The 288,358-nt window shown below is 41.3% G+C and overlaps 1 protein-coding gene and 1 long non-coding RNA gene across 3 annotated transcripts; one reads left to right on the plus strand and one right to left on the minus strand.

The window, feature by feature from the left end:
- Positions 1 to 2,964: 2,964 nt before the first annotated feature.
- Positions 2,965 to 120,511, minus strand: LOC140739032 (ras GTPase-activating protein 1-like). 2 transcript variants are annotated; one of them, XM_073067007.1, is made up of 25 exons: positions 119,988 to 120,511; positions 74,024 to 74,176; positions 65,882 to 66,017; positions 64,349 to 64,419; positions 59,105 to 59,222; positions 55,363 to 55,394; positions 53,875 to 53,927; positions 52,635 to 52,785; positions 49,483 to 49,561; positions 46,193 to 46,313; positions 44,337 to 44,493; positions 39,720 to 39,807; positions 37,570 to 37,650; positions 33,897 to 34,054; positions 32,770 to 32,846; positions 30,942 to 31,114; positions 29,728 to 29,887; positions 29,436 to 29,578; positions 23,985 to 24,100; positions 16,192 to 16,278; positions 15,010 to 15,077; positions 13,851 to 13,939; positions 12,776 to 12,853; positions 4,332 to 4,466; positions 2,965 to 3,894 (listed from the first exon to the last, which is right to left on the minus strand). In XM_073067007.1, the coding sequence occupies exons 1-25, from the start codon at positions 120,320 to 120,322 to the stop codon at positions 3,817 to 3,819; spliced, it is 2,937 nt and encodes a 978-aa protein (XP_072923108.1). In that variant the 5' UTR covers positions 120,323 to 120,511; the 3' UTR covers positions 2,965 to 3,816. The 2 variants fall into 2 exon arrangements, with proteins under 2 accessions (XP_072923108.1, XP_072923114.1); XM_073067013.1 differs by lacking the exon at positions 16,192 to 16,278.
- A 175-nt stretch (positions 120,512 to 120,686) lies between these two features.
- Positions 120,687 to 156,092, plus strand: LOC140739050 (uncharacterized). The gene is made up of 5 exons (XR_012101562.1): positions 120,687 to 120,931; positions 121,895 to 121,983; positions 123,075 to 123,169; positions 135,224 to 135,308; positions 154,869 to 156,092. It is a non-coding gene; the product is annotated as an uncharacterized lncRNA (long non-coding RNA).
- Positions 156,093 to 288,358: the final 132,266 nt, after the last annotated feature.

Genomic DNA, 288,358 nt, shown 5'->3' on the forward strand with positions numbered 1-288,358 from the left:
AACATAGCATGCCCACAACTTACTAACCTGTGTGTCATTGGAATGTGGAAGGAAACCAGATAAACTTGAGGAAACAAACACACTTATGGGGAGAGTGTATAAAGTCATTACAGACAGTGGTGGGAATCAAACCCCTGATCTTACAGCTGTCTCTATAGTGCTATAGAGCTATGGTATGGTACCATGCCACAATTCAAGTTTTTGTTTGAAAAATTCATTATCTTGTGAAACATCTTAATGAATCAAGTTTAAAGTGTGAGGACTAGCACTTTGGTATGTGGAATGACTTGGAAGTGCCAAACCATCTGTGTTTCTGAATAACCAGATGGCAGAGTATATAGCTTCACACTCCCTTCCCCAACCCCATCACCCACCTTATTCTATTGCAGCCATTTTGCTTCATTCAGAAGAAAAGAAAGAGGCTTTGTCTAAAATAATCTCTGTTCACTGAAAGCTGATATTTCATATTAAGGGAAAACTAGTGATTTGAAATAGCAAAAACTTGTTCTGGCTACAGTGCGTTCAATAGAATTTATTCAATATGTCTTGTTGCTAATTACCTGCATTATAACATGCAGTTTACCACAGTGGCCTTTGCCTGAATTCTTTAAATCTAACTGAAGCAAATATACAGTGAAAGCGTGGGGCAGGCAGAAAATGTGCTGTTTACACAGGTTAAGGGTTTCTGCTATAATCCACAGTTCCTATTTCCTTTGGCCACTCTGCAGAAATGAAATCTGTCACAAGACAAATTTTCCAGACTAAGTATACAAATCAAATCTTGCCACAAATAAATTGACTAATTACTCATTTCTCATTTATTTTTGTGTTCCTGTATAAATGCACACAGTGCTATGCAGTGGCTACCTATTGCCCTGGATTTGTCACTGCCTGTAAAGAGCTTTTATGTTCTCCCCATGGGTTTCCTCTGGCCAATCATGTACTAATTGGTAGGTTAATTGGTCATTGTAAATTGACCCATGACTAAACTAGGATTAAATTGGGGATTGCTGGACAGTATGGCTGGAAGGGCGTATTCCATGCTGTATCTCAATAAAAACAAAGCCCAAAAATATACAGCCACCTCTACCACTAGCAGAAAATCTCCCCTCTCATTTTAACGCTGCTCCTGATCTTATAAACCTCTAAGGTCACCTCTCAACCTTCTACACAAGAGAAAATGTCCTTGGTTATTTAGTTCCTCTTAGTAACTCAAGTCACATCTTCAAATTGTTTTTTTTTGTTTTCAGTTTAACATCTTTTCTACACCAGGGTAACCAGAACCAGTACTTCAAATATGGCCTTACATTGTACATTGAAGGCAAATGTCCTTCACTGTTGTTTACCTGTGTTGTCATTTTCAAGAAACCATGTAGCACCCCCACTTCAGGGCCCCATCATTTATTGTTTGAGTCCTACTATTGTCTTGTGAAATTGTAACACCACACTTTCGTCAAAATAAAGTCACTGGCCCAGTTGATCAAGATGTCATTGTAATCTTGGAGAATTTTCATAAAAATCCTTGCACGGTGATAAAAAAGAGACTGATAGTCAGAAACCTCTAGTACATAGTTACCGTAGATGTCAGATTATAAGCCGCTACTTTTTTCCCACATTTTGAACAGCTTTGAACACTGCGGCCTTTACTACGGTGCGGCTAATGCATGATTTTTTTTCATGCCGCCAAAAACATTTTGCCTCGTAACAGTAGACCAATAAAATTGATGAGTAGTTCACAGAGGTCCAATGAAATTGTACGATAAATCAAGTGCACTTTCACAATTAAATTATTGTAAATCAGTCATTTGTACTCACCCTCATCAACATGGAAAACACTCAAAGAAAAGCATTGTGCTGCCTTTATGACAGTTATTTAGTTTATAATATTTTCGCTTAGTAATTCATTTTCTAGTTAAAGTTAGAAGAGTTTTAACTATATTTGTTTTCTGTACTACATCGCGGGATGCTATGACGTCACACCCGGTTTCGCCGCGTCTTGTGGGAAATACCGGTTTGCGATAAACGGGAAGGTGGGGGGCGAGCGGCATTAGATCTGAGCGAACGCTGCTTTTAAGTTAAAGGCGATCAATAACTTTTCCTGGTAGGCTGCAGTATATATATTTTTTACCAGTCGTTAGGAGATATTGGAATGTTGTTCAGTAAAAAAGTATACGCAACGTATATTTAAAAGTAGCCGCGTTACAGGCACGGTTCGAAAAAAAGCATTTGCAATATGTATTTGTTTATGTTACCATATGGATTTAACTAAAAGTTAAAAAATCCTCACATGTAATATCTTTCTGTGTAAATATCTCATATTACAACGTGGGACACCTGCGGCCGAAAATCCGGTGCGGCTTGTACAAGTACAAAATTGATTTTCTTTCTAAAATTAGAGCCAGCGGCTTTTAATCAGGTGCGCTCTGTAGTGCGAAATCTACGGTAACTCCCCTTTAGGGGTAAGTGGCAGTAGAACAAGGGAATGAGGAATGCAAACTGACAAGTTGAAATTATAATGGAAGAAAGTACCTGTGAACAGTTGGTGAGGAGGTGAAGAATAAATGTTAGTAAAGTGTGGGTAAGCTTCTGATGGAAGAGACGAGGAAGAACACATTTTCTCCTTTGGACTACAGTCATTGGTGGATATAAAATAATACATGGGAAAACATGTAGAGAGAAATTCGGGAAACCACAAAAAGGAGAGTAAAAGATAAAAGAAAGATAAATCATTTCCCACCATATACTTTGAGCCAAGGGAAATCTACCTGCCTACTTATTCAGTTTTGTTGGAAACAGAAGTCTCATTTACACAATTAAAATATGAAAGCTTTAAAAAAACCTAATTACACAGTTGAAACTACATTCTCATCTGTTGATTAATTTCCTTCATGAAATTTAGTTACTGCATCTGGTCCAACGTTAATGAAAAGTATTTCATGACGTTTGAACAAATTTCAATTCAACACTTGCTTATCATTTATTGAAACAAGTCAGTGTAACAATTTTCTTTACAAAATGGTTTAATAAGTGCATGCTTTTCCAATAAATGATCAATAAATTTATTCAACTATTGAATGTGTTTACAGTTGTAAACCTGATACATACAAAGCTTTTGATTACACGACTTTGACGTTTTTTCCAATTGTTTTAGTCAAATCATACAGTGTAATTAAACCAATCAAAATTAGTACCACAACAAATGTTGTGATCTCTCCACATTCATTGTCAATGTGTAATGAATGCTTGTTGCAGATTTTTTTTTCTATAAAAAATAACCAGTCTTTAGTGAGGAATCTTGATATTTAAAGACATTTCCAATAAACTGCAAAGATAACCAAAGAATAAAGACGTAAGCAATCTTAACCATAAAAGTAGTCAGTCAGAAATTACATTATATTACACTGTACAGCTCATAATCCAGTTACACAACAGGTAATTGAACTAGTTTCTTCACCTTGTCAGTTGACTGGCATTCTGTACTGCAGCTCTTGATAGATGCTGGGAACTTTGGCAAATTGAAATATTAAACACCTTAAAGGTCTATTAGGTTTATGAAAGGTGACTTGTACATCAAGGCTCAACAGCGATTGATTGGTTCAGAGAAGGAAGTGCAAGAGGTGACCTGCACAAGTAGCTTACTAAGTTACTGATGAAAACGCCCACCAGTTTTTTTCTGTTGCATAGTTTGCATGGTAAAAGGAATGTTCTACACTGTGTTTTCTCAGAAGTACATCAGAAAGTGAGATTGCAGTGAGCTGTCCAGTGATAGCACTGGTATGCACTGATCCATGCAGAGTTCTCCGAGAATGAAAGCTGCTACCTGTTTGCTGCAGAGTAGTGGTTTTGCTTTTGTTGTAACATTTCTGTGATGGCCAGAAGTTTTTTCAGGACATGCTGTAAAAGACACCAGAGATGGAATTAGGTATAGTTACAGAATACCTGCAGCATTTGAAGAAAGCAGTTAGTCCATCTACCCTATAAGCAGTTAGTGAGGGGCAATAAATACAGACTACCTGTATGTGAAACTGTGCAACAATTTCTTTAATGCTCTGTACCTTGGGATGTTGAGGAAAAGACTAGTTGCAAGGTACTTTTTTCAGCCGAAGAAAAAGGTCATGTTCATTAATGTATTAAGCAGAATCCCTGTACACCAAACACTCAACCTACTCACAGAACTGGTTTAAAAACAATGAGGTAGAAAAAGCTATGCAAGACAATGATGACTCGGCAGGGTCTATCACATAGAAATTACACTTTCTGACATTGTGAGCCAATAGCATATTTGCAACATTTAATTTTTTAAAGAAGCATCTGGACGATAAAGCAGTTACCTGCTGGACTCCCCGTTCATTACTTAGGGTGCGAAGTTCATCTGAATGTGCTGCACAAACTTCATGTAAAGCTGCCAGGTTACGAGACAAATCAATTCTAAAGTGCTCTGTAGTGTCAGGAACCTCTGGGACATTCTATAGACAAAAGTTAACATCCTCATTTAAACAGCAATAGACATATTCCTTAAACACTGGAAATTTCATCTGAACAATACAACATATCCGAATAAACTAGACAATTTTTTGAAGAGGTACTCAAAATAGTAGACAACTGAATGTCTATGGGTGTTATAAATATGGTCCTGTGGCGACCCACTTTCTACGCAGGCGAACCGGCTCACAAATAGCCAGCGCACGGGGAGAGACTTTGGTAATGCACCTCTGACGTCATTTCCGCCCGGAGAGGGCGGGTGCTAGGGATTAAATGCCAGTGCCGCGAAGTTTGAATAAACTAGTCTCGAAACGACTTGCCGACTGCGTGTCGTCTCTAGCTCGGTATGTAGTACATCGCTACATTGGTGACCCTGACGGTCCAAACGGGATTTGGACCAAAGATGACCGACTCTTCATCTGTTCACGCAGTTTCGATAAAACTGCCGACTTTCTGGACGCTGCGATCACGCGTGTGGTTTAGCCAAGCAGAAGCTCAGTTCCAGATTCGGCAGATATCCTCTGATTACACGCGTTACTACCATGTGGTGAGCACCCTTGACCAGGAGACGGCCGCCCAGGTTGAGGATTTCATACAGTCGCCCCCGGAAGAAGGCAAATATGAAGCATTCAATGCGCTGCTCACTGGGACCTTTGGCTTCTCACGGTGTGAGTGGGGTGCCCGCCTGCTTCACCTGGACGGTTTCGGAGACAGACTGCCGTCAGCATTGATCTATCCCAGAGTGCTTAAGGAAGTAGCCCAAGAAATAGTGGATGCATTAGTGATAATTTTTCAAAGCTCCTTAGATTCTGGATTAGTTCCTGAGGATTGGAGGGTGGCTAATGTAACCCCACTTTTTAAAAAAGGGAGAGAGAAACTGGGGAATTATAGACCGGTGAGTCTGACATCGGTGGTGGGGAAAATGCTAGAGTCGGTTATCAAAGATGTGATAACAGCACATTTGGAAAGAGGTGAAATCATCGGACAAAGTCAGCATGGATTTGTGAAAGGAAAATCATGTCTGACGAATGTTATAGAATTTTTTGAAGATGTAACTAGTAGAGTGGATAGGGGAGAGCCAGTGGATGTGGTATATTTAGATTTTCAAAAGGCTTTTGACAAGGTCCCACACAGGAGATTAGTGTGCAAACTTAAAGCACATGGTATTGGGGGTATGGTATTGATGTGGATAGAGAATTGGTTGGCAGACAGGAAGCAAAGAGTGGGAGTAAACGGGACCTTTTCAGAATGGCAGGCAGTGACTAGTGGGGTACCGCAAGGCTCAGTGCTGGGACCCCAGTTGTTTACAAAATATATTAATGATTTAGACGAGGGAATTAAATGCAGCATCTCCAAGTTTGCGGATGACACAAAGCTGGGCAGCAGTGTTAGCTGTGAGGAGGATGCAGGGTGACTTGGATAGGTTAGGTGAGTGGGCAAATTCATGGCAGGTGCAATTTAATGTGGATAAATGTGAGGTTATCCACTTTGGTTGCAAGAACAGGAAAGCAGATTATTATCTGAATGGTGGCTGATTAGGAAAAGGGGCGATGCAACGAGACCTGGGTGTCATTGTACACCAGTCATTGAAGGTGGGCATGCAAGGTACAGCAGGCGGTGAAAAAGGCAAATGGTATGTTGGCATTCATAGCAAAAGGATTTGAGTACAGGAGCAGGGAGGTTCTATTGCAGTTGCACAAGGCCTTGGTGAGACTGCACCTAGAACATTGTGTGCAGTTTTGGTCCCCTAATCTGAGGAAAGACATTCTTGCCATAGAGGGAGTACAAAGAAGGTTCACCAGATTGATTCCTGGGATGGCAGGACTTTCATATGAAGAAAGACTGGATCGACTAGGCTTATACTCACTGGAATTTAGAAGATTGAGGGGGGATCTTATTGAAACGTATAAAATTCTAAAGGTATTGGACAGGCTAGATGCAGGAAGATTGTTTCCGATGTTGGGGAAGTCCAGAACGAGGGGGTCACAGTTTAAGGATAAAGGGGAAGCCTTTTAGGACCGAAATGAGGAAAAACTTCTTCACACAGGGAGTGGTGAATCTGTGGAATTCTCTGCCACAGGAATCAGTTGAGGCCAGTTCATTGGCTATATTTAGGAGGAAGTTAGATATGGCCCTTGCGGCTAAAGGGATCGGGGGTATGGAGAGAAAGCAGGTACAGGGTTCTGAGTTGGATGATCAGCCATGATCATACTGAATGGCGGTGCAGGCTCGAAGGACCGAATGGCCTACTCCTGCACCTATTTTCTATGTTTCTAACAAGATGCTGGCCCTGGCTGACAGACACAAGCCCTGCCTCATGTTCGAGCAAGCGTTCCTAGAGCAAATGCCCAAGGACACATCTGCTGCTGGCCGACACAGATTTCAGCGACCCCCGGAAGGTGGCGGCCCGGGCAGACATGCTGTGGAAAGTCAAGAGGGAGAGCGGTCGGTCAGATTACGAGGCCACGTGCCCAACAGCAGACCAGACCAGGCCCGGCAGGGGGGCGCACACAACACAGAGGCAGGAGTGAGGAGGACAGTGAACAGTGGTGTTTCTACCACCAGTGGTGGGGAACAGAAGCCCGCCGTTGTCACCCGCCCTGCAAGGGCCAGGGGCAGCTGCCACTAATGACTATGGTGGCTGGCCGCTAGGACAGCCTCTTGTACGTCTGGGAGAAACAGTTGGGACGCCGCTTCTTGGTCGACACCGGAGCGGAAATCAGCGTCTTGCCCCCGATGGGGTACGACACCCGCAACAGGAAGTGAGGACCCACCCTGAGGGCCGCAAACAGCAGCACGATACGGACCTATGGCACCCGCACAGTGCAGCTGCAGTTTGGTGCCAGCCGGCTCACGTGGGACTTCACACTGGCCGCCGTGGCCCAACCACTCCTGGGGGTGGACTTCTTGCGAGCTCACAGCCTGCTGGTCGACTTGCAAGGGAAAAAAGACTGGTACATGCCAAGACTTTCCAGATGTTCTCCCTGGGTGAAGCCAAGTTGCCGGCCCCACACCTGGACTCCACCATGCTGTCGGACAACGAATTCACCAGAATCCTGGTGGACTTTCCATTGATTCTGGCACCGCAGTTCACGGCAGCCATGCCCAGACACGGGGTACAGCACCACATCCTGACCCAGGGACCACCCCTCCACGCCCACGCACGAAGGCTCACCCCGGAAAAGCTCCGCCTGGCGAAGGAGTTCAAGAGGATGGAGGAATTAGGGATCGTACAGAGGTCCGACAGCCCATGGGCCTCCCCCCTGCACATGGTGCCCAAAGCGGCCAGGGGTTGGAGACCATGCGGCGACTACCGCAGACTGAATGAGGCTACAACTCCAGACCGCTACCCCGTGCCGCACATACAGGACTTTGCAGCAAACCTGCACGGGGCAAGAATCTTTTCTAAAGTAGACCTTGTCTGGGGATATCATCAAATCCTGGTGCACCCTGAAGACATCCCCAAAATGGCACTCACCACCCCGTTTGGCCTGTTCGAGTTCCTCCGAATGCCGTTCGGCCTGAAGAATGCCACACAGACGTTCCAGTGGCTAATGGATGTGGTGGGACGCGACCTGGACTTTGCGTTCATCTATTTGGACGACATCCTTATAGCCAGCAGTAGTCGCCAGGAGCATCTGTCCCACCTCCGGCAGCTCTACTCCCGTCTGAGTGATTTTGGCCTCATGATCAACCCGACCAAATGCCAGTTCAGTCTCGATACCATCGACTTCCTGGGCCACAGGATTACCAAAGACAGGGCAACACCTCTGCCCGCCAAGGTAGACGCGATCCGCCACTTTGCCCGGCCCAACACGGTCAAAGGCCTGCAGGAGTTTGTTGGTATGGTGAACTTCTACCACCGTTTCCTCCCCTCAGCAGCCTGTATCATGCACCCTTTGTACACCCTGATGTCGGGTAAAGGCAAGGACATTACTTGGGACGAGGAGGCTGCGGCCGCTTTCGTTAAAGCCAAGGAAGCCTTGGCAGATGCCGCGATGCAGATGCACCCCAGAATGGACGTTTCGACCGCCCTCACAGTGGACGCATCTGACACAGCAGTCGGTGGGGTGCTGGAGCAGCTCATCGAGGGGCGCTGGCAACCTCTGGCGTTCTTCAGCAAGCACCTCCGACCACCCGAACTCAAGTACAGTGCTTTCGACCGGGAGCTGTTGGCACTGTATCTGGCAATCCGGAATTTCAGGTACTTCTTAGAAGGCAGGCTGTTCACCGCGTTCACAGACCACAAACCGTTGACCTTCGCGTTTATGAAGGTGTCCGATCCCTGGTCGGCTTGCCAGTAGCGACATCTGTCCTACATCTCCGAGTACACGATGGACATCCAGCATGTCTCGGGAAAGGACAATGTTGTGGCGGAGGCGCAGCAGGCAGACGACGAGATGCCCAGCTACAGGACCGCAGTCTCGGGTTTGCAGCTGCAGGACTTCTTCGTAGGCCCAAGTGAGAGGACCCTCCTGTGCGACGTGGCTACCGGCCAACTTCACCCCATCGTCCTGGCAGCCTGGAGGCGGCGAGTTTTTGACTCCATACACAGTTTGGTGCACCCATCTATCAGGACAACCATCCGGCTGGTCTCCAGCAAGTTCGTGTGGCACGGACTTCGCAAGCAGGTCAGTGAATGGGCCAGAACGTGCACGCAGTGCCAAACAGCCAAGGTGCAGCGGCATACTAAAGCCCCGCCGCAGCAGTTTGAACCCACCCACCGGAGGTTCGACCACATTCATGTGGATATCGTGGGCCCCCTACCAGTGTCCCGAGGAGCGCGGTACCTCTTAACTATGGTAGACCGGTTCACGAGGTGGCCAGAGGCGGTCCCGCTCACCGGCACATTCCTGCGCCCGAGCACTGATTGCAACCTGGGTAGCACGTTTCGGGGTACCGGCCCACATTACCTCCGACAGAGGCGCCCAGTTCACCTCCAGCCTGTGGTCGGCTGTGGCCAGCTTGTTGGGAACGCAGCTACACCACACTACTGCCTGCCACCCACAGTCGAACGGACTAGTAAAACGCTTCCACCGTCACTTGAAGTCGGCTCTCATGGCCCGCCTGAGAGGACCTAACTGGGTGGATGAGCTTCCCTGGGTCCTGCTTGGAATTCGCACAGCGCCCGAAGAGGATCTGCACGCCTCGTCGGCCGAGTTGGTGTACGGCGCACCCCTGGCCATCCCAGGAGAGTTCATACCAGCCCCAAGGGGGCAAGAGGAAGAACCCGCAGCAGTCCTGGACAGACTACACGAAAGGCTCGGCAACCTAGCCCCCGTACCGACTTCACAGCATGGACGGACCCCGACCCATGTACCCAAAGACCTGCAGAACTGTAAGTTTGTGTTTGTATGAAGTGGCGGACACCAGGCACTGCTACAGCGGCCGTACGAGGGGCCATTCAAGGTGATCAACAACAACGGGTCCACGTACGTTCTGGACATTGGGGGGAAAGAGGAGGTTTTCACGGTGGACCGACTCAAACCAGCCCATGTGGACTTGGTGCAGCCGGTCGAGGTTCAGGCACCGTGGTGCAGAGGCAGACCTCCCAAACAGAGGCTGATCCAGTCTGTGGACATTGGGGGGTGTATTTGGGGGGGGGGGGGGGTTATGTGGCGACCCACTTTCTGTGCAGGCGAACCGGTTCACAAATAGCCACTGCGTGGGGAGAGACTTTGGTAATGCACCTCTGACGTCATTTCCTTCCGGAGAGGGCAGGTGCTAGGGATTAAATGCCAGCACCGCGAAGTCTGAATAAACTAGTCTCGAAACGGCTTACCGACTGCGTGTCGTCTCTAGCTCTGTATGTAGTACATCGCTACAGTCTTCCATATTTATTACAAATAAAACTAACTTTAGCTGATCTAGCTAAAACAGTGATTGGAAAACTTCATTAGTTCTACACAGGGCTTTGTCACCACATTATAAGAAGAGAGGGGCACAGGACATTTGTAAGGACATTACCAAAGCAAGGGAATTATGAGAAGAAATGACTAGGCTCTGATGGTTTTCTTTGGGGAAACTGTATCTAAGGCGTGATGTAGCTGATTAACCAAGTTACGACCCAAATGTGAAGTGGATATCTAACTGCCACCACCTTTTCAGCTAATTTGACAATTTCAACAACATGTGGGTGAAAACAAAAATCAACGCCTCTAACCCTTCCATCACTAAAATATATACCCTTTACAACATCAGTTAAGGAAATGGGATTTATTTTTAAATGCAATTTTGTTTGCTTTCAATACCAGCCTGTTGACCAGATTCTCCTATAAATCTGAAAAAAAATTAAGAAAAATAGAAGGCTATGTGGGAGGGAAGCATTAGATGATCTTGGAATAGATGTGACACAACATCGATAGCCAAAAAGGGCCTTTACTGTTCAAACACTTGCAAATTTTCTTCCTTCACTTTCACTATGATTGTATCAGATTGAACTTGACTACTTACAACTTTCAGAATTTAAGCATCTAATGCAGTGCCTCAATTACAATAACCACAGAGATCCAACTCCACATCACCACCAGCTTTCATCCTAACTTTAACGATGAGGACTTGGAGAGGCTGTTTCCTATAGTGGGGGAGTCTATGACCTGAGGGCACTAATTCAGTAAACAAGATCACCCCTTTAGAACAGAGATGAGGACAAATTTCTTTAGCTAGTGGGTGGTTAATCTGTTGAATTATTTGCCAAAAATGGCTGTGGAGACCAAGTTATTGGGTATATTTTAAAGTGCAAGTTAATAGGTTCTTGCTTAATCTAGGCAACAAAGGTTATGGTGAGAAAGTGTAAGAATGGGGTTGAGAGAGATAATAAATCAGTCATGACTGAAGAGTGAAGCAGACTCAATAGGCCAAATTGCCTAATTCTTTTCCTATGTCCTGTGATTTTTACAATAGATGTTTCTGAAATTCTCAACCATGTCTTCATATTTCAAAATTGAATACTCATACAATACACCAATGTCCAATTTTACATTCTGTACCTTTATTGTATCTTATCCCACACAAATTCACCCACCCATTGTGCTTTACTGGGTCGTACTTTCCAAATGTTTCCAATTTACAAGTTTCAATCCAATCATACCTACAATGCTCTCGATTTACATGCTTAATGTCACCAAAACCAAGGAGATGATCGTCGATTTCAGACGGTCTCAGCCTGAGCACACACCCCTCAGCATCAGCATCACAGTGGAGAGAGTGGAAAACATTAAGTTCCTTGGGGTGCAGATCTTGGACAATCTCAACTGGTCCAGGAACACCACTGGGATTGTGAAACGAGCCCAGCAGAGATTGCACTTTTTGAGGAAGCTTAAACAAGCATCACTCCCCACTAACAAGTTAACTACATTCTACAGAGGAGTGGTTGAGAGTGTGCTGACCTTTTGCATCACAACCTGTTACTCCAGCTGCAGTGCTGCCGACAAAAAAGCCTTGCAGAGGGTGGTTAGGGGAGCAGAGAAGGTTACTGGGGTCTCCCTACCTCCTGTCCAAGACCTCTTTCAGAGTTGATGCCTCCAGAAGACACGTTACATCATTAAAGACCCCTCACACCCTCTCCATGAACTATTTGTTCTTCTGCCAACAGGTAAATGTTACAGGAGCATCAAAACTAAAACCACAAGGCTACTAAACAGCTTCCTCCCACAGGCAGTCAGACTGCTAAATAGCTGCTCTACCTGACTCTGCTTTGGACATTTATAGCTTTTTTTAAACTGACATGTGGCTGTTGTGTTTTACTATTTATTGTTATGTTTATTATTTAGCGTTGTTTGTTATGTTATGATTGTGCTGCTCCTGGGAAACGCTGTCTCATTCTGCCCTGTAGAGCTGATGTACGGTTCGAATGACAAAGTTTTTGAATCTTGAATCTTGCCTTGATGCTAGTAGCTTTTCAAGATGATCCTTCGTGTTCTGTGAGTGGCTTTTCAGGGTGATCCTTCCTGTTCTGTGAGTAGCTTTTCAGGATGATCCTTCGTGTTCTGTGCATTCATAATGCTTTCACCTCATTGTTAGTGGCCATGCTTTCTGCCATCTTTGACCTTTGAGCCCAATATTAAATCTTTATCCTTCAAGTATACCTTTGACTAAACTTTGATCATACTTAATAGCCTCTGCTTTTCTCAGTATATTTTCTTTTGCCATGTTGAAGCAAATAGCAATTCTGAACTTTATTAAATTTTATTCTGAATTATAAGGAGTTACTAATGAGCTTAATTGCAGAAATTACAACTGACATTCACGGAGACTACTTTTCCTCCAAATTAAGTAATCCAGATGCACTTACCCCCAACTCATCTAGGAACATAATCATTCGGTGCTTGTTGTTTTTGATGAATGGATTTACACCTTCCATGTAGGGTTCCTGTAATAAAGCAAACTTGTCAAAATGTCATAAAAAAGTCATTAAAAAAATCACGATGTATGCAGGATATCTGCTCTAAATATGTAAGCAAACACTGCTCACATTTAGTCTAGACCTCTGGAATATTTTTTCTCATAAAGATGCCTTGAGGCAACTTGATAATTAGCAAATGAACTATGGACATTATCAAGGCAGAGTCTTCAGAAGGATGGCATGGTAGGGTATTGGTTAGCACAATGCTTTACAGTAAGAGGACCAAGGTTCAATTCTTACCACTCCCTCTACGTTCTCCCTGTGACTGTATGGGTTTCCTCTGGCTTCCTCCCACAGTCCAAAGACATACCAGTTGGTTATTCTAAACTGTTCTGTAATTATGCCTGGATTAAATTGGGGGCAATGTGGCTCGAAGTGCCAGAAGGCCCTAGTCCATATTCTACCTCAATAAATAAATAAACCTTTGCCACTGAACAAGTTAACAAAAAATGCTGCTCTGGTTCTGATTTCTTTGCTATTGTTGCAGCTATCTGCCTAAATTATTTTTTAAAAATTCCCCTAATTCTATTTTATTTAGTGATACAGCACACAATAGGTGCTCGCTCTGGCATTTCGAGCCAGGTTGCCCAGCAATCCCCTATTTAACCCTAGCCTAATCTTGGGAGAACTTAAAATGACCAATTAACCTATTAACTGGTTAACTGATGATTAGTTTCTCATCAACACGTTGATGAGAAATTAAAAACTTATGGCTTTCTCCACATCCTATTGACAATTCATGCATCAAATGTAAAGCACTTTACCACACCAACTATAATGCCTATCCTGTGACATCTTAAAAATGGACACAAGTAGGAAATTTTGACTTTGATTATAAGGAAAATAATAATTTGATGTGATGACATTTATTGAAACATTACCTACAACACTGTGGAAGAATTAAAGATGCAGCCAGCACAATAATTGCTAAATGGAAACTTGGTACAATTCAGAATTAGAATACCTTAGCTCCAAATTCCACCAGGTTTGCTAAGTTTTGAAGAGACTTTGCAACAAGTGTGAGAGTCCTTGCAGCAGTGGAGGACGGAGGATCTAAATGAGTAAGGGAAAAGTTATTTTGTAAGTAATTTTGATTTTATCACTGTTAACTTTACTAAAATCTTGCATAATTTCTATCAAAACAATCTTGCAATCAGAAGTTATGTTTGGATTTCCAAACATTTACAGTTGCCTGTTAGGAGACTGTCCAGATCATTGCAAAAGTCAAGTCGAGAAGAAACAAAGTTATGGGTGCGGACAGACTTCAACATCATTCAACATAGCCAACAAGGCTAAAGAACAGCAATGCTATGCTGCTGAAAGTAGAACACACAGAAAGACATAGGGGTCAGGAGTCAGGTCTATTAGCAAATAAAAAGCCAAAGCAGTGAACAAGTTGCATCAACTTCCAACAGCAGTCAGAGTGCAGAATGGTTCAGTATAAAGATTAGAAATGCACATTCTTGAAACTAATCTCCTCTTTCTAGGTAAAATTTGTGAATGGTCTATCATTCTACAAATGTTATTTCTTGCCATAAAACTACAACATAGACCACCACAGCACAGTACAGGCCCTTTAGCCCAGATGTTTGCTGACCTATTAACCTTCTCCAACATCAGTCTAACTCTTGCTTCTCTCATAGCCCTCCATTTTCTATCATCCAAGTGCCTATCTAAGAGTCTCTTATATTTCCCTAATGTATCTGGCTCCACCATAATCCTTGGCAGTGTGCTCCACATACCCACCACTCTCGGAGCAAAAACAACAATAAAAAAAATACCAGGGTGGGTGAGGCTGAAGGTAGATGGCATACAATTAAGATGGGAAGAGAATGGGGAATTATTTGAAAGGGATGAAAGGGAAAACTTCTTTAAGAAACATGGAGGATGGTGGGTATATTGAACAAGCTGTCAGAGGTGGTGATAGAGGCAGATACAACTTTTACAGTTGTTTGCTCCCCGAAACACAACAGTTTTAATTACCTTTTGTGTAGTGAAATAATTGAAGACACTGAAGTTAGTATTGAACAGGTACACATTATGGAGCAAATTGTCAGATTTGAGATGAAGAGTTTATGGGCTGACTTTTAGATATTTTATAGAATATAGCACTACAAACTCACCCAAAATGATGTTGAACATCCGTGGATTGAGAATAGCCGGACAAATCAACCGCAAGAAAACAAATCCACTATCATAAATGGGAAAACAAACATTAAATATAACTTGTCAAAGACACAGTTTACCAAGAAAAAATATGCAAAAAGTAACAAATGAACACTTTTGAGTACATCAAATAACAAGAACAAATAATGAACAAACTGTTGTGCTACTGATCTTCAAATCTCATCAACTAGGGATACTCTAATGAATACAGCACAATACAGGCCCTTCGGCCACAATGCTGTGCTGAACATGAACTTACTTTAGAAATTACTTTGGGTTACCCATAGCCCTCTATTTTTCTAAGCTCCATGTACCTGTCCAGGAGCCTCTTTTCTGCAGTTGAATTTGACTGTTTAATTCTTAGATTATACTTTGTTATTTTCTTTTCAGTTTAACAATTAATTATCTGCTTCTATTTTAAATAGTTATTTTATATGCAAGTTACTGGTTACTATGATTCCTAGTGGCTATTGTATGGATGTCACAGTTTAAGATACCTCTAATGGTTATACCAAGTATAATTCTGAAAGCTTCTTTGTTTTGCATTAAATGAATGTTTTCTCATTGGTTAATTTGGTACTGCAGTGTTGAATAACTGCTTTCAAACTGGTTTATTCACATCTGTTTTATGTTAGGCACCATCTTCAATTTTTCTGTTCTCAATCTAGTAGACCCCCTATCACTATCTGTTTCAAATTCTCTTTGTTCTATCAACTCTTAATAAAACAAATATGAACCAACAAGTTTTATGCCTTATTCCTGAATTCTAAAAGAACGTCTCCAGCAGCCTTTGTGATAATCCATTTCTACTCCTGATTATCCAAGGAATCTCATCTTATTTAGCAATTCATCATAATTTTTCTCTCTAATTATGTTGCCTGAAGAGCTTACAGGTATCAGTTCAATCCAACTGTAGAACATTGTTCCAAGCTAGAATACATTGTGTCAGCCTTTCATCACAACACAAGTAGCTACCAAGATCAATCAAAGGTGCCTGGTGCAGAACTTGTAACTTAGTCTAAATTCTTGCCCTAACCAAGATATACATTAGTTGTAACATTTCCAAATATTTTAAAAAATCTGCAGTGCAAAATAGCTAAAAGAGCTAATGTATCAGAAAGCTGAAAATACTTTTATACCTGACAACTCTGGTTCTCATGGTATGATTTTGTGGCCATTTCTGTTGGACAGATTTTTGTAAACATCCATAAATAAACCTTAAAGACCTGTCAAAGTAAAATGATTTGAAATAATTTATCAGGAATTCACTAAGGAACTTCTTGCAGTTAAAATCCAACAAACCATTTGTAGATTATTTTACATTATCTTATGATTAGGGGATTTATTACACCTTTGCATAGAGATTCAGAAATTATTTTGGATGTTAAGTCAAACATCATAGTAACAGAACTTTAACACACATAGACTACACTGTATCAAATCACAGACCATGAAATGTAATCAGTGATGTGATAGACATATCAAATATTGACTCAATTATTCAAAAAATGTTACAAGAGTCACCTTAAGAAAAATAACAAAGATCGCGCCAGAGAACAATGTTTCAACACCCAACATCTTCTGGATGGTCCACAAAACAGTGTATTTCACTTTTTATGTTTTCTTCTTTTAAATGTGGTTAAAAGAACACTTATTCTTTGTGTTGGAGGCTGTAATCCACAGTTTGATGGTGTGTTTTCAGGTGGATTGAATCTTGCTGTCACTGAGAAGATTCCAGGAGGTGAATGGCTTTGAGGCTCAGAGATGCAGCGCCAGCCCATGATAGACTTATTTCATGCTGGACTTGCTGGGTAAATTGAATTGAAGTGAATTGACTTTATTTCTTACATCCTTCACATACATGAGGAATAAAAATCTTTACGTTACATCTCTGTCTAAATGTGCAAGTTATAGTAATTTGTAGTAAATACTATGTACAACAGGACAGCCAATATAGCAAATAACTAAATTGTATCAGTGTGAATTAATCAGTCTGATGGTCTGGTGGACAAAGCTGTCCCGGACCTGTTGGTCCTGGCTTTTATGCTGAGGTACCATTTCCCGGATGGTAGCAACTGTAACAGTTTATGGTTGGGATAACTCGGATCCCCAATCATCGCTTGGGCCCTTTTTACGTACCCGTCTTTGTAAATGTCCTGAATAGTGGGAAGTTCACATCTACAGATGCGCTGGGCTGTCCGCACTATTCTCTGCAGAGTCTTGCAGTTGAGGGAAGTACAGTTCCCATAACAGGTAGTGATGCAGACAGTCAAGATGCTCTCAACTGTGCCCCTGTTGAAAGTCCTTAGGATATGGGGACTCATGCCAAACTTCTTCATCTGCCGGAGGTGAAAGAAGCGCTGTTGTGCTTTTTTCACCACACAGCCAATCTGTACAGACCACGTGAGATCCTCAGTGATGTGTATACCAAGGAACTTAAAGCTGTTTACCTCTCAATCCCAGATCCATTTATGTCAATAGGGGTTAGCCTATCTCCATTCCCCCTGTTGTCCACAACCAGCTAGCTCCCTTGTTTTTGTGACTTTGAGGAGAGGTTGTTTTTTTAGACACCACTGTGTCAAGGTGATGAATTCTTCTCTGTAGGCTGCCTCATTATTATTTGTGATAAGGCCAATCTATGTAGTATCATCAGCAAATTTAATTAGCAGACTGGAGCTGTGGGTAGGCGACACAGTCATGGATATATAGGGAGCAAAGGAGGGGGGTTAGGACACACAGAAGGGCAGAGGTGTCAGTGATCTGACAGGAAGTCCAGGATCCAGCTGCACAAGGCAGGGTGAAGGCCGAGGTCTCTGAGTTTCTTGTCAAGCCTGGAGGGAATTATGGTGTTGAATGTTGAACTGTAGTCCAAGAACAGCATTCTCACATAAGCATCCTTCTCCAAATGCAAGGAAGATTGAAACCTTGAGCCGAGTGCAGAAGGCAAAGGAGTGTTCAGTACTGTCTACCAGCCTCTCTTACTTGTTGCTATAGGAAGAAGATGGTCTCTTTCTCCCTCTTGCTGCGCCTGAGAGAACACCCTTTTTTGAATGATCTCTCTCTGTCCCCAATGTGCTGTTAGAGGATATCAAGTTCTGGGTCTGCAGTTTGTGGATTGGACTGTAATTCGATTGGACTCTTACGATTTTGTATTTTTATATCGTGTTTTCGCTCATTCTTTCTTGTCATTTGCATGATTTGTTTTGTGTGTGTGGAGGGACGGGTGTCAATGTTCTTGTTTCTGTTTGCACAATTCGTTTTTTTTTGCTCGTAGTGAGTGGGTTTATATTTTTCTTTAAACGAGTTCCATGGTTTTTTTTGTTTTGTGGCTGTCTCAGGGTTGTATGCTGCATTCATACTTTAATAAATGAACTTCAAAGTTTTAAAGTGAACAGAAAAAACATTTCAATGGCCAGGCATTAGAAGAAACTGACTTGGAGTAGCCAAATTAGATGAACAAAATGATCAGCATGGATGTGTGGGTATATCATTAGAAAGCTGCCTCTCAGGGGCCAGAGTCTGGGATATCTTGGATCAAGTCCTCAGCATTCTTATGTGGGAAGAGTGAACAGACAGAGGTCATGGTCCATGTAGGTACCAGTGACATAGGTAGAACGAGTGACAAGGTTCTGCATAGGGAGATCAGGGAGTTAGGTGCTAAGTTAAAGGGCAGGACCTCCAGGGTTGTGATCACAGGTTTGCTACCCGTGCCACATGCTAGTGAGGCCAGAACTGGGAAGATTATATGGCTTAATATGTGGCTAATGAATTGGTGTAGGAGGGCGGGTATAAGGTTTTTAGATTACTGGGCTCTCTTTCAGGGAAAGTGGGACCTGTAGAGAAGGGATGGTGTGCACCTGAAATAGAGGGGGACAAAAATCCCAGCGGGAAGGTTTCTTAATGCTAGACAGTGGGGTTCACACTAAAGATGTGGGGGATGGTAATCAAAATGCCAGAACTGTTAGTGGTGAGGTTGTGGGCGCAGGAATCAAAAGGTTGAGCATGGTGCTACAAGTTCGAAAAAGATGAATATAGGACTGAAGGTGTTATATCTGAATGCACACAGAATATGGAATAAGGCATATGAACTTGCAGCACAGTTGCAGATTGGCAGATATGCTGTTGTAGGCATCATGGTTGAAAGAATTGGTAGGAAGGCAGAGGGGGCAGTCTTGCTGCTGGTAAAAAGTGAAATCAAATCATTAGAGATGACATACGGTCAGGTGTTGAATCTTTGTTAATAGTGCTAAGGAACTGCAAGGGTAAAAAGACCCCGATGTGAGTCATATATACCTTGAGGCTGCTTAAAAGCTACAAGCCCATGGTATTAAAGGAAAGATTCTACCATGGATAAAGCAGTGGCTGATTACCAGGAGGCAAAGAGTAGGAAAAATGGAGATATTTCTGACTGGCTGCTGGTGACTAGTGGTGTTCCACAGGGGTCTGGGTTGAGACTGATTCATTTTACATTAGATAGATAGATAGATACTTTATGCATCCCCATGGGGAAATTCAACTTTTTTCCAATGTCCCATACAATTGTTGTAGCAAAACTAATTACATACAATACTTAACTCAGTAAAAAATATGATATGCATCTAAATCACTATCTCAAAAAGCATTAATAATAGCTTTTAAAAAGTTCTTAAGTCCTGGTAGAATTGTAAAGCCTAATGGCATTGGGGAGTATTGACCTCTTCATCCTGTCTGAGGAGCATTGCATCGATAGTAACCTGTCGCTGAAACTGCTTCTCTGTCTCTGGATGGTGCTATGTAGAGGATGTTCAGAGTTATCCATAATTGACCGTAGCCTACTCAGCGCCCTTCGCTCAGCTACCGATGTTAAACTCTCCAGTACTTTGCCCACGACAGAGCCCGCCTTCCTTACCAGCTTATTAAGACGTGAGGCGTCCCTCTTCTTAATGCTTCCTCCCCAACACGCCACCACAAAGAAGAGGGCGCTCTCCACAACTGACCTATAGAACATGTTCAGCATCTCACTACAGACATTGAATGACGCCAACCTTCTTAGGAAGTACAGTCGACTCTGTGCCTTCCTGCACAAGGCATCTGTGTTGGCAGTCCAGTCTAGCTTCTCGTCTAACTGTACTCCCAGATACTTGTAGGTCTTAACCTGCTCCACACATTCTCCATTAATGATCACTGGCTCCATATGAGGCCTAGATCTCCTAAAGTCCACCACCATCTCCTTGGTCTTGGTGATATTGAGACGCAGGTAGTTTGAGTTGCACCATATCACAAAGTCCTGTATCAGTTTCCTATACTCCTCCTCCTGTCCATTCCTGACACACCCCACTATGGCCGTGTCATCAGCGAACTTCTGCACATGGCAGGACTCCGAGTTATATTGGAAGTCTGATGTGTACAGGGTGAACAGGACCAGAGAGAGTACGGTTCCCTGCGACGCCCCTGTGCTGCTGACCACCGTGTCAGACCTACAGTCTCCCAACCGCACATACTGAGTTCTATCTGTCAAGTAGTCCACTATCCAATCCACCATGTGAGAGTCTACTCCCATCTCCGTTAGTTTGTGCCTTAAGATCTTGGGCTGGATGGTGTTAAAGGCACTAGAGAAGTCAAGGAATGTAATCCTCACAGCACAACTGACCCCCTCTAGGTGAGAGAGATCATTGTACGTCAATGATCTGGATGATGGAATGGATGGCTTTGTTGCAAAGTTTGCAGATGATATAAGGATAGGTAGAGGGGCAGGTAGTTCTGAATTAACTTTTTTTTGCATCCATCTCACAGCATGAGGGAGTAAAAATTTATGTTGCATCTCTGTCACTATGTACAAATACTAAGGAAGAGATATGTGGGAGGATGTTGCCCAAACATTTGAGGAAGTAGAGGACCTACAGAGGGGCTAAGGTTAGGAGAACAGGCAAAGAAATGGCATATGGAATACATTGTCAGGAAGTGTAAGGTCATGCACTTTGGTAGAAGAAATGAAAGGATTGATTTTCTAAATGGAGAGAAAATACAAAAAACTGAGACGCAAAAGTAATTTGGGAGTCCTTGTGCAGAATTCCTAAAAGGTTAATTTTCAGGTTGAGTCAGTAGTGAGGAAGGCAAATGCAATGTTAGCATTCATTTTAAGAGGACTAGATTATAGCAAGGTGATAATGTTGAGATTTTAAAAAACACTGGTGATTTTGGGGAATTGTGAAGAGTTTTGGACCCCTTTTCTTAGGAAGGTTGTGCTGAAACTGGAGAGGGCTCAAAGGAGGTTCACAAAAATGATTCCAGGATTGAATAGCTTGTCATATGAAGAGCATCTGATAGCTTTGGGCCTGTATCCACTAGAATTCAGAAGAATAAAGGGCAACTTCATTAAAACCATTCAATGGTGAAAGGCCTTGTTGTTAAAAGTGGGTGTGGAGAGAATGTTTCCTATGGTGGGAGAGTCTAAGAATAGAGAGCTTCAGAATAGAGCGGCATCCTTTTAGAACAGAGATGAGAAGGAATTTCTTTTGCTAGAGTGGTGAATCTGGAATTCATTGCCACAGGCAGATGTGGAGGCCAAATCTTTATGTTTATGTAGGGTAGTTGATAGATTCTTGGTTGGTCAGGGCATGAAGGGATATGGGGAAAGGCAGGAGATTGGGGATGAGGGGAAAAATGGATCAACCATGATGAAATGGTGGAGCAGACTCAATGGGCCAAATGGCCCGATTCTGCTGCTATTTCTTATGGTATAAAATGATGCCCAGAGAGAAAGGTGACCAGAATTTGTGGAAAAGGAAACGGTTAATGGTACAGGATGACAATCTGATGCTCATTTCTGGCAATTTTAAAGTTCCACAGCCAGCAGATTAGTTTTGCTTTACAGTTTGATAACTAGAGATTGTTTCCAAACATTCAGTGAAGGAAAAGTTCAGATATTGGGTATTCTTAGGCAAGACAGGCAGTGACAAAAGTGCTGAATTGATGTTTAATACTATCACGTGGAAGTTGATGCAATGTTTCATCACTGACATCAGTGTTAAGCTTTACAGAATAATTTTTAGGTAACTGTGCAGGTACAACATAGAAGCCATTCTATCATCTCACATCATTGAACAGGTAACTAGAGATTGGACAACACTATTAGAGGAAACTACAGCTATCTCTTAAAGGAGCAAGTGCTTCTTAATCCCCAGAATGAGAGTTGGGATATTAATACAAGTATCTATAAGTAAATAATTAATTCCAAGGTTTAATTTTGGAGAGAAACACAGTGTTGGACTGTGATCGATATGCTTACAATGTCCAAGAAGGAGCTGATGGAGAATGGTAACAGGATAAAAAGGCAGGTTAGTCTGCTGTAGACACACCTCATGGAAAGACCAACCTTTAAAGAAATTAAACTGATGTCTTTTCTGTTACGAGGAAGTAGAAATGGAGACAATGCATATTGCAAGACTGAAAAATTACATTCATGTACATAAAGAATGTTCCTAATGATAAATAGACAGAAAAAAATACTACCATCACAGGATTTTTTTTGCTAGGTACCGCAATTGTGCACGTTACATACTTACCTATTTCTCTCACCTTTCTGGTTGGAAAGCTCATGATCATTGCAACAGATTAAAACAAATTTAAAACACAATGGATTCCTTTTAATTGGGCCATCAGTTAAATCGGGGCAGCCATTTATTTGAGACAACTCTTAAAGAACAAAAAATAATCGAGAAAATAGCCAGGGTTCCCTTCATTTATTTGGGACACAATGCAGCATAGACTGGATGAATTCCTCTGGTGGTAACTATTAAGAACTTGTAAATAGTTTTTTGTACTGTAGTGGTATTAGTAGTGTTCTAATTTGGTCTGTAGTTCATTTCAGTAAGTACTTTTCCTCAAGTTCCATCCACACTAGACCGGATAACTTTGAAAACGCTGGTTTCACGTAAAAATGATAGGCATTTTTAAAAATATCTCTGTCCACATTGAAACGGAGATTTCGTCGAATCTCCTCCTACTGTGCATGCACAGGACACATCTACTAAAAACAAGCAACATGTTTGCTGTCGAATCTCGCTGTGAAAGACGGTGCATGTTTGTTCAGTTACAGATTAGAAAAACTTAAACGACGGGCAGCTGTTGGCTCTCGCGCAGGAAGATTTAAAAGTAAAAAAAACTATTTACTGAAGCGTATGGAGGCAACCCACAGGGAGTTCATGGACTGTATGACCCAGCTGACGACGAACATTGAAAAACTGACTAACTCTGTTGCATTAATAAAGCACCTTGTTAAATGTGTAAAACATGTCTGCATCAGTATTATCTTGTATTTCCATACAATGTTACATTAAGCTGTTACACATCTATTGTCAGAGAAGTACTTGCATAAATAGGTAAACCACCTTCATATGAGCAAGGACAGAAAACGGCAAAGTGAGTATAGTATACTTATTTATTCAGTAAGTTATGGGTCAAAGTATTTGGTGAGTACATTTCTAACTCTTCTGGCTTCAGTCTCGTTGCCATCTGTTCTGAAATCGTTAGGTTGCATTCAAGAAAACAATGAAATGGCACGCTGCCGTCTGACAGCGTTTTCAGATTTCTCTGGTTACCTTGTCCACACTGATCTGCCTGAGCGGTGTTTTCAAAAATACCCACCCTGGAAAGTGTTTCTGAAAAGCTCCGGTTTAGGGGGACGAAAACGCTGTTTTAGTGTGGACGGAGGGTAAAAACAAAGAGAAAAAGCTTTGGTTATGGATTTATCCGGCGTAGTGTGGACATAGCCTCAGTTAAATGGTATTTGTTTATGTGTTCTTTTTAAAAACAATTTCAATGAAGTTTCGGCTAATTGGGCAGGGGCTTGACTGGGCCAAAATGTACTGGTCCCGATGTGTCCCAAGTAACTGGAATCCACTGTAACTTGTACTCCAATATTTTTTTGAATGGATATAATTTCATTACTTACTGAGGCAGTTCTTCTGCAGCCATGAAAATTTTTTCCACCAATTCAGACAGGAGACTTAATAGGTGTGTCAAATTAGTGTTCACATCTTCATTTTTTTCAAGTTTAGAAGGATTTAGCTGAAAAACAAATAGGTTTCCATATCATGTGACAACAGACACAGAAGCAGCAGCAGACGCTGGAATCTGGAGTAACAACCAAACTGCTGACAGAACTCAATGGGTCAAGCAACATCTGATGGAGGAAAGGAATTGTTGAAACCATGCATCAGGACAGTGCAGAGAGGCAGGATGGCCAATATAAAGAGAGGAACAGGACTGGTGAGACAGGAGCCCAAGACAACCGGTGGACTGATGAGAGTGAGAGAATACATGTTGAGAGGTACTTGGGGAAAGGGAAGTGTGGAGATGGGAGACAGATGCTGGAGATATTCAGGACCACAAAGAGCTACCAAAGCTGGGCTCTGAGACATGGTGTAGCCATGGACACCAGTAAGTGCCTAGCTGTACCTGTTTTTATTTTGGCCACATTTTACAGACCCTGTTCTGAACATTCTTTGGTACGTCTCCCCAACACTTTCTCCATAACATTGGTGTTGCTTCCTGTCTCCATGAAGAACTCATTTTAATCACCTTTGCCACTTTAATGCTGTAGTCAGCACAGATACTTACTATTAACCCACCGCCTCCCCACAGCAACAAAACCTCTTCCCACTCAGTCTCTCATCATTTTTTTCTCCCAGTTTTTCATCTCCGCCATATCTACTCTCAATATGTGGCTTTCCATTCTGGAATTTTCTTTTTCTTCGGGAAGCATGGCCTCCCCTTCAGCAGTGGTTCATGAAGCCTGCTCTCCTCTGGTTCTCACAATTCTACTCTCACCACTCTTCCCTCCAGACAGAACAGTTCCCTTAGTCCTCACCTTGCAACATTTTCACCTCCACTTTCTGCATAGCATCCTTTGTCATTTCTGCTAGTTGCAATGAAATCCTATTACCAAACACATCTCCTTACCCCTTCTTGTCTTCTGCAGGGAATACACTAACTATTATCTGCTCATCCCTCCTGACTCCACCTCTCCCTGGCCCCTGCAGTCAAAGGAGATGTAACATCTGTCATCATTACCTTCCATGTAGAACTTGGGTTCTGGTAAAGCCCTCTCTACCATCAGAGCAATGTCACAGGAAAGCAGCATCCATCATCAACCACCATCCAGGCCATGCTCGCTTCTTCTTGCCGTCATCAGGAGGTGCTACGGGAGCCTCAGGATTCACACCAAGTTCAGGAACAGTTATTACGCTCAACCATCAGGCTTTTGAACCAGAGAGGTTGCCCATCACTGAACTGTTCCCAAAATCTATGGACTCTCTTTTCAAGTACTGTTTATCTCACATTCTTGATATTTATTGCTTATTTATTACTATTATTTTCTCTCTTTTTTTGTATTGCACAGTTTGTTTTCTTGTCTATCCTGTAGAGTGCAGTCTTTCATTGATTCTATTGTGTTTGTTGCATTTACTGTGATTGCCCACAAGAAAATGCATCTCAGAGTTGTATATGATGACTTACACTTTGATAATAAATTTACTTTGAACTTTGGTTCCAACTGCCATTTCCCTTTTTCCGTTTTCACCTCCTTTACTTTCAACAGTCCAACTTTGGTAGCCCTTTGTGTTCCTGCTCATCTCCTATCAGAAGCTGTCTCCCATCTTCACAATTCCCTTTCTCCCACCGCATTTTACCCGTCAGTCTATTTATTGTTTGCTCATATCCCTCTTTCCATCTCAAGTCAAGTCACTTTTATTGTAATTTTGACCATAACTGCTGGTACAGTGCATAGTAAAAATGAGACAATGTTTTTCAGGACCATGGTGTTACATGACACAGTACAAAAAACTAGACTGAACTACGTAATAAAAAAAACAACAGAGAAAGCTACACTAGACTACAGACCTACCCAGGACTGCATAAAGTGCACAAAAAAAGTGCAGGCATTTACAATAAATAATAAACAGGATAGTAGGGCAAGGCGTCAGTCCAGGCTTCAGGTATTGAGGAGTCTGATAGCTTGGGGGAAGAAACTGTTATATAGTCTGGTCGTGAGAGCCCAAATACTTCGGAGCCTTTTCCCAGAGGCAGGAGGGAGAAGCGATTGTATGAGGGGTGCATGGGGTCCTTCATAATGCTGTTTCCTTTGCAGATGCAGCGCCTAGTGTAAATGTCCGTGATGGCTGGAAGAGAGACCCCGATGATCTTCTCAGCTGACCTCACTATCCGCTGCAGGGTCTTGCGATCCGAGATGGTGCAATTTCCGAACCAGGCAGTGATGCAGCTGCTCAGGATGCTCTCAATACAACCCCTGTGGAATGTGATGAGAATGGAGGGGGTGGGAGATGGACTTTCCTCAGCCTTTGCAAAAAGTAGGGACGCTGCTGGGCTTTCTTTGCTATGGAGCTGGTGTTGAGGGACCAGGTGAGATTCTCCGTCAGGTGAACACCAAGAAATTTGGTGCTCTTTACGATCTCTACCGAGGAGCTGTCAATGTTCAGCGGGGAGTGGTTGCTCCGTGCCCTCCTGAAGTCAACAACCATCTCTTTGGTTTTGTTCACATTAAGAGACAGGTTGTCATTGGCCTGCCACAGTCTCCCAGCTCCATACCTGCTCTCCTTCCCGTTCTAGCACAACCTGTCTTGTCATATGACACCTTTCCCTAATCCATCAATCACTTTGGGCTCCTGTCTCATCACTCCCCTTCTCCTCTCTATTCCAGCCAATTTGCCTCTCCACTCTCAGCCCTAATGCAGGGTATCAACCTGAAACACTAACCTTACTTCCCAGATGCTGCTCAGCTTGACCAGATTGCTTGTTACATGATGACAGATAAGCCACTGGGAAACAATATTATTCTATGCAAATGCCTTGCTTAGATGACAAAATTATCATTGAATGAATGTCAAAATGATTATAAACAGTTAAAGCTAATCATTTATAATCCTGTTAATACATTTTTATGTTCACAGAAATTTGGCATTAAATTCAAACACTGTTTGCTCTATTTCACAATTATGCCAATATTAGAGGTTCAACTCCAATGCAGTATTTGACATTTTAAAGAAGTTGATTTTACACCAACTGCTCCTATAGGGTTGTCACAATCTTTGTGGGTAAGGTATCTATAATTGTTCAATTTCTAATCATTATTGATAAAACCTGAAGAGCCAGTCATGCGAGTAGATTTAAAAGGTGGGGGGAGGGGAGAGTGAACCACTAGGTGATATGTGAAACCTGGAGGGGGAGGAATGAAGTAAAGAGCTAGGAAGTTGATTGCTAAAAGAGAAAAAGTGGGGAGGAGCACCAGAAGGAAGCAATGGGCAGGGAAGGAGAAAGAGGTAAAAGGGGTGGGAAATTTGGCTAGATGCACAGATGGATATGCTTCTCATTAATATCAAAATTATACTTTAAATAGGGTACCAAAATAAGTAAATTGTTGTAGCTCTTACCACTAATCTTTACTATGTCAATGAACATACCTCACATGCAACACGAGTGAATCTGCAGATGCTGGAAATAAATAAAAAACACAAAATGCTGGCAGAACTCAGCAGGCCAGACAGCATCTATGGGAGGAGGTAATAATGACGTTTCGGGCCGAAACACTTCATCAGGAGTGAAGTAACATGAGATGGTCGAGGGGGTATAAGAAGTGGGGGGAGGGATAAAGTAGAGACCTGGGAAGTGATAGGCTGAAGGAAAATGGGCTAGGGAGAAGGTGGAGAATTATGGGAAATAAAAGAGAAAGAAAGGTAGGGCTGGGAGGAGAGCTTATAGTGAGGGGGTAAAAAAGAGAAAGAGAACCAGACTAAAATAATAGATAGGGATGGGGGTAAGGGTGGGGGGCAGGGGTATCAACAGAGGTCAGTGAGTTGGATGTTCATGCCGGCAGGAAGGAGGCTACCTAGGCGGGAGATAAGGTATTGCTCCATTGACCTGCGTGTGGTCTCATCTTGACGGTAGAGGCGGCCATGGACAGACATGTCGGAGTGCGAGTGGTCTGTGGAATTGAAGTGTGTGGCCACAGGGAGATCCCGCCACTGCTGGAGGACCAAGCGCTGGTGTTCGGCGAAACGGTCTCCCAATCTGCGGCAGGTCTCCCCAATGTATAAATGGCCACATCGGGAGCACCGGATACAGTATATCACCCCAGTTGACTCGCAGGTGAAGTGGTGCCTCACCTGAAAGGACTGTCTGGGGCCTGGGATGGTGGTGAGGGAAGAAGTGTGGGGGCAGGTGTAGCACTTCTTCCATTTGCAGGGATGAGTGCCCAGAGGGAGGTCCGTGGGGAGGGATGGGGGGGATGAATGGACAAGGGAGTCGCGTAGGGAGCGATCCCTGTGGAAAGCCGAGAGTGGGGGGGGGTAGGGGAAGATGTGGTTGGTGGTGCGATCACATAGGAGATGGCGGAAGTTACGGAGGATTATGTGTTGGATCTGTAGGCTGGTAGGGTGATAGGTGAGGACCAGGGGAACTCTATCCCTGGTGGGTTGGCGGGGGGATGGGGTGAGGGCAGAGGTGCATGAAATACAGGAGACGCGATGGAGGGCAGAGTTGATAGTGGACGAAGAGAAGCCCCTTTCTTTAAAAAAGGAAGACATCTCCTTTGTCCTAGAATGAAAGGCCTCATCCTGAGAGCAGATGCGGTGGAGGCAGAGGAATTGAAAGGGATAGCATTTTTGCAGGAGACAGGTGGGAGGTGGAATAGTCTACGTAGCTGTGGGAGTTAGTAGGTTTGTAGTAGACATCGGTGGATAGGCTGTCTCCAGAAACAGAAACATCTAGAAAGGGGAGGGAGGTGTCGGAAATAGACCAGGTGAATTTGAGGGCGGGGTGAAAATTGGAGGCAAAGTTAATGAAGTTGACGAGCTCAGCATGCGTGCAGGAAGCAGCACCGATTCAGTCGTCCATATAACGCAAGAAAAGAGGAGGACAGATACCGGTGTAGGCTTGGAACATAGATTACTCCACATGGCCAACAAAAAGGCAGGTACAGCTAGGACCCATGCGGGTGCCCATGGCTACACCTTTAGCCTCCTTCCTGCCGGCATGAACATCCAACTCACTGACCGTTGATACCCCTGCCCCCCACCCTTACCCCCATCCCTATCTATTATTTTAGTCTGGTTCTCTTTCTCTCTCTTTTTCCCCCCTCACTATAATCTCTACCCCAGCCCTACCTTCCTTTCTTTCTCTTTTATTTCCCATAATTCTCCACCTTCCCCCTAGCCCATTTCCCTCCAGCCTATCACTTCCCAGCTCTCTACTCTATCCCTCCCCCCACTTCTTATCCCCCCTCGACCATCCCATGTTACTTCACTCCTGATGAAGGGTTTCGGCCCGAAACGTCGTCACTACGTCTGGCCTGCTGAGTTGTGCAAGCATTTTGTGTGTTTTAACCTACCTCACATGACTGTTTACTCTCCATTATCTTCAGAATGGTTTCTTTCAGAGCATGATGGATAAACGGTGTTGCTGTTGATTTCATGTATTGTTCCATAAGTGTGCTTGACAAAGTTGTGGCACGGAAAAGCGTAGTAGATTCATCTTCGGGAAAATACAATCAATGTTAAAATTGTTAAAGAACCACAAAATTGGAAAGAATGGTTTACAGACATGAAACTTAATTCTATGGTTCAAATTAAATAAATATATAAGCAAGTTGACTATAATGATATGGGTACAAACAGACTCACCTTCCATGCTGATTTCCCTGTCATTTAATATCCGTAATAACATTGATTCAAGCTTCTCATGCCGAAAAATCCGTAGCAGAATGGTGGCCAGTAATGTGCGATCCTGGCCACAGACGTGAGACAATGCATATATCACATGAAATTCTTTCTGGAGAATAAGCTAAAACAAATGAAATATTTTATGAGAAATTAAATAAAATACACCTTTAAATGTATTTTTAGAAATGTATTCTGTTAGATTAGGTTTACTTTAAAATATAGAGGGGAAAAAAGTCCAAAATGAAAATCTGGATTATGGATCCAGTCAAAGCTGATGACAGAACCTGGCACTGACCAAATACTGCAGGACTGAAAGTCCATTAGGCTCCAGTTTACAAAAGTATAGGTACAGAAATACCTATCTTTGTTTCTTGACTACACAATCTTAATTTTAAAGTGGTAGTTGAGAAAATGAAGATTTCTTTTTTGAGTGATGGTCCCATGAAATGGAACTGATACAGAAATATAAAGGTTAGATTTATTTGTCATGTGTACATCAAAACAGAGCAAAATATGTCGTTTGCATCTAATCAAGATTGGTGAGGATTGTGCTACGCAGCTGCAAATGTTGCCACATTTCTGGCTCAAAATACATTAACTGGAAGAACACAAATCTAATAATTTGGAAATGTAATGTGATGATTTACTAGGTAAATCATCAGATGCTGGAATTCAAACAACTTCCCAATTTAGTAATTGAGCCCGATGATTTGTTCCAATACAAACTCTAATTAAAATTATAAAAGACTCAAAATACTCATGAAGTCAGAGTGGATCAGTGGAGGAAGAAACTTCCTCGACACAGTGGAACGTCTCTCTAAACGCTATCGTCCTGCTCTCAATTTTTAAAACATTCATATTATTTAGGGGTTTTTTCCCCCAATTTAAAGTCCTTATATAAATGCTGTTTTTTAAAAAATTGTGCAACCTTAACAACTTGAGGCTAAACATCTTAAAAATAAACTTAATGCAGAAAATTATAAGGCTTCTTTAGATAGTGAAGGAATTGGTGTTCTTTGGAATATTGTTTTCGACTATGCCCAATGTTTATCACCTTTGCTGCCTGTACAGGCACATAGAAATGAGTTTCTTAAGCATTTTGCCAATGCAATTGATCTTTAATGTTGATTAAAATTACAAAAATGCAAAGTGCTGTAAACAAAAATAAAAAATACCTCTTTAAACTCACTGTATTCCTCTTCTGGCATTATCTTTTCCAATGAATATCGTGCTCTTACACGTAAAGATCCTGGCTCAATTCCTTTTAGTGGAAAATATGAACTGAGAGGGAACCATTCATCAATCATCTGTCCTTTCTGTAGCCTACTCAACTGGCAGCGCATAAATACTGAAAAATTAGAAATTGTTAGTTCACTTAAAATACTACATTTTAATGAATTTAAATTAAATATTGTAATTGTGCTCTGGTTTTCTACAACTTATCACAGAGACAGCCATTTAGCCAAGCACTCAAAAATTATTTTCTCTGTTTCTGGGACCATTAATAAATGAAGTTTTAAACCCCATATCCTTTTACTGAAAATTACTTGACTGCAATATTATCCCTGACAATGCTACCATTACTTATTTAGTGAGATGGGTGAAAGTCTCTACTCCAGTGTACACTGGCAATGAGGGAGACTTCAAAGAGAGCAACACAACTTTGTGAAGGATCTCAGCAGGTCAAGCAGACTCAGTTGGAGTACAGAAACTGTTGCCAGTTCAGGTTGATACCCTGGATCAGAACCTGCTGAGTTCCTCCAGCATATTGTGTGTTGCTCCAGATTCCAGCATTTGCAGAGAGAATTGGTTAAAAAAAAAAGATACGAAACAAGACAGAAACATCGACATTAAGTGATAGAAAAGGCACAAGAGAGGAATTTATACAAAGAAAAAAAAATCTGTGGATACTAAAAATCAAAAACAAAACAGAACATTCGATAAATACATGTCAGTTAACATCAGACTGGATAGAGTAACCGATAATAGATTGAAATATAAGTTATCTCTTGCTAACTATTGCATAATCAAAGAAATGAGATTAAGGAACAACTGTTTTCACTGTAGGCACACTCTCCCAGCTCAAAAGGGCCTGGACCCTGTTTCAGTGAATTGAGGCAAGGTTTCTGGGTCATAGTAGTCCAAAATACCCAGGAAGAGATCAGACTCAAAGTCTAAAGAGTCAATGCTGCCAGTATTTATGTGGAAGGAGATCAGATGCTCATACATCACACCTCCAACCCTGCTGCAAATAGCACAATACAATCCCTTTCATTTCAAAGGCCACAGATAAAACACGTTTTTTAAAAAAACTTATTTTCTCTCAATGTACTGTATTGCAATTATTATAGGACATTTAAAGAGCTTAATTGGAATGGAATGCTTCAATCACATGGTGAGAAGCCAAACTTATTTCCTTGCAGCAGAAGAGGCTGAGGGGGGACTTGCTATGAGATCTACAAAATTATGAGAGGCATGGACACGGTACAGAATAAGAAACTTAACTCAAATTGGAGCAATGTCTAAGATTAGAGGGCATAACTTTGAGTTGAGTACCAAGGGGTTTTAGAGGGGATCTGAGGAAGAAATTTTTCATTAGAGGGTAGATGCAACCAGAAATGATGGTAGAGGCAACATCTGGATAAACACTTGATTTGCAAAAGTTTTAGATGCAATAACTAAGTGCCAGTCAATGGGATGAATATGGATAGGTACTTGATGATTGGCATGGACATGATATGACAGAGTCATGCTTCTGTTCTATATTACTCTATGAATCTCAGTGATTCTAACTTGGCACTCACACATAAATACTCTGCAATGATGAAAACACATTGCCATTCCTAACTCTTTCATCGTCACTGAATCAAAATCCTGAAATTGCCCAATTCACAATACTGACTGCAGATGGTTCAAGAAGGCAGCTCAGCATGAGTTTACAACTCTAAAATAGGACTGGCGCAGCATTAGTGTAAGTTGGATAACTTAATCAAATACACTTACAGATATCTGGATCTTTGCTCTTCTTTGTTCTGTTACTGAGACTAATCTCAAATACTTTTATATCTGATGAAAGGTCACTAGGGAAAAATGACAAAGAAATTAAGAACTAAGCAAGCTTGATTTCATAGTCTTATTAATACTAAGCAGACATGCTCTTAAGTTGCTGAATCTTCAGCATGTTGCTAATTTAGCTAAAAGAACAGAATCCATTTAATACAGCAGTGAAGTCCAAAGACACATTACCAAATCAACCTGATGATAAATTATGTCAGTCTCTGTATTGGTGACAATTACAGAGAAAGGAAGGGCCCAGCAAAGAGTATGGCCTGGACCACTGTGCAAGAACAGAAAGTGGATGAAATGCAATACTATGCATGTTTGTGAAGTGAATTCAGAGTACAGATAGCTCAACAGGTAAAAATATCAAGTATTTTTTTTAAATAAAAATAGATTTCCCAAGTATAGACAGATACAAAGCTAGTGAGGAGATACCAAAAAATTGGCAAGCTCTATTTAAAAATGGACACATCGTCCAGATTGGGTAGAATGATCTAAAGTTGCTCAAGAGTCTAAGGGGTTCAAATTGGTGATACTGTTGACAGCAGGAAGATGGCTTTGCATCAATCAGTTGGTAAACTGGGGAGATTAAATGGCAGTAGGAGTTTAATCCTGATAGGTAAGAGTTATAGCACTTTGTAAGGTCTAACTAATAAGGGTAAACACATGACAGAGCCCAAGCAAATATCAGGGAATAGAGGAAATTTGTCCCTTGTTTCACTTTAAGATTTGTCTCATAATCCAGACCTTGCAGTATAATGCAGGGTTACGTTATCTTAGTGCTGTTTTTCTTACAAAACAATGTGCCAAATCTCATACATTTCTGATGAAAATAAATGACTCTAGAACTTGATTTCATGGGAAAAGGAGAGGGGCTAGGAAGTGATGTGTATAAACTAAATCATCTGCAAAACTGAGTGTCACAGTTTTCGACTGTCATTGCACTTCAAACTATCTCCAAACCCCTTCAAATATTAGAGACCCAAGATTTGCTAATCAATACAAAAACTCTGTACATATTCCTACAACACATTTACTATAGGCATTTAACTTTGAAGGAAGAGACTCACTCAAAGATGAATTCTTCAGTCCATACAGGATTCTGGCCTTCCCTGGCATTAGTTTTTGCCACCTGAATACTGTTTAAGTAAATGTTACAGTAAGGGTGTGTGAAATATTTGGCTGGTAGTTTATGGGCTTCTTCCACATACAAAACCAGACTGCTGACCTAAAGAAGGAAAACAATATTTCCATTAAACTTAACAATAACTTTATATCAGAGACAAATTGCTTAAATATATAAAAATGGTTCAATTTATTGTATAAATATAATTGTATTATTCTATATTATTATACAATAAGGAATTAGGAGTGATATGACAATGCAGTAGGTATTGCTGTTCTCCTGCAGCTCTGGCAACACAGGTTCAATCCCATCTATCTTCAGTTTGCACAGATTTTCCCCAATAATGTAGCTTTCCTCCACATTACAGAGGTGCATGTTAAATAGTCATTATGAACAGTCCCTAGTGTTTACTGCAATTAGGAGAGCTGGAGGGAATATGATGTACAAATCAGAGGAAATTGACAGGGAAATAAACACAGGAAAGATGATTCATGGAATTGCTCTAAGAATCAGCACAGACTAAATGTGCTGAACATCATAAAGAAATACAAAATGAAAATATTAAATAAAACACATAACACAACCAAAAATTTTGTAAAATTCCATTTTGATGGTATTCACAACATATTAATCCATAGGGCAAATTCATCAATGACTGTGACTAGGCATTACCCTGCTGAGAAGGCTGCATTTTGTAAAGTGGGAAGTATATGATGGTATATTCTAATGATGGTTTCATTGAGATTTGAATACAGTGAATGTCAGTAAATTTATACTAGGAGCAGAATTATGTGAAATAATGAAATGATTTACTGCATTCAGTTATAAATAATTGAAGGTTTAAAATAAATTGATTATTAATTACAAATATGTACCAAAAAGATTTTTTGTTCATTTAGCAGGATATGAATGTCCATGGCAATGGTAGACATTATGACGACCTTTCTCCAGTTGTCCTTGGAGGAGTTATCTTTAGGAACTTTGCAGTCTTTTTGGTGAAGGTACTCCCACAGTGCTATTGGGTTGGAAGTTTCAGGATTGAGACTGTGGAATACTCCCAAGTAGTATGGCATGTATTGGAGGGAAACCGGGGGTGGTGGGCACTTGGCTGGGCTCCCGGCTGGGCTCCCAAGACAATTCTAATGTGTAATGAGGTATAGAGGGGTGTACATCTATGGTGAAATGGAACAGCTGACACCAAAAAAAGATAAACTGTTCAAAGTACAAACAAAAACCGAAAAGGTAGACTGAATCAGGGGAGAAATAATGGAGTCAAGGTTGGAAGTACCGTAGAAGTCGGATTATAAGCCGCTACTTTTTTCCCACATTTTGAACAGCTTTGAACACTGTGGCCTTTACTACGGTGCGGCTAATGCATGGTTTTTTTTCATGCCGCCAAAAACATTTTGCCTCGTAACAGTAGACCAATAAAATTGATGAGTAGTTCACAGAGGTCCAATGAAATTGTACGATAAATCAAGCGCACTTTCACAATTAAATTATTGTAAATCAGTCATTTGTACTCACCCTCATCAACATGGAAAACACTCAAAGAAAAGCATTGTGCTGCCTTTATGGCAGTTATTTAGTTTATAATATTTTCGCTTAGTAATTCATTTGTTAGTAATTTCTAGTTAAAGTTAGAAGAGTTTTAACTATATTTGTTTTCTGTACTACATCGCGGGGTGCTATGACGTCACACCCGGTTTCGCCGCGTCTTGTGGGAAAAATGCCGGTTTGTGATAAACGGGAAGGAGGGGGCGAGCGCATTACGCGAGCGGCATTAGATCTGAGCGAACGCTGCTTTTAAGTTAAAGGCGATCAATAACTTTTCCTGGTAGGCTGCAGTATATATATTTTTTACCAGTCGTTAGGAGATATTGGAATGTTGTTCAGTAAAAAAGTATACGCAACGTATATTTAAAAGTAGCCGCGTTACAGGCACGGTTTGAAAAAAAGCATTTGCAATATGTATTTGTTTATGTTACCATATGGATTTAATTAAAAGTTAAAAAATCCTCACGTGTAATATCTTTCTGTGTAAATATCTCATATTACAACGTGGGACACCTGCGGCTTAAAATCCGGTGCGGCCTGTACAAGTACAAAATTGATTTTCTTTCTAAAATTAGAGCCAGCGGCTTTTAATCAGGTGCGCTCTGTAGTGCGAAATCTACGGTAATAAGTCTAAAATTTAAACTATAGTCAAATGTTTTCAGAACTGCCTTTCTGGAAGGTTCATCAAGACTTCTCTGCTCTTGTACTTAATCTTTATTTAGAAAACTAAGTATTTTCTTTAAATATCTTTCTTAACTCCCTTAACACATTCAATAAAGAATCCATATTCACCAGTGGATTTGCCACTTTACAGAACTCTTTTAGAACAAGGCCCACTGGGTTAGATTGCCTGGTTACTGAGTGAAATTCTTTCATGAATGGCTTTGGGTTCTGAAAGATCAATGAGGGGGCCACGGGAGTGTAGATTTCTGGGAAAGTCAGCACCCTGACAAATTTGATCTAATTCAAAGGACTAGAACAAAAGCAAGGATGTACTGCTGAGGCATTATAAGATGGTACTCAGACCACATTTAGAATAGTGTAATCAAATTTGGGCTCCAAAATCTGAGGAAGGATATGCTGGCCCTGGAGACAATTCAGAGGAAGAGCTGTGGAATGAAAAGTTTAACATATGAAGAATGTTTGATAACTCTGGGCCTGTATTTGATGAAGTTCTATACTCAATAGAGAAAGTTAACATATTCAATCACTGTAAATCAGAAAACAGAATATATCACATACAGGCTATCTCAATTGTTATACGAACAATGCATCCTTAACTCAGTATTTCACTATAAATATCCAGACATCCAATATAATTTTATAATATCTCTTTTCTACTACACCATTTTTCTCAATGGCACTTCTATAGGTGGCAGGATGGAGATATGTCTCTACCAAAAGAGGTGTAAGGTGTTCTAACCCTCCACTAGTCTGCGAGTCACCCTTGGGCAAGGTGTAGCACCTGCTTAGTACCCCCCGCCCCCGACCCGTGAAGTCATGGGAGCAGGTGGTAAATGGTCATATGAGCAGCTGTTTCATATCACACATCCTGGTTATGTGACCACTGATGCCAGGCAGACAATCCCTGGAGTATTGATAATGACTGGGGTCACCCATCTTGTAAGACATTGCCCAGAAGAAAGCAATGGCTAAGCACTTCTGCAGGAAAAAAAAATTGCCAAGAACAATCATGGTCATGGAGATCATGGAAAGACGACGATTGCCCACGCCATATGACACAGCACCTAACAAATGAATGAATAATTTTATTCATTGAGTTGTTTTCAATGAGATAAATTTCATCAGTTTCTACAGAAGTAATTATGTTAAGTTGGTGGAAAAATTTGTTTTATTTGTACATGATTCTACAACCTGCACTTCTTACAGTTAAGACAAATTAATTACGAATCTAAAATTGTTAGGTACTCGTTACTTCACAACTATTACTCTAATACAATGATAATACAAACTAGGGTTATTTGCAGAGTTCCATGTGTTACCAATTGATCTTTTGTGTTACATAATTTACAGTAAAGCAAATAATTTCTTCCTTTTACCTGTCGAAGACGTTTATTAGAAGCTGGTGCCAGAGGTTTTTTTAAGTTATTGCACAATGCCTGCAGACATTTCATCCAGTCCTACAATAAAAATATTTTATTGTACACAACAGAACATTAACTCATTCCTGGCTACATCAGATTTTAGTCAAATATCAAGAACTAATCAACTAAATATCTCGATTTCCAATGTTATTCTTTATTCAATGTTAATTGGTACAGGAAGCTGATGTTTTTTGTACAAAATAACAAACTTGGACCAGGAAGAAAAGTGAAAGAAAATCATTCAGAACAGTGTCATAATGCATGATGGAGTCATGATAGATTTATAGCTTTGATTATTAACTCTCTTATGATGCAAAACTGAATCTTAGCAAGTGAGCACAAGAAATTGCAAGTGCTGAAATCACGAGCAAAAACCAAACTGCTGGAAAAACTCAATGGGTCAAGCAGCACCCATTGGGAGAGAGGAACTGTTGATGTTTCAGGTTGAGACCCTACATGCCCTAGATTTACTCTTTAGTTGCACAACTAACCTCAATGCAAGTTTAAGTTGTTCAAAGATGGAACATAAAAATGGCAGGTTTTGTAATCTGGGCCCTAATCTAGGGTTTTTCCAAGGATGATGTCCTGGATAAAAAGACTGAATGCTTATAAGTTGTGATACTACTAACTGAGGTCCAAATTTTCTTCCTAATTTCTGCTTTTTCCATCCAAATAAGCTGAGCTTCATTTATAGATCTTATTTTTGTTTACATACACAGACATGGATGTTTATTGTATTCTTTTTCACTGCATGGACATTGTTGCCTCAAGGGCCTGTTCCTGTGCTGTACTGTTCTACATTCAGGAGACAGAAGATCATTTCTACCAGTGTTCAAGTGCTCAAACAGCACCGTTTCACCTTTTACTACAGCCATGTCAGAGAAAGCCAGGCACAGCAAAACCTCAACTGTTGAAAACATTGAATATGCTTTGAAAGGACAAGTAGGGCACTCACTCAATAAATGGCAACCTAGAAAGACACAGTAATCACAATAGTGAACTCATGGGATTCAACTGCTTTTAGTGATAAGCAAAGCCCTTTAAGAGAAGTTAAATGCATATCAGTTTGATAATACGGTCCTGAAATGAAGGCTAGATGGCCACATTGCCCGAGGTTTTAGTACAAGTAGGATTTATAATCATAGTTTGTGTTATGAATCACAGATTAAAAAACTAGAAAGCTGGTAGAGTGTTGACAGGAGGAGGTTTCAAAGGATATCCTTGTATGACCAATCCTGTAGCTGTACCTCTGCTTTGGAGAGAGGGAGTTGAGTTGAAGTAGCAGTTGTTCAATGCAAATAAAAGTTCCCTTAATCAAAAAAAGGTATAACTGGTGGAAGGGAACAATCTTTTCCAACATAATTTTCTTGCACAGAGCTGTTATTCTTGAACAAGCTGTTACTAGGATTTCCCTCTTGAATTTCAGTAGTGACCCAACTCATTCTAATTGATTCTTGAATGACAGAACACAGAAGGACCTTTTAAATGAAAAGTTGATCTAAATTATGTCTTCAATTTCAACATTTTGCTAATATGAATAAAACAGAAACATACCGATTTGTTTGTCGACATCATCAGGAACCCCTACCAACCAGGCCATGCTTTCTTCTCACTACTGCCACCAGTAAGGTTGAACAGGAGCCTCAGGACTTGCACCACCAAGTTCAGGAACAATTATTACCCCTCAACTATCAGGCTCTTTAAGCAGATAATTTACCTCGCCCTATCACTGAACAGGACTCACTTTCAAGGACCCTTCAGCTCATGTTCTAGATATTTATTGCTTATTTATTATTAATTTTTTTCTTCTTTTTGTATTTACACAAGTTGTTGTCTTTTTTGTACTCTGGTTGCTGGCCATCCTGTTGGGTGTGGCCTTTCATTGATTCTATTGTGTTTCTTGTATTTTCTGTGAATGCCAGCAAGAAAATGAATCTCAGGGTTCTATACGGTGACAACTTTAACTTTAAAAAGTAAGTATTCCACAAGATTGAAATATTGTCACCCATGGCTTTGGTATGAAAGGTGTGGTTAACTATGTGTTGACAGAATACATTTAATACATGGTCTGAAAGTTAAAATAATTTAACATTCATGAAATCTACCTGTGCTTGTTCTGGAGTTTCGGCTGCAAAATAGAAGATGTATTGGTCTTCACTAAAGTGCTGCACTACTATTTGAAAACAGTTTGGCCTACAAAAAAAAACCACAATAAACAAATTAATCTATGGATGTGGAGCAAAGTCTGTCACTGCACAAAGGCAAATATCTCCAAATTTATCTTCAGATAAACTGCAACAATCATAACCCAATACATTTAATAATTTCCCCAAAGATGTATATTACCTCAGATGCTATATTAAAAATAAAACAATGCTATGGCAGTATGCAAGTTCAAATAGTGAACTTATTTTATTCATTACTATCGTAAGTTTCTCTACAATGAAAATGATGAGAGCTAACAAAGGGGAAAGAAAGAAAGTACTTGCATCAGAAATAGAGAGAATGACAAATATATTCAAATTTGAAAGAGACAAGAAGATGGATTAGAATACATCTATTTAAATGTTTTAAAATATGTACCATCAAGTACACACGCATATATACACATTTCCCTCCCTTCACTCCTTATGGGTAATGTGTGTATATTTTTCCATCAATCTTGGGTTCTCTATCAGAGGCCTGGGAGCTTGAGGGTTCGGTGCAGTAACCTTGCTGTTGGCTAGTAGTGCACTCTCCTGGACTGAGATCTCATGTTCCCGGGATTTCTTGGAACCAATCTCCTAGTCCAGGTGCCATGGCTCCAAGTGCTCCTATCGTCACGAGATTACTCTGGCGTTAACCTTCCACATCCTTTCTGTCTGCTCTTTCAAGCCCTGGTATTTCTTCAGCTTCTCATTCTTCTTCCTGATGTTACTGTCATTTGGGATTGCCAAATCTGTTACTATTGCATTCTTCTGTTCCTTGTCTAGAATTACAATGTCTGGCTGGTTGGCCAGTACCTGCTTATCAGTCTGTATTTGGATATATATTTATAAAGTTCACAAATAAGGCTAAACTTCAGTTACTACACAAAGTATTTTAGGTAGGGTAGCAGTCAGTACCATGCTAATGCTGGTTTTCAGAGTTCAGAGCTCAATTCCAGCATTCTCTCTAAAGAGTCTGCACACTCTCCCTGTGACCGTGTGGGTTTACTCTGGGTGCTCTAGTTACCTCCCACAGTCCTAAGATGTATGGCTTAGTAGATTAATTGATCATTATTAATTGTCCTGTGATTTGGCTATGGTTAAATTGGGGGTTGCTGGGCAGTGCAGTTCAAATGGCTGGAAGGGCCTTTAGCTGGATGCATAGATGGTTACATGAATGGATATTTTCAAAGGAACACAACCGGTACAATGGGCTTCATTGAATTTGCAAGGCTAGGTAATGCACTACATGAATTAGTGATTAAAGAAGCTTCAGGTACCACAGGTCTACCCCATTAATGAATCGCCTGATAACGGTGGAGCTGAACTTGATGTAGACCATGTTACTGCCCGTTACAGAAAGGCACCAGAGTCAGTGTGCGAAGGTGGTGAGAAGTCTAACAGCGAGAGATTGTTTTGGACGTTTTTCTTGTGATTGCAAGACCTTGTTGGACATTTGTAATGTAAACATAGAAACATAGTAAAATACTTCAAGTCTGGTTCACTGGCTTATTGGCGAGACTAACAGCAGGGGAGCTACATGGCCTTGCAAGGACTAGGACTTAGCTGCAGGCTTGCCAGTCCAGGAGGAGAGACGCAGAGGCAGTGTGTTATGGCGTCCTTGCTGGATTATGGGCTGGCCCTTCCCGTTGATCTGCCCTCCAGTATTCACTCTAGGAAAACAAGCTGGATTACGTGCATACACTCGTCAACAGACTGCTGAGAACTGCCAGTTCTTGCTGACAATACCCATGCACCATCAATTTTAAAGGACATGTCAATCAGGGACTTGGGCTATATTTTTGTGTGACTATGTTTACTGCCATCTTATATGTGCTATATGTGCCTTGTGTTGTTTGTGACTGTCGGTAATGTGTTTCATACCTTGGCCCTGGAAGAACGGTTCCATTTGGCTGTATTCAGGAGCAGATGAACGATAATTGAATATGAATTTATGCTCTTATATACTCATCCCATGTCCCTGCATTAATTCTATTATTCAAGATTATTAAATTCTTCTGAAATGCTCCTATTTCCTCTGACAGTCCATTCTAGATATCAGTCATTCTGTGTGCAAAGGTTTATCCTCAGGTTTAAATAGAGAGAGAGAGAGAGAATCTATGACCTATAGTTCGTGACACCTCTACCACAGGAAAAAGACACTGCCTATCTGCCCCATCAAAGCCTCTCATAATTTTATATACCCTTATCATGCTACCTCTCAGACTTCTTTACCTCTGGAAAATCACACTCTGCCTGTCCGAGCTCATTAGAAGCAATGCAATCCAGGCAATGCCCTTGCAAATATTTTCTGTATTCTTTTTAGCTTAATCAATCTTTCCTGCGGTATGGCAACTGAACTGCACACATTAAATGCAGCTTAACCAATACGTCATACATGACATCCCAACTTTTCACAATAACACCTCAGATTTGTGACATAATTGTCCAAACACAAAGTGACTATTTTTAACCAATCTCACTAAAATTGCAAATCCAAACCAACACAAACTTAAAAGGATCTCTGTATCTTAATATGTAGAGGTAAACAGGTCAAGAACCCAATTCATTACCACAATGTTTTCCAATATTTTGTATTTAAAGTTTCTCTAAATCATAACTATTTTATTCTTGACCTATTCAAGGTTTCAGCCACTTCTTCAGTAATCTTTTGTTTCTTAAACCTAGATATTAACTCTTTGTACTTTTTGAACAGCAAAGCTTTGTTCTGCCTATGGATCAGAAACTCTACTGCACTCAAAAGCTATACCAGATAGTCAATGCAATAAGAAAATCAACACCAGCACAGAAAGCCATTCCCCATTTCCAACTTCCAATGCAATGAAATATGCTGTATTTTTTGGTAATGAAAATGTGTTGCCCAGTAGACAAGAAGATGGGTTTTTGAGGGTAGGATAAGGGGGAAAAAAATAATCACAGCTGGAAGCTGGACTGGGTCTAAGCTATAGTTTGGGCAGATGGACTGGACATTTATTACGTGTTCTTGGTGTGTGAGTGTCGAGAGTGCTTTGCTGTGACCTGGGATTGAATGGTAAAAGAAGGATAAAGCCATTGAGCTGAGGATCAGGAAAATTAGATGAGGCAAGTGAAAAATGTTTTTTGGGTCAGATGCTTCAAGAGTAAGGGAAGGATTGGCTGCAAGTTCAACACAGCATTGGGTGAACTTTGTTACCTCAGAAGTGCTGAACTTTCCTAATATAATGCTATCTGAGTTTCCTGCAATGATCCTATGAAGGTGATACATATTAAGTGGCCACTTTATGACCACAAAAACAATTACAAGATATCACATAGTGGCAAAAACATTTTCATAATACTGAGAAAGTAAATTGAACAACTGACTTTTTGGACAAGTTTCTGAAATATATTAACTAACATTGTTGATACCAATACTTATCAGCAAACTTACTTTGATGCTATCTCCAGTGCACTAAATTGTATGTGATTTTTGTACTGCAAGCTCATAATTGAATGAAACTTTAATTTCATTGTTTTTGACTCTACTTAATACTAGTTCCTGATGTACTAAAAATTAATAAAATTAACTCCTGTGCTAATCACAGATTTACACAAGTAGCAGCAGCATTCCCTCACTTTGCTTCAGCATTCGACAAAGTCAAAATCATCTTATCTTTCTCCACCTGTCTGATCCCCATAATGCTCTATTTCCCTAAAATCAAAAAATCTGTCTTAGCTGAGTATACTTAATGATGCAATCTTCAGAGATTTTGGGGAATAGAATTCTTTGAAGATCCTCAATACTCAGGATCTGAAAATTCTTCTATTAGAGTTAGGTGATCAACTCCTCATCATGAGGCTCCACAGCCAGATTACATTCCTTCAGTAGGGAAGCCTACTGACAGCATATATCCCTGACAAGCCTAACATTTACAGTATTTCAGTTAACTCAAGCACAAACTTTGAAAATTTTCAATAAACTTACTTAATGACTGGTTACATATAATTCATGGGTATGAGAATGACACTAGTAACTACTTGGACAAAAAGAGGATATAAAACAAGGGCAAGTGTAATCTTGAGCTGGATTAATCAGATTTCTTTAGAAATGAAAAATGGAGTGAAAAGAAATCTGCAAGATCCCTATGAATACATTTCTCATATATACATTAATATGCATCATAAACTCCTTACTGAACATTAAGTATTTGCATTGTATTGAACTGTGGCTAAATAATCAAATCACTAAATATTTCTGGTTTGGTATTAATGTGCACTTCAATATAAACCAAATCAGATAAGTTACTGGGAGGAAACATTAGTTTGTGTAGGTTAATCAAGTTAACATGTACTAAGTTCCATTAACATCTTTAGATCAGAATCTTAATCAGGAAACATGTTTAGAAGAATGTCAAAAGTCAGATAAAGGAATACTTTCCAAAGCAAATACCACAGAATGCTAACCATGGGTATGGGAAAAGCAATGATTAATGTTAAATATATCTTGCATTGAGATTGTTTTTTTTAAAAAAAGATAAAGTTCATAAATATCTTTACCTGCCAAACAGACTGTCATGAACTCCATACACAGTACAAACACTGAGGTCAATTAATCCTTTTGGCTTTGTAGCTCTCTTTTCACTTTCAAAGTAGATTAGTTGGGAGTCATTCCCTTCCAAAATGAAGTACAAGTTTTTCCATCGTTTACTTTTGCCTACAATAAATAACATTGAAAAGTTTGTATAGTTTTTCAGAAAAATATAAAGGTTGTTTCAAAATACACAGCAACATTAGTTCTGGCATCACAATATAGCTGATCTTATTTACATGGTGGTATCAAGCTGAAATGTAGTCTGATACAAGTCATGAAAAGGACAGAAAAATAAAGCAATGTAGAAACATTACGTTACAATTCAGTATCAGGCAGCTGAAATAGAGAAAGCTTCCAAATAGAAGTTGGAATGAACCAAGCTCCATAGCACCTACTCGTTGGTCGCAAGAAAAGCATGAAAGCACACTGCACTGCAGTCTATTCACCTTCACAGGAACAGAAACTTTACCCAAATTCCCCCATTGAAAATAATACATATTTTGTACAAGATAAACAGTTACAAGGAATATTGTTCTTGAGTGCTGTTGACTCATGGGGGTCGATGTGCATAAGGTTTTCATATCAAGATACGGAAGTAGATTGAAAGGCCTTTCATCTGTACATATACTGCTGCCCAGGATGGGACCAGGCCAGATTCGAACTCAAGACTATCTGCCCTGAAGTGCGGTGCTGATGCCACTACACCATCAGTTGGCCCACAAGGAATATACAATAATGAAGCAGAGGCCGATTTAGTGCAGAATTTTGGAAGTACAGACTTTGACAAGATGATTTTGGATAGATAAGTCAATTTGCATTTATTTCCATCAAATAACAAGAGTACAGCTCAATACAGAGCCTTTGGTCCATGATGTTGTGCTCACCATTTTACCTATCTAAGAGCAATCCTATCCTTCTCTCTCACATAACCCTCTAATTTTCTATCATCCATGTGCCTACCTAAGCATCTTGCAAATATCCCTAATGCAAATTATTGTAATGCACGGAGACCACCGAGTCTCTACGCCTTGTGGAACTTGGGCTCAGTGCTGAAGAGATGGAGCCTGAGATTTGGACATGGGTGCCTCAAGGAGAGAAAAAGATATCTAAACACTTCAGTAATACACAAAATGTATACACTGCATGTTTCAATGTACTCATGACAAATAAAGATAATCTTTAATTTACTTTTTAACCCCTACTTTTTTGTCTTTCAGCCTGCCACATTTTCAGAGGCTGCATGATCTACTGGTTCATTACAAAAGATCACATCAAATATACTTTATACCAAATTTAGACATTTTAACATGGGAACAATGTTAAAAACTATTTGCCAAAATTCTGAATGACTGCAAAGAGAAAATTAAATGAAGTAAAACCAGCAATCAAAGCAAGTGAGCTCTCCATCCAGAGTCTGTATTGACCATCAATCACCCAATAATGACACTAATCAACCTAATTACATTCTCATGAACTTTGTGTGCAGGGGCAATTGACAGTAGCCAACTAACCTGCACATCTTTTCAATAAGGGAGGAAACTAGAGCACCAAGAGTCAACTTAAGCTGTCAGAGGGAGATGAATTTTGCAGTGTCTAGATTAACAGCCTTTCTTGTCTGTTTTATATTTATCATGTGTTCAGTAGATATTTCAAGTTAACATTTTTTTTAATGTAAAATAAGGGGCTATGCCACTACTCACATTTATGAACTCAACAGGGGGAAAAAACTTTTCAGTACTATCTGGTCAAAGGACCTCTGTAAGCAGAATGTTTAAAGCCATATGAAGTTAATATCAACAACCTCTTGAAATGGTTTCCTTACTCTTTTTCCAGAGGTAGCCATCCTTTACTATATTCTTATAAAGTGCATCCTTTGGCTTGCGCCGGATTGTATTGTATATTTCTCTACCATCAACAGAATCTTCAACAACTTGTTCTTGATTCTAAAATAAAATTGAAAATCTTTTATTAGTTGTATCATTCCATCTCTTCACAACTTAAAAATAGGATCTACAAAAGATGAAAATGAAATTATGAATTAACAGACTGAACATCTGAATACTAAATACACTGGTCTAAATAACATAGTTGTAAGACGATCTCCAATTCATTATCTATTCCAAAGATACTATTAATATTAGATCACAATTATATATACGCATTCAATATATTCACTAAACAGAAACAGCTCGTGAATGTCACAGTAAAGTAACTCAAATTCTGTCAGCTCACTTTATTCTTCAGTATAAATATCAAATCAGGACCCCTATCTGCCATCTCAATGTAATTTTAACCAAATTTACACTAGTAAAATCAAAATTAAACTGGTGATTAACAATAACTGTTCTTGTTTAATGATTATTGATAAAGAAAATAAGTTTGCTATTTTATTTGGCCTGAATATAATCTGAATTTTATTTTTGCCAAAACAAAATTTCAGAGATCAAGCATTGTAGGTAATAAGTTTTTTTCCAGTTTATAAATGGTTAATAGAGATTTATTGTTTGTTTTGCTTAACTTTATGTTTATTTGGGAGTACAGGAACCTAAATCTGGAACAGAATACATTGATAGCATTGTAACAGTACAAAAAATGAAATTATATATTGGACAGCAAAGGAATGGCTGGGCATTTATGGGTCTGTCATCAGAAAAGTAGGCACAAATAACATTCTAGGAATGCTATATCTAATGAAATATAGAAATTAAAAGGAGCTTTGTGTTAGTAAGGAAAATATGCCGCAGAAATTAATGGAAATGGAAGATGATGATGTGAATCCTAGATTACTAAAACAAGCTTGTCTGGAAATAACAGATGCACTAGATATTACCTTCCAAAGTTGTCTTAATTATGGAACAATTTGTGCAGATTAGAGGATACAATCCTAATGCTTAAAAGAGGAAGAGGGAGTGGGAGGAAAAAGGACCAATTAGCCTAATATCAGGAGGAGGAAAAAAGCAAGAGTCTTTATATTGGATATAACTTTGTATTTAGAATTTGTCAAAAGGACTAAACAAAGTCAATATGGATTTAGCCATACAGCATGCAAATGGGGCTCTGTTCTACAATTGCAGCTTATCATCAGGAACCAAATTACATTAATCCCATTTTTTACTCTCCCCATCAATTCTCTAAGTTTTAGCACTCAACTACACGAGAAGCAACTGATAAGAGATAAAACAGTGTACCAATCTACATCATTGAGATGTGTGAGGAAACTGCAACCCCTGGATGAAACCCACGATGGCAGAAGAATAATGTGCAAACTTCTTGCATTCAGCACCAGAGGGCAGGATTGAGCCTTGGAAACAGCGAGAACTATGAGGCAGCAGCCCTACTAGCTGTCCCACAGTGCCATCAACAATGAAAAAATTTGACAAATTGAATATGATTTGTTTTGAGAATGTAACTAGTAGCTTAGGAGAAGAGTTATTGGATGTGGTGTATTGGGATTTTCAGACAGCCTTTGATCAAATCCACATAAGAGTTTACTGTGAAAATTAAAGCACATGAGATTGGATATAATCCCTTGGCATGGATAAAAACTAGTTGACAGAGAAGAAATATAACAAGAATAAATGGGTCTTTGTTTAAGCGATAAATATACTCCACTAGTTGCTAATAGTAATCAGTACGTGGACTCTAGCGATTCAAAATATACCTAAACATTTTGATGAGCATTTAATACCCAACTGGGGCAGATCAACATTATTGAGAAGGGCTTAAGGATGCTTTAAGATGATTTCGACAAGTTACACGAGTAGGCAAATACATGGAAATACAGAATTTGATTGATAAATGTAAAAATATCTACTGCAGAAGGAAGAACAGAAAGTAATTATTTAAAATGGGAGATGGCTCAGGAAATGTTGACATTCAAAAGGGTATTTCCTGAACATAAACCACCAAAAGTAAATGTGGTATTGCAGCAAGCAGTTATGTCATAGAGACATTAGAATTTCCTCTGGCTGGTAGTCTGGAACCAGGAGTAAGTTATCAAGATGAAAAGTAATTTCTTTAATTGGAAGGGTGAAGAACCTGTTAAAAAAATCTCTACCAGAAAAATTAGTGGAAGACAAGGTACTGAACATACTTAAGCATGAGAGAGAGATTTTTAGATACAAAGACAAAAGATCAGAGCATATGGGAAGAGAGAAGGGACATGATATTGAGATAGGGATCAGATATGATTGTAATCAACTGCAGAGCAAGCTCAAAGATCTTAATGACCTTTTCTGTTTCTACAATAGATAAACAAATTGTAACAAGTTTCTTCTTCTAAACTGTAACATATAAGCAAATGTTCTCATCTTTAATAATGCTCATCACACCATTCAACCTATTATATAATTTCTCTTGTAGAATATATGTTTGGATTTTGTTTATATTTATTAGCATCTAAAATCCATGGACTCAATCTAATGTTGAATGCATTTTAATTTATTCAAGAAAATATTAAAATACTTAACAACGTACACTTAAAATTGTAGAAATAACAAAAATTAGAATCAATATATACATTGTTCCACTTACATTCTATAAATACCTAGACAATAAATGAAAGGCCTAGATAGAATAGAAGTGGAGGTGATGTTTCCAGTAGTGGGAAAGTCTAGGACCAGAGGCCACGGCCTTGGAACATTAGGACATCCCTTTAGAACAGAGATGAGGAGGAATTCCTTTAGACAGAGGGTGGTGAGTCTGTGGCAGTTGTGGAGGCCTAGACATTGGGGATATTTAAAGTTGAGGTTGATAGGCTCTTGATTACTAAGAGCAAAAGATTGCAGGAGAATATGGCTGAGAGGGAAAACAAAGCAGCCATGATCAAATGGCAGGGCAGACACAATGCGTGAATAGCCTAATTCTGCTAAGTCTTATAGACTTGTACACATTTAAACAAGTCTTATGACAAAGCAGAGAAACACTTAAAAAAAGGTTCATAGGTTCATTTTATTATAAAAGTGTGTACGCAGAACACAACTGAGGTTTACTTTCTCCAGATAGCCATAAAATATCATAAGAGAGCTGTAAGATAAGAAAGATTAAAATGTACTATTAAAATCAACTCATTTTATCAGAATATTTTCTGGCTTTATATAAATTTTAACTCACCAGCAGGGGGACAGGATCTTCAAGATAATAACCTTCCACAATCTGTTCTTTCCTATAGTGCTCAATGATTTCCTCTATGCTATAATAAAGTAATCATAGCTTTAAATTAACAGTTTAAAAATACTAACAGTACTAAATGTTTTAAATTATTGCAAGAAAAATTCAAAATAATGGCTCTCAAATGAATTTCAGTTAGTAATTTCTCATCAGAATCCTGAAGTAAAGGTACTTCAAACACAAGAAAACACCAGAAATAGAACAAACAAGAAAAAAATCTGCAGATGTTGGAAATCTGAGCAACACACACAAAATGTTGGAGGAACTCAGCAGGCCAGGCAGCATCTATGGAAAAAAGTACAGTTGCCATTTCAGGCTGAAATCCTTCAGCAGGACTGGAGAAAAAAGCTGAGGAGTAGATTTATAAGGTGGGGAGAGGGCAGAGAGAAACAACAGGTGACAGGTGAAACCTCGATTGGGGGGTGGGAATGAAGTAAAGAGCTGGGAAGTTGACTGGTGAAAGAGACAGAAGGTCATGGAAGAAAGAAAAAAGGGGAAGGTGCACCTGAGGGAGGCGATGGGTGGGCAAGGAGATTAAGGTGAAAGAGGGAATAGGTGATGGGAAATGGAGAAGTGAGGTGGGGGGCATTACTGGAAGTTTGAGGAATTGATGTTCATGCCATCAGGTTGAAGGCTACACAAAAAGAATACAAGGTGCTATTCTCCAACCCAAGTGTCGCCTTATCCTGACAGTGGAGAAGGCCATGGATGGGCATATTGGAATGGGAAGTGGAATTAAAATGGGAAGCCACACTGAGAGCTCTGAACACTGCAAATGACCCCAACAGACTTGCGAGTGAAGTGTCACCTCACCTGGAAGGACTGTTTAGGGCCTTGAATGGTAGTGATGGAGGAGGTCCATCACTTGCTCCACTTGCAAGGAAGAGAACAACTTTGGCTTGAATCAGCTCAATGACAATACAGAGAGTTTAAGTAGCAAAGTAGTGGCAATGCATAGACTGAGAAGCAGTACAAATCCTGAATGAGCAGGAAGCAGAATAGGAATAAAATTATGAAAACAAGAAAATCTGGGAGATGCTGGAAATCCAAAGCAACACACACAAAATACTGGAGGAACTCAGCAGGTCAGGAAGTATCTATGGAAATCAATAAACATTTGATGTTCTGGGTCAAAACCCTTCTTCAGGACTGAAAAGGAAAGTGGAAGACACCAAAATATAAAGGTGGGGGAAGGGTAGGAAGATAGCTTGAAGGTTGTTGGTGAACCCAAGTGGGTAGGAAGGCCAAGGGCTGGAGAAGAAGAAATCTGATAGGAGAGTGGCGTATAGGAGAAAGGGAAGTAAGAGGGGAACTGGGGGGAAGTGATAGGCAGGTGAGAAGAGGTGAAAGGTCAGAGTGGGGAATATAAGAGGGAAGGAGGAGGGGAAAAATAGTTAGCGGAAGGAGAAATCAATATTCAAAAACCTTATCATCAAGTTGAAAGAAACCCAATAAGATAAAGGCATTGCTCCTCCACTCTGAGAGTGGCCTCTTCTTGGCACAAGAGGCAGCCAAGGACAACATGTCAGAATGGAAATGGAAATCTGAATTAAAACGTTTGGCCACTAGGGAAGTTCTGCTTCCAGCAGATAGAATGGAGGTGCTTGATGAAGCAGTCCCCCAATTTATGCTGGGTCTCACCAATGGGCCACATCAGGAGCACTGGACACTATAGACGACTCCAGCAGATGAGGTTAGTGGGAAGGGATGAATGGACAAGGTAGTCACTGATCCCTGCAGAAAGGAGGGGGAGTGGAGATATGTTTGTTTAGTAGTAGGATCCCTTTGGAGATGGTGGGAGTTACAAAGGATAATGTGTTGGACGCAGAGGATCATGGGGTGGTAGGTAAGGACAAGAGGAACTCTATTAAGACAGCGGAAAGGTGGGGTGAGAGCAACTGCTCAGGAAATGGGGATGTGGGTGATGGCAGCATCAATAGTGGAGAAAGGGAAATACCATTTTTTTTTTTAAGGACACCTAATGTCATCACTGATATCCTGGAAAGGAAAGTTGCATCCTAGGAACAAATGTGGTGCAGGCAAAGGAACTGAGAAAACGGAATAGCATTTTTACAGAAGATAGAGGGTGGGAAGAGGTAAAGTCAAGATAACCCATTGACAGTTGGTCTCTGGAGATAGAGACAGATTGAGAAAGGGGAGGGAGTTGTCAGAAATAGACTAAATGAACATACAGACAGGGTAGAAGTTATTGGCAAAGTTAATGAAATTGACGAGCTCAGCATTAAAAAGCACCAATGCTGTTGTCAATAGCAGAGGAAGAGTTGGGGGATCATTACCAGGTCTGGAGGAACATTGTCTCATTTGGTTGTATATACGTACAGTCAGATGACAATAAACTTGAACTTATTTTCAGAAATTGTTCGAATTATTTCAGTAAGTCTAATATCAGGCTTTATAGTCATGTTCCAGTAATTTTAGCCAAGCCAACACAAATTATCAAGATTATTTTCAAAGTAGACTACATCCATAACATAGAAAAGGGTTTCCTCACAATCCTTTATGCTAGCTGGAGTTCAATATGTCAAGCCAAGGCAGCCAAAAATAAAACAGCTCCAGACAATTTAAGGGAAAGCTTTTCAACTTGCCTTTAAGATCCTCTGGTGTACAGGTATTCATTTTAATGCTTTTTTTAAAACTTAGTTTAATATGCACTAATATCATGCAAGTAGTAACTACTTGCCAATTAAGTTAATTAGGTAATCAGGTAGAAAAGGTCATCTGAATAGGTGGCAAATATTGTCAGGGAGAGTTGAATTATTCTTAGGCAGATTCCAAGGTGTTTATGATCATAGAACTTTTGAAGATTTCAAAGTGTAGCCTGAAGAATGTACAAAAGGGCGCAAGTATTTCAAAAGCTTGGCTGGCCAGGTAATGAATTTTAGTTGCTACGCTTGTGGGTAGCTGGAAATCAGTACGACTAACTGTAATCACATCTGTCTTAAACACAAACTGCAGAATGGTAATGAGCTGCATAACAATGGCATTCACATCCAACTTTGAAGACAGGTGGCTCTCATATGAATTATAATTTTCAGCTTTATCTGAACTCACTTTGTAAAACATAATTTGGTTACCTGTTGTAATACCGGCCACCCATCATAAACTGATTGTTTGGTGTTGGAGATATTTTAAATCGTTGAATGTTTTCATTTGTCCGAAAATATAGAGAGTAATCGCCTGGTGTGTTATCTGATGGTCTTACAAGAAAGCTACTTATTTTGCCCACTGTAACAAAAGAAATAAAATTATTCTAATTACATTTTTAAAACAAAATAACAAATCCTGAATTGGACTTTTAGTGAGCTAAACCAATTTATGTTTAAGGTTTAAATAATCTATAACAGAGTACAATTAAAGTAACAGCCAGAATACATACCACAATCTAGGTAACATTTTAAAATCTTATTATTTAACTTTTCTTTTCTTTGATCTTGATAAAACTGAAAGACTCAGCAAATTTACCTAGAAGAATAACAATTCTTAATGTAGGAAATTTGTTTGCAATTTGGATGAAAGTTGAGTTGTGTGCAACATGAAAACTTTTACAAAATCATAGAAAAGTACAGCACTGAAACTGGTACTTCGGCCCATCTAGACCGTGCCAAACAATTTAAACTGCCTACTCCCACTGACCTGCTCTGGGAATATAGCCCTCCATACCCCTACCATGTACCAATCCAAACTTCTCTTAAATATTGAAATCAAGCTTGTATGCACCACTTGTGCTGGCAGCTCATTCCACATTCTCATGATACTCTAAGTGAAGTTTCCCTCGTGTCCCCATTAAACTGCTCAGCCATAACCCATGACCTTTGGTTGTAGTCCCACCCAATCTCAGCACAAATGGGGAGAAATCATGGGAAGAACTTGAAAACTCCAAAGTTCAAAATAAAAAAAGTGTCAACTTTAATACAACAGATAAATTTTATCATGGCAGTTACTACTTTTGGCTTAAAAATGACTTCAATTGCAAGAAATTGAAGTTACAGAAATGATTCTTTTTATGGAGAAGAATAACACACCAATTGGCGACATGATATGAGTGTATTTTGGAGTATCTGTCAAAAGCCAAGTGTGAATCTTTTGCACAACAGTTTTTAATTACATTTAAGTAAAGATGAAGACATTGAAGGACTTATTTTTACAAATTACTGTATTGCCCATTAACTGCACGTTACTCTTCTTTAAGCAAAATCAGTTTCAGTCAGTTGTAATGAAGCACTTTGATAGAGCAAAGGGAACAAATGATCAAGATGCCTCGAAAATAACATCATTTCTATGTCACTAAACGACATTATCTGTAATAATTAGTACCTGTCATTAGTAGATTATATGCCTCTTGTTTTGATATCTTCCCACGAAACCAACTGAAAAACAATTACAAAATTTAAAAAATTGTTTCTATAGAATTGCCAACACAAGTAGCATTCTAATGAGTTATCTTGCAAAGTTAATGGTGTGAAAAATTTGTTGCACAACAAATGAGTTTCACGTGATGTTCACCTCATAATTTTTACATGTTGTAAAGATGTAGATACATCAGAACTTTGCTCAGAGATACCCATGAGAAATGTTAAAGACATCACCTACATCTCTAAACAGGATATAGCTTACTGCTATCTGAATTAGAAGTAACCCAATTAGTCCCTTGTGCCTGTTCCACAATCCCCTTTTAGTACACATAGACACAAACACAAGAATGTTTTAACAGCCCTGTACATTAATGCATTAAAAATTTCCAAAGACTTGCTGCCCTCAATAAAGTTCCTTATCTGTCTTAAGTGGCTGATCCCTTACGCTGAAACTATGGTTCCTAATTCTAGTTATGTCTGTAAGCCCACACAAAGCCAATACACTCAAGTATTCACAGTCAACCTTCTTCATAATCTGGTATTTCAATAAAGGTCACCTTTCATTCTCCCATATTTACAATGAGTACAGGTGCAACCTGGTCAGTCCTCATAGCAACCTCCTCATCCCATGAATCAATCTCGTGAGCTTTCTCTTTACTGTCTCCTCTCTGAATATATCTTACCCTAAATATGAAAAGCAAAACAATGCAGTGCTGTAGGTGGAGTTTCACCAGTGCCTTATAAAGTTTCAATCAAAACTTCCCTACTTTTATGATCCATAACCCTTGCAATAAAAACCTGTTCTTTTTGTCCTCCTAATTACTTGCTGCAACTGCATGCCAATCCATGTTGCTTCATGAACTCAGACTTCCAGATCCCTCTGCACCAAAACATCTTGCAGCCTAACTCCCTAACAGGTTCCAAATGGAAGCTAAGAACGTTTACACTTTGATTTCTTCTCAGAGGAAGGTATGTTTTTGCTTTGTTTTATTCAAAGCTTATGTTTAGTTCCAAAGGTGCCATGTGAATGTTGGCTGCACATTAATGCTATTGCTCCAATGCTTCAAATTACATTTCCGATGTATAATTTATGAAATCATTCTGGAGGAAAATTCTTTGATAATTCTCAATATAGAAAATTTGATTTTACAAGTATAAAAGTTTGAGCACTGCTTTTCATTCTACAGCAAAAAGATCTAGTTTTATATTTACTGAAGTTTATCAATTTTGGTCAATATAGGAATACATCTCAGCAAGTACGAACATTGGAACCCAGAATTTAAAATGCAATATATAAAGCTGATGATTCTTTATAGTTGAAAATAGGATTCAGAACTTTTATCATACTCATTGTCCTATTTATGAATATTTTATCTCCCCCAATGTTTTCAATACAGGCATGACACGTGTTATACTTAAAACTATATTAAAGAAAAAATAACTTTCTTACATTTTTCCTTCATGTGGATCTTCTTCACGGTCCTGCAAAATAGACCAGATTGGAGGCTCAGTTCCTTGGCATTTTCAAGACAGAGTTTTAGATATTTGAGGTATCAAGAAATACAGAGTTAGTGCTGGAGAGTGAAACTGAGGTAAAATTCTGAATCTCAATGAATGGCAGAGCAGGCTTGCAGGCCCTATTGGCCTATTTCTGCTTCTACTTTCTATGCTCCTTTAAATCTTTGCCTAAGCGAATCTCAGAGATTGGGAAATCCTTACTAGGGAACTGGTGTGCAGCAACAGAACTTTTCATCAGTTATGTACTGATACAGGTATACTATAGCAGCTTGAGCAACAGGTGGAAATGAATTGAAAGAGAATGTTTGGACATGGATCTTATCACTGACTACCTCCACAAATTCTGCTTCTTTCTGGGCACCAAAAAAGCAATTTTGGCTCTCTTATACCAGTATAATTGGCAAGTCAAAAGTATTTGAGTATAAGTATAACTTTTGAGTATAAGTAGAGAAGCACATCCTGTCATCAACACCAAATCTTTCTCACACACACACACAATTTAGAATATCAGTAATAAAATCTCCACATACACGGTTGACAAAGATGTCTAACCAGCATAATGTAATGTGCGATGCAAATTTCAAACTGATCAAATTAACTACATTTGCCAAGATACAAGCAGTAACAGAAATGCACGTTCCAACCAGGTCCATATGTTGGCACACTAAAAACACTTTGATGCTGCACTTGCTTGGATCCAATGTACATAACATGCTACCCAGGTTGCACACAGAATTACTTACTTCTACATTCTCAGGCATCAAGCCAGGCAACACAAAACAGCCTACACCACTACTGGCAATAATGGCAAGAAAAAAAGAAATCACACTTCATCAACTGATAACAGTTTTTTAAGTGATTAGAAGGTTGCCTGAAGTTCAAACTTCTGGAAGGGACAAGAGGACATGGAGTTAATTCCCTGCACAGCAAAAAAATAGGCCAAACATTAGAACATTCCAGTTATGCTTCTACACTACTACATTATAACACCAAACTCTAAATACAACCCTGACAAACATGGTTTAGTCTGAACAGATTAAGATCTGATTATGGTCATTTCAAAGTGATACTACTAATAAAGCTAAAAGAGTTTGCAACTGTGCAGACATGGAAAATGAACACTACACAATGACCACAACGATCAAGTGCTGGATCTAAATATTGATATCTATGGCACATGAAAGTTATTTTCTCAAAGTAAATGATGCAAAATCGGGTGGAGACATGACAGACTACAGATGCTAGAATCTGAAGCAACAAATGAGGTGCTGGAGGAACTGAGTGGGTTGAGCAGCATCTGTGGGATATGCTCTCACCTCAGAGTTCCTCCAGAACATTGTTTGGTGTTACAGAAAAAAAAGGAATAAAAAGAGCCTTGCACATCTCTAAAACATTTAAAACCTGTTAAAATTAGCTTACTTTTGTTTTTTTTTAAATTGTTAAAAATTGATTTGGCATGCTTCTCATCCATATAACTCTTATCTTTCGCTTCTCCTCGTCTGCCCGCCCACAACACTATAGTCACACTGAGCAAAGACACATTTCCTCATGTTGTCACCTTCACATCAGCATCCACGTTCACTGCACTAGCCACCACAATTTCTAACATCTTCAAGACAACAACACTAGCAGACAGTTCTCACATCTTCAAGCATTCCGAAGGACTTAATCCTAGCATAACTCTTTCATTTATAGTTTCACCTTTGCATATGCTCATTCCCTCTCAGCTACCTTCCCACACAACCAGAGGATACAACAGAAGAATGACATCGATGAGTTCCCCAAGCTAAAAGACAATCAAGCCCATCTTTATTGCTCCCGTAAAAGATATTTATGGTAACTGAAACAAATACAAAAAATAAACACAAGAATATCTGCAGATGTTGGAAATCCAAAGCAACACACACAAAAAGCTGGAGGAACTCAGCAGGTCAGGCAGCATCTATGGAAATTAATAAACAGTTGGTGTTTTAGGGTGAGACCCTTCTTCAGGACTGAGAAGGAAGGGGGAAGACATCAGAATAAAAAGGAGGGATAAAGGGAAGGAGAATAGCAGGAAGGTGGTGGGAACGGTCAAGGGCTGAAGAAGGTGGTATCTGATAGGAGCGGGGAGTGGACCACAGGAGAAAGGGAAGGAGGTGGTTAAGATACGCAGAGTGGAAGGATTCCTTTGGAGATTGCGGAAGCTGCGGAGGATAACGTGTTGGATGCGAAGGCTGGTGGGGTGGTAGTACAATACACAATGACATTTCATAAATCATTAAAGTTTTTGTTAAAACTGTCTTTTTTTTAATATAGATACATTTGAGCCACACTGCCCAGCAACCCGCCAACCCCAATTTAACCCTAACCTAATCACGGGACAATTCACAATGCCCTATTAACCTACCCAGTATGTCTTTGGACAGAGGGAGGACCCATAGGAAACCCACGCATCCTACATGGAAGTTGTACAAAGTCCTTTCAGATGACGCGGGGTTGAACTCTGATCTCTGACAACCCAAGATGTAATAGCGTTACACTGTTATGCTATCATGGCACCTCAATATGTCATATATAAAGTAATGTACAAGTTTAATAATACTGAAAAGAGGGAGCTGAATTAAAGGTAAATTATGTGATCATAAGAGGGAGGCATCATTCCATATTTCATTCCATTTGCTCCTTTATAAAACTGAAGCATGCAAAAATAACTCACTATGGGTCAAAACAATTATATTTATACCAAACAAGTAATGATTACATCCAACAAGGAACCAATCAATTAACGAATCTTCACATTCAATTACATTAACAATAGCCAGAATCAGAGTTGGACTGATCCAACACAGAAACAGGCCCTTCGGCCTGAGTGCACGCTGACCATCAAGTACGCTAACACACTATTTTTCCCAGATACCTAACAATCTCTCTAGATTTTACCACTCATTAAGGACAATTTTCAGTGACTAATTAACCTATCAACCCATACAGCTTTGGAGTGCAGGAGGAAATTGAGCTCCTGGAGAAAATCCACTGAGACACAGTGACAGCATGCAAACTGCATATGGACAGCACCTCTAAGACTAGCTGTGTTATTGTGCTTTATTAAGCTTGAGGGAAAAAACCTGAAAAGAGAATGAATTATAGAAATAATTGAATCAAAAGGTTCTAATTTATAAGAACACAAAGGAGTGCAATACAGTAAAATATTTTGTACGCTAATTGGACAACATGTGCATCTGATTTAAACAATAAAAGACAAAACACTTGTCTATAATTCTCCATACATGAATATTTTGCATATATTGAAGTAAGACATTGTAAAATAAGCCATTCAGTGTATTGCTTGCCATTTGTCCTGGATGTAATCATTTTCCATCTTGTTTTTAATGAGACTAATACACTATTATCAATACATTTCTGAAATGAGATGTTTTTGAATAATTCCAAATAGACACAAAAGTTTCTGCAGATTTTAGAAATCTTGAGCAATACATACACAAAAATCCAGCATTATGTAATCCAAGCAACACACACAATGAACTACCTTTAAGTAATTGTTCCAAAATATACAATATTTGACATAATAAACAGGTAAAGGGAATATCTTCTATTTAGAATAAAAACTGTTGAATTCATTTTGTGAGAACAAATAAAACAGTGTAAACTTCTGTAAGATTTTAGCTACTCACCACTTCCTCTACCAAATCTTCCACAATGAGGCCTTGCTCGTCAGTTCGCAAATTAGTCACCCACATCCATCCATCATCTAGTTCATTATGAACAATAAACATATCCCCCTTCAGAAAGCTGTACAAATAAAACAAGACCCATTAATGTAAACACAGAAGAATTCTGTTTAAAATGACAATCTAAAATCTGGAAACAACATCTTTGTCAAATTTTGAGACATTTATTGACAGGAAGGAGATATGTGGCAGTATGCAATACTTTCCATGTATCGTCTTAAATTTCATCTGAACATTCACATGCACAAACAGAAAAGTGATTTCAATACTGTCTTAAGGAATAATCATTACTTTGTTAAATGTAATTGCAGAAGCAGTGAAGGCAGGTTCAAATACTGCATTCAAAAGTAAACTGTGTAACTATCTGACAGAAAAAGAACTTACAGGGGAATGTGATTAGTATGTTGACTCCTGCATAGAGCTGGTTTAGTCTTGCATGGCCTTCTGTCACCTAACCTGTGATTAACATTGACATTCCTGACTTTTCCTAATTCCATCATGTGCTAACCTACTGCCTTTCCGTTCACTGAACCCCACCCTGATGATGTCAGCAAACCTGTTGACAAAGGTGGCAGCATTGTGGTCTGGCAAACCGACCGACCCCTATTGTGCAGACATTTGCTCCCAGACACACCTCATACCCCTCATGATTCTACAAACGAACATCAGGCCATGGGAACTTGCCTCCTACAAGGACTCTAATTCCATTCTCCCAGCCACCCTGCAGCTTATTTTTGACTCCTTTCCAGTTCCCGACCTGAAATGTTAACTCTGTTTCTCTTCCCACACTTGCAGCCTGACCTGCTGAGTATTTCGAGCATTATATGATTTTGTTTTACAGTTTCAACACCAGTTTTTGTTTTGCTGAATTTCAATATCTGTTGGTTCAACTGGGAAACCAAAACAAGCAGTAATAGATCAAATATTACATTAAAAGCTGCAGCTGTGTAAGAGAATAATAAATACAAGAGATTCTGCAGATGCTGAAAACCTAGAGCGACACACAAAATGCTGAAGGAACTCAGCCAGGCAGCAATCTGAAGAGGAATAAACAGTCGCCGTTTCAGGCCAATACCCTTCATAAAGGCCTGGATAACAGAATTAATTGGCAGACTTCCTCTGACAGCAGTTAGATTATCACAGCCATAAAAGAAATGTAAAACAAATGTACATACTAACTAGCTGTAAGAACCTCATATTAAACCAAGATTACTATTACACAGCATCACGAACAATCCAGAACATTTTAATGTTAGCCTCTTCTGCATATTACAACAAAATATGCCAAGTTTACCGCTTAATGGCTTCCCAGTGAAGTGTGAGAAAATGATTTTCACAATTCAGCAGCTTTTACTTTAATTTTAGGCTAGAATAAAAGAGACAGAGTCCAAGAGCAAAACTCCAAATAAAGAGGTTTGTGAATTTAAACTAAAGCAATAAAAATTAACAAGTTAGCAGGGTCAATTAACTCTTTCAAGCAGTTCTCAAGAGAGCGTTATTTCACTGGCCACAGATAGCAATATTGATAGATAAAACCAGTGAAGGATTCATAACAGTACACCAAATTAAACTTCTGGTATCCCAGAAACAATCAGTTAGTTGCAGCATTAAAGTACAAAAGTGTACCCATTTCTGTGTACGGTTACTTTACTTTTATTGTCACCAAACAATTGATACTAGAGCGTACAATCATCACAGCGATATTTGATTCTGTGCTTCGCGCTTCCTGAAGTACAAATCGAAGTAAATATAATAAAAATTTAAACTATAAATCATAATTAGAAAATAGAAAAGGGAAAGTAAGGTAGTGCAAGTCAGGTCCGGATATTTGGAAGGTACGGCCCAGATCCAGGTCAGGATCCGTTCAGCAGTCTTATCACAGTTGGAAAGGAGCTGTTCCCAAATCTGGCCGTAAGAATCTTCAAGCTCCTGAACCTTCTGCCGGAGGGTTAGCCCAACTGCATTTGGTACAAAATAAAAGTAATAGACCGCTAATATAGGAAGTGTATAAAAATCAATGAATTTGTATCCTTGGAGTCAATAAAATTTCAAATTGCAGAAATTCCAATTATATTTTCTTCGGATTGGGAGGTAATATGATTATCTAATAAAAGTGTACTTAATAATGAAGGGAATAGATAGCTAACAGGAAGAAATCAGAGGGTAGTAGTGGAAGGAAAGTATTCTGCCTGGAGGTCTGTGACTAGTGGAGTGCCGCAAGGATTTGTCCTGGAACCCCTGTTCTTTGTGATTTTTATAAATGACCTGGATGAAGAGGCGGAAGGATGGGTTAGTAAGTTTTCGGATGACATGAAGATTGGAGGAGTTATGGATGGAGCTGTAGGTTGCTGAAGGTTATAAGAGGATATAGACAGGATGCAGAGTTGGGCAGAGGTGGCACATGGAGTTCAATCCGGATAGGTGTGAGTTGATGCATTTGGAAGGACAAACCAGAAGGCTGAGTACAGGGTTAATGGCTGGATACTTAAGAGTGTGGATGAACAGAGGGACCTTGGGGTTCAAATCCATACACCCCTCAAGGTCGCCACACAGGTTGATAGGGTAGTTAAGAAGGCCTATGGGATGCTAGGCTTCATTAATAGGGGGATTGAGTTCAAGAGTAGAGAGGTCATGTTACAACTCTACAAATCTCTGGTGAGATCACACTTGTTCGGTGTTGAGTTCTGGCCACCTCATTATAGGAAGAATGTGGAAGCTATGAAGAGGGTGCAGAGGAGGTTTACCAGAATGTTGCCTGGACTGGAAAACAAATCTTATGAGGCAAGGTGAGCAGAGCTGGGACTTTTCTCTTTGGAGCTTAGAAGGACGAGAGGGGACTTGATAGAGGTCTACAAGATTATGAGAGGCATAGATAGGGTGGATAGCCAGAACCTGTTTCCAAGGGCGCAAACTCAGAGGGCATATGTACAAAGTTTGTTTGTTTTTTTTTTATACAGAGGGTTGTGGGTGCCTGGAATGACTTGCCAGAGATGGTGGTGGAGGCTAAAACATTAGGGGTATTTAAGAGCCTCTTGGACAGGCACATGGATGAAAGAAAAACAGAGGGTTACGGGGTAGTGTAGGTTTAGAACATTTTTTTAAGGAATATATGGGTCGGCACAACATCGAGGGCTGAAGGGACTGTACTGTGCTGTAGTATTCTAGTGTCTTGTGTCTAATGGCCTTTAGATGGGGTGGCATGGTAGCGTCGAGGTTAGGACAATGTTATTACAGTGTCATGATGCGGGTTCAGTTCCTGCTGCTGTCTGTAAGGAGTTTGTATCCTCTCCCTGTGACTGTGTGGGTTTCCTCCGGGTGCTCCGGTTTCTTCCCACTTTTCAAAGTTGTATGGATTGGTAAGTTAATTTGTCCAATGGGTGTAATTGGGCTAGAAGGGCTGTTACCATGTTGAATCTCTAAACCAATAACAAAAATAAAAAAGGGTTTAGACAGATTATGGAACCTGAGAATTCAACTTGCCTATTGATAACCACTAGATTTGTCAAACATGGTACAAGCATTCACTGCTTGTAATTCAAAATAGCCTGGTTTCATCCAAGTTTTTACCTTCAAAACTGCAAAAGCATATTGGTAGGAAACATGAAGTGTCAGCCCTGAACACAAGAGGGTACTGTTGTTACATTGCTGGGTTATGCTTTCAATCAAACTACAGAATAAGAAGCAGTACGTTTGAAATCATGTGCAAGAATAATTTATCTACTGATAACAAAAACCAACTACACAGAATTTGAATATATAAAATGTAACAAAAATAATTTACATATAGTGCTGTGCAAAAGTCTTAGATATATCTACAATTGGCAGGAGCAAAGGCTGTTGGGAATGGAGAGAATGAAGTGCCATGGGAGGGGTGTGGGACAGGTGGCAGAAGAGTGCCAAAGCCGGGGACTGGCGCGAGTGCAGACACACCCAGACCTGAGACTCCAAGCAAGGTCATTTGATTCCAAACAATTGGTTTATTGATCATTACAGAATATCTTTCTGGTGCCTCCCACTCCCTCCTCTCTCCCTTCCCCTTTTCCCAACTATGATTCCCTTCTCCCTGCCCTATTCCCACTCTCCGACTCTCCATCCACAATAGAGACCCATATCAGAATCAGATTTATTATCACTCACTTCTGTCATGAAATGAGCTTTTTGTGCAGCAGTACAATGTAATACCTAAAATTACAACAGTACTATACAGAAATCTTAGGAACCCTAACTACATACATGTGCCTAAGACTTTTGCATAGTACTGTATTTGGTAAGTGCAATGTATATTGCGTTACATGGATCCAAAATGGATGAAATTGCACTGAAAGTTTTTGAAATTTCACCATTATTTAAAACACCAACCCATCAAACCGACTGTCAAAAACCAAACTAGTTGGAGTGATATGGGGAAGAGTTTCTTCTAGAGTGCAATATAAAAGAAATTAAGGCTAAGGCAATATGAACGTCAGTTTGGGCAGAGCTCAAGTGACAGTTATGATGCATTTTGGTCAAAGGAATAAATTTTTCAAAGTACATATATTACACCATATATTACCCTGAAATTCATTTTCTTAGACATTTACAGTAAAGGAAATGAAATAGAATTTATGAAAACTATGCATAAACAAAGTTGAATGAACAACCAACTTTCAAAAAATAAATTGAGCAAATAAAATAAAATCAAGAACATGAGTTGTGGAGTTTTTGAAAGGGAGTCTATAAGGTTGTGGGATCAATTCAGTGTTAAGGTAACTGAAGTTATACAAGCTGGTTCAGGAGCCTGACCAGTGTGGGGTAATAACTGTTTCTGAACCTGTGGTGTGGGACACAAGGCTCCTATACCTCCTGCCCAATGATAGTTGTAAATCACGAGCATGACCTACATGGTGGGGACCCTTGATGATGCATGCTGCTTTCTTGTGACAGTACTCCATGTAAATGTGCTCAATGGTGGGGAGCATAGCCCTGTGATGGACTGGGCTGTACTTCTTGCCTTCTGTAAGGACCAACAAATTTCACGACATATGCCAGATATATTAAACCTGATTCTGATTCTACCTGGACGGGAAGCATTTAATACTAATACTCCACACTTTCCAGTTTCACGAATTTTCATGTTGGCATTTCTAAGAATTCAAAAATAAAAGTACATTTCTCTACTCATCTGAAAATAAAATAAAAACAACTTACCTAATTTCATCTGTATCTGGCACTTTAGTGTACGGCAGGACAGCACGAACTCTTCTCCTATCCTCAACAGGCTACAATTTTGAAGAAACAATACAAATTATTTTTTTTTTTTTTTACAAACAGAATAAAATCTAATTACTTTCTTTACATTATTCAGTTCCTTTACGACAGATGAACAATTTAAAATATTTCACTCCTACCATGCCTCTGCAACCCACAGTGAAAGAGGGACAAGTTAAGTTGTCAAATTATATCCAAGTGGACATAAACATAGATAATTTAAGCAATTTGTCTAAATTAACAACCAGTCAGGGTGAGGCAGTCACAGACACAACACTGACAGAGTTCCCCAAGTGTTCTCCTAATTTGTCCAACAAATTAATATTTACAACATCCGCCATCTACAATGGGATGCCACCACCAGGCACATCTTCCTCTCTGCTCTCCACAGAAATCATTCACTCCACTCATCCCTTCCCTTGCTTGGAACTTGCTTCTGTTATTGTAACCACCATCCTCACCACTATCCATGGCCCTAAACAACTTTTCTAGGTGAGGTAGTCTATTATGCGAGTTCTGCAGTGTTATTTATTGTACTCAGTGCTCTCAAAGTATCTTCCTCTACATTAGAGACTATACAAATGGGGGGGGGGGGGGGGGGAGAGAGGAGGAGAAATAATCGCTTCATCAAATGCCTTCGCACTATCTTCCAGTGGACAGTTATTTTAATTCCAAATCCCACTCCTGTTCCCAGACTGACGTGCCTGCCCACAGCCTCCTCCAGTGCCATATTTCAGCCAAACATATTAGAGAAAAGACACCTTACAGTTAGCAAGAGTTCAGGGACAGGATGGGATCCAAACAATTCTACATCAAGCATATTTCAGCAACAAATTAAATTTAAGCAAAATACTACCTGTGCTTAAACTACCTGAGTGTTGGAAATAGCCAGTAAATGTGAATACAACCACAATAAAAAGGAAACATTTTTCTGTTCATACTCAAACCCTCATATGATCCTGTCACACTACTAAACACCAACTTGTCTCAGATTCCTTCTCTTTCCTGGGCTCCCACAAGAAGCAGGCAAGAATTGAGTACCTGTCATGCAAAAACAGCAGCATAGGATTGTACCAGATCTCCCAATGCAGTTTTTCTATCAGCTAGAGGTATATTAGATCGCATAGCTGTAGGCAAGTTGCTTCCCAATTTCCACGCATATCTGCATATGTATGTGGAAAAGGCAAGAAATTGGGGTTGAGCGGGATAATAAATCATCCATGACTGATTGGTGGAGCACTCAATGGGCCGAATGTCTCTTATAGCCAAAATTACTGATCTACAACTTTTAATGAGGCCAACTATCTTCACCAATATACAACTTCTACCACAATTCTGGGCATTTTTTTTTAATATAAAGTGATTAAGAAACTCAATGTTCAGTATCAAGAAAGAGAAAGATGGATATGAAACATTATGTCATCATAGTTTGCATATACCACATATTATTGCTGTTATAATTTCAAAATTTACCTCTGGAGGTGCTACTGGAAACAAAAGCTTCTCCCCTTTCAATAGGCAGGACACATGACTATAGTAACCAATCAGGTCTGAAAGCGAAGAAAACCGTCGTCCTCCAATGTAATAATCTCCACACATTGCAAAGATCCTGGAATGGGTAAACAATGCAATTGTAAGTTCTAAAGGTTACCAAACAATTCAATGATCTATTCCATCTAATCTACATGTAATTCAACTAATCTGTTCAAATAATTTTAACTCAAAAATGTGAGACAGTATATGCGGCATGGGCTAGCAGTTGTTCAGTGGGCACAGTAAAGATTCACAGAAGCAGTTAAGTGATTTCAGTGACATTAAATTTTTGGTTATTACAACTAAATAAGCACATTGGACTTCCAATCCCCAGTCTCCAAGCCTTGGCATCAAAATTTCTAAATCGCTCCTCGATGAAAAAAAGCAAAAAGTGCTTACTGCCTCACCAACTTGTAACAATGCTACAGATATTCTGGAACTACGAAAACTTCTGAGCCCACCTGAAATGCATCTAATGGCTCACATACAGTTACAAATTAGTTATTGGACATACAACACATTGCAATCCAAGAGAGAGCAGCACAACCAATGATTCAGTGTCTTCTATTATGCTGAATGGAAAAACTAGCTCATATCTTTAACTGTATACAATTTCTGTAGATAAAGCTTTTATTTGATGTAACATTGAAAGTCACTTTCAACAAAGATTACAGGCATCCCTATATTCTGTTCGGATAACAGAATTTGACATACAGAATTCATAAATTATCAAAAAATTGAGATAGACAATAAAATAATAGTACAGAATTTATTGAAAAATGTATTTTTTAATAAAAATTTGCAATTCTTGACACATTTCTGATAGCAAAACTTTGCATTACAGAAAATTTAATTAGAGAACACAAAGTGCTCTACTTGCCCTGTCGTATCATCACATATATCATCAGCCCATCACCAGAGGACAGGAAAATTGCAAATGTTACTCCACTTTATTAAAAAAATGAGGAAAGCAGCAGAAAGGAAATCATAGACCAGTTAGCCTGACCTCAGTGGTTGGGAAGATGTTGGAGTCAATTGTTAACAATGAGGTGATGGAGTACATGGTGACACAGAACAAGATAGTGCAAAGTCAGCATTGGCTTCCTTCACAGAAAGTCCTGCCAGATGAATCTGTTGGAATTCTTTGAGGAGATTACAAGTAAGATAGATGAAGGGGAAACATAGAAACATAGAAAATAGGTGCAGGAGTAGGCCATTCAGCCCTTCGAGCCTGCACCGCCATTCAGCATGATCATGGCTGATCATCCAACTCAGAACCCTGTACCTGCTTTCTCTCCATACCCCCGATCCCTTTAGCCACAAGGGCCATATCTAACTTCCTCTTAAATATAGCCAATGAATCGGCCTCAACTGATTCCTGTGGCAGAGAATTCCACAGATTCACCACTCTCTGTGTGAAGAAATTTTTCCTCATCTCAGTCCTAAAAGGCTTCCCCTTTATCCTTAAACTGTTCTGGACTTCCCCAACATCGGAAACAATCTTCCTGCATCTAGCCTGTCTAATCCCTTTAGAATTTTATACGTTTCAATAAGATCCCCCCTCAATCTTCTAAATTCCAGTGAGTATAAGCCTAGTCGATCCAGTCTTTCTTCATATGAAAGTCCTGCCATCCCAGGAATCAATCTGGTGAACCTTCTCTGTACTCCCTCTATGGCAAGAATGTCTTTCCTCAGATTAGGGGACCAAAACTGCACACAATATTCTAGGTGTGGTCTCACCAAGGCCTTGTACAACTGCAGTAGAACCTCCCTGCTCCTGTACTCAAATCCTTTTGCTATGAATGCCAACATACCATTTGCCTTTTTCACCGCCTGCTGTACCTTGCATGTCCACCTTCAATGACTGGTGTACAATGACACCCAGGTCTCGTTGCATCTCCCCTTTTCCTAATCGGCCACCGTTCAGATAATAATCTGCTTTTCGGTTCTTGCAACCAAAGTGGATAACCTCACATTTATCCACATTAAATTGCACCTGCCATGAATTTGCCCACTCACCTAATCTATCCAAGTCACCCTGCATCCTCCTCACAGCTAACACTGCTGCCCAGCTTTGTGTCATCTGCAAACTTGGAGATGCTGCATTTAATTCCCTTGTCTAAATCATTAATATATTTTGTAAACAACTGGGGTCCCAGCACTGAGCCTTGCGGTACCCCACTAGTCACTGCCTGCCATTCTGAAAAGGTCCCGTTTACTCCCACTCTTTGCTTCCTGTCTGTCAACCAATTCTCTATCCACATCAATACCATACCCCCAATACCGTATGCTTTAAGTTTGCACACTAATCTCCTGTGTGGGACCTTGTCAAAAGTCTTTTGTAAATCTAAATATACCACATCCACCGGCTCTCCCCTATCCACTCTACTAGTTACATCTTCAAAAAATTCTATAACATTCGTCAGACATGATTTCCCTTTCACAAATCCATGCTGACTTTCTCCGATGATTTCACCTCTTTCCAAATGTGCTGTTATCACATCTTTGATAACTGACTCTAGCATTTTCCCCACCACCGATGTGAGACTCACCGGCCTATAATTCCCCGGTTTCTCTCTCCCTTTTTTAAAAAGTGGGGTTACATTAGCTGCCCTCCAATCCTCAGGAACTAATCCAGAATCTAAGGAGTTTTGAAAAATTATCACTATTGTATCCACTATTTCTTGGGCTACTTCCTTAAGCACTCTGGGATGCAGACCATCTGGCCCTGGGGATTTATCTGCCTTTAATCCCTTCAATTTACCTAACACCACTTCCCTACTAATATGTATTTCCTTCAGTTCCTCCATCTCACCAGACCCTCGATCCCTTACTATTTCCAGAAGATTATTTCTGTCCTCCTTAGTGAAGACAGAACCAAATTAGTTATTCAATTGGTCTGCCATGTCTTTGTTCCCTATGATCAATTCACCTTTTTCTGACTGTAAAGGACCTACATTTGTCTTGACCAATCTTTTTCTTTTCACGTATCTATAAAAGCTTTTACAGTCAGTTTTTATGTTCCCTGCCAGCTTTCTCTCATAATCTTTTTTCCCTTTCCTAATTAAGCCCTTTGTCCTTCTCTGCTGGTCTCTGAATTTCTCCCAGTCCTCAGGTGTGCCGCTTTTTTTTGCTAATTTATATGTTTCTTCTTTGGACTTGATACTATCCCTAATTTCTCTTGTCAGCCACAGGTGCACTACCTTCCCTGGTTTATTCTTTTGCCAAACTGGGATGAACAATTGTTGTAGTTCATCCATGCGATCTTTAAATGCTTGCCATTGCATATCCACCGTCAACCCTTTAAGTATCATTTGCCAGTCTATCTTAGCTAATTCATGTCTCATACCTTCAAAGTTACCCTTCTTTAAGTTCAGAACCTTTGTTTCTGAATTAACTATGTCACTCTCCATCTTAATGAAGAATTCCACCATATTATGGTCACTCTTACCCAAGGGGCGTCGCACGACAAGATTGCTAACTAACCCTTCCTCATTGCTCAATACCCAATCTAGAATGGCCTGCTCTCTCGTTGGTTCCTCGACGTGTTGGTTCAGAAAACCATCCCGCATACATTCCAAGAAATCCTCTTCCTCAGCACCCTTACCAATTTGGTTCACCCAATCTATATGTGGATTGAAGTCACCCATTATAACTACTGTTCCTTTATTGCACGCATTTCTAATTCCTGTTTAATGCCATCCCCAACCTCACTACTACTGTTAGGTGGCCTGTATACAAATCCCACCAGCATTTTCTGCCCCTTAGTGTTATGCAGCTCTATCCATATCGATTCCACATCCTCCAGGCTGATGTCCTTCCTTTCTATTGTGTTAATCTCCTCTCTAACCAGCAATGCTATCCCACCTCCTTTTCTTTCCTGTCTATCCCTCCTGAATATTGAATATGCCTGGATGTTGAGCTCCCATCCTTGTTCACCCTGGAGCCATGTCTCTCGATGCAGTGGATGTTGTATATTTGGACTTTGAGAAGGCCTTTGACAAGATGCCACACGTGAGGCTGCTTACCAAGTTAAGAGCCCATGGTATTGCAGGAAAGTTACTAACATCAGAGCATTAGCTGATCGGTAGAAGGCAGTGAATGGGAATGAAAGGACCCTTTGCTGGTTGGCTGCCAGTGACTAGTGGTGTTCCATAAGGGTCGGTATTGGGACCACTTCTTTTTATGCTGTAAATAAATGATTTAGATGATGGAATAGATGGTTTTATTGACAAGTTTGCAGATGATACAAAGATTGGTGGAGGGGCAGGTAGTGTTGAGGAAACAGGTAGGATGCAAAAGGACTTAGACAGATTAGGAGAATGGGCAAAGAAAGTGCCAAATGAAATACAATGTTGGAAAATACATGGTCATGCATTTCTGGTAGTAGGAAAAAAATGTGTGGACTATCTTCTAAACAGGGAGAAAATCCAAAAATCTGAGATGCGAAGGGACTTGGGAGTCCTTGTGCAGAACACTCCAAAGGTTAGCTTGCAGGTGGTGAAGAAGGAAAATGCCATGTCAGCATTCATTTCAAAAGGTCTGGAATATCAGAGCAAGGATATGATGCTGAGGCTTTGTAGGGCACTGGTGAGATCTCACCTTCAGTACTGTGAACAGTTTTGGGCACCTCAGATTAGAAAAGATGTGCTGGCATTGGAGAGGGTCCAGAGGTGGCTCACAAGGATGATTCCAGGAATGGAAGGTTTATCATATGAGGAACATTTGATGGCTCTGGGTCTGTACTCACTGGAATTCAGAAGGATGAAGGGGGATCTCATTGCAACCATTCGAATGTTGAAAGGCCTTGACAGTGTAGATGTGGAAAGGACGTTTCCCATGGTGGGAGAGTCTAGGACAAATGGGCACAGCTTCAGGATAGAGGGGCACCCTTTCAAAACAGAGATGCAGAGAAATTTCTTTAGCCAAAGGGTGGTGAATTTGTGGAGTTTGTTGCCACATGCAGCTGTGGAAGCCAGGTTGCTGGGTTTTATTAAGGCAGAGATTCATAGGTTCTTGATTGGACATGGCATCAAAGGCTACGGGGAGAAGGCCGGAAAACCGGAGTTGAGGAGGAGGTTTAAAAAAAAAAGGATCAGCCATGATTGAATGGCGGAGCAGACTCAATGGGCCTGATGGCCTAATCCTGCTCCTATGTCTTATGGTCTATAATCATTAATTTATTATCACTGGCATGTGTCATGAAATTTGTGAACTTAGCAGCAGCATTTCAATGCAATACATAATATAAAAGAGAAAACAAAATAAAATAATAACAAATCAATTATAGTATACTTATATTAAATGGATTAAAAATTGTGCAAAAAACAAATATATATTAAAAAAGTGAGGTAGTGTCCAAGGGTTCAATGTCCATTCAGGAATCAGATGGCAGAGGGGAAGAAGCTGTTCCTGAATCGCTGAGTGTGTGCCTTCAGGCTTCTGTACCTCCTACTTGATGGTAACAGTGAGAAAAGGGCATGACCTGGGTGCTGGAGGTCCTTAATAATGGACGCTGCCTTTCTGAGACACCGCTCCCTGAAGATGTCCTGGGTACTTTGTAGGCCAGTACCCAAGATGGAGCTGACTAAATTTACCGTCCTCTGCAGCTTCTTTCGGTCCTGTGCAGTAGCACCCCCCCCCCTCCCCCCCAATACCAGACAGTGATGCAGCCTGTCAGAATGCTCTCCACGGTACATCTATAGACGTTTTTGAGTATATCTGTTGACATACCAAATGTCTTCAGACTCCTAATGCTCTTCAGACTGCTATCTTGCCTTCTTTATGACTGCATTGATATGTTGGGACCAGCTTAAATCCTCGGAGATCTTGACACCCAGGAACTTGAAACTGTTCACTCTCTCCACTTCTGATCCCTCTATGAGGAATGTTATGTCTTCCTTTGTCTTACCCTTCCTGACATCCACAATCAGCTCTTTTGTCTTACTGACGTTGTGTTGCTGCAACACCACTCTACTTGTTGGCATATCTCATTCCTACACATGCTCTCGTCACCATCTGAGATTCTACCAACAATGGTTGTGTCATCAGCAAATTTATAGATGGTATTTGAGCTATGCCTAGCCACAGAGTAATGGGTATATAGAGAGTAGAGCAGTGGGTAAACCACACACCCGAGGTCCACCAGTGTTCTTCGTCAGTGAGGAGAAGATGCTATCACCAATCCGCACAGATTGTGGTCTTCCGGTTAGGAAGTCAAGGAATAATTCCAGAGGGAGGTACAGAGGCCCACCAGGTTCTGCAGTTTCTCAATCAGGATCGTGGGAATGAAGGTATTAAATGCTGAGCTATAGTCGATGAACAGCATCCTGACATAAGTGCTTGAGTTGTCCAGGTGGTCTGAAGCCATGTGAAGAGCCATTGAGATTGCATCTGCCGTTGACCTATTGTGGCAATAGGCATATAGCAATGGGTCTAGGTTCTTGCTGAGGCAGTTCAGTCTAGTCATGACCAACCTCTTAAAGCATTACATCACTGTAGATGAGAGTGCTACCGGGCGAAGTAACATTATTCTTCTTAGGCACTGGTATAATTGTTGCCTTTTTGAAGCAATTGGGCACCTCCACCCATAGCAGTGAGAGGTTGAAAATGTCCTTGAATACTCCCGCCAGTTGGTTGGCACAGGTTTTCAGGAGCCTTACCAGGTACTCCATTGGGACCCTCTGCCTTGCAAGGGTTCATTCTCTTTAAAGACAGCCTAACATCGTCCTCTGAGACAAATCCCCGAATACAATCCAGTCCACAGAATCAAAGCAGTCCTGTGCTTCCCTTGTCCATACCTTCTTAGTCACTACTGGGGCATTCTTGATGGTGGTGTAACAGTGGTCCGGTTGAAATCTCCCAAAACAATGGTGAAGGTGTTAGGGTGCGCTGTTTTGTGCATGTTGATCCCATTGCTCAGATCATCTAAAGCCTGAATAACATTGACCTGAGGTCAAAATGATCCTGGAGAACTCTGGTGGTAGGTAAAAAGGACAGCACTTAACTGCTAGATATTCCAGGTCTGGTGAGCAGATTTGGGTCAGCACTAATATACTTGTACACCAAGAAATGTTGATCATGAGGCATACTCCTTCACCTCTGCTTTTGAGAGACTCTATAGATCTATCCTGAAGATGTATAGTATACCCATCGATCTGAATCGCTGCATCTGGTACAGAAGGGGTTAACCAGGATTCTGTGAAACAAAGGACACATGCAGTCCTACTGCCCCTCTGATACAGCGCCCTAGCTCTGAGATCATTGATTTTATTCACCAGAGACTGCACATTTGCCAGCAAGATAGTCTGTATTGTGAGTTTAAAATCCTATTTCCTTAAATGCACCTGTATCCCAGATCTACAGCCATGCTTCCTCCGTGGAATCCTACGAGGATGCATCCGTCCACAATCAGTTTTAAGCAGTGATAGTTTGTTTAAACGCATTAAGACATTGACTGTACTGACCTTGGAAGTAGTTGTGCTTTTTAGCTGTATCAGGCTGAAATGAAAATATTTAATCATATCCATTGAGAGTTCTGCTGCTACTTGAGACGCCCCTAGGTGTCCTGAAAGTACATCGACCTCCTTCAAATAAGCATCACATTCAACACATTTACTTGCTCTATTGCTTTCCCAGGTATTAATCTAAGTTGTGACTCACTTCTGACAATCTTGTAGTTGGTAGGATTTTTATATCCATAATTTTATATCTATATTGAAAATTAGACTCCAATTAAAAACAACAATTTAAAATAATTTGAGCAATGTGGAAGTCATTCAAGAGTCCAACTAAAACTCTTGACTATTATAGGGGTTTTTGCTGTCTAAATATAATTCTCAAAATAACTGACTGGACAGTGAAAAAATGCATTCATTAAACAGTAGCCTACAATGCAAATTGTAATGGAAATTTTCAAAGAAATGCAAACAAAATTTTCAAACAGGACACTGCAGCACAGAAATTGGCTCTTGTGCCGAACATGGATTCTCTGTTCCCTTAGTTTGTCCATCCATACCACCCCGCTCCCATCTCCCATCCTGGTATTAGATGATCATTACATGTAAAGGTTTAACTTTTCACCTGAAATGATTGACCACGCCTGTTTTACTTAGAAACGAAAGCACAAATGAACCTGGTCTTCGATCACTTTCTCTGATAAGGTAACTTCCTGGTCGACCTGCCTGACTAAGGCGCTCTTCAGCAATTGTACGATCCAGTTTTCCATGATACCACCTAAGGAGGCAAAAAATGAATAATTCATTTACACTGTACTAAAAATAATTCTGAATAACTTATTCAAAAGCAAAGCAGATTCATATCAAATGCATGGGACAGGTAAAGATTTCTGTTTAAGAGTACATTGTAAGGTCGCCAAGGTCAGGAAAACCCTCAATTATTTGGGCCTCTTTTGTGACAATGTGCATTACTGCTTTTCATTCTTTATTTGGGATAAAGTTATTAACAAATATACCATCGACAGCCAAACAGCAACTCTTTCTGTAAATTCCGTCAACACAAAAATATTATAATTTTACATAATTTGATTTGCTTCTGGATTAACTCAGTTTGCCTGAAAGATGTATAAAGCTAATTTGAAACATCATCAGACTGAAAAGGAAAACCAACCGTTGGTGGCAGGGTGGAGATAGGTTTTTACCAAGAGGCATAAGGTGTTCTTTCCCTCCGCTAGTGTGCAGGTCACCCTCAGGTATGGTGTAGCACCTGCTTTGCCCCTGCACCACCCCTGATCAGGGTCACGTAAAGCCTTGATAGCAGGTGGTAAATGGCCATATGAGCAGCTGGTGCATATCACAAGTCCTGGTTATGCAAACACAGACACCAAGCAGACAATCTTTGAAAAGCATTGCTAATAGCTGGGGTCATACATCTTGTAAAGTCACTGCCCAGAAGGTGGCAATGGCAAACCACTTCTGTAGAAAAACTGACCAAGTACAACCATGGTTAAAAGACCATGATTGCCCACATCACACGACATGGCATATAATGATGATGATGATAATGAATACCCAACGTTGACAATATTCAGACTGTGACAGAATTATATCACAGCATACCATAATGGTAAATCTGTGCATTTGAAAGGACAAGGAAGCAGTAAATGAACGTTGAAGGTTAAGAGGTTTTAGAACCAAGAGCAGTGGTCAGATAGCAACACCAACACTTGCAGGTTCTCCTTCAAGTCATATAGCACTGTAAGGAAAAAATTAAATGTGATTCCTTCCTTGGCCCATGCCAAATAAAATGTAAGTTTGAAAGATAAAATGGTGTCAGCTTGAAATGTGAGAATGGCCTGTTTTCCCCCTTACTGAGCAATGTTTTGACTCTATTTTAAACAAATCATTAAGATTAGTTAAAACCAGTGAAGAATGTTTTCCCCCTTACACACCTGCTGTCTTTATCTTTGAGCTGTGAATGTCTAAGCCAAAAGTTGCAAGAGTTAAAATGGGGTCTTTATAAAAGAAGCAATTTCTTTGTGTAATGTGGGAGGAGGGGAGTGAGGAGGAGATTGCCTCTTCAGCTAGGTCACAACTAGTCCTAGGAGTTGGGGAAGGAACAAGATGTCAAAAGGAAGAGTGAAAGACAAAGAAGGTGGTGTGATAGGATGCCAGATCCATGCTTCCCTCCAGCGATACAAAGCTTAGCTTATTATTAAGTGGATGATAAGTGTCTGTACTAATCCCTTGTTAATAATTCATTTTTTAAATTCTGTGTTGCATTTGTTATAATTCTAATAGTGATTTCTTATGGCCTTCAACACCTGTACAGTGCCTCCCTATGTTTGATAATACACATTCAAATGCCCTTAGCTGAATCAGAAAAGAACATGGAAGAAATTTTGAAAATATAGTGGATTCCGGTTAATAGGGCCATTGATTAATCAGGGCAGGCATTTGTTTAGGACAACACCTAAAGAACAAAAATTGAATCAAGAAAATAAGTGGAATTCTCTGTGTTTATTTAGGACATTATGCCACTCAATTGTGTGTACTTGTGTGGCCGTTAAGACACTACACCATGCTTAGAGTGATCAGTTACATGCGTTTGAGCTCAAATAACAGTAATTTTTGTCACTGATAGTCAGTGAGAAATAAGCCGAAAGACAATTCGGAACTGGTTTGCTCACCAGAGTTTCAAGCATTCAATCTTAAGAAATGCTAGAAGCAGCTGGGAGTGAAATGAAAGTATATCACTACTTCAACAAGTTATCTGCACTAGGTGCTGATTTTGTTCATTTACAGTCAAAAGTACACAGCAGATGAATTCTTCTGTCAATCACTATATTAGGAACTAATATAGTTTTATAGTACTGTAGAGGTATAGGTAGTGTTTTAATTTGTTCCATATTTCATTTAAATACATTAATTATTACTCAGTTAAATGGTAGCTTGACTTTTTATAACTTTTATCTATTTCCATGAAATTTCATCTAATGAGGCAGCTGCATAATTGGGCCAAAATGTATTGGTCCTGATGTGTCCCCATTAACTGAAATCCACTATTTTTTGTTAAAGGCACCTAAGTTTTAGAATATAGCATCACTACTAAGTCTAAACCCCAAAATTCTTACCAAAATGTCCCAATTACATATCCATCAAGTCATGAACTGGCTAAAGACTTAGCAGATTAAATGCTTACTTAGGCTATAAAGGACTATCTATGAATTGTCAAAAACATAGAAATTTAAAATGCAGAATGTTGGTATTTAAAACTCATTTTTAAACAGAACATACCATTAAAAACAGGAAAGAAAATATGTTCTTAAGTTTATACAATATATGAAACTAAGCTGCACTGAAAATACATCTGTACCTTGTTCAATATTTTTAACTGGACAGTAAAACAGGTGAAAATACTAGCTGCATTACCAAAATCCATTTGCTGGCCAATTATGAGGGCAGAATAATGAAAGCCCAGCCAAATTCATATGGCTTGGTAGTACCACAACAAACTATTATTGACAGTTTTAAAATTTATGCTTATACATATTTCTCATTGTCCATTGAACCTCAGCAACTTTACTTCCAAAGAGCTATTCTACTATATTCTCTACTTTTATAATGGCTACAGAATTCTTATTTTTCTCCCTTATAAAACACATATTTAAAAAATATATTGTCTGCACAATTCATGACTAATTTGGTTAAAGAAACATGCAGCATAACAATCATTATTTGTATCCTACATCTTACAAAAGATGCAGCCATATATATTAAAAAATGTTGATCTATTGACATTATCTGTAACTGCAATACATGAAAAAAAACAGCAGTGACATCGGGAAAGAACATTTGCCTTTTTATGGAAATGAGACCTAGATTAAAAAGGTACAAAACTCTTTTTTTGTATTTTTGTTAAAAACAAATAAAAAGATTTTGGAAATCTGCAATGATAGCCCCTAGAGAGCAATATTACTTCAAAACCCATCACTAGGAGTAAAAAAAAAATTTAAATTAGGAATAACCAGTAACAATTGAAAACCAGTTAATCCATGTTCTGAATTATCAAGAATAAATTCATTCTATAACTGCCCAATACAGACACCATTGAAAATTGGTTAAATTGATCACAACATTTAATGGACAGCAACCAACTGAAATGCCATATTTTATAATATTTGCAATACAAATTTGTACAACAATGTATTAACAGTGCATGCTTGTTTAAGTTCTTACAAAAATCTGAAGTATTTTTATTCTACAATACTACCCTGACCAAAACAAATGTTCATTACCTACTTCATCTGGAAGAACAACTGGACACCGAATTTGCAATTGAATAAAATGACTAAGTGAAAGTCGCGCAGCTTTGTTAAAGCGTCTCAAATGGCAATCTGTCAGAATTTATCAGCATCAATATATAATACGCATGCACTGAAGTAGAGAGCACTTTATAATATTTTTTTTTCTAGATTTAAACACATGTAATTTAGAACATAAAACATTATAGCTGAGTACAGGCCCTTCCGCCCTCAATGCTGTACCAATATTTTAACCTATTCTAAGATCTATCTAACCCTCCATTTTCCTACCATTCACACTGCAAATTTAACAACACAAAATATAATGAGCAGCTAACAAGTGTATGGGACATTGGAAAAAAGTTGAATTTCCCCATGGGGATGAATAAAGTATCTATCTATCTATCTATCTAATTTAATGTGGCAAAGGGCAAAAACATTGCAGACATAATTATTATCTCACTAAGAAAAATGCTTGCTTATTCCTCTACTAAACTACAGAGCAAGGCTGAGCTCTCAGCCATTCTACAGATTTAACAAATAAACAATCAGTGATATACCCAAACTGTGCCTATTGAGCACGTGTCCCCAATTTAAAAATATCTGTCCTTTATTATATAAAATTCTGTAGACAAGAGTGTAGGCTCTTTGATATAGTTTTGGAATTGTACAAGTATAACTTACTCCTGTAGATATATAGCATAGTTACTTTCCAAGATGGTATTCAATGACATTGCATGCATCATCGCAATCACGTAATATCCACTGATCCAACCATATGCTGACAAATTATTTTATACATCCATCTTTCAGAATATGAACATCACAGACAATGGCCAGCATTTATTGCTAATGAGAAGTGGTGAGGTGACAACCTTTGCCATCGTACTAATGTTAAGCCATTTGGGAGGGGCTTTGAAGACTTAGACCGAGTGACTATGAAGGAATAGTGACATTTTCCAAAGCAGTATAAAGTGCAACTTGCAGAAGTGTTCCCATTTCTCTGGTCCCTCTTGGTATTATTGGTTTTGATTGATGAAGTGAATTAGCCTTGACAAGAAATGGCATTGAATTTAGTATATGGTACTTAGTACAGGTGTAGTCCACTGGTAGTAGGATACAAGTGTTTAAAGTGAGAGGAGAAATGCTTAATAGCAGCCAAAGGGCAGTTTTTTCATTCAGGTAGCAGCCAGTATATGGAATGAGCTGTCAGAGGATATGGTTGAGGTGGGTGCATTACAGGTACATTTATTGTTCCTCTCCGTGGCTTGCGGTGCATCAGGCTGCAACCTTGCCGTTTTAGCAATTTTGTCTGTTTTACCAGAAGGCCGAGTTGTTAGCTCGACACTCAACCCAATACAGATGGAAAGCGTGTAAGGAACTGGCACGCTCCTATAAACCCAGGACGACTCACCTCAAAGTCCAGTGTGGATGCCACACCACCGATCCACAAGTTTTAGAGATATGGGCCAAACACAAGCAAATGGAACTTGGTCAGCATGGATCATAGAAACATAAAAAAAATCTACAGCACAAAACAGGCCCTTCGTCCCACAAAGTTGTGCCGAACATGTCCCAACCTTAGAAATCACTAGGCTTACCCAGCCCTCTATTTTACTAAGCTCCATGTACCTATCTGAAAGCCTCTTAAAAGACCCTATCGTATCCACCTCCACCACCGTTGCTGGCAGCCCATTCCACGCACTCACCACTGAGTATAAAAAAACTTACCCCTGACATCTCCTCTGTACCTACACCCCAGCACCTTAAACTTGTGTCCTCTTGTGGCAACCATTTCAGCCCTGGGAAAAAGCCTCTGACTATCTACACGATCAATGCCTCTCATCATCTTGTACACCTCTATCAGGTCACCTCTCATCCTCCTTCGCTCCATGGAGAAAAGGCTGAGTTCACTCAACCTATTCTCATAAGGCATGCTCCCCAATCCAGGCAACATCCTTGTAAATCTCCTCTGCACCCTTTCTATGGCTTCCACATCCTTCCTGTAGTGAGGAGACCGGAACTGAGCACAGTACTCCAAGCGGGGTCTGACAAGGGTCCTATATAGCTGCAACATTACATGTCGGCTCCTAAGTTCAATTCAGTTGTAACAAAGAGTCTATTTCCATGCTGTATGACTCTATGGCATCTGACCCAAGGTCAATTTTCATTAGTTTTAATACAGATAACTACTGGTTTCCCTTTGGGAGAAAGGTGGGGAAGATAACAACAAAAAAAAAATCAAATTAGAATACTTAGCAGGAATTGCATACTAATATTAAGTTTAATGACTTTGCACTTTAATTTTTAAACAAACTCTAAATTTTGAAAGGGATCAGTGAAGAATCAAGGGCAACATGAAAGCAGAACAAAGGGGAGGGGTTTAACTGGCTAACTTCAAGAAGTCATGATGATGATGAGATTGACAGAGAAATTAAATAGCTAAATCTAACACTTTTTGTATCACAGAAGGCTGGAAATATTAAAATTTGCACATTCCAACCTACACTTACTTTTCTTACATTGCACAACAGTGATTCCTGTTTTTGTCTGCACTCTACCTTGTCCAAATGTTTTGTATCAAGCAACAAGGGAAGTTGAAATTTTATGTACCGAAAGTATCAAATATTACAAAATGACAGCAACAAATTAAAGCATTTTGTAATTTATAAAAGATAGTAAAATTACCCTTCTCAAAATCTGCCCTTCACACAAGTTAAAATATTGAACTGAACGAAATAAAGGCAAAACACCATGTCATACCTCATCATTATCACAAGATGAGTGCCTTTTCCACTGAATGCACTGGAATATTTACAAAATTCATGAATCTGGTTACATCATCTCTGGCAGTTTAATAGAAAAGCCTCCAAGGAACATCAGATGTTTTAAATTCTTAAAGTAGTTATTGGGTTTTCAGAATGCGACAACCAAATTTGTCTGTCTCATAGTGATGGCAATTTCTTACACTTCAGTAAAAATCTTACTGAAGAACCTTCAGCACCTATCTAAATGCATATGGTGGGTTTGATTTGAAAATGACTTGGGAATGAAATTCATGTTCGTTGTTTACATTAAATGACAAAAAATCTGAAAATTGTGAAGTCTAAAGATTGATTTTTAAAATTTTTATTCCTAAAATCAAGGACTAAAATATGACTTTGGAGGTTCATTCCAAATCTGCTCGCTTTTCTGCGACATTTACTCCTCTTTCCGTAGCACTGTGGCTGTGACACTGCTCCAGTTGTTCCAGGCTTCACATCTGTGAGCTTCATAGTGATTTGCCTGCTGTATGATTAACTGAGGCTAAAGCTATGGGCCAACTCCAGCTGTTCCCGGCTCTCTGCACATTGGATGTTGGTTGTTTTTTTAAATTATGTTCTTTCGAGTTTGTTTTGTGGCTGCCTGTGAGCAGACAAATCTCAAGGTTGTATAATTTATACATACTTTGATAATAAACGTACTTTGGACTCAATATTCTCACAGAATGGATGTGATATAATCTGCGATTCTAAGCCTTTTTAAACTAAACATTTTAAGTTACTGAGAGACTCAAATGAAACAAAGTATCACTTAAGCACTGTGGAAAGTCTAGTATTAAATAAGGTCAGGCTGCAGCAGATGATTGTTGAAAGGTCTAAGCATCAAAAATAGTTCTAGCAATTTAAAATATTTCAGTTAATACAATCTTTTAATCTATCACTTAGCAATGAATTTACTTCTTTCCAGTCCAGGTCTCTGAGCTATGAAGCTTCCAAAGACATTGTCCATAGAAGGGGCAAGAGATGCTCAATAGGTCAAGGATAGTTTGGGAGGTGGTGACCTTCCTCCAATGCTTAAGCTGGCCATCTGCATGCTCTGCATGAAGGGACTCCTGATTATCAATGCCATCCCAAATTCATGATGTCTATCATGGCATGGATGCTATTAATTTTCCAGGTGGCTTAGTAGATATCCTGTGTCCAACTGGTAGCCTCCTGGCATGTTAGCACTAGTATTAGAATGTGTGTTGACAGTTGTGTTGTGCTGCACAGCAGGTGCAGGCTTTTGTTTTAGAGATGTTAAGTCCTACTCCCTCAACAAATTCAGCAGTAAGAGCTTGGCCTCCAAACTTTCACGTTCCCAAGCATCATCTGAAGTTGATAACGAGTAATATGCACACCAGCATACAAGTGCAACAATATTTTCACTCTCTCAGTCTGCAATGTTTTACTTCAAATGAAGTTGACTATACACAATGTATTCCCAAAATATTGCACAAAGATTCAGAAAGCATTACTGAAGGAAGCTAACTTATGTTGACTCAAACATTCCAGAGACAAAGGGACTGCCAGATGCTGAAATCTGGAAAAAAACCCACAATGTATGATCCAGACAAGGGTTTGACCCTAAATGTCAATTGTCTATTTCCCTCTAACATGCTGCCCAACAAGCTAAATTCTTCCAGAATTCAGAGTTTGCATAAAAAATGTTACTTTAAAATTACACTAACATTGGATACAAAGTTAAATTGAGATTATTTATGCAATTTGATTAAGCAATTTATATTTGCCCCATTTAATGTGACAAATCACTTGATCCTGGAAACTTAGCATTATAAATATATGAAAATTAATACGGTTGAAAATCTCAATGCCTTTCAGAGTTCAAAACAAACTTTGTGTCACAAAGGCTCCTTTGCAGTATCAGGAAATGTAACACGTACAGGTGGAGTCACCTGTGTTTGTTCCTTTAGACAAGAGGAAGTAGCCTTAGGCATACATGAGGTGTATAGAAAGCAGAGTTCTGAAATATTAACACAGGAGAAAATAATTTTTAAAAGGGAACAAAAGAGGAAACATGAAAATTCTACTCAAAAGCAAAGAACAAGAACCACTCCCCAAAAAACACAAGTAGCTTTCATATGCAATACTGTGCAGAAGTCTTAGGCACTTGTATATAGCTATGGTGCCTAAGAATTTTGCACAGTACTGTATTTGTCAACATAGAGTGAAAGGAGAGCTAGTAAATCTGGTGGGAGCAAAAAATGTTGGGAATGGCGAAGGTAGGTATGTGGAACAGACAACACAGAAGTTTGACGGGCAGGGGTGAGGTGGGTGCAGATACACCCACCCCTGAGATAACAAGCAAGGTCAAATGGTTTATTGAACATTACAGAACATCTCTCTAGTACCTCCCACTCCCTCCTCTTTTCCTTCCACTTTTCCCAACCTTGGTACCCCTCTCCCTACCCATTCTCCATCCACCATGGAGATCCATATCAGAATCTGATTTATCATCACTCACGTCATGAAATTTGTTCTCTGCCACAGCAGTACAGTGCAATACATAAAATTACTACAATACTATGCAAAAGCCTTAGGCACACACGTGCTAAGACCTTTGCACAATACTCTATACATTAGAGCAAATTTGCACCTTTGGATACAGTACATGAGGAAGTACTTACAGTTGTACAAAATTTAAATTTAAAATATTCTTCTCAAGTCAGAGTTACTTTAACTTAAATTACTCAAACTAAGTTGGGGAAAACCAAATATTTACTCAGGAAAAAAAATTGCAAATTAATCATTATGTGGCAATGCTAAGAGCAGCACAATTGCCTCAGTTTTAATCAGAAGCTAGCCAATGACTGACTTTAAAGAGTATCCCAACAAGAGGACAAACAAGATGCAGACAGTGATTTTGTGCAGAAGATGCACATCAATTGGAAAATGACATGGACAGTGATATAGTACAGAAAATAGAGATCATTTGGAAAATGAAGTTCAGATACATCAGGCATTCATCTTTTTAAGAAATCCTCAAATAGGCGTGACCACAATGGATAGTAGTACAATTTGGAAAGGCAGATAAAGCAAAACCACAAAAATAGAAACAGAATAAATTAATTTCATATATCCCAGCCCAATATGGATCAAAAGGGAGGAGTCCATTGGCAAATTAGATGCAAAACTGGCACAGTGATTGTAGGCAGACTATGATAGGTAAAGGTGATTTTAGAAGTTGGTAACCTCAAGGATCGGTGCTGGTACCCTTAGAACATAGGACAGTACAGCACAGTACAGGCCCTTCGTCCCACAATGTTGTGCCGACCCTCAAACCCTGCCTCCCATATAACCCCCTACCTTAAATTCCTCCATATACTTGTCTAGCAGTCTCTTAAACTTCATTAGTGTATCTGCCTCCACCACTGACTCAGGCAGTGCATTCCACGCACCAACCACTCTGAGTGAAAAACCTTCCTCTAATAGATAGATAGATAGATAGATAGATACTTTATTCATCCCCATGGGGAAATTCAACTTTTTTTCCAATGTCCCATACACTTGTTGTAGCAAAACTAATTACATACAATACTTAACTCAGTAAAAAATATGATATGCATCTAAATCACTATCTCAAAAAGCATTAATAATAGCTTTTAAAGAGTTCTTAAGTCCTGGCGGTAGAATTGTAAAGCCTAATGGCATTGGGGAGTATTGACCTCTTCATCCTGTCTGAGGAGCATTGCATCGATAGTAACCTGTCACTGAAACTGCTTCTCTGTCTCTGGATGGTGCTATGTAGAGGATGTTCAGAGTTTTCCATAATTGACCGTAGCCTACTCAGCGCCCTTCGCTCAGCTACCGATGTTAAACTCTCCAGTACTTTGCCCACGACAGAGCCGCCTTCCTTACCAGCTTATTAAGACGTGAGGCGTCCCTCTTCTTAATGCTTCCTCCCCAACACGCCACCACAAAGAAGAGGGCGCTCTCCACAACTGACCTATAGAACATCTTCAGCATCTCACTACAGACATTGAATGACGCCAACCTTCTAAGGAAGTACAGTCGACTCTGTATCCCCCTTGAACTTCCGTCCCCTTACCTTAAAGACATATCCTCTTATACTGAGCAGTGGTGCCCTGGGGAAGAGATGCTGGCTGTCCACTCTGTCTATTCCTCTTAATATCTCGTACACCTCTATGTCTCCTCCTCTCCAAAGAGTAAAGCCCTAGCTCGCTTAATCTCTGATCATAATCCATATTCTCTAAACCAGGCAGCATCCTGGTAAATCTCCTCTGTACCCATTCCAATGCTTCCACATCCTTCCTATACTGAGGCGACCAGAACTGGACACAGTACTCCAAATGTGGCCTAACTAGAGCTTTATAGAGCTGCATCATTACATCACGTCTCTTAAACTCTATCCCTCGACTTATGAAAGCTAACACCCCATAAGCTTTCTTAACTACCCTATCTACCTGTGAGGCAACTTTCAGGGATCTGTGGACATGTACCCCCAGATCCCTCTGCTCCTCCACACTACCAAGTATCCTGCCATTTACTTTATACTCTGCCTTGGAGTTTGTCCTTCCAAAGTGTACCACCTCACACTTCTCTGGGTTGAACTCCATCTGCCACTTCTCAGCCCACTTCTGCATCCTATCAATGTCTCTCTGCAATCTTTGACAATCCTCTACACTATCTACAACACCACCAACCTTTGTGTCGTCTGCAAACTTGCCAACCCACCCTTCTAACCCCACATCCAGGTCATTAATAAAAATCACAAAAAGTAGAGCTCCCAGAACAGATCCTTGTGGGACACCACTAGTCACAACCCTCCAATCTGAATGTACTCCCTCCACCACGACCCTCTGCCTTCTACAAGCAAGCCAATTCTGAATCCACCTGGCCAAACTTCCCTGGATTCCATGCCTTCTGACTTTCTGAATAAGCCTACCGTGTGGAACCTTGTCAAATGCCTTACTAAAATCCATGTAGATCACATCTACTGCACTACCCTCATCTATATGCCTGGTCACCTCCTCAAAGAACTCTATCAGGCTCATTAGGCACGATCTGCCCTTCACAAAGCCATGCTGACTGTCCCTGATCAGACCATGATTCTCTAAATGCCCATAAATCCTATCTCTAAGAATCTTTTCCAACAGCTTTCCCACCACAGACGCAAGACTCACTGGTCTATAATTACCTGAACTATCCCTACTACCTTTTTTGAACAAGGGGACAACATTCGCCTCCCTCCAATGCTCTGGTACCATTCCCGTGGACAACGAGGACATAAAGATCCTAGCCAGAGGTTCAGCAATCTCTTCCCTTGCCTCGTGGAGCAGCCTGGGGAATATTCCATCAGGCCCCGGGGACTTATCCGTCCTAATGTATTTTAACAACTCCAACACCTCCTCTCTCTTAATATCAACATGGTCCAGAACATCAACCTCACTCATATTGTCCTCACCGTCATCAAGTTCCCTCTCAGTGGTGAATACCGAAGTATTCATTGAGGACCTCGCTCACTTCCACAGCCTCCAGGCACATCTTCCCGCTTTTATCTCTAATTGGTCCTACCTTCACTCCTGTCATCCTTTTGTTCTTCACATAATTGAAGAATGCCTTGGGGTTTTCCTTTACCCTACTCGCCAAGGCCTTCTCATGCCCCCTTCTTGCTCTTCTCAGCCCCTTCTTAAGCTCCTTTCTTGCTACCCTATATTCCTCAATAGACCCATCTGATCCTTGCTTCCTAAACCTCATGTATGCTGTCTTCTTCCACCTGACTAGATTTTCCACTTCACTTGTCACTCATGGTTCCTTCACCCTACCATTCTTTATCTTCCTCACTGGGACAAATTTATCCCTAACATCCTGCAAGAGATCCTTAAACATCGACCACATGTCTACAGTACATTTCCCTGCAAAAACATCATCCCAATTCACACCCTTACTGTTTGATTGTGAAGATCACAGATGACATAAAGATTGTTGTAGTATGGATTGCAGGGATAACATTTGGCTATAGAACTATATTGAGGAACATTGTAAGAGAAAGAGTAGATGAAGTTTAATCCTGATACGTTCAGAGGACTGAAAGACTAGAGCAAAAACTGACAAGACCCTAAGTAGATCAGAGGATCTTAGAACAAGACTTTAAGAATACAAGACCAAGAGATTACGCTACAACTATATGAATGCTAAACCACAGTTGGAGTGTGTACCCAGTTCTGACCATTACATACATGTAATTGCAATGGAGAGAAGACAGGAGAATCACTATGATGTTGCTCACATTGGAGTATTTCAGCACTGAGGAGAGACGAGACTCAATCAAAATGAAAGGGATCTAAGTGACGTATACAAAATTAAGAGGTGCATAGATTGGAAAGATAGTGAGAAATATTTCCCCTTGGCAAAAGTTCTGAGGGAAACCGAGGAAGGTTTTCTTTCCCCATCAGAAGGATGTTGAAATTTGGATTGCATGGAGGCAGAAACATGAATGCAGAACATAATTTCTCTATTACATCCTTCCCATAAAGCAAATTGTCCCAATCCTCTCCGTCTAAATCCTTTCACATCTCCTCAAAGTTAGCCTTTCCCCAATCAAAAATCTCAACCCTGGGTCCAGTCCCATCCTTCTCCATAATTATATTGAAACTAATGGCATTGTGATCATGGACCCGAAGTGCTCCCCAACACATACCTCCATCACCTGACCTATTTCATTCCCTAACAGAAGATCCAACACTGCCCCTTCTCCAGTTGGTACCTCTATGTATTGCTGCAAAAAACTATCCTGCACACATTTTACAAACTCCAAACCATCCATCCCTTTTACAGTATGGGCTTCCCAGTCTACGTGTGGAAAATTAAAATCTCCCACAATCACAACCCTATGCTTACTACAAATATCTGCTATCTCCTTGCAAATTTGTTCCTCCAATTCTCGTTCGCCATTAGGTGGTCTATAATACACCCCTACAAGTGTTACTACACCTTTCCCATTCCTCAATTCCACCCAGATAGTCTCCCTAGACGAGCCCTCTAATCTATCCTGCCAGAGCACCACTGTAATATTTTCTCTGACAAGCAACGCAACATCTCCCCCTCTTGTCCCTCTGATTCTATCACACCTCAAGCAACAAAATCCAGGAATATATTGCGGATCCTGGCACCAGGGAGGCAACAGACCATCTGGGATTCTCGATCTCTTCCACAGAACCTCTTTTCTGTCCCCCTAACTACTGAATCCCCTATCACTACTGCTCTCCTCTTTTCCCACCTTCCCTTCTGAGCTGAGGGTCCAGTCTCGGTGCCAGAGACACAACCACTGCAACGTGTCCCTGGTAGGTCGTCCCCACCAACAGTATCCAAAACGGTATACTTATTGTTGATGGGAATGGCCTCAGGGGTTCTCTGCTCTTCTTGCCTATTCCCCTTCCCTCTCCCGACAGCCACCTGTCTCCTGACTCCCTGAAACTCCTGTCTATTTCTGCCTCCCGAATGATCCGAAGTTCATCCAGCTCCTTAACACAGTTTGTCAGGAGCTGCAGCTGGATGCACCTTTCACAGGTGTAGTCATCAGGGACAGCTGTGCTTGCCCTGACTTCCCACATATTGCAAACAGAGCACTCAACTGCCCTAACTGCTGCCTCCATTACCTACTCCTAATCTAATTAGATTAATTAAAGGAGCTTACCCGGTCTTACCTCACCTGGAGTGAAGCTCGTACTCAGCCTCTGCTTGCTATTTAAATTCCCCCGCTGCCTCACGGGCTGACTTTCACGCGCTTGCGCAGTTGTGCCCCGTTTAAACTTCGCCTCTGCCTGTTCTCACCGAAGCCTGATTGAGCCAAAGCCAATCCACTCTGCCTCAGTCCACTCCAACGATGGCCACTGTATATGGCGGTCTTCCTTTTTAAACCTTTGGCGCGCTATGTCATGCACCTGTGCAGTCTAGCCTTTTTGCCGCGATCAGTTAAAAAAAAACAGCTTCTCTGAGCTTTTTTTTTTACCTCTTCCCTCTCCGCCTCTTGCTGCAATTTAAAATCCTCTCGACATCCACTCTACCCAAGATATTTTCATATTCGATAGCTTTCAATGAGATTCTCCTCATACTTCTGAACTTCAAAGAGTACAGGCTCAGAGCCATCAGACACTCTTCATATGTTAACCCTTTCTTTTGCAGGGTCACCTGGAGCTTCCTCAATGCCAGCACATCCTTTCTTTAGATATGGGGCCCAAAACAGGTCACAATATTCTAAATATGGTCTGACCAATGCCTTATAAAGCCTTGGTAATATGATTATCTGATTTCTGATTTTTTTTTGATTAAGTAATCCTATTTTTTTTTGCTATCCTAAGCATTAACTTTGCATTAGCTACCAATGTGAGATCCAAATAACACAGACTTGGAAATGCTCAGATTTTGACAAAGAGCCTCCAACTTGAAATGTTCAGTTTCTCTTCCCACAGAATGCAGCCTGATCTGCAGAGTATTTCTAGCATTTTTTTCCTTTTAGTTTCTTATATATTTGTTTATAAATCCCAATGGCTTAGCATCTGGATCACTTAATGCTGATTTGGGCTCCTTTTAAAACATACTGGGGCCTCAAGTTCTACAGCCCTTAAATCTGTGCCCCATGTTCCCTTCAAACTCACTGGAAGCCCTTCTCCATACACCCTTGAAACTCTCTGGGTTCTTTAATTCACAGGGAATTATTTTCCATGCTGCAAGTAACCAGATCTGCTGGGAAATTTCTTATACCAGGTCTGTATAACACCTAAACAAAAAAGGAACTGAAATTGTATTGGAGTGTTGGAATAACATCCTAATAATCCAGAAAATCTAAAATTAGATTTATTACCACTGACACATGATGTGAAATTTGTTTTGTGGCAGCAGTATAGTACAAAGATGTAAAAGTTAGATAAATTAGAAATATAAATAGTTCAAAAATAGAAAAATAGTGTTCAATGGTTCATAGATTGTTCAAAATCTGATGATAGAGGGAAAGAAGTGGTTCCTTAAACTGTTGAGTACAGATTTTCAGTCTCTTGTACTGCTGCGCTGACAGTGGTATGAGAAGAGGGATGATCTTGAAAGGCAAAGGTCTTAATGATGAATACCACCTTCATAAGGCAATACCACTTGTACATGCCTTTGATGGTAGGAAAGGTTGAAGATGTGAAGGAGCTGGCTGCGTTTGTCTGCAGCATCACAATCCAGTATATTGGAGGCTCCACACCATTCTGCAATCAGTCAGAATGCTCTCCACTGAACATGTATATAAATATTTAAGTCTTTGGTGACAAACCATATTTCCTCAATTTTTAATGAAGCAGAGCCACTAGCATGTCTTTTTTGTAATTGTAGTGTGCTGGGCCCAAGATAGATCCTCTGTGACATTTACACCCAAGTACAAAACTACTCACCTTTTTTACTGCTGATCCCTCAAAGTCCAGCGCATTCTGGATTAAAACAACCTTACTATACAAGCACAGTTCGATTCTACTTGTTTATGAAGCTCATATTTTGCTCAATTCTTCCAATCCGAAAATATGCCTTCAATATACTTACACTGCAGTTTTGAATTTAGTCACTTTTGTATTTGTTGTCAACTTTGTTGAAGAATGGGGAAAGCTAACATGCATAATTGATAAAGCAACTTCAGAGGGTCAGATGAACAATTAAAACACTATCTTCCATGCTGCGGTAGACTGTATTAAACAGCATGAAATTTCTGCAGCTGGAATTGCAACACATAATTACGTCTGGTGGATTCCAGTCCATGTGTCTTTTATGTAGCACATTAAATGTTTGACTTCAATTTGAGGAGCAGAATGAAGGCTAGAGGCAAAGCAGCCTCTAACAGCAGTGGTTTAGTGAGAAAGTTTTCAGCTTGTGTCAGATTCTATTCTTACACTTGGGTGTTGCTCTATTCCTACACCACCGACCGACGTTCACAGGACAGTTACACAAAATCCTAATGCAAATATTAATTGCTACCAGTCAAATCATATGTCACTAAAACACCATCTGCAGGTTTATCCTTCAGGTTTTCATTTTAAAAACATGATTTTAAATTCTACATCATTTTTCAGTCATTCTCCCCAGGGAGTATTACAGGAGGGCATAAGTTTAACATCAGAATTGAAAGTCTTAGAAAGACATTACGGTCAGCTTTTTCATACCAGGGTGGAGCTTATTTGGATTGAGTTGCCAGAAGTAGTGAGGAAGGCACATTAGTATCATTTAAAAGCCATCAAGATGTAAAAGGATAGGAGGATTTACAGGGCTAGGGGCCAAAAATAAGCAGATGGGACTGGCTCACTGGGCAAACAGTCAGCAAGGATGTGTTGATGAAAAAGGTCTCCATTCATGCTATATGGCCCTAATTTCCTCTGAAACTATCCAGTTCAGCTTTTCCACCTTCTCATTCCAGTCTTTCATTTCATTTTTGTAGCAGATTCATGGATCAGCTATGATGGAATGGCAGAGTAGACTCAATGGGCTGAATGGCCTAATTCTGCTCCTATGTCTTATGGTCTTAACACCTGTTTCTTCACTCAGAACAATTCCTTTGAAACCTGTGGATGCTCAGTCATCAACTTAAATTCAATTAGAATTTGACAAATCTCCTGATATTAAGGGAAAGACTTAAGGGATTGTTCAGAAAGACATGCTAACCCCTACTGACATCAATGGATCTGGCATTGAGAAGGTGAACAGCTTTAAGTTCCTTGGCATACACATCACCAAGGATCACACGTGGTCTGTACATAATCGGCTGTGTAATGGAAAAGGCACAAAAGTGCCTCTTTCACCCCAGATGATTGAAGAAGTTTGGTACGGGTCCCTAAATCCTAAGGACTTTCTACAGGGGCACAATTGAGAGCATCCTGACTGGTTGCATCACTGCCTCTTCACAGAGTGGTGTGGATAGCCCAGCACATCTGTAGATGTGAACTTCCCACTATTCAGGACATTTACTGAGACAGGTGTGTAAAAAAGGCCCAAAGGATCATTGGGAATCCGAGTCACCCCAACCATAAACTTTTCCAGCTGCTACCATCCAAGAAACAGTACCGCAGTATAAAAGCCAGGACCAACAGGCTCCAGGACAGCTTCTTCAACCAGGCCATCAGACTGATTAATTCATGGTGATACAATTGTATTTCCATGTTATACTTACTGTTCTGTTGTACATACTATTTATTAGAAATTATCATAATTTGCACATTAAGGCAGAGACGTAATGTAATGATTTTTACTCCTCATGTATGTGAAGGATGCAAGTAATAAAGTCAATTCAATTCAAATAACATTAAGGTAGAGAATTAGCGATAACCTATTCCAATTAATTTTCATGCTCATATTCCTTTCTAGATACAGTCTTGTATAATAGCAAATAATACCCTTGTTAAAAATGCAAACTGTTGTGTATATCCACTTCAACTATTGTTAAATTTAAATCTCGATGTTAGGGAAACTTTCAGAAATGATCAGCGGAAAAATTACAAGGCATTAGGAGAAATCCAAGTTACGAAAGGAAAGCCAGTATATATCTGCTGAGACAAATCATATTTAACTAAATTGATTGCCAAAACCAATGAAATAACTAACATCCACTGGATTTTTAGAAGTATTTTACAAGTCCCAAAGTAAAAGCTGGCGACCAGTGTTAGTCATAGTCCAATATAGAGGCAGCACAGAAATTGGCTACTTAGCCCATTGAACATGGATTATCAACCATGCAGAGGAATGCTGGAGGAAATCAGTAGGTCAGTCAGTATCTATGGAAGATCAACCAACCATTACATTTACGTTAATCTCACATTAATACTATATTTTATTCTCCTAGTTTCTACCACTCAAATACACACCAGGCATCAACTTACATTAATTAATCAACCTAACAATCCACACAACTGGGATCTGGGAGGAAACCCATACAGTAATAGGGAGAACATACAAATGCTACACAGACAGCATGCAAAGTCAGGAATGCATCCAGGTTCCGGTGCAATGAAGCAGCAGCTCTACTAGCTGCCCTACCATGTTGCCCACAAAAAAAAGTAGAGACCAGAGTAAAAAAAATGTTAGTGGCAGAATGCTTGAAAAAGCATTGGGTTCAAGTTAACTCAAGAGAAAAGTAGAATGTCACAGTCAGCAGTTACTTTATTCAGAATATATCATCAACAATAGTACTCATCAAGATGAGTGTTGGAAAACTGCCTTTCAAAGACATTGATGACTTGGATTTGGTTTTTAAAAAAGTCAGATTTCAAACTTTTCAGATGACAGATTACAGTGGTGTTGGGGTTAACAGTCATATAATGCAGATGACTAAACCAACTCAAGCTCAAATTTCACCAAGATGACAAGCATAAATTACATTAATAATCACCGATTTATAAAAATTCTCAGGAACCATGACTGAAGCTATAGGATAGCAGTAAACTTTTCTGGGTCACTGGTGTCCTTAAGGTAGAAAATCTCTAATTTCACCTGCTCTGATTATGTGAGTGCACTTCTATAGATGCAATTGGCTCTTAACAACTTCAATACGGCCTAGCAAGCACTCTGTTGCATCAAGTCACTTTATTAAAACCAAGGATAAAACTGGGCAGACAACGCCATATCAACCCAGATACCAACCCAAGATACAAAGCTGTTCACAGTTCATTTAACCTTGCAGAAATCTTCTATAAAGGCTTATAGGTCAGATTTCTAACTTGGAAGAATATTCTACATATTAGTCAAGCAACAGCATCATATTGCCATTTGGATAGGTTTCTGTTAATTACTTCACCACCAGAATTGGTTTCTCACTGACATGGTAGACTACTAGAGGTGGAGTACTAAGATCTTTGTGTGAGTAAGGAATTTCATTCCTGTTGTATATGACAATAAATTAGTTAAATTTTAATCAGTGACAAAAAAAGTGGGAACAATAGAATTGGGAGTCAAAACAACAAATTACGAGCAGGAATCAGTACTTGGCCACTCACTCCTGTTCCATCATTAAGATTAGCGCTGTTGAGATTGTAGCCTTATTTTCACATTCCTACCCATCTCCAGTAACCTTTCAGGCCCCTGCGCATCAAGAATCTACCTGTACTATCTTAAAGCTCTCTTGAAATAAAATGATCAACAGTTGCAAGGAAAATTTTGTGAACCCTTTACAATTACCAAGATTTCTGCATTAATTACTCATTAAATGTGGTCTGATCTTCATCCAAGTCACAATAATAGACAAACACAATATGACTAAACTAATAACATGAAAACAACTGTACTTCTCATCAATACTAAGTACACCACTTAAACAATCAAAGTCAAAATTCAAAAGAATTATGTAAACCCTCTGCGGCAATGCCTTCTACAAAAGCTGTTTAGAGTCAGGTGTTCCAATCAATGAGATGAGATTGCAGGTGTGGGTGGTAGAGGTGCCCTACCCTACAAAAAAGATACAAAGTCAGGTTACTGACAGAGCCTGCTCTTTTCAAGATAGATCTGTTTATGTACACCTGCTTCAATCAAAGCAACTTTCAAAAGGACCTTAGAAGAATTGTCGAGATGCATGAAGCTGGAAAAGACTACAAACGCACATGTAAAGACCTGAGTGTTCATCAGCCCACAGCAAGAGAAATTGTCTACAAATGAAAGTGTTGCTACTCTCCCTAGGAGTGTGCATCCTGCAAAGATCACACCAAGAGCACAACAAGCAATGATGGAGGTGAAAAAAAGTACCCAAGGGTAACTCCAAAAGACATGTAGAAATCTCTAAAACTTGTTGAAGTCTTCCTTCATGTGTCCACTATAAGAAAACCAGTGAAGAATGGTGTTCATGGAAGGACACCATGGAGGAAACCATTGCTCTCCAAATTGCTGCACGTCTCAAATTTACTAAAGACCACCTGGATGTTCCACAACACTTTTGGGACAATGTTCTGTGGACAGATGAGACAAAAGTTGAACTTCTTGGCCAAAGTGCACACTGCTATGTTTGGAGGGAAAAGGACACTGCACGCTAGCACAAAAACCTCATCTCAACTGTGAAGCTCGATGGAAGCAGCATTATGGTTTGGGGCTGCTTTGCTGCCTCAGGACCTGAACAACTTGCAACCGTTCAGGGAACAATGAATTTAAAAACTGTATCAAGACATTTCACAAGAGGATGTCAGGGTAGCAGTCTGTCACCTGAAACTTAATAAAAGTTGGATGATGCAACCAGACAATGATCCGAAACACAAGAGGAAATCAACAACAGAATGGTTTAAAAAGAAGAAAACTTGTGCTTTGGAATGGCCAAGTCAGAGTCCAGGCCTTAACTCAATTGAGATGCTGTGGCATGACCTGAAGAGGGCTGTTCATGCAAGGTATCCTAGAAATATTGATGAACTGAAAGTTTTGTATGGAGAAATGTTCTAAAATTCCTGTTCGCCATTGTGCAAATCTGATCAACAGCTACAGGAAATGTTTAGTGAAGGTTATTGTTGCTAAAGGAGGTTCTACCAGTTATTAAATACAAGGGTTCACATACTTTTTCCAGCCTAGACTGAAAATGACTTAAACAATGTGCTCAATAAAGACAAGTACAATTGTTTGTGTTATTAATTTAGGCAGATTGTGCTTGTCTATTATTGTGACTTAGATGACGATCAGACCACATTTTATCAGATCAATGCAGATAACCAGGCAAAGGGTTTGCAAACCTTTTCTTGAAACTGTATATGGACGATATTCAAAACTAAGCTTTTCATTGTGTCATACATGTGACAATAATAAATCAATTTATTAACTTACTTAAAGAATATTTAGTAAGAGAGCTCAAAGGCTCAAAGACTCATAACCCTTCAAGAGAGGGGGGAAAAAAATCACCTCATCCCCATCTTAAATGGTTGTCTTTCAAATATTCATTTTTTAATTGACATCTTGATTCTGGATTTGCCCATAAGAGATATCCAGTCCCTCAAGAAACCACAGGATATTTTGTGTTCACCTCCTCCTCGCTCTTCTCAACTCCTGCAGGTAAAAGTGAGACACAAGCAACTGCAAATGCTGAACACTGGAGCAAAAAAATAACAAACTCTGGGCCAAACAGCATCTTTGGAGGCTTCTGCTGAGTCCTTGCAGCAGCTTGCTTTGGCTCCAGTAATTAACAGCTAACCTGTCCCACCTTTTCTCACAAGGCCACATTCCAAATCAAGGGATCAGTTTAGCAATCTTCTCTCTTAGCTGCTTTAAATGCATTTCTATTATTTTTAAGGACATCAATACCAGTACACAGGACTCCAAAACCATTCTTCATTTCAATTCTACTTACAATAAACAATATTATGTTTGCTTGCCAGAATACAGTAGATTCCAGTTTATTGGGTCATCAGTTAATTGTGGCAGCCACTTATTTGGGACTTAATTAAGACAGGAGACTGTTGCCGAACATGTTTCTAACTAGTGTTAATCACTTGCCCTTGTGCGGCTGTTCCGACACTACACCATGCTTACAGTGAGCAGATTTTATAAAGCGTCAGTCGTGCGCATGTGTATTATGTTATCCATTTGGGCTGACTGATGTCAATTCAAAAAGCAGTGATTTTTGATAATTCTGTTTTTGTTTTACTTTGACTTTAAAAAAATTACCTTACTCGACCAAAGTAAAAGCTATCTGCCCAACACCACTCATCATCAGCTGGCAGAAAGCTGGAGTGCTCAGATCTACAGGACCTACAGTTGTACGTTAGTTAAGTAGCATGACAATTCAGACCTGTTTTGCTCACTCCAGTTTCACACATTCAAGCTTTGAGATACCAAAACTGATCAGGAGTGAAAATAAAACATTTTCTATTTCAATAAGTTAGAAAGTAAGAAGAATTTGAAGGTACCAACAATAATCTTGATTGTTACAACGAAAATGAAGATTTGGAGGATGCATGCATCAAAAACATTGTATCAAAACACCAAGGCAGGAAATATGAAGACAAAGAAAGTGATGAATATGACACATCTGAACTTGAGATAGTGACTATCCAGGATGCCAGAAAGTTTATTGTTGGAATATGACATTACTGCAAGCAGGAAGGCAATGAAAGCAGTCCATAATCTGCACTGGCTGTCTAAGCTGATTTTGTTAATTTACAGTCAAAAGAACACAGCAGTGTACACTTGCTGATTTCTGCCACTGATAACTACTTGGAACTGAAACACAGTGTCATAGTACTGTACTAGTATTGATAATGTTCTAATTTGTTCTGTATTTCATTTAAATACATACTCAGTTAAACAGTAGCTCATCTCTGTTATACCCTTTTAACTATTTCAATGAAGCTTGAGCTAATTGAAGCAACTGCTCAATTGGGCCAAAATGTACTGGTCCCAATTAACTGGAATCCACCGCAATTGCATACGAAACAATTAGCAGGAAACCCAGATCCCTTTGCAATCTTTCATAATTACATAATATGCACTTATTTTTCCTTTTTAGATACTTTCACATTTTCTCACCTAACACTATTTGCCAGATCTTAACCCACCGACAGGGCTACTTCTTTTCACCCACATTGCTCAACATTTTCCTGGAGCAAATAATGACAGATGCCCTGGAAGATCATATCAGCACAGTCAGCATCGGAGGACAGATCATAACCAACCTCAGGTTCGCTGATGACATTGATGGGCTGGCAGGGACTGAGGATGAATTGGCCTGCCTTGTGAATTGCCTGGCAGATATGGCATGAAGATCAGCGCAGAGAAAATCAAGCTGATAAAAAAGTGAGGAGCCAATCAAGGCAAAAATCACAGTCAGTGAACAAGAACTAGGGACTGTCAACCAGTTCAAGTATCTTGGCACCATCATCAATCAAGAAGGATCAAAGCCTGAATTCCTTGCAAGGATAGCCCAAACAACAGCAACACTGGCTAAACCAAAACCAATCTGGAGAGACAATAACATCCCTCTCACATCCAAGTTGCAACTCCTGCATGCATTTGTGCTCTCCATCATCTTGTACACATGCAAATCATGGACTGACAGCAGAACTGCAAAAGATGATCCAGGCAGTAGAAATGAGCTACTTCAGAAGGCTCCTCGACATCTCCCATACAGACCACATCACAAATGACAAAGTAAGAAAACAATACAAAAATCAACTCTCCACAGTAAAGAGGAAACTGAGATGTAATGGCTACATAACAAGATCATATGGACTCTCAAAGACTATTCTCAGGTAATAATGCAGGGGAAAGGAAAAAGGGGCAGACAGAGGAAGAAATGAACAGAGCAGACTGGAGAGAGCTTTGCCACAACCTAGGCACTCGCCCACAACTGTGAGAGATGGATGCAACTGGCACAGTGCTCATCTGTACAGCACCCCTACAACCCAGGCTGGTGGCTGGATCTGTAACCATAACCCACTCACATTCCTTAATACATTTACTGCTTCCTTATGACTTATTCACAACTTCACTCCTTACATAACAAGTCCCAGAGTCATTCTTGGAAACCTTCTCCAAACCCTCTCCAATGTCACATCTTTTCTTAGAAAAGCGGCTCAAAGCTACTCATAACACTCCAAATGAGGCCTCATCAGTGCCTTATAAAGCTTCACATTACATCCTTGCTTTTATATTCTGTTTTGTTAAGAAGGCGTATGGTGTGATGGCCTTCTTTAACCGTGGAATTGAGTTCAAGAGCCGTGAGCTAATGTTAAAATTATATAAGACCTTAGTTAGACCCCACTTGTAGTACTGTGTTCAGTTCTGGTCACCTCACTGCAGGAACATGTGTATACTATAGAGAGAGTGCAGAGGAGATTTACAAGGATGTTGCCTGGATTAGAGAGCATGCCTTATGAGAACAGGTTGAGTGAACTTGGCCTTTTCTCTTTAGGGCAAAGGAGGATAAGAGGTGACCTGATAAAGGTGTAGAATAGTGGTCACCATCCTTTTTAAGCTCAAGATCCCCTACCTCGGTCTTAGTGAAAGGCGAGATCAACTAGTTACATGCATGTGCACCCGGGGCAGAAAAGACCGGAAGTAAAACCCCACAACCCGGAAGTAGAAATAATGTATAAACACCAGGGATACCCACCCTTTTTTGCACCGCTGACCTGTTTAATATTGACAATATTCTTGCGGACCGGCCAACGATGGGGGGGTGGGGGGGGGGCGTTGGTGTTAAACACGACTGGAATACACCGATACAGGTTCCTTATGTCCAGTTTATTCCGCAATTTTTTCGCGGCTCTCGGCACTTAGTTTCTGTTCCGCTTGCTCACGTTTTTTTTCCGTGTTTGTCTTTAAGTGCAGGGTGCTTGACTCAGGGTACCAAAGCCGTTTTAAGGGCTTCATTGCCTCAGACAGCCTCCCAGCCCGAACTGCAGCCTCCGCCCGCCTGCTGCCAGACGTCTTGGCTTGGTGCGGCTGGGGTGAGAGGACAAGGTCAGGGCCGGAGAGGTCCCCATGTCGGGGCCACGGCGGTCACGGTCCAGACAGAGCAACTGACCGAGCGAGGAGTGTGACAGGCCCGCCTCCCCCCTTGTAGGATCTATTGGTTGACAAAAGTTTGTTTTAGTAGATCGCAGTGAGGTAGCAGCTCTGCTACTTATGAAACCTTGAGCCCAAATTAGGTCGTCTGCAAATATTTTAGCACCAGCTTCCCCACGAACATTCAGTGTGGTGAACAGGTTTAGATGCAGCGCTCATCTGTCCGCGCTCCAAGCCCATACTAACCGCACTTCCAGCCGGCCACGCTCCGGGCCAGTAGCATCGGCACTTCCCGTCAGCCGTGTCAGGCGAACACTGGCACGAGAGTATCACTGCATTATCACGCATGGGTTCAAGTTCAACAGTGGGCGTGACAGGGAATGAAGAAAAGTGCAGCTGACTCAAATTGTTTCCTCGCGGCTCGGTGGTTGGGGACCATTGAATTACACTGTGTAGTGCAGGGGAGCTACAAGCATGCACACTGGGCAGAAAGAACGGAACTAAAACCCCGCAACCTGGAAACAATCTCTCAACAGTATTTGTGTCTTTATTTTTCTTTCTTTCTTTCTTCTTTTCAGGATCTACTGGGAAAGTCTCAAAGATCGACCAGTCGATCACGATCGACAGGTTGGCGACCACTAGTGTAGAAGATGATGAGAGGCATTGATCTTGCAGATAGCCAGAAGCTTTTTCCTAGAGCTGAAATGGCTAAAATGAGGGGGCATAGTTTTGGAAGTAGGAACAAGGGGGATGTCAGAAGTAGGCTTTTCACAGAGTGGTGGGTCCATGAATGCACTGCCAATGATGGTGGTAGAGGCGGATACAATAGGGTCTTTTAAGTCAGTTAGGGACCACTGTTTTAAGAGACCCTTAGGTAGACACATGGAGCTTAGGAAAACAGAGGGCTATGCAGTCGGGACATTCTGGACAGTTTCTGGAGTAGGTTACATGGTTGGCCTGTAATGTGCTGTGGATTTCTATGTTCTGTGTTCCTCTCAAAATGTATGCTAACATTGTATTTGCCTTCCTCACTACAATTCTAAATGCAAGTTAACCTTTGGAGATCCTGCAGGAGGATTCCCAAGTCCCTTTGCACCTCGTATTTTTGAATTGTCTGCCAATTTAGTAAGGAGTCTATACTTTGTTCCAACTATCAAGGTCCAGGACCATATACTTCCTAACACTGTATTCCATCTGCCACTTCTTTGCCCGTTCTCCTAATCCGTCCTTTTGCAGTCTCCCTGCTTCCTCAACACTACCTACCTTTCCCCCTACCTTTGTATCATATGCCAAAGTTGACCACAAGGCCATCCATTCCCTCATCCAAATCACTGACATACAACATAAAAAGCAGTTCTAACACCACTAGTCACCAGCAGTCAAACAGAAAAGGCTCCCTTTGTTCTCACTTTTTGCTTCCTGCCAATCAGCAAATCTTCTATCCAAGTATCTTTCTTGAAATACCACGGGCTCTTATATTGTTGAGCAGCCTCGTGCAGCATCTTGTCAAAGGCCTTCTGAAAATCCAAGAAAACAACATCCACTGACTCTGCTTTGTCTATCCTGCCTGTTATTTCCTCAAAGAATTCCAACAGATGTCAGGCAAGATTTCTGCTCAAGGAAACCATGTTGGCTTTGGCCTACTTTATAATGAGCCTCCAAGTATCCTGAGACCCCATCATTAACAATTGACACCAACACCTTACCAAATACCGAGGTCAGGCTAACTGGCCTACAATTTCCTTTCTTCTACCTCCCTCCCTTCTTGAAGAGTGGGCACTGTCATTTTATATTTTCCAGTCCTCCAAATCCATGCCAGAGTCTAGTGATTCTTGAAAGTTCATTAGTAATGCCTCCACAATCACTTCAGCTACCTCTTTCAGAACCATGGGATGGATGTAGTCCATCTAGTCCAGGTGACATATCTACCTTCAGACCTTTCAGTTTCCCAAGCACTTTCTCCCAAGCAATTGGACTCACTTCTGTCCCTTGACTCTCAACTTCCACCATACTGCTAATGTTTTCCACAGTAAAGACATGCTAAATACCTACCATTACCTTGTCCCTCATTACTACCTTACCAGTCATTTTCCAGCTGTCTGATATTTATTATCACCTTTTTTTTTACTTCATCAAAAAAAAATTGGTATCCTTTTATATTACTGCCTATCTTACCTTCATATTTCACCTTTTTCTTCCTTATGGCTTTTTTTTTTAAACTTGCATTGCTTCCCAATCCTCTAGCTTCCCACTAAATGCATATATGTATCAAGGTCTTTATTTCTTACCAAGAGCCACCCCAATCCCTCTGCCTACCTGCCTGTCCTTTCGATGTTAGGCTCCTAACTATAATCTTCTTCCAGCCACGACTCAGTCATGCCCACTATGTCATAGTTGCCAATCACTATCTGTGTTACAAGATCTGTCTTATGCCATATACTGTATGCATTCAAATATGATGCCTTCAGATCTATATTAGAAACATAGAAAACCTGCAGCACAATACAGGCCCTTCAGCCCACAAAGTTGTGCCGAACATGTCCCTACCTTAGAAATTACTAGACTTCCCCATAGCCATCTATTTTTCTAAGCTCCATGTACCTATCTAAAAGTCTTTTAAAAGACCCTATAGTATTCGCCTCCATTACTGTTGCCGGCAGCCCATTCCATGCACTCACCACTCTGAGTAAAAAAAAACACTTACCCCTGACATGACCTCTGTACCTACTCCCCAGCACCTTAAACCTGTGTCCTCTTGTGGCAACCATTTCAGCCCTGGCAAAAAGCATCTGACTATTCCCACGATCAATGCCTCTCATCATCTTATATACCTCTATCAGGTCACCTCTCATCCTCCGTCGCTCCAAGGAGAAAAGGCCGACTTCACTCAACCTTTCTTCATAAGGCATGCTTCCCAATCCAGGCAACATCCTTGTAAATCTCCTCTGCACCCTTTCTATGGCTTCCACATTCTTCCTGTAGTGAGGCAACCAATGGGCTTGGACCCCAAGATCCCTCTGATCTTCCACACTGCCAAGATTCTTACCATTATTACTATATTCTGCCATCACATTTGACCTACCAAAATGAACCACTTCACAGTAATCTGTGTTGAACTCCATCTGCTGCTTCTCAGTCCAGTTTTGCATCCTATCAATGTCCCACTGTAACCTCTGACAGCCCTTCATACTATCCACAACACCTCCAACCTTTGTGTCATCAGCAAACTTATTAAACCATCCCTCCACTTCCTCATCCAGGTCATTTATAAAAATCACAAAGAGTAAGGGTCCCAGAACAGATCCCTGAGGCACACCATTGGTCTCAGACCTCCATGCAGAATATGACCCATCTACAACTGCTCTTTGCCTTCTGTGGGCAAGCAAGTTCTGGATCCACAAAGCAATGTCCCCTTGGATCCCATGCCTCCTTACTTTCTCAATAAGCCTTGCATGGGCGACCTTATCAAATGCCTTGCTGAAATCCATATACACTACATCTACTGCTCTTCCTTCACCAATGTGTTTAGTCACATCCTCAAAAAATTCAAACAGGCTCATAAGGTACAATCTGCCCTTGACAAAGCCATGCTGACTATTCCTAATTATAGTATACCTCTCCAAATTTTCATAAATCCTGCTTCTCAGGATCTTCTCCATCAACTTACCACCCACTGAAGACTCACTGGTCTATAATTTTCTGGGCTATCTCTACTCCCTTTCTTGAATAAAGGAACAGCATCCTTGCAATATTCATCACCCTTTGCGATTTTAACCCCATGTTACACCACAACTCATCCCACAGACTGCATCTATTTATGCTTGCTCTATTTCTTGTAGACAAACCAATCTTTTCCCCTTCCCAATGTAACCTGCTGCAGCATGACCTTTTATTTTCCTGCAATAACCTTTGCTGCAATACTTTGTTAGAAGTGTTCTGGAAATCTTAATTATTCCACTGGTTCCACTTTATTCACAATACTTTTTACTCCTGCAAAGGATCCCAACAGGCTTGTCAAAGCTTTTTCACAAAACTATAAGGCCTTTCCAAAATTACTTTGTATTTTTCAACTTATCTCATTATAACATCTTCAATAATACTTCTATCAAATTTCCCCAAAGACTGACCTTGAGCATTGAACCTATAGCATTTGCTTTATCAGTGTTCCTTTGCAAATAAGCAAAGTTGTACACTTTCTTTCCACCCAATCTAAATGCAAACTTCCCTGAATCTAACCTATTTTGGAAAATTAAAACCAATGCATTAAATAATCTCTCTAGTCACTTCCTTTAACATCTTAGAACGACTTTCATCAGAATCTAGGGACTCGACAGCCTGAAGCTACAATAATCTGCTTAGTACCACTTAGCTAGTGATTATAATTTGCCCCAATTTCCTTCCAAATCTTGATTCAGTTATTTCCAGTGTTATCCAGTGATCCAAAAAAAGGTCATTTTCCTTATTCTCCAAATTCACATTCTTTTGGGGGGGGGGGGGGGGCTAAGGTTACGTGGCTCATGCTACTTCAGAAAAAAAATGCAGTCAAACCTCTAATAATCTGCTCTAATATTTAATTGCCTCACCTCTTCTTTCCTTGTGACACTTCATCATTTTTTGCTTTGTCTTATATTCTTAATGTTTTGACTTGTCACCCATCCACACAATTAAACGCATTTTAGATTGATATTATATTCATTTTTTTCACTAATCACAAAAATTGCTTTCTACCTTTTATAAGATCGTGTTCCAAGTTTATTTCCTCTCAAAACTGTCCTCATTAATTCAATCGGATGGCTTCATCAGCAACTTTAACATAGCAATTCCGGTCTACCTTTATCCTTACCAATTTTCCTCTTTATATTATGTAATGCAAAACCAACCTCAACTAACCCAAACCTTTGATCTAAAAATTTTTTCTTTACACATTTACTGCCTGATCAGCTAAGTTTTCCATGATCTTCTGTTTTTATTTCTGATTTCCAGCACTTGCAAACTTTTGATCTCGAGAAGACACCTGTGGCTGGAGTCATACCTCATACAAAAGACAGTTAGTTTTTGAGGTCAATCACTAGTCCTAAAACATTACTGCTCATGCATTTAGGACAATATACAAGGTGCATCCTCATTTCTAGCTGTCCTTCATTAATAATGATTTCTTCCTCATTGATCGATGGTGGGAATCTTGTTGACGATTGCTTTGTGTCCAAACCTGTCTGCAACTCCACAGCAAATGAAACAGCTCATGTCTGCTTGAGTAAAATCTAGATAAAAATTCAGCCACAGCTATTACTCAGTTGTTAACTTTCATGCCAATAACACTACCGGGAGAAAAACTAACTACTGACATTTAATAACAACACCATCACTAAATCCCCATCAGCAATACTCAGAGACCACTGAACAAGATATGTGGCAAGAAATCCCTGACTCAAGACCCTTCTTTGTAAATTCTGTACATAAATCACTAATATAATGGGATTTTAAATTATTGCCTGAATGATAGTAGCACCCATAACTCGCAAGCTTCGAAAAAAAATGCAGGTCACTTCTTTGACATGATTTCAATCTCCCTAAAAATTCCCTTTATCGTTGGTGTCCAGTCAGTGTTTCAACAAAAAGCACTGGAATTACATGTCCAGGCTAGCAAGCACCTCCTAAACTCACAACCTCTGCTACCAAATTGGATAGTAGCAGCAGGAAGATGGAAACAATAACTGTAAGTTACCATCCTAACTGTATAGCATCCCAAGCTGGAACACAAGTGTCTTTATCATGCAGTAGAAACACAGAAAGCTGTTGATCAGTGCTTTAAAGGAACCTTGGACAGGCACTGGAAGGAAAAACAAATCTATGAGCTAAATAGAAATGATAGGAAATAGACTAAATCAGTGGTTCCCAAAGTGGGCGATATCACGCCTTGGGGGCAGCTATGGGGGCACTCAGTAGCAAGGGGGGCAGCTGAGGGATTTAGGCTCAAGGAATGATTATAAGCATTTGATCCTCAGTGCCTCATAATAATTACAATGATCACAATCACTTCATCTCTTGCTAACCATCATTCTTAGACTTTGCTCAACGTACATTATTGCTGATGAACAACGTGACACTTCCGTATTTCGCACATGAAAAGTATAGACTGAAGATATCGTGTTATTTCCAGGCCTAGTCCCACATTATTACCATTCACTACTGTAGTACAGTGTTAGCTAATACAATTTCCATATGCTAATCATGCAGTGACACAAGTTATGAATTACAGTATGACATTCAATGGGGTAAAGTTCAGAATCTGCCCTTTGAAAGGTCTTGACCGCATTTCTCTAGAACATGGCCCAACCAAGATATCACTACCCCACTTTATGTACCTTCAGGCTGAGAGTCAGGTTTTGCCTGAGCTATGCTGACATTATAACTTTCCCATTTATTGATCGCAGTACTTGAGGTTGAACTTAAACAGCAGGCAATTAACCATAGTCGTTAATCCATAACAAAAATCAAAGAACAAACCAAAAAGTGAAGACAGTATAGTATGGAGTATCTGAAGTATGGATTTATACCAGCACCAAACAACCAACAGCAGCCAATATGTCTGTTATATAAAAAGGTTCTTTTCAAATGAAGCAATGAAACTGTCCAGGCCCCTTGAACATTTGAAAACACACACTGATAACGCAAACCAGAACTTGGCTTATTTTCAATCACTTTGTGAAAACTTTCCGAAACAGAGAATACTTCAAAACATGTTTGCCAGCACTTTACAACAAAACAGTTATGGCTTGCGAGCTTCGTACAACATTTCATTGCTCACTGCTAAGTCTGGAAAGCACCATACAATTGGAGAAGAACTGATTCTGCCAGCAGTTAGGGAGGTTCTAAGTACAGTTTTGCATAAGATACCACACCAAATAAAGCGATTCCGCTCAGCAAAAACTTTATTCAAAGACAAAGATAAATTTTTTGAGAATGTAGAAGACACATTGTGCAACAAAATTCGCTCTGCAGTTACAAGTCAACTCTGCCAGGCAACAAATATTTGCTCAAAAAAGATGAAAGCACGCTATGAAGAGGGAGTCAATATTTTAGGTCGTCGAGCAATTTTTTCCAAAGAGAAGGACATTCTGCTCACCAACATTCTTGCTTGTACAAACCCCATTTCCAAAAAAGTTGGGATATTTTCCAAAATGCAATAAAAACAAAAATCTGTGATATGTTAATTCACGTGAACCTTTATTTAACTGACAAAAGTACAAAGAAAAATTTTCAATAGTTTTACTGACCAACTTAATTGTATTTTGTAAATGTACACAAATTTAGAATTTGATGGCTGCAACACACTCATCAAAAGTTGGGACAGAGGCATGTTTACCATTGTGTTACATCACCTTTCCTTTTAATAACACTTTTTAATCATTTTGGAACTGAGGATACCAATTGTAGTAGATTTGCAATTGGAAATTTTGTCCATTCTTGCTTGATATAAGACTTCAGCTGCTGAACAGTCCGTGCTCTCCGTTGTCTGATTCTCCTCTTCATGATGCGCCATACATTTTCAATAGGAGATAGATCTGGACTGGCAGCAGGCCAGTCAAGCACACGCACTCTGTGTCTACAAAGCCACGCTGTTGTAGCCTGTGCAGAATGTGGTCTGGCATTGTCCTGCTGAAATAAGCATGGACGTCCCGGGAAGAGACGTCGCCTTGATGGCAACATATGTCTCTCTAAAATCCTAATATACGCCTCAGAGTCAATGGTACCTTCACATACATGCAACTCACCCATGCCGTGGGCACTGATGCACCCCCATACCATCACAGATGCTGGCTTTTGCACCTTTCGCTGATATCAGGATGGTCGTTTTCATCTTTGGCACAGAGAACTCAACGCCCGTTTTTTCCGAAAACTAGCTGAAATGTGGACTCATCTGACCACAGCACACGGTTCCACAGTCTTTTGGTCCAGCTGCGATGAGCTCGGGCCCAGAGAACTCGCTGGCGTTTCTGCATAGAGTTAATGCATGGCTTCCTCCTTGCGTAATACAGTTTCAATTTGCGTTTCTGGATGCAGCAATGGACTGTGTTAAGTGACAATGGTTTTCTGAAGTACTCCCGAGCCCAGGTGGCTATAATTGTCACAGTAGCGTGACGGTTTCTTAGGCAGTGCCGCCTGAGGGCTCAACGATCACGCGCATTCAACAGTGGTTTCCGACCTTGCCCTTTACGCACTGAGATGTCTCTGAATTCTCTGAATCTTTTCACAATATTATGTACTGTAGATGTTGAAAGACCTAAATTCTCTGCAATCTTGCGTTAGGAAATGTTCCTTTAGAACTGACTAACAATTCTCTCATGAATTTTGGCACAAAGGGGTGAGCCACGACCCATCCTTGCTTGCAAAAACTGAGCCTTTGATGAATGCTACTTTTATACCCAGTCATGATACCTCACCTGCTACCAATTAGCCTGCTTAATGTGGAGTCTTCTAAACCGGTGTTACTTGAATATTCTGTGCACTTTTCAATCTTATTTTAACTCTGTCCCAACTTTTGTTGAGTGTGTTGCAGCCATTAAATTCTAAATTTGTGTATACCGTAGATTCCGGACTACAGAGCGCACCTGATTAAAAGCCGCTGGCTCTAATTTTAGAAATAAAATCAATTTTTTACTTGTAAAGGCCGCACCGGATTTTAGGCTGCACCGGATTTTCGGCCGCACCGGATTTTCGGCCGCAGGTGTCCCACGTTGTAATATGAGATATTTACACAGAAAGATATTACACGTGAGGATTTTTTAACTTTTAATTAAATCCATATGGTAACAAAAACAAATACATATTGCAAATGCTTTTTTTCGAACCGTGCCCGTAACGCGGCTACTTTTAAATATACGTTGCGTATACTTCTTTACTGAACAACATTCCAATATCTCCTAACGACTGGTAAAAAATATATATACTGCAGCCTACCAGGAAAAGTTATTGATCACCTTTAACTTAAAAGCAGCGTTTCGCTCGGGTCTAATGCCCCCTCCTTCCCGTTTATTGCAAACTGGTATCCCACAAGACGCGGCGAAACCGGGTGTGACGTCATAGCATCCCGCGATGTAGTACAGAAAACAAATATAGTTAAAACTCTTCTAACTTTAACTAGAAAATGAATTACTAAGCGAAAATATTATAAACTAAATAACTGCCATAAAGGCAGCACAATGCTTTTCTTCGAGTGTTTTCCATGTTGATGAGGGTGAGTACAAATGACTGATTTACAATAATTTAATTGTGAAAGTGCGCTTGATTTATCGTACAATTTCATTGGACCTCTGTGAACTACTCATCAATTTTATTGGTCTACTGTTACGAGGCAAAATGTTTTCGGCGACATGAAAAAAAATAATGCATTAGCCGCTCCGTATTAAAGGCCGCAAAGTTCAAAGCTGTTCAAAATGTGGGAAAAAAGTAGCGGCTTAAAATCCAGAATCTACGGTATTTACAAAATACAATTAAGTTGGTCAGTAAAACTATTGAAAGTCTTTTCTTTGTACTTTTGTCAGTTAATTAAGGGTTCACGTGAATTAACATATCATAGATTTTTGTTTTTATTGCATTTTGGAAAAAATCCCAACTTTTCTGGAAATGGGGTTTGTACAACCGATAGGGCATCATTAATGTCAGGACACAACCATTGAGGTGTGTCTTGAAAAAAGCTGTACTTAAGGTTATTTAACATTCACTGTGTAATTCACAGACAAAATCTTGTTGAAAAAACCTAAGTGATTAGCTGCACAAATCATTAAATAGAATCAAGTCCCATGCTCTCAATTCTTGACTATTTCAAGAGCTTTGTACTGAGAATGATGAACAGTTTGAATGCTTGCTGTTGCATACAAAAGTCAGGAGCCCCCAAAAGAAAACTGCCTGAGACACTTCTATGCGTTTTTTGAAACTGTGATAAGATTCTTTGAAGACTCAAATGTTTCATTCAGTGATCAACTGAAAGACAGCAGATACGGCATTACCTAATTGTCAGAATTATTTTCAAAGTTTAATGAAGTCAATCTTCAGCAAGGAAATTATGGGTATCTTAATAGCCTTAATAGTCAATAGCCTCTAAATTTCTGTTCAAGTTAACCCTGTTTAAGTGCAACATTGGCCATAGTGACCTTTTCCAATTTCCGACCTCTGAGTTAAAAAAGAAAGAATACCAGATGATCTTAAAGTATACTGTGCCCACCTGGGTGAGCTGCATAAAAACATGTCAGAAAGATTTCAGGATTTTCTCTTGATCCAAATTCCAGACTAGAAAATAAATTATAATGTGGAATTAAAAGAAAGGAGGAAGGAACTGATGTTGCTACAGAATGACTGACCTGAAGCAGAGATAAAAAAAAAATCAAAGATTTGAAAGAAATCTCTGAATACTATCTGGAACTGTGCAAAAAGATCAAAATGTTCTTGTCTTACTAACATCATATTTAGCAGAGCACAGTTTCAGCAGAGTCACTCAACTACTTTCAAAGCAACAGACTGCAAATTACTGAATGTATGGATCTGGGGCTCCTTCTGATTGACAGATGTTGAGAAACTGATATCACTGCACCAAGACCATTCATCTCACTGAAACATGAAAAAGCAACTAGGTAGTAAATATTTGGACTACTAATGTACACAAAAATTGGTGATAATTGTTTTTTATTTTAATTAAATAAAAATTATTTTTTGTAGCTTTAAATAGATTTGGACAATTTTTGCAATTATTTGTCAATACTTTGAATTAGCAGTTCCTATTTTCTTTCAAAGTGCATTGTAAATAAAATTCTTTATAGTTTTTATGTAATGCCCAGAAAGGGAGAGAGGGGCACTGGGGATCTGGTCTGGGAACCATTGCTCTAAATAAGTTGACAAACCAAATCATCTCCCTATTTTTATCATTATAAAAATATAATTATATAAAAAACCAAGTCATAAAAGCAGGGGAGATTCAGCTGTGAAAGCACTTAGCAAATATTTTGCTGTTGTTTCAAAGGGAAATGAAGGCTAAGTGCTCCCAACTAACTCTTAGAAACTAATTATCTAGTTAGCATGTTGTTGTTTGAAAACTTTCCTCACTGAATCTTTTCAAACTGCAAAACTAATTCTACTTCATAAATACTTTGTTGGCTGACATCTCTGATACTATCCACCACTTCAACAATTTACAATTCACAAATCCTAATCTGTTTATCTTTACACAGGCATATAATCTATGTACTTCAATAATCACATACAAACAGGTCAGTATGGTTTGAAGGCTCTCAACTTCTTTGAAGAGGCCCAACCAATTGCCATTCACTAACACAACATTACTTGGCTTAACTCATCCTCATACTGAGAAACTTCTCCAGCTCCACTTACTTGCACCAAATCAAAGGTGGAGCTACAGATAATCATGCAACCCCAGTTACACCAAGCTTTTTGTGAAATATGTGGAACAGTCTTTGTTTCATTGCTACTCAGACGCTCTTCCTTAACCCTTGTTCCAGTGCACTGAACTTCATTCCATTCTCCCTGTGCTTCCTCCTCTCAATTGCTCCACTGTGAAACGTCTTCCTTTTTCCTTGTACCATGACTTCTCCTTACCAGAGTTGAGAGTCCCTGACCACATCTCATTAGTTTTCCCATACATCTGTTCTCACCTACTTTTGTTGTGGACAAAGCAGAGACAGAATTTTCCTGACCATCTAACCTTTCTGCCTCCATATTCAATGGACAATACTTCACAATTCTTACCAACTTCAACAAGATTCTACTTTCTGACACATGCTCCCCTTTCAGTATTTTGCAGGGACCATTCCATTTCAGACTGGCTAGTCAGTCTTTCATCTCCACCAACCACTCCCTTTACTACAGTACTTTCTCACTGGTGATACAATACTGTTTCTTTCACTTCTTCCCTTTCCACTTATTTCTCCCAAGCGAAGCTATGACGCACCTGCACTTCTTCCAATCTATTGTACTATATTTGGTGTCCACAATGTGATCACCTCTACACTGGAGAACCCAAGTTGATCACCATGGTAGCATAGCAGCTAGTGCAACACTAATACAACTTGAGATGTTCAAATTCGGAGTTCAAGTCCAATACCATTCTCTAAGGAGTCGTTGTTATGTCCTCCCTGTGGAATGTGTGGGTCTTCCCCTGGTGCTCTGATTTCCTCCCACAGTCCAAAGATGTATGAGGTAGGTTAATAGTCCCATGATGAGGTTAGGGTTAATCAGGGTTGTGGGATTGCTGGGGCAGCATGGCTCAAAAGGCCTGAAGGGCCTACTCCGGGCTGTATAGCTAAATAAATAAAAGCATACTATGCTACCACATAATGGAACATTTTTCATTAGTTTGCAGTGACTACCCCAAACTTCCTGTTACCTGTCAATTCAATTCTCCATTCATTTCCACTCTGACCTCTGTGGCTTCCTACATTATTACAGCAAGACTTAACAAGCCTGAAGCATAAAATATCGTCTTCCTTTTGGACACACTGCAGCCTGACCAACTCAATATGAAATTCAACTACTTCCAATAGCTTGTTGGCTGCATTTCTAACAGAATTGCCATTGTTGCTAGAGTCATGCTTCTGTGATATTGAGTCAGCCTTTCTCCATGAGCTCATCCTGACCTGCTGGTCATGTTTGACTTGAGGTATTTAGATTCATAATCACACAGTATGGAAACAGGCCCCTCAGCCTAGCTCATCCACACCAACCAGATGACCATCTAAGCTGGTCCTATTCACCAACATTCAACCATAGCATTTTAAACTTCTCCTATCCATCTACCTGTCCAAATGTCTTAAATGTTGTTATTGTACCTGCTTCAACATTTGAACATGTAGCTTCACATCATTTTATACATTTTGTCTGTATCTTCTCACTAATTACCACTCTTAATAAAAGGTCTTTTACCCCCACAGCAACCAGAGTCTTATTCTTTCCACAGTTATGCCCTTTATCCCATCTATCTCTTCCTATACAACTTAAAAATTACTTCCTCTCTTTCCGAGTCTTCCACAAATTTCTCTTTCCACAGCTGCTGCCTGGCCTGCTGGGTGTTCAAAAAATTTCCCTTTACTTCTTCAGTTATGAAGTGTATTGAAATGTCTTGAGTTTGTGGAAGAAACCAGAATCGTTCTGTGCATTGCCCAACCTGGGTGCTATTTAATTTCTACTGCAGACAGGGGATGTGAGAGAAGTTAAAGGATTTGCTGAAGACAGGTATGTCATGTGCTACTGATATTTTAGGCTTGTGATGATTGATCAGCAACAATCATGATTATCCTCTATATATTACATTAGCAGGGGGTGGGTGAAGTCTGGGCCTGACGTCCCACTCACCCAGGGAAAATGCACGCACAATACACCGCCTCTCCTTTCCCGGTGTAGTGATCGCCGCATGGTCACTGTCTGGCTTGCTAGGCAGGAGGTCACTGCAAATGGCCTCTCCTACACTACTGCATCGGTAGCAACACCTTCTCGTCAGTGCCCCCCGTTTCCACCGAGCTTGCTACGTCATGACGCAACCGAGCGTCCGGCAGTGTAACTGGATAGGTAGACTGGGCTTGTTAACCTTGGTTGGCAGCCAGCCTAAGAGAAGGACAACTCTGACTCCAGACCCGGGCAGGTGGGGTTCGTCAGCCTTGTCAGGCCATCCACCTAGAAGAAGGACACTCCAACGTAACTCCTATGACCCGAGGACCTCGCTATCACCGTCCCAGCTTGCTAGGCTGTGGGAGATGAACCCCGGGTGTAAAGGGTGGGGCCAGTACCACGCACACTGCACTCCACCTAAAAAAAAAACCATTGCACAGGCCTAAGGGCACGCCCACGTCTAGGACCATCCTTTCCCTTGCAGCCACTGCGGCCGGGTCTGTCTGTCCGGTATTGGCCTCATCAGCCACCAGCAGACGTGGGCAGCCCCCTTCATAAATCTTCGCTCACAAAGCCAAGCCATGATGATGATGATTACATTAGCAATTGGCATTTTCCAAAATAGCCTCAGATTGTTCTGAGCCTTATTTAGTGCAATATTTAACTGTAAAGGCAGTCCATGTTTCAATGCTGAGTACTGATTACTCTAGCTCAGTTCTACTTTTCATCTTGGTTCACATATTTATCAAGAGCAAGTGGTTTGAGGAGAGCAGTAGATGCTGCTGTGTGTTGCTTAAAGGCATCATTGATTACTTCCTGCATCACTTTTCTTAGACTAGAAGGTAATGGGTGAGTGGAAACTAACTGAACAATAATAGATTAAGTTTTTCCACTGTACATTGGTACGTGACAATTATAAAACAATTTACTCCAGTATCAGCTCCTACCTCTGTTATTGAATACCCCATATGAATAACTCGAGTATACAGCCAGCCTCTTGACTTCTCTGATCTCCCCACTTTCAGACAGGGTCACAATTGTGGACCAACATTAAATCAGATCCCTTACTGTTATTAAGAATAATTGCTAACAAACTAGCAATCTTATTCAAGAGTAGATTTGTAATATTACTTATGCTATGTGGTTTGTTATTTTGAGGGTGGTTTTCACTATACCTCATTCCACTGAACTCTGCCATCAGGCTAGCAACCACATCCTGAAAAGCCCAGCACTGCAGAAATGCCAAAAGCTCCAAAGACTTTCTCAAGCTGCCGTCAGCCGCCTATTCTCCAGTAGTGGTGATGGGCTTAAGCCAGTCATTACATCGGCAATAATAAACAAATTTAAGAGGACCAAGAGTCAAGATGATTGGTGAAAGAATCGGTAGACAAGCGGATTAGATTTTTTCCCCAATTTCAAGTAGTTATGATCTAAAATACACTACCTGAAGGGGTAAGGGAAGCAAATTTCAAGGTTACAGAAAAGGTCAAATTGGTATCCTCTTTTGAAAGGCCAGTATGAGTTTAACTGGTTGAATGGTCTCTTTCTGCAATGATCCTATCAACATTTGTACTCAAATGCACTTTTAAAATAGAAAATATGACAAATGACTTGACATCAAGTCAAATAATCAAAACTTTTGTCAATAACAGCATATTTAAAGTCAGCATCTTAAAAAGAGGTAGAAGTTTAAGGATGACATTGTAGCATAACACTATTGGATCACCACTGACCCGGGTTCAATTCCAAAGACGTACAGATTAGTAAGTTAATTGGTCACACAGTATAATTGGGTGGCACTGGTTCGTTGGGCTGGAAAGGTCTGTTACTGTACTGTCTCTCAAAAAAAAAGTTTTAAGAGGGAATTCTAATGCTCAGGTAACAGTGGAATGATTAAATTTGGATCCAATTACATGGCCAAAAGTGCAGAAGCACTATCTCTGAGGGTAGAAGTGCCCAAGAATATTGCAGAGACAATGTAGATGCCTAGATGAATAGCCATTTCCTGTTTTATTATCAACTCCATTAAAATAAGGGACAGCATTCCAGTAAAAATGTGTTTCCTACCTGTACATCAGCTTTTATAAATCAGCGTAAAGTTATAGAAACAAGCTCCTCAGCCCAAATGGTTCATGTTGACTATAGCATCTTCCCTGTCAGTCCCACATGCCCACATTTACCCTATAATTCTCTATGTACCTATTCAGAAACCTCTTAAATATTGCAATTTTACCCGCCTGACCAGTTCCTCTGGAGGCTCATTCCAGGTACTCACTACCCTCTGTGTAAAGGTACTCCTCACATCTCTTAAACCTCAACCTCTTGTACCTGAGCACTCTAGTTTTAGATGCCTCAAATGACTCTCCCTCATGATTTTATAAACTTCTGAAATAACCCCTCATTCTTCGACACTCCAAGGAAAAGATCCATCATGGCCACCTCTCCCTATATCACAGGCCATGGCCCTCTAGTCCAGACACATACTCATAAATCTCTTCTGCAGCCTCTCCAGATTGACATTGTCTTTCCTATAACAAGTAATCCAGGAAATTGTAGGCCGGTAAGTTTGACATTGGTAGTAGGTAAATTATTGGAAGGAGTACTAAGAGATAGGGTCTACAAGTATTTGGATAGACAGGGACTTACTAGGGAGAGTCAACATGGCTTTGTGTGTGGTAGGGGGCTTCTTCACACAGGGAGTGGTGGAGTGTGGAATGAGCTGCCAGATGAGGTAGTCAATGCGGGCTCACTTTTAACATTTCAGAAAAACTTGGACTGATACATGGATGAGAAGTGTATGGAGGGAGATGGTCCAGGTGCAGGTCAGCGGGACTAGGCAGAAAAATGGTTCGACACAGCCAAGAAGGGCCAAAAGGCCTGTTTCTGTGCTGTAATGTTCTATGGTTCTAAGTGTAATCTCACCAACAATCATACTGAGCACTCAAAGGTCCATTACCAAAGCGCTTATCTATATACAACTGTCTTCTCTATATAGCCATGAAAGAAAGAACATGAAAGTCATTCAGAGAGAAACATCAACCCCCCTCCCACAAAAAGGAACTGTGACCAGTGATCACTGGCACTGTAACAGAATTACACTACACCATATATGTCAAACTCAAGGCCCGCGGGCCAAATCCGGCCCGCGGTGGAATTATCTTTGGCCCGCGAGATAATATCTAATTACTATTAAAGCTGGCCCCAGTAATCGAAGCGCCTATGGCGTATGATATGGCTAATGCTGAGTTTATTCAGGTACCAGGTTTTCAGGGTTTTTAGTGTTTATTCAGCAGTCTTCCTCATAAGAAACGGAATTTGTAAAGTGAAACACTTTGTAGTTATAGCAGAGACTGAGACACATGAGAGTAGGCTGAAAAAACGGAGGCGACGAAAGCTGCATTCGCACGCGTCCGACTGATCCGGCCCGCATGAAGCTGCATTTTGCTCAATCCGGCCCGTGACCTAAAATGAGTTTGACACCCCTGCACTACACTGTTCCTGATCAGGCTTTGACTATTCAAGTGATGGTGCCTCTTGTTCCTCAGAATGTCCTCCGGTAACTTTCCCCACAAATGAGGTCAGGCTCATTGGCCTGTTGTTCCCTAGCCTACATTTGCTAACATTCCTGAACAATGGAACAACCTCTGCCACCCTCTAGTCTTCCGGAACATCGGCAATGGCTAACAATGTAGCAAATATCTCTACGACAGCCTCGACCATTTCTTCCCTGGCCTCCCATAAGATCAGGAGAGACAGGGCTGCACTTGATCAGACCGTGGGCATTGCTCACTTTAATGAGCTTTAAGGCTACAAATAACACCTTTTGTATAATTTGCAAATAGTCCAATACCTCACTACTCCACTTCATTTCTTTGGCATCCATATTTTCTTTCATCAACAGTGAAGAGAAACAGATATGACAAATTTTGGTCATCTCTTGCAGCACCTCAAATAGTTGGTCCCGATGGGCTTTAAGAGAACCTAGTCTCTCTCTAGTCACTCTTTTACTGTGAGTATAACTGAAGAACCCTGAGATTATCTTTATCTCTGTATGCCTTTAACCCAATTTTGAGATTGCTAACGAAGTCACTTTGGAAAATATGAACTCCAGATAGTCCAGGGGTTATCTAATAACTGAATAGGAAGATAGTTCGAGATTTGAGACACTTCATCTGCCACTTTATGTGTAGCTTCTGTGTGTTTCCAATGCATGGCCGAGATACTCAATAGCTTTCAAAATTCCTCCCACTTTGAAAAGCCATGGGCCAAAGGTTCCCAGGAGTCAGAAGGAATGTTGCTCTTCAATAACACACACAAATGCTGGAGAAATTTAAAAAGGTCAGGCAACACCTAAGGAATGCAATGGACAGTCAACATTTCAGTTTGAAACCCTTCACCAGTCCTGAGAAGCGTCTCAGCCCAAAACGACGACTATTTATTCCCCTTGATAGATGCTGCCCGACCTGCTGAGTTCCTCCAGCATGTTGTACGAGTCACTCAAAATTTCCATCATCTGCAGAATTGTTTATGTCTATGTTGCAACTAAGTTTCAAGTAAGTTTTCAGCACATCCTTGAATCTTTTATCCTCACCCATGACAGATCTTAGGATAGGTTGTTTGCTTTAGGAGTCCAATGTCAAGTATGGAAAAGACACTGTCAACCAACATAGCCAACTGGCAGTAAAGAGAGACATCGACCTGGCTGAGACTGCTAATGATGATGCACTAGGCATTGCAGAGTATTTGAAGAATTTTGTGGTGACAACAGCCACATTGCTGGTACTTTACCTCTATTAACCACCACAACCATTTCTCTCATTTGCTGCTGGAGTCCATAGGCCAGTGCTCATTAGGAGATTGGAGATGAAGGAGGTCAGTAACTTTAAACTCCTGAGCATGATCATATCAGAGGATCTGTCCTGGGACTAGTACGCAAGTGCCATTTTAAAGAAAGCATGGCAGCTCCTTAACTTTCTTAAATGTTTACAGACATTTGACATGTTATCTAAAAGTCTGTCGAACTTCTACAGATGCACAGTGGAGAGTATCCTGACGAGTTGCATCATGGCCTGGTATAGAAACACTAATACCCAAGTCTACAAAAAGTGGTGGATACAGCCCAGTCCATTACAGGAAAAAGCCTGCCCCACCATTGAGTATATCTACAAAGAGCGCTGCATCCATCATCCTTCTCACTGCTACTACCAGGTCCCACACCACCAGGTTCAGGAACAGTTATTATTACCCCTAACCATCAGACTCCTGAACCAGCGCATCGACAACTTCACTCACCACCACACTGAACTGATCACTGAACACAACCTATGGAATCACTTTCAAGGACTCTACATCTCATGTTCTCAGTATTTTTCTGGATTTGCACAGTGTCTTAGTTTTTCATTAATTCTACTGTATTTCTTTGTTCTACTGTGAATGCCTGCAAGAAAATGAATCTCACAGTAGTATTTGGTGACATATATATATACTTTGATAATAAATTTGAACATTCTTGATCCAATGAACAGTCCAACACTTACTGTGTATATGTGAGGCAACATAAGGATTCCAGTAAAGGTATAACAAAAATAACTATCTTACTCTGTCACCATCACTTCATTGCTTAATAAGTCAGGCACCCTTCAGCCTTAGGAATGGGTACCAACTTATTCACTTCTAATATCTCAAGAACGCAGTGTGAGGAAGACCGATATCATCTTCCCAGGCAACTCACATCAAGACATTGCTTTAACGATATTTTGTTACAAAATGAGAGGGCACAATCAGGTTAAACGCAGTCCAGAGATGTGCTGTGGGCAGCCTACCAGTGTTGCCATGATTCCGGCATCAACATAGCATACCTGCAACAACTAACTCTAACCTATACATATTTGGGAATGTAACAGGAAACAAAAACACTGGAAGAAATCCATGCAGTCATGGAGAGAACAAACAGATCCCTTGTAGAAGCGTGGAAAACAACTATTTAGGTCTAAATAGAAAGATGTGGAGAAGACTTTGATGATTAAAAAGAGGTTTTGATGATTCTGAGGCGGTATAACCTCAACTGGGGGAACACAAGGATGCGATTGCATTGGAGAGAGTCCAGAGGAGAATCACCAGGATATAGAGTTAAGTTTTGGGGAGAGATTAGAGTCAAAGGGGCAGAGGAGTAACCTGATAAAAGATTATTGGAGGCATATGCAAGGTAGATAGTCAAAATCGGCCTTCAGGGGTGGGGAAGGGGCACTAAAACAAAGGCGGCATAGGTATAAGCTGATAAAAATGAGTTTTAAGGTAATTTGAGGGGAAAAGTTTTGTTTTTGAAAGATGATGATGAACACACTTCCAGAGGTGGTGGAATCAGAAACCATAACTAGGTTTAAGTGGTATACAGACACTTAAAAAGGCATGGTTTAGGCCCCAGTGTGGGGAAAATATGATTAATATAGATGGCAAAGAAGCTGACATGGCTGTGGTAAACCAAATGGGGCCTATTTCTGTTCAACACTATGACATTTGGGATCATAAATAAAACCATAAACAAAAGCTTAGAATTTTCTCCTTTGATTGCTGGAAAATATCACAAGATTTAAGAGCTAAAAGTACCAAAAAATAGGCAAAGAGGAAAGGGAGGAAACTGAGTTAAAGACAGCTACATGAATTTAGGATTGGTTTTGGGCAAGGTTCCCGATTTATTCTGAATTGTATGAATTAGAAGCAAATTAAAACTCTAACATGTAACCAAATTTGGCTTATATGATGCTGAATAAGTTACTTGTCTTTAAAAAAAATGGCCATGTCCATTTAAAAATTTGATAGTCACAAATAGCAATCTTTGCATTTCTTTGTATCAACACGAGATTAATCCAAGATTGGCCCAACTCTAACATTCAGTAACAGGGGTTCGTACGTCCCCTATCTTTCCTTGTGTTTAAAATAAAGCCAGTATGTTTGGGAACTTCAAAATAATCCCTTTTTTACGAGCGAGAGCAACCGCCCAATTAAAAATACTCGTTTTAAAGGACGAGCTCGACTGTCACAAATTAAACGGTGACCCATCTAATTGAAAAGCGACTCGTAAATCAGATTTAAAGTCGCCATTCAAGCGATACATTTAACCAGTAACGAATGGGGCAGGAAATACAAAACGTGCACAAAACTAAAAAAAACAAACGCAATTTCAGGTGGTCCCGGTTTCACACAGTTACAGCTTCACCGCATACTGGTATCCGGTATCAACTTCGCACACTTGAAGAATTTGCAAAAATAACCATGTGCAGCCAGACCGAGGTCTACTGCAAAACTCAAATCGAATAGAATATTTATTACAATCGCATATATAATTATTCAAGGGGGACAGCGTGAACTCTCACATATTTAAATTGCAACGTACATGAGTTTGCGACTGTTACTGAGTAATACATTGTAGCCCCATTGCTGTCAATAAATAACATTGGTTTTCTACGTTCTTTGACTTAGTTCAGGTGCAAAGGTGCGATCGGAGGCCCGCGGGTACGGTTCTTTGTTCTCCGGAGCCCGCCCTCCCTCTCTCCCCCACCGTGTCTCTAACCAAGCCCAGGGCCGCTCACAGGCAATGGGGAGCCACTGGCTCATTACTCACTGGTTGGCCGGGGGTGCCATCAGCGGGATCTCCACCTCTTCCTCTTCAAATTCGTGGCCATCGAAAGAATCCACTTCGTCCGGGGGCAAGGGGAGGGCGGCGGGGGCACCAGCAGCAGCGGCGAGAGGGGCGGCAGAACCGGCGGCCGCCACCGGATCCGACAGCAGTGAGACCAAGGCCGAAGCCGGCGACGTCGACTCGGCGTTCAACTGGCCGAAGCCCGACACCTCTGACGGCGAGGGCTGGAAGGCAACCGGGTCGCCGTCTCCACCCGGGCTCGGGGCCGCCGCCACCGTCACCAGCAGGCATTCATTCCCCACATCCGCCGCCATCATAGTCGCAGCCCGCGCTGACACACGGTAACAGAGAGGGAGGGGGAATAACTTTCTTTAATATGTTATTTGCGACGGTCCGGGACGGGGTGGGTGGGGGGTGTGAAGGCGGAACTTCAAGCGAGAGGAGGAGAGCGCTAACGGAGAGGAGAGTTCATGACTTCGTCCGTCTGCCTTCCTTCCGTCAAACCCTGGGGTGGGGCGGGGCGAGGGGAGGGGGCGGAGAGTGAGCGCGAGGTCGCGCGCGCTCCAGGGGCACGGGGTGGAGAGTAGGCGCGAGGTCGCGCGCGCTCCAGGGGCACGGGGCGGAGAGTAGGCGCGAGGTCGCGCGCGCGCTCCAGGGGCACGGGGCAGAGAGTAGGCGCGAGGCCGCGCGCGCGGACTGCTCGGCCCACGGGGGTGGGTTCACTGCTCCGGCCGGCTCCCACGGCAAACCATGGCTGTCAGCGCAGACTTTATAAGTCATTTCTCTCTCTCTCTACCCAGTCCTTGCGCAACTTTCGTCGAATCCCATTTAAGACTCATGGAAGCGACTGCACTCTGGAATGGATCAGGGGAAACGATGCGACTTGAGATCCCGTATCAGTACCTCCTCCTGAGAAGCAGAATTAGGTCATTCGGTCCATTGTGTACTCCGCCATTCCGTCGTGGCTGATTTATTATTCCTCTCAATCCCATTCTCGGAAAAGGGCCAGTATCATCATGAAGCATCACACCCACCCTGCTTATGGATTGTTTGTCCTACTCCCATTAGGAAAGAGGCTACATAACATCCGTACCAGGACCACCAGACTCAAGCAGTAAGGCTGATCAACACATCCACACTCCCAATCACTACTACTTTATCATTTCCTGTCAGTCACCTAGACTCCTGTGTCTAGCATCACTTTTGGACATACAGTACAATCAACCTATGTACATACACTCCATCCACCAGTACAAACAGGATCTCCCAGTGGCCACCCATTTTAATTCCGCTGCCCATTCCCATATGTCCATCCATGGCCTCCTCCGCTGATGGGATAAGGCCAAACTTCGGCTGGATGAACATCACCTTATATTCTGTTTGGGTAGCCTCTAACCTGATGGCATGAACATCAATTTGTCAAGCTTCCAGTAATGCCTGCTCCCTTCACCATTTGTCCCTCTCTTACGTTATCTCCTTGCCTGCCCATCACCTCCCTCTGGTGCTCCTCTCTCTCCCCCCACCTTTCTTTTTCTGCCATGACCTTCTGTCTCTTTCACCAATCAACTTCCTAGCTCTTCAGTGCATCCCTCCCTCTCCAAGTTTCACCTATTGCCTGGCATCTTTCTTTCCCCTCCCATCTTTCAAATCTGTTCCTTAGATTTTTTTTCCCTCCAGTCCTGCTGAAGGGTTTCAGCCCGAAACTTCGACTGTCCATAGATGCTGCCAGGCCTGTTGAGTTCCCCCAGAATTTTGTGTTGCATAAGCTTCTTATATATTTATATTTAAAGTGCTTCTTAAATATTAGTATTGACTTAATCTTAGTGTCTTTTTGTGCTGAATTAGATCAGAGTAATAATTATTTGATTTCCCTTTACATTTTTATACAGGAGATGACATTAACCAGTCTTGACTCTTGAATCCTGAATCTTGGATCCTGCCTTCTCCTTGTAATCTTTGACACATGGGTTCATATCAGGTAATTATTTTTTTGCTGGGATACAAATTTATCAGGAGATAATAACCATATATTTTTGCTTCAAGATATCTGTGTTTATTTAAAAACAAATTCTACTCTGTATATTAAAGTATGTTTTGAACTTGTTTTTCTAACCCAGAAACAACGTTCACTACCTGTCACTATTTAACTAAACTGTTGCCTTGCAAAGAAAGCATTCCTGAAGAACGAATAACACACAAAAAGAACAATGGAGGAACTCAGCACGTGAAGCAGCAACTATGGAGAGGTATAAGCAGTGAACATTTCAGGCCAAGACCCTTCATTGTGAACTGGAAAGAAAGGGGCAAAAGCCAAACTAAGAAGGTGGGGGAAGGAGCAGAGTACAGGTATTAGCTGACAGGTTATAGGTAAGCCAGGTGAAGTGGAAGGTGGGTGGGTGGGGGAGAGGTGATGAGGTAAAAAGCTGGAGGTAATAGGTGGCAAAGGAAAACGGTCAAAGAAGTCGTCTGATAGGAAAGGAGCGTGGAGCATGGGAGAAAGGGAAGGAGGAGGGGCATCAGAAGATGGTGGACAGGTGAGGAGAAAAGAGGGGAACCAGAATGAGAAATGGAAAAAGAAAAGGGGAGGTGGGGGAAAATTACTGGAAGTTAGAGTAATTGATATTCATGCCATCATCAGGTTGGAGGCCACCCAGATGGAAGATGAAGTGTTGATCCTCCACCCCAAGCATGGTCGTATTCTGGCAGTAGAATTCCTCACCCACTCACCTGGCCTCACCTATTACTTTATACTCCTCCCACTACCCCACCTTCTTAGTTTAGCTTCTGCCCCTTCCTTTCCAGTCCTGATGAAAGGTCTCAACCTGAAATGCCAACTGCTTATTCTCTCCCACAGATGTTTCCAAACTTGCTGTTCCTCCAGCAACTTATGTACCTTACATATTATTCATGCATATCCATTCTTTACAACAGTGCATGATCATAGTATTAAGTAAAACAATAACAAATTTTAGAATATGCTAAAATAAAACCAACCTAACAAACTAAATAAGACACACAAAGTGTTGGACTACTCTCGACTCAATATTGACTGTTTATTCCCCTCCACAGATGCTACCTGTCCTGCTGCGTTTCTCCAGCATTTTGTCTGTATTGCTCTGGATTTCCAGCATCGGCAGAATCTCTTACAGACCTGAAGAAAGAAGGCAGGTTTCTTAAGTTGAATTGATTTTATCTTGGTATTTGAACAGTTCATTAAGTGCTGTTATAGTTAAAATGGCATCCTTCTTCAAGATTCCTATAAGCACACAATGTCTGCAAAATTTCTGTACTGGACTCTTTCAGCATGGGGATTGTTGCTTTTTTCCTTGGCATAGAAATATATTATTTTGTTAGATCATAGGGCATGGGAACAGAATTTTGCCATTTAGGCTATCATCTTCTCCTCCATTCCATCATTGCTAATTTATTATATCTCTCAACCACATTCTCTTGCTTCTCCCCATAACCTTTGGCACCCTAACTAATTAAGAACCTCCCAACCACTGCTTTAAATATACTTAATGACTTGGCTTCCACAGCTGTCTGTGACAATGAATTCCACAGTTTTCTGCACTCTTCCTGAATAAATCCCTCCTCATCTCTGATCTAAATACACAGCCCTTGATTCTCAGGCTATGCTCTCTGGTCCTAGACTCATCTGCTATAGGAAACCACCTCCCCACATCCACTGTCTAGGTATTTTACTACTCAGGAGGTTTCAATGAGATCTCCGTCATTCTTCTAAACTCCGGCGAGTACAGGCTCAGAGACATCAAATGTTCCTTGTACATTAGCCCTTTGATTCCTGGAATCATTCTAATGAACCTCCTCTGGATCTTCTCCAATGCTAGCAAACCTTTTCTTAGATAATGGGTCCAAAAGTAATTACAATACTCCAGCTGCAGTCTGACCAATGCTTTATAAAGCCTCAGCATCACATCCTTGCTCTTATATTCTAGTCCTCTCAAAATAAAAGCTAACATTGCATTGCCTTCCTTTCTACAAACTCAACATGCAAGTTAACATTTGGGGAATCCTACACAATGACTCTGACATCCCTTTGGACCTCCTATTTTTGAATTTTCTCCCCCTTATCAAAATAGTCTATGTTTTTATTCCTTCTACCAAAGCGCATGGCCATACACTTTCCTAGACTATATTCTAACTGTCACTTGTTTGCCCATTCTCCCAATTTACCCAAATCCTTCTGCAGATTTCCTGCTTCCTCAACACTACCTGCCCCTCCACCTACCTTTGTATTGTCCGCAAACTTGGCCACAAAACCATGATTTCCATCATCTAAATTATTGACATACAACATAAAAAGCAGTCAACTGAGGAACAACACGTGTCACCACCAGCTAACCACAAAAGCACCCATTTCTTCCCATTCTTTGCCTCCTGCCAGTCAGCCAATCTTCTATCCATGCAAGTATCTTTCCTGTAGGACCATGGGCTGTTAACATGTTAAGCAGTGTCATGTACAGAACCTTGTTAAAAACAATTGAAAATCTAAGGGAGCAACATCCACTGGCTCTCTTATCTATCCTGCCTGTTACTTCAAAGAATTCTAACAGATTTGTTAGGCAAGATTGCCCCTTAAGGAAACCATGTTGACTTTGGCCTACTTTATTTATCGTGTGCTTCCAAGTACTCTGAAACCTCATCCTTAATTCATTAACTGCAACATATTCCCTTCTTAAAGAATGGAGTGATATTTGCAATTTTCCAGTCCTCTGGAACCATTCCAGAATCTAGAGATTATTGAGAGATCATTACTAATGCAACCACAATCTCTTCAGCTAACTCTTTCAGAACATTGGGGTGTACTCCACTTGGTCCACATAATTTATTTATCTTCAGAACTTTCAGCTTCTCAAGCACTTCCTTCTGGATATATATATAGCATAATGAAAATTCAATTTGTTTCAAAGTAACTAGAAAAAAAGTTCAAAGTCAATTTATTATAAAGTACATACATGTCACCATATACAATCCTGAGATTCATTTTCTTGTAGGCACTCTTCTCCCTGCTGCCATCAGGAAGAAGGCACATCAATGGTTGACCCCAACTAACAGAGGGCTCACATTAAATATTCTCACACCATTCTCTGTAAACTCCAGAGGCTGCTGTGTATGAAAGTACCAGGACATAAGCATTTCTGAGATATTCAACAATCATTCAATGCTCAAAATCACTTAGATCATATTTCTTCCCCATTCCGATGTTTGGTCTGAACAATATTTGAACCTTTTGATTGTGTCTGCAGGCTTTTATGCATTAAGTTGCTGTCTTGTGGTTGGCTGATTAGATATTTGCATAGGCAAGCAGCTGTACAGGTGTACCTAATAAAGTGATGCCTGAGTATATGTCCCTCTCTTTCATTATTGCTTCCTTTGTTATTTCTTGACATCTGATCTATATAGCTGTAGCTTTTGATTATCTTGTTATTGTTCAACAAGTCAATTTTGGGATTTAGAAGCAGGTGGTGGCTAAAAAGAGAAGCGAGATGAGGGAAGTTGAGGTCTGGTGGTATATAAAATTAAACCTGACCAAAACCTAACTATAAATACATGACCTAACTTTACCATTGTGTGAAATAAAACAATTTTAAGTATGCCACTTGGGCTTAGCATGGTTTTGGATAGCTGTTTTTTGTTGAGAAGTTTGAAAACGTTGTGGTGGGTCTGTATTTATAGCAGAGCTTTTGGCAGGACAGGGATGTTTGGTGAAATAGGGAATAAATTGTGGAACCTTGCTTAGAATCCTGATGGATGAGAGTTCAGTTTAACATCTCATCTACTAGACTCCTTCCAACAGAGTTGCATTAAAGTGCCAGCCTAAATTTGCAGCTCTAATCTCTAGTGTAGTTTTGTCCCTTAACCTACTGAACAAGGGGAACAATTGCTACCATTGACCATGGCTAACATACACTTTCAATCATCCCAATGATGAAATTCAATAAACCACTTATTAGCAGTGATCTCTGACCAGTGACATTGACTCTATTTTTCTTCCCATGGGTGTGGACCATTTCTTTTAATATGTTTGCTAAATATTTCCAGCATTTTCTGTATTTCTTATTACGAAATAGTAATTATTAGCCGGCTGGTGGCGTAGTGGCATCAGCGCTGGACTTCGGGGCGAGAGGTCCCGAGTTCAAATCCGGCTAGCTCCCTTGCACGCTCTCCATCCGTGCCTGGGTTGAGTGTCAAGCTAGCAACTCGACTTCATTAAAAAAATACCTGGGGGGGGGGGGGGGGGTGGGCTCCGCCAGGTTTCAGATGCCCAAGACATACCGTACGATGAGCAATCACCAAACCAAAAAGATCAGTTAAAAAAAAAAGCTTGTCACGACGGCACCCCAACTACTCCACCAGGAGTTAAGGGCGTGTGCACACACATGCACACACACACACACACACACACACACACACACACAACGAAAGACTTATACATGTTAATACATGTTAAGACTTATGAAACCTCTATACAAATTCTACATCATTTATCCAAATTAAATTGTTTAATTGCATATACCATTTAATCACTTCATTTTTATATAGCATAATCAAAATTCAATTTGTTTCGGAAGTAAATTGAAAAAAGTTCAAAGTAAATTTATTATCAAAGTACATATATGTCACCATACACAACCCTGAGATTCATTTTCTTGTGGGCATTCTTCTCGCTGCTGCCATCAAGGAGTAGGTACAGGAGCCTCAAGACTCTCACCACCAGGTTCAGGAACAGTTATACCCTTCAACCATCAAGCTCTTGAACCAAAGTGGATAATTCACTCAGCTTCACTTGCTCCATCATTGAAATACTCCCACAATTTATGGACTTGATTCCAAGGACTCTTCATCTCATAATCTCAAAATGTATTGATTATTTAGTTATTATTATTGTTTCTTCTTTCTGTATTTGCACAGTTTGTTGTCTTCTGTACTGTGGTTGAATGCCCTAGTTAGGTAGTCATTCATTGATTCTATTATAGTTATTATTCTATAGATTTATTGAGTATGCCAACAATAAAAGGAATCTCAGGGTTTTAAATGGTGACATATATGTACTTTGATAATAAAATTTTCTATGAACTTTAAATCCATAATAAAATAATAAGCATAATAGAATCATTGAAAGACCACACTAACTTGGGTGTCCACCAATGTGCAAAAGACACAAACTGTGCAAATACAAAAAGAAAGAAATAATAATGAAAATTAAATAAATATGGAGAACATGAGATGAAGAGATTTTGAAAGTGAGTCCATAGGTCGTGGGAATATTTCAATGATGAAGTGAAGTTGAGTGAAGTTATCTCCTTTGGTCAAGAGCCTAATGGCTGAGGGGTAATAACTGTTCCTGGAACTGGAGGTGTGAGTCCTAAAGCTCCTGTATGTACTCAGCAATGAGAAGAGAGCATGTCCTGGGTGGTGGGGGTCCCTGATAATAAATACATGCCAACGTTGTGTGTAGATGTGCACTGTGATGTAGATGGCTTTACACTTGTTGGAATGGGCTGTATCCACTACTTTTTGTAGTATTTTCCATTCAAGTTCCCATACCAGGCTGTGGTGCAGCCAGTTAATATACTCTCCAATACACATCTATAGAAGTTTGACAAAGTTTCAAATGCAATGACGAGTCTTCAGAAGCTCCTAAGGAAGTAGAGGTGCTTCTGTGATATACTTGTAATTACACTTACATGCTGGGCCCGGGAGTGGTGCTCCAAAATAATAACATCGAGGAATTTAATTTTGCTGACCCTCTCCACCGCTGACCCTCTGATGAGGACTGACTCATGGACCTCTGGTTTCTTCCACCAGAAGTCAATAATCAGCTTCCTGGTCTTACTGAAACATGGATGGAACAAGCTTTTAATAGTTCTATATTATCCAACATGGGAAGAGGAATTGGATGATCATGGGGCACATGTTCATAGATCCCTTGAGGTTGTCATGCAAATTGATAGGGTAATTAAGAAGGGGATGTTTCTGAACACACCTACAATATCCTGAAATGGAAGGGTGAGCAGCCAGAAGTTGTGGTACATGTGGTACCAACAACATAAGTAGAAAAAAGGAGGAGGTTCTGAAAACAGGATATAGGGAGTTAGGAAGAAAGATGAGAAGCAGGACGTCAAGGCTAGTAATCTTGGGATTGCTGCCTATGCCACACAAAAGTGAGGATAGAAATAGAGTGAAATGATGGATAAATGTGTGGCTAAAGAATCGGAGCAAGGGACAGGGATTCAGAGTTATGGATCATTGGGACCTCTTCTGGGGCAGGTGTAACCTGTACAAAAGGGGAAGATTGCACTTGGATCTGATTGGGACCAGTATCCTTGCGGGCAGGTTTGCTAGAGCTGTTGGGAGTGGATTAAACTAATATAGCAGGGGGATGGGAACCAGTATGATAGAGTTGAGGATGAGCCAGCAGGTTTACAAGTAGATGATGTAATATGTGATATGAATGTAAGGAAAGACAAGTCAATGTGATTGAGTACAAATGCAGGCAGAGCAAAGAGTTAGATTGTACCACAGGGGCAGAATTCATAAGGGTGAAGAATGCTGGACTGAAGGTGCTATATTTTAATGCGCATAACATTTGGAATAAGGTGGATGAACTCGTGGCGCAATTAGAGATTGGTCGGTATGATATTGTGTGCATCACTGAGTTGTGGCTGAAAGAAGGTCATAGTTGGGAGGTTACACCAAAGGATATACTTTGTATCAAAAGGACGGGCAGGAAGGAGTAGATGGTGTGGCTTTGTTGGCAAGAGATGGAATTACATCTTTAGAAAGTGGTGACATGGGGTCAGAGAATGTCGAATCTTTGTGTGTGGAGTTAAGAAAAGCCATGATGGGAATAATATATAGGCCTTCAAAGAGTAGCCAAGATGTGGGATTGAGATTGCAAAGGGAGCTGGAAAGGGCATGTGATAAGGCTCATGTCACAATTGTAATGGGGACTTCAATATGCAAGGATATTGGGAACATCAGGTTGGAGTCCGAGCTCAAGAGAAGGAATTTGTTAAATGCCTATGAGATGGCTTTTTAGATTGGATGTTGTGTAATAACCTGGATTTTATTAGTCAGCTTAACGTAAAGGAACACTTAGGAAACAGTTATCATAAAATGATTAAATTCAGACTGCAATTTGAGAGGGAGTAGCGTAATGGAATAAAGGGAATTACAGGGACATGAGAGAGGAGCTTGTCCAGGTGTATTGGAGGGGTTTACTGGCAGGGATGATAGCAAAACAAGTGGCTGAAGTTTCTGGGAATAGTTCACAAGGCACAGGATAGACATGTCTCATAGAAGAAGTTCTCAAACAGCAGGGCTAGGCAACTGTGGCTGACAAGGGAAATTAGAGACTGCATAAAAAACAAGGAAAAGGGCATATATGGTAGCAAAAGTGAGTGAGAAGTTGAATGATTAAGTAGCTTTTAAAATCCAACAAAAGGCAACTAAAAAGCTATAAAAAGGGAAATGATGAAATATGAGGGCAAACAGCTGATAATATAAAGCAGGATACTAATTTTTTTCAGTTTTATAAGGAATAAAATGGAGATGAGAATTGATATTGAACTACTGGAAAATGATGCTGGTGAGGTGGTAATGGAGGACAAAAAAATGGCAGATAAACTTATTAAGTATTTTGCTTCAGTCTTTACTGTGGAAGACACTAGCTGTAAGCAGAGGTTCATGAGTGTCAGGGAGCAGGAGTGAGTGCCATTGCTATTCCAAAGAAAAAATTCTAGGCAAACTCAAAAGTCTTGTGGATAGGTCACCTGGATCAGTTGGACTACATCCCAGAGTCCTGAAAGAGGTTTCTAAAGAGATAACGGATGCATTGGTCATGATCTTTCAAGAATCACTTGATTCTGGCATGGTCCTGGAGGACTAGAAAATAGCAAATGTAAGTCCAATCTTTAAGAAGGGAGGAAGACAAAAGAGAGGAAATTATAGGCCAGTTAGACCAACCTCAGTGGTTGGGAAAATGTTGAAGATTATTACTAAGGGCGAGGTTTTGGGGTACTTGGAGACTAATGATAAAATAAGTCAAAGGCAGCATGGTTTTCATAAAGAGAAATTTTTCCTAGCAAATCTGTTAGAATTCTTCGAGGAAGTAACAAGCAGGGCGGACAAAGGAGAGGCAGTGGGTGCTATTTACTTGGATTTTCAGAAGATGTTTGATAAGGTGCCTCAAATGATAAAATTTTTAAAAATCCTATGGTATTTTAGGGCATACATTGGCATGGATAGAGGAATGGCTGACAGGCAGGAGGCAGCAAGTGGGAATACAAGGGAGCCTTTTCTGGTTGACTGCCAGTGACTAGTGGTGTTCCTCATGGGTCGTATTGGGACTGACTGCTATTTTTCACATTGTTAATGATTTAGATAGTGGAATTGAAGGATTTGTGGCAAAGTTTGCGGATGATACGAAGATAGGTGGAGGGTTAGCTAGTGTTGAGGAAGCAATGCAATTGCAGCAGGACTTAGACAATTTGGAAAAATGGGCAAAAAAGTAGCAGATGGAATATAGTGTTGTGAAATATATGGAAAGTGTATGAGAAATGTTCAGACTATTATCAAAATGGGGAGAAAATTCAAACATCGGAGATGTGAGGACTCCCAGAAGATTAATTTGCAGCAACACACAGAAAATGCTGGAGGAACTCAACAGGCCAGGCAAAAAAGAAAAAAAGCTGAGGAGTAGATTTGAAAGGTGAGGGAAGGGGAGAGAGAGACACCAGGCTATAGGTGAAACTTGGAGGGGGAGGGATGAAGCAAAAATCTAGAAAATTGATTGGTGTAAGAGACTGAAGGCCATGGAAGAAAAAAAAAGGGTGGAGTGGGGGGTGGAGGAGCACCAGAGGGAGGTGATGGGTGGGCAAGAAGATATCATGAGAGAGGGCAAAGCAGATGGGAAATGGTGAAGGGGGGGGGAGGTATTAATGGAAGTTTGAGAAATCAAATTTTATGCCATCAGGTTGGAGTTCCTCCAGCATTTTGTGTGTGTTGCTCGAATTTCTAGCATCTGCAGATTTTCTCTTGCTTGTGATTAGATTAATTTGCGGGTTGAGTCTGTGGCTTTGGGCCTGTACTTAGTACGTGGGGATCTCATTGAAACCTACCGAATGTTGAAAGGACTAGATAAGGCAGATGTGGGGAGGAAGTTTCCTCTGGAGGGGGTGTTCAGACTTAGAGGGTACAGCCTCAAAATTGAGGGGCGGCTTTTTGGAACAGGAGTAAGGGGAATTTTTTTAGCCAAAGAGTGATGAATCTGGAATGCTCTACCACAGACTGCAATGGAGACCAAATCCATGGATATATTCAAAGCAGAAGTTAATAGATGCCTGATTGGTCTGAGCATCAAGGGATATTTTGAGAGGGCAGATGTATGAGGTTGAATGAGATCCATGATCAGCCATGATGAAATGGCGGAGCAGACTCGATGAGCTGAATGGTCTAATTCTGCTCCTATGTCTTATGGTCTACAAGCACATGGTAGCATTACAGCTCTATAAAACTCTGGTGAGACCAAAGTTGAACTCTTGTGTTAACTTGTGGTTTGCTCATTATAGGAATGATCTGGAAGCTCTAGAGAGCATGCATTGGAGATTTACCAGGATGCCGCTGGATTAGAGAGCATACCTTATGGTGAAAGGTTGAGCAAGCTAAGGCTTTTCTTTTTAGAGCAAAGAAGGGTGAGAGATAATTTTGATAGACATATATAAGATTAAGTGAGGTATAGATAGAGTGGACAACCTGCACCTTTTCCCCAAGTCTACAATGGCCAATCCCAGAGAATATCATTTAAAGTGCATGGAGGAAAAGTACAAGGGGGATGTCAGAGGTAGGTTATTTACACAGAGAGAGGTATGTGCTTGGAATGCACTTTGAGGAATGGTGTAGGGACTGTACTATAGGGGCATTTAAAAGATTCATCTAGTCACACTGATGTAAGAAATATGGAGGATTATTGGCTGTGTAAGAATGAAGGGTTAGATTGATTGTGGAGCAGGTTTATGTAGGTCAGCACAATGTTGTGTGCTAAAGAGCCTGTATGAGCTATACTGTTTTATGTCTGCTTATGGACAAAAGCAACTCATGGACACCTGTAAGAATGGAAACAGATGTTGTCTATATAGCAAGTTGGTCATGCACAAGTCTTTTGAAATTTGCTGGATATAGAGTGAACTAAAAAAAGAAATTAGGAGGGCAAAGAGGGACCATAAAATAACCTTGAAAAGTAGATTAAGAAAATCTTGAAACCTTTTGGAATAAAGACCACTTAATTTTACCTCTGTTTGTAACATAGCCTTGAACTCCAAAAATTTTCATTGTGCCCTTGTCATGTCAAGCCTCAACTCTTCTAATGTAATTTTTTTTGGTGCTCTCTCCTTCATAATTTGGATTAAATATCAAATTAAATTATTACAGAGTCCTTTGCTGCACCAGGCCCTTCTTGCCAAACTCTCTTATATTTGCTGAACCACGATGGATTTCTCAGTTTTAAATTCTCATTTTTGTGTTTAAAGCTGTTTATAGCCTAAAGACTACACCCCTTCTTCCTTCCACATATAGCATAATCACCACCTCTGCTATCTTTGTAATCTCTTTAAGCCTTCTTTCACACATTTCTCCCTCCATTGACTTTAGTCTTCTATGCAGAATCTATTTATTTATTCTTTAGTTTTTTTTAAAGATATTCAGATACTTGCTAATAAAAATCTGCTTCTTCAGCATTGCATCCATTTTAAAATTACACATTTCTTGAGCAATATATTAATTGATTTTTGTGGTAAAATGTACGCTCTATCTTACATGCCCTGGCCATGAGTATTAATGTAATGTTATTGCTGTGTCATATGATTTAGGCAATCATGGTCCTGACCATGATTGTTCTTGGCAAATCTTTCTACAGAGGTGGTTTGCCATTGCCTTCTAATAGACAGTATCTTTACAAGCTGGGTGGCCCCAACCATTTTTAATACTCTTCAGAGATTGTCAGTGGTCCCAAAACCAGGGCTGTGATGTGCACCCCCTACTCATACAACCTGTTCACATGGCTTCACCTGACCCTGATTAGGGGCTAAGCAAGTGTTACACCTTGCCCAAGGGTGACCTGCAGGTTAGCAGAGGGAAGAAGAGCCTAACACTTCCTTTAGTAGAGACATATCTCCACCCCGGTTCCTAAGGTTGTCATACCTATAAAGAGCTCCAAATGGTGTGCATCTCTAACAGCCTCTGGCTACCAAGTCCAACTTTCGGCTTTCATGTGTGGCTTAGCTACTAGGCCTGATGGAACTGTTTCTACTGATAAGAGCAGGGGCAAAGGTGGACCACTGGCGCCCCAAAACCAGTTGCTTCAGGTAGGTGGGACTCATCAGCCTTGGACAGCAGCCTACTTAGGTGAAGGAAAACTCTGGTTTTAAACCTCTGCTGCCTTGCGGTCATACCCACCCATGAGAAAGGCTTCGGGAGTAAATCCCGAGGAAGAAATCCAGAGCCAAGGTCCCTAAGGCAGTTTGCTATTGTTTAAAACTTCACTCTGGAACCTCAATGACAACACTGCTGACAAACTGTATTGACGCTTGCCCTTCCCTTGGACTACCTCAGTGATGTGGAGAGGGGGAGCCCGCTGCATGGGCAACAGCTGGTTCTTCAAATCTTCCCACCCAGGCTTGCGCCCTGGAGAGGACATGGTCCACCAGAGGCACAAACCCATGATCCTCTAGGATCGACGGCTGCCTACTAATACTACCTCCACCCCACTACCTATAATGTGGTACTTGTTAGAAATAATAAATATTTTTTATACCTTTGAATTTATGGATGAGTAATTGGAAGCTCTTGTTATGAGGCAATCTTCAAAGCATGGTTCAAAAATTGGTCTTAGAAACACTGCTAAGGAAAGGGAAGACTTACTTGGTACAGGTATATTCAGTCATAGTCCTACTTCTATTAATATAAACTTTTCTCAGCTGCTCTACAGACCAATTCAAATTAGCTTTCCCGCTACAGGACAGCCAGCAAGGAAGTTCATAATCCAATAACTACAGGCTGCCTGATTATTTAAGTGCTTGTGTATGAGAGTCAGTGAGTTATGTGGAAGTTACAGAATTATGGACTGATTAAATAAGTAGACATGAAAATGAAGGGGGGAAAAAAATCACCATCTGGTAATCTCTTCCCATAACAGAACTCAGAATAGCCCCTACTTTGGGATCTAGTGTTAGGCATGCAAATCTGGCCTGACCAATGAGAAAATGAGGGAAATTAAGACCTTACATCTGAGGAAGTTGACATTGGGAAGGATACTGATGTTAGCTCACTTATATTTCCAGTGAATCCAGAAAATCTTGCAGAAAGAATATTGGTGTTTTTTTTCCAATACTTTGAAGTGCCAGTTAAAGGTAGTCCTGGTCTCAGAAACATTTAGGTGGGAAGGATTCACTGCTGCCTGATAAACTGCCAAATTGTGTGTCATGTTTTGAGATCTTGATCTCCAAGTTCTTTTGTACATAATCAACTAAACCTGAGCTAATGCAAAGAAGGCAATGATGAATTTCATCATCTGCCTTTGCTGAAGATTTCTTGCTCCCAAGATATGACAAATAGTCCATGTTTTCTGGTCTTTCAAATAAACCTTTCTTTGCAAGGAGATGATTTGTCCAGTGGACCTTTCTCTCACAGAAGTTGAATATAAGGCCCTTACTTATATATGCATCAGTGAATGAATCAATAATGGCTTGGAATTAGGCATGTAAATGCATGCAAATGCAAACGTTCTTTATATTCTGAGGTTAGGTGACTCATCTCTATTGTTTTGGAGTGTAGAAGCTTTAAATTCAATAGTTTTCCATTAGTTCTGAAGATTAGGTCCTGTCCCACAGGAAGTTTGTTAGAGGTGTACCAAGGACTGTGTGTAAAATTTTAGGAAAAGGGACAGAGTTTCAGCTGTCTTCGCAAGTCTGTAATTATTACCTGGAACTCTAATCCTGTTTCAGTTAACACAATCCTTGACCTCAAACCCCTGTTGAGCAATGCCGTGGGAAACCAACAAGTGTAGCATTAAAATTCAGAACGTTTTAAGTGTGCTTCAGATCCCTAGAAATCAATTAGATTTAGATTTAAATTTAGGTTCCTTTAATATCAGAGAATGTGTAGAGTATACAACCTGAAATTTGTCCTCTTCACAGACATCCATGGAACAAGAGACCCCATAGAATGAATGATAGAACATCAAAGCCCCAAAACCAATCAATTGGTGCAATAGGTAATAAGGTAAGCGTGAAGAAACATTTACAATTCTAAATTTGCCAGCAAACGTTTGGGAGCTATAGCTCAAGTATCTAAATGGTTCTGTCTATATTTAATTATCCTTTTAAAGTTCAGGTTCACAGTCTCGGCTGTTGCTTATTTCCTGCAGTTGTTTTCAATACATTTGAGTCTCAGAGGACAGTTTCTTAACAACCAGATATAATACAGACTGTACTAAATGGATTTAGAGCCAAAGAGATAAAATATGAACACAATGGATGCTTTTTGACATTTCAATTCTAACTTTAATTTCTTGATAATTTATGCCTTCAAGTAAAGAGACAGCACAGTTATAAAATAAGCTGAGCTTCTTAATCACTTGAAGAAGCTAATCTGTTTTTAAAGTGGATTAGCCCTAATTCCAAAATTGTTATACCCTTCAGGGAAATAGAGGGAAAATTCCATATATGTTAATGACTTGGTTATTCTATTTTTAATTTTCCAAATTGATTATCATGTTTTTTTGAATGTTCTACAAATTTTGTTCAAATATTTCTAAGGGCATATTTTACTAAGCTGATGGACTGTTTATGCAAAATAATATTAGTTGGTAGGAAAAGCCCTTCACAATAAACAAATTCATTTTGATGTAGGTTCACTGTTGTTTCATATGAATGTATTAGTTTGTGTAGCTGTACATCAGGAGTTACTAACCTAGGGTCCACGGACCACTTGGTTAATGGTGAGGGTTCATGGCAAAAAAATGGATACCCCTGCTGTAGATAAAGAAAGATAGACAGTGGATATTAACACATTCCTGTTTTTCCATAGACTACTTTGGATGTTTCTACACCAATGTTGCCTTCTTTTCACATCTCATCTGAAAGATACAGCCTTTGCCATATTTTGTTATAAAGGACAATGTTGACAGCAAAATAATTCAGAAATTTGTCCAGGAAATATCAATAAATGATGTGAAAGTTCTAAATAGTTTGTACCCAGGTTCGTTAGTTACTGTCATGGTGGATAATTTTTGTCTAGGATGGAGTCTTTTTGGACTTCTGTTTGTACTGAGTGAAATAGACATTGAATGTACAGTAAGATCAATAAACCAATTGATAAGAACCAGATGATGTTGCCTGGTGTCTCAGGGCTGGGTGTGTCTGCACCTATGCCACCCATCACTCTCCTGGTACTCCTTCTCTGCCACCCATCCTACACCCCTCCCATGTCACTCCACCCTCACTATTCTCAACATCCTTTGCTCCCAATAGGTTTGCAAACACTCTCTCCGCTCCATGTTGACAAATACTGTACTGTGCAAAAGTCTTAGTCACCCTAGCTATGTAAATGTGCCTAAGATTTTTGCACACTACAGTATATCTGAGCAGACAAGCCTATCCTACTGCCAGTGTTTTTTTGCAGCCATCCAGAATGTTTGCCAGGTTGATTGATGTGACTTAATGCCCCATGATAGTGGACTGGTGGGGCTTCTGTTCAGCAAGAAATACTTCCTCAATACCTCTGAAATGTAGGACCTGCAGACTTCATATCCACCATCAATTAAAATGTGGACTTCAGATTTAGAGGGATTGGATTGCCATTGTGAAACCAAGTTGTTGGGAGCAGAAAATTGGAAAATGGCAGAGTACTTCAGAGGTGTTGAGGATGTAGTTGGGAAAAGACTGGACTGGGAGAAAGAATATAAAGAAATTAATACTCTGGGAGATGAACAAGCTCAAGTAATGGAACTACCAGGCTTAGCAACACACAAAATACTGGATTAATTCAGAACCTTTGATTAAGGGTCTCAGCCCGATACATTGACTCTTTACTATTTTTCATAGATGCTGCCTGACCTGCTGAGTTCTTCTAGCATTTTGTGTGTGTTGCTTGGATTTCCAGCATCTGCAGACTTCCTCTTGTTTGTGATGGAATTACCAGGCCAATCAAGCTTGAGGATATTTAAGGGAATTATAAGGGGCTGTGCTTAGTTAAGAGGAAATTAATTTGGATGCAAGGAAGGAAAGATCCCTAGAGAAAATGAGTGAAGTGTAGGTGTTTGTTATTACATCAAAGCAGAGTAACCTGGAAATTATTGTCAATGTGAACCTGACCACGTGATCTTCAGATTTTGGAATGTGGTCCAGCATAACTTCAATTACACGCATGTTACCAGTTGGACAGGAAATGTGACTTTTACTTCAGTTACAAAGATGTGCTGTGCTTTGATTTTCGTGGACGATCAAAAAAGACAGATATACAAGTAGAAAGTGCATGCCATTCAAAAGTGCACATGCTAGCACATATATCTACCTGGAATAGTACAAAGCTGTGGGAATTTTGATAGGACAAATTTCAATGTTGATAGACAAACTCTTGGCACAATGTGATTGTACAGGCAAACACAGGTCAGTGAATGGGGAAAAGCAATAGCCTAGAGGTGATGTGAGAGATGACCTTATCAGGCAATCTGTGCACAGACGGAGAGCTGCCACCAGTCCCCAGTAATTGTATACTCATCGTGCTCAACTTAAAAAGGCAGATTGGTATTTATATCAACTAAGAAATACCTTGTATTTAGTCACTGTTGTAAAGAGTAAAAAGGAATCAACGTTCAAAAGAGAGCATTGCTGGGTATAATTACTGGCGCAGATTGAGGCACATTTACCCGAGACACAAGGCATAATTCCACTAAATGCCTACAATGTAGAGCCTGAACATCTTTGCCAGTCACTAGATAGAATAGAATCTTCATGGTTAATAATTTCTTCTGAGAGAAGCCACTCGTACTAATATCTCACCTTTGCACTGGAGAATCAAACTGGATTACAGATTAGATTAGCTTTATTTGTCTCATGTCCATTGAAGCATACAGTGAAATGTGTCAATGGCATCAAATCAAATCAGTGGGGATTGTGCTGGAGGCAGCCCACAGGTGTTGCCAGGCTTTCAATAGCAACATAGAGTGCCCACAACTTACTAACCCTAGCTGTATGTCTATGGAATGTAGGAGGAAACTCACACTGTCATGGGCAAGACCTACAAACTCCTTACAGAGACGGTGTCAAGAATTGATCAAAACTACAACACAGTTATCTGCTTAGCACATTCATTATGAATAATGCTTACCCTGCCCTAATAAAAGGGCAAAATAATAGGCATGCTGTTCACAATCAAAACAGTTGTTAGATTGTTAACACGACAAAATAAGTGGCATAATATTTTGTGTAAGATTCACCTCCCAGACATTTAACATGATCAGCTTTCAGAAATAGAAATAGCTTATTAACTGGTTCTGAAAGGCACCAGTCCTAACCGAAGTTCAAAAAAAAGGGTTCAAAGTAAGTTTATCATTAAAGTACATACAGTATATGTCATCATATACAGCCTTCAGATTCATTTACTTCCGGGCATTCACAGTAAATACAAGAAAAACGATAGAATCAATACAGGACCACTCCCAATAGGACAGACAGCAACTAGTATGCAAAAGACAACCATGAGTGGCACGGTAGTGTAGTGGTTTGCATAAAACTTCATTGTATCTGCAACCTGGGTTCAATTCCCACTGCTACCTGTAAGGAGTTTTTATGTTTTCCCTTGGATAAAATTGGGTATTTGCTGAACAGCATGACTTGAAGGGCTGATTCCGCACTGTATCTCAATAAATAAATAAATAAACAATGAACTGGACAAATACAAAGGAGAGAAGTGAACAAAATAATAGTAAGTAAATAAACAATATCAAGAAAATAAGTTGTAGAGTTTTTAAAAGTGAGTCCATAGGTTGTGGGAGAAGTTCAGTTAGAGTGAAGTTATCCTCTTTGGTCAAAAGTCAAAGCCACAGGGTAAATTTTAAAAATTAGTTAACTGGAAATGGATTTGTGAAAGCATCTGGGTTTCTCCCAGCCCCACATGAAAGAAAAGCATGTGGTTTTCAGCTGCTTGGCACCACTTGCCGCATCCACACTTCCCTGAAATGCAGCTGCTGCTTCACCTAGGATCTACCTCTACTTTGAGCTCAGTGCATTTCCCAGTCAATCTAATACCCCCGTGTCATGTTCAGCCCTCTTACACATCTACATGAATTTAAAATCTTCCATCATATTTTGCTGAAGGGATGTGAACTACTCTTCTCAGATCAATGAATATTGTTTTTTTTCTATTTCACAGTCAGGCTCAGGGACAGCTTGTTCCTTCACTCTGGACATTCTGTCCAAAATTTTAGGCTAGTGATTATCAGAAGTTTTTCAGTTTCATGATCATGAAGTACCTTATGGTGTTTTGCTATGATATATACATTAGATTGCCTCTGCTGTCTGCATTAAGTAAGGAGTGGTGCACAATTTCCTTGTGAGAAGGACCAGATTGGAGGTCTGAACTACATTTAAGGGCCACTTATGCAAACTAAGGAAGTCTCGAACTTCCTGAGAGCTCCTCGACACTGGCACGCTGGCTACACTCTGATTCTGTTCTTCTCGTGGAATCTAGCAGCACAGCACCAACTTCCTGTCGTTTCACAGTAGTTATTTTGGCACCAATTCAGTGACTTCATTCATTACAATGAAAGTGAGCAGTCAAGCGGGAGAAGAGTTTAATGGCTCTTTGCAAAGTTGTTACAGGATATTTATAAGCACAACTCTAGGAAATTAAAATATAATTGCTCAGTAATTATGTAACCTTAAGCATCACTAATTTAATGCCACACAAATATAGATCCTCAAGTCACAACATCTAACTGTTTCCTAACATTTTAATGATGCTGCTTATGCTCTTTCCCTGTCTCAATTTTAAATGATCAGCAATAAGACTGTGTGCTAATTACGTTCCATCTCTAGATTAATATCACAAAGCACTCGATCACCAACAAGTCTGACAATTTGAAGGCTAAGCCACAGAGAGAACAGGACTTGGAAACAGAAATAGGTTAGGAGGAAAGATAACTATGAATCCATCAGTTTTCTAACTAATCTTCATTAGACATTATATTATAATGTATTATCTTCATAATACATTGGAGACTTTTAAGGGATGCTTGGATGGGCACATGGATAGACAATAGACAATAGGTGCAGAAGTAGACCATTCGGCCCTTCGAGCCTGCACCGCCATTTTGAGATCATGGCTGATCATCTACTATCAATACCCGGTTCCTGCCTTGTCCCCATATCCCTTGATTCCCCTATCCATAAGATACCTATCTAGCTGTAAAGAAGTAAAGGATGTAAAGAAGATGGAGGGATATGGACATGTTGTATGTAGGAGGTTCAGTGTTTGTTTGTTTGTTTTTGATTTGCTTTTTACCTAGTTCAGGACAACATTGTGTGCTGAATGGTCTGTTCCTCTGCTGTACTGTTCCATGTTTAGACAGTTTACTGCTGCTTTCATTATGTATTCCATATGTAAAATTGATCACATCTTTGTTAAGCTTATTAACAAAGATATTGAGAGAAAATAACCTTTAACATTGTTACGGCATTAGATAAAGATTTAGTAGAATATGCTGCAATCTAAGCTGTCCTAGAAATTCTGTAATATTATCAATATACTTCTGATCTATTCCAAATTATTTGAAAAATACATCTCCAATCTGATCACAACCTGCCACAGAAATGTTTTCAAATATAGCTCAAGGACGCCGACAATTTCCAGTCTTAAAAATGGAAAGAACAGGTGTATTACTCGAGGGATAAATTTCATGCAAGAGTTGGCCCTTTGGTAGGAGGAAGAGCTCTTTGGTTTCAGCCTTTGATCTTGGAAAATTAATCACAGTTATGTAAGGGTAAATATTGCCTTTTAATAAATTCAACCATATTTTGATGTGTAGTTTTGTTTTTGGCTGCATTTGATTCAGTTGCTTGTTTTGAAACATGCCTGTGTTCTATTTTCATTACTTTCAATAATACAAAAATGCCAAAAACTGATTATGTAATTTGTTAGCTGTGTTTCCATGGCTGTGCTGCTACCTATGATTTAGAAGGTTAAATGTTCAAGTTCTAAATTAGGAACTTTACATACAAATTTCGGCAGTGTTTCGGGATTACTGATTATTACTACTATTAATACCCCAGTAAACTTTAGTTCACTTTTCTTTAAACTTTTCACAGCAACATTATACATTTTCCAGTGAACCAGATGAGTTTAAAGGGAGCAAGGAAGAGGGCCCAGTGATTTTAATAGGCCCATGGGAACAAGTTTATTGTTTGTTTGGCCACGCTGAGTTTGAAGAGTGACTGGGTGCCAAGAGTCACGTGAGTTTAAAGTGGGTGAAGGAATTAAGACCCTGCAAGTTTAAATGGGAAACAAAGCCTAAAGGGAGCACAGGAACTTGTTCCCAGTGAGTTTAAGGGAAACATGGAATCTAGGGCCCCAGTAACTTTATAGTTTGTGAAGGCAACAGGACTTGGTGAGCCAGAAGACAAACTACAAAGATTTGCAAAAAAAAAAAAATCAAATTGGTAGATATTGGAATTTAATGTATTTTTTAAAGAAATGATGCTCACCATCCCATTGAATACTTATTCCAATGTTAACATCACTGTAGACAGTTAGCTAGCCATTTGCAGAAATTGACAATAACTTTCTCCCTACTGTAGCGGTAGCAATATCTCAAATTTACTTAATTAGCTATAAATGCTTCTTAGAAATCATTGCTGTCTGCAGTTCCACAGAAGCTGAAGAGACCTGTGCTGAACCCATGTACTCCGCCACAGGTTGTACAGGAGTTGTTCAGTAAATGGGAGTTGTACTTTTTCCGACATTTCCGACATTTACACTGACCTTCTATGTGCTCCCAACAAACACACACAAAATGCTCAGAAGGGTAGGGAAAGGAAGAGGAAGGCAGTAGTGATAGGGGACTCTATAGTCAGGGGGTCAGACAGGCGATTCTGCGGATGCAGGAAAGAAACTCGGATGGTAGTTTGCCTCCCAGGTGCCAGGGTTCAGGATCTTTCTCATCGCGTCCAAGATATCCTGCGGTGGGAGGGAGAACAGCCAGAGGTCGTGGTACATATTGGTACCAATGACATAGGTAGGAAAAGGGAAGAGGTCCTGAAAGAAGACTACAGGGAGTTAGGAAGGAAGTTGAAAAGCAGAACCTGAAAGGTAGTAATCTCGGGATTACTGCCTGTGCCACGCGACAGTGAGAATAGGAATAGAATGAGGTGGAGGATAAATGCGTGTCTGAGGGATTGGAGCAGGGGGCAGGGATTCAGATTTCTGGATCATTGGGTACTCTTTTGGGGTGGGTGTGACCTGTACAAAAAGGACAATATCCTGGTGGGCAGGTTTGATAGAGCTGTTGGGGAGGGTTTAAACTAGTTTGGCAGGGGGGTGGGAATCAGAATGTGAGTGCAGGGATTAAGGTAGAAGGACAAGGGCATGAGTTCTGAGTTGATGAGGAAGAACAGGCAGGGGACAGAACATAATTGTAGCCAGTTAAAGGGGTTGAAATGTGTCTATTTCAATGCTAGGAGTATTATGAACAAGGAGGATGAACTTAGAGCATGGATTAGTACGTGGAACTACGATGTTGTCACAGCTATAGAAAAGGAGGACGCTGCAGAAGGAGTGTCCACGGAGTCAGTCTGAGTGGAAGTCAGAAATAGGAAGGGATCAATCACTCTGCTGGGAGTAGTCTGTAGGCCCCCAAATAGCCCTCGGGACACCGAGGAGCAGATAAGCAGGCAGATTTTAGAATGGAGCAGGAAATGCAGGGTAGTAGCTATGGGTGATTTGAACTTCCCTCATATTGACTGGCACCTCCTGAGTGCAAGGGGGATAAATGGGGCTGAATTTGTCAGGTGTGTTCAAGAAGGATTCCTGACACAGTACGTGGACCAGCCGATGAGAGGAGAGGCTATACTGGATCTAGTTCTGGGTAATGAACCTGGTCAGGTGACAGACCTCTTGGTGGGGGAGCATTTTGGTGAGAGTGACCACAACTCCCTTAGCTTCAGCATAGCTATGGAAAGGGATAAAATCAGACAAAATGGTAAAGTGCTTAACTGGGGAAGGGCTAACTTTGAAGGGATGAGGCAGGAACTAGCGAGAATAAATTGGAAACAGATGTTCAAAGGGGAAAGCACAGAAGTAATGTGGGAGAAGTTTAGGGACCACTTGAGCTGGGTTCAGGATAGGTTTGTCACACTGAGGCAAGGAAAAAATGGTAGGAAAAGGGAACCGTGGGTGACGAAACGTGAAGTATCTCGTCAAGAGGAAAAAGGAAGCATAGGTTAGATATAAGAAGCAGGAAGTAGGAGGGGCTTATGAGAAATATAGGGTAGCCAGGAAGGAGCTAAAGAAAGGACTTAGGAGAGCTCGAAGGGGGCATGAGAAGGCCTTGGCATGTAGGATTAAGGAGAACCCCAAGGCGTTCTATGCATATGTGAAGAATAGGAGAATGATGAGAACGAAGGTGGGACCGCTAAAGCATAAAGAGGGCAACATGTGCCTGGAGGCGGAGGAGGTTGGGGAGGTCCTAAATGAATACTTTACATCAGTATTCACAAGTGAAAAGGATCTTGATCAGGATGAGGTCGAGGTAGAGCAGGCCTGTGTGCTGGACAATGTGGAAATTAGGGAAAAGAAGTGCTGGGTCTTCTTAAAAACATTAAGATTGATAAATCCCTAGGGCCGGATATGATACACCCCAGGTTGTTGTGGGAATTGAGATAAGAGATTGCAGGAGCATTAGCCATGATCGTTGAATCCTCTTTGGCTGCAGGGGAAGTGCCAGAGGAGTGGAGATGGCAAATGTAGTTCCCTTGTTTAAAAAAGGTAATAGGGAGAAACCCGGGAACTATAGACCGATGAGTCTTACGTCAGTGGTATGCAAACTACTGAAAAGGATTCTTAAGGATAGGATCTATGAGCATTTGGAAAGTACAGTCTACTCATTGATAGTCAACATGACTTTGTGAAGGGAAGATTGTGCCTCATGAGGCTGATTGAGGTTTTTGAAGAGGTAACAAAAGAAGTTGATGAGGGTAGGGCAGTGGATGTGGTCTACATGGACTTTAGCAAAGCATTTGACAAGGTCCCTCATGAGAGACTCATCCAGAAAGTCATGAGGCATGGGATAAGTGGAACCTTGGCTGTTTGGATAAAAAATTGGTTTAAAGGAAGAAAGCAGAAGGTAGTTGTTGAAGGAAAGTATTCTGCCTGGAGGTCAGTAACTAGTGGAGTGCCGCAGGGATCTGTCCTGGGACCCCTGCTATTTGTGATTTTTATAAATAACCTGGATGTAGAGGTGGAAGAATGGGTGAGTAAGTTTGCGGATGACACGAAGATTGGAGGAGTTGTGGATGGAGCTATAGGTGGTCGAAGGTTACAAGAGGATATAGACAGGCTGCAGAGTTGGGCAGAAAAATGGCAGATAGAGTTCAATCCGGACAAGTGTGAGGTGATGCATTTTAGAAGGACAAACCAAAAGACTGAGTACAGGATTAATGGTCAATTACTTAAGAGTGTGGATGAACAATAGGACCTTGGGATTTAAGTCCATATATCCCTCAAGGTCGCTGCACAGGTTGATAGGGTAGTTAAGAAGGCCTATGGGATGCTAGGCTTCATTAACAGGGGGATTGAATTCAAGAATAGAGAGGTCATGTTGCAACTCTACAAATCTCTGGTGAGACCGCACTTAGAGTATTGTGTTCAATTCTGATCACCTCATTATAGGAAGGATGTGGAAGCTATGGAGAGGGTGCAGAGGAGATTTACCAGGATGTTGCCTGGTTTGGAGAGCATGTCATATGAAGTAAGGTTAGCAGAGCTGGGACTTTTCTCTTTGGAATGTAGAAGAATGAGAGGGGACTTGATAGAGGTCTACAAGATTAGTTAGAGGCATGGATAGGGTGGATAGTCAGTACCTGTTTCCCAGGGCACCAATAGCAAACACCAGAGGGCATATGTACAAAATTAAAGGAGGGAAGTTTAGGGGAGACATCAGGGGTAAGTTTTTTACACAGAGGGTTGTGAGTGCCTGGAATGACTTGCCAGGGATGGTGGTGGAGGCTAAAACATTAGGGATATTTAAGAGCCTCTTGGACAGGCACATGGATGAAAGAAAAATGGAGGGTTATGGGGTAGTGTGGGTTTAGTACTTTTTTAAAGGATTATATGGGTCAGCACAACATGGAGGGCTGAAGGGCCTGTACTGTGCTGTAGTGTTCTATGGTTCTAAATGTTGGAGGAACTCAGCAGGCCAGGGAGTATCTATGGAAAAGAGTACAGTCGACAATTCAGGCCAAGACTCTTCAACAGGACCTCAGTTCTAGGGACACAGGCCTCAGAGAGGACCCTGATATTGGTTTGCTTATCCTATCAATGGATTCAGAGGAATTTGTAAAGACCACATTATTTCCAAAGAGCTGTGAGGTACCAATTGTGTGTAGTACATGACTGAGAAGTGCATAAGAGAGCTATGGGCATTCTGGGCATCTCAGTCTTCACTCATTTCCTGACTATCCGAATGCTTTGCTACTGCATTGAAGACAATAATAAATTGCATAATTGATGCCTATTGAGGTTCTGTACATTGGGAAGTACTCTACATTCTCCAGGAGAATCAGAAAGGACCATCATGGTCAAAGGCTGGGTTGAAGACAGATACTTTTTGAATGAGTCAGCAATGACTGGGAGATTAGTCTCTGATCAAATGAATACCTAAATACCATCTGGTACTATATCTTGATGGCTGAAGGTGGGGTGACCTTAGTTCTGGAGTGAAAGCAACATAGGTTGAAAAGTTTTTCACTAACCTTCCAGTGGAAAGCTTATAGGAGATGAGATACGCAGTAGGCAAGATTGAAATAAATGTTGCGATAACGACAAGGCCTTGTTTGGCAACAGTCTGTACTGAAATTGGATCTGTTATGGAACTACTGTTTAAAATCATAGCTTGCATGTGTGCAACAGATGGAAAATGAAGATCACCCTCCAAAAGCAGCTAAATTTGGGAAAAGTGTTCCTGCCAACTGACAAATCCAAAGCTTTAAATAAAGTTGAAAAAGTCTATGTACAGTGGTTGATGCTGCTCTCAACATTTCTTTTGGGAGTTGATGTATGTAAACATCCTTGTGTTTTCTGAAGGACAGAATTTGCATTGTGATTAGGGCAGCAACTCATCAGCTAATATAAGGTACTGTGAGGATCCTGACTATGAATTTCCTTGTGGCAAAAGGAACACACTTTTACAATTACCAAGATCAGGTTTGTCTCTTTTGAAAGTAGTTGTGATTACAAGATTCTGAGATCCTCATCTTCCTAAACAGTGGAGATGAGATCAAAAAGTTCAAAGTAAATTTATTATCATAGTACATACATATCAGTGTAGGGGTTTCTTCTTTTATGTTACTGCTAAGGCTAATAAAATGGCTTCTTTGTTATGTTATAATAAAATGGCTTCTCTATACTGTTAACTGCTGAGACAGTGGTTCTCTATAGCAGCTTGTTTGGGTTATAATTACTGATAACTGGAATTGTATTCATTTGCTAACCAATTGGGATAGATGTTATTCTTTCTTGTGTGGGAAAGCTATTGTTTTTTGCAGGCTTTGAGCAGAAGGCATGATAGGGACAGAGAGAGAAGGCGAGATGCTGTAAGCTGGGCGACGGAATGGACCCCAAGCAGGAGTCCGAGGCCCAGGGTCTTCAGAGAGGAGACACGGACAGACTCGAGTAGGGCGTTTGGTCGATCACCGAGGGTGGTCCCATTCATGGGTCGGTGGAATTCGGAGAACATCAACTGGTGGAAGGGGGACCCGGTTCTGTCAGAGCTCCAACGATGTGTGCACAAACTGGTTAATAATAATGGCGCCTTTTTCTTTTTTTTAAACAGTTAAACAGTTCTTATTTTGTTCCTTTACTACCTACATAGTCAAAGTAAGTTATAAAGTGTAATCATTTAATCGCATATGGTGTACTGTCTGTTATTTGGCGTGGTGGGGGACATCACACAGCATCCACACATACTTGATTACCCAGTTTGGCGGGGCCGAAAGCTGCTTCCCCTAGACAAAAGCGAGCTGAGTGAGCCTGAGGCTTACCGTGGGGGGGGGGGGGGGGTTACATCACCATATACAACCTTGAGATTTATTTTCCTGTGGGCATTCACAATAAATACAATAAACCTAATAGAATCAAAGAAAGACCCCCTCAACAGGGCAGACAAACAATCAATGTGCAAAAGATAACAGACTATGCAAATACAAAAAGGAAAAAAAAAGATAATAAATAAGCAATTAATATCATGAACATGAGATGAAGAGTCCTTGAAAGTGAGTAACATGCAACATCAGTAAGTTTTAGAATTTTAGTAGTGAAGACATTTTGCCTTCAGTTGTACATTCCCTTTTTAATATTAGTAGATAATTTAACCCTTATTTAATTTCTCTGAATAGATGATCTGGTTTTAAGCACATTGGTCACAAATCAACTACTAAGCTAGCTATGATAAAGAAGTATCCAAAGTGCCTCAACTGTATTAATTTTAAGTGGCAAAGTGATCACAGAGGATGCAACACCTATCCTTTTGCCTCTTCCCTTTTCACTATGCAGGGACCAAAACAGTCCTTCCAGATGAAGCAACATTTCACTTCCACTTTTCTGGATCTGGTGCACTGCATTTGTAACTGTTGACGTGGTCTCCTCCACACTGCAGAAATCAAATGCAGATCGAGTGTCCGTTTCACAGAACACCTGTATTCAATCCACAGGAACAGCCCTGTTGCCTGCCACTTTAATTCCCTATCTCATTCCTATTCTGACCTACATATCTGTCTGTGACTTCCTGCACATTTATAATGACGCTCCATGTGAAGTTATGGAGAATTTATAAAGCCCTTCAATCCACCGTAACTATGTCAGTCATCAAGTTCCTATTTACACTAATCAATGTTTCAAACGCTCAGGCTATGTATTAATGCATTTCAAATGATTATCTACATATTCCTTGTATGTGTGAGAGTAACTACTTCCACCACCTGTTAAGGGACTACTTTCCAGAACTCAGCCACCTTCTGTAGGAAAGAAATTCTTACTCCAGTCCCCTCAAAACCACTTCACTAAAATCATGTTCTCTGGTAGATACAACTACTGAAAGGAAAAAAAAACCTTTACCGTCTGCTCCAACTGTACCTCCATTGTGCCTCAGGCAGGTTTCTTGTGAATCTTTTCTGCTCCAAAGAAAAATAATACAGTCACATAATTCATATCTGAAATGCTCTATCACAGGCAACAGAGTGAGCAGAGGATGCAGAGGAGATTCCTAGTGAATTTTCTCTGCATCTGTACTGTTTTTACATCTTTCCTACAGTGCAATGACCAAAACTGTACACATTACTCTAAATGATGAAGGTCCTAATGAAGGGTTTTGGCCTGAAACATCAACTGCAGTCTTTTCCATTGATGCTGCCGGGTCTTCCGAGTTCCTTCAATATTTTGTGTGTTGCTGATTTCCAGCACCTGTAGGCTTTCTCTTCTTTGTGATTACATTACTTAACTAATATTTTACATGGATATAACATAACCTCTTTTAAATTTTATGTTAGTGAAAACAATAATTCTGTATCCTTCTTAGCTGCCCTGTACTGATAGATGAATCCTTGAACATATATACAAACGAAAGTCTGGAGAAACTCAGCAGGTCAGGCAGCATCTATGGAAATGAATAAACAATTGATGTTTCAGGCCAAGACCTTTCATCAGGACCTGCTGAGTCCTGATGAAGGGTCTTGGCCTGAAACATAGACTGTTTATTCATTTCCATAGATGTTGCCTGACCTGCTGAGTTCCCCCAGCATTTTGTGTGTGTTGCTTTGGATTGCCAGCATCTGCAGAACCTCTTGTGTTTAACATATGCATCAATGTCTTTTTGGTCTCCATTACTTCCTAGAGATCTATCACTTCTTGTATATATTCAAGACTTACTAATTATTCCAAAATGCATAACTTCACATTTTTCAAGATTAAATTTTATTTTCCATTTTACCAACTCATCAATATCCTTCTGTAGCTGAAACCTATTCTCATTTCTATGAACATCGCCTGACATTTTCTTGTCATCTGCTCCTTTAGCATTGAAGGTGTTTCAGTTAATATTGGGGATGTACCAGAACTAATCAATTCTGCCATGGGCCATTCATCTCTAATATTGGCTCCGGTAATATCAACTTGAAGAGGTGACACCACTTTAGATGGGACATTGCTGAGGTTCTGTCACAGGCAAACACGAAGCAGACACGAAAATTTTTAGAAGTGTGGTTCTCTTCTGATAACTCAGTAAACAAACATATTGAAATAGATGCTGTCTACAAATCCCTAAGAGCTAATGAAATGCAAGCCAATAGAATTCAAAGGACAGCCAATCAGGACTGAGGCAAGCGAACAGGGGCCTATATGAAAACGAGCACTTCCAGAGAGAAACACCAACAACTACGCAATGAGGATGTCACCTCAACTGGTGATGAAACGTCTGCAAACTGATTGCCAAGCTCGATGAACACCGCAACATCAAGCATGACATTGAGTTCAATAATGGAAACTGACATTCCCTTATTGTTCATGTGTGATGTTCAACTTGAAAATCTTGTTGGTATTTTCAATCTTTTGACAATGGTTGAAAGCAGATGACAGATTTGTAATTGTCCCTGTTATGTTTGAAAGGACAACAAAATGTCATCAAACTGGTTGATAACGGTGCAGTTTCCTAGCAGTTAATGTCATGCTATTACAGCTTGGGGCATCGGAGTTCAGAGTTCATTCCTAGGATCCCCTGTAATGAGTCTCTGTACTTCCTTCCCTGTGGAGTGAATGGGTTTTCTCCGGGTGCTCAGGTTTCCTTCCACAGTCCAAAGATGTACCTGGTAGGTTAATTGGTCATTGTAAATTGTCCTGTGATTAGGTTAGTTAGTTAATCCTAATTTAGTTAGGTTAGGGTTAAATTGGTGTTGTCAGGCATTGCTGGGCAGCCAGAGGGTACTCTGGCCTGTATCTCTAAATAAAAATAAATAAAACCGCTGTTGATTAACCTCTCAGCCAGGTAAGTTCAAAGTAAATTTATTATCAAAGTACATATATGTAACCAAAGACAACCCTGAGATTCAATATCTTGTGAGTACTCAATAAATTCATAATAGAATAATAACCAGGGCGGAATTAATGAAAGACCGCATCAACTTGAGCATTCAACCAGTATCCGAAAGACAACAAACTCTGCAAATACAAAAAGAGTGAAAGAATAATAAATAAATAAGCAATTAATATTGAGAACATGACATGAAGAGGCCTTGAAAGTGAGCCCATAAGTTGTGGGAACATTTCAAAGTTGATTGGGATGACACCATATGAGATTTGAAGAGCCAGTGAGGGAGAATCTGTTTATTACTATGGGCCTGTCACCAGCCCTTGTAGGAGAGGGCCATCTTGTTCGAAAAGCACCTGCGGTTAGTCAGTGTTATGACCTGAGTTAGTAATGCTGAGAGTGCAACATGAATTCAATACGAATGTGATCAGAACACTGTTCTCTTTGCTTGTCAGCTGGGGGAATTCACCAAGACACTTTACAATTTCATACAAAACTTTCACTCTTTCTCACAGGGACTTTACTGATTCACTGGAAACTATTTTCAGCCAGAAACCTATTTTACACAGACTGCTTTCTAGTTCATATACAAGTTTTGCTACTTCATACCAGAGACTGAATATTTTACATGCCTTTGCTATTTAATTCTAGGCTTTTAATATTTTACATGGATCTTTATTATTTCATATCAGACCTTAAATATTTCACACAGGACCCTTTACTCTCTTTGTAAACATTTCAAAACTACACATCATTAACATAAGGAATTCTTGAGCAGCACACACAAAATGCTGGAGGAATTCAGGAGTTAGGCAGCATCGATGGAAGTGAATAATTAGCTGATATTTCAGGCCGAGAACTTTCATCAGGACTGGAAAAGAAAGAAGCAGAAACCAGAATAGGAAAGTGCAAGGAGGAGAAGAAGTACAACTGGCAGGTTACAGGTGATACTGGATGAGGGGGTAAGTGTCATCGCTTTCTTCTGGTTCCCCTCCGTTCACCCATATCTACTGTCCTCTCCTTCTTCAAACATTTTCCTCTTTCATCTATAACCTCTTAGCTTCTTGCTGTATCTCCCTCCCCCACCCATCCACCCTTCACCAAAATGGCCAGACTAGTTCACGCTGACAGGATGGTGACAGTAACACAAATAACCACACATTACAACAGTGGTATGCAGAAAATCACCTCTGAAAGCACAACATCTTGAACTTTGAAGTGGATGGGCAACAGCAGCAAAAGACCACAAATATACAGTCAGTGGCCACTTTATTAGGTATAGGAGCTACACAATGAAGTGGCCACTGACTGTATATTTAATTAATGAAGCAATCAAGAGATATATGTTAATGCAAGAAAGTGATGCTGAGGTTGTACATTAGCCATTACCTGTATCTCAGTTACGCACTGCTGCTTTATACAGGTGAAATTCACTCAGGCAAATTGAACACACATCCATCTGTTTTATCTTTTCAAATCACATTAAAAATATTTTTCACATGTTTTGAAGTGTTTGTGCCCACTTCCTGTTAAAATTCTCACCACTGGGAAGCTGGACGGTACTTACTGTCACATGCTGCTAAGCTTGGTGTCATTATCCCATCATGCTTTGTGTGAGGTACCATTTAAATGCTTACTAACAGAAATTGGTTCAAATGGTTGTGACTTTTGGTTTAACTCTCAACAAAGTTTGAGCTGAATTGAATTGACTTTATTACTTACATCCTTCAAATACATGAGGAGTAAAAATCTTTATGTTATGTTTCTGTTCAAATGTGCAAAGTGCAATTATAGTAATTTATAATAAATATTATGTATAACAGAATAGTTAATATAACATAGAAATACAGTTGTGCCAGCATGAATTAAGCAGTCTGATGGCCTAGTGAAAGAGGCTGTCCGGGAGCCTATTGGTCCTGGCTTTTATGCTGTGATACTGTTTCCCAGACGGTAGCAGGTGGAACAGTTTGTAGTTGGGGTGACTTAGGTCTCTAATGAACCTGCGGTCCCTTTTTACACATCTGTCTTTGTAAATATCCAAATAGTGGGAAGTTCACATTTACAGAAGCACTGGGCTGTCTGCACCACGCCCAGCAGAGTCCTGCGATTGAGGGAGTTCCCATACCAGGCAGTTAGGCAGCCAGTCAGGATGTTCTCAATTGTACCCCTATAAAAAGTTCTTAGAATTTGTGGGGCCATAACAAACTTCTTCAACCATCTGAGGTGAAAGAGGCACTGTTTTGCCTTTTTCATCACACAGTTGGTATGTACAGATTACATGAGATCCTTGGTGATGTTTAGGCCAAGGAACTTAAAGCTGTTTACCCTCTCAACCCCAGATCCATTGATGTCTATAGGGGTTAGCCTGTCTCCATTCCTCCTGTAATCCACAACCAGCACCTTTGTCTTTGTGACGTTGAGGGAGAGGTTGTTTTCTTGACACGGTGATGACTTCCTCTCTGTAGGCTGCCCCATTATTATTTGAGATTCAGTCTCGTGTTGACAGCAAATTTAATTAAGTAGGATGTATATTACAGTAGAAATACTGATTCATATTTAATGTAGCGAGTATTAGTTCCATGATGACAGACAAAGAAGTTTATTTAACACAACAACTATTTTTATTGTGATAAACACAAAAACAGACTGGGTGCTATGATCCAGGGAGAGAACCCACTCAGTCACATATAGACAGGGGAGGTGATTATTAAACACCCCGTTTACAGTCAGGATGACCCATAAAACACATATGTGAATAACTGTATAACCCAAGCAAAAATGTAGCAATAAATGAACTTGAACATCCCACCATATTCCCATGAAAGTATTTTAAAACGGTTAATAGTGTTGGCCATTAGGAATAGGCAGGCTGTCGACCACTCCCCACCCCCCCATCAGAGCATCACAATAATATAAAATGCAGACTGGGTCATTGTCTTTTTATATATGTTTTCTCTAACATTTCCTCGCCCTGGTCTCTTTATTGTATTATGTGGCATTATAATGCACAGGTGCCTCAGTGTGTGATTCTCAATCTACCACTGCTCTTGGTGGCTTAGGGACATGGGACACGGTTACTCTGGTTATTTCAAATAAGTGGGTCTCTGAAGCCTAGAGATCTCTTGCCCCCATCCCCGCTACTTTATGCAATTCTCCCAATCCTTAGTAGTGTTGACTGACTTACAAGGTCCGGTGCACTAATGAAGGAGTACGGTAGTTGCTTGCTTAATCTTGCAGTTGAGAATTAAAAACTTCTTAAAAGCAGAAGACAACAATGTTTTTTTCTCTAATAAGCCTGCGTCTTTTTCACTTTATTGTTGGTAACAGTCCATTTGGCAATAGCACGAAAGGTAAATTCCTCAAAAATTATTGCCATGACCTCAATCACAGGAAAAGCCCTCCCCACCATTGAGTACATCTACAAGGAGCACTGCCACGAAAAAGCAGCATCCATCATCAAGGACCCCCACCATCCAAGCCATGCTCTCTTCTTGCTACTGCCTTTGGTCTCACACCACAAGGTCAGGGACAGTTATTACCAGCAACCATCAGGCTCCTTAACCAGCAAGGATAAATACTCACCTCAACTCTGAACTGATTCCACAACCTATGGACTCACTTTCAAGAACTCTACAACTCTAGTTCTCTGTATTATTTATTTACTTATTTTTTTTTGTACTTACACAGTTTATCTTCTTTTGCAGATTGCTTACTTGGCAGTCTTTGTGTGTAGTTTTTCATTGATTCTATTGTATTTCTTTGTCCTATTGTGAATGGCTGGAAGGAAATGAATGGAAAAAAATGGTTTTATATATATATTTAGTTTGAGCTATGAAGTTTGAAAAAATTATTGAGAACTTCTAAGTTTAGATCTTCTACTGCAAATAACAAAAATATAGATGATAAAAATTTAAAATAAAAAGCAAAAGTGTTGATAAATACTCAGCAAGTCAGACTGCACCAGTGGGGAGAAAAAAAGAAATAGTGGATTATTTATTGTTATACAAAGCACCGGATTAGAATGAGGAAATCGTGAGGCAGTAGGAAAGAAGCATTGTAAATGTTTAGACCATGTAGGAATATGATCAGGTGAGCATGGTCCCATCTGGAGTATGAGCGGTACATTTCAAACACTGCAGACAGATAGGAAAATATAATCACATAGGACATCAACAATGAAATAATTGTCTTATCGTCAATGATGATGTCATTTATTATCTATGGCTTTTGAAATGAGGCTAACACTCCAGTGCTTTGTCCGTTTTCAAGTATGATAGTATTCAGCTCATATTGACGCCATGAGATAAATCTGGTTTAATGTTACCAGCATATGTCTTTGCAGCAGCAGTACCAAAATATACATGATAATTGAGAAAAAATGTGAATTACAGTAAGTGTGTGTGTATATATAAAATCGTTAAATATGTAGTGCAAATATTTTACAAAATGTAAAAAAAATAGAGGTAATGCTTATGGGTTCAATGTCTATTCAGATATCGGATGGCAGAGGGGAAGAAGCTATTCCTGAATCATTGAGTGTGTGCCTTCACGCTTATGTACATCCTTCCTGATGGTAGCAATGAGAAGAAAGCATGGGTGATGGCAGTCCTTAATGATGGATGCTGTTTTTTTGAGGTATTGCTCCTTGAAGATATCCTTGATATGACGGAGGCTAGTGCCCATAATGGAGATCACTGTTTACAACTCAACTCTCTGCAGCTTACTTTGATCCTGTGCAGACAGCTGAGCCCAAATTATCATCTAATGGGCACACTTCCAACAATAAGGTAAAGTGTTGTCAATTGGGATGCTCCATTGCAGATACAGCTGGGACTAGCTAAGCACAAAACAGAAACTCAATGAGGGACCTTCAAGTTGTATACAGTGTTTATCTACCAAATGAATCATCAAAAGAATGCAGACCGATGTCAACAATGAGTATAAATGTTTCGGGCAGCATCTATGGAAAGGAATAAAGAAACAGGGTCTTGGTCCAAAACCTTGGCTCTCTATGCCTCTCCATAGATGCTGCTTGATCTGCTGAGTTCCTCTAGCATTTTATATGTGTTACTCTGGATTTCTAACTTGTGCAGAACCCCTTTGTGTGAATGCTTCACATTGTTTTGAAGAACTTTGCAAAAGAATTACGAAATTGTGCTTCTGAATTAATATTTAAGGATTTTTGAAACAAATGCTAGAAATCTGCAAAAATAAAACAGGAAATACTCAGCACATTAGACATCCGTCTGTTGACAGGGAAGTGCTATAGTTCTGAATAGAGTACCATGGGATCAAGAAATTTTGGAAGTTGCCTTGATATTTTACACAGATCAGTATATTCCTTGCAGATGAACTATGTGTGAAAGTATTAGAATCTTTTCCTGTTTGTGAACATATCAGCCCTATTTGGGATGGCTTGGTAGTCTTTGAGTATATTTGTGGCATTCGAGGTTTTGTCGTCAGATTGTGACGTGTATTTATTTAGACAGGCACAGACAAAGCATTTCTGATATGCAGCATGTTTTGCTTCAGGAGACTCCAGAGAACTGCAACTAGACTGAACTGGATTGGAACTCTATGTGCTATGTGTGACTATACTGTATGTACTATGTTTTGCACCTTGCTCCCAGAGGAATGGTGTTTCGTTTGGCTGTATACATGCGTATGGTTGAATGACAATAAAACTTTAACGAACTTGAAGATGAGCTTCTTGTGTTCGTGATATTTTGGTATTAATTCAAAACAAACTTCTATCTGGCCTACACTTGAAGCATTGTGTTCTGGTCTGGTCAGCTCATTATAGGAAGAATGTGGAAACTTTAGAGGATGCAGAGGAGATTTATCAGGATGCTGCTGGATTAGGGAACATATCTTAAGAGAAAAGGTTGAATAAGCCAAAGCTTTTCTCTTTGAAGCTTATTGGGATGCCAGTAATTTTTCAGGGATCAAAATTCCCTTCTTTAATAAAACACAAAATATACAAAATATAATATAAAAGGACAATTTAAACAAATATAGTGGCAGATAAAGGGAGAGTTGTGAAAGGTTCTGGTTGAATGCTGTCAGATGTCCTTTATCAAGTAGGTGCTTATAGATTTAAGATAACTTATTTTAAATTCTATTCAATGGACTCCTAATGGAATAATTTGTGTAAAATTAGGACTTCTAAAACTTTTAGTTTTATACCTAAAAGCAATGAATGTTGATTGGTGTAATAGTGAAAAACTGTTATTTGTATGCTTATAAACAGTGCCCCATGTAAGGAATTCATATATACTATCTTAGTTAAGGGTATCAGAAACATCATGTGATTTTACTCTCAAACACTTCATTGGTATCAGGATAGGAGTAGTGAAGCAATATCCTTATAAACCCCCAATGGATTATAGTCTCGAAGCTTATATCCAAAAGCTCAGGTTAAATAGTCCAAAATAGCAGCTGAATATCTTTCCTCTGCTTCAGTAATTCATTTCCACTGAAAATATTGACATTTTGCACCAGGGTAAAAAGTGTTACTTCAATTATGTATCATGACTAATTCTCTTCTCCAATACAGTACATAGTTTCTGGATCCATATGAATGGAAGAAATAGAAGAAACTCACTTGTGGCTTCAGGTTTGTTTTGTCACGCAATAAATTGTGTTTGATCAGTGCCATTTTCATGTAGTAACTAAAGAAGTATTAATTTGTTTAATATCCAAAAAATAATGATCACTTCTGTCTTGAATATCATCCGACAATCAGGTAGAGAATCACAAGGATTCATTACTCTCTGGCTGAAGAAATTTCTCATGCCCTCTTCTCCTTGCTACCATCTGGGAGGAGGTACAGGAACCTGAAGACACACACTCAACATTTTATGAATAGCTTTTTCCATCCACCATCAGATTTCTGATAATACCTGTGTATACTAACTCACTATTTTTACTCTCTTTTTGCACTATTTATTATGTATATATTTTATTGTAATTTATAGGTTTTTAAATATGTATTGCACTATACTGCTGCCACATAACAACAAATGATATTAAATCTGTTTCTGATTCTGAACCTTTCAATTCTGGTCCTTAATGTGATCCCTGTGTCTTAAAACCCCACCAAGGTGAAATATTATCCCTGTCAGGCAAATCAGAACATTGTTTGTGACAATTATACCATTCTCTCTTTTTTTCTGAATTCTGGAGTGTGTTGGTCCAGATTGCTGAAACTCTTATGCATTTAGATACTTATGTAGATAAGGAGGCCCAGCTGTCACAATGGTTAGCATGCGGTCTCACCAGAGCCCTATCTGATGGTATAAAATGCCATTATTCATTTTTACTTATACTTTCTTAACAGTAAAGGTCACTAGACCATGAAATAAAGGAAAGGAGGTGGAGAACTAGAAAGAAGTGATGGGCAGGCCATGAGGGTGGGAGAGGGGAAGATAAGGGGTGAGATGGCTACCAGAATGAGGAAAAACGAAGGAGTGGGTGCAGTGGTTAGCAGAGGGTAATGGTTAGCGGAAGTTAAATAAGTTGGTGTTCCTGTCGTCAGTTTTGTAGACTACTTAGTCTGAATATGAGGTGTTGCTCCTCCAGCCTGTATTTGACCTCATTGTGGCAGTAGAAAAGGTCATGTACATATGTGTCAGTGTGGAAATGGAAAGTGAAAGTGGAATGGCGATGAAGATCCCTTTGGAGATGGTGATGTCTGCAGAAAATGAAGTGGAGGATCAAAGGGTTGTAGGTGAGAACAAGGGGAGAGGCAGTGGGATGAGGGCAGAATTGTACAAAAGGAGGAGATACGGGTGACAGCACCAACAATAGTAATAAAAGGGATGCCCAGTTTACTGGGGGAAAAAACAGATTGGATGTTCTGGAATGGAAAACATCATCCTGAGAACAGATATGGCACAGAGTTGGAAAAGATAATAGTATTTTTATGAGACAAGGTTCAAAGAGGTTAGTCAAGAACCACAGGAGTCAGCGGGCTTGTAAAAGATGTCGGTAGATGGAGATGGTAAGATCAAAAAAGGGTGCAGAGGTACAATAAATTGCCCAAATAATTTGAGGGCAGGTTGGAAGTTTAAGGCAAAGTTGGTGAGACTGATGAGCTCAGCATAGTGTAGGAAGCAGCCTAATGAAGGATCTCAACCCAAAATGTCAGTTCATTCCCTCTTCATAGATGCAGCCTAACCTGCTGAGTTCCTTCAGGATTATGAGTGTGTTTCTCAAGTAAATATAGAGCAGGGGTTCCCAACGTTTTTTTAATCCCATGGACACCTGTCTTTAACTGAGGGGTCGGACCCCAGGTTGGAAACCCCTTATCTAGAGGCAGTTTTGCAGTCATGCCTGGCAGAAGGACTCTCAGACCACTCAGGTCACATGAAATACAGATGGTTGACATGTTTAATTCAAGCACTGCTTGGCATAAAGCTAGGTTCAAATTTCTACTCTAAAAAGTATCCAGCTTTAAGTGTAGCACTTCCATTTTGTCAGGTGCTTTCTTCTTACTACCACCCTTGAACATTCAAAACTTCCCTATGTAATTGTCTGATTGATGCTGCCACAGTTGTCTTCATCTTAGCTGAAATATGGTGAAGTCTCAGTGTATGGGTAGTTATAGTGGATTGAGATTTGGAGAGATGAACATGTAGGTTATTATGTGGTTTCTTTATTATTTACCCTGTGCCATGCTGTTAACTAAATGTAAGCTGACAGGAGCTTGAAGGAAGCTCATGAATAAAAGAGAGGGTAAAATGGAAGTCACAACCATTTAAAATCAAAAGGAGTACTTTTTATTTCTTCTAAGTTTACGCAAGAAGCAAAAGAATTGTAAAATCCTGGAGATCTGAAACAAAATATTGAAATTCATTTTCTGTAAGAATTAACTTATTTATTTATTTTATTTATTCTTTGCAATACAGCATGAATAAGCCCTTCTGGCCCTTTGAGCCATGCCACCAGCAATGCCCTATTTTAACCCTGGCCTAATCATGGGAGTATTTACAATGACCAACTAACTTACCAACCAGTACACCTTTGGACTGGGAGAAAACCCGCGTGGTCACAGGGAGAAACTTCTTGCAAGAAGTGGTGGGAATTGAACCCATGTCGCTGGTATTGTAAAACGTTGTGCTGACCACCATGCTGCCCCATTACATTGCAAAAGTACCAAACTTCCTCAGGCCCCCAATACAATCTTTAAGGGGTGTATGAGGTGTCCAGGGAAGAGTAACACCTCTGACGAAGGGGCGTCTTGTGTACACTCCAAGGCAGCTCACCCTACTTTTGGTTCCCACCGGACACTCAGCTCTCACCTGTGGCCTAAGTAGCTAAGTACCTAAGTAGCTGTTTGCATGTGACTGCAGCCACACCTTGGTACACCGCTTCAACAAGTGGGCTAAGACCTGAGTCCATCATACCTGGTGAGTTAGTGACATGCCTGTCCTAGTGTGTGAAATCAGCTCTGGCAGACTGGGTGGATGAGATCTACAGTGAGATCCAACAGCCAGGAAGGCAGTGCTGCAAAACACAATGGAGAGCGAAGGGGATGACATGGCTCAGAAGATGTCATGGTCATCCGCTGCAACCAAATGAGACCCCAGTTTGTGACATTTGTTCGTACCACTGGACCTGGACACTGGGGTGGAGAGAGTGGACTGCCCCGATGCTTTTCCACTTTAAAACTCCCCGATACAGGATTCCTGTCATCAGCGGGCACCCACCACTACAATCTTTGTATTATTATGAACATGGTTGTGTTTTTTGCTGTATTTATTATTACCATGTGCACCATTTATTCTGTGAGCTTCACACAAATTATTTCATTGTACTCTCATGTATATGGCGATAGATTAATCTGAATCTGAACTCTTAAGATCTGTGCACCAATCTTTTTTTTTTGCCTCAGAATCTCTCTGCAAAGGTCAGAATTCACCTCATCTATACTGAGTCCTACTATATGATCACCTGGCTCACAAAAGTACACAGGGCCACTTGTAAGTTTGCGGTTTACCCATTTATTCATTCTTTGAATAATACAGTGCTTTAAAGTTATTTCTGTGCAAAGCCATAAATTAATTAACAACTTTTCTTTTGCTATGTAAAACAGCTCACATGAATGCACGATTTTGTGATCCAGTGATATTGATGTTCTGGTACATTAAAGTGCACTTTGGCAATGCATGGTTGAGTGGTAGATAGCATCTATGAAAATATTGCATAAGTTGCAAGCACTTATTACTTGGATGAGAACTCTGTTTGCAAATCTGGAGAAGTTGTCAGACTTACTGAACAGAATCTTTCTGGCCCATGGTCTTCTGCTGGCTGAAGTTACCAGAATTGGGTGCGGAGGTCCAATGTTGGCAGTGTGGAGGCTGAAGTTACCAGAATCGGTTGTGAAGGTCCCATGTTGGCTCTGTCCTCACCTGACACTTTCCATGTTGCTCTGTTTCATATACTTATTTAGAGATGCAGCACAGAATAGACCCTTCAAGCTGTGCCACCAGCGACCCCCCAATTTAACACTAGCCTAATCATGGGACAATTTACATGACCAGTTACCCTACCAACTGGCATGTCTTTAGGTTGTGGCTGGAAACCGGAGCATGCAGTGGAAACCCATGTGCACATGGGAAGCAGTGTATAAACTTGCTTACAGAGGATGCCAGAATTGAACGCCCAAGCTGTAATGGTGTCACGCTAAGCTCTACACTACTGTGGCACCACATAAACTTCATATTGGTTGGCATCCATCTGTCTCGAAGGACATTGGGTGATGTTCATCATCACCTCATGCCTGGGAGAAGATCCTGAGATGCCCAGACTTCAAGATCCCCCTATCGGCCTTACTAGTGAAATCCAAAGGAAAGCTTATGAAGCAATACGTCTGGCACCAGCTTGGCTGCAGGAGCTGCTGGAAGGATGTTCAGCTGCCTTAAGGGCTCCACTCTGGATTTGCTGTCTGGGTTTACTCGCATAGCCTTTGTCTCTCCTGAAGTTGCCTACAAAGCAGTGGGGCTGTTAACCCATAGCTGGAGATCTGGTTCACGAGCAGCAGGGTGTGTTCACACACTTCTAAGCCTGTATGACATGTGTGCAGGGGTCAGACCTCCTCCTCATCCTCGGTAGTTCGGCCTGAGTCTGAAAGCAGTTTGGTTTCTGTGTATCGCAGGAAGCACTACATGAGGCTTGTTAAAGAGGCTACATACTGGTAGGGAGAGACTTACACATTTAGCTCTCCTTTTTGAAAGTCTGCTAGCCAGCAGTGGAAGCTGGAAGTGAGAGTGCCAAGCACTACCCACAACTCTACCACACTAGATACATCACAGCCTCATATTAACTTCCCATAAAGGTCCGGCTTGTGTGAAATTTATCTGCAGGATTAAAGGGAAATGCTCAATCATCTCCAAAACCAAGATAACCCCAACCTTATTGGACACTGGAGGTCAAAGACTGAAGTTGGTGAGTCCAGAAGTCGATCCTGCTGGCTGACCACCTGGGTCTATGAGGCTGTGAGCCCACCAGGGAAGTTGGAGGCCCAGAGTGTGCAAGCCACAAGTTCACTGGAGACTGGAGCCCCGAAGATATCCTATACTGGGGTTGGAGGCCTGCATACGTGTGTAAGTGGGTGGGCAGGTAAGAGGGAGGAAGGTGGCTTGTTTCACAGTTGTTTTGTGTTGTTGTTTGTGCTTGTGTTGTTCTGCTGCATATGGTGAGCATGCTATGCCGATGATGGATCTTGGACTGAAACATTGACCGTCTATTCCCCTCCATGGATGCTGCTTGACCTGCTGAGTTCCTCCAGCATTTTGTGTGTGTTGTTCAAAATTTCCAACATCGACAAAATCTCTCGTGTTTATGAATGGTATTTTCAGTTTTGCAACTATTGACCACAAGAAACCAATATCTGTCAAATGATGCTGCTGGCAACTTTGGCAAAGCAGGTAGAAAGTTTGTTCAATATACATAACCAAAGGGGAAAAGAATGTAAATGCATCAAACCACACCCCTTTATACAGTAACATAGTTGAGGAGGAAGACAGTCTAAATGTTCCATAATCATCTAAAAACAATCTTGTGATGACCAGTAGCTAAATTTATTGTGGTTAATATTCTGAGCTACGTACCATTTAGAGTAACCTTTTTTTTGTTCTTGTTCAGTGCTTGCATGAATTCATGGAAAGAAAGGGTTAATATGTGAGTTGGAGTTTCAAAGAATGAGAGCGGATCTCATTGTAACCTATTGAATACTGAAAGGCCTGTATAGAGTGGCCTTGGAGAGGATGTTTCCTATAGCGGGGGAGTCTAGGACTAGCGGGCCCAGCTTCAGAATACAAGAATATCCCTTTAGAACAGGGATGAGGAGGATTTTCTTTAGCCAGAAGGTGGTGAAGCTATGAAATTAATTGCTGCAGAGAGCTGTGGAGGCCAAGTCGTTGCATATATTTAAACTGGAGCTTGATAGATTCTTGATTAGTAAGGACATCATAGGTTATGGTAAGAAGGCAAGAGAATGGGGTTGAGGGGACATCAAATCAGCCATGATGGAATGACAGAACAGACTTGATCAGTTGAATGGCATCATTCGGCTCCTACTTCTTATGGTCTAACAAAATAATGTATTTCCATTCCAAGCACAAAAAAAGGCCCCTACTTTCAGTGTACCCAATGACTTGGCTACCACAGCAGTCTGCAGCAATGAATTACACAGATTCACCACCTTCTGGCTAAAGAAATTCCTCCTCATCCCTGTTGTAAAGGGTAATCCTTGTATTCTGAGTCTGTGCCCTCTGGTCCTAGACTCCCCCAATCCAGGAAGCATTCTCTCCACTTCCACACTATTTAGGCCTATGGAGGGGAGTAAAGAGTTGATGTTTCAGGGAAATAAGCCAGAATAAGAAGGTGGGAGAAGGAGAAAAAGTACAAACAGGCAGGTGATAGATTAGACCAGGTGAGGGGGAAGGTGGGTGAATGGTGGAGGGGGTGCTGAAGTGAGAAGCTGGAGGTGATAGGTGAGACCAAGTGAGAGGGTAGGTGGGGGAGGGAGGATAAAATTAAAAGCTGGGAGGTGATAGACGGAAAAGGTAAAGAGCTGAAAAAGAAGGGATGTGATAGGAGAGGACTGTGGGTAAAGGAAGGGAGGCGGGACACCAGAAGGAGGTGATGGGCAGGTGAGGAGATCAGTGAATACAGCAGGATACAGACGAAGTTGCAGTTATAGGCAGAAAAATTGGCAAATGAGATATAATCTATGCAGGCGTGAAGTATTGAATTTTGGGAAGTCAGATGCAAGAGATAAGTATATATTTTCTGCTTCTGTTTATGCTTTCTGGCATCTACAGTTATTTAATTTTTATTTGTTGACTAAATGTTAATTGGCTTCAGCTCTGGGTGACTAGTTTAAAGGAAGAGCATTCTTCGAGTATCAAGCAAGAGAGTATGATTCTTCTGAGACAGTCATTTTCCTTTTCAGTGATGCCATGAATGTGCAGCTTTCTTGTAAGTCTGCTATCTGCTGAAACAATCAGTCTCACATTACAAGTGACTGTCTAAATTACAGCAGCTATTTTTATTTAACATCTAGTTCATTCAAAGATTATAACAGATGCACACTTACATGTAACTAAGCACAAGATCTTCATTGTTTAAGCATTTTGATAATCTTCGCTCAGTCCACTGCAAAAGGCAGGAACTCTGGTGACCACCCATTTCAATTTGACTTCCCATTTCCATTCTGCCATGTCTGTCTGTGACTTTCCCTTGTCACAATAAAGCCAAACACAGTCTGGAGGAACAACACCTCATTTTCCATCTGTGTAGCCTCCAACCTGATGGTGTGAACAGTGATCTCTCGCTAACTTCCGGTAACTTATCCCCCCTTCCCTCTTCTCTGCTTTTCCATTCTCCATTCTGGTTTCTGCCTTTTTCCTTTCAGAATCAGAATCAGGTTTACTATCACTGGCATATGTCTGAAATTTGTTGTTTTTAGCAGCAGTACATTGCAATACATAATAATAAAAACTATAAACTACAATGAGTATGTTTATATATAAAAAGAAAATTAAATTAAATAAGTACTATAAAAAAGAGGAAAAAGTATTGAGGTAGTGTTCATGGGTTCATTGTCTATTCAGGAATCTAACGGTGAAGGAGAAAAACCTGTTCCTGAAACACTGCGTGTTGTACATCTCCCTTGATGTAGCAATGAGAAGAGGGCAGGTCTTGGGTGCTGGGGATCCTTAGAAATGGGTGCTGCTTTTTTAAAGTATTGCCTTTTGAAGGTGTCTTGGATGCTGTGAGGCTTGTGCCCATGGTGGAGCTGACAGAGTTTACAACTTTCTGCAGCTTTTTCAAATTCTGTGCTGCGGTCCTCAATAGCAGATGGTTAAATGCTCTCCACGGTATCTCTGTAGAAATTTGTGAATGTCTTATGTGACATACTAGTTCTCCTCATAGTCCTAATGAAACATATCTGCTATCACTCCTTTGTAATTGCATCAATACGTTGGGCACAGGATAGATCCTCAGAGATGATGATACCCAGGAATTTGAAACTTTCCATTTCTGATCCCTCGATAAGGAGTGGTGAGTAATTCCTCAACTTACCCTTCTTGAAATCCACAATCAATTCCAAAGTTTTACTGACATTGTGAGCAAGGTTGTTGTTGTGACACCAGTCAGCCAGCTGATCTCTCACTTTCACTCGCCTCCTCATCACTATCTGAAACTCTGCCAACAATAGTTGTGCTGTCAGCATATTTATTGATGGCATTCGAGCTGTGTCTAGCCACACAACTGTGGGTGTCAAGAGAGCTGATCAGTGGGCTAAACATGCATACTTAAGGTGAGTCAGTGTTGATTGTCAGCGAAGAGGAGATGTTATTTCCGATTCACACAGATTGTGGTCTCCCGAATGCATATATGGTCAGAAGAGATTTCTTCAGACTCTTCTCAAAGTGCATTGGTATTCATGTAGCTGAGTTTTACAGGCCATGTAACATTTTTTTTATAGGAGAACTTTTCTGCACCAGAATATCCGAAGGCTAGGATGTCAGTAGAAACAAATGGAATTGCAATGATAGATTTTTCTCGGTGGATGAACAAGTGGAATGTTCCGTAAATACTCTAAGATTGGAATGTTGGATAAAGTGGTGATCTAGTCTGTGCTTGGGGTAGTCGATGTGGATGTGGATGGGACCACATTGAGAGCTCCAAGTACACTAGATAAGGTTGGAGAAGGTGCATGTGACTCTTTACCTGTTTTGGTCCCTATATGGTGGTGAGGAAGGAGGTGTAAAAACAAGTGTTGAACCTCCTGTGACCACAGGGAAAATGCCAGAGGTCAGAGAGGCCATAGACATAGGAACAAAATTAGGCCATTCAGCCCATCAAGTCTGCTCTGCCATTTCATATTGGCTGACTTATTTAACCTCTCAACTTTATCCTCCTACCTTCTCCCCATTATATTTGACACCCTTACTAATTAAGTACATATTACCTTTAATTATTCCAATTTCTTGGGCTCCACAGCTGCTTATGGTAATGAATTCCACTGGGAATGGGCAGGAGAAAAGGGCAGACTAAGGAATCACTGAGGCAGTGGTCTCCTTGGAAGGCAGGAAGAGGTAGAGTGGGGAAGATGTGGCTGGTAGTGGGATCTCATTGTAACTGATGTAAATATACTGCATGTAGAGACTGGTGAGGGCTAGGGGAACCCTGTCTCTGTTCTGTCTGGACAGGGGCAGGGCAAGACCACATGTCTGCAGTACAGAGGAAATGTAAATCAGGCACCATCAGCCACAATCTAAGGTACCAGACAAGGTTTGGTACAGGGATTGCACAAGGTAAAAAGTCCTTAAACAGGACTGTCCTGGTAGGACCATTATTTCTACCTGCTCTTGCCCTGCTGAACCTATCTCCTCATACCCCAAGTCTATCCTTTCTCCCTTCATCCAGTGCTTTCTCACATATAGCAGGTACACCTTCCATTTTTGCAATTTCTGATTCCGTGGCCCCCCATCATGGACTCCACCATCAACATCATCTATCAGAGTCCTCACCATCCAGGACATACGCTCCCCTCATTACAAACATCAGGAGGAGGTACAGCAGCCTGAAGACATACTCTCAGCATTTTAGGAACAGTTTCTTCCCCTCCTCCATCAGACTGCTGAACAGTCCATGAAGCCATGAAAACTACTTCACTCTTTTGCTCTGTTTGCACAACTTATTTGTCTTTGCATATACAGCTTTGCTTACTGTAATTGACAGTAATTTTTTATGCATTCCACTGTTCTGCTGCCGCAAAATAACAAATTTCACGACATACATCAATGATAATAAACCTGATTTTGATTTCTCCACTACCCGATCTTCAATGCAGATGTCTGGTCCATATACACCTTCATATCAGGGAAATCATAAAGCCCTCTGCTTCTTTCCGCAACAAAGATTCAACATGTCCCCTTTCCACCCACACTGTCATCCACCAGCCTGAACCTGCCCTTACCATAAACAACTTTTCTTTTGACTCCTCTCTCTTCCTACAAATCAGTGGTGTAGCCATGGCCATTCAATTGCATGAGCCCCAGCTAAACCTGCTTATTCATTTGCAACGTCCCTGTTTCAGACCATCTTTGGTGCTACACCTCAAATCAATGACTGCTTTCGTGCCCCTTCCTATACCCCAGGGAAACTCATCAATTTTATCTCCTTCACTTCTAACTTCCACCCTACTTCAAATTCACTTGGACCATCTCTGACAATTCTGTTCTAGACCTTTTTGCCTACATTTTAGGAGGCAAATTATCCTCTGACATGCTCTGCTCTTTTCTCAAAATATGTGAAGTGGTAGCATCCTGGATTTACAGGTTCAATTTACTTCACCACTAAGAGGACCACCATCTTTTGGTCCTCATGGTTTGGAGACTCAATGACCCAGATAGCTATGTTGGCTGGGGTCAGGACTCCAGAGTTGTGTGTCGGGGGGGGGGGGGCGGGGTTCGGCTCAGGGTATACCAAACCTGATTGGTAAAAAAAATGCAACGAAGAATCCTTCTACATCTGAGTGCAATAATATTCCTGAGTCTCCAACCAGGACTTGTGTGATCAACAGTGGTGACAACTGAGAGGAAGTTACATACTCAATGAAGAAAGCCCAGAACATCACCAGAGATGGAAGACCTTCATTGCGGTTTTAAGCACCAGTGGCGTAACAGGCAGTAAGTAAATACATTTACTTCAGATTCAGATTTAGATTTACTTATCACATGTACTTTGAAACATACAGTGAAGTGTGTCGTTTGTGTTAAGGATGGACTGGGGGTAGCCTGCAAGGGCTGCCACACATTCCTGCAGCAACATAGGATTTCCACAATGTTCTGCAGAACAGCACAAGCAGCAGCAACAAAACAAAACAAGACAACAACAGGAAAACAAGCCCCTTTCCCATGCCCCTCACCCATTTACATGCTCATACAGGCCTCCAACCCAGGTCCTCCCGTCTTTGTTCCCAGATTCTCACACTTGTAAACATCAGACCTCTAACTTTGGACTTTTCCCCGAAGTTTAGGCTTCATGAAAAACTATTATTTAATTGTGCTCCAGGGCTCACTGACTGCACTGTAAACAGTTACAACCACTTTTTATAATGCTGTTTACATTGTAAATACTCCTAACAACTCCTATCCGATTCCTTCTTCTCCAGCCCTTTACCTATTCCACCCACCTGGCTACACCTATCAACTTCAGGGGCTCCCAACCTTTTTTATACCATGGACCCCTACCATTAACTGAGGGTACCCCAGGTAGGGAACCCTGACCAGCTTTTCCTCCTCTGCCCCCTCCACATTTTTTATTCTGGCATCTTCCTCCTTCTTTTCTAGTTCTGATGAATAGTCTCAGCTTGAAACATTGACTGTTTATTCATTTCCATTGATGCTGCCTGACCTGCTGAGTTCCTCCAGCATTTTGTATGTCTTGCTGTAGATTTCCAGCATCTGCAGAATCACTTCTGTATTGTAAATACATGCTGATATTTATGTATGTATTTATGCACATTTTATTCCACATTCTTACTCTAATTTCTAAATTTATATTTTATTTAATTTTTCATTCTTTGTAATTGTTGGATGTTGTATGTTGCACCAAACAAGTCACAGCAAGTTCTAATGCAAGCAAATGTAATAGTGAATAAAGTTGATCCTTGATTATTTTTCTAATTTATGTTGATGTCCCAACAATAATAAGCATGAAGGTGGAGTATGGGCATATTCTGGAATTAGGCTCTATAAGAAATATAGAAATATTAAGTTCGCCAACAGCCATTCTTCAGATTTGAATGTGGATTGCAGATGGAATTTAAAGTCCAGTCCTAAACAATAGTTTCCCTGAAGATGTGCACTGCAGTTACTTGCAAACCAGACAATACTGATTAACATTCATTTTGCGTGTCTGGATTATATGTGGGTGCGAAGAAGGAGGTGTGAAAATTATATGTAATTCAAAGGAAGCACTGTAGATACATAGTCACTATAGAATTGTCCTGCTGTTACCTTTGATCTTTAGCATATCAAAATATCATGGAATATTCTCTCAGGAGGCCTCTTCCTCCATGAGTGTCTTATTTTGTTGAATAAAATATTTCTGTATCTACTAGCTTCAATGTGATTTTGTTCATATTATAAACTGGTGACGCTGACATGTGGTCAGGGAATTTCTGCCTAAGTTTGCAACGACTGCATATTTATGCACATTGTATTTCATGTTCGTAATTCTAACATTATTTGTATATTTATTTTTTTTATTTTTTATAATTATTGAATGTTGTTTTTGTTGCATGTCATGTCAACACAGCACAGAAAATTCCTAATACAGGCGAATAAAGTTGATCCTCGATTCTTGATCCTTGACCTTGCAGCATTTACAGTACTGTCCTTGGGGCTTCCTTCTTTTTCCCCTGCTTTAAGGAGCCACATTGTGCATTGTGGATGGATGGCCGTCACACGGAGTATGCCTTTAAGGCTGCAGCCCTACTCTAATGTTTAGCTCAGTGGAATTCTGAGTGTGTCTGTCAGGAGACACTCTGCTCACCATATAAGGAAGCATTTTGCCGCACCGACCAAGGGAACCAATATCATGGTGTTTTATGAAGGACCTGAATTGCTGTGGGCATACCATTCAATGAGAGTTAGCAGAAATAAAATACAACTGGATGAACATCTGATTAACAAAGTATGGAAGCAATTAGGTTTTTCAGCTGAAAATTATTGTAAATTGTGTAATTATATTGCACTGCTTGAATATTAAATGTAATGCTGTTCTGCATAAATTATTATTTTCCTACAGGAATAGGAAAGCCATCTGTCTATTCATTATCTGTGCTGCTTATTATACCCACTCCTAGTATTGTGGTTTCTGCTTCATTCAAACTTGAATGTCATAAATCTGTTTAGTGGCAATATGATTTTGCAGTACTAGGTTGGATGAAGTCATCCATCTTTTAATAATATTTTCATTTCACTTATTGTAATTTTCTTAATGTCATTAACTATTGAGTGGATCGTTTTCAAAGTATTATCTTCATCTAAACAATTTCAGGATAAGATGGTGCCATTGAAGCACAATGACTTCTTGTCAGTAGCAAACCAAACAAACAAACTATATTCCACCTGGGTAGCCTCCAACCTCATGGCATGAATATCGATTTCTCCTTCCGGTAAACAAATTTTGCCTCCCCTTCCCCCCTTCCTCTATTCCCCACTCTGACCTCTTACCTCTTCGCACCTGCCTCTCACCTCCCCCCCAGTTCCCCTCCTCCTTCTCTTTCACCTATGACTCACTCTCCTCTCCTATCAGGTTCCTTCTTCTCCAGCCCCCCGACCATGCATCTGGTTGCATCTATCACCTTCCAGCTAGCCTCCTTCCCTTCTGCCACTTTTTTATTCTGGTGGCTTCCCCCTTCCTTTTCAGTCTTGATGAAGCATCTCAGCACAAAATGATGACTATTTATGCATTCCCATAGGTGCTGCCTGACCTGCTGAGTTTCTCCAGCATTCTGTGTGTGTTGCTTTGGATTTCCAGCATCTGCAGATTTTGTCTTGTTTATGTCATACTGGCTACTTTATTAATCATACTTTTTCTGGTAAATGATCACTGCAATCAATAACCTGTAACTTCTGTTTCGAAGTTGAGTTTTTGAACCGCCTGCACGACCTGGTATTTTTGCGTTGTGAACTGAAGTCTCAAACGCGCAGGACAGGTGCAGTGTGGCTTGTACAGGCCGAATCAAGCTGGAAGAACCTGGGCCCGATGTTTGGCCATTGCTGGAGTGGACTTAGAGGTGATTCAGTGCTTCAGAACTGAGGCAAAGCGGAGTCCAGGTGGTGGGCCTGCGACCAACAACGAGGAAAGACTAGAGGTTTGATTGACTTAAGCATCAAGCTGAATTAGAAAGGTCAGGTACAGGCTGAATCAAATGGCTGGGCCCGAGCCTGAGGGTATAGTAAAGCAGCAGGGCCCAAGTCCAAAAGCGAGGAATGATTTGAGGTTTGGATGATTTAAGCGCCAGGCCAGATTAAAAAGATCAGGATGTTGTGGACAGAGGCAAGGGATGGGCTGGTTCAGCTTGCTGCTCCAAGTGGTTTACTCATCTCTGTGCTGAACTACCAAGCTAATGGATCAGCGGCAAGGATGACTGACCTCAGGACTGAGGACTCACTTTTGTGAACCTCAGCTGTATGCTTGCTTTTATTGTTTGCATTATTTGTTTTTTTTTTCTACACATTGGGTGTTCAACGATTTTCTTTTTTTAATGCGTTTTGTTGCGTTTCCTGGTCTTGTGGCTGCCTGGAAGGAGATGAATCTCAAATTTGTATATATAATATATATATATTTTGATAATATATGTGCTTTAAATTTTGAACTTTGACTGCTTTGGGCATTAAGATGCTTGTTTCTAGATGTTGTAGGTTGGAATTCAAGCTGGTTATGTTCCAACAATGTAAAAGTAAACTTGCAGAAGTTTTTGAAGATGACATAATCTCCATATGAAGCACTACCGCTATCAGCTGTTGTTTTCAAATAATTGGAAACAATCACTTAAAATTTCTTGAACTGCTGATATTTATTCTGGTCAAAGATTACATCTGCAGCTTAAAACCACCCAAACTGGACCCCGTACAATTAGCCTACTGACTCAACTGACTGACAGATGATGCAATAGCCACTGCTCTACATAAAGTCCTTACACATCTGGAGAAGAAGGATGCTTATGCGAGAATGCTGTTCTTGGACCACAGTACATCATTCAACGCCATAGTTCCATCCAGGCTCGACAAGAAGCTCAGAGACCTCAGCTTCGACCCTGCCTTGTGCAGCTGGATCTTGAACTTCCTGTCAGATTGTCAACAGGTTGTAAGAGTGGGCTCCCTCAGCTCCAGCCCTCTGACTCTCAATACAGGAGCCCCTCAGGGCTGTGTACTGAGTCCCCTCCTTTACTCCCTGTATACCCAAGACTGTATCGCCACACCCAACTCCAATCTGCTAATTAAATTTGCTGACGACACTACATTGATTTGCCTTATCTGAAACAATAACAAGGTGATCTACAGGGAAGAAGTCATCTCTCTAACACAGTGGTGTCAAGAAAACAACCTCTCTCTCAATGTCACAAGAACAAAGGAGTTCATTGTGAATTACGGGAGGAATAGAGACAGGCTAACCCCTATTGATATCAATGAATCTGGGGTAAACAGCTTCAAGTTCCTAGCATCCACATCACCGAGGACCTTGTGGTCTGTACACACCAGCTGTGTGGTGAAAAAGGCACAACAGCACTTCTTTCACCTCAGATGGTTGAGGAAGTTTGGTATTGGTTCCCAAATCCTAAGGTCTTTCTACATGGACACAATTGAGAGCATCGTGACTGGCTGCATCACTGCCTGGTATGGGAACTGTATCTCCCTTAATTGCAGGACTCTGCAGAGAGTGGTGCGGATAGCCCAGTGCATCTGTAGTTGTGAACTTCCCCTGATTCAGGATATTTACAGGGACAGGTGTGTAAATAGGGCCTGTAGGATCATTAGGGACCCAAGTCATCCCAACCACAATCTATTCCAGCTGCTACCATCCAGGAAGTGGTACCACAGCATAAAAACCAGGACCAACAGTCTCTGGGACAGCTTCTTCCACCAGGCCATCAGACTGATGAACTCACATTGATTTGAGTGCACTCTATATTGCATTGACTGTTCTATTTATTATAAATTATTATAAATTACTATGATTGCACATGGCACATTTAGATGGAGACATAATGTAAAGATTTTTATTCTCACTGTATGTGAAGGATGTAAGAAATAAAGTCAATAAAGTCAATTCAATTTATTACAACTCAAACAGTTCAGTGTGAGTAATTAATTGAAAGTTTAGGATTAGACATTGAATTTTAATGATTTTCTGTAAGTGGGGATTCTTTTACTGACTTTATTTGTACATCAAAGTTCAAAGTACATTTATTATCAAAGTATGTACAAATTATACAAGCTTGAGATCAATCTTCTTACAGGCAACCACAAAACAATAAATCCAATAGAATCTATTTAAAGAAAAGACCAACAAACACTCAATGCACAAAGAGAGAGGAAAAACACAAATCGTGCAAACAATAAAAAGCGAGCAGCAGCTTTCAGAATGAAAGTGAGTCCATAGACTCAAAGCCTGGAGCAGCCGGAGCAGGCCCACAGCCTCAGCTTCAGTTCATCATGCAGCGGAGCAAAACGTAGTGGAACTTGCAGACATGTAAGCTGGAGCAGGTCGCAATGTTAGCCTTAGTGCCATGAAGAGCGGGGCAAACACCGAGCAGCGAGCAGAAACGTTTAAAAAGAATGCAGTGAAATGTGTCGTTTACATCAATGACCAGCTCTGTCTGAGGAAGTGCTTGGGGCAGACTGCATGTGTCACCACGCTTCCAGGACCCAACATAGCATGCCCACAATTTACTAACACTAATCTGTACATTTTTGGAATGTGAGAGGGAACTGGAAGCATCTCACACAGTCACTTGAAGAGCATACAATTTCCTGACAGACGGCAGTGGGAATTGAACCTGTCTTACAGATGGCACTGCTATGCTTTAGGCTGCTCTTCCTTGAATTGCTGTCAGTTTTCATGTGGAAAGATAATAACAAACACAGTCCCTTAAATGAAATATGAGGGGTGATTGATAAGTTCGTGGCCTAAGGTAGAAGGAGTCAATTTTAGAAAACCTAGCATATTTATTTTTCAACATAGCCCCCTCCTATATTTACACACTTAGTCCAGCAGTCGTGGAGCATACGGATCCCTTCTTTGTAGAAGTCAGCGTCTTGGACCTTCAGAAAGTGGTCCACAGCATGGGGTGATTCATTAGTTCGTGGCCTAAGGTAGAAGGAGATGAGTTATACAGCTCTCGTTACATGCACGTGCAGTTCAACTCTTTGAGTGATTATGCAGGAAGTTTGCTGTGGAGTGTGAATCTTCAGATTCCTGTACCTCCTCCCTGATGGTAGCAATAAGAAGAGGATGTGTCTTGGGTGATGGGGGTCCTTAATGCTCGATGCTCCTCTATTGAGGCATCACTCCTTGAAGGTGTCCTGGATGCTGGGGAGGCTAGTGTCTGTGATGGAGCTGGCTGAGTTCACAATTTTCTGCAGCTCTTTTTGATCCTGTGCGGTGCCCCCTTCCCATACCAGATGGTGATAATAAGCCTGATTGTGATTCTCACAGATTGGGGATGTTGCATTACTACATATAATCAGTGCGTCTCCCAAGGAACCTGTATGAAACATTACAGCTGGTATACAACCAGATGAACAGCAATGGACTGAAATCTCTTTTGATTTGTGAATGCCAACTTTTAATCTTCAGGATCTCAACCAGAGCAGCAACATGAAGACCCACTTATTTTAGCCACTGTCATTACACAGGAATCCAACAATCCAACCATCACATACCTTGAATAATGAATACTGTATGAGACAATAGCATAGCAGTTAGTGCAATGCATTCCAGCAATCAATATATGACCGGGGTTTGATTCCTTCTCCTGTGTAAGAGGTGACTGTGTGTGTTTCCTCCAGGTGTTCGGGATTCCTCCCACATTCCAAAGGCTTGTCAGTTAAAGTTAGTGAGTTTCTGTGCACACTATATAGACGGTGGAAGTGTGGCGACACTTTTGAGCACAGTCCTTGCTGATTTGGCATTGACTCAAATGACACATTTCACTATGTTTTGATGGGCGTGTGACAAATAAAGTTAATCTCTTATCTCTCTAGTGTCAAACCTCTCTAATTTCAGGCACAAGATGTTGGACATCTTGCTGAGCAACTCACACAAAATCTGGAGGAACACAGCAAATCAGGCTGCATCCATGGAGGGATATAACACAGGCATCGCTTTGGGCTGAGACCCTTCATCAGAACAGATGACACAACTATTGTTGGCAGAATTTCAGATGGGGATGAGGAGATGTACAGGGGTAAGATAGATCAAGTGGTTGAGCAGTGCCACAGCAACAACCTTCCACTCAACATAGTTAAGACCAAGGGATTGATTGTAGACTTCAGGAAGGGGAAGTTGAAGGAACACACACTCGCCCTCATCAAGGGATCAGTAGTGAAAAGGGTGAGCAGTTCAAGTTCATGGCTGTCAACATCATTGAGGATCTATTCTGGACTCAACATATTGATGCAATTATAAAGAAGGCACAATAGTAGCTGTATTTCATTAGGAGTTTGAGGAGAATTTGTACATCTCCAAAGACACTTGCAGATTTCTACAGATGTACCACGTAGAGCATTCTAACTGTCTACAGCACTGCCTGGTATGGAGGGGCCACTGCACAGGATCAGTAAAAGCTGCAGAAAGTTGTCAACTCCGCCAGTTCCATCATGGGCACTAGCCTACCCAGTATCAAAAACACCTTCTAAAGGCAATGCCTTAAAAAGGTGGCATCCGTTATTAAGGATCCCCAACATCTAGGAGGTGCACTCTTCTCATTGCAACCATCAAGGAGGAGGTACAGAAGCCTGAAGACAGACACTCAATGTTTCAGGAACAGCTTCTTTCCCTCCGCCATCAGATTTCTGAATGGACAGTGAACCTATGTACATTACAGCACTTCAGTATTTTTTCCTTCTCTTTTTGCACTGCTTATTTAATTTAATTTTCTTTTTTTATATACTTATTGTAATTTATAGTTTTGCATGTTATGTATTATGCTGTACTGCTGATAAACAACAAATTTCAGATATATGTCACTGATATTAAACCTAATTCTGATTCTGAAAAGAAAGAGGCAGAAGCCGGAATAAGATAGATGGAGAAGAGAAGGGGTAAGAGAGAAGCCAGAATGGAGAATGGATAAGGAGAGAAGGGGGAGGACGGATAAGATACCGGAAGTTAGAGAGAGATTGATGTTCATGCCATCAAGTTGGAAACCATGCAATCGGAAAATGAGGTGTTGCTACTCTGATCTGAGTTTGGCCTCATTGTGACAAGGGGAGGTCACAGACAGACATGTCAGAATGGAAATGGGAAGTCAAATTGAAATGGGTGGTCACCAGAGTTCCTGCCTTTTGCAGTGGACTGAGCAAAGGTTCTCAAAGTGCTTAAATAATGAAGATCTTGTGCTTTGTTACATGTGTGTGCATCTGTTATAATCTTTGAATGAGCTAGATGTTAAATAAAAATAGCTGCTGTAATTTAGACAGGCACTTGTAACGTGAGACCGCTTGTTTCAGCAGATAGCAGACTTACAAGAAAGCTGCACATTCATAGCATCACTGAAAAGAAAATTAACTGTCTCAAAAGAGTCATATTCTCTTGCTTGATCTTCAAAGAATGCTCTTCCTTTAAACTAGTCATCCAGAGCTGAAGCCAATTAACATTTAGTCAACAAATAAAAATTAAATAACTGTAGATGCCAGAAAGTTTAAACAGAAGCAGAAAATATATGCTTATCTCTTGCATCTGACTCCTCAAAATGCAACACTCTTTACTTGCTCAGATGAAACCCCATCTGCCAATTTTTTTGCCTATATTTGCAACTGATCTATATCCTGCTGTATCCTCTGATCTTCTCACCTGTATATCACCTTCCTCTTATGCTCCTCCTCCTTTTCTTTTCCCACTCTCCTATTCCTTCTTCTTCAGCCCCTTACCCTTTCCACCTATCACCTCCCTTCCTTCATTCCTTACTTCTTACTTCATCCCTTCTTCCCTCGTCCACCTTTCCCTCTCACCTGGACTCACCTATCACCTTCTAGCTTATAATCCTTCCCCTTCCCCCACCTTCTAATTCTGGCTTCTTCCCTTTCCTTTCCAGTCCTGATGAAGGCCTGAAACATCGTTTCTTTATTCCTCTCCATAGATGCTGCCTGACCTGTTCATCCAGCATTTTATGTGTTGTTCAAGATTTCCAGCATCTTCAGAATCTTGTGTTTATGTATTCTTTGACAACCTTTCTCACTCTACATAATTTCAACAATTTTTATGTCATTTGCAGTCTTGATGAGGTGAGGTCTCCATCGGATGGACAGGATTGTCCATGGATGTTGCGTCTTATGTCTCTAGATATGCAAGGAGGGGAAGCACCAAATGGAGAGTGAGCTGTTGCCTATATAACAAGCTCCCCCTCTCCGTGCATCTGATGAACCAAAGGAATGGCAGAGTCCAATACAGTTTGGCACCAGCGGTGTCACAGGCATTGAACTCCATGTCGGAATGCCTTAGGGACTCCAGCTCCGGATTTTTCCTCAGAGTGTACTCCCAGGAGTGAGTGAAGGCTGAGGAAAGTCCATCTCCCACCCCCCATCCTCATCACATTCCACAGGGGTTGTATTGAGAGTATCCTGAGCAGCTGCATCACTGCCTGGTTCGGAAATTGCACCATCTTGGATCGCAAGGCTCTACTGCGGATAGTGAGGTCAGCTGAGAAGATCATCAGGGTCTCTCTTCCAGCCATCACGGACATTTACACTACACGCTGCATCTGCAAAGCAAACAGCATTATGAAGGACCCCACGCACCCCTCATACAAACTCTTCTCCCTCCTGCCATCTGGGAAAAGGCACGGAAGCATTTGGGCTCTCACAACCGGACTATGTAACAGTTTCTTCCCCCAAGCTATCAGACTCCTCAATACCCAGAGCCTGGACTGACACCTTACTGCCCTATTGGCTTGTTTATTATTTATTGTAATGCCTGCACGGTTTAGTGCACTTTATGCAGTCCTGGGTAGTTCTGTAGTCTAGTGTATTTTTTTCCTGTGTTGTTTTTTACGTAACTCAGTCTATTTTTTGTACTATGTCATGTAACACCATGGTCCTGAAAAAACATTGTCTCATTTTTACTGTGTACTGTACCAGTAGTTATGGTCGAAATGACAATAAAAAGTGACTTGACTTGAGCCTCAAGGCAGAAAGGGTTTGAGATCAGAGTTTTCCTTCTCCTAGATGAACCCCATCGGCCTGAAGTGACTGGTTTTAAGGCGATGGTAAATGGAATTTGCTCTTCTCTTGTCAGTAGAAGCAGTTCCACCGGACTTAATGGCTTGAGCTGCAGGCAAATGCCTAGAGCTGGACAAGTTTGTCAGAGGCAATTTGAGGTGCACACCATTGAGATCGAGGTCCTATTACTTCCCCCGGCTATAACAACCTTAAGGAACCAATTTGCAGACTTACTAATCAGACTACCTTCATTTTCATCCAGGCCATTTATATATATCACGAACAATAAAGAACACAGTATTGATCCTTGCAGAATACCAACTGGAGACTGACCTTCATTCAGAGGAACATATCCTTGCATTACCCTCTGTCTTTATAACTAAAACAATATTGTATCCAGAGCAAACACGAGGAAATCTGCAGATGCTGGAAATTCAAACAACAACACACACAAAATGCTGGTGGAACACAGCAGGCCAGGCAGCATCTATAGGGAGAAGCACTATCGACGTTTCGGGCTAAGACCCTTCGTCAGGACCCAATAATGTATCCAGTTTGCATTATGTCACAGTAACTGAACTGTGTACTTGAACAGCTTATTATTCCTAGCTTGCATTAAACTTTATTCAGCATTGTGGTGACGGATATAGATAGTTAAATGCAAGAAGGGTTTTTCCACTGAGGTTGGGTGAGACTAGAGCTTGAGGTCATGGGTTAAAGGTCAAAAGTGAAATGTTTAAGGGGAACGGGAGGTGGTGTGAATGTGGAAGGACATGGATGGGAGGGAAATGGAGGACTATATTTCAGGTCCAGTTGATGGAACTAGACAGATTAACAGTTAGGTATAGACTAGATGGGCAGAAGGCCCTGTTTCAGTGGTGTAATGTTCTATAACTCTGTGATTGCATATGCATCACCACCATGCTCTTTCTTTCATTTCTTGTAATGTTGACTCCAAGTAAACAGGATCCAGAAAACAGATTAAAAGAAAGGATCAAAAGTTAAAAATACTTGAAGCATGTCGAGAGAAAAAAGATTATTTTGTGGTTTGGATTCTGCCTGTCTCTCTGATAGCAACACATACAAAATGCCAGAGGAACTCTGCAGTTCTGGCTGCATCTATAGAGGGGAATAAACAGTCGATGTTTCAGGCCAAAACCCTTCATCAGAAATGGAAAGGAAGAGGGAAGAAGCCAGAATAAGATGGTGGGGGCATTTAAGGATTACAAGGTGGCAAGTGCGAGTCTGGGTGAGCACATGTTGAAGAGTCAGAGAGCTGCAAAGATCACAGAAGGTCAGCAGTAACAGAGGGTCTCGCCAAACTTCCATTGAAGAGAAGATTTAAACCTCTGCAGGGTAGGCATGACTTGAAGAGAATTCAGTGCAGCAGCAGATCATACACACAAGAGATTCTGCCAATGCTGGAAATCCTGTGTTGATCTGGATTTGCAGCATCTGCAGAATCTCTTGTGTTTATGGTTTGCCTCTCTCTCCCGGGTTTGTTCAGGACACGCAAAGGCAGAATTACAAGTGGAACTGAGCAATAATATTTTCATTTAATTTGTTGCTTCCTTTCATTGTAAAGCTTAGGTTTAATTATTTCCACTCCTCTATGACAGTGGCACTTTTATAGACTTGATTTGGATTGGTGCCCTCGGGCAACCTGGTACCTCCTTAGGGAGAGATCAAAAGGAGTGCTAATCCCTCTGCTCACTCCACAGATGCCGCTGATCCACTAAATCCTTACAGAATGTTCCACTTTCCTCGAGAGCAACTTCTTTAGTTGGAAGGGACACACTGATGCCCTTCTGGCAGTCAGAATGATTCACAGCATTGTTCATTTGACACAGGTGACCATGGTCTCATGACCATGATTGTACTTGGCAAATTTCCTTGAGAAGTGGTTTGCTATTGCCTTCTTCTGGACAGTGTCTTTACAAGACGGGTGACCTCAGTCGTTATCAATATTCTTCGGAGATTGTCTGCCTGGCATCAACGGTCTCATAACCAGGATTTGTGATATGCACCATCTGTTCATATGACCATCCACCACCAGCTCCCATGGCTTCATGTGGCCCTGATTGGGAGGGGGATGTGAGCACCTTGTCCAAGGGTGACTTGCAGACTAGCAGAGGGAAGGAACACCTTACACCTTCCTTGGTAGAGACTTGTTTCCACCCCACGCCACCCAAGATTCATGGCATAAGAAGTTTAGAAAGAATATTTGGTATTATGGAAGGGAAGGTCCTCACTTTCTTCTCAAACAGATGTTTGTGGATTTGTTTAAAATAAGGATGAAGCTTTTCCTTCAGCACGGTTTTCTTGGAGGACAGTCTGTGTGTGGGTGGGAGGGGTAGGAAAGGGCCTTGTTTTGCTGCTATTGTCTTGATTTGTTCTGTTATTGCTGCTGCTGCTGTTCTGTTCAACATTGTGCGCATGCTTTGTCAAGCACCTCTGCTCCATTCGCAAGAAGAATTTCCCGGTGGCCAACCATTTCAATTCCTGTCCCCATTCCCATTCCAACATGTCAATCCATTTATGATGAAGCCACTCTCAGCTGTAGCAGCAGAGCTCATATTCCGTCTGCTAGCCTCCAACCTCATGTCATGGACATTAATTTCTCCAACTTCTGATTATTTTTTGCTTTCCCCCTTCCCTCTTCTTCATTTCCCCACTCTAGTCTTCTCCTTACCTGACTATCCTGGTGCCCAACCTCTTTTCTCCCATGATCCACTCTCTTCTCCTATCAGATTCCTTCTTCTCCAGCTCTTTACTTTTTCTACCTGTACCTCCCACCTTTAACTTCATCCTCCCTCCCCTACCCAGCTGGCTTCACCTACCACCTCCTTGCTTCTCCTCTCCCTCCCCCACCTTCTTATTCTGGCGTCTTCTCCTTTCCTGATGAAGTCACTACCCAAAATGTCAACCTTTTACTCATTACCTTAGATGCTGTCTGTCCTGCTGAGTTTCTCCACCATTTTATGCAGGTTGCTGTGTTGGTACCAGAATATATAGCGACACTTGTGTGCCGTCCCCAGCACATTCTTAAGTTGTGTTGGTTGTTAATGCAAATGACACATTTCGCTGTGTGTTTCAATATACGCGTGACAAATAAATTTGAAACCGACTCAGAATGTGAATTTGAATCTGAATCTTCCTGTTACGTATCTTGACAAAAGCAGGAGAAATTGCCAATGGTGTTTTGATGTTCACATCTTACTGTTATTACTCTTAGACACATGGATGACAGAAAAGTGGAGGGGAAAATGGTTGGGAAGGGTAAGATTAATCTTAGAGTAGGTTAAAGGGTCAGCACAACATTGTGGGCTGAAGGGCCTGTACTGTGCTGTAATATTCTATGTTCTATTTGCTTTGTACTCCTGAATGTGATTTTTTTTATTATGAAACTAAACTAGATTATTACCATCTGCAATCTATTTTTGAAATTTGATGAGATTGTGGCAAGCTTTTATGAGGGGTATAGATAGTGTAAATGCAGGCAGGCTTTTTCCACAGAGGTAGGGTGGGACTACATCTAGAGATCATTGGTTAAAGGTGAACAGTGAAAAATTTAAGGGAAATTTGAGGGAAAACTTCTTTATTCAGAGGGTCGTGAGAGTGTAGAATAAGCTGCCAACCCCAGTGGTGCATGTGAGCTTGATTGCAAAGTTTAAGAGAAGTTTGGATAGATACACGGATGGTGGTGATATGGAAGGGTATGGTCCTGTGCAGGTCAATGGGAGTAGGCAGTTTAAATTGTTCGTCATGGACCAGGTGGACCAACGAGCCTGCTTCTATGCTGTACTTCTCTATGACTCAATGTCTCTACCAAAGTTCCCAAGAACAAAGCAAGTGAATAAGTTAATATGTATTGCATATGAGAGACAATGCTTTCAAATGAATCTCCTAAGGAAGTTCAAAGTTATTTTAAACTTCTAGAAGGTATAAAATTGACTGATGCAGTGGTCACTAACAGATAACAGTTGTCAACGGAGACATTATTAAAGTACCAAATCGATTCACCAAATCACAAGGAATTCACATGACTTGTTAAAACAAAACAATCTGTTCTCTATTAAATATTTTCTGCTTTCCATTACCTGTCATTCTGGAGTGTTTCCCATAATAATTCCCCGATTAGAAATACAATAAAATACTTACACTAAAATTATGAATTCTGTGGTTTATTATGCTTCCTTGCTGGATTTTATTTTTTTTAATTTATTTGGAGATATACCACAGAATTGGCCCTTGCAACCCCATTGCCCAGCAACCCCACCAACCCTGATTTAACCCTAACCTGATTATGGGACAATCTACAATGTCCAATACTCGGTAAATCTTTAGATTGTGAGAGGAAACCAGAAGGCCCAGGGAAGACCCACACAATGTGGTGAACTACATATACCTGTCTGGACACGCCCCCTGCTGACTGCTCCTGTGGCTCCTCCCATGGACCCCGGTATAAAGGCGATTGAGGCCTGAGCCCGGCCCTCATTCTCCAGGATGTAGTATGGTGGTCAACTACTGCTTGTTCTTTCTTCCAGTCGATAAAAGCCGATATCTCGACTTCACGTCTCAGAGAGAGTTATTGATGGTGCATCAATTTTATTGACTGGAAGTTTTAAAACATGGAAAGCGTTTTACGTCTGGAAAGATTGGATTTGGACCCCCAAGCCCCTGAAGCAGCTCTTGCCTTTGAACTCTGGCTTGCATGCTTCCAATCATACTTGGAGGAGGTTAGTGCAACTGAACCCGCTGTTATGCACCGAATTCTCCTCTCGAGGCTCACCCTGAAAGTTTACTCACTTATCAGAGGCCTGCCGACCTACGAAGGGGCACTGGACGCCCTCAAAAGACAGTACCTGCGGCCGGTGAACACCGTCTATGCAAGACATCGCTTAGCTACGCGACGGCAGCGGCCTGGAGAATCGAGCGCCAAGTTTCTCCGAGCCCTACAGACACTCGTGCGGACTTGCGACTGCAAAACTCTCACGGCGGAACAGCATATGGAGCTCCTCGTACGAGACGCCTTTGTTACAGGAATCAGGTCAGTGTATGTGCGTCAGCGGCTGCTGGAAAATGCCGATCTTACCTTACGCTCGGCAATTGAGACGGCCGACATGCTGGAGGCTGCTCTGCACAACGCTGACGCTGTCCAGCCGCGCGATCCCCCGCCGGTTCCATGGACACCTCAGACCCCACCGCAGCCGGACTCGAAAAGCACCCCCGAAAACGCTGCCCGGCCCGAGAAGCAACCTGCTCCAGCTGCGGGAAGAAGGGCCATTTTGCCAAGGTCTGTAAGTCTAAACCACCAGCGGGGTCGGGCAGCGCTGCGTGTGAGGCATGGGGGCCGCCATTTTTGTCGGCACCAACATGCCCCGCCCCCTACCCACCGGTGCTTACCGGGCACCAAGACGGCAGTTCAACTCTGGCCACCATAACCGTTGACCAAAGCGCCCCACACCAGCTTGCAAAGTCAATGATGGACATCCTGGTGGAGGGGCACACGACTAACTGCCTGTTTGACACGGGCAGCACTGAGAGTTTTATTGACCCGGACACGGTGCAATGCTGAGGACTCGTGACACAGCCGGTAAGCCAGAGGGTCACCTTGGCTTCCGGGTCGTATTCCACAGACATCTGGGTGGGTTGTGTAGTGACATTGGTGGTGCAGGGCACAGAATATCGGGACTTTGTGTTACTGGTCATGCCTCAACTGTGCGCGCTTGTGCTATCGGGGCTGGACTTCCAGAGCCACCTCGAAAGTGTGACTATGGCATATGACGGGCCCCTCCCACCACTCACTGTCAGGAATCTTCAGTTTTGTGGGACCTCGCCATATACTCCGTTACTGATCACACACACACACCGACCCACATATCCCACCCAGCACCATGCCGACAGCTGCGCTACTGACACCACTTGCAGCCTCTCCACCCTCAAGATCCCTCCCCCACCACTGTTCGCCAACCTGACCCCCGACAGTAAACCTGTGGCAACTAAAAGCAGGAGGTACAGCGTGGGGGACAGGGCCTTCATTCAGTCGGAGGTGCAGCGGCTGCTCAGGGAGGGGATCATTGAGCCAAGCACAAGCCCTTGGAGGGCCCAGCTGGTTGTTGTTCGGACCGGGCAGAAAAATAGGATGGTCGTGGACTATAGTCAAACCATCAATAGGTTCACGCAGCTTGACGTGTACCCCCTACCCTGCATCACGGATATGGTCAACCAGATAGCTCAGTACAAGGTGTACTCGACAATAGATCTGAAATCCGCTTATCACCAGCTCCCCATGCGCCCAGAGGACTGCCCCTACACTGCCTACGAGACAGGCGGCAGGCTCTATCACTTGCTGCGCGTCCCATTCGGTGTCACAAATGGTGTCTCGGTCTTCCAGAGGGAAATGGACCGGATGATGGACCAGTGCCAACTGAAGGCCACATTTCCCTATCTGGAAAATATCACCATCTGTGGTCACGACTGGCTGGATCACAACGCCAACCTCCAACGATTTTTCCAAGTGGCCGAAGCCCTGAACCTTACTTATAATAGGGACAAGTGTGTGTTCAGAACCACCCGACTCGCTATCCTTGGGTATGTTGTGGAGAACGGGGTCATTGGCCCTGATCCCGACCGTATGCGCCCCCTGTTGGAACTCCCCCTTCCCACCACTCTCAAAGCCCTCAGACGGTGCCTGGGCTTCTTTTCCTATTACGCCCAATGGGTCCCCCATCACGCAGACAAGGCCCGCCCCCTGGTCAAGTCTACCACTTATCCCCTCTCTTCCGAAGCCTGCGCGGCCTTCAGCTGCATTAAAGGGGACATTGCCAAAGCAACGATGCATGCAGTGGACAAGACCATTCCCTTCCAAGTAGAGAGTGATGCCTCCGATTTCGCGCTTGCTGCTACCCTCAATCAGGCAGGCAGGCCAGTAGCATTCTTTTCTCGTACCCTTCAAGGCTCTGAAATTCGGCACTCCGCGGTGGAGAAAGAAGCCCAGGCCATAGTGGAAGCTATTAGGCACTGGAGGCACTATCTCGCCGGCAAAAGGTTCACCTTGCTGACCGACCAGTGCTCAGTTGCGTTCATGTTCAGCAACCAACAGCGGGGCAAAATCAAAAATGATAAAATTTTGCGGTGGAGAATAGAACTCTCCACCTACAACTATGATATCCTGTACCGGCCTGGAAGGCTCAATGAGCCCCCGATGCCCTATCCCGGGGAGCGTGTGCCAGCGCACAGCTCGACCAACTATACGCCCTCCATGCACATCTTTGCCATCCAGGGGTCACCCGATTTTACCATTTCGTGGAAGCCCGGAACCTGCCGTACTCCCTTGAGGACATCAGGACAATGACCAGGGACTGCCAAGTCTGTGCTGAGTGCAAACCACACTTCTACCGTCCTGAAAAGGCACAACTTATCAAGGCCACCCGCCCCTTTGAGTGACTGAGTGTTGACTTTAAGGGCCCCCTTCCCTTCACTGATCGCAATGTCTACTTTCTCAATATTATCAACGAGTACTCGCGGTTCCCCTTTGCCATCACCTGCCCCGACACCACTACCACGTCCGTCATAAAAGCCCTGCGCCAGCTCTTCACTCTGTTCGGATATCCCTGCTATATCCACAGTGATAGAGGGTCCTCCTTTATGAGTGACGAGCTGCGCCAGTACCTGCTGGCTAGGGGCATTGCTACTAGTCGAACCATGAGTTATAATTCCCGGGGAAATGGACAGGTAGAGAGGGAGAATGCCACAGTGTGGAAGGCCACACTTTTAGCCAAGTCAAAAGGGTTGCCGGTCTCTCGATGGCAGGAGGTCCTCCCTGAGGCACTCCACTCTATCCGCTCCCTGTTATGTACGTCCACCAATGCCACCCCTCATGAGTGACTATTCTCTTTTCCCAGGAAGTCTGCCACTGGGACCACCCTAACAGCTTGGCTGACGTCCCCAGGGCCAGTGCTGCTCCGGAAACATGTGAGGAGTAATAAATACTCCCCGCTGGTTGAGAGGGTTCACCTTCTACATGCGAACCCCCAGTATGCCTACGTGGTCTTACCTGATGGGCGGGAGGACACGGTCTCCGTCCGCGACCTGGCGCCCGCAGGAGCAGCAGATCACTACCCTGAATACTCCATGGTAACTATGAACCCTGTACCCGAGGTGACACTGCGCACACCGAGCCCTACACAGACTCCTCACGACACTCCTATACCGGGCGTCTCGTACGCGCATATACCAGGCACCTCGCACACGCATGAGGGATCACTGACGCCTAGTGGGCTGACACCTCCAGTCAGGCCGGAACCAGCATAACCACCGTCTCTGGTGCAATCACCACCGGCATCTGTGCAATCACCACCACCGGCACCTGTGCAATCACCACCGGCATCTGTGCAATCACCACCACCGGCATCTGTGCAATCACCACCTCCGGCATCTGTGCAATCACCACCACCGGCATCTGTGCAATCACCACCACCGGCACCTGTGCAATCACCACCTCCGGCATCTGTGCAATCACCACCACCGGCATCTGTGCAATCACCACCACCGGCACCTGTGCAATCACCACCTCCGGCACCTGTGCAATCACCACCACCAGCACCTGTGCAATCACCACCTCCGGCACCTGTGCAATCACCACCACTGGCATCTGTGCAATCACCACCACCGGCATCTGTGCAATCACCACCACCAGCACCTGTGCAATCACCACCACCGGCACCTGTGCAATCACCACCACCGACACCTGTGCAATCACCACCAGCAGCACCTGTGCAATCACCACCGGCATCTGTGCAATCACCACCACCGGCATCTGTGCAATCACCACCACCGGCACCTGTGCAATCACCACCGGCACCTGTGCAATCACCACCTCCGGCATCTGTGCAATCACCACCACCGGCATCTGTGCAATCACCACCACCGGCACCTGTGCAATCACCACCGGCACCTGTGCAATCACCACCACCGGCACCTGTGCAATCACCACCACCGGCACCTGTGCAATCACCACCACCGGCATCTGTGCAATCACCACCACCGGCACCTGTGCAATCACCACCGGCATCTGTGCAATCACCACCGGCATCTGTGCAATCACCACCACCGGCATCTGTGCAATCACCACCACCGGCACCTGTGCAATCACCACCAGCATCTGTGCAATCACCACCACCGGCATCTGTGCAATCACCACCACCGGCACCTGTGCAATCACCACCGGCACCTGTGCAATCATCGCCACCGGCACCTGTGCAATCACCACCACCGGCACCTGTGCAATCACCACCACCGGCATCTGTGCAATCACCACCACTGGCATCTGTGCAATCACCACCACCGGCACCTGTGCAATCACCACCACCAGCACCTGTGCAATCACCACTGGCATCTGTGCAATCACCACCACCGGCACCTGTGCAATCACCACCACCGGCATCTGTGCAATCACCACCGGCACCTGTGCAATCACCACCACCGGCATCTGTGCAATCACCACCACCGGCACCTGTGCAATCACCACCGGCACCTGTGCAATCACCACCACCGGCATCTGTGCAATCACCACCACCGGCACCTGTGCAATCACCACCGGCACCTGTGCAATCACCACCACCGGCACCTGTGCAATCACCACCACCGGCATCTGTGCAATCACCACCACCGGCACCTGTGCAATCACCACCGGCATCTGTGCAATCACCACCGGCATCTGTGCAATCACCACCACCGGCATCTGTGCAATCACCACCACCGGCACCTGTGCAATCACCACCAGCATCTGTGCAATCACCACCACTGGCATCTGTGCAATCACCACCACCGGCACCTGTGCAATCACCACCGGCACCTGTGCAATCATCACCACCGGCACCTGTGCAATCACCACCACCGGCACCTGTGCAATCACCACCACCGGCATCTGTGCAATCACCACCACTGGCATCTGTGCAATCACCACCACCGGCACCTGTGCAATCACCACCACCGGCACCTGTGCAATCACCACCGGCATCTGTGCAATCACCACCACCGGCACCTGTGCAATCACCACCACCGGCATCTGTGCAATCACCACCGGCACCTGTGCAATCACCACCACCGGCATCTGTGCAATCACCACCACCGGCACCTGTGCAATCACCACCGGCACCTGTGCAATCACCACCACCGGCATCTGTGCAATCACCACCACCGGCACCTGTGCAATCACCACCGGCACCTGTGCAATCACCACCACCGGCACCTGTGCAATCACCACCGGCACCTGTGCAATCACAGCCGGTGCTACGTAGATCGCAGCGACAGATTCGACCACCTGATAGACTTAACCTGCAAATGTACTTGTCAGGAACTTCGCCCCATGGGGACTCTCTTTTAAAACAAAGGGGGGGGGGGTGAATGTGGTGAACTGCATATATCTGTCTGGACTGCTCCTGTGGCTCCTCCCACAGACCCCTGTATAAAGGCGATTGAGGCCTAAGCTCGGCCCTCATTCTCCAGGATGTAGTATGGTGGTCAACTACTGCTTGTTCTTTCTTCCAGTCAATAAAAGCCGATATCTCGACTTCACGTCTCAGAGAGAGTTATTGATGTTGCATCACACATTCCACAGGGAGAACATACAGAGACTCCTTACAGAGGATGCCAGGATTGAACTCCGAACTCCTATGCCCCCAGCTTTAATAGCATCACACTAACAGCTATGCTACCATGGTGTCAATACTATAGTCAGCTCCATACTATTTCTGTCATTGGACACCAACACACTGTGCGCAATTAATTTTATGATTTACTAAGTGAACATGCAGATGATGGAATGTTGATGTTGGTAATACTTAAATCATAATGTTGCAAATTTGCAATTACAGATGCTATTAGTTCTACCTCATATGTCAATATGCCTTGGATTTGATGTTAAAGGAATCAATATATGTTCAGGGCTTTGATTGATTAACATGTTCAGTCAACAAGATTAGTAGGGCAACCTTTTGCTTAGCTTAGGCAAAAACTGAAAGGGAATGGTACAAAAACATACAGAATCAAGTGATTTGTCCTTGTGTGTAGAAACTTAACCTGATATACTGGCAGGGGGTTATGAGATTTTCCCTGTCCGACATTCATACAAATAATGCACTTGTTTGAAAAATAAATCATGTACAATTTTCATGCAAATACTTATAGGCATCTTCCCCAAAGATTTTTTTATTGACGTTGAAGTCAAATGTATTTAAGGGATTTAATTTGAAGTTCAAAATACTTTACCACCATCAAGAGCCTTCACATCTAGCACTTCATTTTCTGTCATGTCCACCATGTTCAATGGGATCCTAGCATCAAACACACCTTTACCTCTCCCCCCCCCCCCCCCCCCCCCCATCCTCCACTTTCTTCAGGGATAGCTCTCTCCATGATTCCCTCACCTTTCATCTCTCTCCACTGATCTCCCTCCTGGCACTTAACCCTGCAAACTGTCTGTGGCTGTCAGAGAAGGGATGGAAAGAGCTCAGATAGTAGAGAGCACCCCCGTAGCCATCTTCCTCAGTAATCATTATCTCGTTTTGGATGCTGTTGAGGGGGTGACCTGACAGAGGACGACCACGGCAATCGGGTCTCTGGCACTAAGCCTGCTTCCGTGGTGCAGAAGAGAAAGAAGAAGATGAGAAATGCGGTAGTCATACGGGATTCCATTGTGAGGGGAGCAGACAGAAGGTTCTATCAGTCTGATAGAGATATGCACATGATGTGTTGCCTTCCAGGTGCCAGGATGTCTCGGATCGGGTGCAGAGTATTCTGAAGGGAGAGGGTGAGCAGCCAGAAGTCTTGGTACACGTTGCTACAAATGACATAGGTAGAAAACTGGAGGAGGTCCTGAAGAGAGAATTCAGGGAATTGACTGGGAAGCTGAAAAGCAGGACCTCCAGGGTAGTAATCTCAGGATTGCTGCCCATGCCACGTACTAACGAGCGCAAGAATAGCATGATCAGGCTTATTAAAGTGTGGTTGAGAGACTGGTGTAGATGGCAGGGCTTCAGGTTCTTGGATCATTGGAGCCTCTTCTGTTGGAGGTACGACCTGTAAAACAATGATGGGTTATACCTGAAACCAAAGGGGTCCAATATCCTAGCAAGCTAGTTTAATAGAGCTGTCAGGGAGGGTTTAAACTAATTTGCCAGGGGGATGGGAACTGGAGTGATAGGGCTGAGGAAGGGGAAAACAGAAATAAATCAAAGATAACGTGCAACAGAGATGATAGATAGGACAGGCAGAGATGAGGCATAATCACAGCGAGTGGGATGAGTTACAGGGCAATAGAGGCATGGAGCAGTTAAAACGGAATGCAATAAATATGGGACTGAAAGTGTTATATTTGCATGCACGCAGTATAAGAAATAAAATGGACGATCTTGAAATTCAGCTATAGATTGGCAAGTATGACGTTTTGACCATCTCTGAAACTTGACTAAAGGATGGCTGCCATTGGGAGCTGAACATCCAAGGATATAAGGTGTATCAGAAAGATAAGGTTAGTAGGCAGAGGGGGTAGTGTGGCCCTGTCTATAAGAAATAATATTAAATCATTAGAAAGGGATGACATAGGATCGGAAGGATGGGTTGAGTTAAGAAATGGCAAGGTTAAAAGGACCCTAATGGCAGTTGTATACAGGCCTCCAAACAGCAGCCGGGATGTGGATTACAAATTACAGCAGGAGATAGAAAAGGCGTGTCAGAAGGGCAATGTCATGGTAATTTTTGGGATTTCAACATGAAAGTGGATTGGGAAAACCAGGCCAGTATTGGACCACAAGAGAGAGAATTTGTAGAATGTTTATGGGATGGCTTTTTAGAACAGCTTGTTGTTGAGCCCACTAGGGGATCGGCTGTGCCGGAATGGGTGGTGTGCAATGATCCAGAGGTGATAAGAGAGCTTAAGGTTAAGGAACCCTTGGGAAACAGTGATCACATTATAATTGAGTTCACTTGAAGAGTAGGGATGTGATATTGAGGCTCTGTAAGGCACTCGTGAGTCCACACTTGGAGTATTGTGTGCAGTTTTGGGCTACTTATTTTAGAAAGGATATACTGAGAGTTCAGGGAAGATTCATGAGAATTATTTCAGGAATGAAAGAGTTACCATATGAGGAACATCTGGCAGCTCTTGGGCTATATTCTCTGGAGTTCAGGAAAATGAGAGGAGATCTCATAGAAACATTCTGAATGTTAAAAGCATGAACAGATTAGATACGGCAAAGTTATTTCCCGTGGTAGGGGAGTATAGGACAAGAGGGCACAACTTCAAGACTGAAGGACGTCCACTCAGCGATATGGAGATATTACTTTAGTCAGAGGGTGGTAAACCTGTGGAATTTGTTGCCACAAGCAGCTGTGGAGGCCAAGTCATTGGGTGCATTTAAGGCAGAGATAGATAGTTTCTTGATTATCCAGGGGTATGGGGAGAAGGCAGGGGAGTGGGGAAGACAGGAAGAATTGGATCAGCCCATGGTTGAATGGTGAAGCAGACTCAGTGGGCCAAATGGCCTACTTCTGCTCCTATATCTTCTGGTCTTAAGTGCTACACCTCTTCTCTCTTTTCAGATTCCTTCTTCTTCAGCCCATCGCCTTTTACACCTATCACCTCCCAGCTTTGTACTTCTTCCCCTCTCTCTCCCCCCTCACCTGGTCTCATCTATCACCTGCCAGCTTGCCTTCCTTCCCCTCTCCTTTCTTTTTCTGACTGTTCCCTTTCCTTTCCAGTCCTGCTGAAGGGTCTTGTCCCAAAACATTAACTGTGCATTCCTTTCCTTAGATGCCACCTGACCTGCTGCGTTCCTCCAGCATTTTGAGTATGTTATTCTGGATTTCCAGCATCTGCAAAACCTTTTGAGTCCAACATATGTAATTGTTTATCTATCATACAGCCTTGCTGTAACAGCTGCTTACATCATGCTGGTTGTATTTAAATTAGCTCCCAAAGGTAACTGAATAACAATCTGTGGCCCTGGGTATAGCCTTCTCCCAGTAATTGTTATGTTCCACAATGTGAGCCTGAGGAAAATTGATGTGCTGTTCACGTTTTCCCTTGTATTTTGCCAATTTAATCATCAATCACTTACTCTGGAAACAAAGCTGGGTTTAATTTGTGGTGGCATTGCAGATGATCTTAATGAAGGAGACATAGTGTCGTGAAGACTTGGTATGTCACCAAAGACACTCCCAAATTCCTACATATGTACCGCGAGGATCATTCTAACTGGTTGCATCGCTGCCTAGTATGAAGGAGTCATTGTACAGGACTGGAAAAAGCTGCAGAGCATTGTAAACTTAGCCAACTCCCTCAAGTGCACCAGCCTCCCCTGCATCGAGGAAACCGTTAAAAGGCGATGCCTCAGAAAAGTGGCATCCATCATCAAGGATCCTCTTCACCTAGGGCATGCCATCTTCTTATTGCTATCATCAAAGAGGAAGTACAGGAGCTTGAAGGCCCACACTCAGATTTCAGGAGCAGCTTCTCTCGCTTTGCCGTCAGATTCCTGGATGGGCAATGAATCCATGAACACTATCTACCAACTTTTTTCTTCTCTTTTTCCACTACCTATTACATTTATTTTTTATATATACATCGTGTACAATAATTTACAATTTTTTATTAATATGTATTACAATGTACTGCTGCTGCAAAACAACAAATTTCACAACATATGTCAGTGATATTAAAATTGATTCTGATTCTGAATATTTTGCGAATACTTCTGAGTTGGGATGGGTCAGAAAAATACAATGGCATAGGTTGAGTTTTAATCTACATTAGATCATATCTCCTCACTGATACATTTATCTGAGCTACATGTCAGGTATAAGAAAACCACTTCTAATTTTCTATCCATTGGCTGATTCGAGGGAGCCTTGTGGTAAGGTGATTGGGGGGGGGGGGTGTGGTTGTCAGCGAAAGGTTTTTTACACAAAGAGTACTAGGAACATGAAATTTGCTGCCAGTGGTGGTGGTAGAGACAGATGTATTAGGGACATTTATGAAACTCTTAGATAGGCAAATGGATGAAAGAAAAGTGGAAGGCAATGTAAGAGGGAAGAGTTAGATTGATCTTGGAGTAGGTTACAGGGTCAGCATAATTGTGGTCTGAAGGGCCTGTATTGTGTGGTACTGTTCTATGTTTCAAATTTATTTACATGATAGAAGGAAGCCTTTAACCCATCAAGTTTGGTCTGTCACCAAAGACTTGCAAATTTCTATAGATGTACGGTGGTGAGCATTCTTTCCAGTTCATAAACAACAGAAAATCTGCAGATGCTGGAAATCAAAGCAACACACACAAAATGCTGGAGGAGCTCAGCAGGCCAGGCAGCAAGAGTACAGTCAAGACGTACAAAAAAGCTGGATGAACTCAGCAGGTCGGGCAGCATCCGTTGAAAGAAGCAGTCAACGTTTCGGGTCGAGACCCTTCATCAGTACAGTCGACGTTTCAGGACCAGACCCTTCATCAGGACATAATTGATGAAGGGTCTTGGCCCAAAATGTTGACTGTTTACTGTTTTCCATAGATGCTGCCTGGCCTGCTGAGTTCCTCCAGCATTTTGTGTATATTACATTCTTACCAGTTGCCTGTTATGGAGGCTCCAGTACTCAGGACTGCAGGAGATTGGAGAGAATTTGATAGCTCTTAGGCCTATACTTGCTGGTGCTTAGAAGAATGAGAGGGTATGTTGTTGAAACATACCAAATATTGAAAGGCCTAGATGGATTGGACATGAAGAAGATGTTTCCAATAGTGAGAAAGTCTAGGATCAGAGGGCACAACCGCAGATGGGAGGACATCCCTTTGATGAGGAGGAATTTCTTTAGCCTGTCAAAGACTTAATAGGAAATTGAGTGGCAGAATTTTAACACAGAGGGTGAGATGTAGGTGGAAAGTGCTACTGATTGATGTGGTTTGTGGATTGGACTCTGTAGTTGATGTTATGATCTGTTTCTGGTTTCTGGTCGCTCCTTTTTTGTTGTCATCTTGTGCACTTTTGATCGAAGCAGACTGGCTCTGTGGCCTGCAGTTAACAAATGACACAGCACTAAGTTGAACTGAACTAAACTGAACGTTCTGGGACAGTTTCAGTGACTCTGTAGTTGATCTTTTATATTTGGTATTTTTCATTTTTTTGTCGTTTGTGTGATTTGTTCTTTTTTTGCATGTTGGTGTTTTGATGTATTTCTTTGAATGGGTTCCATGGTTTTTCTTTGTTTCATAGCTGCCTGTGGGAAAACATATCTCATACTTTGATAATAAATGTATTTTGAATCTTGTATCAGAGGAAGTAGTTGAGGCTCGTACAGTAACAACTTTTAAAAGATGGTTGGAAAGAAAGGTTTTAAGGCAGGTTCAGATGTTATGGCCAAATTCTGGTAAAGGACATTAGCCTGGGGCATCTTGGTCAGAATAGATATCAGTGGGCCAAGCAGCCTGTTTCCATAGTGCATAGCTCTGATTCTAAAGCTAATGTTCCCCCAATTTAAATTGTATGATGCCTTTTAAGAACACTATTGTTTTTTATGTTGAATTTTGTAATGACAAAGTTCAAAGTAAACTTATTATCGAAGTACATAGTCACTCTATACAACCCTGAGATTCATTTTCTTGTGGTTGTTCACAGTAAATACAAAGAAACATAGTAGAGTCAATGAAAACCGCGAACAACAAAGACAATCAATGTGTAAAAGACTATGAATTGTGCAAAGACAAAAAGGAAAATAAAGTAGTAGTAATAATAATAAATAAATAAACAAACAAATGAACAGACAGACAAGCAAGCAAGCAAGCAACCAAAAATATTGAGAATCTGAGATGAAGAGTCCTTGAAAGTGAGTCCATAGGTTGTAGGAACAGTTCGGTGATGGGGTGAGTGAAGTTGAATGAAGTTATCCCCACTTGTTCAGAAGCCTGATGGTTGAGGGGTAATAACTGTTCCTAAACATGGTGGTGAGGGTCTTGAGGCTCCTGCACCTTCTTCCTGATGGCAGCAGTGAGAAGAGAGCTTGAAGATACTGTATTTTAATATTAATTAGCCACAAATAGTGAGTGAGAATTCCTGTTGATTATGCCCATTGCAGAAATTAAAAATTGTAAACTAATCATCTCAACAAGATAAACTACTTATTCAGCTTGTGCTTAAATTTTAAACCGTTTGGCTTTTGAAGTTCACACTGGGACAAAATCAGCAGAAATATCAGAAAGCAATGTGCAGGCAAGAATCACGTCAATATACAGCACATTCTGTGTTGCAAAATTGTATGAAGAATGACTATAATTCTGAAGCACTTAATGGAATGAATGTACACTCGGGGCAGCTTGAGGTTGTGAAAGATTCCTGGTAAATGCAAATAATGTTTAAGTTGGTTAATTGGTAATTATACCTATGTACTGTGGTAAAGCGAAAAGTTTGCCTTGCATACCACTCATTCAGATCAACTTATTACAACAGTACATTGAGGTGGCACAAGGTAAAGCAATAACAGGATTCCGGACAACGTGTTGCAGTTACAGAGACAGTGCCGTGCAGGCAGACAATGTGGGTTGGCACAATGTGAGGTCAAGAGATCAGTTTGCGTATAAGGAGAAGGTGGGAGTGGAGGGTGCTATCGCGTATTTGCTGCACAAATCACTCTCTCACCTAGATGGGGTCAGTTGTGCTGTGAGGATTACATTCCTTGACTTCTCTAGTGCCTTTAACACCATCCAGCTCAAGATCTTAAAGCACAAACTAACGGAGATGGGAGTAGACTCTCACATGGTGGATTGGATAGTGGACTACTTGACAGATAGACCTCAGTATGTGCGGTTGGGAGACTGTAGGTCTGACACGGTGGTCAGCAGCACAGGAGCGCCACAGGGAACCGTACTCTCTCTGGTCCTGTTCACCCTGTACACATCTGACTTCCAATATAACTCGGAGTCCTGCCATGTGCAGAAGTTCGCTGATGACACGGCCATAGTGGGGTGTGTCAGGAATGGACAGGAGGAGGAGTATAGGAAACTGATACAGGACTTTGTGATATGGTGCAACTCAAACTACCTGCGTCTCAATGTCACCAAGACCAAGGAGATGGTGGTGGACTTTAGGAGATCTAGGCCTCATATGGAGCCAGTGATCATTAATGGAGAATATGTGGAGCAGGTTAAGACCTACAAGTATCTGGGAGTACAGTTAGACGAGAAGCTAGACTGGACTGCCAACACAGATGCCTTGTGCAGGGAGGCACAGAGTCGACTGTACTTCCTTAGAAGGTTGGCGTCATTCAATGTCTGCAGTGAGATGCTGAAGATGTTCTATAGGTCAGTTGTTGAGAGCGCCCTCTTCTTTGTGGTGGCGTGTTGGGGAGGAAGCATTAAGAAGAAGGACGCCTCACGTCTTAATAAGCTGGTAAGGAAGGCGGGCTCTGTCGTGGGCAAAGTACTGGAGAGTTTAACATCGGTAGCTGAGCGAAGGGCGCTGAGTAGGCTACGGTCAATTATGGAAAACCCTGAACATCCTCTACATAGCACCATCCAGAGACAGAGAAGCAGTTTCAGCGACAGGTTACTGTCGATGCAATGCTCCTCAGACAGGATGAAGAGGTCAATACTCCCCAATGCCATTAGGCTTTACAATTCAACTGCCAGGACTTAAGAACTTTTTTTTTTAAAGCTATTATTAATGCTTTTTGAGTTAGTGATTTAGATGCATATCATATTATTACTGAGTTAAGTATTGTATGTAATGAGTTTTTGCTACAACAAGTGTATGGGACATTGGAAAAAAAATGTTGAATTTCCCCATGGGGATGAATAAAGTATCTATCTATCTATCTATCATCTTGTTGTATTAGGGTATCATTCAATAGTTATAAAACAGCGGGATAGAATCTGTCCTTAAATCTGTCTGAGGATTTGCCCATGATCAAAAAAACTGATGCAATTACAAAGGCACAGCAGCGGCTATATTTCATTAAGAGTTTGAGGAGATTTGGTATGTCACCAACGACTCATGCAAATTTCTACAGATGTACCGTGGAGAGCCTTCTTACTGGTTGCATCACCATCTGCTATGAAGGGGTCACTGCACAGGGTCATAAAACCTGCAGAAAGTTGTAAACTCAGCCAGATCCATCATGGTCACCAGCCTCCCCAGCCTTGAAGACTTCTTCAAAAGGCGATGCTTCAAAAAGGTGGTATCCATCCTTAAGAAACCCCATCGCTCAGGACATGTCCTCTTCTCATTGCTACCAACAAGGAAAAGGTACAGAAGCCTGAAGATACACACTCAATGTTTCAGGACAGCTTCTTGCCTCTGCCATCAGATTTCTGAATGGACAATGAACCCATGAACACCACCTCACTATTTTTTCTTCTCTTTCTTGCAGTATCGATTTAATTTAATTTTTTAATATATACTTCTTGTAATTTATCATTTTTTATTATGTTATACACTGTACTGCTGCCTCATAACAACAAATTTCATGACATGTGGCAGTGATATTAAATCTGATTCTGATTCTGAAGATTCAATGGCAGGTGCAGACACTAGTTTTCCATATTATGTGTTCTGGACTATTAAGCCATTAGATATTCTGAAAATGAGACGCTTGCACAAGGCATTCATTCACAACACAGGGTAAACATTTGTTCTAAAGGATTACAGGTAAAGCAATGTTGCTTGAATTGCAATAAATTTTCTTTCCTGTAATTTTTGACACCTTGCCTTGTGCAGCTGGATCCTGGACTTCCTGTCAGATCACTGACAGGTAGTAAGAGTGGGCTCCTTCACCTCTGTCCCTCTGATCCTCAACACAGGTGCCCCTCAGTGCTGTGTCCTAAGCCCCCTCCTTTACTCTCTGTATACGTATGACTGTGTCACCACCCACAGTTCCAATCGGCTAATTAAATTTGCTGACAATACTACATTGATTGGCCTTATCTCAAATAATAACAAGGCAGCCTACAGAGAAGAAGTCATCACCCTGACACAATGGTGTCAAGAAAACAATCTCTTCCTCAATGTCACAAAAACAAAGGAGATGGTTGTAGACTACAGGAGGAATGGAGACAGGCTAACCCCTGTTGACATCAATGGATCTGGGGTTTGAGAGGATGAACAGCTTTAAGTTCCTTGGCATACACATCACCAAGGATCTCACATGATCTGTACATACCGGCTGTGTGGTGAAAAAAGCACAGCAGTACCTCTTTCACCTCAGACGATTGAAGAAGTTTGGCATAAGTCCCCAAACCCTATGGATTTTCTACAGGGGCACAATTGAGAGCATCCTAACGGGGCGCATCACTGCCTGGTATGAAGACTATCCTCAATCATAGGACTCTGCAGAGAGTGGTGCGGACAGCCCAGTTAATCTGTAGATGTGAACTTCCCATTATTCGGGACAGTTTCAGAGACAAGTGTGTAAAAAGGGCCCGAAGGATCATTGGGGACCTGAGTCACCCCAACCACAAACTGTTCCTGCTGCTACCCTCCAGGAAATGGTACCGCAGCATAAAAGCCAGGACCTACAAGCTCCAGGACAGCTTCTTCACCCAGGCCATCAGACTGATTAATTCACACTGATAAAATTCTATTTCTGTGGTATATTGACTGTCCTGTTGGACATAGTATTTATTACAAATGACTATAAATTGCACATTGCACATTCAGACGGAGATGTAACGTAAAAATTTTTACTCCTCATGTATGTGAAGGATGTAAGAAACAAAGTCAATTCAATTCAAAGCTCATCAACAATATTTTTTAGCTGCTTTTGAAAGTTTATGATGTTAATTCAATTTAATTAAGATGTGAGCAGTAAGTCCGATTTCTAACTGGTCAGGCAAAAGTTCTTTCTGGTGTTATGTAGAATTTCTTGGCTTCTGAGGCTGTCATCAGGTCTAATAAGGCATGGAATAAATATATCCAGCTCTCTATGCTGGTGTAATATTAAAGGAAACAAACTATGAAAAAAATGCATAGTCCTGCATCCTCAGCTCTAGAAAACTGAACTCAGCACTTTCATTCTGACAGATAAGCTGATGCAGAGTTGCCGGAAGACTGTTCTTACACAGATGGTTGGAAATGTGATTCTGCTGTCATGCTTGAGGGGTTAGAAATATATGCTTATTCGGAAGTAACTTGGACAATTATTAGTTAAAATTTATTTATAGAAATTATCTCAATTATGTATGTTACATAACTACTGCATTCCATTTGGCAGATGGCCAGATCACCCGTACCTACTCTTCCACAGGGGGATAAAGAATTTTGGCATGTGCCCTTTGACCCTCACAAATTTTTACAGACGCACCATAGAAAGCTTCCAATCCAGATGCATCACAGCTTGGTACGGCAGCTGCTCTGCCCATGATTGCAAGAAACTACAGAGAGTTGTGGATGCAGCTTAGCACATCACGGAAATCAGCTTCCTCTCTGAGAAATCTCCACCTCTCACTGCCTCATTAAAGCAACCAGCAGAATTGCAGATCCAGCCACCCTGGACGTTCTCTATTCTTCCCCCATCCCCCGTCCCAAGGGAAAGACGATACAAACGTCTGAAACCATGTACCACCAGCTTCAATGGCAGCTTCTATCCTGCTGTTATAAGTCTACTGAACAGTTCCCTAGTACAGTAAGATGGACTCTTGACCTCACAATCTACCTCGTTGTGACCTTGCATCATACTCAGAACCTGCACTGGACTTTCTCTGTAACATAACACTTCATTCTTCACTCAAAGGTTTCAAAGGTACATTTAATGTCAGAGAAATGTATACAATATACATCCTGAAAATCTTTTTCTTTGCAACCATCCACAAAAACAGAGGAGCATCCCAAAAAATGAATGACAGTCAAAGTCCCCCCCAGCTCCCCCTCCCACACATAAGCAGCAGCAAAACAATGATCCCCTTCCCCACCAGCAAAAAAAAGAATTGGTGCCCCCCACTGAGCACTTAAGCGTGCAGCAAAGCATCAATAAAGACACAGGCTTGCAGTACCCCAAGGACTACTTGTTCACCCAGTAATTCAACATACCACCGTCTCTCTCTCCCGAATAAGGGAAAAAGAGGTGTCTCCGTTTCACAGCGAGAGCGGAGACATATCAAAGCAACTTGCTGATTTACGATGTTAAAAGTCCATTGCATCACTTTTTCTGAGCTCTGTGCCCAAAAACGTGGGTCACTGAGCACACAGCCAGCAGCCATCTTGCTGCTTTCAATCTTCCATGTACTCCCACGACACACCGATTTCCTGCAGAGGCACCGACCTCAAGTCCGCCTACCTCCAGAGCCACGAAATCCCGAAACTCCGAAGACGAGCTGATCTTCTAGACGGCATCATTGGTATATCAAATAACAGCCAGTCGTGAGACCCCGAGGGCAGGTCCCATTCCTGCAAAGAACAGAAGTCAGCGTGCAACTCCAGGTCAGGGTCTTCTAAACAACTCTGAAAGGGGAAAACAGAGATATTAAAGATAGAAATAGAACTATTTCCAAAGATGCAAGCAAAGAGGTTGCCATTAGGTGCTATTGTGGCCTAAGCTCTGTTATTGTTTTCCTTGTATGACCTCCATGACCTGTTGCATTGATCAGTATAGGTGGTATGAGGAGTTCTTTACTGTACTTTGCTACAGTTCCTCTAAGTAGATTACAAACTTCTTGTGGTTTGGAGGCTTGCATGCCTCAATGTCCCGGAGAGTTATGTTGGCTGGAGTCAGGGCTTTGTATCTTGGTAGGGTTACCCAAGCCAGATGGGTCAAAGGGTAGAGGCCAGACTAAAAGTGGTCTACCGGTCTTCCAAGTTCAGGGGTTCAGCTCAGGGCTAGCAAAAAAAAATGTTACAGAACAGCAATAAAGATTCCTTCTACATTTGTGTGTGACATAATGTCCAAGGACAGACAGGGATGGAGGACCTTTAGTGCTGCCCTAAACGCCAGCAGCATAGGAGCAGTAAGTAAGTAAGCTGGTACTTTTTTAAAATAATAAACCAATCTATCTATTTATAAAAGTGAAAAAGCTAGCGATAGAAGTTTCACAACGTGAAACCAGAAAGATCCGTTTTGCAACATGGGTCTATTTATATTTATGTTTCTGATAAATATTGCTGAATTGTGACTCTAGTCCTGCACAATTATGTGTTTCAGTACAAGTAACATGGTTGAGTCATATGTTGACAAAAAAGTCACAATTAACTGCATTAGCTATTACATCCTGATATCTATCTTATGAAATTAAAATAATATAACTTATAATTTTGCTCATTGCATCAGTTTGTTCCACAAAACATGTGCTCTACACTTTTATTCTCAAATTGCAGTGTACTTAGTCATATGATCTCTAAATGTTGCTTTGACTAGCAGCCAATCCAGACATTGGAAATTTGGAGAGAAGGGGACTGCCGAGGATAAAAGGCAGGAGTGGGTCGCAGCAGTGTAATAGAGCTTTGACCAGCAGCCAATCAGTGTTTGAGATTGATTAGTAAGAGCAAATTAAAGGAAGGCAGGGGCAAGCGCAGTGGCCATCATCGGAGTGGACATAGTCAGAGTGGTGATCTTAAGGCTTTAGCTCTTTGAGGCTTCAGCGAAAAGAGGCTTCACTCAGAGAAAGCAAAGGAAAGAAAAACTCGTCTTTTCCTTCCCTTCGTAACTTTGGATACTGTTGGGGGTTTGTGTGGGGGGGGGGGGGGCGGATGGCCTAACAGAGGAAAGTCACAGTGGTCAGGTCCCTGGCACAGTCTGCCTCTGTGACTCAAAAGGAAAGAGGGAAGAAGAGGCACGCTTCTTGTTGTTAGTTAGGGGAACGGACAAGAGGTTCGGTGGGTGAGAACGAGATTCCTGGATGGTATGTTGCCTCCTGGGTGCCAGGGTCCATGAAATCTCACAATGAGTTTGTCAACATTCTTAAGTGGGAGAGTGAACAACCAGAAGTCATGGTCCATGTAGGTACTAATGATATGGGCAGAATGAATGACAAAGTTCTGCAAAGATAGTTCAGGGAGTTGGGTACAGCACTAAGATGAAGGACAATCCCTCCAGGGTTGTGATCCCAATATTGCTACCTGTGCCACATGCTAATGAGGCCAGAAATAGGAAGATTATACAGCTTGATATGTGACGAAGGAGTTTGTGCAGGAGGGAGAGCATAAGGTTTTTGGATCATTGGTCTCTCTTCCAGGGAAGGTGGGACATGTAGAGAAGGGACAGTTTGTACCTGAACTGGATGGGAACTAATATCCTAGCGGGAAGGTTCATTGTTGCTGCATGGTGGGGTTTAAACTAGAGCTGCAGGGGTATGGGAAAAAGAGTGCTGGAACAGTTCCTGGAGAAGTTGTGGAGGCAGACGTTGGTGAGACCTCAGACAAAGTTAGGACTCAGGAGGCTAAGCATGGTGTGACAAAATCGAAAAGGATTGAAGGTGTTGTATCTGAATGCATGCAATATACAGAATGAGGTAGATGAACTTGCAGCACAGTTGCAGATTGACAGGTATAATGTTGTAGGCATCACTGAATCATGGCTGAAAGAAGATTATAACAGGCAGCTTAATGTTCAAAAATACACATTGTATTGAAAGAACAGGCAGGAAGGCAGAGGGGTGGTGTGGTTCTGTTGGTAAAAAATGATAATCAGATAATCAGTAACAGGTGGCATTAGGTCAATTAATGTGGATAGAGCTAAGGAATTGCAAGGGTAAAAAACCCCCTATAGGAGTTGTATACAGTCCCCCAAACGGTGGTAAGAATGTGGCCTACAAAAACAATGGGTGTTCGAAAATGCATGCCTAAAGGGCAATGTTACAATCGTCATGGGGGGCTTCAATATGCAGGTAGATTGGGAAAATTAGCTTGGTGCTGGATTACAGAAGGGGGAATTTCTAGAGTGCCTATGAGCAGCTCATGGTTGAGTCCACTAGAGGATCAGCTATTCCAGATTGGGTGTGGTGCAATGAACCAGAATTGATAGGAAAGCTTAAGGTAAAAGAATCCTTAGGGGTAAATGTTCATAATATTATTGAATTCACCCTGAAATTTGAGAAAGAGAAGCTAAAGACAGATGCATCAGTATTCCAGTGGAATAAAGGGAATTACAGAGGCATGAGAGAGGAACCGGCCAAAATTGATTGGAAAAGAACACTGGCAGGGATGATGGCAGAACAGAAATGGCTGGAATTTCAAGAAGCAATTCAGAAGGCACAGCATTTTTACATCCCAAAGAGGAGGAAGTATTCTAAAGGAAAGATGACACAACTGTGGCTAACAAGAGAAGTCAAAGCCAACTTAAAAGTCAAAGAGAAGGGCATATAATAGAGCAAAAGTTAATGGGAAGTTAGAGGATTAGGAAGCTTTTAAAAAAACAACAGAAGGCAACTAAAAACATTTATTAAGAAGTTAAAGATGGAATATAAAAGTAAGCTAGTCAATAATATTAAAGGGGATACCAAAAGTTTCTTCAGGTACATAAAGTGTAAACGAGAGGCATGGTGGATATTGGACCACTGGAAATTGATGCTGGAGAGGTAGTAATAGGGGACAATGCAATAGCAGAAGAACTGAATCAGTATTTTGCATCAGTGCTCACTGTGGAAGACACTAACAGTATGGTGGAACTTGCAGGTGTTGGGGGCATGAAGTGCATGAAATTACTATAACTATAGAGAAGGTACTTTGGAAGCTGAAAGGTCTGAGGGTGTATAAGTCACCTGGACCAGATGATGCCCACCACAAAGTTCTGAACGGGGTGGCTGAAGTGATCGTAGAGGCATTAGTAAAGATCTTCCAAGAGTCACTAGATCCTGAAATGGTTCTGAATGTCACGGCACTCTTCAAGAAGGGAGAGAGGCAAAAGAAAGGAAACTATAGATCAGTTAGTCTGACCTCAGTGGTTGTGAAGATGCTGGCATCGATTATTAAGGATGGGGTCTCAGGGTACCTGGAGGCACATGATAAAATAGGCCGTGGACAGCATGGTTTCTTCAAAGGAAACTCTTGTGTGACAAATCTGGTAGAATTCTTAGAAGAAATATCAAGTAGGATAGACAAAGGAGAACCAGTTGATGTCGTGTTCTTGGGTTTTCAGAATGCCTTTGACAAGGTACCATGCATGAAGCTGTTGAGCAAGTTTCGAGTTCAGGGAATTACAGGCAAGATTCTAGCATGGATAAAGCAGTGGCTGATTGGCAGGAGACACAGAGAGGGAATAAAGGGAACCTTTTCTGGCTGGTGGGCAGTGACTAGTGGTGTTCAACAGGGGTCAGTGTTGGGACTGATTCTTTTTACGTTATATGTCAATGGTTTTGATGATGGAATTGATGGCTTTGTTGCAAAGTTTGTAGATGATATGAAGATCAGAGGAGAGATGGCAGATGGAGTACAGTGAAAGGTATTGAATGGTCATGCACTTTGGTAGATGAAATAAATAAAGAGAAAATACAAAAAACTGAAATGCAAAAGGACTTAGGAGTCCTTGTTCAGGATTCCCTAAAGGTTAATTTGCAGGTTGAATCTGTGGTGAGGAAGGTAAACGTGATGTTAGCTTTCATTCCAAGACAACTTGGATATACAGTGGCATGCAAAAGTTTGGGCACCCATGACCAAAATTTCTATTCCTGGAAATAGTTAAGCAAGTAAAAGATGAACTGATTTCCAAAAGGCATAAAGTTAAAGATGACAACTTTCTTTAATATTTTAAGCAAGAAAAATTTTTATTTCCATCTTTTAAGTTTCAAAATAACAAAAAAGGAAAAGGGCCCGATGCAAAGGTTTGGGCACCCTGCATGGTCAGTACTTAGTAACACCCCCTTTGGCAAGTATCACAGCTTGTAAACGCTTTCTGTAGCCAGCTAAGAATCTTTCAATTCTTGTTTGGGGGATTTTCGCCATTTCTTCCTTGCAAAAGGCCTTTAGTTCTGTGAGATTCTTGGGCCATCTTGCATGCACTGCTCTTTTGAGGTCTATCCACAGATTTTCGATGATGTTTAGGTCGGGGGACTGTGAGGGCCATGTCAAAACCTTCAACTTGCGCCTCTTGAGGTAGTCCATTGTGATGTGTGTTTAGGATCATTATCCTGTTGTAGAAGCCATCCTCTTTTCATCTTCAGCTTTTTCACAGATGGTGTTATGTTTGCTGGTATTTAATTGAATTCATTCTTCCCTCTACCAGTGAAATGTTCCCCGTGCCACTGGCTGCAACACAAGCCCAAAGCATAATCGATCCACCCCCGTGCTTAACAGTTGGAGAGGTTCTTTTCATGAAATTCTGCACCTTTTTTCTCCAAACATACCTTTGCTCATTGCGGCCTAAAAGTTCTATTCAAAAGGTTCAAGCCTGATGCATTTTCGAAACAAGTCCTGTGGACTGATGAAGTTAAAATAGAACTTCTTGGCCACAATAAACCAAGGTACGTTTGGAGAAAAAAGGGTGCAGAAGCAAGGAAGAATGGGCGAAAATCCCCCAAACAAGAACTGAAAGACTCTTAGCTAGCTACACAAAGTGTTTACAAGCTGTGATACTTGCTAAAGGGGGTATTACTATGTACTGACCATGCAGGGTGCTCAAACTTTTGCTTCGGTCTATTTCCTTTTTTTGTTATTTTGAAACTGTAAAAGATGGAAATAAAAAAAAATTCTTGCTTAAAGTATTAAAGAAATGTGTCATCTTTAACTTCATGCCTTTTGGAAATCAATTCATCTTTTACTGGCTTAACTATTCACAGTAACAGAAATTTTGACCAGGGGTGCCCAAACTTTTGCATGCCTCTGTAAAGTCAAAGATGTAACGTTGAAACTGTATAAAGCACTAGTGAGGCCTCACTTGGAGTATTGTGAGCAGTTTTGGGTTTCTTATCTTAGAAAGGATGTGCCAAAATCAGAGAGGGTTGATAGAGGGTTCACAAAAATAATTCCAGGATTGAATGGCTTGTCATATGAAAAGGCTTGCCATATCTGGGCCTGTATTCACTGGAATTTAGAAGAATGAGGAGTGACCTCATTCAGACCTATCAAATGGTGAAAGTCCTTGATAGAGTGTATGTGAAGAGGGTGTTTTATATGGTGGGAGAATCTTAAGCCCTTCCAGGTGAAGCAAAGGTTCGCATGCACCTTCTCCAACCTCGTCTACTGCACTTAGTATGGCTTCATCCACACTGACTACAGTAAGCCAAGACTGGATGACCGTTTTGTACAACATTCTAATTTTACAGTGTTCATGGAACTTTCCATCTGTTCATCTACTTTGTTAAATCTATTTTCTTCTTCTATTACTCTGGCCTCTTACTTTTTATCACATCTCCCTGGTAGCCCTCCTCCTTTCCTTTATTCAATGGTCCACTCTCCTATCAGGTTCCTTCAGCCCTTTACCTGTCCCTCCCACCTGGCTATTACCCTGTATCTACCTCCTTCCCTTCCCTCCAACTTTTTAATTCTGTCATCTACCCCTTTTCTTTCCAGTCCTGATGAAGACTTCCAGTCCAAAATGTTGACTGTTTTCTCTTTTCTGTAGCTGCCGCCAGATCTACTGTGTTTCTCCAGCATTTTGTGTGTGTTGCTCTAGATTTCCAGACTTTCATCTCCAGACTGTCTCTTATTTGTGACTTGTTTTATTTTCCCTTATAGGATCTTTCACAGATTAAATCATATGGTTGGACTTGGTGCTTGAGTTGGTTTACATTTTTTGTAAACAGGCAGAATGATATTTTCTTCATTATTACATTATGACCTACCAATTTTCATGCCTTTTTGGATTTTCAGCACCAGCTACTTTATTTCCAAATCTAATACTCCTCTCTTAACAATTATCTGAATGATCCTCCTCTGCCCACTGTATACTTTGTGAACAACACTTTACGAAATTGAGTTTATCATCAAATGCACAGGTGCGGTGAAAACTGCACAGAGACCAAGGCATCGCAGCTACAAGGCATGAGATAAGCAGCATTCACACGTAAAACATTAAAGAAACATAAATTATGCACAATTTTTACTGAAATCGCAAATAGAACAAGAAGCAGTGCTCATTTTAGTGCAAACTGTTCAAAATGGTCATATTGTTGATAAATTGTAGTGATTAAGTGTTTGCTGGCTGGTTCAGGAAACACATGGTTGAAGGGAACCATTCTGTTCCTGTTGTCCAAGTTATCACATTGGTGGTTAGCTCGCTGTCTGCCAGAATCAAAACTTGTCCCCATGGAGTGTTAACATTGACATTATTATTAATTATCATCCAATAACTTGCTGTTCTTTTGACTGAATGATGGATTAATGATGTGAAATTCTTGACTCTAACTTTAATGTGTTTGGCAGCTTATTACATCCAACAGGCATGAAACCAAATATTACATCCCATGAGGTTGTGTCTTCATGCATGAAGCTTGAAGTTAGTGGTATGGGATTTGAGGCTTCTGTAGCTCTTGCCTGATGGTAGCTGTGTGAAGATGGCATGGTTCCAGGTGGTGGGGATCTTTGATGATCGATGTTGCCTTCTTAAGGACGCACCTCCTCTAGATACTACAAATGGTGGGGAGGAATATTCCCATGATGTACTGTGCAGGGTCTGTTTTTCTCTCTTCATGGTACCCATGTGAGATTATGTAGCCATACAATAAGGTTTACCTTGCTAGGAAATTCCTTATTTATTAAGTATTCCACCAACAATAAATCACACGTTTCTTGCCATGTAATTAATTGATGTATTGAGTCCTGATGAAAGGTTTTGGCCTGAAACCTCTTCTGTTTATTCGCCTCCAATGGTGCTGCCTGATTTTACAAAATCAAAGTTCATGAACAAATCAGTCTATGTATATAAGCTAATGTTATGTATTTATCTTTGTCACTTTATACATATAAGATAAGACTATGTATATAATCTAAACGTATGTATTTATATTCCTGATTTTTACAAGCGAAGAACCAGCCATCATCATCATCATCATCATGAATTTTATTTATTGTGTCTTTATATTTGTTGTCCTCCAAGAGGACCACAACCTTGTCGTAGCATTTGGGGGCTTGCGTGCCTAGAAAGCTATGTGGCTGGAGTCAGGGCTTTATGCTTTGGCTCTTGGTAGGGTCACCGATGCTAAATAGGTTAAAGGGTAGAGTCCAGACTAAGAGTGGTCTACAGGCCTTCCAGGTTTGGGGGTTCAGCTAACATCACTGACTGGTCAAACAAAATTATTATGGAAACAGAAGTGAAGAATCCTTATACTGTACATCTGAGTGCGACTGTGTTCCTGAGTCTCCACCTGGGACCTGCATGACTGACAGTACTGAAAACCTAAAAGGACGCTACTGACATGTTGAAGGAAGTCCTGAGCACCACCAGAGATGCAGGACCATTGCTGTCCTAAACACCAATGGCGTAATTGGCAGTAAGTGTATGTTTGTTGTGATTTTTTTTGTGCTGCATCAGATCCGGAGCAACAATCCCTATGCTATCCTTCATACTGAAGTACTGAAGAATGCCAGTAAACTACCTTGAATCTTGTATCTGAGTTCCTTCAGCATTTCTGTGTATTGCTCAATTAGTTTGTACTGTATGCTGAAAAGCAAATATAATTAAATAAATAGAAAAGGACGTGTGAGAAACCCTTATTGCAAAAGAAATGTTTTCCACAAGTACTTATATTATGCATGAAGGCACTACCACATGGGATGTAATATTTGGTTTCATGCCTCTTGGCTGTACTTAGCTGCTGAACAGATTAAAGTTAGAGTCAAGAATTTCACATCATTAATCCATCATTCAGTCAAAAGAACAGCAAGTTATTGGACAATGATTAATAACAATGTCAATGTTATGGGGACGAGCTTTAGTTCTGGCAGACAGGGAACTCACTGGAACATCTGCATGCCCAGCGGTACCAGCAGGGGTCCAGTCAGTTTCTTATCGCCATCTGTGGGTAAACTGCTTGTGAACTTTGACAACTTGCCAATTATTGAGGGCCCAAAAATCTGGCCACTCTCAACTAAAACAAAACCAAAGCTGGTGTAATAAATATGACAGACCATAGAACAGTATAGCACAGTACAGGCCCTTTGGCCCACAATGCCTTACCAAACTTTTAACCTACTCTACGATCAATCTGATCCTTTCCTTCTATATAGCCCTCCACTTTCAATCATCCAGGTGCCCACCTAAGCGTTTCTTTAATGCCGCTAATGTACCTGCCCCCGCCACCACTCCTGGCAGGACATTCCATGTCCCCAACACTCTCTGTGTGTAAAACATCTGACATCCCCCCTAACCTTCCCTCTAATCACCTAAAAATTATATCCTCCTGTATTAGTCAGTAGTGAGTGGGGTGCTGCAGGGGTCGGTGCTGGACCGCAGCTGTTTACTGTTTACATTGATGATTTGGAAGAGGTGACTGAGTGTAGCGTAGCAAAATTTGCCGATGACACTAAACTGAGTGGAAAAGCAAATTGTACAGAGGATGTGGAGAGTTTGCAGAGGGATATAGATAGGTTAAGTGAGTGGGCCAAGGTCTGGCAGATGGAATACAATGCTGGTAAATGCGAGATCATCCACTTTGGAAGGAATAATAGAAGAACAGATTATTATTTAAATAGTGAAACTTTGCAGCGTGCTGCTGCGCAGAGGGACTTGGGAGTGCTTGTGCATGAATCTATTTCCTACAGTCACACAGAGGATGAAGTCATTGTTAATAAAATTGTCAGCTTGCTCAGGTTAACTATTGAATGGAGCTCTGCAACGCTGTGACAACTTGCTTGCTAACAGCAACAAAATGTTAAGTACTGAATCATTTATTGCACAAGTGGCTGATTCTAACCCAGTGGAAGGGGTGAATGCATTCACAAGGAATGCTGCCACAAGAAAGTAGCATCCATCTTCAAAGAGCCTCACCATCCAGCCAATGGCCCCTTCTCGCTACTTCCATCGGCAGGTACTGAAACCACCCGCTTCAGGAATAGTTATTACCCTACCACCTGATCTGCCATGGATAACTTAATTCACTATAGCTACAAACTAATTCTATGACTTCCAGACTCACTTTCAAGGACTATGTAACTCATGTTCTCACTGCTATTTATTTGCACAATTTGTCTTCTTTTGCAATTTTGTTGCTTGTCAGTCCTGTTTATACTTTTTTTTCATAAATTCTATTGTATTTCTTTATTTTCCAGTAAATCAATCTCAAATTAGTATATGATTATTTGCAGTACATGTACTTTGATAGCAATACATTTACTTTGAAAATAAACAAAACAAATCAATCTTCTTACCAATTTAAATCTGCTGTATTTTAAATTTGGTTCCTTAAAGTTGTTATAACTGGAGAGGTACTGGGGACAAGTTCCCACTACCTATTAAATGCTCCCAGTGGGGTGCACCTCAAATAGCCTCTGACAACAAAGTCCAGCTCCTGGCCTTCACATAAGGCTAAGCCCGGCAGAACTGTTTCTACTGACAGGAGAAGGGGCAAAGGCAGATAAACTGGCACCTTAAAACCAGTCACTTTCGGGCAGATGTGGCTCGTCAACAATGGTTGGCAGTTCACCTAGGAGAAGGAAGACTCTGATCTCAAATATCTGCTGCCTTGCAGATATACCCACTTATGGAGAAGGCTTTGGGAGTAAACTCCGAGGGAGAGGAATGCGGAGTTGGAGTCCCTAAGGCAGTCCTACATTGAGTTCAATGCTGACTGGCAAATCCTATGGCGCTGCTGGTGCCAAACTGTATTGGTCACTGCTGTTCCTTTGGGTTCATCAGATGTCCAGAGAGAGGGAGCTTGCTACAAGGACAATAGCTTGCTCTCCATCTCATACTTCGCTGGCTTGCATATCTAACAGCTAGGATGAAATACCCATGGTCGACGCTGATTGATGGTGGTCTGATCATTTTAAAGTCAAATTTAATAGTTCAATAGTTCCATTTAAAATTCTTGGTCTTTGTAAATGTCTATGGAAACAGAAGAATACCCCAAAGAATGAATGACAGTAAAAATGTTAAAACCACAAAGTCCCCTTTCCCCCTCCCATGCACAAGCAGCAGCAAAGCATCAACCCTCCCCCCACCCACAAGTATTTCAGCAAAAAAAGCATCAGCGCCCACCATCCACCAAGCAAGCAAATTCAAAATTATTTTGGGTCATATAATGCAAAAATGCTTGAATGATAAACATGGAATTGTTACTAGTTTCAGAGCCATGTAGTGAGTTGCTTGAATAATTCAGGTCAGCTACTGTCGCATTAGAAAGTTTCATGAGAAAAAGTGCTTTTATTGTTATTGCAATACAGTACTGCATTTTTCTTGCTTCACTTGCTGTGGAATCTATTCTAATATGCTATCAGTCATAGATTTTTTACCTCGGGGCAGCAACAAATTGATGACTTATAGACATTAATTTTGCTTTCTTGTTGGAGACATTACAGTACTACTGAATGTGTGCCTTCGTCATTTTATTTAAGCAGTTAATTTTTACACTATATGATGATGTTTTAAATACAGCAGATGCTAGATATCTTGAGGAAAGCAGGAGGAACTGAAGTCCCAGAGAAGGGTCTCAGCCTAAAATGTTGATTGTTTATTCCTCTCCATAGATATTGCCTGACCTGCTGAGTTCCTCCAGCATTTGGTATGATGGTACTTTCATTGCTTCATCAAAGTTCAAAGTAACTTAGAACTTTTTGTATGATGATACTTTAATTGCCTAATTAAGATTTATAGAGAAATTATTTCTTTAAAGCATGTAAGATGTAAACCTGATTACAGATCAGTGTGAATTTTAAATAGATAATTAAATTGAAAATAATCTATATTTAAAAATGAGTTCTACTCAACACTATATCTGTAATATCACATTATGAGCCATTTGTAAATTTTGGGTGTAACATCTTCAGTTAATTACAGGTTCTGTGATAAGTATTCAAGATATGTTTAATCATCTATTTAAATAATATATAGCAATTACAGAACTGTGCAAAAGTCTTTGGCATATGTATATAGCTAGGATGCCTAAGACTTTTGCACAGTGCTGTTGTAATTTTTTGTATTGCGCTGTACTACTACCACAAAAAAAGTTCATGACCTATGAGAGTGACGATAAACTTGTTTCTGATATGGATCTCTATTGTGGACTGAGAGTGGGAAGAGGTAGGGAGAGGGAAATCATGGTTTGGAAAAGGGGAAGGGAGAGGGAAGGGAGGGGGAAGCACCAGAGAGACATTCTGTAATGATCAAGGAACCAATTGTTTGGAATCGAATGACCCTGCCTGGTGTCTCACGGCTTGCTGTGTCTGCACCCGCGTCAAACCCCCACTCCAGCACTCCTTCGCTGCCACCTGTCTCACAAGCCTCCCACGCCGTTCCACCCTTGACATTCCCAACATTCTTTGCTCCTGCCAGATTTATAAATGCGCTGTCTGCTCCACATTGACAAATACAGTACTGTGCAAAAGTATTAGGTACCCTAGCTATATTTATGTGCCTAAGACTTTTGCACAGTACTGTATATATTTATAAAACTCAATTATAAATATATAATAATTATGTTTATACATAATATGCTGTATCTTTAATATATCCAATTTTAAACTGCATTGTGTGATGATTTATCATTTAAAATGGTGCCAGATGGTGTAATATGATTGGTGTTTGTGCCTATGTTTGCCAGTTATCAGCTTTTATCTTTATAATACTATCTATGAGTTTCACATATCATATTCAAGGAAATAAACTAGTTTCATATTACTTGTTGCTATGTGGTCACAAACCTTAGACACATAGTTCCTGGAGCTGTTAAATGCACACAACAGCTGCCTTTTGCTATTTATGTCACTCTGCACTTCATTTTCATAATACCTCGTTATTAACCACTGAAGCTTCCTCGGAAGAGGAATAAAATAACCCACAAAGTCACTTTCATTGGCTTCTTGTACTGTGTACTTTTTAATTCAAGTTTGGGAACATGAAGAATCAAGGTTTATTTCATACTTCATTGCAATGTTTCTCAGAAAAGAGAGTAAAATACTCAAAATTTAGGAACGATAAGGACTTAAGACAGATGAGCAGAATTAGGCCATTTGTCCCGTCAAGTCTGCCTCACTATTTCATCATGGCTGATTTATTATCCCCCCTCAACCCAATTCTCCTGTCTTCTTCCCTTAACTTTTGACACTCTTAATAATCAAGAACCTTTTAACCTCCACTTTAAATATACCCAGTAACTTGGCCTCCACTACCGTCATTGGCAATGAATTCCACAGATTTGCCATCCTCTTGTTAAAGAAATTCCTCCTTATCTCTGTTCCAAAGGGTTGTCCTTGTATTCTGAGGCTATCCCTCTGGTTGTAGACTCCGCTACTATACGAACATCCTCTGGTTGTAGACTCCGCTACTATACGAACATCCACTCTGTTTTGTTAATTCGTTATGTGCTGTGTTGTATGACGTGGGTGATCACGGTCTTTCCATGACCGTAATTGTTTTTGGCAAATTTTGGCATTGCATTCTTCTGGGCAGTGTCTTTACAATACAGGTGGCCTCAGCCATTATCAATACTCTTCAGAGGTTGTCTGCCTGGCGTCAATGGTTGCATAAGCGGGACTTGTGATATGCACCAGCTGCTCACACGATCATCCACAACCTGTTCCCATAGCTTCACGTGGCCCTGATCGTGGAGCTAAGCAGGTGCTACACCTTGCCCAAGGGTGACCTGCAGGCTAGCAGAGGGAGAGATGCATTTCCACCCCAACATCCTCTACTCAATCTAGGCCTTTCAAAAGATTTCTAATGGAGCCCCATGAGCTTCTTTTCTAATAAAATATCATGTCATTAGCAAGACCTTTATTTATATGTTGCTTTTGATGTAGTGACGTTTCCCAGAGTGCACCAGAACTATGTTGTCAAGTACTGTATACTCTCAATCATCTGGATAATGGGAGCATCAGTACATGAATAAGCTAGCTGCATAAAAAAATTTAAGAAAAACATAACTGCCCACCACACACTAGAGCTCTATGCCATTACCTTTAAATAAAGTGCAAAACTTTATATTATCTCCTTACCATTTTAAGTATCAATTCTATTTAAGGCTCTATAGTATTTAAGGCTAATACGAGGGGGGCATAATTTTAAGGCAATTGGAGGAGTGTGGTTTTTATGCATTTCCTGTTAAAATCCACCCTTTACTATCATTGCATTTAAGATGTTATTCATATTTAATTTAACAAGTCTGCTCAACAATTCTTTCAGTTTGTTGCTAGTTAGAAATCTTTTTCATGAATAAGTGCACATTTTCCGGTAAGTAAAGTTTGCTCATAGGAACGCACAGGAGGGCTGTCAGAGGCTTCTGTACCTATAGCACATAACATATGAATGTATGATATAACATATGTCATTCACAGATATATGTTTGATATCTGTGGAATAGGGAATGTCCTTTGTTTGCTTCCTTCCCACAGTGGTCATTGAAAGAGACTTTTCAAATTCAGTATTTTGATTCATAAGTGGAGGGCGTTTGTCAAGCTTCATCGTGCAGTTCTACTTTGCATATTTTAAGATAACGTTTGCAAGTCTAAAGCAAAAGAGTAAGGGAATGGGAATGATTGAACAGCTTTTATGGGTTACTGAATTCTGAAGACTGCCTGAGGGAGTGTGTCTGACATTACTGAGATATCATGCGTGATTCTTCCCTGCAGATATGTTAACACAATTTCACTAGAATCCATTTGAACGATTAAAACTTGTTTTCAGGTTTACTGCATAGGATACAGAAAACACGGTAGAACACTGCAGCACAATACTAGGTAAAACCAGATGCTTCTTCTTCAGCCCTTTATTTCTTCCAGCTATCAATTACTAGCTTCTCACTTCATCCTGCTCTCCTTCACCCTCTCCTGGTCTTTCTCATCATCTGTCACCTTTCCCTCTCCCCTTCTTCTTCTTCTTCTTCTTCTTCTGACTTTTGTTCCTTTCATTTGTAGTTCTGATGAAGCATCTACTTCGGTAAGATGACGGCGCACTTGGATGCAGAAGCTTTTACAGGGCCAAACATAGGTGCTATTGTCTTTTTTACATATATTTTTGTGATTTCAAGACCTTTCTGGACATTAAAAGCTTACAGTACTGCAGGTCTCCCCCATCAGCGAGTTGCTCGTTGGCGGAGAAACTGAAGAAGCTGGACTTGGTGTGATTGTGCTGCTGCCCGCATCAGAGAAGCATTGGAGTGGGTGTACGAAGGAGGTGTGCAGTTTAATAGCAAGTGATCGTTTTGGTCACTTTTCTTGTGATCTCAAGACCCTGGACATTGTTAGTGTGGTATACTATAATTCACTGATTTGTTGCCGAATGCCAGGGGAGCTGCATGGTCTTGGTTGTGGTGAGGACTAGGCCTCAAGCCATGAATACAGCCTGTTTACAGCTGCCCGGGGAAGCACGGCAGAGTCAGTGCGCTCGACCAGAATACCAGAAATGGTATGGCACAGTTACTTGGCAGAAGACAAGAAGTATGGTGTTCTCAGGGACTGAGCCTATATATTTTTTGTGTGACTATATTTTACTGCTGTCTTATATGTGCTATATGTGCCTTGCGCTGTGTACGACTGTTGGTACTATGTTTTGTACCTTGATTCTGGAGTAACACTGTTTTGTTTGGCTGTATTCATGGGTATTCATGCATGGTTGAATGACAATTAAACTTGAACTTTATTCCTCTTTATAGATGCTGCCTGACTGGCTGAGTTCCACCAGCATTTTGGACTCTGGATTTCCAGCATCTGCAAAATCTCTTGTGTTTACTCAATAGTGAGGGGACAGAAAGGAAATTCTGTGACTGAAAAAGAGGCACAAGGATGGTGTGTTGACTCCAGGGTGCAAGGATCCATGACGTATTGGAGCAACTGCAGGATATTCGCAAGGGGGACGGGAACTGCCAGAGGCCATGATGCATGTTGGTACCAATGACATAGGCAGAAAAGGAGAAGAGGTCCTATGCAGTGAGTATATAGAGTTAGGAAAGAGGCTGAAGAGAAGAACCTCCAAGATTGTAATCTCCAGATTACTCCTGTGTCATGAGCTAGTGCAGGTAGGAAAGGTGTGATAGCATGGATGAATGAGTGGCTGTGGAGATGGTGCAGGGAGCAGGGTTTCAAATCCTTGGATCATTGGAACTTGAGCCATACAAGAGGGACAGGTTGCACCTGAACTGAAAGGGAACCAATATCCTGGACAGGAAGTCTGCTGGTGCTGCTCAGGAGAGTTTCAACTAGTTTTGCAGGGAGCTGGGAACTGGAGCCCCACGTCAGCAAGGGAAGGATTAGACTGGAAGGAGTTGTCAGAGAAAGTATTGAAAGGCAAAATTGAAATAACAGTTATGATGGGTTGGATAGTTTGAAGAGTATGTATTTTAATGCTGGATTATTATAGGTAAAGGTGATGAACAGAGCATGGATCAGTACATGGAACTTGGTTGAGAGAGGGGCAGGAATTGGTGATTAATGTACCAGGTTTTCAAAGTTTTGGAAAGGATAGAGGAGGAGGTAAAAGAGGGGGTGGGTTTGCTCTACTAATCAGGGACAATATCACAGCTGCACTCAGGGAGGGGTCAGACACTAAGTCCATTTGGGTGGAACTCAGGAATAAGAGGGTGCAATCATACTAATGATATTGCATTACAGACCCCTAATAGCTACCAGGACATTGAGGAACAGATATATAATCAGATAAAGGAAATGAGTGAAAATAATAAGGTTGTTGTCATGGGGGATTTCAACTTCCCTAATATAAACTGGGGCCTTCTTAGTGTAAGGGAATTAGATGGGGCAGAACTTGTTAAGTGTATCCAGGAAGATTTCTTAAATCCATATGTGGACGGTCCAACGAGATGGGGGCCATGCTGGACCTGGTGCTGAGTAATGAGCCTGTCCAAATGACTGACATTTCAGTGGGTGAACAGTTATGGGACAGTGACCCCAACTCCTTAACTTTCAGGATAGTTATAGATAAGGATAGGTATGGTCTTTGTGGGGGAGTTTTAAATCAGAGTAGGGCAAATTATGAAGATATTAGACAGGACTAAGATGTATTAATTGGGAACAACTTTTCTCTGGCAAGTCCAGATGAGACATGTGGAAGGTGTTTAAGGATCTGAACATTTTCCTATGAGTTTTATAGTTACAGTCAAATGTCTTGTGCTTGTGAATTGCTGTGAGATCTGCTCAGCGTGAGGGCATTATGCATGTGTTATTATGTCAATTTTGCATGAATAATTCAAAGGATGTCAACCGACTGAAGTCATAGGCCACTTCAGGGAGTAAAAGTGACTCATAATTTCAAAAAACTACCCAGTAAACATTTTTAGAATCAGAATTAGGTTTAATATCACTGGCATATGTTGCAAAATTTGTTGTTTTGTGGCAGCAGCCCAATGCAATACCTAATACTAAAAACTATATAGTGGGAAGTATATATTAAAAAGTAAAAAAGTAGTACAAATAGAGCAAAATAATGAAAAAAAAAGTAAGGTAGTGTTCATGGATTCATTGTCCATTCAGAAATCTGAGCAGAGGTAAGAAGCTGTTCCTGAATCGTTGAGTGTGTGGCTTTCAGGCTTCTGTACCTCCCTCCTGATGGTAGCAATGAGAAGAGGGCATGTCCTGGGTAATGGGGTCTTCTTGAGGCATTGCCTTTTGAAGATATCCTCGATGCTGGCTAGGCTCGTGCCCATGATGGAACTGGCTGATTTCAGAACAATCTAATTTGGAAAGAATCAGTTTTCTTGTAGCCACCTGTTTTCATGAAACAAATGATAACTTATTCATTGCCAGTGCAGAGTCCTTGTTACACGGAAGCATGTTGGAATGTGCTAGATAAAAATAGCTTACAGAGTTAAGCTCAGCACTTTTTCAGCAATGTAGAAGATTTATTTCTTTACTGTTTGGTTCCTTATTTAAAATAACAGTTATGGAAATAATATGTGACAGATTTAAAATAGATCAGTCAATGCATAAATAATTATGAAAGAAGAAAAAAATCTCCTTATCCAACCATAAAAATTTTAAATTTTTTCTGTGGCAAATAGTAAAGAAAGGCAGTAAAACATCATTTTATTTTCTGTAAATGACTTTAGGTATATAAATTAAGTATTAAATAAGTAATAAATAACTTCACTAATTATTACCACTATTTACTGAATATGTGTTACATATTTCACAACTTCTCCAAAATTGTTACATTTCATATGTAAAAGGCTGGCAGGGTAGCATAGTGGTTAGCTTTACAGAACATGTGACCTGGCTTCAATTCTTGTCTCTGCTTTTAAGTAGCTTGTATGTTCTCTCTGTGACTGGGTGGGTTTCCTCTGGGTACTCCCATTTTTTTTCCTACAATCCAAAGATGTACTGGTTGGTAGATTAATTTGTCATTGTAAATTGTCCTGAGATTAGGCCCAGATTAAATTGGGGGTTTGCTAGGCTTGAAGGTCTGGAAGGGTTGACCCCACACTGTATCTCAATAAAAAAAATAACAAATATAAAAGGAACAAGTGGAGGGGTTAAACATATATCATGGCCTACTACATCTACTCCATCCTTTAATCAACTAATAGTGCTTTACATCTCCACATAAATACTACAACCAGCAATATGTTACATCTCTACTTGTCAACACAAGCAGGTTAATTTGTATTTCATGTTTAAATACATTGTAATGTGTTTAGGAACATCATACAACATTACTGAGCTGTTCAAGCAACTAGATTTCTACAGCAAATTTATCCAAACAATAGAAACACCAATCATGTTGCCAGGGTGGTAACTGCTAATATCAGGGGGTATCATTTTACAATGATTGGAGGGAAGTTTAGGACGAATGTCAGAGGTATGTTTTTTACACAGAGAGTGGTGTGTAAAATGCCAACTAGGTGTGCTGGCAGAGGCAGATACAGTAGGGGCATTTAAGAAACCTTTAGGGAAGGCATATGGATGATAGAAAAATGGAGGGTTATGTAGGAGGGAATGGTTAGATCAGAGGTTACCAACCTGGGGTCCACAGACCCCTTGCTGAATGGTATTGGTCCTTGGCATAAAAATGGATGGTAAAAATAGCAAATACCTCATACAGTCAGACTGACAGGAAGGGTAGGCAGATAATAGGACAAAATTGCAGCCAGCAGGGTGAGTATCAGTGCATTGGGGACGCAGAATCAAAAAGGGTAGCGAATACAGTACTCAAAGTGTTATATCCCAATGCATGAAGTCTAAGAAATAAGGTGGGTGATCTTGTTGCACTTCTGTGGATTGTCAGGTATGATGTTATGGCCATCACTGAATTGTGGCTGAAGGATGGTTGTAGTTGGGAGGCGAATGTCCAAGGTTACAAGTTGTATTGAAGAGATAGGAAGGTAGGCAAAGGGGGTGGTGTGGGTCTGTTGGTAAAGAATGGCATCAAATCATTAGAACGATGTGACACAGGTTCAGAAGGTGTTGAATCCTTCTCAGTTAAGAAACTGCAAGGGTAAAAGAACCTTGATGGCAATTATACACAGGGTGTTATGTAATGAACCGGAAAGGATTGGCTCCATACATTTGGAATGTGGACTACAGATGTGTCAAAAGGTGTGTCAGAAGGGCAATGTATGACAGTCATGTGAGATTTTAGCATGCAGGTAGATTGGAAAAATCAGGCTGGTAATGAATCTGAACAGAGTGAATTTGTTGAATGCCTATGAGATAGCTTTCTAGAGCAGATTGTCATTGAAGCTATTAGGGGATCAGCTATACTGAATTGGATGTTATGTAATGAACCAGAGGTGATTAGGGAGCTTAAGGTAAAGGAACACTTAGGAAGCAGTGAGCACAATTGTAAAAACATGGAAAGGTTTCACTGCTAATGTAATGGTCTTTCGGTGGAAGCAGTGTTTGGGTTAAGGTTAGGGATAATGGGTGCTTTGGAATGTGAGCTGTCAAATGACAGGGTGTGTTTTCATGCCGTGTGCCTGACACTGGGGTGACATCTTTTGTTCTGTGGAAGATGAAGAGAGAAGATGCCAGAGAGGAGAGGTTGTAGGAGTCAGACCGGGAGTCGACGAAACCCAGGAAAGTTGATGGAGGATCAGTGAAGGGGAAACCGTGAGCTCCAACTTGTGCACATTGGACTGTTTCATTAAAATGGGCCCTTTTCTTTTATTTTGCTTCTCCTTTACTAACCCTTTAGACAAATTAAGAATTCTAAAGCTAAATCATTTAACTGTATATGGCGTACTGTCTGTTACTTCATGGTACTGATTTGTAACAGGGTGACAAATCACGCAGCATCCACACAGACAGGGGTTTGGGGTGAGCTTACACCTAAATCTCAGACGTTTGATGGGGCCAGAGATTGTCTTCCCTAGACTTATGCAGCCAACAGAACCTGACAGTTACAAAATATAATTGAGTTCAACTTGAAAGTAAAGTCTGATGTAGCAGTATTTCAGTGTAGTAAAGGAAGTAACTGTGGTATGAAAGAGGAGATGGTCAAAGTAAATTGGAAGGAGATGCTGGCTGGGATGACAGCAGAGCAGCAATGGCTTGAGTTTCTGGGAAAAATGACGAAGGTGCAGGATTGATGTTCCGAAAACAAAGAAATGCTCAAATGGTAAAATAACACCACCGTGGCTGACAAGGGAAGTCAAAGCTAAATGTAAAAGTAAAAGAGATGGTATACAACAAAGCAAAAATTAGCAGGAAGATAGAGGATTGGGAAGCTTTTAAAAACCTACAAAAAGCAACTAAAAGAATCATTAGGAGGGAAAAGATGAGCTATGAAAGCAAGCTAGCAAACAATATCAAATGTGGATAGAAAAAGCTTTTTCAAGTACATAAAACATAAAAGGGAGATGAGAGTAGATGAAGGACTGCTAGAAAATGAGGCCTGAGAAACTATAATAGGGGACAAGGAGATGGCAGATGAACTGAATGAGTATTTTGCATCAGTCTTCATTGTGGAAGACACCAGCAGTGTGCCAAATGTGGTGTGGTGCGAGAGAAGAGAAGTGAGTGCAGATACTCTTTCAAGGGAGAAGGTGCTCAAAAAGCTGAAAGACCAAAAGGTGCATAACCACTTGGACCAAATGAACTGCACCCTAGGGTTCTGAAAGAGTTAGCAGTAGAGATTGTGGAGACATCAGTAATGATCTTTCAAGTATCTTTGGACTCTGACATGGTGTCAGAGGACTGGAAAATTGCGAATGTCACTCCACTCTTTAAACAACGAGGGAGGTAGCAGAAAGGAATTTATAGACCAGTTAGCCTGACCTCAGTGGTTGGGAAGATGTTGGTATAAATTGTTAAGGATGAGCTGTTGGAGTACTTGGTGACAGAGGACAAGATAGGACAAATTCAGCATGGTTTCCTCAAGGGAAAATCTTGCCTGACAAACTTGTTGGAATTCTTTGAGGAGTTTACATGTAGGATAGATAAAGGGATGCAGTGGATGTTGTAATTTGGATTTTTGAAGGTCTTTGATAAGGTGCCATACATGAGGATGCTTACCAAATTAAGAGCCCATGGTATTACAGGAAAGTTGCTAGCATGATTAGAGCATTGGCTCATTGAAAGAGGCAACAAGTGGATGATTGCGGGGAATGAAAGAGTTATCATAGAAGGAATGTTTGGTGGCACTGGGACTGTACTCACTGGATTTTAGAAGGATGATTCGAATCTCATTGAAACCTTTCAAATGTTGAAAGGCCTAGACAGTATAGATGGGAAAAGGGTATTTCCCATGGTGGGGGAGTCTAGGACAAGAGGGCACAGCCTCAGGATTGAAGGGTGTTCATTTAAAACAGATATGCGGATAAATTTCTTTTGTTAGATGGTGGTAAATTTGTGGAATTTGTTACCACAGGCAGTTGTGGAGGCCAAGTCGTTGGGTGTATTTAAGGTGAAAGGTTCTTGATTGGCCATGGTATCAAAGGTTATGGGGAGAAGGCAGGGGAGTGTGGCTGAGGAGAGGAAAAAAGAATCATCAATGATTGAACAGCAGAGCAGACTCAATGGCCTAATTCTGCTTCTATGTCTTATGGTCCAACTCCTGGATTGATCTTAGAAAAGAAACATAGAGAACCTACAGCACAATACAAGCCCTTTGACACACAAAGTTGTGCTGAACAGGTCCTTACCTGAGAAATTACCTAGTGTTATCCATAGCCCTCTATTTTTCTGAGCTCCATATATCTGTCCAGGAATCTCTTAAAAGACCCTATCGTATCCGCCTCCACCACCATCACTGGCAGCCCATTCCACGCACTCATCATTCTCTGTGTAAAAACTTACCCCTGATATCTCCTCTGTACCTAAGTGGGGTCTGACCAGGGTCCTATACAGCTGTAACATTGCCTCTCGGCTCCTAAACTCAAACCCATGACTGATGAAGGCCAATGCATGGTATGCTTTCTTAACCACGGAGTCAACCTGTGGAGCAGCCTTGAGTGTCCTATGGACTCAGATCCCAAGATCCCTCTGATCCTCCACACTGCCAAGAGTCTTACCATTAGTACTATATTCTGCCATTATATTTGACCTACCAAAATGAACCACCTCACACTTATCTGGGTTGAACTCCATCTGCCACTTAGCCCATTTTTGCATCCTATCAACGTCCCGCTGTAACTTTTGACAACCCTCCACATTATCCACAACACCTCCAACCTTTGTGTATTCAACAAATTTACTAGCCCATCCCAATACTCCTTCATCCAGGTCACTTATAAAAATCATAAAGAGAAGGGGTCCCAGAACAGATCCCCGAGTCACACCACTGGTGACCGACCTCCATGCAGAATATGACCCGTCTACAATCATTCTTTGCCTTCTGTGGGCAAGCCAGTTCTGGATCCACAAAGCTATTTCAACTTGGATCCTATGCCTCCTTACTTTCTCAATAAGCCTTGCATGGGGTACCTTATCAAATGCCTTGCTGAAATCCATATACACTACATCTACTGCTCTACCATCATCAATGTGTTTAGTCACACGTGTTTAGTCACATCCTCAAAAAATTTAATCAGGCTCGTAAGGCATGCCCTGCTTTCACAAAGCCATGCTGACTATTCCTAATCATATTATAATAGGTTAAAAGTTTAGCATAATATCATAGACTGAAGGGTCTGTACTGTGTTGTGATGCTGAAGATCATGTTTGCTACTTCTGTCTTCTGGTATCAAAGTTTTCCAAAAGACATTAGCAATGAGCAATGCACAGAATTCATTGAGTGGTTAAAAACATCACTGAAGAAACAGGTGCTGTTCACTCACCTAATAAGTGGCTTCTGCTACACGTTAGATTGAACTTTGAGCAGGTTAAAAGTCTGGCACAACATCATGGACCTCTAATGTCCAAAGTAAATTTATCATATTCAACCTTGAGATCATTTTCTTTTGGGCATATGCAATAAATCTATAGATTAATAACCATAACAAATAAAAGCCCAGCCAATTGAGGCATTCAGCTAGAGTGTAGAAGACAACAAACTGCACAAATACAAAAAGAAAGAAATAATAATAATAATATATAAATAAGTAATAAATATTGAAAACATGAGATGAAGAGTTTTTGAAAGTGAGTCCATAGATTGTGGGAACTTACCAATGATGGGGCAAGTGAAGTTGTGAAATTATCCCCCTTGGTGCAAATGGCTGATAGAAAAGCCTGATGGTTTTCTAACCAACATAGAAAATGATTCTACCTAATGGGTAGGAGGAGAAGGAAGGGGGTAGTGTGAGTGGGTTCTATGATTATGCTGGCTGTTTTACTGAGCAGTGAGAAGTGTAGATGCAGTTGATGGGAGTGGGAGTCAGTGCTTTCAGGAATATTAATTCTCCATTTTGGACAGACGCTGACACAGGGGTTTTCCTTACACCAAACTCAATCTAGTCAGGAAGCTTGTTCTTGTAGGTTTATCTTCTCTTTTTTTTGGTATGTCACCAAAGACACTCACAAATTTCTACAGATGTACTGTGGAGAGCTTTGTAAGTGGTTACATCACCATCTGGCACAGAGGGGCCACTGCACAGGATGGGTAAATGCTACAGAAAGTTGTAAACTCAGCCATCTCCATCATGGGCGCTATCCTTCCCAGCATTGAGGACACCTTTATTAAGGACCCCTATCACTTAGGGCATGCTCCCTTTTCATTGATACCATCAGGACCCTGAAGGTAAACACTCAATGATTCAGGAACAGCATCTTCCCCTCTGCCATCTGATTTCTGAATGGACAATGAACCCATGAACACTTCCTCACTAATTTTTATTCTCTCTTTTTTGCATTAATTATTATTATTTTTTCATATACTTCTCATTGTAATTCATAGTTTTTATTTCTGTGTATATGGTAATCATGTGGATTGCCAGAGGGTTTTTCCCAGGGCTGAAATGGCTAACACAAGGAGGCACAGTTTTAAGGTGCTTGGAAATAGGTACCTAGGGGATGTCAGGGGTAAGTTTTTTACACAGAGTGGTGGGTGCATGCAATGCACTGCCAGTAATGGTGCTGGAGGCAGATACAATAGGGTCTTTTAAGAGCCTTGTACATGGAGCTTAGAAAATTAGAAGGATATGCACTAGGGAAATTCTAGGCAGTTTCTAGAGTAAGTTACATGGTTGCCACAAGATTGTGGGCTGAAGGGCCTGTAATGTGCTGTAAATTTCTATGTTCTATCTGTGGGGGGGGGGGGTCAGATGTCTGAAGTAACTTTCTTACAGAGAGAGTGGTGGGTACATCAAGCATACTGCCAGGGCAATGTTAGAGGAAGACACATTAAAGATATTTAAGAGACTCTAAGATAGGCACATGGATGATAGAAAAATGAAGGGCTATGTAGGAAGGAAGGGTTAGATTGACCTTAAAGTAAGTTAAGAGTCAGCACAATATTGTGGGCCGAAGGGCCTTTATTGTGCTGTACTTTTCTACGTTCTATGTTCTTTAGAATAGAGATGAGAAGGAATTTCTTTAGCCAGAGGGTGGTGAATTTGTAGAATTCATTGTCACAGCTAGCTGTGGAGGCCAATCAATTGGGTATATTTAAAATGGAGGTTGATAGGTTCTTGATTAGTCAGGACATCAAAGATTGTGGGCAGAAGGCAAGAGAATGGGATCGAGAGATAATAAATCTGCCTTGATGGAATGGCAGAGCAGACTTGATGAGCCAAATGGCCTAGCTCTGCTTTTATATCATGTGGTCTCATGAATAATATTTCATAGTATTAATGACAGCTCCTTCCATGATTTTACTAATTCATGAAGGAGCAGCGATTAGCCACCTTGGATTTCTCCTGTTTTTATGGAGGGGGTTTACCAGATGAACGTTTGACACCATTAGACAGATGGCAATTTCATATCTGTACAATGATGGTTTGGTTAGGGGACTTGCTAGCTCTCATTCACTGAACTACAAGGGCAATATTGTCAGAATTTAACTTTTTACTTTTATGTGCTATTAACTGTAATTTCCAACAACTTGACTCTTTCTAGTATAGTTTACATGGTGTTTATTGTAACCCACTCTGACACAGTCAGATAACTAGGGCATGCTGATAAACTAGCGTGATATCAGCCAACACTAACTTTAATAGCTACCAGAATCTATCCAAAGAGGTTTTCAATTATGTACGTGAAAGTATTCACATTGCTATTATAACACAGTCCCCTCCCCCTCCGGGCTTTCTGCTTCTGTATCTGAATTCACGTGTGGTTTTAAAATGAAATTTGTCAATGACTCATGTGCACACAAGCTCAGGACAGCTTGCTTCCTGTTAACTGTCTCCACGCTCACGTACTGTTGATTATTTTCCACAACCTTTACCAAGCTAATCACACTGTTAAAGAGAGCATTTTCTCTTATTGCAATCCCTCGCATTAATAATTTTTGCCTAAACTGTTTTGCTTTAAAAAGAGTGAGCCTTCGCAAGGCAGAAGGTCCTGATGGAGTACCTGGTAAGGCTCTGAAAACCTGTGCCAATTAGCTAGCGAGAGCATTCAAAGACATTTTCAACCTCTCACTGCTATGGGTGGAAGTTCCTACTTGCTTCAAAAAGGCAAAAATTAGACCAGTGTCTAAGAAGAATAATGTGAGCTGCCTTAATGACTATTCCCTTAATGACTATAGACAATAATGAAATGCATTGAGAGGTTGGTCATGACTAGACTGAACTCCTGCCTCAGCAAGGATCTGGACCCATTGCAATTTGCCCATCGCCACAGTAGGTCAATGGCAAATGCAATCTCAATGGCTCTCCACACGGCTTTAGACCACCTGGACAACACAAACTCCTATGTCAGGATGCTGTTCATCGACTTTAGCTCAGTATTTAATAACATCATTCCCACAATCCTGATTGAGAAGTTGCAGAACCTGGGCCTCTGTACCTCCCTCTGCAATTGGATCATCGACTTCCTAACCAGAAGACCACAATCTGTGCAGAATCATGATAATATATCCTCCTTGTTGACGATCAACACTGGCGCACCTCAGGGGTGTGTGCTTAGCCCACTGCTCTACTTTTCATATACACATGACTGTGTGGCTAGGCATAGCTCAAATACCATCTATAAATTTGCTGATGATACAACCATTGTTGGTTGAATCTCAGGTGGAGACAAGTGGGTGTTCAGGAGTGAGATATGCCAGCTAGTGGAGTGGTGCCCTAGCAACAACCTGGCCTTCAACGTCAGTAAGATGAAAGAGCTGGTTGGGGACTTCAGGAAGGGTAAGACGAAGGAACACATACCAATCCTCATAGAGGGATCAGAAGTGGAGAGAGTGAGTTCCTGGGTGTCAAGATCTCTGAGGATCTAACCTGGTCCCAACATATGGATGTAGTTATAAAGAAAGCAAGACAGCAGCTATACTTCATTAGGAGTTTGAAGAGATTTGTCATGTCAACAAATACACTCAAAATCTTATATAGATGTACAGTGGAGAGCATTCTGACAGTCTGCATCACTGAGTGGTATGGGGGGGGGGGCGTCTAATGCACAGGACCGAAAGAAGCTGCAGAAGGTTGTAAATCTAGCCAGCTCCATCTTGGCTACTAGCCTACAAAGTGCCCAGGACATCTTCAAGGAGCAGTGTCTCAAAAAGGCAGCACCCATTATTAAGGACCTCCTGCACCCAGGGCATGCCCTTTTCTCACTGTTACCATCAGGTAGGAGGTACAGAAGCCTGAAGACACACACTCAGTGATTCAGGAACAGCTTCTTCCCTTCTGCCATCCGATTCCTAAATGGGCATTGAACCCATGGACACTACCTCACTTTTTTTACTATGCAGTATTTCTGATTTTTGCACTTATTATTCTATGCAATATAAGTACTGTTTACTGTAATTGATTTACCTATATATATATATGTTATTGAACTGCTGCTGCTAAGTTAACACATTTCACATCACATGCCGGTGATAATAAACCTGATTCTGATATATTATTTCTTTTTCTTTATTTATTGAGATACAGATCAGGCCCTTCTGGCTCTTTGAGCGGCACCACCCAGCAACCCACGATTTAACCCTAGCCTAGTCACAGGAGAATTTACAATGACCAATTAACCTACTAACTGGTAGGTCTTTGGACTGTGGAAGGAAACCAGAGCATCTGGAGAAAATCCATGCAGTCACGGGAGAATGTACAAACTCAAAGACAGCGGCGGGAAATGAACCCGGGTCTTCTGTACTGTGAAGTGTTGTGCTAATGTGCCAGCCCACAGTACCATGTGTTATTTCCCATATTTCAGTGGGAAATCATAGCTGAAAATCCAATCTCAGGACCTTTACTTATATGTCTGCTGCATGAATGTACTGTACCTGTAACCTAACCCTTCATGCTCTGGATGTATGTTGCTTTAGTTGTTGCATCAGAATGTTTCCTGATAGGTTCCAGTGATCCCTTTAAAGGATGCTGATTCGACTTTCTTATTTAATGGTACCAGTAGGTCAGATCAGTTCCTTAAGGTTGCCATAGCCAGGGATGTAGAGGGGATAAGCTCCCATTGCCTATTAAATGCTCCCGATGGCGTGTGTCTCAAATAGCCTCTGACATCCAAGTCCAGCTCTTGGCCTTCATGTGTGGCTTAGCAACTAAACCCGGCAGAACCATATCTACTGACAGGAGAGGGGACAAAAGTGGATTAATAGTGCCCTAAAACCAGTCCCTTCAGGCAGATGGGGCTCATCAGCCGTGGTTGTAAATCACCTGGGAGAAGGAAAACTCTGATCTCAAACCTCCGCCGCCCTGCGGTTACACCCACTCATGGGGAAGGCTTTGGGAGTAAACCCCGAGGGAAAAAACTGGAGCTGGAGTCCCATAGGCAGTCTTACATTGAGTTCAACACTGACTGGCAACTCCTGCAATGCTTGTGCCCAACGGTCTTTGCCATTTCTTTGGGTTCAGCAGACGTATGGAGAGGGGAGCCTGCTGCATGGGCAACAGTTTGCTCCCCATATCGGACTGCTCTGGCTTGTGTACTAGCTTTGGCAACTGGGATGCAACGTCAATGGTCGACTCCGACATCAGGTCAGATGTCAGCTGCAAAAGGGGATAGGGAATTATCAGGATTTTGTCTCATTTCAGCATCCTGTTCCAACTAGATTAGCTGTAACATTGTTTGCTAAGTGAATCCTGCTCAAAAAGGAACTGCAAGTGGAAACCAGCAGTTAATAATTAATTCTGATGTTGTTTCTTTCCATTGGCTAGCTAGTCATTCAAAAGCAGGGCAGTAATATAAAATTATCATCTTTACACATAGAGTAAAGGGTGCTTGGAGCCAAGGGTGCTAATTCTTTGATGAAAACATGCCAGCATGAGGGATAAGCGGTCATAACTTGGTACATAGGAAGAAAATAAATTCTTCAAAAAGGTACTAGCGCTATACTATAGCATTTTACAGTTAGCTCACAAAACTACTAGGTATCCATCTTCTGAACTATTATGGCTGTAATCTGCAGCCTTTAATTTCCCTTTAAGAAGTTCATCATCATCAAGAACTCTCACCATCCAGGCCATGCTCTCTTCTCGCTGCTACTATAGGGCAGGAGCTACAGGAGCCTTAGATCCCACACCACCAGGTTCAGGAACAGTTATTACCCTTCAACCATCAGGCTCCTGAACCAGCGTAGATAACTTCACTCCCTTTAACTCTGAACTGTTTTCACAACCTACAGACTCACTTTCAAGAACTCGAAAACTCATGTTCTCAGTATTATTTATTTACTTTTTTATTATTATTATTATTTACAAATTGGCTGTTTGGCAGTCTTAGTTTAAAAAAGTGCAAAAGTAAATTTATTATCAAAGTACAAACATGTTACCATATACAACACTGAGATTCATTTTCTTGTGGGCATACTCAATAAATCCATAGAATAATCACCATAACAGAATCAGTGAAAGATGGCACAAGTAGGCATTCAACCAGTGTGCAAAAGACTACAAACTGTGCAAGTACAAAAGAAAAGAAATAATAATAATAAATAAATAAGCAATAGATATTGAGAGCATGAGATAAAGAGTCCTTAAAAGTGAATCCATTGGTTGTGGGAGTATTTCAATGATTAGGCAAATGAAGTTGAGTGAAGTTATCTCCTTTGGTTTAAGAGCCTGATGGTGGAGGGGTAGTAACTGTTCCTCACCCTGGTGGTGTGTCCTGAGACTCCTGTACCTTCTTCCTGAAGACAACAACAAGGACAGAGCACGTCCTGGGTGGTGAAGGTCCCTGATGATGGATGCTGCTTTCCTGTGACTGCGTTTCATGTAGTTATGCTCAGTGGTTGGGAGAGCCTTACCTGTGATAGACTGAGCTGTATCCATTACTTTGTGTAGGATTTTCCGTTCAAGGATGTTGGAGTTTCCATACCAGGCTGTGATGCAGTCAGTCAGTATACTCTCCACCACAAATCAATAGAAGTTTGTCAAAATTTTAAATGTCATTCTGAATCTCCACAAACCCCTAAGGAAGTAGGAGCACTGCTGTGTTTTCTTTGTAATTGCATATGTAAAGATTTTTATAAATTCTATTGTGTATCTTTATTTTCCTGTAACTGCCTGTTAGAAAATAAATTTCAAGGTTGTATATGGTGACAAATCTACACTTGGATAATAAATTTACATTGACATACTTTGATGCAAAAAGAGGAAAAGGCAACTGTCAAACCAGGATAGGATCATGGACAAACACAAGGAAATCTGCAGATGCTGGAAATTCAAACAATACACACAAAATGCTGGTGGAACAAAGCAGGCCAGGCAGCATCTATAAGAAGAAGCACTGTCAACGTTTCGGGCCGAGACCCTTCGTCAGGACTAACTGAAAGGAAAAATCTCTTACTATCTTTCCTTTCAGTTAGTCCTGACAAAGGGTCTCAGTCCGAAATGTCGACAAGTGCTTCTCCTTATAGATGCTGCCTGGCCTGCTGTGTTCCACCAGCATTTTGTGTGTATAGGATCATGGGCAGTGTGCAGAACAGATGTACTTAGGAGTATAAGAACATAGTTCACCAAAAGTGAAGATGTTTGCCACAGTGGTCTTCATCAGTCAGGGCACTGGGTACAGGGGGTGCGATGTTATATTGCAGCTTTTCATTGATTTCTTTCATTGGTTCTATTATGGTTATTATTCTGTTCTGGATTTATTGAGAATGCCTGCAAGAAAATGAATCAAGTTAAGTCATAGGGTTGTATATGATAACATATATGTTGATAATAAACTTACTTCCAACTTTGAGATACAGTTTTGGTTAAGTTGTTATTGGAAAGATAGCATCAAGCCAGTCAGGTGCAAACAATACTGACGAGAATGTCGCCAAGACTGAAGGATTGGTTACATCTCAATTGAAATTGAACCCACATCCACCACTTCCGCAGAAGCTTGTTCCACATTCTCGCCACCCTCTGACTGAAGAAGTTCCCCCTCATGTTCCACTTAATCATTTTACCTTTCATCCTTAATTGTTGAAAGGATGAGTGGGAGGACCTGTTTATCGCAGAGGAAATCACCAGACCATTTAAGGAAATCCCCGTACTAACCTTTCATGAGAAGGTTCTGACTGTCACACAGAGCAATCCTGTCTTGGCATCCTGAAGCCTAAAGAAATGGGATGGGAGTTTATGGCACCTGTTCCAATTTTGTTGAGCCACAATGAGTGAATTGCCCTTGTAATCGTTAGGGTTAGAGTATTGAGCAGCCATTTGAAGGGCTGTCTCTAACTGTGTTTGGATCCAAACTCTGAAACAAGCTTATTATCAGTGATATAAACAGTAAAACGTAAAACATAAAAGTTACAATCAGCTACACAATGCTTAGATTGTTTATCGATATTTTGAGATACATCGCAGAATAGGCCCTTCTGACTCCCTTCTGTCCAGCAACCGCCAAGTTAACTTTAGCCTAATCACAGGACAATTTACAATGACCAATAAACCTATCAACTAGTACGTCTTTGGACTGTGGGAGCACCCGGAAGAAGCCTATGTGGTCATGTGGCATATCGACAAACTCCTTACCGACAGCAGTGGGACTGGGTTGCTAATACTGTAAAGCATATGCTGACAACTATACCACCATGCCAGTTGGTTATGGTCACAAGTGATGTATTTCAATGCATGTTTGGTTGTTTTGATGTAATCTAATCTCAGAGAAATGACAGCACACAAACAGCCATTTGGCCCACTGATCTCAGCCTGTGTTAACACTCCACAAGAACCTTCTCTCTGACTGATTCATCCATCCACTATTGTTCCATAATCATTACGGAACATGCTGCCAGAGGAAGTGGTTGAGTGAGTTACAATAACAAAATTTAAATGACATTTGGGTAGGTACGTGGGTAGGAAAGGTTTTGAAGGATATAATTGGTGGTTTATTATTGTCATATGTCCCGAGATCCAGTGAAAAACTTGCCTTGCATACTGTTCATACAGATCAGATCATTGCAACAGTGCACTGAGGTCACAGAATGCAGAATAAAGTGTAAGAGCCACAGGGAAAAATACACTGCAGGTAGAAAATAAGATGCAAGCTTGCAACAAGGTATATCGTGAGGTCGTGTCCATCTTATCGTATTGTGGCCATTCAATAGTCTTATAGCAGTGGGATAGAAGCTGTCTTTGAGCCTGGTGCTACGTGCTTTCTGGCTTTTGTATCTTCTGCCCGATGGGGTGGGGGGAGAAGAGAGAATGTCTGGATTGAATGGGGCCTTTGATTAAACTGGCCTCTTCTCTGAGGCAGTAAGAAATGCAAATGGAGTTTGCATGCAGGAGAGGCTGGTTTCTGTAATGTACTGAGCTATGACCACAACTCTCTACATTTTCTTGCAGAATGCAGGCAAGTGGGTGTTTTGGTCAGTATGGAGGAGATAGGCTGAAGGTCCCGTTTCCTGCTGTATTACTCTAAGACTCTATGACCTGCTCATCAGCTCAGCTAGCTCTGTCATGGGCAGTAGACACCCCAGTATCAAGGACATCTTTAAAAGGCAATGCCTCAAAAAGGTGGCTATGACTTTTGCACAGCACTGTAGTAATTTTATGCATTGCACTGTACTGCTGCCGCAAAACAAAATCAAATTTAATGATGTGTGAGTGATGATGAACCTGATTCTGATATGGGTCTCTATGCTGGACTGAGAGTGGGAAGGGGGGAGGGAGAGTGAAATCAAGGTTGGAAAAAGGGGAGGGGAGAGGAGAGGGAGTGGGAAGCACTGGAGAGACTTTCTGTAATGATTAATAAACCAATAGCTTGGAATTAAATGACCTTGCCTGGTGTCAGAGGGCTGGGAGTATCTGCCCCCTTGCCACCCCCACCCCAGAACTCCTTCTATGCCACCTGTCCCACACCATTCCCGTGGTGCACAACGGTCGCTATTCCCAACATCCTGCCAGATTTGCAAACTTGCTCTCCTCTCGACATTGACAAATACTGCACTGTGCAGAAGTCTGAGACCCTCGCTATATACTGTATATGTGCCTAATACTTTTGCACAGCAAGATAGATATAGATATATCTTTACGTAGATATAGATTTCTTATTGTAATTTATAGGATCTTTATGTATTGCCTTCAACTGTTACCACAGAGCAATAAATTTCATGAATGTGAGCAATAACAAATCTGATTATAATTCAGGCTTGACTTAAAAGACCCGGATCTATTTAGTGGTTGTATCATCATAATACTTTCCAAAAGTGTTACTGGTCAGAATCTGAAGCTGGACGATAAAGTATGTTTGAACAGGAATGCAAAAGGAGTGATAAATATTTTAACATGTTTCTCCAAGGAGAAAGAGGGAGAAACTTGGGGAAGGAATTCAAGAGCTTAGTGCCTGACAAGTTGAAAGGATGTGGTTCATTTCCGCGGAAAGCTGTAGAAGAGGTTTGGATTGGAAGCAAGCTGAACTGCTGCAAGATTTATGGGGCTGCTGAAGATTCAGAGACAGGTTGGGATTAGGTCACCGGCAGATCTAACTAACCACAATAAGATTTGAGGCATTCCTAAATGAAGTCCATGAGTCAATGTAAATCATCTGCTCTGTGGTGGTGGCTCAACATCAGAGGCTGGTCAGGAAAGTCAGAGTCACACAGCACTACAGCACAGAAAGAGGTCCTTTAGCCCTTCTAGTCCATATCAGGCTATTATTCTACCTAGTCCATTGCCCAGCACATGGACCATAGCCCTCCATAACCACACCCCCCCCCCGCCCCCCCAGCCATGTACCTATCTAAACTTCTCTTAAATGTTGAAATCAAACTAACTTCCTCGGGCAGCTAGTTTCACACTCTTCCCACCCTCTGAATGAAGAAGTTCCCCCTCATGTTAGAATTATAGTCTTGGAGCACTATAGCATAGAACCAGGCCCTTCAGTCCATCTAGTTTGTTCTAAACCATTATTTTGTCTAATACTATCGACCTGCACCCAGCCCTCCAAACCCTCCCATCCATGTAAAGTACTATGCCAAAGACTTAGCTGCATATACAGTGCCTATAAAAAGTATTCAACGCCCTTGGAAGTTTTCATGTTTTATTGTTTTACAATATTGAATCACAATGGATTTAATTTGGTTTTTTGATACTGATCAACAGAAAGACTCTTATGTGTCAAAGTGAAAACAGATCTCTACAAAGTGATCTAAATTAATTATATGTAGCCTGGGGGAAAATACACACAGAGGGCAACAAATACTATTTTGGGTCTTAAGTTCTTTTATCTGTTTTAGATGTTTTATTGCAGAAAGAGGGCATCAAAATAAAAATGACAAAATAAATTAAAAAACAATTCCACTATTACAATGGCAACACATGTGAATCTGCAGATGCTGGAAATGAATAAAAAAACACAAAATGCTGGCAGAACTCAGCAGGCCAAACAGCATCTATGGAAGGAGGTAATAACTCCTTCCATAGATGCTGTCTGGCCTGCTGAGTTCTGCCAGCATTTTGTGTTTTTTTTTATCCACTATTACAATCTCAGTTTAACTTCAGACCACACCCTTGTTACATATACAGTATGAAAATAACTGAAACAAAATATACAAAACCAATACGATAGTGGCAAATCTAAAAAAATACAACCAAGTATAAACAAATTTACATGGATATTATCAAATATTATCTACCTTTCCTCACCAAACCTGGGAAAAGCATTCAAACGTTGTCCTTTCTAGAACATGGCAACTCGTCATTCTACTCCGCTAATGCAAAATGACATCACCGTTTTCTCTTAAAGGCACAGGCAGCTATTTTAGCATTACCAGGGTGAATGCTTAAGAGCACTTTAACAATAAAAAAATGATATTCAACAGTCACCTGGTTACATACAACTATAAAACACAAAATAATAGATTGCATAAATATTCACCCCGTTCAAGTCAGTATTTAGTAGATGCACCTTTGGCAGCAATTACAGCCTTGAGCCTGTGGATAGTTCTCTTATCAGTTTTGCACATCTGGACACATCTGGACATCCTTCTTTACAAAACTGCTCAAGCTCTGTCAGATTGCATAGGGATTGTGAATGAACAGCCCTTTTCAAGTCCTGACGAAGGGTCTCGGCCCGAAACTTCGACAGTGCTTCTCCTTATAGATGCTGCCTGGCCTGCTGTGTTCCACCAGCATTTTGTGTGCGTTGTTTGAATTTCCAGCATCTGCAGATTTCCTCGTGTTAGCCCTTTTCAAGTCCAGCCACAAATTCTCAAATGGATTGAGGTTTGCACTCTGACTTGGCCACTTCAGGACATTCACTTAGTTGTTTTTAAGCCACCCCTGTGCAGCTTTGGCTTTATGTTTGAGGTCATTGTCTTATTGGAAAACAAGTCTTCTCCCAAGTCACAGTTCTCTTGCAGACTGCATCAGGTTTTCCTCCAGGATTTCCCTGTATTTTGCTGCATTCATTTTACCCTCTACCTTCATAAGCCTTCCAGGGCCTGCTGCTGTGAAGCATCCCCACAGCATGATGCAGTCAGTACGTGTCTTTGATGATGTACGGTGTTTGGCTGACACCAGACATAACATCAGCCTAATGTATGATAGCCAAAAGCTCAAGTTTGGTATAAGCAGAGCATAGAACCTTCTTCCATCTGACTTCAGAGTCTCCCACATACCTTCTGGCAAACTCTAGCCAAGATTTCATGTGAAATTTTTTTCAGTCGTGGCTTTCTCTTTGCCACTCTCCCATGAAGCTGTGACTGGTGAGGCACCTGGGCAACAGTTGTTGTATGCACAGTCTCTCACATCTCAGCCTCTGAAACTTGTAACTGCTCCAGAGTTGTCACAGGTCTCTCTGTGGCCTCCCTCACTTCTTGCACGGTCACTCAGTTTTTGAGGGCCTACTCAAGGGAGATTTGCAGCTGTGCCATATTCTTTCCATTTCTTGGTGACTGACTTAACTGCACTCCAAGGGATATTCAGTGCCTTCGAAATTTTCTTGTATCCATCTCCTGACTTGTGCTTTTCATTTCAATAATCTTTCCACAGAGTTGCTTTGAGTGTTCTTTTGTCTTCATGGTGTAGTTTTTGCCAGGATACTGACTCACCAGCCGTTGGACTTTCCAGATACTGGTGGATTTTTACTACACTCAATTGAAACACCTTGACTGCAAACAGGCCTCCTAAAACAGATATCTATTTAACTAACTCTGTGCCTTCCAAAACTAATTATGTTTACGCAATCAATTATTTTGTGTTTTATATTTGTAATGAATTTAGATCACATTGCAGAGATTAGTTTTCACTTTGATACGAAAGAGTTTTTTCAGTTGATCAATGTTAAAAAAGCCAGATTAAATCTACTCTGATTCAATATTATAAAACAATGAAACATGAAAACTTCTGGGGGTGGGTGAATATTTTTTATAGTCACTGTATATAGCTAAGGTGCCCAAGTCTTTTGCATTGTATTGTACCTATCCAAATTTCTCTTAAGTGTTAAAATAAAACTCCATACAACACTTCCACACTCACACCAGCCTTTGAGTGAAGAAGTTCCTCCTCATGTTCCCATAAGACCATAATCCAACTACACAGCATCAACCGATTCTCCTTTGTCTATCCTGCTTGTTATTTCTTGCTTATTTATTTATTTATTTATTTATTTATTAATTAAATTTTAGAAATTACAAAGAATAAATGTGATATAAAATAGTAAGAAAAATAATATTAACCCTCCCCCCTTAACCCTTATCTAAAGAAAGAAAAAAAAGGAAAGAAGAGAAAGATTGCCTGGATATCGGAGGATCCCCACATGCTCCATGGAGTTCAAAATAATTTTAATATTTATTTTTACTTTCCTCCATTACTTTATAATTTTATCTTCAAAGGACCAATGTATTTAATCCTATCTTTTGTAAGTATGGGAACCAAATTTTCAAAAATATATCATATTCATTTCTTAGATTGTACGTAATTTTTTCAAGTGGAATACAACTATGTATTTCATTATTCCAACGATCCATAGTTAAATATAAATCAGATTTCCAAGTAACTGCGATAACTTTTTTGGCTACTGCCAGTGCAATTTTTATAAATTTTTTCTGATACTTATTCAATTTAAGTTTCGGTATTGTCCCTTCAATGTCTCCTAATAAAAATAATAGTGGACTATGTGGGAGTTGTACTCCAGTAATTTGCTCCAACAAAAGTCTTAAATTTATCCAAAATGGTTGAATTTTAAAACAAGACCAAGTAGAATGTAAAAAAGTACCAATTTCTTGATTACATCGAAAACATTGGTCAGACATATCTGAATTTAATCTATTTATTTTCTGTGGTGTTATATATAATTGATGTAAAAAATCATATTGTATTAATCTAAGTCAAACATTTATTGTATTTCTCATACTATCAGACCATAATCTTGACCAGTTTTTTCCATCAATTTTAACATTCAAATCAGATTCCCATTTTTGTCTTGATTTATGAATTCCTGATTTAATTGTCTGTTTTTGAATCAAATTATACATAAAAGATGTAAATTTTTTAATTTTGCCTTTCTGAGTTAATATTTCTATTTCACTAGGTTTTGGTATCAACATTGTTTGACCCAGCTTTTCTCGTAAATAAGCTTTTAATTGAAAATAACAGAAAAGAGTGTTATTTGATATTTTATATTTATTTTTTAATTGATCAAACGACATCAATATACCTCCTTCAAAACAATCACCTATATATTTAATCCCCTTTTGGAACCAATTATGTAAAAGTTTATTATCCATTGTAAAAGAAATAAGCCTATTTTGAATTAAAGTTCTCCTTTTATTCCTCCTTTTATGGAATTAATATACCAAGTGGAAAGAATGCATAAACTTCCACAATCTTTTTTAACAGCGATCATAACTGTATTGCCAAAAAAAGATAGAGATCCTTTAAAACCAACATCATATAGGCCTATTTCTTTGTTGAATACAGATTATAAAATACTAGCAAAAATTTTATCTAATAGAATATCTAAACGTTTACCAAAATTAATACATATGGACCAAACAGGTTTTATTAAAAACAGACAATCAATGGATAATATAACCCGGTTACTTAGTATAATTCATTTGGCACAAAAAAGAGAGGAAATGAGTGTGGCAGTTGCTTTGGATGCAGAAAAAGCATTTGATAGATTGGAATGGGATTCTTTATTTAAGGTATTGGAAAAATATGAGTTAGGAAAATCTTTTATACAATGGATTAAAACTTTAAATACTAATCCTCAAGCTAAAGTAGTTACAAATGGTCAGATTTCAACACCATGTTGCTTAACGAGGTCAACTAGACAAGGCTGCCCATTATCACCTGCTTTATTTGTATTGGCAATAGAACCATTAGCTGAATTAATTAGAACAGATTCAGACATTGGGGGTTTTAGAGTTAATCAAGAAGAATACAAGATTAATTTATTTGCTGATGATGTTTTGATTTATTTAACAAACCATTGCAACCTTTGCAAAGATTATCTTTTAGATTGGAAGAATATGGGAAAGTATCAGGGTATAAAGTAAATTGGGATAAAAGTGAAATTTTACCCCTTACCAAAGGAAATTATAATCAATGTCAATTAGTAACTCAATTTCGATGGTCAATAAATGGGATAAAATATTTAGGTATTAGAGTTGATAATGATGTAAAAAATTTATGTAAACAAAATTATTTGCCATTATTAAAAAAAAGAGGATCTTGATAAATGGATGATGTTACCAATAACATTAATAGGTAGAGTTAATGCTGTAAAAATGAATATATTTCCTAGATTGCAATATTTATTTCAAACTTTACCAATACAATTATCTCAGAAGTTTTTTCAAGAACTGAATAAATATGTAAGGAAATTTCTTTGGAAAGGAAAGATGTCAAGAATATCATTGGAAAAATTGACATGTAAATTTGATTTAGGAGGGTTACAACTTCTAAATTTTAAGAATTATTATAAAGCAAATCAACTTTGATTTATTGCGTCTTTTTTTGATGAAGAGAAACCGGCATGGATTAGAATAGAATTAGATAAGATAGGAGAAAACATACCAGAAGATTTTATATATAAATGGGAATCCAAATGGATACAGGAAAAAAAAGAATCTCCTATATTAAGACACTTGATTGATTTATGGAATAAGGTAAATATGGACGATGAGATAAAGAAATCCTTATTAGCAAAAAGAACTTTAATGCTTGTTATTTCTTGAAAGAATTTCAATATATTTGTCAGGCAAGCTTTTCCTTGAGGAAACCATTCTAAATATGGCTTATTTTATCAAGTGCCTCTAAGTACCTTGAGACTTCATTCTTAATAATAGACTCGAACACTTTCCCAACCACTGAGGTCAGACTAACTGGTCTATATGTTATTTCCTTTCTTCTGCCTCTCTCCCTTCTTGAAGAGTGAAGTGACGTTTTCAATTTCCCGGTCTTCTGGAACCATTCCAGAATCTAGTGATTCTTGAAAGATCATTACTAATGCCTCCACAATCTCTTCAGCCACCTCTTTCAGAACACTGGGGTGTACTCCCTCTGGTCCAGGTGACTTATTTAACTTCATAACTTTCAGTCTCCCAAAAACCTTCTATCTAATTATAGTAACTTCAGACACTTAATGCCCCCTGACAGCTGGAACTTCCACCATATTGGTAGTGTTTTCCACAGTGGAGGCTGATGCAAAATACTTACTCAGTTCGTCTGCCATTTTGTTGTCCCCCATTACTATCTCTCCAGCATTGTTTTCCAATGGTCCGATATCCTCTCTTACCTCTCTTTTACACTTTATGTATCTTTGTGCAAGGATTAAAAATAAACATTATGGTAATCATATATAAGACTCCAAATAGTAGCCAAGTTGTGGGGTTGAGATTGCAAAGAGATCTGGAAATGGTAATAGGAGTAATGACACAATTATAATGGGGGACTTCAATATGCAAGGACATGATAGAAAATCAGGTTGGTTTCGGATCGCAAGACGGCATTTGTTGAATGCCCACAAAGTGTTTTTTTAGAGCAGCTTGTGCTTGAGCCTACTCGGGGAAAGACTATCTTAGATTGGGTATTGTGCAATAACCCAGATCTTATTAAGGAGCTTAATGTAAAGGAACCCTGCAGAGACAGCGATCATAATATGATTGAATTCATACTACAATTTGAAAGGGAGAAGCATAAGTCACATGTTTCAGTATCACAATGGAATAAAGGGAATTACAGAGGCATGAGAGAGGAGCTTGCCCAGGTGGATTGGAGGAGGATACTGGCTGGGATGACAGCAGAGCAGAGATGGCTGAAGTTTCTGAGAAAAGTTCACAAGGCTCATGATAAACTGTCCCACAGAAGAAGTAGTTCTCAAATGGTAGGGTTAGTCAATCGTGGTTGACAAGGTAAGTTAAGGACTGCACAAAAGCCAAGAGGGCCACATAAGGCAACAAAAGTGAGAGGGAAGTTGGATGTTTGGGAAACTTTTAAAATCCGACAAAAGGCAACTAAAAAGGCTATAAGAAGGGAAAAGATGTATGACGGCAAACTAGCCAATAATATAAAGGAGGATACTAAAAGTTTTATCAGTTATATAAAAAGTAAAAGTGAGGTGAGAGTTGATATTGGAAAATGAAGTTGGTGAGAAGTTAATGGGGTCAAAGAAATTGCCGATGAACTTAATGGGTACTTTACATCTCTCTTCACTATGGAAGACACTAGCAGTGTGCCAGAGGTCTGTGAGTGCCAGGGAGCAGGAATGAATGCCATTGCTATTACAAAGGAAAAAGTGCAAGGCACTCTCAAAGGTCTTAAGGTGGATGAGTCACCTGGACCAGATGGACTACATCCCAGAGTCCTGAGAGAGGTTCCCAAGAGAGAATGGATGCATTGGTCATGCTCTTTCAAGAATCACTTGATTCTGGCATGGTCCTGTGGACTGGAAGATTGCAAATGTCATTCCACACTTTAAGAAGGGAGGAAAGCAAAAGAAAAGAAATTATAGGCCAGTTCGCCTAACCTCAGTGATTGGGAAAGTGTCAGAGTCTATTATTAAGACCGTAACACCATAAGATATAGGAGCAAAAGTAGGCCATTTGGTCCATCAAGTCTGCTCCACCATTCAATCACGGCCTCCTCTACACCGGCGAGACCCGAAGCAGATTGGGGGATCGCTTTGTCGAGCACCTCCGCTCCGTCCGCCACAACAGACAGGATCTCCCGGTTGCCTTCAACTCTGCTTCCCATTCCCATTCGGATATGTCCATACATGGCCTCCTCTACTGCCATGACGAGGCCAAACTCAGGTTGGAGGAGCAACACCTCATATACCGTCTGGGTAGTCCCCAGCCCCTTGGTATGAACATCGAATTCTCCAACTTCCGGTAACTCCCTCCCTCTCCCTTCCCCCATCCCACTTTCACTCTGTCTCCTCTTCCTTCTGCCTATCACCTCTTTCATGATACTGCCTTCTTCCACTACCCATAGTGCTTTTCCCTTACATTCCTTCTTCATCTTTCCTGCCTATCCCCTCCCTGATTCCCCTCCCTCACCCCTTGATCTTTCCTCTGATTGATTTTTCACCTGGCACCTTCCACCCTCCCCCCACCTTCTTTATAGGGCCCCTGCCCCCTCCTTCTTCAGTCCTGATGAAGGGTCTTGGCCCGAAACGTTGACTGCTCATTTCAACGGATGCTGCCCGACCTTCTGAGTTCATCCAGCTTGTTTGTACGTGTTGATTTGACCACAGCATCTGCAGTGTACTTTGTGTTTGCTAGTCAGGCCATACTTGCAGTATTGTCAACAGTTTTGGCCTCATATCTGAGAAGGGATGTGTTGTCATTGGAGAGAGTCCAGAGGAGGCTCACGAGGGTGATTCTGGGAATCAAGGGGTTAACATATGAGGAGCGTTTGGCAGCTTTGGGTCTGTACTCACTGGAATTTAGCATGGGGATCTCATTGAAACTTACCAAATGTTTAAAGGACTAGATAGACTGGGTGTGGAGGAGATGTTTTCTATGGTAGAGGTATCCAGAACTAGAGAGCTCAGCCTCAAAACTGAGGGGTGACCTTTTAGAACGGAGGTAAGAAGGAATATTTTTAGACAGAGTGTTGAATCTGTGGTATGCTGTGCCATAGACTGTGATGGAGGCAAAGTCCATCAGTATATTTAAGGCAGAAGTTGATAGTTTCCTGATTGGTCAGGACATCAAAGGATATGGTGAGAAGGCACGTGTATGGGGTTGAGTGGGATCCGGGATCAGCCATGATGGAATGGCAGAGCAGACTCGATGGGCTGAATCTCCTAATTCTGTTCCTATGTCTTATGGTTTAAGATACCCCTTAAACATTTCACCCTTTGCCCTTAACCCATGATTTCTAGTTCTAGACTCACCCAACCTCAGTGGAAAAAGCCTGCTTGCATTTACCCTATTTATGCCCCTCAGAATTTTACCTCTATTAAACCTCACCTCATTCTCTTATGCTTCAGGGAATAAAGTCCTAACCTATTCAAACTCAGGTCCTCAAGTAAGTTTTCTCTGCACTCTTTCAATCTTATTGGTATCTTTTCAGTATTGCTGGTCCTTAAGGCTGTCATAGCTAGGGAATGTTGGGTTATTGGGGATAAGTTTCTACTACCTATTAAATGCTCCCAATGACCTGCATCTCAACTAGCCCCTGACAAGTCCAGCTCATGGCCTTCACGTGTGGCTTAGCTACTAAGCCTGCCAGAACCATTTCAATGGACAGGAGAAGGAGCAAAAGCAGCTTATTGGTGCTTTAAAACCAATCTCGTCAGGCAAATGGGGCTCATCAGCCATGTTGGCAGCTCATCTGGGAGAAGGTAAACTCTGATCTCAAACCTCCACTACCTTGCGGCTACACTCACTACTGGGGAAGGCTTAGGAGTAAACCCTGAGGGAAAATACAGAGCTGGAATCCCTGAGGCAGTCTATGTTTAGTTCAGTGCTGACTGGCAACTCCTGTGATGTCGCTGGTGGCAATCTGGTCTCTGCTGCTTCTTTGGATTCATCAGCTGTGTGGACAGGGGAAGCCTGCTGCGTGGGCAACAGCTTGCTCTACATATCATACTGCCCTGGCTTGCATATTAACTTCAATGCAGACAGTTAGGATGTAACACCATGGTTGACCCCTTATAAGCATTGCTAAAATAATAACAAAAATGGCAGATACTAGAAGTTTAAAATAATCCCATTTTACAGGACTTCCCCATGTGAAACAACTCCAGGGTAGCAACTCAAAGCCTTTTGCCTCTTCCCTCTTCACCATCCAAGGATCCAAGTTACTTTTCTGGTCGAAAGAGCAATTGAGTATAATGTATGACATTCGATGTTCGCTACGTGTCCTACTCTACAAGTGCAAGGCGGGTGGTCACTTTGCCAAACAGTTGAGTGTTCAGTTGTCTGGTGAGAATCTAGGCTTCTGCTTGCCCGCCGTTTTAATTCCCTATACTGCTCCCACAGTCATCCATCTGTCTGTAATCTCCTGGACTGTTACAACAAAGTGTAACGGCAATAACACTTCCAATCTGCTTGTTTCATAGCCTTCTGGACTCCCTGAATTTTCCAACTAACCTGCCGACTCCATCTGTTCAGTTCACTTTCTGGTATATTCTTCCTTCCTTCTCAGTCCTGAAATAGCGTCTTAACCTGAAACATCAACAGTTGATTTCCATAGATGCTGCCTGACCTGCTAAAATCCTCCACCATTTTGTGTGAGTTGCTTTGAATGTCCAGCAACTGCAAACTTCCTCATATTTTTGGTTTGGTTTTTATTTTTACAGTTTGGCAACAGGTCCTTCCAACCCAACGAGCCCACGCCACCCAGTTTTACCCATGTGACCAATTAACCTATTGACCCACAGGTCTTTGAGATGTGGGACGTGTTATATTTTGTAACTTCACACTTTAAACTAATTCAATAGAAGACACAGGAATCCAAAATGTGAGTCTAACTGCAAATTTACTTTAAGCAATGTGCGCACATCTCATGTGGTGTGTATGCAATTTGCGTATGATTTCATATAACCTGTAATGAATTATTTAAATGAACAAGAATGCTTAATCAACCTATATATATATATATATATATATATATATATATAAGATCACTCAAATATTAAATACACAACAGGAAGTAACTGGAGGAATCTACGCGGTCACGGGGGGAGTACTGAAGCTCCTTTCAGACAGCTGCGGGAATTGAACAAGGATCACTGGCGCTGTGAAGTGTTGCACTGATTGCTAGTCTGTTGTCACGTGCACAAGTCTGTGAGAGCACAGGTGCAATGAAAAACTTACTTGCAGCTGCATCACGGGTACGACGCATCGGATCCACAACATTCACAAGACAAAGAAGAGGTCCATTGTGAGGTCAAGAGTCCATCTTGTTGTACAAGAGATCCATTCCACAGTCTGAGGCAGAGGGATTGAAGGTGCCCTTGAACCTCAAGAAGGTAGCATCCGTCATGAAGGACCCTCACCATGCATGTCATGCTTTCTTCTCCTTTCTACCATAAGGGTACAAGGTACAAGATCCTGAAGATCCACACTCAATGATATACCAGCCTCTTCCCTTCTACCATTAGATTTCAGAATGGTTCATAAAGTTCAAAGTAAATTCATTATCAAAGTAGATTATTAATAATAATAACTATTTATATAGCACCTTTCATACATTAAAATGCAGATTCAAAGTGCTTTGCATTGTAATATACTCATAAAATTGAAACAAAATTAAAAATCATAAGTAAAGACAAACATTTAATGGAGTAAAATGTAATGGAATATACCAAATTATGTAATCAACATCAACAGGTATTAAGTAATCCTATAAATAGGCCTAAACAAAAGAGTGGTTTTTTATAGGTGTTTTCAAAAGTTCCACAGTACTGGCCTGGCATATCTCAGTCAGCAGATTATTATAAATTTTTAGTGCATAAGAGCAATAAGTGTATGGGACATTGGAAAAAATGTTGAATTTCCCCATGGGGATGAATAAGTATCTATCTATCTATCTATCTATCACCGGTTCTTGTATGCTTGGCTATAGGTACACCAAGCAAACCAGTATTCATAGATTATGATTACAGATGTAAGGCGATAGTCACTCCAAAATATATGGAGAAGATAGATTATTCAGAGCCTTATATACAATTAAGAGTATTTTTAAATTGATCCTAAAGGACACTGGCAGTCAGAATAATGATGCCAAAGCAGGTGAAATGTGCTCAGATTTTCATTTTTTGGTTAAGATTCTTGCTGTTGCATTTTGAACAAACTGCAGCTGATTTATATTTTTCTTAGGCAGTCCTGAATAGAGTGCATTGCAGAAGTCTAATTGGCTAAAATCCAAAGAGTATATCAATTTTTTGGCATCTTGAGAAGTTATAAGAAATCAAGCCCTTGCAATGTTCCTGAAATGAACGAACACAGTCATAGTAGTGTGATTTGAAATTTAATTCAGGGTCGATAATAACATCTAAGTTCTTTACTTAAAGCTTGATTTGTAAGGCCAGATGATTCAGTTTATTTCTAAGATTCACATTTTTTAAATTACTGCCAATAACTAAATTTCTATTTTATTTTATTCTGTAATGCTAGTAAGACACTGAAACAAAAGGTATGGAGCCTCAGGGTTATCTGGTGTAACAGGCAAATACAATTGTGCGTCATCTGCAAAGCTGTGTAATATTATTGTGCTCTGAAACAATCTGACCTAATGGGAGCATGAAGAGTGAGAACAACGGTCCAGCAATTGACCCGTGTGGCACACCAATCATAATATCATGGACTTTGGATGCACAAAAACCACAGCTAACAAAGAATTTTCATCCAGTTATATAAGATTGAAGCAGCTTAAAATGGTATTGGAAACACCTACTCATTGACTAAGGTGGTTTATGAGAATGCTGTGATCTATGGTATCAAATGCTCTGCTCAAATCTGAATTAACAATAACTGATGTGTTAACTGCGTTGGCATTAAGCCGTAAGTCAGATGTCACCATTTACAACTCTGAGATTTGTTTTCTTGCGGGCATGCTCTGTAAATCCAATAGCTATAATAGAATCATTGGAAGACCTCACCCAACAGGGAAGACAAACAGACTGCAAAGGACAAAAAAATGTGCAAATGCAAAAAGTTATAATATAAATAGTAAATAAATAAGCAATAAATATTGACAACGTGAGATGAAGAATCCTTAAAAGGAGTCCATAGATTGTGGGAACAGTTCAGTGATGGGGTGAGTGAAGCTGATTGAAATTATCCCTTTGGTTCAAGAGCCTGATGGTTGAGGGATAATAATTGTTCCTGAACCTGGTGGTGTGAGCGACACACACAAAGTGCTGGAGGAACTCAGCAGGCCAGGCAGCATCTACGGAAAAAAGTACAGTTGACGTTTCGGCCCCAAACATCGACTGCCAGTTCTGCCAAAGGGTTTCGGCAGATGCTGCCATGGATGCTGCCTGGCCTGCTGACCTCCTCCAGCATTTTGCGTCTGTTGCTCGGATTTCCAGCATCTGCAGATTTTCTCTTGTTTGTGTTTCTTCCTGGTGGTGTGAAAGCATGTTAATACTTTTATTTTGCACTATTTATTTATTTTTATAATTTATAGAATTTCAATGTATTTGCACTGTACTGCTGCTGCAAAACATCAAATGTTATGACATATGTTAGGGATAATAAATCTAAATCTGATTTTCTGATTAACCTCCAAATATAGTGTTCACACTTTGTCCACTAGGTGGCGCTCCTACACAAGGAAACTACACTGGAAATGCTCAAGCATGAAGGTCATCACAATACAGTATTGCTGCCCCACTTTGATAGCGACAACTTCAATGGAAGCTAGTTGCCAAGGTAACTCATATCTTCTTTCATAGTGCAGCACTGGGCTGGGCAACTCGCTCTTGCCCTTGAGTGGGTCATTTCAGACTCACTTCCTGCAGGTTGTGTATTGTAATGCTTTAGAGCGCCAACAATCGGGGAATCAATTCATGCTGCTCTCTGTAAGGAGTTTTGTACCTTCTTGCCATGACCTTGTGGGTTTCCTCCATGTTCCACCATTTCCACCCACATTCCAAAGACGTAGGGGTTAGAGTTAGGGTTTAGGTATTGCTGCTGCAAAATGAGAAGTTTCACAACATCTCTCAGTGATAATAAACCTGATTCTGGTTCTGATTCAGAGAGTGGTGGGCATCTGGAACATAATGCCAGGAATGGTGATAGAGGCAGAGACACTGAGAGGCACCCTCTCTGTATAAAGTCTATATAGTATATAGACTTTGATAATACATTTACTTTGAACACAGATGATAGAAAAATAGGGGTGGGGTTACGGGCTGTGTGTGAGGGAACAGGTTTATATACAGTACTCTGCAAAAATCTTAGGCATATATAAGATGCCAAAGCATTCTAGGCATATATAGCTAGGGTGTCTAAGACTTCTGTATGGCACTGTGAGTAATTTTACATATCCACTGCACTCCTTGCACAAAATATAACAAATTTCATGGCATATGTGAATGATGATAAACCTGATTCTGATATGAGTCTCTATTGTGGACTGAGAGTGGGAAGGGGCAGGGAGAGGGGGGAAGGGAGAAGGGGGAAGGGAGAGAGGAGGGAGCAGAAGGCACAGGTGAGACATTCTGTAATGATCAATAAACCAATTGTTTGGAATCAAATGACCTTGCCTGGTGTCTCAGGGCTGGGTGTGTCGGCACCTGTGCCACCCCCTGCCCCGGCACTCCTTCTCTGCCACCTGTCCCTCAACACTCTCATGGCACTCTGTCATTGCCATCCCAAACACCCTTTTCTCCCTGCAGATTTACAAACTCACTCTTCACTCCACATTGACAAATAGAGTACTGTGCAAAGATCTTAGGCACCCTCGCTCTATATATATGTGCCTAAGACTTCTGCACAGTACTGCAGTCAGTATAGCATCATGTGATAAAGGCCCATAATGTGCTGTATTGATCTATGTTCTTATGTTTCTGTGTCATAAATTTCTCCTCAGGACAGTACCTGTCAGTATTGAAACTGTACATTGTCTTATTAACAGGCTGGACAGCCAACACCTTTTCACAGGGTGGAAATGGACAAAATGAAAGGGCATAATTTTAAATATAATTTATACTTCCCTTCTGCTTACTGGAGGAAAGTATAGAGGGGATGTTAGAGGCAGTTTTTTTTTTACACAGAGCGTGGCGGGTGTGTAGATTGCCCTGCCAGGGTTAGTGGTAGAGGCAGATACATTAGAGCAGGGGTAATACCATTAATAGAGTAATACCATTAAGCAAGGGGCCTGTGGAATCCCTGTGTTAGAGGCATTTAAGAGTCTCAAACAGGCACAAGGATGAAAGAAAAATGGAGGAATATGTGGCAGGAGAGGGTTAGATTGATCCTCCAGTAGGTTAAAAACCAGCACAACATCGTGGACCAAAGGGCCTGTGCAGTTTTGTGCTCCATGTTCTATGTTCTACTTACACTGGGAAATTAAGGACTCTTGTTTAAGTTTCCTTTACCACCACGTGGCTATAGTCTTGTCCTGTCTGAGGCTCAGCACTGAAAACAAAATCAAAGCGCAAAAGCTCAGATTCGGTAGTGAGCTGATGGGAGTGAGGGCGAGGTCAGTTCAGTCCTTGTATTCCATTTCCTGAAGTGCTTCCTCCTCTGCATTTCTGGACAAAACTACATTGTCAAGTGTTCAGCATGAAATCTAATATAATGTTAAAAAAAAGCACAACTCCTATTGTTTACAAAATAAACTGAACCTTAAAGAGATTGATGCAGAGTATTTTTGCAGAGCCATAATGCCAATATTTTAAATGGTAAAAATACATACATTTACATAAAATAAAACAATTATTCCCATGTAAAAGCTGAATTTCTGTAGTTCAACAGTGAGAGAATATTTTATTTATGTTATTTCGAGATACAACGAGGAACAGGCCCTCCTGGTCCATCGCCCAGCAACCTAACTATTTAAAAATACCCTAATCTTTGGACAACTTAAAATGATCAATTAACCTACTAACTGGTACATCTTTGGATTGTGGGAGGAAACCGGACTATCTGAAGGAAGCCCATCCATCCTATGCTTACAAAAGGTTCAAAAAACTAGGTAATGATAGAGACCTAGAAGATTATAAGGCTAGCCGGAAGGAGCTTAAGAATGAAATTAGGAGAGCCAGAAGGAGCCATGAGAAGGCCTTGGCAATCAGGATGAAAGAAAACCCCAAGGCATTCTACAAGTATGTGAAAGGCAGGAGGAAAGGACGTGAGAGAATAGGACCAATCAAGTGTGACAGTGGAAAAATGTGTATGGAACCAGAGGAGATAGCAGAGCTACTTAATGAATACTTTGCTTCAGTGTTCACTGCAGAAAAGGATCTTGGCGATTGTAGAGATGACTTACCGAGGACAGAAAAGCTTGAGCATATAGACATTAAGAATGAGGATGTGCTGGAGCTTTTGGAAAGCATCAAGATGGATAAGTCTGCAGGCCCAGACGAGATGTGCCCCAGGCTACTGAGGGAGGCGAGGGAGGAGATTGCTGAGCCTCTGGCAATGATCTTTGCATCATCAATTGGGACAGGAGAGGTTCCAGAGGATTAGAGGGTTGCAGTTGTTGTTCCCTTATTCAAGAAAGGGAGTAGAGATAGCCCAGGAAATTATAGACCAGTGAGTCTTACTTCAGTGGTTGGTAAGTTAATGGAGAAGATCCTGAGAGGCAGGATTTATGAACATTTGAAGAAGCATAATATGATTAGGAATAGTCAGCATGGCTTCATCAAAGGCATTTGTGCCTTACGAGCCTGACTGAATTTTTTGAGGATGTGACTAAACACATTGATGAAGGTAGAGCCATAGATGTAGTTTATATGGATTTCAGCAAGGCATTTGATAAGGTACCCCATGGAAAGTTTATTGAGAAAGTAAGGAGGTATGGGATCCAAGGGGACCTTGCTTTGTGGATCCAGAATTGGCTTACCCACAGAAAGCAAAGAATGGTTGTAGATGGTTTATATTCATCAAGGAGGTCGGTGACCAGGTGTGTGCCTTAGGGATCTGTTCTGGGACCCCCTTCTCTTCATGATTTTAATAAATGACCTGGATGAGGAAGTGGAGGGATGATTTAGTAAATTTGCTGATGACACAAAGGTTGTGGGTGTTGTGGATAGTGTGGAGGGCTGTCAGAGGTTACAGCAGGACATCAATAGGATGCAAAACTGGGCTGAGAAGTGGCAGATGGAGATCAACACAGATAAGTGTGAAGTGGTTCATTTTGGTAGGTCAAATATGATGACAAAATATACTATTAATGGTAAGACTTTTGGCAGTGTGGAGGATCAGACGGATCTTGGGGTCCGAGTCCATAAGACACTCAGGTTGACTCTATGGTTAAGAAGGCATACGGTGCATTGGCCTTCATCAATCATGGAACTGAGTTTAAGAGCCAAGAGGTAATGTTGCAGCTATATAGGACCCTGGTCAGACCCCACTTGGAGTACTGTGCTCAACTCTGGTCGCCTCACTACAGGAAGGATGTGGAAGCCATAGAAATGGTGCAGAGGAGATTTACAAGGACGTTGCCTGGATTGGGGAGCATGCCTTATGAGAATAGGTTGAGTGAACTCGGCCTTTTCTCCTTGGAATGATGGAGGTTGAGAGGTGACCTGATAGAGGTGTATAAGGTGATGAGAGTCATTAATCGTGTGGATATTCAGAGGCTTTTTCCCAGGTCTGAAATGGCTAGAATGAGAGGGCACAGTTTTAAGGTGCTTGGAAGTACGTACAGAGGAGATATCAGGAGTAAGATATTTACACAGAGAGTGGTGAGTGTGTGGAATGGGCTGCTGGCAGCGGTGATGGAGGCGGATACAATAGGGTCTTTTAAGAGACTCCTAGATAGGTACATGGAGCTTAGAAAAATAGAGGGCTATGGTAACCCTAGGTAATTTCTAATGTAAGTGCATGTTCAGCACAGCATTGTGGGCTGAAGGGCCTGTATTTTGCTGCAGGTTTTCTATATTTCTATGTTCTATGTTCATTCCATAGGGAGGACGCCGCAAATGAACTTCGAACTCCGATGCTTCAAGCTATAATAGTGGTGCGCTAACTGCTCTACCACCGTGACACCCCAGTATGTCACATGACGTAAAGTAACTGAGAAGAGGGAGCTGAATTAAGGTAAATCAGGTGAGAATTTCCACCTAATTTAATTGAAGAATGCTGAAGTACAACGGACTGACAGGAGATATTGGAGCGTTCACATTGTGTGTAATCCGAAACATCTCCAAGCCCCAGAGGATGGGACCTGATGAGGGGGAGCATGGGCAAGGAGTAATGAAGTGAAAAGCTGGGAGGTGAGGGCTGAAGGAGAAGGAATCTGATAGGAGATGACAATGGACCATGGGAGAAAGGGAAGGGGGTGAGGAACTGGACCGTCACCTGGCTTCACCTATCATCTGCCAGCTTGTACTCCTTTCTCCCCCTCCACATTCTTATTCTGGCTTTTGCCCCCTTCCCTTCCAGTCCTGATGGAGGATCTCAGCCAAAAACATCAACGGTTCATTTTTATTCATAGATGCTACCTGAGCTGCTGTGTTACTCCCCAGGTACTGATTTATAGGAATGGTGGTAGAAGCAGATATATTAGGGACATTCCAGAGACTCGTAGATAGGCTCATGGATGATAGAACCATGGAGGACTATGTGGAGGGAAGGGGTAGATTGAACTTAGAGTAGGTTGAAAGGTCAGCACAACATTGTGGGCCGAAGGGCCTGTACTGTGTTGTAATATTCTGTGTTCTATAATCTATATCCAAACCTTTCCCTGTAACTCAGGTGCTCAGATCTCAGCAATGTCCTTGCAGATTGTCTCTGTAATCTTTCAATCTTATTGATATCCTCCCTCTAGGTAGGTGACCAGAACTGCACACAGTATTCCAAATTTGGCCTCACCAGTGGTTTGTACAACTTCAGCAGAACATCCCAGCTGGTCAAATGTATGAAATGAAATGTGTCATTTCCAGGCTGCTTGTGAGCAGGGCTGATCAAGCAGCTCACTAATTGAGGAGGAAAAATTATCTTGCAAATCCGTTTATCTATCTATCATGTGGAATTGGCCTTTCTGGTCTAAATCAACCCCTGATTTAGTTGTACCCTAGTCACGGGACAACTTACAATGACCAGTTAACCTACCAACTGGTACTTTGGATTGTGAAAGGAAACCGGAACACCCAAAGGAAGCCCATGCTCTCATGGTGGGAACGTACAAATTCCTTTTACAGGCAGCTGCGGGATTTGAACCTGGGCCGCCTGTACTGTAAAGCATTGTGTTAACCACCAGGATACCATGCTGCCCCAAGTTGGTGCTGTTCTCAAGAGGATTAAATCTAATAAGTGAATATTGTAAATTTACGATCAGTACAGTCTTGACTGTGGCTCATGATAATATTGTCTGTGAGTCAGAGAGTTCTGGCTTCCCCTCTCTTTCTATTTTCCTGAGTACACCAGGCAGTCTGCTGCCTCACTGTTTAAAGCACAGCTGAAGTACTTCTCCAATAGAGCAACACATAAACTGCTGGAGGAACTTGGTAGGTGTGGTGAACTACATATACCTGTCTGGACTGCTCCTGTGGCTCCTCCCACAAACCCCTGTTTAAAGGCGATTGAGGCCTGAGCCCGGCCTCATTCTCCAGGATGTAGTGTTGTTCATTCTTCCAGTCAATAAAAGCCGATATCTCGCTTCTTACGTCTTAGAGTGAGTTATTGATGGTGCATCAGTAGGTCAGGCCGCTTCTATGGAGTAGAATGGGGTATAGGGGGTGTCTAGGGAGGGGGAGCACCTCTGGTGAAGAGGCTTGTTGTAATCATTCCAAGGCAGCTCAATTACCTTTGGACACTCAGTTCTTACCTGTGACTCTCTTTGCATATGACAGGGGCCACACCTTGGTGCACTGCTTCGACAGGCAGGCTAATCCAGGTAAGGGTGATGGGCACCCTCATAGAGAGGGACATGGCTGTCCTGGCTTGCAACGTCAACTCTGGTGAACTGGGAGGATGAAATCTGCAGGGAGATCCAATGGCCAGGAAGGTGGTACTGCAGTGTCGCATGGAGAGCGAAGGGCACAATGACCACCGAGGATGTCATGGGCATGGGCATCCACTGCAAACAAGGAAGACCCTAGTTTATAACAGTTGTTTGTACCACCGGACCCGGACTTTGGAGATTGAGAGAAGCAAGGGCTTTTCCACTTTAAAAACTCTCCAACCCAGCTTTCCTGTCATCATCTGACATGATGGACAACCAGCAATGGAATGGAATAAATAGTCAAAGTTTCAGATGGAGATCCTTCATCAAGATTGGAAAGGAAGGACGAAGAAGCCAGAGTAAGAGGTAGGGGGAGGTGGAGGAGAATTTATCACTCAGATTGTTGGTCTACATTGAACCAGATTTAGAGAAGACAAGTAAGATTAGAATGAAGTAGTAAGACCATAAGACTATAAGATACTGGAGCAGAATTAGGCCATTTGGTGATTATGACTGATTTATCTTCTCTTTCTGCTCCACTCTCCTGCCTTTACCTTCTAACCTTTGACACTTTCACTAATTAAGTACCTGTCAACCTCTGCTTTCCTGTGACTGTGCTCCACGTACATGTGCACAGTGATGGGATAATAAGACCATAACACATTGGAGAAGAATTAGGCCATTCAGCCCATCAAGGCTGCTCTGCCATTTGATCATGGCTGATCCATTTCCCTTTCAACTCCATTCTCCCGCCTTCTCCCTGTAACCTTTCATGCTATGGATTATCAAGGATCTATCAACCTCTGCTTTAAATACACTAAATGAACTGGCCTCCACAGCTGCCTGTGGCAAAAAATCCCACAGATTAACACTACCTTCTGGCTAAAGAAATTCCTCCTCATCTCTGTTCTAAATGGACGTCCTTCCATTCTGAGATTGTGCCCTCTGGCCCTAGACCTGCCCCAACATTGGAAACATCCTCTTCACATCCACTCTATCAAGGCCTGTCAACATTTGATAGGTTTCTTCTGCCAAAGTGCATAACCATACACTCTATTCCACCTGCCACTTTTTTGCCCATTCTCTGAATCGGTGAAAGTCTTTGGGCAGCCTCTTTGCTTCCTCCCACAGTCCAAAGACGTACTGATTACACACATTGTAAATCATTCCATGATTAAGCTGGGGTTAAATTAGTTTCTGGCCGTGTGACTCAAAAGGCTGAAAGGGCTAATGCCATGCTGTGTCTTCAAATAAAAGTAAAATGGGATTACTTAGGTTGGCATCATAGTTTAAAGGGACATGATGGGTTGAAGGGCCTGTGGCTGTGCTGTACTGTTCTATGTTCTGCCTTCTGTGAATAATGCACAGGAAAACCTGGCCAAATTTTCAAAGGAGTCAAAGCTATCTGGAAATGATCATTTCTCCTGACTAATTTGCAAGAAGCTATTGTTTGATTTTTGTAGACGAAATATACAAATAAATTTCCAGACAAGTACTTTTAAAATGGGAACTGTGCACAGGATCTGAAAAAAGCTGCAGAAAGTTGTAAACTCAACTAGCTCCATCACTGGCACTAGTTTCCCCAGCATCGAGGATACTTTCAAAAGGTGATACCCCAGAAAGGTGGCATCCATCGTTAAGGGTCATAACTATCTATGACATGCCCTCATTGCTACCATTAAGGAGGAGGTACAGGAGCTTGAAGTCACACACTCAGTGTTTCAGGAACAGCTTTTCTCCTCTGCCATCAGATTTCTGAATGGACAATGAACCCTTGAACGTGACTTCACTTTTTATTTTTGTCTCTTTTTGCACAACTTATTTAATTTATTTTTAATATATTTCTTATTGTAATTTATTGTATATTGCATAGTACTGCTGTTGCAAAACAACAAATTTTGGGACATATGCCACTGATATTAAATCTGATTCTGCTACAATGTTGCAGGCAAAGAAAGAAATATGCTGATTGGATGGTAGCTGAACCCTGCAATTAACCAAGGTACATTGATTGGTACTTGTACAAAGTACAGGAATGTACGTCATCTGCTGAAGGCTGGATCTGTGGCATTCATCTGGCCACCCAGGCCTGTACCAGAAAACCAGCTATGATTTGTGGAGGGCTATTTCAAGGGCGAAAAGACAATTTGGAATGAGGTTGGAGGTGACATCCGATGCACGGCAACTCTAGCAGGGTCTGCAAGACATTACTTCCTACAAAGTGAAACCCAATAGCATGAGTGGCAGCGATGCCACACTACCAGATGAACTCAACATCTTCTATGCCGGCTTTGAAAGGGAGAACACAACTACAGCTGTGAAGATCCCTGTTTCACCTGATGACCCTGTGATCTCTGTCTCAGAGGTCAATGTTAAGCTGTCTTTAAAGAGAGTGAACCCTCGCAAGGTGGAAGGTCCCGATGGAGTACCTGGTAAGGCTCTGAAAACCTGTGCCAACCAACTAGCAGGAGTATTCAAGGACATTTTCAACCTCTCACTGCTACTGGTGCCTTTTTGCTTCAAAAAGGCAACAATTATACCAGTGCCTAAGAAGAATAATGTGAGCTGCCTTAATGACTATCGCCTGGTAGCACTCACATCGACAGTGTTGAAATGCTTTGAGAGGTTGGTCATGACTAGACTGGACTCCTGCCTCAGCAAGGACCTGGACCCATTGCAATTTGCCTATCACCGCAATAGGTTAACAGCAGACGCAATCTCAATGGCTCTCCACACGGCTTTAGACCATCTGGACAACACAAGCTCCTATGTCAGGATGCTGTTCATCGACTTTAGCTCAGTATTTAATACCATCATTCCCACAATCCTGATTGAGAAGTTGCAGAACCTGGGCCTCTGTACCTCCCTCTGTAATTGGATCCTCGACTTCCTAACCGGAAGACCACAATCTGTGCAGATCGGTGATAACATATCCTCCTCGGTGACGATCAGCATTGGTGCACCTCAGGGTGTGTGCCTAGCCCACTGCTCTATTCTCTATATACCCATGACTGTGTAGCTAGGCATAGCTCAAATATCATCTATAAATTTTCTGATGAACCATTGTTCGTAGAATCTCAGGTGGTGATGAAAGGGTGTTCAGGAGTGAGATATGCCAACTAGTGGAGTGGTGCCCTAGCAACAACCTGGCCTTCAACGTCAGTAAGACGAAAGAGCTGATTGTGGACTTCAGGAAGGGTAAGGCGAAGGAACACATACCAATCCTCATAGAGGGATCAGAAGCAGAGAGAGTGAGCAGTTTTAAGTTCCTGGGTGTCAAGATCTCTGAGGATCTAACCTGGTCCCAACATATCGATGTATTTATAAAGACAGCAGCTATACTTTATTAGCAGTTTGAAGAGATTTGGCATGTCAACAAATACACTCAAAAACTTCTATATTTGTACCGTGGAGAACATTCTGACAGTCTGCATCACTGTCTGGTATGGAGGGGCTACTGCACAGGACCGAAAGAAGCTGCAGAGGGTTGTAAATCTAGTCAGCTCCATCTTGGATAATAGCCTACAAAGTACCCAGAACATCTTCAGGGAGCGGTGTCTCAGAAAGGCAGTGTCCAGCACCTGGGGCATGCCCTTTTCTGACTGCTACCATCAGATAGGAGGTACAGAAGCCTGAAGGCACATAGTCAGTGATTCAGGAACAGCTTCTTCCCCTCTGCCATCTGATTCCTAAACGGGCACTAAATGAACCCTTGGACACTACCTCATTTTTTAAAAATATACAGTATTTCTGTTTTTTAACACGTTTTAAAAAATCTATTCAAGATACATATACTGTAATTGATTTATTTATTATTTTTTTTTTAAATTCTTTTATATTATGTATTACCTTGAACTGCTGCTGCTCAGTTAACAAATTTCATATCACGTGCTGGTGATAATAGACCTGATTCTGTTTGTCCTGGTTATACAACCATTGATGCCAAGCAGATGATCTCTGAAGAACATTGATAATGGTGGGGGTCACCCGTCTTGTAAAGACACTGCCCAGTAGAAGACAATGGCAAACCACTTATGCAGAGCTAACCTCGCCAAGAGTAGTTCATGGAAAGACCATGATTGCCCATTTCATACAATACAGTGCACATGAAACAAACATTGATTGTGAAATTTGAATGAGTAAACTTTATCACGGAACCTCATACTCTTTGGGATCACTGATTTATTGGTATAAAAGTGTATTCTACTCAATGAGAGTTTCCTCCTGTAAAGTATATAAAATATATACAGGCTGAATGGATAGCATAGCAGTTACCATTATGCTTTACAGCGCCAATGATCCGGATTCAATTCCTGCCACTGTCTGTCAGGACGTTGTATGTTCTCCCTGTGAATGTGAGGTTTGGTGAGTCGTGACCAGAAGCATTGCGACACTCACCGGCTGCCCCTGGCCCAGCCTCAGACTGCAAACGGCGCATTTCATTGTGTGTTTCAAAGCACATGTGACAAATAAAGCTAATCTTCCCTTTTAGAAAGCGAAGACTAAATCAAATGGAAATTTTAATTGTCTAACCAGCTCCATGTGTTTGTGTTGGGAATGTAGACACCTTGCTCTTTATGATGATGTAAAACGTGGTGTAACACATTTATGGTAATATAAACCAGGTTTCAATAATCCCACTACCATAAATGTTCAAGATGGTTAAGTGAAGATTTGGGCTCAGGAATAGTTCAGCACTTATGTACCTTCATTTGTCCAAATGGATTGAAATGATCCTGGGAATAAAATAGAGTAACATGCATTATCAGAATAACTTTATTGCCAATATGTGAAACATACCAGAATGGATAGTGAGTGGCTCAGTGCCCAAGCATAAAATAACAGAATATAATATCAGAACAGACAACAGAAGAATAACCAACAGCTTACAAGACAATAGTGCAAACAGCCATGAGCAACCAATAATTAGCAGAACTGTCACATGCACAAATGTCAATATTCAAACTTAAATAAATGAGAATATATGAACAGACTCAACAATTATCAATATGAGGAGTGTTTGATGGCTCTGAATCTGTACTTCATGGAGATTAGAAGAATAGGGGGGCGGGTCTCAGTGAAACATACTGAATATTGAAAGGTATAGATAGAATTGATGTTATGATAGTGGGACAACCGAGGACAAGAGGAATTTCTTTAGCCAGAGGGAGGTGAGCAGAATTCATTGCCACAGACAGCTGTGAAAGCCAAGCCACTGGGTATATTTAAAGAGAAAGTTGAGAAGTTCTTGATTAGTCAGGGCGTCAAAGATTACAGGGAGAAGGAAGGGGAATAGGGTTGAGAGGGATAGTAAATCAGCCATGATGGAATGGCAAAGCAGATTTGATTGGTCAAAAAGGCTAATTCTGCTCCTAAATCTTATGGTCTAATGTAGATCAATAATTCCACTATACCATAAATGTCGTCAGAGGTTAGGTAAAGATTTGGGCACAGAAATAGTTCAGCATTTGTGTGTTGTCAGTTTTCTCAAATGAATGAACAAAGGAGTACGACGAATAACATTGAATATTCATGGATCGGCATACATGGGAAAACTCCATGTCTGGAATTCCATTAGCCAGTCAAAAAATATATGGAATTTAAGGAAATACTATAATAACTAGAATCATAAAATAGGGTATCCTACAGGCTAGTGAAGAGATGCATCTCCATCTCGTCGCCTGTTTACGTGAAACCATGGGAAAAGGTGGTAGATGGTCGTATGAACAGTTGGTGTATATCACAAGTCCTTGTTATGTGACCACTGATGCCAGGCAGACAATCTCTGAAGAATATTGATCATGGCTGGGGTCACCCGTCTTGTAAAGACACTGCCCAGAAGAAGCAAAAGCAAACCACTTCTGTAGAAAAGTTGACCAAGTACAATCATGGTCATGAGACCATGATCACCTATGTCATACGACATGGCATATAATGATGATGATAACTAGAAAATAATCTACTGCACCATTTTTCTTATAAATTTTTCTTTTATGTCATTTTTCTTATATATCTCTTGTCCTCTGTAGGGAATGTGTCCATTTCAAAGTGCAAAGTTCAAAGTACATTTATTGTCAAAGTATGTACTGTATATTTGTACAACCTTGAGATTCATCTTCTTACAGGCAGCCACAAAACAAGGAACTCCAATAGAAGCCATTAAAAACAAAAGACCATCAAAAACTCAATCTGCAGAGAGAGAGAGAGAGAGAGAGAAAAAAAACAAATTGTACGATCAATAAAGCAGGCAGACAACACTCAGTACTGAAGTTCACAACGCCAGGCATCACTGTAGCCGATACAGAAGCCACAGGAGCAATTTAGATGGCCTCAGTCCAGTGCAGAGATGAGTAAATTTCACGGAGCAGCGAACTGAACTGGCCTGTCTCTCACGTCGACTCCAACACCCCGACCATTTCAGTTTGGCCCGGCGCCTAAATCGTTCAAACCCTGGGATGAAGAGAAACTTACTTATTTGTTCCTGCTATTATTCAAAGCCTCCTTTAAATGTTAATATAGAACATAGAGGAGTATAGCACAGGAACACAATGTTGTTCTGAACCAGCTAAAAAGCAAATCAAAAACATGCAAACACTAATCCCTCCTACCTACACAATGTCCATATCCCTCCACCTTCCTTACATCCTTGTGCCTATCTCTTAAAAGCCTCCAATGTATTTGCTTCCAGCACCATTCCAGGCCGCGCATTCCACCCCTCTTGAACCTACCCCCCTCACCTTCAATACAAGCCCTCTAGCATCAGATATTTCAACCCTGGGAAAATGATACTCTCCGTCCACTCTACGTATGCCTCTCATAAACTTGTAAACCTCTATCAGATCTTCCCTCAGACTCTAGAGCTCCAGAGAAAACAACCCAAGTTTATCCAGCCTCTTGTGATAGCACATGCCATCCAAAACAGGCAGAATCCTGGTAAACCTCTTTTGCACCCTCTCCAAAGCCTCAACATCCTTTCGATAGTGAGGAGACCAGAACTGTACACAATATTCCAGATGTGGCAATGATCTTGAAAGATCCGCTCCTTTGTGACTGAATATGGAACCGCCATCTGGTTTCCATGGAAATAATTTAATTTATAATTGATGCCCAGATTTTCCTAAGTACAAGAAGAGCTCAGCAGGGGAGAGAGCACAATGCACTGGGTTCAAAGCTCAACAGGCTTCATTTTTGACAGTATTTGGATGGGCTAAAGTGTGTGATTTTGTGAACAAACAGGCTAAATATTGAGATCCCTGGACTAAATTGTTAATGTTGTGGCAAATTGACATCAGGGCTTTGAGCCAGCTCACATAGGAAGTTTTAGCCAGAGTTATTCATACAGTTTCCTCTGAACATTTATTTTAACAGGTTGTCTTGAAGCTGTTAGAAGGGGTAAGTGGCAAGTAAATCCTGAGGGAAGTTGGGTTTTTTAACAATGCAAACTTGTCTATTATTTATTCATATACTTCTATTAATTATGCAAAAGTAATCCTGTGGAGATAAACGTGACTGGAATTATGATGATTCAATTATCCTCCAATTATATCATTGCATATTCCTTCTCCAAGGATCGTCACCTTATTATGGTGGAGAGGCCTGAGATTTCCTCAGATCCCCAGAGTGATTTTAGTCTCTGAGGCTGATATGCAAGCAGCCTTCAGGAGGGTGAACCCACAAAAAGCATTTAGCCCAGATGAGATAGCTGGCTGAGTACTAAAGACCTATACTGATCAACTAGCTAAGAGCTTTAAGTTCTTGCTTCAGCAGTCTTGAATTCACACGTGCTTCAAGCAGGCTTCAACTATACAGTCTAGGAATGTGGTAACCTGTCTCAATGACTATTGTCCTGTAGCACTTACTTTCACAGTGATGAAGTATTTTGAGAGATTGATGATGAAACATATCAACTCCTGCCTGAGAAGTGACTTGGATCTGTTCCAATTTGCCTACCGGCATAAAAGGTCCACATCAGATGCCTTCTTATTGGCTCTCCACTCAACCCCGGAACAAATGGACAGCAAAGATGCATATGTACATCAAGGTGCTCTTTATTGACTATAGCTCAACATTCAATAACATTCATTCCCCCAAAACTGATCAATAAGCTTCAAGACCTTGGTCTCAATATCTCTTTGTGCAATTGGATCTTGGATATCCTCACTTGCAGACCCCAGTCATTTTGGATTGGCAAAAACATCACCCCCACATTCTCCATCAGCACAGATGCACCACAAGGTTGTGTGCTTAGCCCCTGCTGTAGTTGCTTTACACCTATCACTGTGTAGCTAAGCACAGTTCCAAATCCATATTCAAGTTTGCTGATGGCACCATTGTTGTAGATTGAATCAAATAAGGTGATAAATCAGCAAATAGAAGGGAGATTGAAAATCTGGCTGAGTGGCACCACAACAACAACATCTTACTCAATGTCAGCAAGACCAAGGACTGATTATTGACCAGGAGAAGGAAACCAGAGGTCCATAAGCCAGTCATCATCAGAGGATCAGAGATGGAGAGGGTCAGCAATTTTAAACACCTCAGTGTTATTAGCTTGGAGGGCCAGTCCTGGCCTCAGCACATAAGTGCAATTACGAAGAAAGCACAGTAACGTCTCTACCTCCTTAGGAGTTTGCAGTGATTCAGCATGACATCTAAAACCTTGACAAACTTCTATAGATGTGCAGTGGAGGGTATTTTGACTGGCTGCAGCCTGGAATGGAAACACCAGTGCCCTTGATCAGGAAACAATCAACTTCCGACTTAAGTATATCCACTGCAGTCTGTGGCAGAGCATTCCACAGATTCGCTACTCTCTGGCTAAAAAGAATCATCCTTAACTCTGTTCTGAAATGGTCATCCCTCAATTTTGAGGTTGTGCCCTCTAGTTCTGGATACCCCCACCAAAGGAAACATCCCCTACACATCCACCCTATCTAGTCCTTTCAACAATTGGTAAGTTTCATGGGATCACCTCACATCTTCTAAATTTCAGTGAGTACAGGTCCAAAGCTGACAAACGCCCCTTATCTCAGAAAGGATGTGTTGTCATTGGAGAGAGTCCAGAGGAGGTTCACGAGGATGATTCCGGGATTGAAGGGGTTAACATTTGTGGAGAGTCTCAATGGGCTGAATGGCCTAATTCTGCTCCTATGTCTTATGGTCTTATGGAAACTTCTTCTAGACAACACAGCAAATCCAGGTGCCTTGATTTACTTGATATACAACCACCTGGATGACTGAAAACCTTCATAGACATGTAATTTGATAGCTAAATTCACTTTGATTTTCATGCTGCATTCGACATGGAGTAACAATTATTTTGTTCTCCTTTACACTTACTGTATGTACTGGAAATGACACTAAACAATCTTGAGTCTTGAAACCTTTCTTACAGATTGTTCATCCTTTTCTTCCAAGATGGTGTAGGATTGTAGTGACTCTTTGCAAGCTACTTTCAGGAGATCCATTCATTACATTTATTAAACTCTCTGAAATCTCAATTCTAACCCTGCAAGGCTCTTTCAGATTCAGATTTATTTATCACATGTTCATTGAAACATCCAAAGAAATGCATCACTTACGTGAACTGAATTTGGATCAACCACTTCCTTTCCATGAAATTAATTTGATTTATCATGAATGCACAGATTTTCATAAGGATACAAAAAGAACTCGGCTGGGGAGAGAGTATAATGTACTGGGTTCAAAGCTCAGTGGCTTTTTTTGTGCGGAGAGAAGCTGTGTGTTCTTGTGAACAAGCTTGCTAAGGATTGATATTCCTGTTCTCAATAGTTACAGCATGAACCATTGATGTTGTTGATGCCACAACATTAACAATTTTGTACAGGGTTATCAATACTTATTGATAAGTAAATATTATTACTTAGAACCCTAATTTTATTATTACTTACTTATTGATTTCTCTGTATATCAATATTCAGGGATAACAATAAGTATCATTGATACTTATTGAGTATCAATAAGATTGACTATTGTAATATAATCCCCCAGGAGGATTACAACCTTGGTTTAACAGTAAACCGAGAATAAGCTACTGGCACAGTGAAGGAAGCCACGAATGCCAGCTGAGACAGAAGTCCTTTATTGCTGCCCTAATGCCAGTGGCATAATGTGAAAAAAAGATTTAGTATAAAACTCAGTTAGATTATTGGAGGGGGAGGGGAAGCAGCCAGATGTCTTGGTACATATTGGTACCACTGACATAGGAAGGGAAAAAAGAGAATTATCTGAAGAGAGAATTTAGAGAGCTAGGTAGAAAGCTGAAAAGCAGAACCTCAAGGGTAGTAATTTCTGGATTGCTGCCTGTGCCACGCACCAGTGAGGGTAAAACAGGATGATTTGGCAGATAAATGCGTGGCTGAGAAGATGGCGCAGGGAAGAGGGCGTCGAGTTCTTGGATGATTGGGATTTCTTTGGGAGGAGGTATGACCTGCACAAAAGAAATGTGTTGCCCCTGAACCTGAGGGGTCCAATATTCTCGTGAGCAGGTTTGTTAGAGCTGTTGGGGAGGTTTTAAATGAATTTGGCAGGGGGATGGGAACAGGAGTGAAGGGACTCAGGATAGGACGAATGGTAAAAAAGCAAAGATAGCATGCAGCCAGACTGTCAGGAAGGGCAAGCAGATGTTCGGACAAAATTGCGGACAGTATGATGAGTATCAGTGCATTAGGGATATAGAAGCAAAAAGGGTAGCAAATACAGTACTCAAAGTGTTATATCTCAATGCATGGAGTAGAAGGAATAGGTGGGCGATCTTGTTGCACTATTTCAGATTGTCAGGTTGCGGCCATTACTGAACTGTGGCTGAAGGATGGTTGTAGTTGGGAACTGAATGTCCAAGGTTACACGTTGTATTGGAGGGGTAGACAAAGGGGTGGCATTTCCCTGTTGGTAAAAAATAGCATTAAATCATTAGAATGATGTGACATAGGATCAGAAGATGTTGAATCCTTGTCGGTTCAGTTAAGAAACTGCAAGGGTAAAATTACCCTGATAGCAGTTATATACAGGCCTCCTAACAGCAGCAGGTATGTGGACTGCAGAATATAACAGGAAATAGAAAAGGCATGTCAAAAGGGCAATGTTATGATAGTCATGAGAGATTTTAACTCTCATGAGAGATTGATTGAGAAAATTGGGTTGGTAATAGATCTCAAGAGAGTAAATTTGTTGAATGACTATGAAAAGGCTTTTAGAGCAGCTTGTCATTGAGCCTACTAGGAGATCAGCTATGCTGGATTGGGTGTCATGTACTGAAATGGAGATGATTAGGGAGCTTAAGATAAAGGAACCCTTAGGAAACAGTGATCATAATATGATTGAGTTCAACTTGAAATTTGATAGGGAGAAAGTAAAGAGTGATGTAGCAGTATTTGAGTGGAGTAAAGAAAATTACAGTGGTATAAGGGAGAAGTTGGCCAAAGTAAATTGGAAGGAGATGCTGGCAGGGATGACAGCAGAGCAACGATGGCTTGAGTTTCTGAGGAAAAAAATGGGGAAGGTGCAGGATGGGTGTATTCCGAAAATGAAGAAATACTCAAATGGCAAAATAGTAAAACTGGTTGACAAGGGAAGTCAAAGCTAATGTAAAAGCAAAAGACAGGGCATACAACAAAGCTAAAATTAGTGGGAAGATAGAGGATTGGGAAGGTTTTTAAAAATCTACAGAAAGCAACTAAAAGAATCATTAGGAAGGAAGAGATGAGAAATGAAAGCAAGCTAGCAAACAGTATCAAGATGGATAGAAAAAGATTTTTCAAGTATATAAAAATTATAAATGAGATGAGGGTGGATATAGGACTGGATATAGAAATAAAAGCTAGAGAAATAATAGCAGGGAACAAAGAGACAGCAGATGAACTAAATGAGTATTTTGCATCAGTCTTCACTGTGGAAGACTCTATCAGTGTGCCAGATGTTGAAGGATGTGAGGGAAGAGAAGTGAGTAGGGAGAAAGTGCATAATTCACCCAGACCAGATGAACTACACCAAAACGTTCTGAAGGAGGCAGCAGTAGAGATTGTGGGGGCATTGGTAATGATCTTTCAAGACTCTGGCATGGTTCTGGAGGACTGAAAATTGCATATGTCATGCTACTCTTTAAGAAAGGAGGGAGGCAACAGAAAGGAAATTATAGACCAGTTAGTCTGACCTCAGTGGCTGGGAAGATGATTAGAGCAATGTCTAATTGGTAGGAGGCAGTGAGTGGGAATAGAAGGATCCTTTGCTGGTTGGCTGCCAGTGACTAGTTGTGGTTAGTGTTGTGACTGCTTCTTCTTATGCTCTGCATCAATGATTTAGATGGCTTTGTTGTCAAGTTTTCAGATGATACAAAGATTTCTGGAGAGGCCAGTGATGTTGAGGAAAACTGCAGAAGGACTGATTAGGAGAATGGGCAGGAAAGTGGAAAATTAAATACAGTGTTGGAAAATGCATGGTAATGCACTTTGGTAGAAGAAATAAATGTACAGACTATTTTCTAAATGGGGTAAAACATCTTAAAATCTGAGGTGCAAAGGGTCTTGGAGGTCTTGTAGGTTGAGGCAGTGGTGAGGAAGGCAAATGCAATGTTAGTATTCATTTCAAGAGGTCTAGAATATAAGAGCAGGAATGTGATGCTGAAGGTTTATAAGGTATAAACCTTATAAGGTGAAAACCTTGAGTTTTCAGAACAGTTCTGGGCTCCTTATCTAAGAAAAGATGTGCTGGCATTGGAGAGGATTCAAAGGAGGTTCACAAGGATGATTCTGGGAATGGAAAGGTTATCATATGAAGAGTGTTTGATGGCTCTGGGCCTGTACTCGCTGAAATTTAGAAGGATGAAGGCGACCTCGTTGAAACCTTTCAAATGTTGAAGGGGCTGGACAGAATAGTTGTGGAAAGGATGTTTCCCATGGTGGGGGAGTCTTGGACAAGAGGCACAGCCTCAGGATGGAGGAGCGTCCATTTAAAACAGGGATGTAGAGAAATTTCTTGGCCAGAAGGTGGTGAATTTGTAAAATTTATTATCACAGGCAGCTGTGGAGGTGTATTTAAGGTGGAAATTGATAGATTCTTGATTGGCCACGGCATCAAAAGTTATGAGGGGAAGGCTGGGGCATGGAGCAGAGGAGGGGGAAAATGGTTCACCCATGATTGAATGGCAGAGCAAATTTGATGAGCCAAATAGCCTAACTTTGCTCCTATATCTTACAGTCTTATTGCGTATGAGATGTACTCCTATACTGCACATACTGCAGGAGTATAGGATGTGTACTCCTAGGATCTATTGAGGGGCAGCTTAAAACTAACTACTTTCAGCATAACTGAAACACTATTCAAATTCTGTTTCCATTACTTAGGTATGGAATTATTTTTCTAGACAATATGCAGACAAAAGCTTTTTACTGCATTTCAGTACATCTGTCAATAATCAACATATTTACAGTGGATTCCAGTTAATTCAGCCATTGATTGGTTGCAGGGCAGCTGCTTATTTGTGACAACTCTTAAGAAACAAAAACAAATCAGGAAAACAGCCAGAACTCCCTTTGGTTATTTGAGATGCTATGCCGCCTAATTGGGACAGGAGACTTGCTGAACGGTTTCTAACTAATGTCAGTCACGTGCAGTGTGTGGCTATTAGACACTACACCACGCTTAGAGCAACCAGTTTTTATACAGTGTCAGTTGCATATGCTTGTGTTCAAAAAGCAGTGATTTTTGTCACTGATTGTTGGCAAGAAATAAGCAGTAAGACAATTCAGAACTATTTTGCTCACTGTGGTTTCAAGCATTCAGGCTAGGAGATGCCAGAAACAGCCGAGAGTGAAAATGAAAAGATTTCACTGCTTAGGAACCTTGAAAAATTTGAAGGTGTCCGCAATCATCTTGAATGTTACAATGAATATAAAGATTTGGAGAATGCAATTATGGAAAGCATTGTATGAAGATAGTCCATTATTTACCCAAGGTGCCTGCGCTGATTTTGTTTATTTACAGTCAATCAAAAGAACACAGCAGCGTACACTGGATTAATTCTTTTGTCAATAACTATTAAGAAGAAATACACAGTTTTATGGTACTGTAGTAGCATTAGTAGTGTTCTAATTTGATCTGTATTTCATTTAAATACATAACTTGTTACTTAGTAAAATGGTAGTTTGTCTTTTTTATACCTTTTTAACTATTTCCATGGAATTTTGGCTTATTTGGGCAGCTGCTTAATTGAGCCAAAATGTGCTGATAATCCCAGTTAACTGGAATCCACTGTAAATACAGTACTGTGCAAAAGTCTTAGGCACATACATATAACCAGGATGCCTAAGACCTTTGTAGTAATTTTATATATTGCACTGTACCCCTGTCACAGCAAAAAAAAACAAATTTCATGATGTATATGTGTGAAGATAAACCTGATTCTGATATGGATTTATGTTGTTGACTGAGAGTAGGAAGGGGGCAGGGAGAGGGGAATCATGGTTGGGAAAAGGGGAAGGGAGAGGAGATGGAATGGGACACACCAGAGATATTCTGTTATGATCAATAAACCAATTGTTTGGAATCAAATGACCTTGCCTGGTGTCTCAGGGCTGGGTGTGTCTGCACCCGTGTCAATCCCTACCCCTAGTACTCCTTCTCTACCACCTGTTCCACACCCATCCCTGGGCACTCCACCTCACCATTCCCAACATCCTTTGCTCCCACCTGATATACAAACTTGCTCACCACTTCACATTAACAAATGCAGTACTGTGTAAAAGTACAGTCTTTGGCATCCTGGCTTTATAAGACTTTATCATAGCATTGTGTATGTATATATATTATGCCCACAAATGCCTTTAGTTATCCAGTTGATTTCCATTTGCCATTGTAAACCAGTTTATTTTTGAATGTGGATGGGACTATGGAAATGTATCAAGTCATTGTATCTCTCCTATTCATGTTCCTTTTGTATGACTTGGCCGTGAATAGTCTGATTAAAGAAGGCAGCCCTGCTGTTCCTATGAACATTGCATTGACAAAGCCTCACACATGATGACCAAGCATCTAGGGACAATAAAAATACAACAGTCTTTTTTCTCCAGTCTGCTTTAATTTACCAAAGGCTTACCCCTCACAGCTCAGCAAAAGAAAAAAAACAAGGTTTATCTGAAAGTGCTTACAAGTTAAACAAACATATTTGTCATGAATTTGTCAAAGGAACAGAAGGGTAAGATCTTCACTAAGCTGAATGAGATGGGTGGAGACACTGCTTGGAAGCATACAATGCAACTTAATAATGTACAGTTTTTAGCCTGAAATCCACTCATAACAGGACTTCTACCGTAGTAAACATTTAAGCCCTGATTAGGCACCTTAAAGTCATAGAGTTACGTATGAAAGAAAGCCCCCTGATCCAGCTCATCCTTACCAATCGAGATTCCTAACTACACACACAAAACGCTGGAGGAACTCAGCAGATCAGTTAGCGTCTGTGGAAATGAATTAGCGGTCGACGTTTCGGACCGCCATACTTCATCAGGACTGAGAAGGGAGGGAAAGATGGCAGAACACGGGGAGGGGCCTAACAAAGTTAGTCGCATTTGCCTGTGTTTGGCCTATATCACTCTAAACATTTCCTTTCCTTGTACCTCTCTGAATGTAAATTAAATGTTGTACCTACGTTTAAATGTTGGGGCGGCAGGGTGGAGATACGTCTCTGCCAAAGGAGGTGTAAGGCGCTCCTTCTCGCCGCTAGCCTGCAGGTCACCAACCTTTTTTGCATCACGGACTGGTTTAATATTGACAATATTCTTGCAGACCGGCCGACAGGCTGGGGGGTGGGGGTGGTGTGTTAAACACGACCGGAATATTGGTGATAAGTCACTTATAAGTGGTTAATACACTCAATTTCGTTTCTAAAAGGGTTTATCTAACAAATTTAATATTAAGCACACAGCGCATATTTTCCTCGCATGAATATAGTGATAAGTCAATCATAAATCACTTATAAGTCAATAGGATCATAACATTTTGAGTAACATTTGGATATTAAACACAGCGCATATTTACCTTGTATGAACATATAAAATCATGGCAACACGTCAATATCGCTGAATCAGTGGGAGCCCTGGCCTTGTTTCCCTTCAACAAGACAGTCCCATCGAGGGGTGATGGGAGACAGCGATACTCAAAGGGGGTTCCTAATGTCCAGTCTGTTCCGCAATTTAGTTTTCGTGGCTCTCAGCATTTGCTTCTGTCCCGCTTGCTCATGTTTTTTCCGCTCAAAAAACTCAACGGGTTTGTCTTTAAGTGCAGGGTGCTTGGACTCAAGGTGCTGAAGCAGCTTTGAAGGCTTCATTGCCTCATTAGACAGCCTCTGGGTCCAAACTCCAGCCTCCAGCCCACCCGCCGCCAGACGCCTAGGCCAGGTGCGGCAGGTCGTGGGTGGGGTGAGAGGACAAGGTAAGGGCGGGAGGTCCCTGTGGTGAACTACATATACCTGTCTGGACTGCTCCTGTGGCTCCTCCCACAGACCCCTGTTTAAAGGCGATTGAGGCCTGAGCCCGGCCTCATTCTCCAGGATGTAGTGTTGTTCATTCTTCCAGTCAATAAAAGCCGATATCTCGTTTCTTACGTCTCAGAGTGAGTTATTGACGGTGCATCAGTCCATGTGCCGGCCCCCCTAGTAGGTAGATAGGATCTATTGGCCGACAAAAGTTTGGCTCGAGGGATGACTTTCAGCAGATTGCAGCGAGATATCTGCTCTGCTACTTATGAAACCCTAAGCCTGGATTAGGTTGTCTGCAAATATTTTAGCACCCGGTTCCCCATAAACATTCAGTGTGCTAAACAGGTTTAGAAGTGGTGCCCATCTGTCTGCGCTCCAGGCCAGTATCAACGGTACTTCTCAGCAACCGCGCGAGGTGGCCAGTTACCCGAGGCCAACCAGTGATCCCTGGCGCGAGGGTATCACTGCGTTCAGGCGACTAATGACCTCATTTGCGTTCAAGTTCAACAGTGGCCGTGACACGGAATGAGGAAAGGTGCAGCTGACTCACATCGTTCCATATTGCCAAATCATATCGTTTCCCGATTGGGAACCTATCCCGTTGGGGACCACTGACCCAAGGTATAGCACTTGCTTATCCCCTCCTGCCCACTCCCTCGATAAGGGTCATATAAAGCCGAGGGACCAGGTGGTGGATGGTCATATGAGCAGCTGGTGTACATCACAAGTCCTGGTTATGCGACCACTGACGCCAGGCAGACATTCTCTGAAGAGTATTGATAATGGCTGGGGTCACCCGTCTTGTAAAGACACTGCCCAAATGAAAACAAAGGCAAACCACTTTTGTAAAACTTGTCAATAACAATCATGGTCAATAAACCATGATTGCCCATGTCACACATCATTGCACATAACGACGATGATGATCGACCCCTATCCACTAGCCTTTCTGTGAAAAACCCACCCCTCAGGTCCCTTTTATATCCTTCCCCTTCTACCATGAGGCTATGGCCTCTAGGTTTAGGCTCCCCTAACTGGAGAAAGGGTCTGTGAATGCCCTCTCTGATTTTATAAATGTCTATGAATTCACTCCTCAGCCTCATATGGAATGACGTCCATTTAGAACACAAATGAGGAGGAACCACTTCAGCCAGAGGGTAGTGAATCTTTGGAATTCATTGCCATGGAAGCCAAGTCATTGGATGTATTTAAAGTGGAGGCTGATAGGCTCTTGATTAGTCAGGGTGTCAAAAGTTACAGGGAGAAGGCAGGGGAACTGGGGTTGAGAAGGATAATAAATCAGACGTGGTGGAATCGGGGAGCAGACTTGATGAACCAAATGACTTAATTCTGCTCCTGTGTCTAATGGTCTTATGGTCATAGGCTCTAGTATCGAGGTTCCCAACCTGGAGTCCACAGACTCCTCAGTTAATGGTAAGGGTCCACGGCATAAAGAAAGGTTCAGAACCCCTGCTCTAGAGGAAGAAACACTTTCCTTATAATTCAAGCCCCTCCTCCACAGTCTCAGTAACATCCTCGTGTATCTTTGCTGCATCCTTTCCAACTTAATGTCTTCCTTCCCGTTGCTAGGTGACCAAGTTGCACACTAAGCTCAATTTTGACCTGTATTGGCTCAAGACCCAAAAACAAGTTAAAATTATAATAATTGTTCTGTTTAAATTCTTTAATAGTGTCACCCTTTACCAATATGATATTTTCCCCTCCCACACTTTCCATTTCTGGTCCTTTGAGCATTAAGTTGAAGTTCCATCACCCACAATGAATACCCATGAATACAGCCAAACGATATAGCATTACTCCAGGGCCAAGGTACAAACGTAATACCAGTTATACACAGCACAAGGTACTTATAGGACACATAAGATAGCAGTAGAAATACAGTCGCACAGAAAAAATATATTATAGCTCAAGTTCCTGAGAATCATGTCCTATAGATTGATGGTGCATTAATGTTGTCGATAAGAACAAGCTCACGGAAGTCCACAGGTGAATGCAATCCTGCTTATTTTTCACTGAGTGAATACTGGAGGGCACCACCTACGGGAGGGTCCCTCCCCCAGCCCAGAATGTACAGTACACCATACCTCCGCCGGTGTTTTCTCTCCTCAGCGGCTGCAACAGACGACCCTGTGGCAGGGCCTAGACTGCGCTACAACTGAACCACACGGCTCCCTTACCAAAAGTCTCATCAATAAACCAGTGAACCAAACTTGCAGTATTCTACATTATCAATGTCCAGTCAATTGTAATCACAAGAAAACGTCCAAGCCTGGCTGGCCGTTAGACTGCACACCCGTGCACCAACTCCAATGCCTTTCTGTAGCCGGCAGGAAAGAGGTCCCCAAAAGTGCAGCTCCTCCAGCACCCCCACTATCAAACAACTCACTGATGGGCTAGACCTTCAGTACTTGTAGTTCTTAACATTGTCCTCCAATTGTAAAAAAAGGATGTTTAAAGAAGACAATAACGCCTTTGGTTAACCCAGAGCGATCGCAGTGTCTGAGCATGTCACAATCTTACAGAATATTCTCATCTGGTCTCACTACTACCTGATTCTAATTCTGTTTCTCACCCTGATTCCGATTCCGATTCCGATTCCGATCCCGATCCCGATTCCGATTCCGATTCTGAACCCGATCCCGATTCCGATTCCGATCCCGATTCTGATTCCAATCCCGAGTCTGAGTCTGAGTCTGAGTCCGATTCTGATTCCAATCCCGATCCCGATCCCGATTCTGATCCTGATCTTGAGTCTGAGTCTGAGTTTGATTCTGATAACTCAGGCAGCATCCATTAAGAGAGCAAGTAAACTTTGTCAGAATTTAAAAAAACTCTGCCACACTGACACCATTAAATGTGCTGGGTTGCTATTCAAATGCAATATGCAGCAAATTAATAAAGAAAACATTCTTGTTTTGGATAGTCAAGAGAACAAGCAGCAATGATCAGCATTTGACTAAGTGACACAGGACCCTTGTAACGAAGCAAATTGGCTCCAGTGGGAGGGAAGGGTATCCACATTGTGTTCCGTTCTGGTTACCTTATTATTGGAAATATGTGGAAGCTTTAGAGAGGGATTTACCAGGATACTGCTTGGATTATTTATTTATTTTTTATTTTGAGATACAGTGTGAAACAGGCCCTAAACAGTCCTTCCAGGTGAGGCAACACTTCACCTGCGAATTTGCTGGGTCATGAATTGTGTCCGGTGCTCCCAAAGTGGCCTCCTCTACATTGGTGAGACCTGTTGTAAAATGGGGGACTGTTTCATCGAGCACCTTTGCACCAACCGCTACACACGGAACTTCCCGTGGCCAAACGTTTTAATTCCAATTCCCTCGTCATTCCGACATGTCGATCCATTGTCTCCTCTTCTGCTACGACGATGCCACCCTCAGAGTGAGGACCAACAGTTATATTCCGTCTGGGTACCTCCCCCCACCCCCAACCTGATGGTATGAATATTGATTTTCTCACTTTGACCTCTTAACTCTCCTCACTTGCCTATTACTTCACCCTGCGTCCCCTTCCCCTTCACTTTCTCATATTGTCCACTCTCCTGTCTTATCAGATCATTTCTTCTCCAGGCCTTGACCTTTCTCACCTGCTTGGCTTCACCTATCACTGTCCAGCTGGCCTCCTTTCCCCTTCCCCACCTTTTAATGGAAAATGAGAGGTCTCTGTAGAAGTGTATAGATTATCAGAGGCTTAGATAGAGTGGATTGTGAGAGATTTTTTCCCCAGGGTGGTAATGGCTAATACGAAGGGGCATAACTATAATGTGTTTGAAGAAAAGTATAGGGGGATGTCAGATGTAGATATTTCACACAGAGAGTGGTGGGTGAGTGGAACGCCCTGCCAGGGGTGGTGGTGGAGGCAGATACATTAGGGACATTTAAGAGACTCTTTGATAGGCACATGGACGAAAGAACAATGGAGGTCTATGTGAGAGGGAAGGGTTAGATTGATTTTGGAGTACGTTAAAGGGTCGGTACAACATTGTGGACTGGAGGGTCTGTATTGTGTGTAGCGTAGGAAAATCACCCTGCTCGTGATTGTTTGGCCATCTCTCTCGAAGCGAGTGTTTCTAAAGCCGGGAATCTTTTTCATATTTCTAAGATATTTATTGTTGAAAACGTTGCTTTTGATGTCTCTGGGAGGTAAGTGTCACAGCTGAGGTACAGCAGCTGTTAGTTCTGTAACAGTCATGTGTGACCTTGGACCAGCACATGACTGGATCATCTCATCAGCAAAAATATCTGTGATTATTTTGACAATCATGCTGGCTGCTTCAAAGGATATCTCACACAAGAGTTAATGCGACCCAAAAGCAAACAACTCACTGCTTTGTCCACATTTTAATTGAACTTAGTTTCCTGGCAGTCAAGATTAGTTTTGTTTCTGTAAGTTGATTGCTGACACAAGGCAGTCTATTGTCCTCTGTTATTCTCAGTAATGTCTGTAACATTTACAGAGTCAAATGCAGCTTACTCTTCTAGTACAGAAAACATAACCATGCAGCATCTATAGAGTATTCCTTTATGTAATATACATTATCCCGATGGCCTGATTATCCAGATCTGGTGCCTCAAATAGCTAGAGGAGTACAAGATGATAAAATGCATGGATCAAGTGGGCAGCCAATGACTTTTTCCCAGGGTGGTAATGGTTAATACGAGGGGCATAATTTTAGGGAGATTGGAGGAAAGTATAGGGGGATGTCAGAGGTAGGTTTCCTACTCAGAAAGTGGTGAGTGCGTGAAACATTCCACCAAGGATTTTAGTTGAGACGGATGGATTAGGATATTTAAGACACTCTTAGAGAGGCTCACGGATGGAAGAGAAATGGAGGGTTCTGCAGGAGGGAAGGGTTAGATTGATCTTAGAGAAGGTTATAAGGCCAGCGCAACATCATGGGCTGTACTGTGCTGTAATCTTCTATACTCTAACATTATTCTAGCTACTTTAATTTCATGTAGGGTGTATTCTGCTTGCTTTTGTAAATCCATTAAAATCCTTGAACTTATTATTATGCCCCTACAAATAATTTCCCCCCAATTGTTTTCAAAACTCATTTGGTGGCATGGTTGGGGAGGGGGTTGAAGTGAAAAGCTGGGAGGTGATAGGTGGAAGGGATAAAGGGCTGAAGATGAAGTAATCTGATAGGAGACGACAGCATACCAATCAAGAAAGGGAAGGAGAAAGAGAGGTGATGACTGTCCTGATTTCTATATAAACATTTGGTGCTTTAAGTATAACTTTGGAATAAATGAGAATAGATAGCAAAGTGATGATACTGTCATCTGCAATCTGAATTCCACATTTCATCAAGGTGGATTCCTTTCCCTTCCATCTCTCCCTGACAAATTGTTCTCATCTTCTATTCATTTTATAGATCTTTCACATGCCTCTGGTGTTGTTACATGAATAGAAAACCACTCTTGTTATAAGAAAATCCTACATATAAAACAATTTCTTCAGTCAGATTATAAGAAAACATGGTACTGGTATAATCCAACATACAACTCTCCTGTAAAATTGCTGCAAATATTTAGACTTATTGGCAAATTTGGTATAGTATTTTAGATGATCAGGAACGTGTTATATCAGACAATTAGCCTTGAAACTATAATCACCAAAATGGGACATGTCAAGGGGAGGGGATGACGTGAGATACAGATAGGATAGATTGCAGGAAACGTCTTATTCAACTTTAACATCCACACAACAGGTGGGATGTGGTAGCTGAAGAGGGAATGCGGAAAATGTTAACTGGAATGGGAAGATAGGTTTAATAGGAGGCCACTCTCAAGTTGGAGGAGCAACACCTCTCATTCCAGCTGGTAGCCTCCAACATGATAGAATGAGCATTTCATTTATTTATTGAAACACGACATGGAACAGGCCCTTCCAGCCCTTTGACCCACATTGCCCAGCAATCCCTCAATTTAACCCTAGACTAATCAGAGGACAATTTGCAATGACCAATTAACCTACCAACCGGTATGTCCTTGGACTGTGGGAGAAACCAGAGGAAATCCATGGGGTCACGGGAAGGAAGAATTAATTCCTTCCAGGTAGAGGTACAGTCGAACCTGAGTCAGCTGTGAAGTGTTGTGCTAACCATTACTTCTCCTTTAGATGGTTATTTTTTTCCCACCCCCTTCCATCTTTTCCTCACTGGCCTATCACCTTTCCCTGAAGACCCTCCTCCTTCCCTTTCTCCCATGATCTATAAGACCATAAGACTTTGGAGCAGAATTATTTCAGTCCATCACGTCTGCTCCACCATTCCATCATGGCTGATCCCGGATCCCATTCAACCCCATACACCTGCCTTCTCACCATATCCTTTGATGTCTGGACCAATCAAGAAACGATCAACGTGCTTTACATATACCCATAGATTTGGCCACCACCACTGTCTGTGGCAGAATATTCCACAGATTCACTGCTCTCTAAGTAAAAAAATTCTTCCTTACCTCTGTTTTAAAAGGTTGCCTCTCAATTCTAAGGCTGTGCCCTCTTATTCTGGGTTCTCCCACCACAGGAAACATCCTCTCCTCATCCACCTTATCTAGTCTTTTCAACATTTGGTAGGTTATAATGAGATCCCCCACCCCCCCACATTCTTCTAAATTCCAGTGAGTACAGGCCCAAAGCTGCGAAATACTCCTCATATGTTAACCCCTTCATTCCCAGAATCATCCTCGAGAACCTCCTCGGGACTCTCTCCAATGACAACACATCCTTTCTGAGATACGGAACTCAAAACTGTTGACGATACTCCAAGTGCAACCTGACTAGTGTCTTATAAAGCCTCAGCATTATCTCCTTGTTTTTATATTCTATTCCCCTTGAAATAAATGCCAACATTGCATTTGCTTTCTTTACCACAGACTCAACCTGTGAATTAACCTTCTGGGAGTCTTGCATGAGGACTCCCAAGTCACTTTGCACCTCTGATGTTTGAATTTTCTCCCCATTTAGATAATAGTCTGCACTATTATTCCTTTTACCAAAATGCATTATCATACATTTCCCAAACTGTATTCCATCTGCCACTTTTATTCCCATTCTTCCAATTTGTCTAAGTCCTACTGCAATCGTATTGTTTCCTGAGCACTACCTACCCCTTCACCAATCTTTGTATCATCTGCAAACTTTGCCATAAAGCCATCAATTCCATGATCTAAATCATCGACAAACAATGTTAAAAGTAGTGGTCGCAATACTGACCCCTGAGGAACACCACTAGTCACTGGCAGCCAACCAGAAAAGACCCCTTTTATTCCTACTTGCTGCCTCCTATCTGTTAGTCATTCCTCTATCCATGCCAGTACCTTTCCTGTAATACCATAGGGTTGTATCTTGTTAAGCAGTCTCATGTGTGGCACCTTATCAAATGCCTTCTGAAAATCCAAGTAAGTGGCATCCACTGCCTCTCCTTTGTCTATCCTGCTTGTTACTTCCTCAAGGAACTCTGGCACGATTTTCCTTTACTGAAAGCATGCCGACTTTGACTTTTTTTCATTAGTCTCCAAGTGCCTCAAAACCTCATCCTTAATAATGAACTCCAACACTTTGCCAATCACTGAGGTTGAGCTATAATTTCCTTTCTTTTCGTCTTCCCCTCTTAAAGAGTGAAGTGACATTTGCAATTTTTCAGCCTACCGGGACCATGCCAGAATCAAGTGATTCATGAAGGATCATGACCAATGCATCCATTATCTCTTCAGCAACCTCTCTCAGGACTTTGAGATGTAGTCCATCTTGTCCAGGTGACTTAGGCACCTTAAGAGCTTTCAGCTTTCCTAGCACTTTTTCCTTTGTAATAGCAATGGCACTCCCAAACTTCCAACTTCCCACTCACTTTTGCTACCTTATATTGCCCTTTCCTTGGCGTTTATGCAGTTCTTAACTTCCCTTGTCAGCCACAGTCCGGTACCTCTGACTCTTGAGAACTTCTTCTTCTGTGGGCTGTGCCTTGTGCACTATTCCCAGAAACTTAAACCATCTCTTTTCAGCTGTCATCCCCGCCAGTACCCTCCTCCAATCCACCTATGCAAGCTCCTCTCTCATGTCTCGGTAGTTCCCTTTATTCCCTTGTGATACTGATACATGTGACTTATACTTCTCCCTCTCAGTTTGCAGTATGAATTCAATCATATTATGATCACTGACTCCGAAGGGTTCCTTTATGTTATGCTCCCAATAAGATCTGGGTTATTACACAACACCCAATCTAAATACCCTTTCCCCTAGTAGACTCATGTACAAGCTGCTCTAAAAAGCTATCTCATAGCCAATGAACAAATTCCCTCTCTTGCAATCCGACACCAACCTGATTTTCCCAATCCCCTTGACATTACCCTTATTACATGCCTTTTCCCGCTTCCTTTTCAATCTCAACCCCACATCTTGGCTACTATTTGGAGGCTCATATATGATACTTATAATTTTTTTTTACCCTTGCAGTTTCTTAATTTCATGCACAAAAATTCAACATTCTCTAATCCTATGATTGATGCTGCTTTCCCGCGACAACGCTCCATGTAGATGTGGTCAATGGTGGGAAGGGCTTTACCCGTGATGGACTGGACCATATCCACTACCTTTTGTAGGAATTTTGTTTAAAAAGCGTTAGTGTTTCCATGCCAAGTTGTAATGCAACTAGTTGATATGCTTTCCACCATACATCTATAGAAATTTGTCTAAGATTTAGATGTCGTGTTGAATCTTCGCAAATGTCTATAGAAGTAGAGCTGCTGCCATGTTTTCTTCACAATTGCACTTCCATTCAGGACTCAGGACAGATACTCTGAAGTGATAGCACTGAGGATTTAAAGTTCCTGATCCTCTTCACCTCCTGATGAGGAGTGGCTCATAGACCTTTGGATTCCTCCTCCTGAAGTCAATAACCAGTTCCTTGGTCTCACTGACATTGAGTGAAAGGTTGTTTTTTTTTGCTCCATTCAACTAGACTTCCAATCTCCCTCCTATGTGCTGATTTATCACCAACTTTGATTTGGGCAATGACAGTGGTGTCATAAGCAAAACTTAAACATGACATTGGAGCTGTTCTTAGCCTCACATAAGTATAAAGTGAGTAAATCAATGGTCTAAGCACGTAGCCTTATTGTGCCCCTGTGCTGATGGAGATTGTGGAGATGTTTTTGCCAATCTGAAGTGACTGGGGTCAGCAAGTGAAGAAGCTGAAGATCCAGTTGCACAAGGAGTTTCATTACAGTTTCTGTGCTGTAATGTTCTATGGTTCTATGGTTCTAAGGAGGTTATGAGGCCAAGGTCGTCTTGAAGCTTGTTTGGTTAGTTTTGAGGGATGTTAGTATCAAATGCCAAGCTGGAGTTGATGAAGAGCATCTTGTTGTGTGCATCCTCACTGTCCAGATGTCCCAGGGTTGAGTGAAATGTCAATGGAATGGCATCTGCTGTGGACCTGTTGTGGCAGTAGGCAAATTAGAGCAGATCCAAATTGCTGCTCAGGCAGAAGTTGATACATTTTTCACCAACCCCTCAAAGCGCTTCCTTGCTTCCTCACAATGGATGTAGGTGCACTGGACGATAGCCATTGAGTCTGGTTACCATGTTCTTCTTAGGCACTAGTATAGGAGAAAGCTGCTTGAAGCAGATGGGTATCTCAGACTGCTGAAACGAGAAGGTGAATATCGGGCAGGAGGTATAGGACCCTTAGGTCCCACACCGCTAGGTTCAGGAAGAGTTATTACCCTACAATCATCAGGCTCCTTTATGGGTATGGATAACTTCACTTGCCTCAACAGTGAACCGATCCCACAACCAATGGACTTACTTTCAAAGACTCTACAACTTATGTCCTCAGTAGTATTATTTATTTCATTGCAGAACTTGTCTTCTAAATAAAATGATAAATGACCAATGTACAAAGGAAGACAAAAAAGAATGACAAACTAATTCTTTGTTTATATATAATTTTTCATACAATATATGGTACTTCTTTATTTTCCTGGTCAATGCCTGCAAGAAAATGTATCTCAAGGTAATATATGATAACATATACATACTTTTTTTCCTCCCCCTCCCCTTTTCCTCTATTCCCACGCTGACCTCTAACCTCTTCTCACCTGCCTATCACTTCCCCCTGGGCCCTTTCCTTCTTCCCTTTCTCCTACAATCCACTCTCCTCTCCTATCAGTTTCCTTCCTCTACAGCCCTTGACCTTTCCTATCCACCTGGCTTCGCCTTCACCTGGCTTCACCTTCCAGCTAGCCTCCTTCCCCTCCACCCACCTTCCCCCTTCTTTTCCAGTCCTAAAAAAGGGTCTTGGCCCAAAATATGTACTGTTCATTCATTTCCATAGATCTGCTGAGATCCTTCAGCATTTTGTATGCTACTTTGATAATAAGTTTACTTTGACTTTGAATATCAGAGGTGAACAGTGCTGAGGACTGGTTACTGGACATCTAGGACATCTAGAGTGCTAGATAAATCAGTAAACTCACATGTGAGAAAGATGTACTTTAAACTTTTGCTTTTGTTTTTACAGATCCATTACATTATAATCAGTATTGGATATGTTCATGAAACTATTTCCCTTGATACCATGAGTACATGGCCCACTGAAATTCTGCCCGATGAGTGAGATGTTTTCTCACACCCTTGCCTTTATGCACTCCTGTCACACTATTCCCACATTGTACAGGATTTTCACTAAAGAACTGCCAATTCGAGTGAGCCTTCCAGGAAGGTTTGAAAAAATTCAGCCCTGCAGAGTGTTTGTGCATGTTAATCTGGACTCAACGCTGGCCCCACTCACTGAAAACATCTCACTGAAGACTGGACAAGTTCTTGTTTTCAAAGAAACTCTTTGTCAATGGATGATCTGGCACAGGCTACTAATTAGTCAATAAGGACTTCGATAAAGAACTTCACAAGTTTTCCAGTCAGACCGACTTTGGTCAAGAAAGAACAGCACTGTCTCCACTTCTTGAAGAGATTGTGGCAATTGAAGTTACACCCCCATCCCCAATTGTAGCCAATTTTTGTAGGAGAACCATCGAGAGTGTGCTGACCAGCTGCATCAATGTATGGTGCGGGAATTACAAAGCTTCTGACGCCAAGTCTCTGCAAAGGATTGCAAGGACTGCTGAGAGGATCGTCGGGATCTCTCTTCCACCAATTATAGTTCAAAGTTCCAAGTAAATTTATTATCAAATTATATATATGTCACTATATACGGCCCTGAGATTAATCTTCTTGTGGGTGTACTCAATAAATCCATAATAGGATCAATGAAAGACTGCACTGTGTATACATGGCTCTTGGCGTTAGAAGTGATCCCTCCAACAATCTCTTTGACCCCTTATTAACAAGCAAGAGGTACTGTAGCATTAGGACAAGAGCTGTTAGGATGAGAAACAGCTTCTTCCCCCAGACTGTAAGACTACTGAACTCCTTGCCACAACCCAGGTCTCATCACGTATGAAGCGCCAGTAGCGTTATACTGTTTACTTTTTAACTTGTATCATATATACTCCTTATTGTTTGCTAATTTACTAGTAGAAATATTCCTTTATGTGTTATGTGTGTGAGTTATGTATATGAACTGTGTTGTGCACCTTGGGTCATCTCGTTTGGTGGTATATGTGTGTACGGTTGAATGATGATAAACTGGATTTGAACTTAACTTCTATAAGACCATAAGACCATAAGCTATAGTAGCAGAATTGGGCCATTTGGCCCATTGAGTCTGCTCCACCATTTCATCAAGGCTGATCCATTTATACTCTCAGCCTCAATCTCGCAGGAAGTCTCACTACACACTGCCTTCGTTTGTAAACCAACTACATCACCCTCAGCACGATCACTCCAGTTCCCATCCCCCTGCCAAATTAGTTTAAACCCTCCCAAACAACTCTAGCAAACTGAAACTCTTCTGAGTTGATTAAGCAAAGAAAAGATAGCTTATTCTTTACTGGATGAAGGCATGTGTACTGGTTTAATACTGGCACTCAATAGCTGTGCCTTGGCCTTCAATCCCACGGTCAAGTCCAGAGCTCCCACAAACGATGACCATAGAACATGGAAAATACAGCACAGTACAGGCCCTTCAGCCCAGGATGTTGTGCTGACCTCTCAACAACCTCAAAGATCAATCAAACCCCACCCCCACATTGCTCTCCATGTTTCCCGCCATCCATGTGCCTACCTAAAGGTCTCTTAAATATCCCCAATGTTCTGCCTTTATCACCACCCCAGCAGCACGTTCCATGCACCCACCACTCTCTGTGTAAGAAACCTGCCTCTGACATCCCTCCTATACTTTCCTCCAATCACTTTTGCCCTCTCGTATTAGCCATATATACAGTAAGTATATTCTCTCTTTCATAAATATTCATGAGGGAATTCAAAAGTGTATCACCAAGTTAGAGGATATAGATCTGTACTATCAGTTGGGTGCTTCGCGGTAGCAACATTCAAGCTTTTAATCTTTTTCTCCCTCCTTAATTTCACAAGTTTTAATTTGTACCCCCTTTCCCTCACTAGCAGTGATATAGACAGTAACAAAGAGGAAATGATGAGGTGGGGCGATGACCGAAGACTTTGTGGACACATGTTCACGAGGGCTTAAAGTAAAATTAAATACCCCACCTGTTGCTGCCCAGTCCAAATCTTCACTAATGTTGTCCTCCTCCTTCCTTGGACTTTCCTCAGAGTTTAATAGAAGTCAATCTCAGTGGAAAGATCCCATCTATACCCCTCATAATACATGTATCAAACTTCCCCTCATTCTCCTACGCTCCAGGAAACAAAGTCTTAATCTATTCAACACACACAAAATGCTGGTGGAACGCAGCAGGCCAGGCAGTGTCTATAGGGAGAAGCATTGTTGACGTTTCGGGCCGAGACCCTTCGTCGGGACTAACTGAAAGAAAAGAGAGTAAGAGATTTGAAAGTAGGAGTAGGAGGGGGAAATTTGAAATGATAGGAGAAGACAGGAGGGGGTGGGGTGAAGCTGAGAGCCGGAAAGGTGATTGGCAAAAGGGATACAGAGCTGGAGAAGGGAAAGGATCATGGGACGGGAGGCCTCAGGAGAAAGAAAGGGGGAGGGGAGCACCAGAGGGAGATGGAGAACAGGCAAGGAGTGATTGTGAGAGAGGCAGAGAGAGAGAAAAAAAAAGGGGGAATAAATAAATAAATAAGGGATGAGGTAAGAAGGGGAGGAGGGGCATTAACAGAAGTTAGAGAAATCAATGTTCATGCCATCAGGTTGGAGGCTACCCAGCTGGTATATAAGGTGTTGTTCCTCTAACCTGAGTGTGGCTCATCTTGACAGTAGAGGAGGCCATGGATAGACATATCAGAATGGGAATGGGAAGTGGAATTAAAATGTGTGGCCACTGGGAGATCCTGCTTTTTCTGGTGGACAGAGCGTAGGTGTTCAGTGAAATGGTCTCCCAGTCTGTGTCAGGTCTCACCAATATATAAAAGGCCACACCGGGAGCACCGGACGCAGTATATCACACCAGCCAACTCACAAGTGAAGTGTCGCCTCACCTGGAAGGACTGTCTGGGTCCTAACTGGTGTTGAGGGAGGAAATGTAAGGGCAGGTGTAGCACTTGTTCCACTTACAAGGATAAGTGCCGGAAGGGAGATCGTTGGGAAGGGATGGGGATGAATGGACAAGGGAGTCGCATAGGGAGCGATCCCTGCGGAAAGCAGAAGGGGGCGGAGGGAAAGACGTGCTTGGTAGTGGGATCCCGTTGGAGGGGGCAATCTATTCAACCCTTCCTTATAATTCAGATCCTCAAGTCTCTGTAGCTGTTAGGCTTGTTCAGATCAGTACGTCCCAGTCTTCACCTGGGTAGCAGGAGCCACCTGCCACACGTTTCCAGTTCTTCAACAACAGCCTATTGAAACCCAGCTCTCACCCACAATCCTTGTTCACCCATCAGACCAGCCAGCTTTAACCAGTTGCTCCTAGCCTTTAGTTAACTTGTTGTCTTGTTGTGTTTAGTACCTGTTCTCTCTTCTATTGTGGCCCCTCATGACTTGTTAAAATAATTTGCAATTAGAGTTATCGTTCAAAGCTGAATCGTCTCACTGCTTTACTTTTGAGTTAAGCCTCCTCTCTAGAGAAGAAGGAGAGGAGAGTGGACCGTAGGAGAACAAGATCTAGGGAGAAGTGATAGACAGGTGAGAAGTGGTAAAAGGCCAGAGAATAGAAGGGGAGAAGGACAGGGAAAAAATAATTTACAAGAAGGAGAAATTGATGTTCATGCCATCAGTTTGGAGGCTACCCATGCGGAATATAAGGTGGTGCTCCTCCACCTTGAGAAGCAACATGAACTGACATGTTGGAATGGGAATTGGAATTGGAATGAAAGTATTTGACCACCGGGAAGTCCTGTTTTTGGTGGATGGAGTGGAGGTGCTTGACGGTGCAGTCTCCCAATTTACAATGGTTCTCACCCATGTAGAGGAGGCCGCATCGGGAGCACAACACTTGCCAGTGATGTTGAACCTGAAAGCAATATGAACATAATTCACCCATTCCCCTTTCCACAGCCTTTACGTTTACTAACAAGGAATGTGACAGGAAATATTACACTATTCTATTTGAAACATACCTTCCCATTCCCATATGCGCTCAGACTTAAAGGGAGCTTTCCACCCCTCTGGAATATTTTCCTGTGATTGTGCCAGTGAAAATCTTGTTGTTTATTATACTGTATGCATTGTTTAATTGATGTCACCCAGCATGCTTTTCATAAATCCAAGAAAATAATCTGGCTTTCTTCCGTTAGAAGTACCACAAGAAGCATTTTGAAGTTGTTGAGAAAATAAACATGATTGTTTAAAGATACTTTGCATGTGTTTCAGTCTGTTCTGTTTATTTCTATTGCTTTAAAATAGATAATACTTGAAGCACTTTCCTTTCAATAAGGAAACAAAATATTTATCCTCAGTTCCAACGTTGTAATCTATGTTTAGTAATGAACTCAAATGAAAGCTCTGTATCTGATTTCCTGCATGGTCCTTGCTCTTTATTTTGAATGAATGGATGTGTTTAATTCTGAGAAGGTATTGCTGCCCAAACGTCTGAGGACTGATATCAATTTTATTCAGCAATACCTTCTCAGAAGCTTTTGAATGTTCTTGGATATGACATACCTGGATGGGCTTGTTGTACTGAGCTGGGCTCATCCCTAGACTGCATGTGAACACACCTTAGATTTACTTCCAATGTGCGGTCAGTTTCCCCACAGCTGTACTTGTGCAAGAATGAAATGGTGACTAAACAGCAGATGCAGAAGCAGTGGACCCATCAATGGTCAATCCTGATGATGTTTATAACACTTACGCATATTCCTGCTGTTAAAATTTCAAAGTTCATCCTGATGGCAGCACAAGAAGAGAGCATGTCCTGGGTAGCGGCAGTCCCTGCTTTTCTGTGTTTCATACAGATGTGCACAGTGGTGGGGAGGGCTTTACCTGTGATGGACTGGGCCATATCCACTACTTTTTGCAGGATTTTCCATTCAAGGGTGTAATGTATGGATCTATTTCTTTCAGAGCAATGACCACCCTCTCCCCAATCCCCCAGCACTACATATTGATCTGTTGTCTGCACATGTGCATTGTTCTCTCTTTTTCTCTCTCTCTCTCTCTCTCTCTCTCTCTCTCTCTCTCTCTCTCTCTCTCTCTCTCTCTCTCTCTCTCTCTCTCTCTCTCTCTCTCTCTCTCTCTCTCACTCACTGCAATGTGAATACACCAGTTGAACCCATCTCCTGCATTGGTGCTTTCATTTAATGTATATGTAATTGTGCACATGCACAAGAAATTGGTGATGAGCACAAAACTGAATGTCAGAAAACATCATGAACTGCATCGACGGTTATGGCACGATTAAGGGATGAAACAGCAAGAGTTAAAGCAGCACAAGAAAGCCGAACGACCCATGAGTAATAGTGAAATACACGCTGAATTTAAAGTGAAAATTACATGGCGATGGCTTCAGGCAGGAAAGTTGACAGATTTGGTAGCGCTAATGAAGTTGTATAGCGAGAGGGTTGAGCTGCATCGTAACGCAAATAACGTGGAGGAGCAACAGAAAGCCCTACACTTTTTAGCGGAATGGGTGCAAGAAGGTACTGTCTCTTATGCAACCTAGTAACACATGCAAAGACAGCAAGCAGGATGTTCAATGAAATTGTTACAATTTTACAAAAACACTTCAGCCCTAAACCACTGGTAATAGCTGAGAGATTTAGATTTTACAAGATGAGCCAGATTAAAGCTGAAAGCCTTGCTGAACACATTGCAGAATTACGCAAACTTTCCCAGTACTGTGACTTTAGAGATGGACTTTCTGATGCATTAAGGGACAGGCTTATATGTGGCATGTATAGTCAAACACTCAAAAGAGACTACTGGCAGAAAGAGACCTAATCTTAGAACAGGCATTGACCATCGCAATATCGTTAGAGACTGCAGCAAAGGATGCAATAGAACTACAGAAAAGGAGGTTAGAATATGAAATGCACAAAATATCCTTGAATAGTGCAAAAACCAAAAATGTTATTGATGTGGCAAATTCTCCCATGATGCAAATGACTTTTGGTTGAAAGAAAAAGTCTGCATAAAGTGACACAGACCAGGTCACATAGACAGAATGTGCCAGGCAGTCAAAAAGTACAGCCACAAACACAAAACTAAGCAAAGTGACCGAATCTGAATCAGACAACACAGAGTCTGACAAAGGAGAACTGTCATGCCTAGAACTGCATTACTGATGCAGATCACAATATAATATGGATCACAACAGATGTGTCTGTTGTAAAACTGAAAATGGAGCAGGATTCAGGGTCAGCTTTGTCCATAGCTCCAGAAGCAGACTGTAACACACCGTTTTCTAAGAAAACATTAGAGAAGACTCCAGTGATGCTAAAGACCTCCACAGGTGAAAAAATGTCCCCCAAAGGCAGACTGAAAGTGAAGGTGATGTATAGAGGCCAAGCATAGCAGTGAGGGTTTTATGTATTGAGAAGTGGAGCACCAGCACTTTTTGGATGTGAATGATTGAGAAAAATCCAACTGGACTGTCTTACCAGAAAAGCTCTCAATGTGACAGCAACAGGCAATAACAGCCCGCATGGTAGCACTAACCAGAGACTGACACAGCTGCTTAATGCATCTGGGAAGGTGTTTGAGAAGGGAACTGGTAAACTTAAAGGCCTGATGGCCAGATTTCAACTGGATGGAGCAGCAACACCAAGCTTACATAAAGCACGTCCCGTGTCTTATGCACAATATCCTAAAGTGGATGTCGAATTGCAGAACTTGGAGTTATCTGGAATTCTCTCCAAGGCTGAGTGGAGGGATTGGGCCATGCCCATTGTCCTGGTGATCAAGATAGGGAAAGCCTGAGCCATTTGCATAACTGGGGATTTCAAGGTGAACATCAGCCCGGTGTTGCGTTCCGTGCAGTATCCCTGCCACAAACAGAAGACGTATTTGCATCTTTGGCAGGTGGGGAGAGGTTTTCAAAGATTGACTTGATGCAAGCCTAACTGCAAGTGGAGATTGAGGAGTCAAGCAGGAAATTCCTCACAATCAACACTCACAAGGGAATGTTCGGGTATAATCGTCTCGTCTTTGGTGTTGCATCAGCTCCAGCAATTTGGCAAAGAGCAAATGGACCAAGTGCTCCAAGATATCCCAGAGCACAGTGTTATCTTGATGACATCATTGTGACTGGCAGGAATGATAAAGAGCACCTCCAGAAACTTGGAAAAATTCTTACCAGGGTAAGTGAGTATGGTCTGCGTGCAAAGAGAGAGAAATGTGGGTTTTTCAAGAATGAAATCTCACATTGTGGAAATGTCATTGACAGGCAGGGCTTACACAAGTCACAAGAGAGGACTGAAAGCTGTGCTGCAGGCACCCAAACCGAAAGTGTGTCACAATTAAGGTTATACTTGGGCCTTGTAAACTACCACCTCTGGTGCTACAGTGCTGCACCCATTGAATGCAGTGTTACAGACAGGAGCAAAGTGGGAATGGTCAGACAGATGTGAAAAAGCATTCAAGGAAATTAAGAGATGAATAACAGCCGATGAACAGCTCACCCATTATGACCCATCTCTGCCCATCAGACTGGCATGTGATGTGTCTCCTTATGGTATTGGTGTCATTTTGTCACACATTATGAAAGATGGATCTGAATGCCAGATTGCATTTGCTTCAAGATCACTGATGAGTACAGAACGCAAATATGCACAGATCGGCCAAGGTGCCCTTGGTCTGGTATGGGGAATAAAGAAGTTCCACCACTACCTCTACAAAAGTTTATGCTAGTGACACATCACTAACACCTTGCGTCCATTTTCAATCCCAGGAATGGAATTCCATTGATCACAACATTGGGCACAGTTCCTAGAAGCCCACGCTTACGACATAGAGTTTGAGGGTACCAAACAACACAGCAATGCTGATGGCTTGTCATGTCTGCCACTTCTGGCAACTGAAGAAGAAAAGTCTTTACATTGTGACGCAGCCGAAGTGTTCCACACTGCATTGGTGGACCAGTTGTAGTAACAAATTCCAAAACGGAAACAAGGCATGACCCAACATTGTCAAAAGTCTATGAAATCACCATGCTGGGATGGCCAGCTTGGTAACCCTATGTTTCCCAAGTTCTCAGTGAGATGAGACCAACTGTCTGTATGTCAAAGAATGCTGACGTGTGGATCTCATGTTTTGGTTCCCTGCGAACTGCACACCAGAGTGTTAGAAAATCAAAATGAAGGAGAGCTGGGTACAGTCAAGATAAAGAGTCACACCCTGAGCTATGTGTGGTGGCTGAGAGTAGATAAACAGATTGAATATTTGGCCAAAAGCTGTTCAGGTTGCCAGAAAGTTCAAAGTGCACACCATACTCAACAGTTACACCCGTGAGAGTGGCCATGGTCACCATGGCAAAGAG

The sequence above is a fragment of the Hemitrygon akajei genome, chromosome 2 (assembly GCF_048418815.1).
Source record: "Hemitrygon akajei chromosome 2, sHemAka1.3, whole genome shotgun sequence".
Classification (NCBI taxonomy): domain Eukaryota; kingdom Metazoa; phylum Chordata; class Chondrichthyes; order Myliobatiformes; family Dasyatidae; genus Hemitrygon; species Hemitrygon akajei.

Excerpts from the sequence above, each read along its gene's own strand:
- LOC140739032 (XM_073067007.1), bottom strand. The coding sequence starts at position 120,322 with ATGATGGCGGCGGATGTGGGGAATGAATGCCTGCTGGTGACGGTGGCG. Across the intron at positions 24,101-29,435 it reads AGAGTAAACAGTCATGTGAG|CTAAATCCTTCTAAACTTGA; the intron begins GTAGGTTAAAAC and ends TTTGTTTTTCAG. Across the intron at positions 4,467-12,775 it reads TGTTCCTAGATGAGTTGGGG|AATGTCCCAGAGGTTCCTGA; the intron begins GTAAGTGCATCT and ends TTTTGTCTATAG.